The sequence below is a fragment of the Pseudophryne corroboree genome, chromosome 3 (assembly GCF_028390025.1).
Source record: "Pseudophryne corroboree isolate aPseCor3 chromosome 3, aPseCor3.hap2, whole genome shotgun sequence".
Taxonomy (NCBI): domain Eukaryota; kingdom Metazoa; phylum Chordata; class Amphibia; order Anura; family Myobatrachidae; genus Pseudophryne; species Pseudophryne corroboree.
Genome location: NC_086446.1, coordinates 592,228,686 through 592,517,043, shown reverse-complemented (window position 1 = coordinate 592,517,043; position 288,358 = coordinate 592,228,686). Strand labels below are relative to the sequence as shown.

The 288,358-nt window shown below is 46.6% G+C and overlaps 2 protein-coding genes across 3 annotated transcripts; both read right to left on the bottom strand.

The window, feature by feature from the left end:
• Window positions 1–87,787: 87,787 nt before the first annotated feature.
• On the bottom strand, window positions 87,788–210,513 carry LOC135056378 (uncharacterized). Its single transcript, XM_063961458.1, has 6 exons — window positions 210,351–210,513; window positions 209,225–209,524; window positions 134,115–134,270; window positions 90,484–90,564; window positions 89,007–89,412; window positions 87,788–88,911 (listed from the first exon to the last, which is right to left on the bottom strand). Exons 5-6 carry the CDS (start codon window positions 89,406–89,408, stop codon window positions 88,336–88,338), a joined length of 978 nt encoding a protein of 325 aa, XP_063817528.1. The 5' UTR covers window positions 89,409–89,412; window positions 90,484–90,564; window positions 134,115–134,270; window positions 209,225–209,524; window positions 210,351–210,513; the 3' UTR covers window positions 87,788–88,335.
• Window positions 210,514–233,964: 23,451 nt separating this feature from the next.
• Window positions 233,965–280,461, bottom strand: LOC135056377 (GTP-binding protein SAR1a). Of its 2 annotated transcripts, none has more exons than XM_063961456.1 (7): window positions 280,299–280,461; window positions 257,008–257,080; window positions 256,236–256,355; window positions 254,954–255,019; window positions 251,798–251,901; window positions 239,055–239,186; window positions 233,965–238,620 (listed from the first exon to the last, which is right to left on the bottom strand). In XM_063961456.1, exons 2-7 carry the CDS (start codon window positions 257,063–257,065, stop codon window positions 238,504–238,506), a joined length of 597 nt encoding a protein of 198 aa, XP_063817526.1. In that variant the 5' UTR covers window positions 257,066–257,080; window positions 280,299–280,461; the 3' UTR covers window positions 233,965–238,503. The 2 variants fall into 2 exon arrangements, with proteins under 2 accessions (XP_063817526.1, XP_063817527.1); XM_063961457.1 differs by lacking the exon at window positions 280,299–280,461 and adding an exon at window positions 280,170–280,272.
• Window positions 280,462–288,358: the final 7,897 nt, after the last annotated feature.

Genomic DNA, 288,358 nt, shown 5'->3' with positions numbered 1-288,358 from the left:
CTTAAGGACTCTTCCAGTTCGTCTGAGAGTGGGAGTTCTTCATTCTGAGTATATTTCTTTTTTAGTGATTCCAAGAGCCACACATCCAGTGGTTTTAGGCCTTCCATGGCTCCGTCTCCACAACCCATCAATTGACTGGACGACTACGCAAATACTGGTATGGGGTCCCTCCTGTGCTGAGACTTGTTTAGCCAAAGTTCTTCCTGTTTGTTCTTCCTTCCCCAGGTCATCTGATGTTCCGCCTCCTCCATATCAAGACTTCACGGACGTGTTCAGTAAAGCCTCTGCCGATATCCTTCCTCCTCATAGAGAATGGGACTGCCCAATCGACCTCATTCCAGGGAAGGTTCCACCGCGAGGCCGAACTTATCCGTTGTCTCTGCCTGAGACACACTCCATGGTAGAGTACATCAAAGAGAACCTGGCGAAGGGTTTCATCCGACCATCTTCTTCTCCAGCCGGCGCAGGCTTCTTCTTCGTTAAGAAGAAAGACGGTGGTCTGCGTCCGTGCATCGACTACAGAGGTCTGAACGACATTACCGTCAAGAACCGATACCCTTTACCCCTGATTACCGAGCTCTTTGATAGAGTTAGTGGTGCAACTATTTTCACAAAGCTGGACTTGAGGGGTGCCTACAATCTCATCCGAATCCGTGAGGGTGACGAGTGGAAGACCGCCTTTAACACCCGTGACGGACATTATGAGTACCTCGTCATGCCCTTCGGATTGAGCAACGCTCCAGCAGTCTTCCAGCACTTCGTGAATGAGATTTTCAGGGACATCTTGTACCGCCATGTCGTGGTTTATTTAGACGACATCCTCATCTTTGCAAATAATCTCGAAGATCATCGTTTCTGGGTAAAAGAGGTTCTTTCCCGTCTCCGTGTCAATCACCTCTATTGTAAATTGGAGAAGTGTGTGTTTGAAGTTAAAACCATTCCGTTTCTAGGTTACATTGTGTCCGGTTCCGGACTAGAGATGGATCCTGAGAAACTCCAAGCAATCCAGAATTGGCCAATACCCTTAAGCCTCAAAGGGGTCCAGAGATTCTTAGGGTTCGCCAATTATTATAGAAAATTTATACGAGACTTTTCCACCATCGTGGCGCCTATCACTGCATTAACCAAGAAAGGTGCTAATCCGTCCAAGTGGTCCGAGGAAGCTACACAGGCCTTTCACCTTCTGAAGCAACGGTTCATCTCTGCACCAGTTCTGAAACAGCCCGACACCGACTCTCCTTTTATCTTAGAGGTAGATGCCTCCTCCGTTGGAGTAGGAGCAGTGTTATCCCAGAGGGCCAAAGATGGACATCTACATCCTTGCAGTTTCTTCTCCCGGAAGTTCTCCCCAGCTGAGCGCAACTATGCCATTGGCGATCAGGAGTTGCTAGCCATCAAGCTCGCTCTGGAGGAGTGGAGATACCTGTTGGAGGGAGCTTCCCACTCAATCACCATACTTACCGACCACAAAAATCTTTTATATCTCAAAGGCGCACAATGTCTGAATCCTCGTCAGGCCAGATGGGCACTTTTCTTCTCTAGGTTTGACTTTAAACTCCAGTTCTGTCCGGGTTCTCAGAATCGTAAGGCCGATGCCCTTTCCCGCTCATGGGAGCAAGAAAATGAGTCCGAGTCTGCAGACAAGCATCCTATTATTAATCCGTTGGCATTCTCCACGGTAGGGATGGACTCTACGCCTCCACCAGGGAAAAGTTTTGTTAAGCCAGTTCTAAGGAAGAAGCTCATGCATTGGGCCCATGCTTCCCGTTTTGCTGGACATACAGGCATTCAGAAAACCCTTGAATTTATTTCTAGGTCCTACTGGTGGCCAACTCTGAAGAAGGACGTTATGGAATTTATTGCCTCCTGCCCAAAGTGTGCCCAACACAAAGTCTCCCGCCAGTCGCCTGCGGGGCAACTGGTTCCATTATCTGTTCCCCGTCGACCTTGGACCCATTTGTCGATGGACTTTGTTTCCGATCTACCTATCTGCAACAAGTTTAATACCATCTGGGTGGTAGTTGACCGGTTCACCAAGATGGCACATTTCATCCCTCTCACCGGTCTTCCGTCAGCTTCCAAGTTGGCTCAAGTGTTTATACAAGAGATCTTCCGACTTCACGGTCTTCCTGAAGAGATCATCTCGGATCGTGGAGTACAATTTGTAGCCAAATTTTGGCGAAGTTTGTGTCAAGCCCTCCAAGTCAAGTTAAAGTTTTCCACGGCTTACCATCCTCAGACCAATGGTCAAACCGAGAGGGTGAATCAGGACTTGGAGGCCTTCCTCCGTATATATGTGTCTTCCTCTCAAGATGACTGGGTTCAACTCCTTCCTTGGGCCGAGTTCAGCCACAACAATCAATACCATTCCTCATCTTCTTCTACACCATTCTTCATTAATTATGGATTCCACCCTAAAGTCCCAGAATTCCAACCGCTTCCCGCAACTTCTGTTCCAGCAGTGGATGTCACCTTGCGTCAGTTTTCAAATAACTGGAGGAACGTCCGCGCAGCCCTGCTTAAAGCCTCATTCAGGTATAAGAAGTTTGCCGATAGGAAGCGTAGAGCGGTTCCTGCTCTCAAGGTGGGTGATCGTGTGTGGCTGTCCACGAAGAATTTGAGGTTGAGAGTTCCCAGCATGAAATTTGCACCTCGCTACATCGGACCCTTCAAGATTGAACAAGTCATCAATCCTGTTGCCTACAGGTTACAGTTACCATCCTTCTTGAAAATACCCAGGACATTTCATGTTTCTTTGTTGAAACCGCTGATCCTGAATCGGTTTCATTCCGCACTTCCTCCAGCTCCCAAAGTTCAGACTCAACGGGGAGTCGAGTACGAGGTGGCCAAGATTTTGGACTCACGTTTCCGTTACGGTCAGTTACAATACCTCATTGACTGGAAGGGCTATGGTCCTGAAGAACGCTCTTGGACCAATGCCTCAGACGTCCATGCTCCTGCCTTGGTCCGAAATTTCCACGCAAAGTTTCCTTTAAAGCTTAAGAAGTGTCCTGGGGCCACTCCTAAAGGGGGGGGTGCTGTCACGATCCGGGTATCTGGACGCCATTACTTACCCTTCAGATGCCTCCTAAGGCTGGCTCAGCGTTCCAGGACCGGATCCCGCTGTTCCTGAGTTTCCACATGCAGAATGTCAGAGTGGTGATTTCATCAGCCGCGGCCTCCGCTGTGCCCGCGTGGTTAAATGTGCGCTTGTCAGTCTGGCGTCTCCTGTCTCCTGTGGCCGGCGTCGCCATTACTGTTTCAATTCTCACATGGATTACAAACCAAACTTCCCTCCAAGTGTCTGCATGGGCGCAGCCATCTTGGATTTTGTCATCTGATCATTTCCACCAATCTGCTGTCTGTATTGTTGATTTGCATAATTGCCTAGCCAACCCCTTCCTTGCTGCAGGTATAAGTAAGCTGTGCCTGAGCAAGGAAGTCGTCAGTGCTTTGGTTGTCTAACCTAGTTCCAGTTTGTCTCTCTCCTGTGGTTGTCTTCCAGGTTCCAGCTCCTGTCTCCAGACTTCTGCTATAGAGACCCGCACCAGCATTCCATCTGCGGTGTAGCCTGACTCTCCGATCCATTCTGGACTCACCTGTTTCCAGCTATAACAATCACCTGCTTCCAGCCCAGCTTCCAGCAGTGTACAGCTTCTCTTAAAGGGCCGGTGTCCTTTCTGCAGTTTACCACTCTCCACCGGTATTATTATTTCACCGCTCTCAAACAATCACCTGCTTCCAGCCCAGCTTCCAGCAGTGTATAGCTTCTCTTAAAGGGCCGGTGTCCTTTTCTGCAGTTTACCACTCTCCACCGGTATTATTATTTCACCGCTCTCAAACTCCAAACTTCATTATTATTTCATCGCTCTCAAGTTCGTTTATTATTTAACTGGTTCCAGCCAGTATCCACTCCGTACCAACAACAGTCTGGTTCCAGCCAGTATCCACAGCAGCCGTTTTATCTTCAGCAGCCCAGCCTTTCCTGGAACACCAGCTGGTACGATCCTGGGTTCTCTCCATTGCTACAGTCAGGCCTGGTAAGGACTTTCCAACTAGAAGATTATAAGAACTGTCTCACACTACCAGTGCCTGTGGCCCTTGCCACCCTGTAGTACCCAGGAATTGTATTTATCCTCTGTTGACTTTTATGTTTCCTTTTACTGCTGCTGTGTTACGGAGTTTGTCATAATAAACATCATTGACTTTTATCCTGGTTGTCGTGGTCACGCCTTCGGGCAGTTATTCTACATGTTACTTACATGTCTAGGGGTCTGATACAACCTCCCAGGTTCCGTTACATCTCAGCCCCTACAACTGAGGCTGCCTCCCGTCAGCTCAGGCCCTCAGTTGTGACACCTGGTGTGGACCAAGCAGAACAGCCTCACTGCTGCTATGGTGGTCAGGGCCGGCTCCAGGCCTACTAGCACCCTGAGCGAAAACATGTAAAAGCCCCCCCCCCCCTCGTGCGCTCCAGCAAAAGTGGGCGTGACCTCTTGGAAAGTGGGCGTGGCCTCGTGACTTCATATTATTAGGCTATAAATAAATATGTTTTCACACCTTCTCTACGCACACAATTAGCAGCCTTACACATAGGAGGGCAAAATGACGTACATACTGTAATGCTTGGTGCTCATCTACGTACATGGCAGAGCATGGACAGTGCGCGCCGAAGGCGCGCAGCAAAAATTTAGGGGCGTTGCTTCGTGGGGAAGGTGCGTGGCCACATAAGTGGCAATTCGCATTACACCACACAGTAGTGCAGTTAATACACACTGCACCAGGTAGAACCTCCTAGACACTTTGCGCCAGGCAGAGCACGTTAGACACTTTGCGCCAGGCAGAGCACGTTAGACACTTTGCGCCAGGCAGAGCACGTTAGACACTTTGCGCCAGGCAGAGCACGTTAGACACTTTGCGCCAGGCAGAGCACGTTAGACACTTTGCGCCAGGCAGAGCACGTTAGACACTTTGCGCCAGGCAGAGCACGTTAGACACATTGCCTAGCCACAGACGCCTAGCGGGAACACTACATGATATGCTCCCCAGCCGTGCCAGCTACACATGACATACACATGACATGCCCCCCAGCAATGCCAGATACATAAGTGGCCACACAGTGCCAGATATGTAGATACAGAAAAGCCCCCACAATGCTAGATAAATGCCCCCACAGTGCTAGATAAATGCCCCCACAGTGCCAGATAAATGTCCCCACAGTGCGCCCCACAGTGCCAGATAAATGTCCTCAGTGCCAGATAAATGCCCCACAGTGCCAGATAAATGCCCCCACAGTGCGCCCCACAGTGCCAGATAAATGTCCCCACAGTGCCAGATAAATGTCCCCACAGTGCACCCCACAGTGCCAGATAAATGTCCCCACAGTGCCAGATAAATGCCCCCATAGTGCTAGATAAATGCCCCCAGTGCCAGATAAATGTCCCCACAGTGCCAGATAAATGTCCCCACAGTGCCAGATAAATGTCCCCACAGTGCCAGATAAATGCCCCCAGTGCCAGATAAATGCCCCCAGTGCCAGATAAATACCCCACACTGCCAGATAAATGACCCCAGTGCCAGATAAATACCCCACACTGCCAGATAAATACCCCACACTGCCAGATAAATGTCCCCACAGTGCCAGATAAATGTCCCCACAGTGCCAGATAAATGCCCCCACAGTGCCAGATAAATGTCCCCACAGTGCACCCCACAGTGCCAGATAAATGTCCTCAGTGCCAGATAAATGCCCCACAGTGCCAGATAAATGCCCCACAGTGCCAGATAAATGCCCCCACAGTGTGCCCCACAGTGCCAGATAAATGTCCCCACAGTGCCAGATAAATGTCCCCACAGTGCACCCCACAGTGCCAGATAAATGTCCCCACAGTGCCAGATAAATGCCCCCATAGTGCTAGATAAATGCCCCCAGTGCCAGATAAATGTCCCCAGTGCCAGATAAATGCCCCCAGTGCCAGATAAATGCCCCCAGTGCCAGATAAATACCCCACACTGCCAGATAAATGACCCCAGTGCCAGATAAATACCCCACACTGCCAGATAAATGTCCCCACAGTGCCAGATAAATGCCCCCACAGTGCCAGATAAATGCCCCCACAGTGCCAGATAAATGCCCCCATAGTGCTAGATAAATGCCCCCACAGTGCCAGATAAATGCCCCCACAGTGCCAGATAAATGTCCCCAGTGCCAGATAAATGCCCCAGTGCCAGATAAATGTCCCCACAGTGCCAGATAAATGTCCCCACAGTGCACCCCACAGTGCCAGATAAATGCCCCCACAGTGCCAGATAAATGCCCCCACAGTGCCAGATAAATGCCCCCATAGTGCCAGATAAATGCCCCCACAGTGCCAGATAAATGCCCCCACAGTGCCAGATAAATGCCCCCATAGTGCCAGATAAATGCCCCCATAGTGCCAGATAAATGCCCCCACAGTGCCAGATAAATGCCCCCACAGTGCCAGATAAATGTCCCCAGTGCCAGATAAATGCCCCAGTGCCAGATAAATGTCCCCACAGTGCCAGATAAATGTCCCCACAGTGCCAGATAAATGTCCCCACAGTGCACCCCACAGTGCCAGATAAATGTCCCACAGTGCCAGATAAATGCCCCCATAGTGCTAGATAAATGCCCCCAATGCCCCCAGTGCCAGATAAATGTCCCCACAGTGCCAGATAAATGCCCCCAGTGCCAGATAAATACCCCACACTGCCAGATAAATGACCCCAGTGCCAGATAAATACCCCACACTGCCAGATAAATGTCCCCACAGTGCCAGATAAATGTCCCCACAGTGCCAGATAAATGTCCCCACAGTGCCAGATAAATGCCCCCATAGTGCTAGATAAATGCCCCCACAGTGCCAGATAAATGCCCCCACAGTGCCAGATAAATGTCCCCAGTGCCAGATAAATGCCCCAGTGCCAGATAAATGCCCCCAGTGCCAGATAAATACCCCACACTGCCAGATAAATGTCCCCACAGTGCCAGATAAATGCCCCAGTGCCAGATAAATGCCCCCAGTGCCAGATAAATACCCCACACTGCCAGATAAATGTCCCCACAGTGCCAGATAAATGCCCCCACAGTGCCAGATAAATGCCCCCACAGTGCCAGATATGCCCCTAGTGCCAGATACACCATGCCCCACAGTGCCAGATATGCCCCCAGTGCCAGATACATCTGCCCCACAGTGCCAGATACACATGCCCCAGTGTCAGATATGCCCCACAGTGCCAGATACACCATGCCCCACAGTGCCAGATATGCCCCAGTGCCAGATATGCCCCCCAGTGCCAGATACACATGCCACACAGTCTCAGATATGCCCAAAGTGCCAAATATGTCCCAAGTGCCAGATACCCCCCCCACCCCCCCATGCTCACCGCGCTGCTGCCGATGGTTCGCTTGGGCGGGAAGGAGGAAGAAGCGGAGGCGGCTGCTGCGGCTGCTGCTCCTGCTGTGTGAGGACGGGGTGCCTCCGGCGGGTGGGCGCACAGTTTCACATTATAAACTCAGCGCGCGCTATGCACGCTGTGCGGCGCCAGGACCTGATGCCGAGCGCGCACGCGCACCACTGGCTGCTGGCTGAGAGTGGGATCAGGAGGCAGGCCGGGGACGGAGGCACACAGGACCAGGCTCCAGGCTCCAATATAGCGGTGACAGCGCGCGGCGCCCATTAAGGGTGGCGCCCTGCGCGGCCGCTCTATTGGAACATGCCTGGAGCCGGCCCTGATGGTGGTGATGAGACAGTGGGGGTCAGACCGTCAAAGGATTGATGGAGCTCAGCACCTGCTCCTCTAACCCGAGGAGTGGGCAGGACTACAACAGGCTGATCTAGTTTTGATGCACTGCCTGACTCAATAAATTAATTTAAAACATTTAATACATATAATACATACATACATACATACAATACATTAATAAATATACCACACGTGCACAACTCAGCATGTAGCAAACCGGTGTATAGCTATTGGTCCAGGTGACGTCTCACCCACTTAGTAAGCCTCCGGTACTTGCACCGTCAGTGCAATAATTGGTATGTAATGCTGCCAGCCGCGGGTCACACTTCTAGTCCTTTACGCGTTTCTCTGCCTTTAAAACCTCAGCAGCTTCATCAGAAGGATGCTGGCACCTAATGATCCATCTCCTTTTAATGCTGGGTATCGCGCCTCAACTTTCGGTAGCGCGTCTTAGTGCACATGCGCACTTCATGCATTTCATTATGCGGGTCACTGGTTTGGAGCGCTTCCGCTTCCGATTCCGATTATAGCTCCATGCCCACCTGTATAATATGTTCGTTCCAACCTGGTAGACCTAGTATTTTGGGTGTTGGGTCGTTAACAGATAATTTAACAGATAATTAACAGATAATTTATCACATTTTGTAGATCAAGGATACTGCACAATTTTTAATTTGATTAATAATGTGAAATGGAGAGAGGGTTACTATCTTGTGACCTGTGATGTCGAGTAATTGTATTCTAATATTCCACAGGACCAAGGAGTACAAGTAATCAAAAAGTTCTTGTCATTAGATGATTCTATGGATAGAATATTGCGTGACTTTGTGATAGAATCAATAGAATTCATATTACAAAATAACTATTTCACATTTAACTCAGAATATTATGTGCAGGTATGGGGAGCGGCGATGGGGACCAGGTTCGCACTGAGTTGGGCCAATATAAGCAGGACCATGTGTGGGGGAGCGGGCTCGGTGCGGGCCTGGCTCTCTATTGCCGCTTCATTAATGACCTGTTCTTTATATGGAACAATGATAAGAAATCACTTGGCACATTTCTTAAGAGTTTAAATGTGAATGAATATGGTCTTAAATTTACAAGCATATATAGCACTGAATATATCACTTATTTGGATATAGCTCTCTCTGTCAAAAATAATCAACTTGTCACAGAAACATACGTAAAAGAAGTAGATCAGAATACATTTTTGCATTATTAAAAAATGGCGTGATAACATCCCGAAAGGACAGTTCACTTGAATCAAGAGGAACTGTTCCAATGAATCAGCTTTTAAAAGACAAGCCATGGGAATATATCGAACTTTTCTTGAACAAGGTTACCCTGAACCAGTGGTGGAGAAAGCATACCAAGAGGTTCAGATAATGCAAAGAGAGTCTCTATTGGTTGATAAAAATAAACATATACTTAATAAGGATGATAATAAATGTGACAGGTCTCTTAATTGTATTACTCAATATAATTCATATGCACCGGAGATTAAAAATATTATCAAACGCAATAGTGAGTTGTTAAAATTGGATGAATATTTAAATACATATACTGCAGATGGCGTAGGTGTATCCTTCAGGAAAGCTAGGAATATGAAAATGAGGCTGGCCCCAAGCCATTTTAGGGAAACACGGGAGGTGAATACTAGTATAACATCATGGTTACCAGAAAAACCTATAGGATATGATAGGCGTGGAAAGGATCGTTGTTTCCATGTCATTACAGGGAGAGTAAAGTTCTGTCTATAAAATCATTTGTAACACAAGAACAGTTTATAATCGGATGTAGTACGGGTGACCGGCGGTCTCCTGACCGCCGGTCACCTTACCGACGCCGGGATCCCGGCAGCATACCGACGCCGGGATCCCGGCGGGGAAGGGCGAGTGCAGCAAGCCCCTTGCGGGCTCGCTGCGCTCGCCACGCTGCGGGCTCGGTGGCGACCTTCGGTCGCCACGGGTTCTATTCCCACTCTATGGGTGTCGTGGACACCCACGAGTGGAAATAGTCCCTGTTGGTCGGCATGCCGACCATCGGGATAGTGAGCCGTCGGGCTCACGGAGGAGGTCATGTGACTGTCGGTCAGCCGACCGGCGGTCACATGACTACCACCCTTATAATCAAGCAGTTTATCAATTGTAATTCGACCTTTGTGATCTACGTCCTTGTTTGTGGTTGTGGCATGCAATATGTTGGACTTACTACTAAGACACTGCATATTAGATTCATGGAACGTAGATGCAACATTACACAGGGTAATAAATTACATTGTTTATCAAATCATGTATTAAATTGTCCAGAGGGATCTCTGGAGAAGATCAAAATGATAGGGATTGAACAAGTAAAATGTACTGCTAGAGGAGGAGTTTGTTACAATAACTTATGTAAAAAGGAGGCGTACTGGATTTTTAGATTATGTACCTTAAAACCACAAGGGTTAAATGATATGGTGAAGTTAAATAACATTTAATTAATAGAGTGATATATGTATTGAATAAGTAGCTATACTACATCACACTATCAAGCTGTTTATAACAATCCTACAGTTGTAAAAAACATGAATATTTTATGTATATTTGTACAATTTTCTGTGTATTTTTTAGAGATGAGCGGGTTCAGTTTTACTCGGATTTACTCGGTTCTCAAAACGGCATCTTATTGGCTCACGGATGTCTCTTGTTTTGGATAGCCAACTAAGATGCCGTTTTGAGAACCGAGTAAATCCGTGTAAAACCGAGTAAAACCCTAACCCGCTCATCTCTAGTATTTTTTATATAAATAATTATTAATTGTATTATTGGCATCGGATCAAATATAGTGTCATAATATTAATGCAGCATATGTGATATGCTATATTATTTATATGATATTTGCTTGAAAAAGCCATAATGAAGTATATATCAAAGGAATGTAGCACAGATACAATGTATGCATAAAACTAAAGAATAATGATAGAATATATCATAGCCGTGGAGTATAATATGCGTGCGCAAGAGGCCCGGACACGTAGGTTGGAATGAACATATTATATGGGTGGGCATTGAGCTACAGTATCCAAACAAGTGACCAGCATAATGAAACGCATGAAGTGCGCATGTGCAGTAGGACTCACTACCGGAAGTTGAGGCGCGATACCCAGCTTTAAAAGGAGATTAATAATTAGGTGCAAGCATTCTTCTGATGAAGCCACTGAGGTCCTAAAGGCGGAGAAACGTGTAAAGGACGAGAAGTGTGAACCGTGGCTGGCGGCATTACATACCAATTATTGAACTGACGGCGCGAGTACTGGAGGCTTACTAAGTGGGTAAGACGTCACCCGGACCAATAGCTATACACCTGTTTGCTACACGCTAAGCTGTGCACAATCTAGAGATATGCGGCGGCCACTTTTCGTATTTTGTGTTTTGGTTTAGGTTCTGGTTCCATGCTCGTGTTTTGGATCTGGCTTTGTTTTGCCAAAACCACCCTTTCGTGTTTTGGGTTTTGATCTGGATGATTTTTTGATAAAAACATAAAAACAGCTAATATCACAGAATTTGGGGGTAATTTTGATCCTACGGTATTATTAACCTCAATAACATTCATTTCCACTCATTTCCAGTCTATTCTGAACACTGAACACCTCACAATATTGTTTTTAGGTCAAAAGTTTGCACCAAGGTGCAGTGGCGTAAGTTCGTCCCAGTCGCCCAGAGGCATGATAAATGTTGGTGCCCCCCCCTACATATACACACACATACCATATGTAGCTATCCGGCACTCAGGGTGAACAGTAGCAGCGTGCTCAGGTACCTTTCCCAATAGTAATATAGGTACACATACAAAGTGGACGCACTCCAAGTCAGTCATTACAATAAAACAGACACCAGCATACAGTGGCGGAACTAGCAAGCGGTGGGCCCAGGTGCGACAAAATGCTTTGGCCCCCCCCATCCCATCCAAGTCCACCCCCTCACCCCTGGAGAGGATCTGGTGAAGGAGACCTGCTCAGGGCCGGAGAAATGGATACCTAGCAACAGTGCTGTAACTAGACATTTAAGCGCTGTGTCCAAGAAACGGCATTGGAGCCCCACCCCTCCATGCAAAACAGGGGCAGTGCACGCCGTAGGCACGTGCAAAAATTATAGGGGCGTGGCTTCGTGGGGAAGGGGTGTGGCCACAAAATAATACCAATTCATATAACGGTGCACAGTAGTCTCCATTATTCAAATTACGCCGCACAGTAGCACCACTACATCAGATAGAGCCCCTTTTACACATTACGGCAGACAGCGTCCCCTTTTTTACACATTACGTCAGACAGCATCCCCCTTTTTACACATAACGGCAGACAGTGTCCACTTTTTACACATTACGGCAGACAGCGTCCCCTTTTTACACATTATGGCAGACAGCGTCCCCTTTTTACACATTACGGCGGACAGATTCCCCTTTTTACACATTACGGCAGACAGCGTCCCCTTTTTACACATTAAGGCTGACAGCGTCCCCTTTTTACACATTAAGGCAGACAGCATCCCCCTTTTTACACATAATGGCAGACAGCGTCCCTTTTTACACATAACGGCAGACAGCGTCCCTTTTTACACATTACGGCAGACAGCGTCCCCCTTTTTACACATTACGGCAGGCAGCGTGCCCTTTTTACACATTACGGCAGACAGCGTCCCCTTTTTACACATTAAGGCAGACAGTGTCCCCCTTTTTATACATTATGGCAGACAGTGTCCCCCTTTTTACACATTACGGCAGACAGCATCCCCTTTTTTACACATTAAGGCAGACAGTGTCCCCCTTTTTACACATTAAGGCAGACAAGAAAGAAAGAAAGAAAGAAAGAAAGAAAGAAAGAAAGAAAGAAAGAATTATACTTACTCTCTCCAGTCAGGCTCCTCGGTGCAGCTTCTGGCAGAGATCCCAGGCAGGGGGGAAGGAGGAGGAGGGAGGTGGAGGAGGGAGCCGCAGCAGCGCTGTGTGATTGGTGGAGGCGCTGCTGCTGTCCCTCTCCTTCCCCATAGGCTGTTCTCCGCCGCTGTGAATGCTGGGATGCGCTTCCCAGCATTCACAGCGTCGGCGGACAGCCTATAGGGAAGGAAAGGGACATCAGCAGCAGCAGCGCCTGCACCAATTACACAGCACTGCTGCGGCTCCCTCCTCCTCCTCCTCCTCCCCCCCCCCAGCCGCTGCGCTCCTCTCCTCGGCGGGCGGCTGTGTGCTGCAGGCAGCAGTTGCCCGCAGCACACAGCGGCATGTAATGAGTCAATTTGACTCATTACATGCTTTGGGCCCCTGGACAGTGGCGGGCCCCAGTGCAAGGCACTGCCTGCATTGGCGGTAGTTCCGCCAGTGCCAGCATACCTTTATAGTACACCTACAGTGCTCCCTCACCCGCCAGCGGGTCTCGATGGAGATGCTTTGGCGCAGCGGTGTGCTGATATACATATAAAAAACACACAAACACCTCATTCACTTAAAAACACACACACACACGCACACACGCCGCCTCACTTAAAAACACACACATTCCTCTCACTTACACATGCCTCTTTCACTCACACACACACATGCCTCCTTCACTTAAAAACATGCACACACACACACACACACACACACACACACACACACACCGCTTTCACTTAAACACACACATGCCTTTCACTTACACACATGCCTCTCACTTACACACACACACACACACACACACACACACATACCTCTCACACACATACCTCTTTTACTTGAACATACAACTTTCCTTAAAAACACACACACACCTCACTTGAAAACATGCACACACAAAACACAGTGCTTTCAACATTTATTAAAGCCCCCCCAGCACCCCCAACTACACCTCCACCACATAGTGCAGCTTGAGGCAAGTGCTGCCAGTGCCTACCTTTGGCTATCGTCGGCCTGACGGAGGAACAGAGAGCTTCACTTGGCTGGCTTGCTTAACTGGAAGGGTATGGGAGGAGCTGTGCTCTGGAGCTCCCCCTAGCTGCAGCCAGTGCCAGCTCTCTGTATATACAGGAGGCAGCTTCCGTGTCACTGGAGCTCCTCCGTCTGTAAGAATCATAAAAAAAAAAAAAAAAGTAGCAGCAGCGATCATCAGGCAGGGGGAGACAGTGGGGGAGATGTGCTTCCTTGAGGTCAGGAGCCCGGCGGCAGCCGACTCCACTGCCTCCCACAGTTCCGCCACTGTCAAGGTGGCTGTATGACTAAGCTAAGTGACACAAGTTTGCGGCACAAACACCTGGCCCATCTATGAGTGGCACTGCAGTGGCAGACAGGGTGGCAGATTTAAAAAATAGGCCTCAAACAGCTCATCATGCAAAGAAGAAAAAAGAGGTGCAATGAGGTAGCTGTATGACTAAACTAAGTGACACATGTGTACAGTACAAATACCTGGCCCATCTAGGAGTGGCACTTCAGTGGCAGACAGGATCGCACTTAAAAAAACTAGTCCCCAAACAGCACATGATGCAAAGAAGAAAAAGAGGTGCAATTAGGTAGCTGGATGTCCAAGATAAATGACACAAGTGTGCGGCACCAACACCTGGCCCATCTAGGAGTGGCACTGCAGTTACAGACAGGATGGCAGATTTAAAAAATTGGCCCCAAACAGCACATCATGCAAAGAAGAAAAAGAGGCGCAATGAGGTAGCTGTATGACTAAGCTAAGCGACACAAGTGTGCGGCACCAACACCTGGCCCATCTAGGAGTGGCACTGCAGTTACAGACAGGATGGCAGATTTAAAAAATAGGCCCCAAACAGCACATCATGCAAAGAAGAAAAAGAGGCGCAATGAGGTAGCGGTATGACTAAGCTAAGCGACACAAGTGTTCGGCACAAACAACTGGCCCATCTAGGAGTGGCACTGCAGTGTCAGACAGGATGGCAGATTTTAAAAAAATAGGCCCCAAACAGCACATCATGCAAAGAAGAAAAAGAGGCGCAATGAGGTAGCTGTATGACTAAGCTAAGCGACACAAGTGTGCAGCACAAATACCTGGCCCATCTAGGAATGGCACTGCAGTGGCAGACAGGATGGCAGCACCACTGGACTGGATTTATACGCCAGTACCACTGGATTTATACAGCAGTACCACTGAACATATACGGCAGTATCACTGTAATTATATGGCAGTACCACTGGACATATACGGCAGTACCACTGGACTGGATTTATACACCAGTACCACTGGATTTATACGGGAGTACCACTGGACATATATGGCAGTATCACTGGATTTATACGGCAGTAGCACTGGACTTATACGGCAGTATCACTGGACTGGATTTATATGCCAGTACCACCGGACATATACGGCAGTATCACTGGAATTATATGGCATTACCACTGGACATATACGGCAGTATCACTGGACTGGATTTATACACCAGTACCACTGGATTTATATGGCAGTACCACTGGACATCTACGGCAGTATCACTGGATTTATACGGCAGTATCACTGGACTGGATTTATATGCCAATACCACTGGATTTATATGGCAGTACCACTGGACATATATACGGCAGTATCACTGGAATTATATGGCATTACCACTGGACATATACGGCAGTATCACTGGACTGGATTTATACGCCAGTACCACTGGATTTATATGGCAGTACCACTGGACATCTACGGCAGTATCACTGGATTTATACGGCAGTACCACTGGACTTGATTTATACGGCAGTATCACTGGACATATACGACAGTATCACTAGACTTATATGGAAGTACCACAGGACTTATACGGCAGTACCACTGGAATTATATGGCAGCACAAGGACACCACCACTGGACTGATGCAGCACAACACAGCACCACTGGACTGGACTTATACAGCAGCACTGGACATATGGCAGCAGAGGACACCACCACTGTGACTGGACTGATGCAGCACAAGACACCACCACTGGAATGATGCAGCACAACACAGCACCACTGGACTGGACTTATACAGCAGCACTGTACATATGGCAGCAGAGGACACCACCACTGTGACTGGACTGATGCAGCACAAGACACTACCACTGTACTGATTCAGGACAACACAGCACCACTGCACTGGACTTATACAGCTACACCGGACATATGGCAGCAGGGGACACCACCACTGTGACTGGACTAATGCAGCACAAGACAATACACTGGACTGAGCAGCACAAGACAGCACTGGAATCGTCACCCACTTTCCCTCCCGCACATACACTGAGGATGGAGACACGTTCTCTCGCTACACTCTCCAATTCCGGAGTGAAAATGGCAGCGATGCGCGGCTCCTTTAATGGAATCCAAAACCCGCGAGAATCCAACAGCGGGATTATGACGTTTTGCCTCATTCTGGTTTCCGAGTCAAGCGGGAAAACCCAAGCCGGGCTCGGATCCAGGCTCGGGTAGTGAAGTCCGGTAGGATTTGGTTCTCAGGGAACCAAACCCGCTTATCTCTAGCACAATCCAACCTAAATGTGGCCACGCAAGTATATCATGTGCATGGACTATGCAATCAGAGCTGGCCCTATTCATAGGCAAACTAGGCAAGGGCATTTGGTATGCCTAGGGCATTTTGGTATGCCTAGGGGCACCAGCAGCTTCTGCTGATTAAAATGATATGCAGCATGCCTATATTCTGTGCGTGACTGCGGCTGTATCTGCATACAAAGTGCTATGTTACAGTGTGTTTCTGGAAACCACTGTAATGTAGCATTTCATATGCAGATACAGTCACAGTTGCACACAGAATATAGGGATGCCGCATATCATTTTAATCAGCAGAAGATGCTTGTGCATCCTAGCCACATAGTAATGCAAATAATATGCATTTTTTTGTCAAAAAAGGCGCCTGACGTTAGCAGAGCTGCCAGCTGACTCACGCCAGGCATCTCCTGTTGCATGGTGTATGAGGACACATCTGTATCCAAGCAGAGGAAGAGGTCAGTGTTAGCGGCCATGTGAGTGCTGTGTGCTGGTGGGTTGGTTGTGCAGTAGCGTTCGGCATATGTGTAAAGGGGAACATATGTGTCATTTGTATAAATGCATTAATAATTTGTGGCATATGTGTAAGGGGCATTATGTTGGTCATTATGTGTATAAGGGTACTAATAATGTGCAGCATATGTGAAAGGGACATTATGTGTATAAGGGCATTAATAAAGGTTGGCAAAGTGTGTAAGATGCATTATATTTATAAGGACATTAATAATGTGTGTCATATGTGTAAGGGGCATTACTGTGTGGTATTATGTCTATAAATGCATTACTAATGTGTGGCATTATGTGTATAAGGTGCTCTACTGTGTGGCGTAACCAGCGGTGCAAGTGGGCGGGTACGGGTGGGTACGGCGTACCTTTAAGAATTTAGCCATGGGTACGCCGTACACACCACCGACGGACCGTCACTCCTCGACACTCCAGCCTTCCCTCCCTTCGCTGCTCACTGCCGCTGCTGTGAGGGGAGGAGAGCGCCGCGTTCGCCTCTCCTACCCCTCAGTGTCTTCCTTCAATTCAGCGCCAGCCCGTGAGCCAATCAGAGCTCGCGGACCGGCAGCCAAGGCTGGCGGACCGCGAGCTTTGATTGGCTCACGGATCGGTGCTGAATTGAAGGAAGACACCCGCACCGCCTCCGGAGACTGAGGGGCAGGAGAGGCGCAGGCTGCGCTCTCCTCCCCTCACACACACACAGGACAGCAGCAGCAGGGGAAGGGGGGCATGTATACCTGGCACTGGGGGCATATCTGGCACTGGGGGCATATCTGACACTGAGGACATATCTGGCACTGGGGGGACATGTGTATCTGGAACTGGGGGGTATTTCTGTATCTGGCACTGGGGGCATATCTGGCACTGTGGGGGCATTTCTGTATCTGGCACTGTGGGGCAATGTATATCTGACACAGTGGGGGCATTTGTGTATCTGGCACTGTGAGGCAATGTTTATCTTGCACTCTGGGGGCATTTGTGTATCTGGCACTGTGGGGCAATGTATATCTGGCACTGTGAGGTAATGTATATCTGGCACTGTGAGGTAATGTATATCTGGCACTGTGGGGCAACGTGTATCTGACACTATTCGGGTCATATGTGTATCTGCCTCTCCCCTCATATGTGTATCACACCCCCATTTTCATTAGCCATGCCCCATGTGGCATTTGGCCACACCCATTTTTTGGCACGCGCGCCTTAGGCGCGCGCACACTGTACCTTTAACACATTTTTTCTACTTGCACCACTGGGCTTAATGTATAGAAAGGGCACTACTGTGTGGTCTAATGTGAATAAAGAGCAATATGGTGTAGTGTAATGTGAATAAGGAGCAATTCAGTGTGATGTAATGTGAATAAGGGGCACTACTGTATATGTAATGTATATAAGGTAAAGTGGTACAACTGTCTGATGTATCATGTATAAGGGACACTATTGCATGATAAAATGTGAATAAAGTTGCACTACTGTGTGTGCAATCTGAATTGGGGGTACTATTGTGAGGCCATACCCCTTCCCAGCAAGAACACGCCCCTTTTTGGGCTGTGCGTCGAATGTGCGCACTGTTCCAATTTAAAATATAGGGGGTAGGATAACCAAAATGAGGACTGTGATGGGTGAAGGGTGATGGTGCTGGGAAAGGAGTGCAGGGTCAGAGGCGGAACTAGCGGCGGTGCTGGGGGGCACCAGCCAAAATCTTGCCTAGGGCATCATATTGGTTAGGGCCGGCTCTGTATGCAATAACATATTAACTGTGAATGTGAGCTTGCAAGCAGTCATACTAACATCAGTACAGAATACGCTGAATACTAATGCTGTCTATCTGATAGGCTTTCTAATCTGGTCATGTTGGATCAATGGGTTATAAACTATCACCATCACTAACATAATCAGGTATATTCAATTGAGGTCGAATCCATTGCGACATACATTTGTTGGAATGGTTCTGACAAGGGCTATTCAATGCCCATCTCAATTCGACTTTAAAAAAGTTGCATTGAGATGAGAGACCGGTGAGGGGGGAGAGCCGCGGGCAGACGGAGGAGAGCAGCGCTGCAGAAGGATGTCTCACAGCCGCCAGACCTCACGGCAGCGTCCACCCGGCTCCAGCAAGCGGGACCTCACTTGCTGGAGCTGGGTGGACGCAGCCGTGAGCGGCGGCTATGGCACATCCTCCTGCAGCGCTGTGCTGTAGCACTGCTGTCCCCCGTCTGCCCGGGGCTCTCCCCGTGTCCTCCTCTCAGGTTCCTCATCTCGGTTCAACTTTTTTTTAAGACGAACTGAGATGGTCAGAAACAAGGCCAAAACCTGTCGAATTTGGCCCCGTTTCCCTCTATACCGCCAATTCACGTACTATTCGACAAGTCGAATTCCCCGACTTGTCGAATTAAAATGCTGGGGACTGAATAGGTCGGGACCCCTTCGACCTGAAAAAGTCGAAAACTGACGTCTTTTCGACAAGACGGCCGTTTCGACCTTAATTGAATATACCCCAATAACTCTTTTGCTTCATGTTGGATGAATGGATTTTAATTCATTGCCATTGCCATTACTAACCAATGGACTTTAACTCATCACCATTACTGCAAATAACATCGAATATACAATAGAAGTGGTTGTGATAATAATCACAATAGTGATATAATTTTAATTTTTAATTGAATCACCGGCAGTGTGGTATATTTAATAATGTATTGTATGTATGTATTATATGTATTAAATGTTTTACATTTATTTTATTGAGTCAGGCAGCGCATAATTTTTTCTTTTTATCTGGTGTGTATAGTAGGAGGTTCAGTGACCTCTGTTAATGAAGCAGCAGCTTTGACTCTATACAACTGCAGGAGCATGCATTGTCAGTGCCTGAGGATTGCATTATTGTAATATTCTTTGATCTAGGTTTTTTCTTGTCTGGCAGCATGGCCTTGCTGATGAGGGAGGTGCTGCACGAGTGAGAGGTACCATACGTCAGTCTGTCTTTATACAAGTAATATGTCTGTCTGTGCATATGTGTCCTCTCCGGAATCCCAAATGACTGATTGCCGGGCCGCCGTAGAATCAGATAAAGGAGAAATGGAATCAAGATGGAATTTGGTAGCAGTGACACTGAATTAACCTTCTAAAACCAGATGCATTCATGTCCTGCTGGCCATACTACCGTCCTCTTCCCTCTACCATTTTCTTAGTCAATCATTCGATCATTATTATGGTCCACAGCTCCCCTATTGATTATCATTTTCGGAATCAAACAATTAAATTAAATTAACTCACATCCTTCCTTCCTTTACCTGCATTCCATTCCATACATACTCCACCACCCTCAGGCCTCTGATCTAATTCTTGATTAACGAAAACATTTTCTACAGGGTCATATAGTTTATTAAACTATCCTGTCTGCCAATGCAGTGTCACTCTGTTTCCTTGATGTGCCATGTTTGAAGTTGATCACACAGTCAGCATAAAATAAAGTATTAAAATTGTAAAAGAAAATTCCACAAAAATCTGCACTCATTTCTATTTGTATGTATTTAGGGAGACAGTGGGGCTGATAGTTGTAGAGATGTATACAACCATGTGACTCTGGTAACATAGCACTGGTATTAGCCCCTCCCCTTCACAGAATAGGTTCTTGAACATTTTCAGCCTCAGGCCCATGTGACCCTTAATCTGGGTCTGGATCCATGCAAATTAATTATGAGCCCATTACAGACATGGGCTTCACACAAGAAATCCACAACTAGCCTCACTAATGAGCAGATGACTATACAGTATATAAAGGAAATTAAAATAAATTGTGGTCAATGTGCATTCCAAGGTCAAGGCAGGCAGAAAAGATCCACAAATATTAAATGGAATGGAACATGATGACAAGCAAATTATCAGAGACAGGGATAAGATGGGTCAGTATTGAGCCTAGTGGAGCTGCCTGCCGAGTCATGGAACCTAGCAATATTACTGACTGATATTGGCCTCAAAGTGGTATGCACCATGACTCCAAACCATGTCCACCTTTAACTAAAACCCAGGGCCGGTGCTAGGGTGTTCGGCGCCCCCCTGCAAACTATAAATTTGCGCCCTCCCATATTCGCGCCGGGAAAAGGGGTGTGGGCTCACAAGTAAGGGGCATGGCCACACAATAGTACCCCCATTTAAAATTACGCCACAATGTAGCACAATCTTATTCCTCTTATACATAATGCCCCACCCGTAGTAGTAGCGTCATATGTAATGCACCCCAGTAGTAGTAGCATCCTTATACATAATGCCCCCCAGTAGTAGTAGTATCCTTATACATAATGCCCCCCAGTAGTAGTAGTATCCTTATACATAATGCCCCCCCAGTAGTAGTAGCATCCTTATATGTAGTGCACCCCCAGTAGTAGTATCGTCCTTATACGTAATGCCCCCCCAGTAGTAGTAGCGTCATTACGCGTAATGCCCCCCAGTAGTAGTAGCGTCCTTATACGTAGTGCACCCCCAGTAGTAGTAGCATCCTTATATGTAGTGCGCCCCCAGTAGTAGTAGCATCCTTATATGTAGTGCGCCCCCAGTAGTAGAAGCGTCCTTATACGTAATTCCCCCCTAGTAGTAGTATCGTCCTTATACGTAATGCCCCCCAGTAGTAGTAGCGTCATTACGCGTAATGCCCCCCAGTAGTAGTAGCGTCCTTATACGTAATTCCCCCCTAGTAGTAGTATCGTCCTTATACGTAATGCCCCCCCAGTAGTAGTAGCGTCATTACGCGTAATGCCCCCCAGTAGTAGTAGCCTCCTTATACGTAGTGCACCCCCAGTAGTAGAAGCGTCCTTATACGTAATTCCCCCCTAGTAGTAGTATCGTCCTTATACGTAATGGCCCCCCCAGTAGTAGCGTTGTTTCACAAAATGCCCCCCCAGTAGTAGTAGCGTCCTTACATGTAATGCCCCCCCCCCCAGTAATTGCGTCATTATACGTAATGCCCCCCCAGTACTACCATCCATAAAGTGCGCGTACACAGACATACCTCACACACACACACACACACACACATATATACACACACATACACACCGTATGCACACACACACCCACCATATACACACACTTCTCTCTCATCCTCTACTTACCTAAGCCAGTCTCCCTGGGTACAGCAGCCTGGTCCGTGTAGCCCCGCCCCCTTCTGGACCGTTTAGCTCCGCCCCCTTCCGTCCCGTACACAGCCGCTGCCACACAGGTGAGGGGTGGGGAGGGAGGAGGCTTTTCACGCTGCAGGCTCCGCTGCTAGTGACTGTCACAGTCATACAGTGACAGACACAGCAGCAGCAGCAGCAGGGGGGCCAGGACGGCGCAGCAGGGAAGGAATGCAGAGCAGGGGGAGCGCCTCTCCGTCCCAGCGCCTACCTGCACTGCATCCCTTCGCTGAGCGGGTAGCGCCGGGCCTGCTCAAACCTAATCGAAGTACTCACACATCATCTCTGTGCTTACTTCTTATCTAAGCTTAAGCTTACAACAGCAAGTAGCCATGGACTCTAGGGGCAGTATTCAATTCTTTTCACCCTCTTACACACCTATTCTGTTTCTGCCGAAGGGCATGGTATAATAATTTCAGCTTGCTACCCCCTGGGGTAGCGAGGGCGCCCAACCCTTTATGCAGCTAAAACCGGATTACTATGGGCGCAATATGCACGATTACGGAGATCACTTTAGAAAGGAGATTGGGAATGATATATCATTTGAATACCCCCCTTAGGGTTTGAAGCACTGAAAATAACTTAAAATAAAAAAATAGCTACAGTATGCCTCTTGTTTCCGCCAAACTGTTTGGAAGTAATAAAAACAAAGTTTTCTACGTATGAAATATAATTGCAGTTGCATACATTATTTTATTGCTCCTTCTCTTTTAAGCATTTCATTGCACTGCTGTTATGTGACAATTTTATATAACTGTCCTCCACTAGATACAGCAAATATAATGAACACATCCAGATGCTGAATAATAGTTAAGTAATGATGCTATGAACAGTAACATAATTTAGTAAAAATCTTTCATTTCTCTTGTGCTCTACCAGATTTGTTACAATAAAAGGATCCAAAAATATAACAGAAATACTTAAGTAGCCCCATACAACTTGCCAATCATCAGAACGTTTAGAGAACTACAGACAAAGGCAAATTGATGCTCATAAACTAGGAGGTAAATATACAAAACATGGCTGACTTTACACTAATTTATGCTAATTTATACAGTACACACGCACACTGCATGGACATGTTTCTGAATACATGAGTCTACGCCGCAGTCTACCCACCATTAATACATTGAAAGCAACATGAACATTTGCTGGCTGACAACACAAATGCACAGTTGCCATAGAGAAAACTGGTTACAGATGGAAACATAGCCCCCGAGGCTTACAGTTTACAGTCTCCACAAGAGACTGGCACATACTGTATTTCAAAATCTAGCATTTACAGTACATTATGTTGAATACATGAATATGGTGTCCCAGCAGAAATAAACCTTTCCAAAAAGAGTAAAATAAAGTAAAAACTAACTTTTACAGGCATCAGAATTGAAGAGGAGAAAAAAATAAATTTAGAATCCTACTAGGACATTTTGTCACTCAACCAAAATGTGCACCCCAGGGTTACAAGTCAGGACATTTAGCAGAGTACTAAAGGAAATATACAGAGTAGTCAAATGTGGGAATTGTTTTTGCATACGTGTTGAGTACTGGCTTATCGATTAACAAGGAACTAAAGGCACCCATACACCAGAGATGTACTGGGGCAATGTCCCGATCCGCCATTGTCTAGGTTGGGGAATCGAGAATATTTAACATGTTGAAAAATCTAGATTGACCGATCCCGACCATTCTTTGGGTCAGGATCAGGGAATTGTGGTACTGTTCTTTAATCGGAATCAGGGAGAGATTGCCGATCATCGCTGGGCGCCAATTGGCAGATCCAGCTAGTGGATTGACAGTGCAGTCGAGTCGGGGAATCGGGGCAACGCGGGCGGTGATGTTTGTCGGCCATAACTTACTGTAAACTTGTGCATTTAGGAGTTGGAGATTCAGCCTACAGTATTGATTACATTTGAAAAGACGGTGATCTGATCTCTGACATGCGCCTCCTTTTCCTATTCACTACAACAGGACTTGAGAAGGTGCCTAAACTACTGCACTCATACATTCTCCTGAACGATGTAAAACGGGATGCAGTCAAGATCCTGCCGGATGGAATCCCAGCGGTCGGAATACTGACACCGGAATCCCGACCAGCACAATCTCAACATATTCTCCCTCTGTGGGTGTCCACGACACCCACAGAGGGAGAATAAATTAGTGTGCCGAGCTTAGCTAGGCACTGTGCCCGCAAGGGGCTGCGTTGCGCTCGTACCCCTGTCGGGATTGTGCTGGTCGGGATTCCGGTGTCGGTATTCCGACCGCCGGGATCCTGTCCGGCGGGATCTCGTACTGATCCCTGTAAAATACGCAGGGCCACAGATGCATCTGCAGAAATAAATGTGGATCTTCGCCTGTATTCAGAGTTGGCTGCATCTATATGGGCACACTGCCCTTATCTGTTTCTGAAAGTAGTCATCAGCGGGCATTTACGCTATCCTCATCGTTGGTGCAAGCAGCTGTCTCAAATAAAATGTATACCTACATATACTCACTTCGGATTAGCCCACAATTCTGTCTATATGCCCACAGAACACTTTTTCTTCATACGTAAGCACTGTTTCCACCCATTTGCAAGTGGATGAGATGCATATGACTCATTTCAGAAATGCAATAAATGTACCAATAAACTATAATTTATCTTAAATAAAATATTGATATAGATCTCTCCCCATTACTGAACAGTGTCAGATTCTTACCTACCAGCATCTGCTATATACAATATATGCATTGCTCCAGTACTTTATATGCACAAGTGCAGTTACTGTCTGCTTAGTGCATTCCAAGGTGCGCAGCTACATTCAGGGATGCATCTACTCATTGGCCAGGATGGCACTCGCCAGGGGCGGCAGCCGAGCAGGGGGCACCGTCCCAACGGTGCCACCCTCGGCCAATGGGTGGAATCCCTTAAGCCGTAGTGTCTGGCAATACCTGCTGTGCCGAGCTGCTGTGCATTGCCTGGGATGGAGGGTGGAGGATCGCTCAGCAGGCAGGAGCTGGCTCTGGTGTCAGGCACCACAATGCACTACAGGGATGAAACTGAAAATAAACTACAGCTCCCAGCAACCCTTGCTGTTGGGAGCTCCCGGTGGCAAGGGCTGCTGGGAGCTGTATTTTTTTTTCTGTTTCTTCACGTAGTTCGGTGCGGTGCTGGACACCAGCGCCAGTTCCTGCTTGCAGAGTGTTCCTCTGCCCTCCATCCCATGCAGCTCGGCACAGCAGGTATTGCCAGACACTACTGCTATCTGCTGGGATGTTGTGGGGTGGGGATTAGGGCTATGTGCTGTTTCGGGAGGTTATGTATGTGCTGGGAGTGGGGGGAGACTACTACTATGTGCTAAGGGCGGACTACAGCTATGTGCTGGGAGGGGGATGGGGACTATGGCTATGTGCTGGGAGGGGGATGGGGACTATGGCTATGTGCTTGGGGAGGTAACGGGCTGTGTAAAGGGAAGGGAACTATGGCTATCTATGTTGGCAGGGAACTATTGTTATGTGATGGGAGGGGGTGGGGACTACTGTATGACTGCCTTGGGAGAGGTGGAGACTACGGCTATTGCTTGGGCAGGAGGGGGCTATGGCTATTTACTTGGAGGGGACTATGGCTTTGTGCTGGGAGGGGGATGGGGACTATTACTATATGACTGTGGGGGCATATCTGGCACTGCGGGGGCTTATCTGGCACTGTGGAGGCATATGTGTATCTGGCACTATGGAGGCATATATAGAACCGTGGAAGCACATCTGGCACTGTGGGGGCATATCTGGAGCTGTGGGGGCATGTGTATCTGGCAATGTGGGGGCATATCTGGCAATGTGGGGGCATATCTGGCAACGTGGTGGCATATCTGTATCTGGCACTGTGGGGGCATATCTAGCACTGTGGGAGCATATCTGGCACTGTGGGGGCATATCTAGCAACATGTGGGCATATCTGGCACTATGGGGGCACGTGTGTATCTGTCACTCTGAGGGCATATGTGTATCTGGCACTGAGGGGGCATATGTGTATCTGGCACTATTGGGGGCATATGTGTATCTGGAACTGTAGTATTGGGGTCATATGTGTATCATGCCCCCATTTTCATTGGCCATGCCCCATGTGCCACACCCATTTTTTGGGGTACCACTAAGATTTTTTTCCAACTTGCACCACTGGGTAGTGCGCTGCACTGCACTTCTTTGCACTACTATTTGATAATACTACCTGGCCTTGGGTGGCATTGCGTCCTCAGCCAGGCCAGGCACTGCTGATGTCTCCTCAGTGTTTGTTGAATATACAGAATCCTAATTTATACCAGGAGACCCTTGAAACTGTAGGCATCCCATATTGGATAAAATTGCAATTTTCACTATCTTAATTTGCCTCTGCTTTAATTTCTCTGCACACTTATTTAGAATCCAGTTTTAAATATTTTGAGCTCAGATGTATCCAATTCAACACATCTGAATATAGGAGTTTTGTGAATAATTTACAATCAATATTTTCACGCATTTGGATGCGGAGGTGTTTTACATATTCGTCTATATGTTTTGTGCTTTTTCTGTGTATCATATCTATTATATTACATAGAATTAAAAGTTAAGTTTTATATAAATTTGTATTTCAAGCATGCCCCAACACAGAGTCTTTCTTTCCTTCTTCCGCCCTACAGTCTCCTCAGTGTTATAAGAATTAATGTGTGGGCATAATGAGTAAAGGGAACTGCTACTGTGTGGGAATGATGTGTATAAGGGTTACTACTGTGTAGCGTAATTTGAATTGGTGGCACTATTGTATGGTCATACTCATTCCCCTTTCCCACAAGATCATGTCCATTTTTTGCACATGCACCTTCCCTATGTCAAATATGGGGGGTGCCAGTCCCTTACTTTGCCAGGGGCGCTCGGACCCCTAGATACACCCCTGGTTACATTCCAGTTCTTAGATCTTTCCCGTTCTAAGTCAGTCAGTGAGTAGGATTGGAGCTTTGTGGGTACAATTGAAAACGGTGATAACTATCCGAAGTGCTATCTAGCCACTCCCTGATTGTGTATGGAGATTCCAAACTTCATAGTAGTAGCATCATTATGCAGTTGTATACACTTGTACACCTGAGATACATCTAGTGCAAATGTTACCATTTTTGAGCTTCTTGAGACCTACCAATAGACATAAGTGAGCTTTTTTTTGTGTGCAGCTATTGTTATGTAGACACTGAGTCGCCAATTGCTATCCTATATTTCCATCTGGATGCCACATGAATTAAAACAGTTATAGGATAGCGCTGTGAAGGACAGAGTGGAATGACTTGTGGGGGTAAATTTACTAAAGCTTCTAAAACAGAAAATTGGGGATATTGACTATAGCAACCGGATGCTGTCTATCATTTTCTAAAAGGCAATAGAGAAATGATAGACAGCGTCTGAGTGGTTGCTATAGGCAACATCACCAATTCTCTGTTTTAGAAGCTTTAGTAAATTTACCCCTCGGTGTACAAAAAAAACAATAATTTGGCTAAATCCAAATGTAAATTGTGGTATAATGCACATATCTCCTATGCTCAGGCTGGTAAAAATAGTAGTGACCTTTCTTATTTAGCCAACTCAGCCTCTAGCTCACTAAAGTTGGCCATACTTTAGATTGACTTTAGGGACGATTGCATGATTTCGATGCATCGTAACAATATATTGGCCCTCATTCTGAGTTGTTCGCTCGCAAGCGGATTTTAGCAGATTTGCTCATGCTAAGCCGCCGCCTACTGGGAGTGAATCTTAGCATCTTAAAATTGCGACCGATGTATTCGCAATATTGCGATTACACACCTCGTAGCAGTTTCTGAGTAGCTCCAGGCTTACTCGGCATCTGCGATCAGTTCAGTGCTTGTCGTTCCTGGTTTGACGTCACAAACACACCCAGCGTTCGCCCAGACACTCCTCCGTTCCTCCGGCCACTCCTGCGTTTTTTCCGGAAACGGTAGCGTTTTTTCCCACACGCCCATAAAACGGCCTGTTTCCGCCCAGTAACACCCATTTCCTGTCAATCACATTACGATCGCCAGAACGATGAAAATGCCGTGAGTAAAATTCCTAAGTGCATAGCAAATTTACTTGGCGCAGTCGCAGTGCGGACATTGCGCATGCGCATTAAGCGGAAAATCGCTGCGATGCGAAGATTTTTACCGAGCGAACAACTCGGAATGAGGGCCATTGTTAGTAAAAGTGCAAATCGTGTCCCTGTCACTAGTGATAATGATCCGAGTGGTCCTGCGGGTCGTTTGTTGTTTCTGTTGTTTCTTCAGATCTTACCTGCGGCATGTAAGAGCTGAAGCTATCGTTAACAACAGCATACATCTGGATGCGATCACTCCTCAGATCTTTAGCAAGATTTTAAAGATCTATTTTTATGTGTATGTACTATATCATGAGTCCAGGGCTGCTGGGGACTTTAAGGGAAATTGTTAGTGACATTGCTCGTTTGTGAGTCATTCTAATGTATGGCCAGCTTTACTGTCCTCAAAATTATGGATCAACAGGGGTTTACATGTTCCATGACACAAGACATTGCAGACAAGGGGGTAAATTTACTAAGGTGGGAGATGTTTAGAACTGGTGATGTTGCCCATAGCAACCAATCAGATTGTATCTATTATCTTCTAGAATCAACTAGACAAATGTTAAGTAGAATCTGATTGGTTACTATGGGCAACATCACCAGTTCTAAAAACTCCCACCTTAGTAAATTTACCCCAAGGTCTACACTCATTTTCATAGTGTTTCTAACTCAGGTCCAGTATTCCATTCTAGTTATAGTAGTACATTAGTGGGGGCTTCCTTCACTCTCCCTTTACTGATGATATGTTGGCCAAGGCAATTAAATCATTGCCCAGTGGCAAATCATCTGGTGTAGCCGGTGTTCCAGGTTGAGCTTTATAAAACAAATACTTTAATTTTTTTGTTTGAATGTGAGGCCCTTATAAGTACAAGAATGTCTGAGGCCCTTATAAGTATACTCCATAAGCTGGGGAAGGACACTCTTCACCCCATTTCTTAATGCCCTATCTCCCTTCTATCTACGACTGGACATTGTGAAAATTCCGACAACCAGGCTTAACCACTTGCCTGGCATTTTCGCATCAGATGTGACGACGCCAGGTTGGGCATTCCGTGACACGGTCGCATGACTGCGACCAATCAGAAACGACCACTGTGTAGCTGCTGGAAGCAGCTGTCACTCCTGGCCCCTCTGTTTCCTTGTTCCCCTCCCCCCAGTGTCTACCCTGCTGCTGATCACTGCTGACCTGGCATTGCCCCCCCCCCCCCTCCCCCGTGGCTGCAAAGATTAGCAGCCGCTAGGGAAATCTAATAGTAGCAGCCTTTACCTTCTCTGTGTACTCCGAAGGCTGCAGAGAGGAGCAGCTGCCAGAAAATGCAAGTTTGCGATGGTTTCAATGTTCCAGTATAACAACCATTGATGTTTAACTGATGTTCATAAAAACATTTGTCCGTTTTTTTTGTTTCTTTTTTAAAGAAAATTGTTTTGGATATGTTTTAAATAGCTGTTTTTAGCCTAATTCAGTCATACCTACCCCAGACAATTTCTCAGGGTTTTTTTGGAAAATATTAGCCAGTTGGTTAATAAGGTTATAGATAAGGTTATACATTCAGATCAAACTGGATTTATGTCTGCAAAATCTACCTTGATAAATCTTAGGTGTTTATATTCACACCTTTACTTATACTATCCCGCTGGCCCTAAAGTAGTTGTTGTGTCTTGAAATGCAGCAAAGGCATTTGATTTAGTTGTATGGTTGTACATATGGAAGGTGCTGACTCACTTCGGTGTGGGCCCTTCCTTCTCGAGGTGGTTTCAGTTACTGTTCTCTAAGCCAGCAGCAGTGGTAACTGTTAATGGCTTTGTCACAGGTTTCTTTTCTCTGATTAGGGGTACTCAGCATGGTTGAAGCTCTCACTTCTCCTGTCCGCAATGGCAAATGATCCCCTAACATGTGCTATAAGGGCTGATGATCCTTTCCATGGCTTAGGGGGGTATCCAATTAGCCATGATTAATTACGACAGCTAGTTGTGTCACCAGGGGCTATACTATTAGCCCCAGACATCGCAAGATATGGCTTATCAATTATATTGTTTCACCCGCCTCAGGCAGGTGAAACCAAAACCCTGGAAACAGCCCCGTTTTCAGTTGAAACACACTGAACCTGTGTGTTTTCGGGAGAGAATGTATTTTTTCTTTTTTTTTTACAGGCGACCAAATTGAAAGCCCGAAAATATAAAATATGGGTGAAACATTGTGAAAAATCTCTGTTTTTCATGCCCGGTGTTTCTTCACCTTTAATTGGATACCCCCCTTAGTAGTCTATAATAGAGTGGAGAAGATAGCTCTAGTCTATACAGTACGAAAGGCTCTGCCTCACCCCACCGCACGTCACTGGATGATATGCTACAATCCTTGTGGAACCCTGTATTGTTATGCACACCAGTGCCAGCAGGAAAGTACTGGTGTCAGAACTGTTATGCACTCCAGTGTCTGCAGGAATGTACTGGTGTTTGAACTGTTATGCAAAACAGATGGACTCACAGACAAACTGGGGGATATGACATAACGTACACAGAAGGTGATAGGGTAACAAAATACACACAAAGTGAACAGAGAAGCCCAGAGGCTAAGGAACTGGGTATCTCCCTTGTATTAGAACTGCTAAGATGGAAAAAGCAAGATGTTGTGTTTTAATACGTAGAGTACCCGAAATGCTGTTGCTAAGGGCAACAGCAAAACCCTAAAGGGTTACCAACGGGTGTGGCAGTAAACTCCTTGGTCAGAGATGGAATGATAGACACAAGGAGAATCTCCACAATCCAAATTCTCACTTGCAGTGCACAGGTTTTAGCTTACTGCCACTAAACTGACCCCTGACACCTAGCACAGTGAGACAGGATTAGACAGGCAAGTCTTAGAATACAGCCGCAAACTTGCTAAGTTCACAGAGTAGTAACAGAACCCCAGCAAGCTAAACGACTGACTCCAGTCTTACTGCTAGGTCTGGATTGGCAGAGTGTAATACCAAATTCCCAGGCCTATTTGCAGTAAGCAACAAACAAATACAAAGCTACACAGTACTGGCTAACGTTCATGAACTGACTAACCAACAAAGATTCAGCAGCATCTGCTTACCCTGAAAAGAGGCCTTATAAAGCAGGTGCTGTCCACGCCCCACTCAGACCTCACAGACTGTGAGCACAAAAACCAGCACCGGATCCCCTGCCGTGCACAGAGCCTATAACCACTGCACAGCAAAAGACCCGAACCGGAGTATCAGCTGCGCTCAGGTTACTCCACTAGCACTTGTCTCCCGGTTGCCATGACGACGTGGCAGCACAGGGCAGGAGACCCTAACAGTACCCCCCCTCTGATGAGGGGTCAAAGAACCCCTACCACCGGGTTTATCGGGGAACTGCGAGAAGAAAGAGCGTATCAGTCTGGGGGCATGAAGATCACAACTGCGCACCCACGACCGCTCCTCCGGGCCATACCCCTTCCAGTGCACCAAAAATGACAGCCGACCCCAAACCACCTTGGAGTCAAGAATCCTTTCAACAACAAACTCCCTCTGGCCACGTATCAGAAGAGGGGAAGGTCTTCCACTGGTAGAAGGATTACTAATCGCCCATTTTAAAAGGGAACAATGAAATGTTTTATTGATACCCAAAGAACGGGGCAGATCTAACTGAAATGCCACCGGATTGATAACCCTGGTGATCTTATAAGGGCCGATGAACCGGGGCCCTAACTTATGAGATGGCTGTCTCAACTTCAAATTCTTGGTAGACAACCAGACGAAGTCTCCTAATTTGAAGCTGCAGGGTCTTTTCCGCTTATCAAAAACCCTTTTGGTCACTAATGACACAGACACAAGGGCTTTCTTCACTTTCCGCCAAATACCTCTAAGGACCGAAACCACAGAGGAACCACCAGGCGTGGAGTCCACGGGGTCAAAAGAATTGGCCTTAGGATGATGCCCATACACACAAAGGAAGGGAGAGATCCCTGTAGCAGAGTGAGCCGCGTTGTTATAGGCAAACTCCGCCATGGACAGATGAGCAACCCAGTCAGTCTGACACTTGGAGACATAACACCTGAGGAACTGCTCCAAGGACTGGTTCACCCTTTCAGTCTGCCCATTAGACTGCGGATGGTAGCCTGACGACAAGCTGACAGAAATCTGGAGATCGGAACAAAATGCCCTCCAGAATTTGGCCACAAACTGGGATCCGCGGTCAGAGACCACATCAAGTGGCAACCCGTGGAGACGCACAACATGCAGCATAAATAATTCAGACAGGCGTCTGGCTGATGGCAGCCCAACCAGTGGAACGAAGTGCGCCATCTTCGAAAACCTGTCAACGACAACCCAGATGGCTGTCATCCCCGAGGATTTGGGCAAGTCCACCACAAAATCCATTGAAATGTGGGTCCATGGCTTAGATGGGATAGAGAGTGGATGTAATGGGCCAACAGGAACCCCTCTAGGAGTCTTATTTCGGGCACAGATGTCACATGCCCGAACCCACTGATCCACATCCTTAGCCACCGAGGGCCACCACACCGCCCTAGATAGCAACTCCCGAGTTCTGGCAATACCCGGGTGACCTGCCGACTTCTTGGCATGGAATTCCAGGAACACTCGCTGTCTTAACCTAGGAGGCACAAACAAAAGACCTACCGGAAGGTCTGGAGGAGCCTGCTCCTGTGCTCTAAGGACTAATGATAAGAGGTCCTGGGTAATGCCCACTTTAATACATGATGGGGAAACAATGGGCAACGGCTCCTCGGTGGTCTCCTGGATTGGAGCAAAACTCTGCGAGAGCGCATCAGCCTTGATGTTTTTTGACCCAGGGCGATATGTTATCAAAAAATTAAAGCGAGCAAAAAACAAAGCCCATCGTGCCTGCCTGGCATTGAGACGCTTCGCTGGCTCTAAATATGCCAGATTCTTATGGTCAGTGAGAATTGAGACCACAAACTTAGCCCCCTCAAGCCAGTGTCTCCACTCCTCGAGTGCATCCTTAATAGCCAACAATTCCCGGTTACCCACGTCATAATTCATCTCGGCAGGCGAAAATTTACGGGAAAAGTAAGCACAGGGATGAAGGCGATTATCAGACACTCCCATCTGAGAAAGCACTGCCCCAATACCCATCTCAGAGGCATCCACCTCCACCACAAAAGGACGCTCTGGATCTGGGTGTCGCAGCACCTTGGCCGAAACAAATGCCCTTTTGAGACGGGCAAAAGCCGCTTTAGCCTCACAAGACCAGTGAGCAACATCCGCCCCTTTCTTAGTGAGTGCCACTAAGGGCGCCACTATAGACGAAAATCCAGCGATAAATCGTCTATAAAAATTCGCAAAGCCCAGGAAACGCTGAAGCGCCTTCAAACTAGTGGGCTGCACCCAATCCAGGACTGCCTGTACCTTGGAACCCTCCATTTGGAAACCTTCTGGGGAGATAATATATCCTAGAAATGCGATTTGCTGAACTTCAAATTCGCACTTCTCCAGCTTTGCCCCAAGCCGGTGGTCTCTGAGTTTCTGGAGGACTAAGCGTACATGCTTCCGATGTTCCTCCAGGGAATGGGAGAAGATTAGGATGTCATCTAAGTATACAACTAAGAATCTATCCAAATATTCCCTGAGCACATCATTCATGAAATCCTGGAAGACTGCCGGGGCATTACAGAGCCCAAAAGGCATCACCAAATATTCATAATGCCCTGAGTGGGTATTAAAGGCAGTCTTCCATTCATCCCCCTCTCTTATTCGGATTAGATTGTACGCACCGCGTAGGTCAATCTTAGAAAAAATGGTGGCAGTACGAAGCTGGTCAAACAAGACCGAAATGAGAGGCAGTGGGTATGAGTTTTTAATCGTGATACGGTTCAATTCCCTGAAGTCGATGCAGGGTCGCAACGAACCGTCCTTTTTACCCACGAAGAAGAACCCCGACCCAACTGGAGACTGTGAAGGTCTGATAAATCCCTTAGCCAAGTTCTCCTGAATGTACTCTGCCATAGCCTGAGTCTCAGGACGTGACAGGGAGTACAACCTGCTCTTGGGAAGCTTAGCATTTGGCAACAAATCAATGGCACAGTCATAGGGGCGATGGGGAGGTAGTACCTCTGCAACTTTTTTGGAGAACACGTCCGCAAAATCTGCATAACACCCTGGCAATCCTGGCAAACTTAGCTGCGAGAGCCTGACTGGAAGGCTCAAGCAACTCCTGAAACAATCAGTAGCCCAACTAAGAATCTCCCCAGAGACCCAGTCAAATTGAGGATTGTGGGCCCTTAACCAGGGTAACCCCAACACCAATGGGGCAAAAGTACAGACAGTCACATAAAAGGACAATTTTTCAGAGTGTGGTGCTCCAATAAACAAAGAAATCTGGCTAGTGCAAGAGGTAATTTTACCTTGGGATAATGGTTCCCCGTTTAACCCACAAATCTCAATTTCCGATGCCAAGGGTACTAAGGGAACAGAGTGTTTCAGGGCGAATTGGCGGTCCATAAAAACCCCGTCGGCCCCACTGTCCACAAAGGCCTCAGTCTTGACAGTTTGACCGAGGATCTTCAAGGTCACCGGAATGATAAAAGTCTTCTTGGGAAATTCTGACTTCTGGCCTGACAGGATATTTCCCATCACCCTCAGGCCCTGAAGTTTTCCGGCTTTTCTGGGCATGATACTACCACATGACCTTTATTCCCACAGTACAAACACAACCCCTGCTGTCTCCTCCGCGTCTTCTCACGCGAGGAGAGGCGGGTAGCCCCAATCTGCATAGGCTCCTCAGAAAATTCCTCAGAGTCTGAGGTTCCCTTGGGAAGGAAGGAAATCTCAGTCTCCCTTTCAAGCCTACGCTCTCTCAGCCGTCTATCCACCCGGATGGATAACTGCATGAGCTGATCCAAGCTATCAGGCAAGGGATATTGTACCAGTTGGTCCTTTATCTGGTTAGAAAGACCTCTTCGGTACTGGTGTCTCAGGGCTGGGTCATTCCACTGGGTATCATGGGCCAACCTCCGAAACTCCGTACAGTAAACCTCAACTGGCCTGCGCCCTTGCTTAAGGATCGAAATCTGAGCCTCGGCTGAGGCCGTCTTGTCAGGGTCATCATACAACATGCCCAGTGCCGTAAAAAAAGCATCAACACTTTTAAGCGACGGACAGTCAGGCTGCAACCCATATGCCCAGACCTGTGGGTCTCCTTGTAGCAAGGAAATCACTATGCCCACCCGCTGAATCTCCGACCCAGAAGACTGAGGCCTAAGCCGGAAGTATAGCTTGCAGCTCTCCTTGAAACAAAAGAACTGCGAGCGATCTCCAGAAAAACGATCCGGGAGATTTACTTTCGGCTCCTTAACCCCTGCAGGTGCTGCTGCTGCGGGAGCTCCGCCAGCAGCCTGGGAGGTGTGCATTTTAATGGACAAATCATTAAATTGTCGAGTCAGGACCTGCACCTGATCGACCACCTGTTGCAACGTATTTTGAGGGGTATGCTCCATATTCCCACAAAATTTCAACAGGAGTATTAGGCTGCTGAATATGTTATGCACACCAGTGCCAGCAGGAAAGTACTGGTGTCAGAACTGTTATGCACTCCAGTGTCTGCAGGAATGTACTGGTGTTTGAACTGTTATGCAAAACAGATGGACTCACAGACAAACTGGGGGATATGACATAACGTACACAGAAGGTGATAGGGTAACAAAATACACACAAAGTGAACAGAGAAGCCCAGAGGCTAAGGAACTGGGTATCTCCCTTGTATTAGAACTGCTAAGATGGAAAAAGCAAGATGTTGTGTTTTAATACGTAGAGTACCCGAAATGCTGTTGCTAAGGGCACCAGCAAAACCCTAAAGGTTTACCAACGGGTGTGGCAGTAAACTCCTTGGTCAGAGATGGAATGATAGACACAAGGAGAATCTCCACAGTCCAAATTCTCACTTGCAGTGCACAGGTTTTAGCTTACTGCCACTAAACTGACCCCTGACACCTAGCACAGTGAGACAGGATTAGACAGGCAAGTCTTAGAATACAGCCGCAAACTTGCTAAGTTCACAGAGTAGTAACAGAACCCCAGCAAGCTAAACGACTGACTCCAGTCTTACTGCTAGGTCTGGATTGGCAGAGTGTAATACCAAATTCCCAGGCCTATTTGCAGTAAGCAACAAACAAATACAAAGCTACACAGTACTGGCTAACGTTCATGAACTGACTAACCAACAAAGATTCAGCAGCATCTGCTTACCCTGAAAAGAGGCCTTATAAAGCAGGTGCTGTCCACGCCCCACTCAGACCTCACAGACTGTGAGCACAAAAACCAGCACCGGATCCCCTGCCGTGCACAGAGCCTATAACCACTGCACAGCAAAAGACCCGAACCGGAGTATCAGCTGCGCTCAGGTTACTCCACTAGCACTTGTCTCCCGGTTGCCATGACGACGTGGCAGCACAGGGCAGGAGACCCTAACATGTATTTTATATGCCTAACCTCCTCTCTGTAGTTAATCAATTTGGCTGCTTTTCTGGCATTTGAATTAATTGGTATAAATCTAGTTTTTTCCCACTTTTTTTTCCCTTCCAAGTGACTCTGCCATTTGTAATTGCCTGCACTCTCCCTTACACTGAGTAAATCAATTTTGCTATTTGGAGAATGTCATTTCCCACAGTATGAAACATAATTTTCGACTGACTTTTCGATAGCCTCAGATTGACTTTCATGTAACCAAGTCTTATGTATTAAAGATGGGGAGGGTTAATCTTGTAAAGTGGTCATTCAACCAAGATACCTCTATGTGCATCAACAATCCCCAGTATTTTCACCCTCCCATGTCTTCCACCAAATTAATAATAACAACATATTTTCATTGGAATGGAGTGATGAGAGCCCATATAGCTTGCTAGATGCTGTGTAGGACCCCGAATGAAGGGTGTGTGGTGCTACCTGACTTGAGATTTTATTACCTAGCAGCTCAGCTAACACAGCTCAAGATTGAGTTCTACCAGAAGGTGATGGAATGCTTCCAGAGACAATGATTTCTCAGGTGGGTCTTTGTCATACTCCCTTGCATTTTTTCTTGGTCTCTGGAACATTCTGTGGCTGTCCCACATTATTGATACAAGCAAGAAAGTTGTGGCTTGCCTCCCAGACATATTTTGCTGATCCCCCCATTGCCCCTGGTTCCCCGCTATGGGATAATCCTGGCTTTCCAGAACTGCTGAATCTGGAGGGTGACCGCCTCTGGCATACATATGGGATAGTGTCTTTTGGTCACCATTATGGTAATGGTCCTCTGGCTAGTTTGGTGCATCTCCAGTGAACTTTTTCAGTTATCTGTGTCCCTGTTGTCGCTACCTTCAGCTCCAGCATGCGATATGTACACAATATGCTGAGCTTCCTCCACAGCTAGCTTCTTCTCCCCTTTGAATTAATATGCAGACATTAGATAGTTTCCTGAATTTACTCCTATTTTCTCTAAATCTGAGAAATCATACTTTTAATAGAGGCTAACCACTCAGGCTCCCTTGCTGGGACCTGCACTAACATAGTGCAATCCTGATTACATGGAATGGGATCATCCTGAGAGGATATATCCTCTGCAGCATATGATACAGAGTCCCTGGACATAGCTTAGTGGAGACCACAAACACTCCACATACACACAGAGAAGGGGCAAACAGAGTTTTTACCCTAAGAATGGCAAGAGAGACACAGAGATTGGAGCCAACCCACACACAGCGCTTCAGGATATAGGGAAACCCTTATCCAGTGCTTACTGTGCACCTTAATAGGTTGCACAGTTCATATATCCCATCCTTCTACAACCCCCTGGTACCGTTTAAGATAGCTGGAGTTGATTTGGAGGGACAGTTCTCACTAACAGCGCTTCTGCAGGCAGGAAAATGGCGCTGAACACTGCTGGGTCTGCTCTGAGGAGAAGCTCCGCCCCCTTTCATGGCGCTGTCTTCCCGCTCTTCTGAAAATTATACTGGCCAGAGGAATTGTGCTGGCAGCGATCCTGGGACCCTGACAGGTTTGGAGGTCAGTGCCGCACCATGTACCGCTGAGCCCCGGAGCGCAGCTAGTACTGTGCTCCATACCCTGTTGCTGCCATCTTCACACCGGGTACCTGCTTGCCAGGGGAGCTGGTGACTAACTCACCACAGATCTTCTGGCTCTGTAAGGGGGTCGCAGCATGCTGCTGGGGTGAGCAATCCCCTGTGGCAGGGAACGTTCGATCCCCTCAGGAGCTCAGTGTCCTGTCAGCGGAGATAGTGGCTCAGACCCCGCAGGGCAGACACTACTCCCCTACTTAGTCCCTCGAAGCAGGGAGGCTGTTGCCAGCAGCCTCCCTGTGCCTAAACTCTATTAACAATAATAAAACTAAAAGAACTCCTATGGAGCTTCCCTAGCTGTGACCGGCTCCTCCGGGCACATTTTCTAAACTGAGTCTGGTAGGAGGGGTGTAGAGGGAGGAGCCAGCCCACACTCTCAAACTTTTAAAGTGCCAGTGGCTCCTAGTTGACCCATCTATACCCCATGGTACTAATATGGACCCCAGCATCCTCTACGGACTACGAGAAAAGGATTTACCGGTAGGTAATTACAATCCTATTTATTGGCTGCAGGACTGATAACTTGTAGTGTAGTCTTTGTACCAAATGGATATTGGGTGATTAATATTGGGCTCTTGCTCTCAGGTCTTCCTGAAGAACAACTGCATCAATAAGGTTTCTAAGTATTAATGTTTATCCCCCAAAGAGTTTACAAGTCTCCAGTTAGACTAGGCAAACTGGGGAGGACAGACTCCAATCGTGCTAAATGTGGTACTTCTAATGCAGACTATTCTTATCTCCTCTAGGCTTGTCCGGATATCCCACTTTTTTGGTCTGCAGTTACAGACTGCAAGAGAATGGGGGTACACAGAGGTTAAAGTGAGCCGGAACGTGGAGGAACTGCCAAGTTCCAATTGGAGACGGAATGCAGTTACCAAGAATGTGAGCCCAGAGCCGCATGGGGATGCAGGGCGCCCGCTGAGGTTGTGTTACCAGCGTGCCGGCTCCTTCCCCTCAGCGGCAGCCGGAGCTCACTCCTGAGATCTGGCTGTGTGCGGTGCTGTGGGAGAGATGAGTTCTGAGCAGTGGGCGCCAGGCAGAGGTCAGCAGCAGTCCAGAAGCAGGAGCGGGGCTAGTGAGTATTGTGTGTGGTTTTTTTTTGTGAAGTGGTGCTACTAGGGGGCAGCTCTAATAGGGGGCATCTGTACTGGGGGCAGCTCTAATATGGGGCATCTGTACTGGGGGCAATTCTACTAGGGGGCATATGTACTGGGGGCAGCTCTACTAGGGGGCATCTGTACTGGCAGTGGGGCATCTGTACTGGGGGCATAACTGCAGGGGGCATCTGTACTGAGGGCATAACTACAGGGGACATCTGTACTGGGGGCATCTCTACAGGGGGCAGCTCTACTGGGGGCATCTGTACTGGGGGCATAACTACAAGGGGCATCTGTACTGGGGGCATAACTATAGGGGCATATCTACAGGGGGCATCTGTACTGGGGCAAAACTACAGGGGGCATCTGTACTGGGGGCATCTCTAAAGGGGGCATCTTTACTGGGGGCATAACTACATGGGACATCTGTACTGGGGGCAGCTCTACTGGGGGCATAACTACAGGGGGCATCTGTACTGGGGGCATAACTACAAGGGGCATCTGTACTGGGGGTGTCTGTACTGGGGGCAGCTCTACTAGGAACATAACTACAGGGGGCTTTTGTACTGGGGGCATCTCTACAGGGGGCATCTGTACTGGGGGCATAACTACATGGGACATCTGTACTGGGAGCAGCTCTACTGGGGGCATAACTACAGGGGGCATCTGTACTGGGGGTGTCTGTACTGGGGGCAGCTCTACTAGGGACATAACTACAGGGGGCATTTGTACTGGGGGCATAAATACAGGGGGCATCTGTACTGGGGGCATCTTTACTGGGGGCATAACTACATGGGACATCTGTACTGGGAGCAGCTCTACTGGGGGCATAACTACAGGGGGCATCTGTACTGGGGGCATAACTACAGGGGGCATCTGTACTGGGGGCAGCTCTACTGGGGGCATAACTACAGGGGGCATCTGTACTGGGGGCATAACTACAAGGGGCATCTGTACTGGGGGTGTCTGTACTGGGGGCAGCTCTACTAGGAACATAACTACAGGGGGCTTTTGTACTGGGGGCATCTCTACAGGGGGCATCTGTACTGGGGGCATAACTACATGGGACATCTGTACTGGGAGCAGCTCTACTGGGGGCATAACTACAGGGGGCATCTGTACTGGGGGCATAACTACAGGGGGCATCTGTACTGGGGGTGTCTGTACTGGGGGCAGCTCTACTAGGGACATAACTACAGGGGGCATTTGTACTGGGGGCATAACTACAGGGGGCATCTGTACTGGGGGCATCTTTACTGGGGGCATAACTACATGGGACATCTGTACTGGGAGCAGCTCTACTGGGGGCATAACTACAGGGGGCATCTGTACTGGGGGCATAACTACAGGGGGCATCTGTACTGGGGGTGTCTGTACTGGGGGCAGCTCTACTAGGGACATAACTACAGGGGGCATTTGTACTGGGGGCATAACTACAAGGGGCATCTGTACTGGGGGCATCTTTACTGGGGGCATCTCGACAGGGGGCATCTGTACTGGAGGCATCACTACAGGAGGCATCTCTACAGGGGTCATAACTATTGGGGCCAATACTACACGGGGCATCACCACTGGGGGCCATATGTACTACGGGCTCTACATAAAGGGCACTACAACTGTGGGCACTACTACTACAGTGGGCATTGCATAAGGGGCACTACTACTGAGGGCATTGTATAAGGGTTGCTATTGCTGTGGTCATTATATGTATTTGGGGTGCTACTACTGTGAGCTTTGTGTATAAGGGGCACTAATGTGTGTAATAACATAAGATTGTGCTACTGTGCGCCATAATTTGAATTGGTCATACTATTGGGTGACCATGCCCCTTTATTTTTTTAGACCACTTCCCTTTATTTTTAGACCACACCCTTTTTGTGGTGAGCGCAATACCTTTAGAGCTGGGGCACTGGGGTGGGGGGTGAGTTCCACCATCTCTCCAGGACCACTTTAAGCACTGGGGGTACGTATCCCTATTTATCATCCTCGATTGGGTATTTTTGGGATTGGTATGGATGACTTTATGCCCTCTGCTCTCCCATAATATGTTAATAATTTATGTATACTTGCTCAGTTTGCAGCCAGATTATAGGGCTTATCATATATACTTACTTTTGATGCACTTTGTCCTTTTTCATGTATGTAGACTTTTCTATCTGTCTATCTGGCCTATATCTGGCCTATATATGGCCTATGCTAATTATCTGGGCTTATCCAAAAAATCAGCTGTGCCCCAAATCTTTTCACGGCTAAAGTAGCGGCAGTGCTACAGTGCATACATGACTGTGGGCTCATGCATGCACGACCTTCGACGCAAGGAGCAGTGGTGGAGGGGTCCAAACGGATCACCCTGTGCAACTGGAACACCCTTGCATAGGGGACTGCAGTCAGGTTCCAAAAATATTGTATTTTGGGAGCTTGATGAATTTGAGTCCCCATACAAGTTTATGAAAACAGCAGGGCAGATTGGGAGTGAAAGGTAAGCAGGAGATATCCATGATAATGGCACTAACAATTTATACAAAAGTACAGATGTAGCCATGTACATGCTGGCTACATCCGTGCCTGCCCACACCCCAGCGATCGCATGGCGCGGGCATGTCCGTGATGCGCACACATCATAGACACATGCCACATTTGCATGAACGGGAGCGTCTTTGCACTGCCTCTATCCGCGCCAGCAGTGCATGTTTGTGATGTAGTCACGCTAGATGAGCGTGGCAACATCTATAGTTGAAAATGTTAATTTTCACCTGCTTTTCTATAAATTAAGTGGTGATGAGTAGACACCTATGTCTGGTTGTATATATATATATATATATATATTAGTGATGAGCGGATTCGGTTTTACTCGGTTTTACTCGGTTTTACTCGGTTCTCAAAACGGCATCTTATTGGCTCACGGATGTCACGTGTTTTGGATAGCCAATAAGATGCCGTTTTGAGAACCGAGTAAAACCGAGTAAAACCGAACCTCGCTCATCACTAATATATATATATATATATATACCGTATATACTCGAGTATAAGTCGACACGAATATAAGCCGAGGCACCTAATTCTACCACAAAAACCTGGGAAAACGTATTGACTCGAGTATAAGCCTAGGGTGGGAAATGCAGCTCTAGCCGTACACAGCCCTCAGTGCCAGATATACCCTCATACTGCCAGATATGCCCCCACAGTGCCAGATATGCCCTCATACTGCCAGATATGCCCCACAGTACCTGATGTGCCAGATATGCCCTCATGCTGCCAAATATGCCCCACAGTGCCAGATGTGCCAGATATGCCCTCATGCTGCCAAATATGCCCCACAGTGCCAGATGTGCCAGATATGCCCTCATGCTGCCAGATATGCCCTCATGCTGCCAGATATGCCCCTCATGCTGCCACATATGCCCCACAGTGCCAGATGTGCCAGATATGCCCTCATGCTGCCAGATATGCCCTCATGCTGCCACATATGCCCCACAGTGCCAGATGTGCCAGATATGCCCTCATGCTGCCAGATATGCCCCTCATGCTGCCAGATATGCCCCACAGTGCCAGATATGCCCTCATGCTGCCAGGTATGCCCCTCATGCTGCCAGATATGCCCCTCATGCTGCCACATATGCCCCTCATGCTGCCACATATGCCCCCTCCCCCAGTGCCTGTTACTTATCCCTCCGTCGATCCCGCGCTGTCCTCTGAAGGAGGGACACGGAGCTCACAGCGCGCGCCTCTCCTGTGTCCCTCCTGCATCTCCGGCGGCCGTGGCGGGTCTATTAAAGGAAGTGCCGGTTCGTGATCAGAGGTCACGAACGGGTACTTCCTTTAATAGACCAGCCGCTGCCACCGGAGATGCAGGAGGGACACAGGAGAGGCGCGCGCTGTGCACTCCGTGTCCCTCCTTTACACTGCTCTGCCTGTCACACTGCACTGCCACTGACTCGAGTATAAGCCGAGGTGGCTTTTTCAGCACAAAAAACTTGCTGAAAAAGTCGGCTTATACTCAAGTATATATATATATGTTTATTTGTTATTATAATATACACACTTCAGGTTCATCTGGTCAATATTACTGTTTTGATCTTTTAGAAATGTCTCAGTATCTTTATTGACAATTTGTATGCATGTATATATAATTATGACTCACTGGTGCACTTTGTTTTGCATTGTATATTTATTGTATTTACTTGTTTGAAAAAGCAATAAAAATCCAAAATGGAAAAAAAAAAAAATATAGATATAGGAATCTATTTGTATAAATTCTTCAAATGAAGATGCGTCAGAATAACCTAAATGAGCTGCAGACCTTACATTCTTCTATCCTAGCAGAAGAGTATGTATTTTTCCTGATGAGAGGGGGTTAGTTAAGCACTCCCAAGTGTGTCTTAAGGTTGCTCAGAGCGGTGCATTAGTGATCCGGAGAGGATGGTCACGCCCACCCACACAGAAGGATGGAGACTTATGGTGGTATGCACTCAGGGGGGAGGGCAATGGCTGCACTGGGTGGGCTGGCACCCAGATACGGTGATGGTTACATACTATTACTTTACAACACCTTATATGCTGGCTTCTAGCAACTGGAATTATTTACAGTAGCCAAGTTTTCTCTTCTTAACCTTTCAAACAATGAAAATAAAAAGAAAAGAAAGTAAAAATGAGCAATAAAATCCTTAAAGTAAATCCAATGAAAAAATATTCTAATCTGTTTGGATATCTAAAGGCCTCCACTTGCCTTCTCATTATGTGGTGCTTTTGAAGGTCCAAATTCACGATCATGTGTTTCTTCTAGATGAAATATAAAAAGTGGCCTGACTAGTAGTCAGTGTGCTGGCTCCAGAATTTAAAACTTTACTTACTTCTAAATTTGTGATATTAACCACTATTATTTTTAAAGGATACAACATTGATTTAGAACCCTTCCATCACTGAAAGGGTTGTACTTCTCAACACAATCTACTGGTGCCTGCTGCAGAAAATATAAAAGATAAGAAATCCTTATTTACTTCTACTGCTTTTTATAAAAGATACATTAATATCTGTGTTGATCTGTTGATAATAAAAATATAAGCTCTGCAAAAGTACTGCACTCACAATTTGGTTAAGCCAAGACTAATGCTAGGTAGTACACACCTGAAAGATGAGACGATCCGAGTGAAAAATCATTCTTGGGAATATGGGAAGCGTACACTCAAGTGAATTATTGTTCCATCCTGACTATCTGTCCTCAAAATTGTCATGGCGATATTGTGTCTCCATATACTGTACAATGTGTACAAATAAAATAATAATAATGGGCTGGATAGAACAAACATACAGGAAGAGAAATTAAATATGTCCCACTCTAGGTGTTACAGAGAGAGACCTGTGATAATAATGCTATCTCCAGTTAGCATTAATAGGGCCTTCCTTTGGTTCCTGACTCCTACACAGGCTTCTGTGCCTGCTGGCAGTGAAGGCTTTGTTCAGATCTGGCCCCTATGATCAGCCATGTGTGTCTGATAGACATGCAGGCTGATGACTGCGTAAAAAAATAACAAAAATAAAGTTCGAAAACATAGTAACATAGTTAATGAGCTTGAAAAATTACAATTTGTCCAATGAGTTCAACCTGTATAAAAGATCTTACACTGTTCTGTGTATAACTATAGTTTTACTATAACGACTCAGGTGAAGTTATGTTTTTAGTCTAGTTGAACTTGACAACTATAATGCATACTGTTATAAAATACATTCATTTTAAATGCAATATCCTTCAATATATTTTTCAGTTAGAAATTTATCTAATCCATTTTTAAACATATTGACTGAGTCTGCAATTACTACCTTCTCTGGCAGAGAATTCCAAATCCTTACTGCCCTTAACCACTTGCCTGGCATGGTCGCATCAGATGCGACCATGCCTGCAAGTGCTCTATCTGACCTGGTCGCATAGGATGCGACCAGTCAGATAGAGAGTGTTAGCAGCGGCAGTTAGTTAGAAAGTTAGAAACTTCCCTCCACTGCTGCTGTCAGAGGGACAATCTCCCCCACTGATCTCCCCCACTGATTGCCGTGCTGCCGGTCATTGCTGATCGGTCAGCACGGCAGGATCCCCCCCTCCAGCGGCTACAGACAATGGCAGCCGCTGGGGAGAGTAAATGAACCCTCCCAAGCCACCCCCTGCACACCTGCAGGCTGTCCGGCTTTCAAATTGAAAGCCGCGATAGTCGCGATGTTCCCGATGTTCCTATGGTCGCGATGTTCATGATCGATGTTTCGATGTTTGGAAAAATATTTAAAAAATAAAAAAAATATTAACTAAGATCATTTGGGATAGGGTTAAAGTCATGTTCTTCACCTAATTCACTCATAAAAAAAACGTCAATTTCGGAGGGGTTTACTGGCGAAATAAATCGTCAGTTAAGTGGTTAAGGGGGGTACACACGGAGAGAATCTGACTAGATTGCTTAGAAATCAAGCACGGATCTCTTCATGTGCATGCCCCACAGCTATAGCGATGCGCGGCCCCGCGCGGTGCTATCGCCGTTACTAGATTGGCCTGATGCAGACACAATCTAGTACATATGACTGGATTGCTTAGAAATTAAGCGCTGTGTGCTGAGCGGGGGAGAGATGTCTGCTGAGCGGTCCATGTATAGTCCCTTTATATATTTGTAAATATTAATAATGGGCCTTATTCAGACCTGATCGCAGCAGTAAAATTGTTCTTTAATGGGCAAAACCATGGGGGTCATTCCGAACCATTCGCTCGCTGCGTTTTAACGCAGCAGAGCGAATGGGTCCCTGCTGCGCATGCGCAGGCGCCGTAGTTCACCTGCGCCGTAGTGCGCCCGCGCCTGCGGGACGGCCGAAGGCCGTAGCAGGATAGACAGGCAGAGGCGATCGATGGGCGGGAGGGGGCGTGGCCTGACCGAATGGGGGGCGGGCCGCAGCGGCTGCGTGACATCATACACAGCCGCTGCGGGCCAGGGAGTGAGGAGTAGCTCCCGGACAGCATGCTAAAGCTGCGTTGGCCGGGAGTTACTCCTGAAGTGCAAAGGCATCGCCGCTGTGCGATGCCTTTGCACTTCTGCGAGGGGGGGGGGGCGGACTGACATGCGGGGCGGACTAGCCCCGTGCTGGGCGTCCCCCCGCAGTCAGGAAAGATGATCGTAGCTGTGCAAAATTTTGCACAGCTACGATCACCTCGGAATGACCCCCTATGTGCACTGCAGGTGGGGCAAATATAACATGTACAGAGAGAGTTAGATTTGAGTGGGGTGTGTTTAAACTGAAATCTAAATTGCCATGTAAATATAAAGCAGCCAGTATTTACCCTGCACAGAAACAAAATAACCCACCCAAATCTAACTCTCTCTTCACATGTTATATCTGCCAAACCTGCAGTGTACATGGTTTTGCCCATTAGAGAACAATTTTGCTTCTGCGATCAGGTCTGAATTAGGCCCTATGTCGCCTCTTAAATGTCTCTTTTCTAGTGTAAACATATCTAACCTAGTAACCTTTCCTCATAATCCAGTGCCTCTAACCCTTTAATCAATTTTGTAGCTCGCCTCTGAACCCTTTCAAGTTCTAAGAGATCTTTTTTATAGTGTGGTGCCCAGAATTGTACACAATGGCCCTCATTCCGAGTTGTTTGATCGCTAGTTGCTTTTAGCAGCATTACAAACGCTAGGCCACCGCCCTCTGGGAGTGTATCTTAGCTTAGAAGAATAGCGAACGAAAGGTTAGCAGAACTGCTACTAAATAATTCCCTGCAGTTTCTGAGTAGCTCCAGACCTAATCCTAGACTGCGATCACCTCCGTTTAGTTCCTGGTTTGACGTCACAAACACGCCCTGCTTTCGGCCAGCCACTCCACCGTTTCTCCAGCCACTCCTGCGTTTTTACCTGGCACGCCTGCGTTTTTTAGCACACTCCCTGAAAACGCTGAGTTGCCGCCCAGAAACACCCACTTCCTGTCAATCATACTACGATCACTCGAGCGATGAAAAAACGGCGCTCGAGCTTGGGTAAAACTACAAACTTTTGTGTGAAAGTACTTAGCGCATGCGCGCTGCGTACCATGCGCAGAATTTCTGTTTTTTCACTGGATCGCTGCGCTGCGAAAATTGGCAACGAGTGATCAACTCGGAATGACCACCAATATTCAATATGCGGCCTTACCAATGATTTATCTAGTGGCAGGATTACACTCTCATCCCATGTCTCGATTACCCGTTTTATGCATTATAATACCTTATTTGCCTTTGATGCTGCACTTTGGCATTGGATACTGTTGCTAAGTCTATTATCAATAAGCACCCCAAAACCTTTTTCTATTACAGTTTCCCCTACATTTTCCCCATTTAATTTGTTGGTTGCATGTTTATTTTTAGTCTCAAAGTGCATAACTTTAAATTTTTCTGTATTAAACCTCATTCTCCATTTAGCTGCCCAAATTTCCAGTTTAAATAAGTCATTCTGTATAGACTAAGCATCCATGTCTGAATTCATTACCCTATATAATTTTGTATTGTCTGCAAAAATTGACACTGCTTTTCAGACCCACTGCTAAGTCATTAATAAATATGTTGAACAGTAGTGGCCTGAGTATCGACCCTTGCGGCATTCCACTGAATACAGTGGCTGAGTTGGAAAACATCCCATTAACCACCACTTGCTGTTCCCTGCTATCCAGCCAATTACTTCCCCAAGTACAAATAGTGTTTCCTAGAACAAGCTCTCTTAATTTGAAGATCAGCCTCATGTGAGGCACTGTGTCAAAGGCTTTCGCAAAATCTAAATAGACCACATCCACTTTGTTTCCCTGGTCAAGATTATTGCTCACTTTATCATAGAAGCTAATTAAGCTAGTTTGACATGACCTGTCCCTCACAAAACCATGCTGGTTTCTATTAAAAACCTTGGAGATCTCCAAGTACTCCTGTATGCTATCCCTTAAATGACCTTCTAATATTTTCCCCACTATAGTTGTCAAATTTACTGGTCTATAGTTACCAGGATGAGTTTTAATTCTCTTAATTCCCTATACACCAGTCCATTGGTGCCATGCCTGATGTAATTGAATTATAGAAAATCAAATATAAAGGCCTTTCTAGTTCTGAGTTAAGCTCCATATGAACCCTTGGGTAAAGTCCAGTCGGACCAGGAGATTTATTTATCTTAATATTGCTTAGTATCTCCTAGACTACTTCCTCACTTAAATAAGTACTCAGCAACGGTACATTATTATTGCTTTTGTTGTGCACTACTCCCAACATCTTGTCCTCTCTATTAAACACTGATAAAAAAAAGTGTTCAATATTTCTGCTTTTTCTTTGTCATCATTAATCAAGACTCCCAACTCCCCTTTTAATGGTCCTATATTCTATTTTTTTAACCGTTTATATACTTACTTTTTTTAGGGTATTAAAAGTAATACCTGCACCCAGGGACCAGTGATCCGGTGAGGGCAGCTGGTCATATGATTGCTGTGCTCCTGCTGTGACCCCTGATGCAGTACCATGATGCTGTGGAGCCAGCATCTCACCTTACAGGACTAGGGTCCCAGCAGAGCACAGGATCAGATGATTGACTGCCCCCCTGGATCACCAATCACTAGCTGTAGGTAGAGTTGTGAGTGGGGGATTGCAGAGTGTGAGTGTGTGTGTGTGTGTGTGTGTGTGTGTGTGTGTGTGTGTGTGGGGGGGGGGTGTTTAGCCCATGGTAGTGGCAGCACCACATCCCATCTGCATCCAATATGCGGATTGTGATAAATATGCCCCTTTGTATTATGTAGAAGCTTGTTAGATAGTACCTGCTGCTGCACTGTATACTGTTGGTACATTATATTGAGAATGGATCTCATTCACAGTCAATCAGTTGTTGAATATGTTGTTACTACATTCCACTACACAAGAAAAAACAAAAGGGTTTTTCCCATACACCCAAAGGGCTATTAGTAACAAGACCTGTACGCTATATGATAATAGAGAATTTAGAGATCTTGGTTACATATATTTTGCATAATATATGTAACCAAGATCTCTACATTTTCTATTATCATATAATGTACAGGTCTTATTATGAATAGCCCTTAGGGTGTGTGGAAAAAAAACCTTTTGTTTTTTCTTGTCTAGAGTAACCCCCTCCCGCAGCACCTGAGGAATGTTACCAGAGCAGTTTGCCATTATATATTGCACTACATTACACTACTGCAGAATATTGAAGGGCTGAAGAAAGTAATAAGGGCTGAATACGGTGCTGAGGGGCTGAGGAAGGTAATAGGGGGCCAATGAAGGTATGAGGAGTGAGAATGGTGATGAGGGGTGAGGAAGGTGATAAGATGCAGAGGAAGGTGCTGAGGGGCAGAGGAAGGTGCTGAGGGGTACAGGAAGGAGACGAGGGCTAAGGAAGATAATGAGGGCTGTGGAAAGTAATGAGGTCTCAGGAAGGTAATGAGGGCTGAGTATGGTGTTATGAGGCAGAGGAAGGGGTTGAGAGGCTGAGGAAGGTGATGTAGGGCTCACCACCCCAACCTGCCTCACTGCCCCTGTACTCTTAAGGACAACCCCCTTTTATGTGGCCACACCCCCTTTCCTGGTGCGTGCGTGCCTTTGGATTGTGCAGTACACCCTAGAATGAACACTAAATCCCCTTACATTTTCCACACCCCCACATCCCACTTCAACCACTGTATGTACATATACACACATATATATACATTGGGCTTTCAAAAGAACATGACTCATGCACCATGTAGGTACAGTATGCAATGCTTTGGAATTTAATCTGTTATCAAGCAGGAGAGCAATATAGGAACAAGAGTGCAGGTGCACCATACACCATTAATATTATAACAACCATCATATCCGAGGTTCTTGCTATATATTTGCCAATATATGAGCCTGCCCACCTACTTCACAGTGACCTCATTGGACAGGTCCCTAACATTATAAACAAACACAGGGTGATATACAGTTGCAAGAAAAAGCATGTGAACCTTTTGGAATTTCCTGGATTTGTGCATAAATTGGTCATAAAATGTGTTCTGATCTTCATCTAAGTAACAACAATAGACAAACACAGTATGCTGAAACTAATACCACACAAACAGCATGTTCTCATGTTTTTATTGACCACATCATGTAAACATTCACAGTGCAGGGTGGACCTTTGTAAACCTTTGGATTTAATAACTGGTTGACCCTCTTTTGGCAGCAATAACCTCAACTAAATGTTTCCTATAGTTGCATATCAGATCTGCACAATGGTCATGGGGAATTTTGGACCATTCCCCTTTACAAAACTGTTTCAGTTCAGCAATATTCTTGGGTTGTCTGGTGTGAATCGCTCTCTTGAGGTCATGCCACAGCATTTCAATTGGGTTGAGGTCAGGAGTCTGACTGGGCCACTCCAGAAGGCGTATTTTCTTCTGTTGAAGCCATTCTGTTGTTGATTTACGTCTGTGCTTTGGGTCGTTGTCCTGTTGCATCACCCATCTTCTATTAAGCTTTAATTGGTGGACAGATGGCCTTAAGTTCTCCTGCAAAATGTTGTGATAAACCTGGGAATTAATTTTTCTGTCACTGAGAGCAATCTGTCCAGGTCCTGAGGCAGCAAAGCAGCCCCAAACCATGATGCCCCCTCCCCCAAACTTCACAGTTGGGATGAGGTTTTGATGTTGGTGTGCTGTGCCTTTTTTTTCTCCACACATAGTGTTGTGTGTTCCTTCCAAACAACTCAACTTTGGTTTCATCTGTCCACAGAATATTTTGCCAGTAGTGCTGTGAAACATTCAAGTGCTCTTTTGCAAACTTCAAACGTGCAGCAAAGTTTTGTTCTTTTGGACAGCAGTGGCTTCTTCCGTGGTATCCTCCCATGAACTCCATTCTTGTTCAGTGTTTTACGTATGGTAGATTCGTCAACAGAGATGTTAGCATGTGCCAGATATTTCTGTAAGTCTTTAGCTGACACTCTAGGATCCTTCTTCACCTGATTGAGCATTCTGCACTGTGCTCTTGCAGTCATCTTTACAGGATGCCCACTCCTAGGGAGAGTAGCAACAGTGCTGAACTTTCTCCATTTATAGACAATTTGTCTTACCGTGGACTGATGAACATCAAAGCTTTTAGAGATACTTTTGTAACCCTTTCCAGCTTTATGCAAGTCAACAAGTCTTAATTGTAGGTCTTCTGAGAGCTCTTTTCTGCAAGGCATGGTTCACATCAGGCAATGCTTCTTGAGAATTGCAAACTCAAAACTGGTGTGTGTTTTTTATAGGACAGGGCAGCTTTAACCAACACCTCCAATCTCATCTCATTGATTGGACTCCAGGTTGGTTGACTCCTGACTCAAATTAGCTCTTGGAGAAGTCATTAGCCTAGGGGTTCACATACATTGTCCACCCTGCACTGTGAATGTTTACATGGTGTGTTCAATAAAAACATGAGAAAATATAATTGTTTGTGTGGTATTAGTTTCAGCAGACTGTGTTTGTCTACTGTTGTGACTTAGATGAAAATCAGAACACATTTTATGACCAATTTATGCACAAATCCAGGAAATTCCAAAGGGTTCACATGCTTTTTATTGCAACTGTAGGTGTTAAAAAAAAATGGAAGGTCGTGATGGCCCAGAGTGGCCCAGTCAGAGCAATCCAAGGAGCCCCACACCCCAAAAGTTCACCCCCAAACTCACTTTCTATATAATTGAAAGGATCAACCCTATCGCTTTTGTGAGGGCCAGATTAACAATGTACAGATGTAGCTGCAGCTCCAGGTCCCTCACTGAAAACAGGCCCAGGTCTGCTGCAGTGCTAATAGTGTTGACAGAAAAAGCACCCCCTATTCGACTACAGTCAAAGCTCCGCTAACCCCTCCCAAGCCACCAGCAGCCATTCACAACCCACCTAGCTCTACCCCCTTGTCACCCTTAGCTCTGTCTCAGTAACCAGGTCCACAAAAAAGCTCCACCCCCAGACTGCAATAACCTCCACCCCCTGGTCTAACTGCAGCTGTGACTCTTTCCCAAAATTCTTCTCACATACCATCCGATGCTGTATCTCCACGGATCATTAAAGCTCCGCCCCCTGGTCCTTTTCCTTGTAAGTTTGACCATCATCTGAAGTTCCACCCTCCGCCATGCTAAGCTCCACCCTGGTTCTTTCTCTCCTGAGCACTGCAGTCAGCCGGAGCTGTAGCCCCTGGCCGTGGTAAGCTCTGCCCCCTGACCCTTCCTCTCCTGAGCATTGCTGTCACCCAGAGCTGTAACCCCTGGCTGTGGTAAGCTCCACCCCCCTGGACCTTCCTCTATTAGCCCACAGTCACCCTGCCTGAATGTGCTAAGCTCCGCCCACTTTACAGTTTGCTGCTTTGTGTCACCCCTGCTTAATTTGAAGTCCTAGACTCCTGCTGCTTCAGCTGCCATTCTTTTCCTCATTGACTGCTCTGGTGGTATCTGGTGGGAACATCGTGGCTGTAGGGGTTACTATTAAGGCACTGTTAGAGGAGAGCAGAATGTCAGGACAGGTAAAATATGTTTTTAATGAACCACATTTTTACCTCATTCAGACTGTTATTGTCAAGTTGCACACAGGATTTGTGCACGGGTGTTTGTGACACCTTTCAGGCAGGCGGCCCAACCTGGCAATATGCCAGTTTGGTGACGTAACCACTGACCTGTTTGGAGATGGCACTTGGAGATAATATGATCTCCAAGCGCTGCCTCTTCCTATGGTGTGAACTGGTCCCGAGTCGCATCGACCTGGCCTACCCATTCACACCGCACTATGAGCCCCTACCTCGCTCACTTTTTTTAATTGGAGATCTTATTGGATACCCCATAAAAATTATTGGTGAAAAATCGCAAAAAACTCCTGTTTCCTGCTCCCGATGTTTCATTGCGGGTAATTGCGTATCCTCCCATAGTGTGGGACTGTGATGTCCTGTGTATTTTGTGGTGGTTGTTGGGAGTTCTTTGTATCCTAGGACACTCACTGTGGTGCTCTCTGTAACATACAGTGATCACTGGTGCTTTGTAATATACAGTATGTGGCCACTGGTGCTCTCTGTAATATATGTGGTCAGTGATGCTCTCTGTAATATATGGTGGTCAATGGTGCTCCCTGTAATATATGGTGGTCAGTGATGCTCTCTGTAATATACGTGGTCACTGGTGCTCTCTGTAATATATGGTGGTCAGTGATGCTCTCTGTAATACACGGTGGTCACTGGTGCTCTCTGTAATATATGTGGTTACTGGTGCTCTCTAACATATGGTGGTCATTGGTTCTTTCTATAATATACCATGGTCACTTATGCTCCCTGTAACATACAGTGGTCAGTGATGCTCTCTGTAACATACGTGGTCATTGGTGCTCTCTGCAATATACCATGGTCACCGGTGCTCCCTGTAATATACAGTGGTCAGTGAGGCTCTCTGTAATATATATGATCACTGGTGCTCTCTGTAATATACCATGGTCACTGGTGCTCCCTGTAACATACAGTGGTTAGTGATGCTGTCTGTAACATACGTGGTCACTGGTGCTCTCTGTAATATACGTGGTCACTGATGCTCCCTGTAATATACGGTGGTCAGTGATGCTCCCAGTAATATACAGTGGTCGGTGATGCTCTCTGTAACATACGTGTTCACTGGTGCTCTCTGTAATATATGTGGTCACTGATGCTCTCTGTGATATAAAGTGGCCAGTGATGCACTTCTACGTGATCACTGGTGGTCTATGTAATATACCATGGTCACTGGTGCTCCATTTAATATACAGTGGTCAGTGATGCTCTCTGTAACACACCTGGTCACTGGTGCGCTCTGTAATTTACGTGGTCACTGATGCTCCCTGTAGGATACGGAGGTCACTGGATTCCTCTGTACTATACGGTGGTCAATGATTCTCTCTGTAATATACATGGTCACTGGTGCTCTCTGTAATATATGGTGGTCACTTGTGATCTCTGTAATAGACGGTGGTCAGTGCTGCTCTCATTCGTGGTCACTGGTGGTCTCTGTAATATACCATAGTCACTGGTGCTCCCTGTAATATACAGTGGTCAGTGAGGCTCTCTGTAATATATGTGATCACTGATGCTCTCTGTAATATACCATGGTCACTGGTGCTCCCTGTAATATACGTGGTCACTGATGCTCCCTGTAATATACGGTGGTCAGTGATGCTCCCAGTAATATACAGTGGTCGGTGATGCTCTCTGTAACATACGTGTTCACTGGTGCTCTCTGTAATATATGTGGTCACTGATGCTCTCTGTGATATAAAGTGGCCAGTGATGCACTTCTACGTGATCACTGGTGGTCTATGTAATATACCATGGTCACTGGTGCTCCATTTAATATACAGTGGTCAGTGATGCTCTCTGTAACACACCTGGTCACTGGTGCGCTCTGTAATTTACGTGGTCACTGATGCTCCCTGTAGGATACGGAGGTCACTGGATTCCTCTGTACTATACGGTGGTCAATGATTCTCTCTGTAATATACATGGTCACTGGTGCTCTCTGTAATATATGGTGGTCACTTGTGATCTCTGTAATAGACGGTGGTCAGTGCTGCTCTCATTCGTGGTCACTGGTGGTCTCTGTAATATACCATAGTCACTGGTGCTCCCTGTAATATACAGTGGTCAGTGAGGCTCTCTGTAATATATGTGATCACTGATGCTCTCTGTAATATACCATGGTCACTGGTGCTCCCTGTAATATACAGTGGTCAGTGATGCTTTCTGTAATATACATGGTCACTGGTGCTTTCTGTAATATACGTTGTCGTCACTGATGCTCCTTGTAATATATGTGATCACTGATGCTCTCTGTTATATACACTGGTCTCTGGTGCTCTCTGTAATATACAGAGGTCACTGGTGCTCTCTGTAATATGTGGTGGTCACTGGTGCTCTCTGTAATATACAGTTGTCACTGGCGCTCTCTAATATACAGTGGTCACTGGTGCTCTCTGTAATATACAGTGGTCACTGGTGCTCTCTAATATACAGTGGTCACTGGTGCTCTCTGTTATATACAGTGGTCACTGCGGTGCTGTTTTTATTATATGTATTATACTAAACATTTAATCATACAAAGGTTCAAAATTAAGAACATTTGCAGAGAGTGTGATTTCAAGGCACAAAGGATTGATTTTTCAAAGGCTTAGTTTCACTTGCCATAAACGTAAAAAAAGGTAATACAAAAGAAAAATGTTTTAACTATCTCTAATAATAATAATAATAATAATAATATACACAAAAATCCTAATCAGTGACTTTTTCTATAAACATAAAATTTACCACTGGGTAGTGGTAACACTGATACAGTATCTGATGAAGGCTTCCCACAGCCTATTTAACTAGTATTGTTATGGTACTTGCACCGCCACATTACCTGTTCTGTTGGTGCCATCTCAGGATGGCATTGACAGTTGAAAACTTTTTTTTTATATATATATTTTTGAGATTTTTCAACTTAAATACTTATTTAAAAATGTATTTGTATCTTTTAACTAAAAAGTAAAACCAGAAGCTAAACCGGCTCATGCATGCACATCTGCAAAGCAGTACATTAACCTTTACCACGGGGTTGTAGTTACATTGCCGGCAGTTGGGATCCTGTCGGTCAGAATACAGACGCCAGAATCCGATCACTGACAATGCTGTCAGCTGGAATCCCAGCTAACAGGGGCTATTCCCACTTCTGGGTATCCACGACACCAATAGAGTGGGAATATATCATGTGGCGAGCGTAGCAAGCCACCTAGACCGCAAGGGGCTTCATTGCACCCACCTCCTTGCCGGCATTCTATCAGCCGGGATCCCGGCGTCGGTATACTTACTGCGAGGATCCCGGCTGCCGGCATCCCAAACCCAACCCTTTACCACCTTGGTGTAGTATTGTCATTGTGGTTATTTTTCTGAAAAGGCAACAGCTAAGCCCCCAAATGTATTAAGCTTTAACAAAAGTTAAAGTGGAGATGGATAAAGAATGATAAAGTACCAGCCAATCAGCTCCTAACTGTCATTTTTCAAACACAGCCTGTGACATGGCAGTTAGGAGCTGGTTCGCTGGTCAATTATCACTCTTTTTTTTTTTTTTTATACAGTATATTTATTGTTTTTTTTCCACAAAAGACATAGAAAAACAATGCAGTACAATACAAAGTGCAGATGAAATATATGCCTGGTACAGGTAGGCAACAGAGGGTAAGACTAAGCATTGAAAACCACCACTGACACAGTGGGTAAATTTAAACAGCGTGGGAAACCATGTCAATGCAGCTTCACAACAACAGTAGTACATATTGTCAAAAGTCCAGACCCAAAGTGCAATATACAGTATAAAATCTGCACACTAATACATACTAACGAAATTAATAATACAGCAACAGAGAAAGAAAAAGAGCAGAACAACAGAGACATGGATATGAATTAACAGGGAGGAGGAGGAGGAGGAGGGGGGGGTTGCAGATGCTAAAACCTGTGAAGCACGGCACACACATAAGTAGCGAAGGGACCATCCCGCTACGTGCCAATGGGAAGGGAACGAGTGTCACCTAGGGGCCAGAAGGGGATTATCACCAATAGAAATACATAATTTGCGATAAGAATCCCAACTAAGGGAGTCAAATATTTTTAGAACGTGGAGCTGTTGGGGAGATGGCAGAGAGTCAATATACGGTCCCCACTTCTTGTAGAAATGCAGAGCATTACGGTCAAGGTCTGGGAGAGTAGATTGACGCTCAAAATATAACGTAGTAGTAAGAAGGGACTTGAGGTTAGCAAGAGAGGGAGAAGTTCTATATATCCAATGATTTAAAATTAATTTCTTTCCCAGAGTCAGCAAAACATACAGAAACGGAACATAATGAGCTTAAGAGGGGGGTAAACACCAGGCTGTAGTGTTAAGGCCAAGGAGCGCTGCTGGGTCCAGAGGGAGCACAATCTGGAAAGTAGATCTTACATACCACAGTATCTTATTCCAGAACCTTTTAATCTTTGGACAGTTCCAGAAATTGTGCATAAAAAGGGCATTCGGTGCTTTACACTTGATACAGTGTCCAGAGTCTGTAGAGACCATATATTTATGCTGTCCTGGGGCAATATAAGCCCGATGTAAGAATTTAAAGTGGATTTCCTGAAGCTGAGCAGAATGCAGGGCTTTCAGGATAGAGGGGAGGGGGTAAAGGAAGCAGTTCACCTCCGGATCCCAGGACCACTCACTTGACCATTTAGATAACATAGGGCGCCAGAGAACATCAGGCTTGCTAGGTAACAAATCCTGGTACAACCAGCTGACTTTGTATGAAAGAGTCGGTAATGTGACCAATAAGGGGGACAGAGGGTCCATCCTCCGCTCGTGCACAGGAGGGATGGGGAGAGATTGTACAAAATGACGAACTTGGAGAAACATAAAGAAATCAGATGAGGGCACACCGTGTCTCTCGGCTAATTTCGCAAATGACAGCACAAGTCCACCCGGGTCAAATACGTCACGAATAAGGGCAATGCCCCTAGACTTCCACGCAAGGAATTTGGTATTGTCAAAAGGTGGAGTGAAACAGGGGTTTCCGCAAAAAGGAATAAAGGGGGAATATTCTGGGTTTCGGTGTAGAGCTTTGTTTATGGCTCCCCAAGAGCGGTAAGTATACCAAAAAAGAATATTAGAACGCGCCAGAGATGGGAGGAGGGTTTTTGGGGTGTGTAGCAGCGCTCTGAGATCAAAGGGATACACAAGATCTTGCTCTACATCATAATTAACATATGAGGAGGTGCCTAATAGCCAATCCAAGATATACCTAAAATTCACAGCCCGGAAGAATGCCAAGAGGTCAGGGACAGCCAGCCCACCCTTAGCGCGAGGAAGCTTAAGCTTAGGAAGGGAGATCCAAGATCTCTTATGGTTCCAAAGGCATTTAGAAAACAGTTTATCATATAACAATAAATCTTTGCTAGGGGGCTGGATAGGGATCATCTGGAGGAGATAAGAGATTTTAGGGAATACAATGCTCTTCAGGATGGCTACTCTCCCAAATAGAGAGACAGGTAGAGAGGACCAGGTGGACATCAACTGTGACACCTTGTTAAAAACCTCTGTATAGTTGGGCGAATATAAATCTGAGATATTTACTGGAAAATATATACCCAAATATTTAAGTTTCGTAGTATTCATCTGAAATTGAGTAAGGACAGGTGAGGAGGTGCGCGTACAAGCAGCCGGAGTGAGTGGGAAGAGTTCAGACTTGGAAGCATTAACACGGTACCCTGCAAAGGTACCAAACTCAGTAATGACTTGCATAATTGGTGGGATAGAGGTCTCAGGATTTGAAATAAAGAGGAGCATATCATCCGCGAATAAACTCACACGAAGCTCATGGTCACGGACCAGAACTCCAGAGTATCCGGGAAGGTTACGCAACTTAATAGCCAAGGGCTCTATGGCGATGGCAAATAAGAGTGGGGAGAGGGGGCAGCCCTGTCTGGTGCCCCTGTGAAGGGGAATGGGTGCAGATAAGTAGCCATTACACATAATACGGGAAGAGGAGGGGGGATATAAATTTCGGAGCATGTTGATCAGTTCCAGCGGAAACCCAAACCTCTCCAGCGTGGTGTGCAGGTGATCCCAAGTAACAAGGTCAAACGCCTTCTCCACGTCCAATGAAAGGACGTATTGGGGGTCTGGGTCTCCGCTGGAGTGCAACCAGCTAGCCGCTGCAAGAACTTTACGGATATTATTAGTGGAATGCCTACCCGAGATGAAACCGGTTTGATCCGGATGAATAATTGAGGGAAGCACTCCCTTTAATCTGTCAGCAATCATTTTTGTAAAAAGTTTATAGTCAACATTGAGGAGAAAAATGGGGCGGTAGGAGCCGGGGAGATGGGGATCCCTCCCGGGCTTGGGAAGAAGACGGACCAGAGCATCATTAAAGTATAAAGGGAGGGAGTGAGAGGTTAGAATTGCATTAAACACCAGAAACAAAATATCCAGCAGTTTAGGCTGGAGCATTTTATAGAATTCGCCAGAGAACCCATCAGGTCCAGGGGCTTTTAAGGGTTTTAAATGTTTGATAGCAGCCTCCACCTCCCGAGCAGTAATCGGGGAGCAGAAGCCCTCAGCAACCGAAGGCGGGATTTGAGGTAGGGAAACAGAATGCCAGAAAGAAGTTTTAGTGAGGACATCAACAGGGGAATGGGCATAAATGTCCGTGTAAAATTCTGAGAGGAGTTGCGCCATGTCTACAGACTTAGTAGCCAACGAGCTATCACCGCGTTTAAGCGACTGGATCACCGAGGAAGGCTCAGATCCCCGCAGAAGATTAGAAAGGAGACTGCCTGTTTTATTGCCAAATCTGTAAAAACGGTGGTTTTTGTGAAAGGTATGACGATCTCCTATTAGTGCTAATACAGTGTTAAATTGGGATTTACATTCTAAGTATGTTTTCTTTGAGGCAGGAGAGGGAGACTGTTTAAAATGTTTGTAAGCATCTGTTAAGCATCGTTGAGATGTTTTAAATTCAGAAAGAAACTGTTTCTTTCTCGAGGAAACATATTCCACAAGCCTACCCCGGAGAACTGCCTTGGAGGTTTGCCAAAACAATAAAGGATCAGTCTCAAAAGTGCTTGCATTATCCAGTCTGAACTCCTCCCAAAATGCCTCCAACCTATTCCGAAACTGCAATGAGGAGGTGAAGGAAGTCGGGAAACGCCAACACTTAAAAGAGCCGCGATCTAGCGAAGTAGTTAAGCAAACCCAGACCAAAGCATGATCAGAAAGGGATATCGTTTCCATCTGAGCCTCACTACTTTGAGGGATCAGAGAATCCAACAGCAATAAAAAATCAATTCTGGACAAGGTGTCATGGGCAGCCGAGAGACACGAGTACTCCCTATCAGTAGGGGGAAGGAGTCTCCAAGCATCAGTCAGATGTAATTGCTGAGCAAAGAAGGGGACACCTAGGGCAGGGGGAAGGCGTGCACGAGCGGAGGAATTCGAGTCCGTATAAGCGGAGACCACAACATTGAAGTCTCCGCCCACAATCATTGGGAGAGACATAAATGGGCACAATTTAGTAATAAGGCTCTTGAAAAATACCTTCGAAAAAGAATTTGGGGCATAAACAGTAAATAAAACATATTTGGTGTTATGAAGTAAAATCTCAAGAATAAGGAATCTACCAGCAGGATCACACAAAGAGGTGAGAACCTCTATATGCAGGTTGCGTTTAGCAAGGATAAGTACACCCCTCGCCTTAGAGAAGTAAGGAGCATCAGAAAGCACCTGCCAACCAAGGACACCCAGCTTTTGGGCCACCGGGGAAAGAAGGTGCGGTTCCTGCAAAAACATTAGATCCATATGCATTTTATTTAAATAAAGCAGTATTTTCTTCTGTTTGATGGGAGAGTGAATACCCCCCACGTTCCACGTACCCACTTTAATAGCAGACATAAGACATATGACTGGGGGCAATCACAAATGAAAACATCCTACACATCCCCTGATACAGATCCCCGACTTCTACACCAAAACATAAAAGACTATCTGAAGTCCATCGACTACCCTGTTCTTCCACCTTCGGAGCTTAACACATTGGAAGCCCCCTTCACTACCCAAGAGATAGACCGAGCCATCTCCTCTATGGCGTCGGGGAAAAGCCCTGGCCCCGACGGCTTCACTATCGCATACTATAAGGTGTTTAAAGATAGATTGCTCCCTCTCCTGCTCCGTGCATTTAACTCAATTTCAGCTGGCTCCCACTTCTCCCGTGACTCACTTGAGGCCCACGTATCGGTGATACCGAAACAGGGCAAAGACCCCTCGGCCTGCTCCAGCTACAGACCCATTTCCCTCCTCAAAGTAGACCTGAAAATCTATGCGAAGATTCTGGCAAACAGACTTAACGTATTGATCCCTCTCCTGGTCCATAGTGACCAGGTGGGTTTTGTGATAGGCCGAGAGGCCAAAGACAACACCACCAAACTCCTCAATCTTATTCACCTAGCGTCCCACAGCTCTATCCCCACCATTCTGCTCTCAACCGACGCCGAAAAGGCATTCGACAGGATCAGTTGGAAATTTATGGCAACCATTTTAGAACACATAGGTTTAGGTCCAAATGCACTCACATGGATAATGGCCCTATATGACTCCCCGACGGCAAGGGTTCGCGTAAATGGCACCCTGTCGGACCCATTTACCATAACCAGTGGCACCAGGCAGGGCTGCCCACTATCCCCCTTAATTTTCGTGCTATGTATTGAGGCCTTGGCCAGGTCCATTCGGGCTAACCAAGCTATCCAAGGCCTCACCGTAGGCGATGACGAATACAAACTGGCCTTATTTGCCGACGACCTCTTGGCCATAATATCACACCCCAATGACTCCCTCCCGCACCTAATGAAAGAACTAAACTTATTTGGACTCCTCTCCAATTTCAAAATTAATTATAATAAGTCGAATGCTCTTAACATTTCCGCTTCAGCAGACTCCGTTACAGCCCTTAAGCGCTCCTTTCCTTTCTCGTGGCAGCCTTCCCATATAACATACCTAGATGTTAAGTTGAGCGCTAAAGAGTCTCAAATATTCTCACTGAACTATCTACCCCTGGTGCGAACAATTCGGAATGACTACTCCAGATGGAATATGAAATTCCTATCCTAGTTCGGGAGGATAAACGTTGTCAAGATGAACACCCTCCCCAAATTATTATATGTAATGCAAACCCTCCCGATTCATGTTCCGGAGACCTGGTTTCGAACTATTACATCCCTGATCCAACAATTTGTCTGGCAGCGGAGGAGACCAAGGATTAGTCGCTCCCAATTGTCGAAACCGATTGTAAGGGGAGGCCTTCAGCTTCCCGACATAAAAAACTACTACCATGCCATCCTTTTAAATAGAATTATAGATTGGACGAGATACCGAGAGATTAAACAATGGGTGAAGTTGGAAGGCCTGTACGTACACCAATTCCCAGGAATATTTCCCTGGCTACCCTCCCCCCCCAAACTGCCCAAGCCTCATCCCACCATTACACCTACACTTGCTAAGTGGAAGTCAATGCGCGCACTACCTTACATCTCATCTAAATTTAGTCCCCTGACGTCCTTCCTGGCCAACCCTGAATTTGCCCCGGGACTTAATCCAGCCCACTTCTCGCGCTGGGCATCAACAGGTTTGTTCAGGGTTGGCCAGATGGTGTCATCAACTGGAGTTAAGCAGTTCTCGGACCTTAGGACAAAATGGGACATCCCCCAACAGGACTTCTGGAAATTCCTGCAAATAAGACACTTCTTAATATCTAACTCTAATCTCCGGAATGCCGCCAGAGAGATGACCCCCTTCGAGAAACTATGTGTCGCTGTCCAGGACCCGACTCATACTATCTCCACTCTTTACAGGATTGTCTGCAATGCCCAACCTTCCGATGCTACATCTTATGCTGTGGCATGGGAAAGAGACTTGGGCATCTCTCTATCGTGTAGAGACTGGGAAAGAATATGCTTAAAAACCCATACAAGCTCTGTTTGTGTCCAAGTAAGAGAGACTCAATACAAGGTCATGACAAGATGGTACAGACCCCCCTCCCTCCTTCATGCTATATACCCCTCCTCATCGGCACTTTGCTGGCGCTGCTCCTCCCCTTCAGGCACCCTTCTACATATCTGGTGGACATGCCTCCTAATACAGCCCTTCTGGCGGGAAGTTATACACATCTCACAGTGCATCCTTAAGACCCAGATTCCACAGGACCCAGCATTCTGGCTTATCAATCATTCTACAATTCCTGTGTCTCAACACAAACACTCCCTTCTACGACACCTAAGTAATGCAGCACGTGCTGTGATCCCAGCCAAGTGGAGAGCCAACACTCCACCCACGAGTCGTGCATGGTTCACTAAGTTGAACTATTTTATGAGAATGGAGGATCTGTTCCTATCATCGATAGGCAAATCTAGTGAATTCGACACCACATGGGCCCCTTGGTTGGAATACAAATCCTCCCAGGCTTACCTGGATATTCCCTTGGATGGTAATTAAAAAAATTTTCCTAGCCACATTCCATAACCTTATTAAGTGGTATCCCCCCCCCCCCCCCCTCTATGTTCCTAACTCCCTCCGACCTTCTCTTACCCTCTTCCTCTCTTACCTCACCCATCTTTCTATTTCTATCTTAACGCCTTCGGGCGCCCCCTATTCTTTAACTCTTATTATTATACTATTTTACATACTCAAGAGTTATGGGAATGCCCTCACGGATGCGGGTAAAATTTATCTCCTACATCACTAAGTAAACGCCACCCTCAACACACCTATGCTCCTACAGGGATGTTTTCTATTCTTGTTGACATCTGTTTAATGCACTTCAAACCTAATGTATTTGCACTGTTGATGTTGAGGTTTTCATGCCTGTATTTGTGTGGGAGCATTCCCGCTATCTGTTGTTGCATTTAAAACCCTTGAATAAAAAACTGATTAAACAAAAAGAAAACATCCTACAATCACACAGGTAATGGAGAGGAGAGAGAGACACAGGAGGGAGGGAAGGGGTAGACAAAAAGGCAATATAGACATAGAAACGAGAAAAAGAAACAAGACCCACTGGGGGGTCCCGCAATAACAATGAGAATGTAACTTCACGGTAAGTCAAATGGGGCAGTAACCGTATACAGCGAGGAGGATATATCTCCTAGCCAATACCACTATATCGAGCAGCATAGGGGAGGGGGGGGGGGGAGAGGGGATGGGAGGAGAAGGGAGGGGGAGATGGGGGCACGGAGGTGAGGGCCAAGATAATATCAAACAGGTGGAGGTTGAACACAAAACAGGTAGCATGGACATATAACTTCACAAGAACAAACATGTATACATGGGAACGCATAACAGAGAATGTACTTATGTTACTCCAGAGGTACATATACATCACCTATAGGACCAGCGTGGATGTGGTGAACAAGTCCAAATAGACCAACAGAGGATCACATAGTCCACAAGTTTAGGGAAAGAAAAATATGCGGCAACAGAGCAACAAGGGGAGAGGAGAGTTCAAGATCAGATTCAGGAGAGCACAGCTATTTCAGCGATGGGTCAGAGGTGGCGGCTTCCGAAAGATAAGCAGCAGCATCCTCCGGGGTATGAAAGTCCTTAAAGGATGTGCCGTCAAAGATCCTCAGGCGCGCAGGGTAGAGCAGTGTGAATTTTCGGCCCTCCTGGACCAATTTAGAGCATATAGGTGAGAATGCCTTGCGGAGTCTGGTGAGTAACAATTTGGCACCTTCCCAAACAAGATCCCGTACACGACGGGAAGCCGACCAGAGAGCCTCTTTATGGAGAAAGTTGAGACACCGGAACAGCACAGCACGCGGTCGTGATGAAGTGGAGGAGGGACAGGTGGGGCCCGTTCTATGTGCACGTTCCACCACTAGGTCCGAGCAGACATCTAGTATTCCAAGAAGATCAGGAAGAGTATGTCGGAGGAAATGATAAAGAGCCTGTCCCTTAACCGACTCTGGAAGCCGTATAAGCCGAAGGTTATTGCGTAGCGACCTATTTTCCAGGACGTCAATCTTTGACTATACCAGGTTTTCAGATTTCTGCAGTTTAGCAGAGATATCAGAAAGTTCGGCGATTTGTTGGAAATTCTCACCAGCAGTATGTTTTACTTGTAAAACATGTTTAGACAGCTGTTTGTATTGACTTTTGATATCCAAGACAGCCTGCTGTAATGCAGCAGCATGAAAACTGTGTTTGTTCCTGGAATAAAGGCTGGACAGTTTCTTTTACCGCCCTGACAATGTCAGCATAGGATAATTGGTGCCCAGGTACATTTAAGGGCGATGGGGTCCTCGCAGCCGTGGAGCCCACCAGGACAGGAGAGCTGGAGGGGGGAAGAGCTGCAGGAGCAGCGGGTGCAGCCGCTGAGCGGGCTCCGGCATCTATGGAGGCCGCGGCGGTCATTTTAGAAGCTGAGCCGCACCCTCAGACCTGGCGCGGGAGTTCTTTCCCTGCATCACGGGGGCCAGAAAACGGTCCATACAGGGTGGCCGGAGCTGCAGGGGGTGAGCGGGTATGGCAGGCCGCTCAGTGGACGCCCAGAACGGGCGGTATGAGGTTGTTAGTGGCGGCAGGCACCGGAGCTACACGAGCTGCGTGTCACTCCATGCAACGCCGGAACCGGTAGTCTCCATTTATCACTCTTTATCCATCTCCACTTTATCGCTTGTTAAGGCTTAATACATTTGGTCCAAGAAGGCAGTTCATTTTCTAATTTACTGCAGTGGCTAGAAATGTGAGATGAACACTTAAATTAATCTGGCAACAAGCAGTGAACAATTTTGTATATTTTTCTTTTTTTTATTAAAACTATTCTAGCACTCATAGAGAGGCAGACAATACAGTTCTCACTCTTTCACACACATAAAAACTAAAATTTTCTTGTTATAGCTACCACATAAAGTGGTTGCAGGTAGGCACCATCTATGCCCTCCATAGAGATAGCCAGCGACGGATTGGGCCTTAATTCGGCCCTGGCATTTGTTACGGGGGCGCGCCGCACAATGTAAGGGGGCGTGCCGTGAGTCGTGGGGGCGTGAACTCGTGGCACGCCCCCATTACCATGGCAACGGTTGCTGGAGTGCAGTGCACTGGACTCGCGGCACGCTCCCATTTCCATGGAAACCATGGAAGCAGAGAGCCGGAGGCTGCGCTGCGCGCGGCCTTCCTGGCTCTCTGAATGACTGGTTCGGCCCACCTGCCCATCGGCCCTTCTGGCATGTGCCAGAAGTGCCAGATGGCCAGTCAGCATGGAGATAGCCTAAGTCTAAAGTTCCCTGCTATTCTATAGAGACATCACAGAGCTGCACTTGTAGCCTTTGGTCAGTGCAGGTGGCTGTCTGTCGCTGTGGCTGTAATATGTCTCTGCTACTTCTGTGTGGTGGTCTCCTCCATGGGGAAATGTAAATCATTGCCTGCCATTAATGTGAGCTGGCTGCGTTGGGTACTCAGCTTCAAGGTGCATGATGGGAGAGTTGGAGGAACCACTGAACACATGAGGGTGGGGACCTCCAGCAGCTGAACTTCTTCATCGAAAAAAAAATGCATGTAATTGCCCCAGAGAGATAACGTATTCCCCTTAATCTGGCTCTGCTGCAGTGGCATACAATAGGCCCTTCAGAATTTTCAGCTCCAGGCCCATGTGGACACTAATCTGGCACTGGCTTTTGTGCAATCAGCATGTGCTAGTTCCCTGTTTAAAAGCCTGAGAGGCAGTGGTTGGGGTTCTAACCCAGAATGAGGGCGACCCAAGCCCTCAGGTGTGTAGAGGGGCCTGGACTGCACACAGTAGCTTCTTATAATGGGATGTGCTACCTTGCTGGGATTTAGGGGGTCATTCCGAGTTGATCGCTCGCTAGCTATTTTTTGCAGCGCTGCGCTCAGGTCAAAACTCGACAAAACTGCGCATGCATATGCACTGCAATGCGCAGGCGCTTCATACAGGTACAAAACGGATTGGTGCTGGGCGATGGATTTAACAAAGAATCCATTCGCACAGCCGATCGTAAGAAGATTGACAGGAAGAAGGCGTTTATGGGTGTCAACTGACCGTTTTCAGGGAGCGGTTGGAAAAACACAGGCGTATCCAAATGATTGTCGGGCGGGTGACATCAATTCCGGGACCGGACAGGCTGAAGTGATCGCAGTGGCAGAGTAAGTTCAGACCAACTCAGAAATTGCACAAAACTTTTTTGTACTGCTCGGCTGCACAAGCATTCGCACACTTGCAAAGAGAAAATACACTCCCCCATAGGCGGCGATTTTCTGATCACAGCGCTGCAAAAGATAGCTAACGAGCGATCAACTCGGAATTACCCCCTTAGTACTACAATACAGGAACAAGAGTGCAGGTGCACCATACACCATTAAAATTATAACAACCATCATATCTGAGGTTCTTGGCATAGATTTGCCAATATATGAGCCTGCCCATCTACTTCACAGGTGTGGCCAAATAGTTTTGTCCATATACAGTAGTGTGTATACAGGTGTATTCAGGTGTTTCAATCAGACCCGTTGCCACTGATGTTTAAAAGCAAGCATCTAGCCATGCAGTCTTCATTTGCAAACATTTGTGATACAAAATAGGTCATTCTGAAGAGCTCAGTGACTTCTTGCGTGGTACTGTGTGAGGATGCCACCTTTGCAATAAGATGGTTAATTCCTGCTGGATATTCCACGGTAAACTGTGCTATTATTAGAAAGTGGAAGCATTTAGGAACAACAGCAACTCAGCCACGAAGCGGAAGACCACATTCACTAAGCGGGGTCAATGACTGCTAAGGCGCATGGCGTGTAAAAGTCCCCAACGCTCTGCTGATTCCAAAGCTGAAGAGTTCCAAACGTCCACTGGCATTTATGTAAGCTGGGTGTGTGTGAGTGTGTGTGTGTGTGTGTGTGTGTGTGTGGGGGGGGGGTGTAAATGGAATGGGTTTCTATGGCCGAGCATCTGCATGCAAGCCTCACATCACTAGTCCAATGCCAAGTGTCAGATGAAGTGGTGTAAAGCCCCTTATCTCCAGTGAAGGGCAATCTTAATGCTTCAGCATACAAAGACATTTTAGACAATGCTATGCTTCTAAAGGGGGGTACTCACGGAGCGATATTCTAAGCAATCTGACTAGATTGCTTAGAATATAAGCAGGATCGCTCCGTGTGTATCCCATACAGCGATAGCGATGCGCAGCCCCGCGCATCGCTATCGTTGGTGCTAGATTGGCCTACCGGGCAGGCCAATCTAGTGGGTCGGTCATCTCACCCGCTGGGTGAAATGAGCGCCCCCCCCATCTATGCTGAGCGGCGGGAGAGATGTGTGCTGAGCGGTTCGCTCAGCACACATCTCTCCCGCATCGGCCCGTGTATATGGGCCTTAACAGTTTTAGGAAGGTCCTTTTCTATTCCAACATGACTGTGCCCCAGTGCACAAAGCAAGGACTACAGTATAAAGACATGGGCAAAGATGTAAGCCTGGAGAAGGGATAAAGAAGTGATAAAGCAGTGATAAACGCAAGGTGATAACGCACCAGCCAATCAGCTCTTAACTGTCATTTTTCAAATCCATAATGATTGGCTGGTGCGTTATCACCTTGCTCTTATCACTGCTTTATCACTTCTTTATCCCTTCTACAGGTTAATACATCTGCCCCAAGGCTAGATGAGTTCGGTGTGGAAGTACTTGACTGGCCTACACAGAGCCCTGACCTCAACCCCATCGAGGACCTTTGGGAAGAACTGGAACAGAGGTTTAACATTTTTGCTTTCCACTCCTTTCAATAAAGAATAGCAATCTATTGCCCTGGATTTTGAAGACCACTAGAATTTCACAAACTGTGGTTGAGGCAGTGATGGGAAGCATATACACATGATGTCATCCCTGGACAGTGGCTCAATTTTTATACAAGTATTAAGAACTTTGCAGCAATGTATTAATGGCAATTGTGAATGCCAATTACTGTATGAGATCATTTTTGTTGATGTAGGTAAAAATGTAAGTCTCAGATGGTGGGGCTAGGGAGCAGACTGACTTTTATGATTCAAAAAATGCAGCCTACATCTATTGTCTGTCAACCAAACCCAGTTTGGGCTGAATTTTTGCTGCAGATTAGGCTTTTGATTAACATACAGTACCAATGTGTTAAAACCTTTCCCTCAAAGATCACTCAGTAATTAAGGTGTATTTTTAACTGCGAGTTATCAAGAGCTAAGCAAGGAGTTGAAAATGCCTGTTATTTTAAGCACCCATTTCAGAATCTTCCATATAGCCATTAATCTGTACACAGACAAACCTGACTGGGTGGAATTGGCCTGTTGTGTACCGCATAACGATTTACAGTGTAAATCCTGCTCTGTGGCACACCCATCACATGGGATGGATGACTCCATTGGGTATAAAGAAGAAGCTAACAGATGTATACCACTGGAGCCTGGCTTATTGAGAGGTCACACAGAACAGGCAAGGCACAATAGGAAATACCTGATCTACTTCAATGGAGTTGGTGTCATGGAATACAGTGGGGTATATTTACTAAGGTCCCGATTTTGACCGAGATGCCGTTTTTTCTTCAAAGTGTCATCTCGGTAATTTACTAAGCAAAAATCACGGCAGTGATGAGGGCATTCGTAATATTTTGGAAGTCCTTGGAAAAAATCACGAATCAATACACCATCGGTCAAATACGCCTGCAATTTGGTAGAAATCGGTAATTTACTAAAAAGTGCAAAACACAAACACTGCCGACAATAGCCAAACACTGCCGTGCTAAAATACAAATCGTGAAAAAGTGCTAAAAAAAACAGACCTGCTTTTTTATCCCGTGTTTGTATAGGCATGCACGGATCCATGAGATCCGTGCATGTTTTTCAGTGGGAAGGGGGGGAAATGTTATAAATTTAAAAAAAAAAAATGCGTGGGGTCCCCCCTCCTAAACCAAACCAGCCTCGGGCTCTTTGAGCCGGCCCTGGTTGCAAAAATATGGGGAAAAAATTGACAGGGGTTCCCCCATATTTAAGCAACCAGCACCGGGCTCTGCGCCTGGTCCTGGTTCCAAAAATACGGGGAACAAAAAGAGTAGGGGTCCCCCGTATTTTTGAAACAGCACCGGGCTCCACTAGCTGGACAGATAATGCCACAGCCGGGGGGTCACTTTTATACAGTGCCTTGCGGCCGTGGCATCAAATATCCAACTAGTCACCCCTGGCCGGGGTACCCTGGGGGAGTGGGGACCCCTTCAATCAAGGGGTCCCCCCCCTACTCAGCCACCCAAGGGCCAGGGGTGAAGCCCGAGGCTGTCCCCCCCATCCAATGGGCTGCGGATGGGGGGCTGATAGCCTTTGTTCAAAGTGATTGATATTGTTTTTAGTAGCAGTACTACAAGGCCCAGCAAGCCTCCCCCGCAAGCTGGTACTTGGAGAACCACAAGTACCAGCATGCGGCGGAAAAATGGGCCCACTGGTACCTGTAGTACTACTACTAAAAAAATACCCCAATAAAGACATCACACACACACCTTGAAAGTATAACTTTAATACATCCATCCACACCTCCATATATACATACTTACCTTATGTTCCCACGCAGGTCGGTCCTCTTCTCCAGTAGAATCCATGGTGTACCTGTAGAAAAAATTATACTCACATAATCCATGGTTGAAGGCTCCTCTGCTTGTAATCCTTTTGTAATCCAGGTACTTGAAAAAATAAAAAAACGCACACCCAACCACGAACTGAAAGGGGACCCATGTTTTCACATGGGACCCCTTTCCCCGAATGCCAGAAACCCACTCTGACTGATGTCTAAGTGGGTTTCTTCAGCCAATCAGGGAGCGCCACGTTGTGGCACCCTCCTGATCGGCTGTGTGCTCCTGTACTGTCTGACAGGCGGCACACGGCAGTGTTACAATGTAGCGCCTATGCGCTCCATTGTAACCAATGGTGGGAACTTTGTGGTCAGCGGTGAGGTCACTTTCGGTCAACCGCTGACTACAAAGTTCCCACCATTGGTTACAATGGAGCGCATAGGCGCTACATTGTAACACTGCCGTGTGCCGCCTGTCAGTCAGTACAGGAGCACACAGCCGATCAGGAGGGTGCCAAACGTGGCGCTCCCTGATTGGCTGATGGAACCTTCTTGGACTTAAGTCAGAGGGGGTTCCTGGCATTCGGGGAAAGGGGACCCATGTGAAAACATGGGTCCCCTTTCAGTGCGAGGTCGGGTATCCGTTTTTTAATTTTTACAAGTACGTGGATTACAAAAGGATTTACCGAGGAGCCTAAGACACTGGATTATGTGAGTATAATTTTTTCAACAGGTACACCATGGATTCTACTGGAGAAGAGGACCGACCTGCGTGGGAACATAAGGTAAGTATGTGTATATGGAGGTGTGGATGGATGTATTAAAGTTATACTTTCAAGGTGTGTGTGTGTGTTGTCTTTATTGGGGTATTTTTTTAGTAGTAGTACTACAGGTACCAGTGGGCCCATTTTTCCGCCGCATGCTGGTACTTGTGGTTCTCCAAGTACCAGCTTGCGGGGGAGGCTTGCTGGGCCTTGTAGTACTGCTACTAAAAACAATATCATTCACTTTGAACAAAGGCTATCAGCCCCCCATCCGCAGCCCATTGGATGGGGGGGACAGCCTCGGGCTTCACCCCTGGCCCTTGGGTGGCTGGGGGGGGGGACCCCTTGATTGAAGGGGTCCCTACTCCCCCAGGGTACCCCGGCCAGGGGTGACTAGTTGGATATTTGATGCCATGGCCGCAAGGCACTGTATAAAAGTGACCCCCGGCTGTGGCATTATCTGTCCAGCTAGTGGAGCCCGGTGCTGGTTTCAAAAATACGGGGGACCCCTACTCTTTTTGTCCCCCGTATTTTTGGAACCAGGACCAGGCGCAGAGCCCGATGCTGGTTGTTTAAATATGGGGGAACCCCTGTCCATTTTTTCCCCATATTTCTGCCACCAGGATCGGCTCAAAGAGCCCGAGGCTGGTTTGCCTTAGGAGGGGGGACCCCACGCAATTTTTTTTTAACATTTAAACTTTTTTTTTTTTTTTTAACAAGGTGCACAATGAAGCCCAGCACGGATCTCTCAGATCCGGCCGAGATTCATTGTATTAAAGTCGGCAGTGTTTTACAAGTCACTCACGTAAAACACTGCCAAAAAAAACGAATGACATCGGCATCGGAAAACCCGAAAATGCAGAATACGGCAGCTTAGTAAATTAGTCGTAATCAATTCAAAAAGTTACATATTTACACTTTCGATGTCATTCGTGATTGAACTTTGACCTCAAACGGGAAAATACGAATCTTAGTAAATTTACCCCAGTGTTTGAATTTAAACTTCTTTATTTCTGTTTGGATATTAACATTTTACATTTTTTTATCTAAACTATTTTCCTGGTTGAATTTGTACTTACCATGTGACTTAATAATAATATGCCCTCCCTGTCATCTGCCATCTTCAAAGGTCAACTTGCTCCCAGATTTACATTAAATTTGATGTTGCTCAGGGATGGCTCATAAACCTTCTGGTCCACAGTAAAGTTGAGCATATTATAGTACCAGAGGTGAGGTGCGCAAATGTCATCTATCCCAGCTTCAGATTTCTTTGAAGACTCAGTTTTGTTAAACCCCCCCTTTTTTTAATAACAATGGGGAATATGTAATCGAGTCCGTGCGGGATGTCAGCCAATCTCAGATGTTTTCTTTTTCAAGTGGCAATCAGTTACAAGGCAAAACCATACCCTGTAAATGATTGCGGCTTTAAAATAAACTTTCAAGATTAGCACCTCTGTCAAACTCAGACCCTATTACATATGCCCCAGTGTGTAGATTTTGTATTTTTTTTGCTTACAACTTCCAATTTGAGTAATGGGGCTAGCTAATATTTCCAATAGCCTCCATGGCCATTGCACTATTTTGCTTGTTAGAATAATCTATAGATTTGCACTTCCACAAGCATACTTTAGCTGTACACATTATGCCTCAGTGTACTCCCTTACGAATTTGGGATTCTGGGCCTAATTCAGCATGAGTTGTTTTTTTTGAAAAATCACAAAACTACAACTCCGTTCTCCAGCATGTGAGGGGGGTGGGGGTGGGCACCCACCACAGGGCAAGGCCATCCTGCATGCTGGGTCCTCCCTCCACACTATAGTGCGAGCGCATCTGTAACCAGCTATGCACTTGCATGTTTAGGGTAGCTGCCTGCCTCCACAGCCTAGCTGCGAAGGCAGTCGTCGGGCCACCATGTTTTGGGTCACAGCGGCTTCTGCCCACCAAAAGGTCTGGACATGCCTCCGTTGTCTGGACCCAGCCCCTCCCCAACGCCACATTGCCACCTCCAAAACAAAGCGATGCTGTTATGATTCCAGTACTTCTGACCAGAGGAGATCTTATGACAACGGCCAGAGTACTGGAAGGGAATGCTGGTCACGGGAGCAGGAAAGCCTAGTAACCCCTGGCGCCCTAACTCCGTTGTCTCGCCCGTGTTATCAGAAATCCCCTGCGAGACTATGGTTGCTTGAGCCCATGGCAGCCGCGTTTGAAGGGCGGATTATGTCTGCCCAACTCCGATGCCCCCTCAGGTCTTAATGGGAGACAAAGGGAAATCCGAGACAGGGTGATAACAAGGGGCCCTCTGACTAAACAACCAGGCCAGGGGCTACAAGCTAACTAAACTTAAACCAGAAGTATGTGCGGACAAACCGCCAGGGAAAAGGACAACCAAAATCCACTAATCCGTTACTCCTACCCAGCACCGCTGGATACCAGAGTGGATTAGTGGGAGCGGAATCCTCCGCAAAAGCTCCGAGACTCAATATAACAAATAATAAATAGTAAGCGGTCAAGCCGCAACACACGGCTACGCCGCGACTCACGAACACCACAGGATGTTAAAGGTGCTCGGTCAGGACTCCAGGAACAGATGACAACTTCCGAGTACTGGACCACTGAGGACAGGAACGACCGGATGGAGCAGGACTGGAAACACTCTCTGCAACAGATACAGCAAACAGGAAGCTATTACCGGCGTCTGTGAGAAGTCCTGAGAGTGCCTTTAAATGGAAGCCCTCCAATCAGGTGCCAGACAGGGCTAATTACAAACATGCCGTGCAGCTGTCATACTGCACGGCCAGGAAACAAGTGTGGTAATTAACTTTGGACCCAGCAACGGGGAACGCGGTCCGACAGTGGCGTCCCCGTTGCTAGGGTCTGTGCGGCTCCGTGCGCCCGGCGTCTAGCGTTGCCAGGGAGCCGGCGGCTGTCCGCGTACGGCGTCCCTGGTTGCTAGGCGCTGGGCCGCACTGACGAGCGGACCCTCGGCGCCTAACAGTACCCCCCCCTTGAGGAGGGGTCAAGGAACCCCTAAAGCCAGGTTTCCGAGGAAATTCTCGAAAAAATGCCCTCTTGAGCCTCGGGGCATGGAGATCCTTATCCAGGACCCAAGACCTTTCTTCTGGACCATAACCTCTCCAGTGTACCAGAAAATAAAGCCGACCCCGGGACAACTTGGAATCAAGAACCTTCTCCACCAAGAACTCCTGATGACCCTGTACATCTACTGGTGATTTCCCCTGAGAGATCTTTCGAGGAAATCTACTGGAAGAAACGTATGGTTTCAACAAGGAGCAATGGAACGTATTTCCGATCCGGAGAGCTCTTGGTAAACGTAACCGGAAAGCAACTGGATTGATTTTTTTAATAATATGAAATGGTCCAATAAATTTGGGACCCAATCTGGCTGAGGTTTGTCGAATTTTAATGTTGCGAGTCGACAACCATACCCTATCTCCTACCTTAAAAGTGCAAGGCCGCCGGAGCCTGTCAGAAAAATTTTTGTCCCGAAATGCCGCTTTTCTGAGAGCAAGGTGCACTTTTCTCCAAATGAGTCTGAGATGAGAGGTTAAGGTTATCGAGGAGACAGAGGAATGTTGAAAAAAGGAATTAGCTCTGGGGTGAAAACCAAAAACTGTAAAGAATGGAGACACATTGGTGGAGGAATGACAGGAATTGTTGTAAGCAAACTCCGCCAAAGGAAGAAACTCAGACCAATCATTTTGGAGTTTGGCTGAGTACAAACGCAAATACTGTTTTAATGATTGATTAACTCGCTCAGTCTGACCGTTGGATTGGGGATGGTAGCCAGACGTCAAAGACAATTTCATCTTTAATGAGGCACAAAAAGACTTCCAAAATTGTGCAATGAATTGTGGACCCCGATCAGAAACAATATCAGTAGGTAACCCATGGAGTCTGAAAACATGACGGAGGAACAAAACTGCCAATCCCTGGGCAGATGGCAGTCGGGGAAGAGCAATGAAATGGGCCATCTTGCTAAAACGGTCCACTACTACCCATATGACTCGGCATCCGGCTGACAGAGGGAGGTCTACCACAAAATCCATGGAAATATGAGACCATGGCCTGAGAGGAACATTCAAGGGCATAAGTTGCCCGATAGGCAAGGAACGGGGAACTTTATGCTGTGCACAGACCTGACAAGAAAAAACAAACTCCTTAATGTCTTTAGAAAGACCAGGCCACCATACTGAGCGGGAGACTAATTCCAAAGTCTTAGAGATCCCCGGATGCCCGGCAACTTTGCTATCATGAAACTCAGTCAAAACAGTTGCTCTCAAAAACTCAGGGACATAAAGACGACCAGCAGGAGTATTTCCAGGAGCTTGATGTTGAAGCTGCTTTAACTGGGTAAATAAATCTTGTGTGAGGCCTGCCCGAATGACTGAAGACGGAAGTATGGGAGTAACAGGACTGTTATCATGAACTGGAAGAAAACTGCGTGATAGGGCATCCGCCTTGGTATTCTTGGAACCTGGCCTGAAGGTGATAATGAACTTGAAACGAGTAAAAAATAAAGCCCAACGAGCCTGCCGGGCATTCAGCCGTTTAGCTGATTCGATGTACTGAAGATTTTTGTGATCAGTCAAAACTGAAATGGTATGTGTTGCTCCCTCAAGCCAATGCCTCCACTCCTCGAAAGCCCATTTAATAGCCAGTAATTCCCGGTTACCAACATCGTAGTTGGATTCAGCAGATGAGAATTTCCTGGACATAAAGGCACAAGGATGTAATTCTAGAGAGTCCGGATCCTTCTGAGACAGGATAGCCCCTACTCCAACCTCCGAGGCATCAACCTCAACAATGAAAGGCAATTCTGGGTTGGGATGTCTGAGGACTGGGGCTGAGACGAAGGCTTGTTTCAAGGCCTGAAAAGATAACTCAGCTTCACGAGACCAACTGGTTGGATCCGCTCCCTTCTTAGTAAGTGCCACAATGGGAGCAACCAGGTTGGAAAAAGAATGAATAAATCTTCTATAATAATTCGCAAACCCTAAAAAGCGCTGAATTGCTTTTAAGTTGGTGGGTTGCGCCCAACTAAGGATGGCTTGGAGCTTCTTTGGTTCCATACAGAATCCCCGAGGGGAAATAATGTACCCCAAAAAGGATACCTCCGTGACATGAAATTCACACTTCTCCAGCTTGGCATATAGGTGATTTTCACGTAATTTTTGAAGAACCTGACGCACCTGGGTAACATGTTGTTCAATAGAGTCAGAATAGATCAAGATATCGTCTAAGTAAACGACCACGAATCTTCCAAGAAAATCACGGAGCACGTCGTTAATGAGATCCTGGAAAACTGCAGGAGCGTTAGACAGGCCGAATGGCATAACCAGATACTCGTAGTGACCCGACTGAGTACTGAATGCCGTTTTCCACTCATCTCCTGACTTGATTCGGATGAGGTTATATGCTCCTCTCAGGTCAATCTTAGAAAAAATCACAGCCGAACGTAGCTGATCAAAGAGGACAGAAATCAGCGGCAAAGGGTAAGTATTTTTTACTGAGATCTTATTCAAGGCTCTAAAGTCAATGCAAGGTCTGAGTGATCCATCTTTCTTCTCCACAAAGAAGAAGCCTGCACTTAACGGGGATTTAGATGGCCTGATAAATCCTTTCCCTAGGCTCTCTTTAACATACTCATTCATGGCCACAGTTTCTGGTCCGGACAATGCATATAACCTTCCCTTTGGCAATGTGGCACCAGGAATTAGCTCAATAGCACAATCATAAGGCCGATGGGGAGGCAGAATGTCTGCATTGCCCTTGGAAAATACATCAACAAAATCCTGGTATTCCACTGGAATGGGTTCGGGAATGGCAGCAGCTATTCTGATGGGAAACGTAATACATTCCTTATTACAGATGGTACCCCATTGTGAGATCTCCCCCGACTGCCAATCAATGATGGGATTATGAAAGGCCAGCCAAGGGTGACCCAGAACCACTGGAACTGCAGGGCAATGGGTAAGGAAAAATTCAATCTTTTCGGAATGAAGAGCTCCTACCGAAAGTAGAACAGGGGGTGTACAGAGGGAAATAACCCCATTGGACAAGGGACTCCCATCTAAACCATGCATGGTGATACGCCTACCCAAGGTTAACTGAGGAATACCTAAGGCCTTGGCCCACGTTAAGTCCATAAAGTTCCCTGCAGCTCCACTGTCAACAAAAGCCGACACCGAAGAACAGAGGCTGTCAAAGGAAACTTTAGCTGGGACTAACAGGGAATTATTCGAGGAGATAAGCTGCAGACCAAAGTGAACCCCCTCACAATTCACTTGGTCGAGGCGTTTCCCGACTTGTTCGGACAATTACGGGCAAAATGTCCCTTACCCCCACAGTACAAACAAAGACCAGAATTTTGCCTTCTGGTTCTTTCTTCAGGAGACAGCTTGGAGAGACCCATCTGCATGGGCTCCTCTAAGTCCACAGGAATGGAAAAAATACAAGGAGAAGACCCGACAGGTGCTCCTTTTTCAGCCCTCCGCTCTCTGAGACGACGATCAATCTTAATAGAAAGCTCCATGAGTTTATCGAGAGTCTCAGGAGCGGGATACTGAAGGAGACTGTCTTTTATAGACTCAGATAAGCCGAGGCGAAACTGACTGCGCAGGGCGGGGTCATTCCAGCCACAGTCGTTCGACCAACGGCGAAACTCCGTACAATAAATCTCTGCGGGATTCCTACCCTGTCTGAGAGCACGCAACTGACTCTCGGCGGATGCCTCTCTATCAGGGTCATCATACAAAAGCCCTAAAGACCCCAGAAAGGCGTCTACAGACAATAATGCCGGATCCTCTGTTCTTAAACCAAAAGCCCAGGTCTGGGGATCCCCCTGAAGTAAAGAAATAATAATTCCGACCCGCTGAGATTCCGTACCTGAGGAGATTGGTCTTAAGCGAAAATAAAGTTTACAAGACTCTTTAAAATTAAAAAACTGCTTCCTATCACCAGAAAAACGGTCAGGCAAATGCATTTTCGGTTCAGGGACGACCCTCGGGGAAGTCCGTAAAAGATCTTCCTGCGACTTCACCCGAAGGGAAAGATCCTGAACCATCTGAGTAAGTTCTTGAATCTGGCTAACTAGAAGCTGGCCAGAATTTGGCCCTAAACCAGTGGGATTCATGAGGCCGACAAATCTTCCAAACTGAAATAAGGGAAAAAATCAAACCTTGTTTAATTTTAAATTTTGGTGTGGCCGGTAATAATGTTATGATTCCAGTACTTCTGACCAGAGGAGATCTTATGACAACGGCCAGAGTACTGGAAGGGAATGCTGGTCACGGGAGCAGGAAAGCCTAGTAACCCCTGGCGCCCTAACTCCGTTGTCTCGCCCGTGTTATCAGAAATCCCCTGCGAGACTATGGTTGCTTGAGCCCATGGCAGCCGCGTTTGAAGGGCGGATTATGTCTGCCCAACTCCGATGCCCCCTCAGGTCTTAATGGGAGACAAAGGGAAATCCGAGACAGGGTGATAACAAGGGGCCCTCTGACTAAACAACCAGGCCAGGGGCTACAAGCTAACTAAACTTAAACCAGAAGTATGTGCGGACAAACCGCCAGGGAAAAGGACAACCAAAATCCACTAATCCGTTACTCCTACCCAGCACCGCTGGATACCAGAGTGGATTAGTGGGAGCGGAATCCTCCGCAAAAGCTCCGAGACTCAATATAACAAATAATAAATAGTAAGCGGTCAAGCCGCAACACACGGCTACGCCGCGACTCACGAACACCACAGGATGTTAAAGGTGCTCGGTCAGGACTCCAGGAACAGATGACAACTTCCGAGTACTGGACCACTGAGGACAGGAACGACCGGATAGAGCAGGACAGGAAACACTCTCTGCAACAGATACAGCAAACAGGAAGCTATTACCGGCGTCTGTGAGAAGTCCTGAGAGTGCCTTTAAATGGAAGCCATCCAATCAGGTGCCAGACAGGGCTAATTACAAACATGCCGTGCAGCTGCCATACTGCACGGCCAGGAAACAAGTGTGGTAATTAACTTTGGACCCAGCAACGGGGAACGCGGTCCGACAGTGGCGTCCCCGTTGCTAGGGTCTGTGCGGCTCCGTGCGCCCGGCGTCTAGCGTTGCCAGGGAGCCGGCGGCAGTCCGCGTACGGCGTCCCTGGTTGCTAGGCGCCGGGCCGCACTGACGAGCGGACCCTCGGCGCCTAACAGATGCTGCCCTGTCGCCACCCATCGCCGGCTCTTAATCTGTGATTGCATGCGATCACAGTTTAAGTCCTTCGGACGTGTGCAGTGGCGTGCATGCATGCTCAGAAGTGCTGCGATTTCCACACTTGTCGTGTAAAGCTGAATCAGGTCCTCTGTTCAGAAGTAATTTGTTCTGTAAAAGAGTCAGTGTAGAAGTTTTCTTGACATATCAGCAACAAAATATTTTAGTTTTTAATCATAACCATAGCACCACGCATCCTGTACGTAATCCTGCACTTCATACGTAATCTATCGTTGTTCAGACTTAATTCATATAACCCCTTTCTCAACAATTTTATGCGTTTGCAACCAACCACATTACAATAAGATGTACATTAAGGTGGTAGACTAAAAACAAGAAAAGTGTAACCTGGCGCTAATAAAGGCTGTAGCCGACCTGTATTATTAATGGTATACTACCACAATTACAATCAATAAGCAGCAGTAGGAAAATTAGAGTTGGGGTCACAAGTCTATTAAAAACACCTGGAACACCAGGTGTATACAATAAGAACACTAGAACCTTGCCCCCTGCGCTATAAATCAAAATAATTAAACGGTACGGCTGAGATTCAAATGATTCCGATTCCAATAATCTATATAAAGAAATGTTTTTACATACATTTGACCAGTCATTATGGTGGCCAATCCCGGGATTGGGATCGGTGGGATCCTGGAATTTAGGCCCAAAAACGGGCGGGATTCAATCCCGGGATTGGAAGGTCCAATCCCGGGGATTGAGGGATCAGCGTTGAGCATCCACAGGATGCTCAGACAGTGCCTGGCTTCCTCCTTCCGGCTAACCCGGCGCAGCGTGAGGTGACACTGCGCCATCAGCTGTGCACTGAGTGAGTGCAGGAAGAGATTCCCACCTGCCTGCCCTCGGTATATGGTTAGTAAAGTGTGCGGGGCAGGGCGAGGGGGAGGCCACACAGATAAAAGCCAATCCCGGTTATCCCGGGAATCCCGGGATTGGCCATTTTTCAATCCCGATACCCGCGATTGAAAAAATGGTCAGGGATTGGCTTCCCTACCGGTCATATAATTAATAAAAAAAAAAAAAAAAATCACATTTCATATTAAATATCACTATGGAGGTGGATCCAAATTAATATATGTGCACAAAATATCTAAAAAATATATATAAAAAACTATTAATGAACTAAAAGATATTGCTTAGGAAGTCCATATTCCTTATTGTGGAACTAGTATAACATCTGAATAATGAATGTTTCCACCATGGATTTTAGCTCAGTTCCTTTAATAATATGCCTGTATAGATAATAACAACGTAGTGTGTTTTAGTTGCTCCAAATCAGAGCCTTACGTGTGGTCTCCACAAGCAATTAAATGTGGCAAGGAGGATTCCTATTATCGTAAGAGGTAGGCTCTGGCTGCGGGATCCGGCGCTCTGCTGGCACCTGTAGCATGAATCCCTCCCGTCCTCTACGCTCTGTGAGCTCCGTCCTCGTGTGCTGCATGCACCAGTAAGCGGTCTCCTCGCGGCTCTTAGTGGACTTATCAGAAAGCAATATCAAAGTCCAATAAAGGGGTCTAATACTTTCTGACGCGTTTCGCTCCTTTTCAAGGTGCTTTATCAAAGAATGTTTTTTAATTATTTTAATTTATAGCGCAGGGGGAAAGGTGGTAGACTGAACCAGCTGAACCAACAGAAAACCATATATGGAGATGGACATAGAAAAATAATTTCCATCACATGATTAGAAATAATATATATCATACCATATAGAAAGCATACAACATTTAGCGGACTACATAAATTCCATAGCGGTCCAAGTAATTATACATAGTGGATATATAAAAGCATGTGGAATAGTAGAGTGGGGGGGGGGGGGGGGGTTTCTTCAAAGTAGTAATATTTGAGTTGATGTGTAATCTTCTCTATGTAATTGTGTAATCTTCTCTATGTAATAGACACAAAACAACTGTACAGCATTGGGAATGTGGTTGAGAATGACCTTTAATGACAACACACTACAAATAAGCCAAAAATAATAATATTTGGTGAAGGACATTACCCTATCCATTTATGGCCCATATATCCACAATACATGGTGATGGACATTGCCCTATACCTTCACCCAGGGCTTAAAGTGGTCCTGGTGAGGTGGTGGAACTCATGGAGGAGGACCATGGAGGCACCAGGACCTAAGGAAGGAGTAGGTGGCTGCAGCTCATCAGTAACACTAGAGCCGCCAGTATCATCGATTGACGCAGATGATGGGGTGGGCTTTTCTGTTGGAATTACTGTGCAGGGCAATGGAGATGGTGAAACTAGTTTCCCCTACCATTACAGGTGGTGGAACTCAGTTCCACCTCGTTCCCCCCCACTTTAACCCCTGCCTTCACCCATCTAACACCCTGTTCAGTAGACAGCTGATGATGAACGTCCTGTTGCCATGTTTGCCATCTAATCATATAAGGAAGATTTTTGTGCTAAAACCCTCTGGAGACATGGGGGCTGTTTTTGAGTCTCATGTAGGTTACAAAGCACACTGATTTTGTGGATTTCAGCAAACTGCAAATGTGCCAAAGAAAGAAATAGGCTTCTGCACCAGATCAGGTCCCCGCACATGGACAGAGAATGCTAGTGCATATGGATTGATTGATCTATCCAACATCGGAACACACTTTCCATCAAATGTGCATTTCTGGGCAATAACTGGGCAAAACTGTTCTGTCTCGTGGGATTGGCTTGTCAGGTGACTTCCTTGCTCAGTTGCAGCATGCAGATGGAGATGGGATGTCTGTTTGAACCAGATTTTTTGCACCCAGCATGGGCCTGTGGTAGGTCCTGATACTAATCATGACATCTGTGGCAGTGGACATAACAACAGTGTGCAGGATAAACTTCCACATGCAGCCTCACGCCTATTTAGCATACAGTACAAAAGCTGATTCCCACATTACCATAATGCAGTAACAGACATCCGTGGCCAGACGTAGATAAGTGTGAGTCAGAATCAGTCCCCTGATGTCTGGTGATGAAGGTGGTGGGTTGAGATGGTGCACTGTGGCTGTGTAAGACTGCAAAGGTTGTAGAAAAGTACAAAACTTGCTATAAGTGGCACCAAGCATCTAGTATTAAACCTTTCTAAAAAGTGGAGAGGTTGCACAGCAACCAATCACGTTCTACCGCTCATCTTATAGAATATACTTGATAAATTCTAGCTGGAAGCTGATTAACTGCTATTAACAGCGGGTGGTGGATGATAGATCGATAGTGACTAGGTCGACACCATATGGTCAGCATGCTTTTAATTGACAAGTACAAAAGGTCAACAGGTAGAAAAGGTTGACATGACATTGGCAATACTCATATGGTTAGCACAAGTTGTTATTTTTTAAACTCATCATTTACCATCCACGTGGACTACAATTGGTGAACACAGGGGTAGTGGAGCGAGGCACCTTGCCCAAAGTGTGGCAAACAAACATGTTTCTACTAATTTGTATAAGATATACAAAATTACACATACAAAAAAAATTGTGTTGACCATTTCCATGTCGACCTGTCGACCTTTTATATTGTCTACATTTTACATGTCGAGTTTTTGGCCCAGTCGATCTAATGCATGTTGACCATATGGTGTTAACCTATTCACTGTCAATCTCAAAAATCCATACCCATGTCCATCTCTCCAGTCTTTACAAGGCGTAATACATCTCGCTCTTAGGACCCAATTCAGAGATGTGCGTAAATCCGATGTTTACACATCTCTGATGTTTTGGATCTGTGCATGTGCTGTATCCGCAATCCACATGTGCAGATCCAGGGCGGTGAAGTAACTCGCAGTGCCCCAAATGTGACAGTGTCTTGGATGCAACTTCGGCTTCAGCAGACTGAATTTCCCGGGATCCGGTCTCTAGGTCGACAAGACTTAGGTTGACAGTGTCTAGTCCGACCACTTTTTGTTGACAGTAAGTAGGTTGACATGGTTACTAGGTCGACAGAGATTCTAGGTCGACATGTACTAGGTCAACATGACAAAAGGTCGACATGAGTTTAAAAAATAATAATTTTTTTTAACTTTTTCATATTTTACGATCCACGTGGACTACAATTGGGAACGGTAACCTTTGCCGAGCGCAGCGGTAGCGAAGTGAGGCACACGATGCACTGATTGGGGTTCCCCGTCACTCTACGAAGAAAACGATACCCAAAAATTTGTAAAAACTTATGTCAACATTTTTTATGTCGACCTAGAGTCCCTGTCGACCTAGAAACCATGTCGACATACTTACTGTCGTCCAATAGTGATCTAAATCTATTCTATCTAACATACCACACCCAAATTTCCCGTCAATCCTAAATAAACTGAGGGTTACACAGATGACCGATGTTCATGCAGATGATCCGATGCTGCGTCCTCTGATGTAGCAGCATATCAGAGAAGCTGTCAGGAGGCATCTAGTAACACAAGACTAATCCTGAGACAGATTATTAGCGCACTAAAGCCCCGTACACATGGGAGAGATGTGTGCTGAGCGATCTAGCACAGACCGCTCAGCACACATCTCTCCCCCCGCTCAGCATGATGTGTGCTGAACGAGGGGGGCACTCGTTTCAACCAGCGGTGAAACGAGCAATCTCACTAGATTTGGCATGCATGCATGCCAAATCTAGAGCCGGCACCCTACTAGTCAGATTACTTAGAATTTAAGCATGGATCTTTCCGTGTGTACCCCCCCTTTAGACACAGCGGCTGTGTGATATGCGCCTATCACTGAATCAGACCCATAGCTCTGTAAAGGTTAAACAGAAAATTCAAATTCCAGTCATAGAATGCACACTAATAGGCCCATAGAATTATAAATACATCAATAAAAGAAGTAAACAGTATTATGTAAAAAAATATATATTATATAAATATATAACCATATAATCCAAAATAATTGTTTCCCACACTGTATATATTACAGTAGCTGTTTGCCTGGCAGTGTAACACAAACGCTGCATAAATGCATGACGGAAAATCATATTTCAGAAGTGCTTAGTTGTTGCTTACTGAAATTCGGATATTAGGGGCTGAGAAATGATAAATGGGGCAGAGGGCTTGATTGTGCTGTTAGGAAAGTTCCAGTTCTAATAACTGCTGCTGTATAATATGCATCATGTTATTGTCAGGCTCTGAATTCAGCAGAAAGAAAAAAGGATGTTTCAGGCCAGGTAACATTAACAAGGAACAGCAGAAGAAGGCAGGCAGGGCAGGGAAGGTGGGTCTTCAACCTGTGGTCCTCCAGCTGTTGTGGAACTACACATCCCAGCATGCCCTGCTCAGTTTAGCATGCCTTAATAGCAAAACTGTGACAGGGCATGCTGGAATGTGCAGTTCCACAGCAGCTGGAGGGCCACAGGTTGAAGAGCCATGGGACAGATTATTATGTTAGCTCAGGAAAATATACTTTTTAAACAGGGAGAAGACTACTTTGCTACTTATTTTCTATACTCAACATGTAGATTGCAGCACTGCTGTCTTTTCTGTTTGTCTTAACCTATGGGTGGCCACCTATCAATAGCTGCATGAATCTTTTTTTTTTTTTATTGTGTACATTTTTATTAATTTTTCCAAAATACATCTCTAAAAACAGAAGAAGAAAAAAACAGACATAGTAATAACATAGTTGAATAAAGGCAAATTGCCCATCGTGTTCAACCTTTTTTAAGTTGTGATGATTCTACATACTCGCTGAATAAAGTTTTATGACTCGTTAGCTACTATAACTCATGTTACCCCCGGATTAACCACATTGAGATTTTAAGTACTATAACCTTGGATATCTTTTTCATTCAGAAATGTATCCATTCCTTTTTTAAATCCAATTACAGAGTCCGCCATTACCACCTTCCCTGGCAGGGAATTCCACATCCTGATTGCCCTAACAGTGAAGAACCCTTTCCTCCGTTGCGTTAGGAACTTTCTCTCCTCCAGCCGCAGCAAGTACCCACGTGTCCTAAAGTGTGTTCTTTTAATAAATAATTCCTCTGATAATTTTGTGATGTCCCTTTACATATTTGAAGATATTAATATCTCCTCTTAGGCGCCTCTTTTCTAGTGTATACATATTCAGCCTAGTAAGTCTTTCCTTATAGTCCAGTCCTTCTAGGCCTTTAATCAATTTAGTAGCTCACCTTTGAACACTTTTGAGTTCACTGATGTCTTTTTTACACAATGGTGCCCAAAACTGAACACAATATTCAAGATGCGGACGTACCAATGCCTTATACAGCGGCATGATTACATCCAAGTCCCTTGTCTCAATTCCCCTTTTTATGCACGCTAGCACCTTACTTGCCTTCTTTACTGCGTTATGACATTGTGTATGGTTATTAAGCCTATTATCAATGAATACCCCCGAATCTTTTTCCAACTCTGTTTCCCCTAGGCCAGCGGTGGCCAACCTGTGGCTCTTGAGCCGCATGTGGCTCTTTCTTTATTCAAATGTGGCTCCCAACACTCTAAATCATGTGACCACAACGGATACAGAAACCGCTGCACTCCATCCAGATAAGCAGCAGCACTACAGGGACTAAAAACTAAAGGAGTCGGATACTAGAGGTGAGACACCCACAAGCAAACAGAGGACACATTAGGGACTGCTGCAATGGCATGAGTTGATGGGGGGGCTGTAGTGATACATAAGGGTGGGCTAGACTGACACATGGCAGAGCTGGCTGGAGAGACAAAGGAGGGTCCTGGCAGGAGTGACGCGGGAGGGTGCTGGAAGTAGTGACACATGGGGGAGCTAGCTGGAGTGACATAGAAGGGTGGTAGCAGTAGTGACACATGGTGGAGCTGGAAGTAGTGACACATGGGAGAACTGGCTGGAGTGACATAGAAGAGTGGTAGCAGTAGTGACACATGGTGGAGCTGGCTGGAGTGACAGGAGGGTGTTGGCTGGAGTGACACATGGGAGACCTGGCTGGAGTGACACAGCAGGGTCTTGGCAGTAGTTACACATGGGAGAGCTGGCTGGAGTGACACAGGGGAATTGGCTGGAGTGACATAGGAGGGTGCTAGCAGGAGGGACACATGGAAGAGCTGGCTGTAGTGACAGGAGGGTCTTGACAGTAGTGACACATGGGAGAACTGGCTAGAGTGACAGGAGGGTCTTGGCAGTAGTGACACATGGGAGAGCTGGCTGGAGTGACAGGAGGGTGTTGGCAGAAGTGACACATGGCAGAGCTGGCTGGAGAGACACAGGAGGGTCCTGGCAGGAGTGACGCGGGAGGGTGCTGGAAGTAGTGACACATGGGAGAGCTGGCTGGAGTGACACAGCAGGGTCTTGGCAGTAGTGACACATGGGAGAGCTGCCTGGAGTGACATGGGGAGCTGGCTGGAGTGACATAGGAGGGTGCTAGCAGGAGTGACACATGGAAGAGCTGGCTGGAGTGACAGGAGGGTGTTGGCTGGAGTGACACATGGGAGAGCTGGCTGGAGTGACACAGCAGGGTCTTGGCAGTAGTGACACATGGGAGACGTGGCTGGAGTGACACTGGGGAGCTGGCTGGAGTAACATAGGAGGGTGCTAGCAGGAGTGACACATGGGGCAGCTGGCTGGAGTGACAGGAGGGTGTTGACTGGAGTGACACATGGGAGAGCTGAAATTTATTATGTGAATCTGGCTTTTTCAATTATTTTATGTGAAAGTGGCTTTTTTAATGGATCTGGCTTACATTTTTTATTTTATGTCGTTCTGGCTTTTTCAATGTATTTTATACCAGGGGTGTGGTCTAGCAGGCACAAGGCCACATTCTATTTTTGCATGTGCGCCATCGGCTCGATGTCGGCTCTTTGATGTACATAACAAGGTTTTTTGGCTCTTTGTCACTGATTGGTTGGTTACCCCTGTCTTAATTCATCTTTTAATGGACCTATATTCTCCTTTTTTAACCTTTTACCGTTTATGTATTTAAAAAACTTTTTAGGATTGGTTTTACTCTCTATAGCAATTTGCTTTTCATTTTCCATTTTAGCTGCTCTTATTGCTTTTTTGCGTTTCTTATTACACTCCTTGTAATACTTGAAGGACTTCTCCTTTCCATTAGATTTAAATGCTTTGAAAGCCCGCTTTTTATAATCCATTTCTGCCTTAACCTTCTTGTTAAGCCACATCACTTTGAGTTTAATACTCCTGCCTTTACTGCCCATGGGAATAAAGTTATGAATATTGCTATCCAGCAACCCTTTTAGAACATCCCACATTTCCGAAGTGTTCTTGTTATTAAACAGAACCTCCCACTCTATTGGGCCCTACACACTTGTAGATTTGAAAGATTTAAAAGATGAAAGATATGATAGATGAAAGATTTCCCATGAACGATTATGTGCATACACACTGAACAATGTCTGATGAAAGATTTGAAAGATTTGAAAGATTTGAAAGATCTAGCTCATTTAAATACTGGGCATGGTTTTAGGAATGTGGGCAGGTCTTCTTTGTACAATAAATAACAGCATCCATTTAAAATCACTGCATATCTACTCTGTAGTTTGTTTGGTGCAGTGTATACCTGGTAAACCTTTTAGCACTACCCATAAATAAAGACTCCACACAATTTTTAGTAACAATTTGTAATTATAAATTTTAGAAAAATAATAAATTAGAAACATTCTGGGCTGGATTCATCGATTTTTGTGCCAATGAGTGCCATGACAGCAGGGATTACACCAATAGAGGCATCAGGCATTCCAACAATTAGCCAGATACAGTGCAGCAAAAACAGTGGTGCCAACATAACTGGGGATGAAGTAGAGGTAAAAGAATCTGAGGACAGTATTTCAAAAGTGCACATGAAATAAAAGCATTCCCAACGTTCTATTACAGGGTCAAATGAAGTGTAGAAAACCAACATTATGGTACAATTGACTTCAAGAAAAAACATATTGGATGAGGAAGGTCAAATACAAATCTGAAGACAGCAAACCTAAACGCAAATTCAAAAATTCAAAAACATTTTTATTAAAAATTTAGGTCGCCTTGAACAGTGGAGTGTGCACTCAACAGAGTGGTGAACACTCCACCTGAAGAGGTGCCAGGGAAGGGGGATTGTGGCATTTGGTAACCCGGAGCAGGATATGTGGGGTATTGTTGAGGAGGAATTACCGGCGCAGAATACATGGGAGGGTGAGTTGGGGGAGGGGCATAAGATGTACTAGGCACCTGTCTGGTATCTAACACAACGCCACTGTGGTTGGTCAATTCATCATCCTGGCCATGTGATATAATGGCATATACCAGACGCTGGGCGTATTTTTGCTGAGTGGGGTTCATCTCCCGCAACTCACATGCTAAATGGTCTCCAATAGCTTCAAATCTATCCGGTCTGTTTTTTAGGACCTCCTCTGCCTGCGTCAGAATTGTATCTGACCTGCTGGACGAGACAGATCTTCTAGGGATAGCTGGCCGGCATCTCCTTCTAGCCGGAAGCTGGGGTGTTCCCATCGCCGCCTCACTCTCCTCCAGCTCCGGCCTTACAGTGGCTTGGTCTGCCGGCTCATCCACTGCAGGTTCCACGTCCAGCTCCCTCGAAGACAGCTGAGTTATCCAACAAAATGAAGAAAAATATGTGAAAATAATAAGGCAACAAATTAAACAAGAAACAGTGACATCTGTATTGTGCGGACACTTACCGGATCCACACTCTCCTCTTCCTCAGGCTCGAACATCTCGGGCGTGTTCGGCTCCTCCGTGCTCCGCGCTGTCCTCGAAGGCTCCTCATCCAATACGAACTTCATCAAGTCATAATACCATAATGTTGGCTTCTTGACTTGATCTGACCCCGCTCCTGAACGTTGGGAATCTTTGTATTTCCTGTGCTCCTTAAGAAATACTGTCCTCAGATTCTGGATCTTCCTCTTCACCCACTTGATGTCGGCACCACTATCTTGGGCAAGGCTGTACCTGGCCAATTGCTGGTATGCCAGATTTTTCTTTCCTCTGTTGGCGTAATCCCTTGTTCCCACACGCCACAAGCACTCATTGGCCTGGTAGAGATCGATGAATCCAGCCCAGAATTCACGGTTTGCATCCATGTCTCTGTGAAAGGTGAGATTTAATTTTAAAATATTAAAATCATAACTTAACACAGTAATCAGATATAATATAACATTGGCCGTGCCAGGAGACCATGGTATGTGTAGCTGCAAGCCACTGCAGCAGAGTTACTTTTCAGTACGGGAATTGCTAGGACCTTTTATGTTTGTCTGGTTATATTCTCTATGTACCTCTGTGACCAGGCCCAAGCCTGTGTATGCTGTGCTACAGTGTCTGATGTCATTAAAGATACTGTGGTTATAACCTGAAAATCTGTCTACGAGTCCTTATTTACAATACCCATGTTACCAAAAAAAAAATATATATATATATATATATATATATGCACAAAATAATATAATAAAAATGTTTGTGTGTGTATGTATATATATATATATATATGTAGAGAAAACAAATGGAGGCTGCAGGCAATGAGTACACGACTTATAACTCTTTTAATATGAGTATATGTATACATACATCTAGTTTCAGTATCATAGCACAGAGGGCTATCACTGGCGCCTCCGGACAGCACACACAGAAAGCCGCTACCTGCCGCTCATCAGATACTCCTGGTCTGAGACCGCACACCGTCGGGTCAGCCAAAAGAAGTGTCACACCCCCTGACGAAGTCCTTGGGACGAAACATGTTGGCATGATAGTGGGACACTGGACGTACTACGTCTCTTTGGCTTACCTGACGGTGTGCGGTCTCAGACCAGGAGTATCTGACAAGCGGCGGCTAGCAGCTTTCTGTGTGTGCTGTTCGGAGGCGCCAGTGATAGTCCTCTATGCTGTGTTACTCAAACTAGATGTATGTATACACATATACTCGTATTAAAAGAGTTATTAGTTGTATACTCACTCCCTGCGCCCTCCATTTGTTTTCTCTAAATGTGCATCATTGAGCTTGTGGTACGGCTCTATCGGGAGGACGCTGCAGGGAAATCATTCAGTGGATGATAATCAGAAGCCTGTTTAAAAATTGACAATACAGGATACGTGAATTTGCGTGATATAGTTTTGACTTGTTATATATATATATATATATATATATATAATACAAAAACGTACCTTATTAAAGCAGATTAGCCCAGTGATGTGTATATAACTGTGATTTGATTTCTGCTTTCCTGGAGTGGCAGTCCTTTGCTCCTGTGTAAATATATATTTATATATGCTTCACTTTTTGCACATTTTGTTATATTACAACCTTATTCAAAAAAGGGGAAAAAAACACTTTTTCCCTAAAAATTCTATACACAATACCCCATAATGACATTGGGGTATATTTACTAACATTCGTAATTTTCGGAAAAAGGTCAAAGTTCAATCACGAATGACATCGAAAGTGTAAACTTGCAACTTTTTGAATTGATTACGACTAATTTACTAAGCTGTCGTATTCTGCATTTTCATTTGTTCCGATGTCGATGTCATTCGTGTGTTTTTTACATTTTTTACGGCAGTGATTAGCAAAACACTGCCGACTTTTTAAAAATGAATCTCGGCCGGATCTGTGTGATCCGTGCTGGGGTTCATTTTTTATTTTATTTTAAACTAAACACTGTAAAATCTCTAAAAAAAATTGCGTGGGGTCCCCCCTCCTAAGCATAACCAGCCTCGGGCTCTTTGAGCCGATCCTGGTTGCAGAAATATGGGGAAAAAATTGACAGGGGTTCCCCCATATTTAAGCAACCAGCATCGGGCTCTGCGCCTGGTCCTGGTTCCAAAAATACGGGGGACAAAAAGAGTAGGGGTCCCCCGTATTTTTAAAACCAGCACCGGGCTCCACTAGCTGGACAGATAATGCCACAGCCGGGGGTCACTTTTATATAGTGCCCTTCGGCCGTGGCATCAAAAATCCAACTAGTCACCCCTGGCCGGGGTACCCTGGGGGAGTGGGGACCCCTTCAATCAAGGGGTCCCCCCCCCCAGCCACCCAAGGGCCAGGGGTGAAGCCCGAGGCTGTCCCCCCCATCCAATGGGCTGCGGATGGGGGGCTGATAGCCTTTGTTGAAAGTTAAAAGATATTGTTTTTAGTAGCAGTACTACAAGTCCCAGCAAGCCTCCCCCGCATGCTGGTACTTGGAGAACCACAAGTACCAGCATGCGGGGGGGAACGGGCCCGCTGGTACCTGTAGTTCTACTACAAAAAAAATACCCAAATAAAAACAGTACACACACGCCGTGACAGTACAACTTTATTACATACATGCACACTTACAGTCATACATACTTACCTATGTTGACACGAGGCTCGGTCCCCTTGTCCACGTAGAATCCATGGGTGTGCGTCATGCACACTGCCGGGGAAAAAACCTCTGCCCACCAATGTATATAATATATCCCCTGGCCACCAATGCATTATGTCCCCCGGCAGTGTGCATGCAGCATGTGTTCTCAGTACACAGCATGTCAATATGCATGCTGTGTACTAGGAACACATGCTGCATGCACACTGCCGGGGGACATTATGCATTGGTGGACAGTGGATATATTATATACATTGGTGGGCAGCGGTTTGTCCCCCGGCAGTGTGCATGCAGCATGTGTTCTCAGTACACAGCATGTCAATATGCATGCTGTGTACTAGGAACACATGCTGCATGCACACTGCCGGGGGACATTATGCATTGGTGGACAGTGGATATATTATATACATTGGTGGGCAGCGGTTTGTCCCCCGGCAGTGTGCATGCAGCATGTGTTCTCAGTACACAGCATGTCAATATGCATGCTGTGTACTAGGAACACATGCTGCATGCACACTGCCGGGGGACATTATGCATTGGTGGACAGTGGATTTTATCAAATTCATTGGTGGCCAGTGTTTTATACATTGGTGGCCAGTGTGTCATTGGTGGCCAGTGGTTTACACATTGGTGGCCAGTGGGAACACTGTCCTATACTTACCGAAGACGCGCTGCTCCTCTCTTCCACGATGCTGCGGCTGGCTGTGCTGCGGCTGCGCTCCTCTTCACTGACGGCCAGGAGTTCCTCTGATGACGGACGGACAGGCGTGGCGTTCCGGCGGCGGGGCGGAGGATCGTGAGGATCGTGAGTATCGTTCATCGCTGATACATACACAATGAACGATACCGCACATTGTATATGTCGGTATCGTTCAGATTGACTTGCATGTATCAGCGATGATAGACCAGCGATGAACGAGCGCGGGGTCGCGCATCGTTCATCGCTGGTATATACACACTGCACGATTTGAACGAGTTCTCGTTCATTACTGAACGAGATCGTTCAAATCGTGCAGTATTATCTACAAGTGTGTAGGGCCCATATGTCATTAAGTGCACATCTAAGCATACTGAAATTAGTTAAAAGTTAACTGAAGTTAAAGTTAAAAGTTTTGGTGGAACCCCTGTAGCTATGTTTCCTGAAACTGATGTCGAATGTGATCATATAGTGATCACTGTTACCCAAAGTCTCCCCAACTTTAGTGTTTGATATAATGTCCACATTATTAGTAATTACTAGATCCAGGGTAGTTTTACCCCTAGTTGGGTCCTCGACTAATTGAGACAAGTAGTGATCCTTTAACATATTTAAGAACCTGTTGCCCCTCGCTTTAGCACATGAATCGTTACTCCAGTTTATATCCGGGTAATTAAAATCCCCATTCACAAGGATGTCCCCCAATCCCGCAGCTGTTTTGATTTGCTGCAAGAGTTGTTCTTCCTCATGTATGCTAATATCTGGCTGTTTGTAGCACATGCATATGACTAGTTTTTTGCATCAATACACCACCTTGAGATTTCAACCCATAGTGACTCCACATTATCGCCAGTCTCCTCATAGATCAGAGCCGGCCCTAACCAATATGATGCCCTAGGCAAGATTTTGGCTGGTGCCCCCTAGCACCACCGCTAGTTCCGCCTCTGACCCTGCACCCCTTTCCCAGCACCTTCACCCCCCACCCATAGCAGTCCTTTTTTTTGCTTTCCTACACCCTGTAATTTAAATAAGAACAGTGTGCACATTTGGCCTTACACATATTCCGCACATTATTAGTGCCCTTATACACATAATGACACACATAGTGCCCCTTACACATATGTTACACATTATTAATGCCCTTATACACATAATGACACATGTAGTTCCCAGCGTGAGTCAACTGGCAGCTCTGCTAACGTTGGGTGCCTATTTTATATGAAAATGCATCTTATTTGCATTGCTATGTGGCTAGGATACACAAGCAGCTTCTGCTGATTAAAATGATATGTGGCATGCCTATATACTGTGTAAGACTGTGGCTGTATCTGCGTACGAAATGCTACACACAGAATATAGGCATGCCGCATATCATTTTAATCAGCAGAAGCTGCTGATGCCCCTAGGCATACCAGATGCCCTAGGCAATTGCCTAGTTTGCCTATACCTAGGGCCGGCTCTGTCATAGATAACCTCCTTTAAGTATGGTTTAAGTGATGGTTTAGCATAAAGACAAACACCTCCTCCTCTTTTGTTTGCCCTGTCCCTCCTGAAGAGAGAATACCGCTCCAAGTTTGCAACCCAGTTGTGAGAGTCGTCCCACCATGTTTCCGTAATACCTATAATGTCATACTCAGCCTTTGATGCTAACAATTCCAATTCCCCCATTTTACCTGCTAGACTTCTTGCGTTTGCAAGCATACATTTTAGCTTATCGGTTCCTTTATTCGTTTGTTTTTTTAAAGATATCCCATCCTGGTTTACTAGTGCATCCCTAGAGTTACTGATACAGACTGTCCTTCTCGCTCCCTCTCCAACCCCACCGTACGGAGTATTGCCCACCTTACTTTTTTCTTTGGTCAACCCAATGTTCCCGTCTAAATTCACCGCCCTGACATAAGTATTTTCCCTTAAGTCCCATACAACATTTTCTATAGGCTGTAATGATGACACATAATTGCTTTAATTTAATGCGTCGGCAATACCTTTCTTAATACCTTTATTAGAACCCATGTAAATACCCTTACTGGCTGCACTTTCCCACCCCCCTTCTCCACCCCCTTTTATCTCACTACCACCATCCCTACTATACTCGCTGCATTACCCATCGTTTCTAGCTAAACCCTTCCCCCAGGCTCCTAGTTTAAAAGCTCCTCCAACCTACTAACCATCCTACCCCTCAGCACCGCAGCCCCTTCCTCATTCAGGTGCAATCCGTCATGAGAAAAAAGATGGCGCCTGACCGAGAAGTCCGCCCAGTGTGCCAAGAACACAAACCCCTCTTACTATACAAATAGTAAAAATCACAAACTGGGCCAGTCTCAGACTGGGCCACCGGGGAGCTGGTGAACTCACGGGTAGGCCCTGCCAAGTATTAGCCATGTCCTCTTTTGTGTGAGGGCGGGGTCTACAAGAGTAAGACGGAGGGAAGAAGAGGACAGCACTAAGGAGTGTGTCTCCTCTTCATCGAGGCTAAACATACATAACTTGGGGCAAAACGAGGGTAGAGATGGCTCCACTGCTCCATCTACACAATATCTGTCCAAACAGCGGACCAGGAAGGAGATACAACCAGGCAGGTTCATAGTAGGTGCCAAAAGTCGGTATCACTCCTTCCACATTTTGGACAAAACGTATCCGATTGGAGACCTGCTTTATAAAGTGACACCGGAGTACGGTACACTCTATGCAATATAAAATAAAATAGCTGCATGAATCTTTTCTGATATCAGTTGTGTATTAGACCAGGGGCGTTTTAAGAGAGGAGGAGGCCCATGTGCAGCCTTCTGCTTCAGGGGCCCCCTCCTCTCTGACTGATGCACAGGTATTTTAATACTTATCTCTCCTGGGTCCCCCGGCGGTGCCATCCCTCTCCGCAGCGCAATAGAGTCTGAGAACAGACTCTATTGCGCATGCGCAAACCTCCGGGAACACGGCGCGGTGGCCATTTTCCCGAAGATTTTGCTAATGCACATGCGCGAAACTCCGAAAAAATGGCCGCCGTGCGATCTTTCCAGAGTTTTCAGCAAGCGCAATAGAGTTTGTTCCCCCTAGTGTTCAAACTCTTTTACGCTGCTGAGAAGGGATGGCTCCGACGGGGGACTCCAGAGAGGTAAGTATTAAACAAATGGGTGCAGTGTGTGCGGGGTGGGCCCCCATGGACCCTGGGGGCCTGTGTGCTTCGCACACACTGCACCCATTATAGATATGGCAATGTATTAGACCCTGATTCTGAGTTGCGCATAATGGCGATGTTCACAAAGCTGTGTGCAAAAGTCCCTAAAAACTTGTACAGTGAATGCATTACTCTGTGTACACACAGAGCCGCAGCAGCGATTGCAGTTCGTTGCTGACTGATGTGGCAGTCGAGAGAAGGGCTGGGCCCAGGTACTTTTCAAGGTGCGTGGTCTAATTACACAAGGTGTGGTCATGTACCTTTAGAAAAAAAATACTGAAAAAAACAGCATTTTAAGCACATCCATGGCCACACTACAGCCCAGTACACAGCAGAGTGTGCTGGGCTGAGGAGAAGAGCTGCAGCTGCTGCTGCCAGGTAAGGGGGAGGGGGCCTGGGCCCCTACTGGACCCTCATTGTGCCCCACCATCAGACCTGGGCCCGGGTAATTTGTACCCTCTCCCCCCCCTCTCTCGGTACCACTGCACTGCATAATCCCATCTGGTGTGCAGCACATCAGATGGAAAGATGTGACCACACAATTCACCAATATTATATACAGTCCATTCTAAAATAAATTAGAATAATTAGCAATTAAAATCACTATAATTATCATTTTATTTGTATTCATTTTAATCGGTTACTGTCCAGCACGGTTTTATTTAAAAATAAAAAAGTTCTAACTACATTAATTAGCTAAACATTGCAGAACTTGATACTACTGCATGCTTTGAGCAATTCTAAAGATATAAAACAGTTAGAAAAAATGAGTTCTAAAAACATTAAAATATAATGTTTCATTAAACCCAAGCGGATATCTATCTAGTATTTCAATTATAGAGTAATAACTATTATTTGTCTTATTCATTGTAATTTAAAGTCCCTTCTTTAATGGATTTTGTTTGTTGATCACCAGGGGCATAGCAACAACTTTGAGATCCCATAGCAACAGTTTCAAGGGGCACTACTCCAATGCTTCTGCCCCTCTCTCCATATCATTGGTTGTTCTTTTTATGCCACCTAGTAGTGCCATAGCTCATTTTATGACCAATAGTAGTGCCTAGGGCACGTTCCTTAGTTGTAGGCAAACCCTATTTCTTTGCAGTTGAGTGATTATCACCAGTCTGCGCATGCCTCTAAGTCGCAGTGCTCATGTGCCGCAATGGTCTCGCTATGGCGGTCATAGAGAGGATTTAGTCACAAAGTGATTGACAGTCAGGGATCATTTGGGGACGGCAGATGATAACGGGGAGAGGCAAAAAGGCACATCACAATCGTTTTGGGGGAGTGTTTGAGGCTGCGGCTGTGATCCTGTACCAGGCACCAATGTCTCCGGCGGATTACTTGCCGTGGCCATGCTGTGCTGTTTGGTAGCATACGGCTACACAGAAGTACGATAATAGATTGATCTGTGACGGATGTTGTGTCTTTGTACTTAGCTACTGGCATTTTGCAAAAGCAACCAGTGGCCGTCTGAATACAAATCCATGCAGCAACAACTTTTGCATATTGTAGCACAGCCGCTGCGTACAAATTTGCACCTGTTAATGCATTTGCGTACATCTCTGAATCAGGCCCCTACATCATTTTAGGAACAATAGTAGTGGCCTAGTTAATGTTATTTCCCACTGTAGTCACCTAGTTCATTTTATGCCCCATAATAGGGACTTACAGATGTGCCCCGCTATTCTTTTGCTGCGTATAGCGGCGTTCTGCAGGGGGACCATGATGAATACACATCGCTAGCCAGCATCCATAGACTTCATTTGGCAGCTCCCATAGAAGTGAGTCATAGCCACGAACAGTGTGTAGCAGCAACACTATAAAAGGACACATCTGTAGTTTACCTTATACATATCACACAGTGTCCCCAGTTCTCAATATGCCACATTGTAGTGCTGCCAGTATATATTATGCAACACACTACCCCAGTTTGCATTATCCAAACTGCTGGAAAAGCACCAAAAATAACTTCAGTTAATATTCCTCCTTGAAGTTAATTTTCATGTGATTAACTAGTCCATGTAAATAAAGTAGTGATGAGCGGGTTCGGTTCCTCGGAATCCGAACCCCCCCGAACTTCAGCCTTTTTACACGGATCCGAGGCAGACTCGGATCTTCCCGCCTTGCTCGGCTAACCCGAGCGCGCCCGAACGTCATCATCCCGCTGTCGGATTCTCGCGAGGCTCGTATTCTATCGCGAGACTCGGATTCTATATAAGGAGCCGCGCGTCGCCGCCATTTTCACACGTGCATTGAGATTGATAGGGAGAGGACGTGGCTGGCGTCCTCTCCGTTTATAGAGAAGAGAGTAGAGAGTTAGAGACACTATTTACTAATTTTGGGGAGCATATTAGGACTGGAGTACTACTACTTGCTGATAGTGTGACCAGTGACCATTGACCACCAGTTTAATTAATCCGTTCTCTGCCTGAAAAAAAACGATACACAGTGTGACACAGTCACATACCATATCTGTGCTCAGCCTCAGTGTGCTGCTGCATCATCTATGTAATACTGTATATCTGACTGTGCTGAGTGCTCACTGCTCACACAGCTTAATTGTGGGGGAGACTGGGGAGCAGTTAGAGCAGGAGTACATAAATAATATATTTTAAGTACAGTGCACACTTTTGCTGCCAGAGTGCCACACTGCCAGTGAGACTGACCAGTGACCACACTGACCACCAGTATATTGTGATTGTCTGCTTAGGACGGAGTACTACTTGCTGATAGTGTGACCAGTGACCAGTGACCACCACCAGTTTAATTAATCCGTTCTCTGCCTGAAAAAAAAAACGATACACAGTGTGACACAGTCACATACCATATCTGTGCTCAGCCTCAGTGTGCTGCATCATCATATGTAATACTGTATATCTGACTGTGCTGAGTGCTCACTGCTCACACAGCTTAATTGTGGGGGAGACTGGGGAGCAGTTAGAGCAGGAGTACATAAATAATATATTTTAAGTACAGTGCACCCTTTTGCTGCCAGAGTGCCACACTGCCAGTGTGACTGACCAGTGACCACACTGACCACCAGTATATTGTGATTGTCTGCTTAGGACGGAGTACTACTTGCTGATAGTGTGACCAGTGACCAGTGACCACCACCAGTTTAATTAATCCGTTCTCTGCCTGAAAAAAAACGATACACAGTGTGACACAGTCACATACCATATCTGTGCTCAGCCCAGTGTGCTGCATCATATGTAATACTGTATATCATTATCTGACTGTGCTGAGTGCTCACTGCTCACACAGCTTAATTGTGGGGGAGACTGGGGAGCAGTTATAGCAGGAGTACATATTTTAAGTACAGTGCACACTTTTGCTGCCAGAGTGCCACTGCCAGTGTGACTGACCAGTGACCACTGACCACCAGTATATTGTGATTGTCTGCTGACCACCAGTATATTGTGATTGTCTGCCTGAAAAAGTTAAACACTCGTCGTGTGGTGTTTTTATAAACGCATTCTGCAGACAGTGTCCAGCAGGTCCGTCATTACATAATATATACCTGTCCGGCTGCAGTACTAGTGTGATATATATATGTTTTCATTTTATCTCATTATCATCCAGTCTATATTAGCAGCAGACACAGTACGGTAGTCCACGGCTGTAGCTACCTCTGTGTCGGCAGTCGCTCGTCCATCCATAATTGTATACCACCTACCCGTGGTTTTTTTTTTTTCTATCTTCTTGATACTAGTAGCTTACTTTAGGAGTCTGCAGTGCTGACAGACAGTGTCCAGCAGGTCCATCATTACATAATATATACCTGTCCGGCTGCAGTACTAGTGTGATATATATATATATATTAATTTTATCTCATTATCATCCAGTCTATATTAGCAGCAGACACAGTACGGTAGTCCACGGCTGTAGCTACCTCTGTGTCGGCAGTCGCTCGTCCATCCATAATTGTATACCACCTACCCGTGGTTTTTTTTTTCTATCTTCTTGATACTAGTAGCTTACTTTAGGAGTCTGCAGTGCTGACAGACAGTGTCCAGCAGGTCCGTCATTACATAATATATACCTGTCCGGCTGCAGTACTAGTGTGATATATATATATATTTTAATTTTATCTCATTATCATCCAGTCTATATTAGCAGCAGACACAGTACGGTAGTCCACGGCTGTAGCTACCTCTGTGTCGGCAGTCACTCGTCCATCCATAATTGTATACCACCTACCCGTGGTTTTTTTTTCTATCTTCTTGATACTAGTAGCTTACTTTAGGAGTCTGCAGTGCTGACAGACAGTGTCCAGCAGGTCCGTCATTACATAATATATACCTGTCCGGCTGCAGTACTAGTGTGATATATATATATATTTTAATTTTATCTCATTATCATCCAGTCTATATTAGCAGCAGACACAGTACAGTAGTCCACGGCTGTAGCTACCTCTGTGTCGGCAGTCGCTCGTCCATCCATAATTGTATACCACCTACCCGTGGTTTTTTTTTTTCTATCTTCTTGATACTAGTAGCTTACTTTAGGAGTCTGCAGTGCTGACAGACAGTGTCCAGCAGGTCCGTCATTACATAATATATACCTGTCCGGCTGCAGAACTAGTGTGATATATATATATTTTAATTTTATCTCATTATCATCCAGTCTATATTAGCAGCAGACACAGTACGGTAGTCCACGGCTGTAGCTACCTCTGTGTCGGCAGTCGCTCGTCCATCCATAATTGTATACCACCTACCCGTGGTTTTTTTTTTTTTCTATCTTCTTGATACTAGTAGCTTACTTTAGGAGTCTGCAGTGCTGACAGACAGTGTCCAGCAGGTCCGTCATTACATAATATATACCTGTCCGGCTGCAGTACTAGTGTGATATATATATATATATTTTAATTTTATCTCATTATCATCCAGTCTATATTAGCAGCAGACACAGTACGGTAGTCCACGGCTGTAGCTACCTCTGTGTCGGCAGTCGCTCGTCCATCCATAATTGTATACCACCTACCCGTGTTTTTTTTTTTTTTCTATCTTCTTGATACTAGTAGCTTACTTTAGGAGTCTGCAGTGCTGACAGACAGTGTCCAGCAGGTCCGTCATTACATAATATATACCTGTCCGGCTGCAGTACTAGTGTGATATATATATATATTTTAATTTTATCTCATTATCATCCAGTCTATATTAGCAGCAGACACAGTACGGTAGTCCACGGCTGTAGCTACCTCTGTGTCGGCAGTCGCTCGTCCATCCATAATTGTATACCACCTACCCGTGGTTTTTTTTTTCCTTCTATCTTCTTGATACTAGTAGCTTACTTTAGGAGTCTGCAGTGCTGACAGACAGTGTCCAGCAGGTCCGTCATTACATAATATATACCTGTCCGGCTGCAGTACTAGTGTGATATATATATATATTTTAATTTTATCTCATTATCATCCAGTCTATATTAGCAGCAGACACAGTACGGTAGTCCACGGCTGTAGCTACCTCTGTGTCGGCAGTCGCTCGTCATCCATAAGTATACTAGTATCCCTCCATCTCCATTGTTTACCTGAGGTGCCTTTTAGTTGTGCCTATTAAAATATGGAGAACAAAAATGTTGAGGTTCCAAAAATAGGGAAAGATCAAGATCGACTTCCACCTCGTGCTGAAGCTGCTGCCACTAGTCATGGCCGAGACGATGAAATGCCAGCAACGTCGTCTGCCAAGGCCGATGCCCAATGTCATAGTACAGAGCATGTAAAATCCAAAACACCAATTATCAGTAAAAAAAGGACTCAAAAATCTAAAATAAAATTGTCGGAGGAGAAGCGTAAACTTGCCATTTACCACACGGAGTGGCAAGGAACGGCTGAGGCCCTGGCCTATGTTCATGGCTAGTGGTTCAGCTTCACATGAGGATGGAAGCACTCAGCCTCTCGCTAGAAAAATGAAAAGACTCAAGCTGGCAAAAGCACAGCAAAGAACTGTGCGTTCTTCGAAATCACAAATCCACAAGGAGAGTCCAATTGTGTCGTTTGCGATGCCTGACCTTCCCAACACTGGACGTGAAGAGCATGCGCCTTCCACCATTTGCACGCCCCCTGCAAGTGCTGGAAGGAGCACCCGCAGTCCAGTTCCTGATAGTCAGATTGAAGATGTCAGTGTTGAAGTACACCAGGATGAGGAGGATATGGGTGTTGCTGGCGCTGGGGAGGAAATTGACCAGGAGGATTCTGATGGTGAGGTGGTTTGTTTAAGTCAGGCACCCGGGGAGACACCTGTTGTCCGTGGGAGGAATAGGGCCATTGACATGCCTGGTGAAAATACCAAAAAAATCAGCTCTTCGGTGTGGAAGTATTTCAACAGAAATGCGGACAACATTTGTCAAGCCGTGTGTTGCCTTTGTCAAGCTGTAATAAGTAGGGGTAAGGACGTTAACCACCTCGGAACATCCTCCCTTATATGTCACCTGCAGCGCATTCATCATAAGTCAGTGACAAGTTCAAAAACTTTGGGCGACAGCGGAAGCAGTCCACTGACCAGTAAATCCCTTCTTCTTGTAACCAAGCTCACGCAAACCACCCCACCAACTCCCTCAGTGTCAATTTCCTCCTTCCCCAGGAATGCCAATAGTCCTGCAGGCCATGTCACTGGCAATTATGACGAGTCCTCTCCTGCCTGGGATTCCTCCGATGCATCCTTGCGTGTAACGCCTACTGCTGCTGGCGCTGCTGTTGTTGCTGCTGGGAGTCGATGGTCATCCCAGAGGGGAAGTCGTACTCGTAAGCCCACTTTTACTACTTCCACCAAGCAATTGACTGTCCAACAGTCCTTTGCGAGGAAGATGAAATATCACAGCAGTCATCCTGCTGCAAAGCGGATAACTGAGGCCTTGGCATCCTGGGCGGTGAGAAACGTGGTTCCGGTATCCATCATTACTGCAGAGGCAACTAGAGACTTGTTGGAGGTACTGTGTCCCCGGTACCAAATACCATCTAGGTTCCATTTCTCTAGGCAGGCGATACCGAAAATGTACACAGACCTCAGAAAAAGAGTCACCAGTGTCCTAAAAAATGCAGTTGTACCCAATGTCCACTTAACCACGGACATGTGGACAAGTGGAGCAGGGAAGGCTCAGGACTATATGACTGTGACAGCCCACTGGGTAGATGTATGGACTCCCGCCGCAAGAACAGCAGCGGTGGCACCAGTAGCAGCATCTCGCAAACGCCAACTCTTTCCTAGGCAGGCTACGCTTTGTATCACCGCTTTCCAGAATACGCACACAGCTAAAAACCTCTTACGGCACCTGAGGAAGATCATCGCGGAATGGCTTACCCCAATTGGACTCTCCTGTGGATTTGTGGCATCGGACAACGCCAGCAATATTTTGTGTGCATTAAATATGGGCAAATTCCAGCACGTCCCATGTTTTGCACATACCTTGAATTTGGTGGTGCAGAATTATTTAAAAAACGAGAGGGGCGTGCAAGAGATGCTGTCGGTGGCCAGAAGAATTGCGGGACACTTTCGGCGTACAGGCACCACGTACAGAAGACTGGAGCACCACCAAAAACGCCTGAACCTGCCCTGCCATCATCTGAAGCAAGAAGTGGTAACGAGGTGGAATTCAACCCTCTATATGCTTCAGAGGTTGGAGGAGCAGCAAAAGGCCATTCAAGCCTATACAACTGAGCACGATATAGGAGGTGGAATGCACCTGTCTCAAGCGCAGTGGAGAATGATTTCAACGTTGTGCAAGGTTCTGCAACCTTTTGAACTTGCCACACGTGAAGTCAGTTCAGACACTGCCAGCCTGAGTCAGGTCATTCCCCTCATCAGGCTTTTGCAGAAGAAGCTGGAGACATTGAAGGAGGAGCTAACACAGAGCGATTCCGCTAGGCATGTGGGACTTGTGGATGGAGCCCTTAATTCGCTTAACAAGGATTCACGGGTGGTCAATCTGTTGAAATCAGAGCACTACATTTTGGCCACCGTGCTCGATCCTAGATTTAAAACCTACCTTGGATCTCTCTTTCCGGCAGACACAAGTCTGCTGGGGTTCAAAGAACTGCTGGTGACAAAATTGTCAAGTCAAGCGGAACGCGACCTGTCAACATCTCCTCCTTCACATTCTCCCGCAACTGGGGGTGCGAGGAAAAGGCTCAGAATTCCGAGCCCACCCGCTGGCGGTGATGCAGGGCAGTCTGGAGCGACTGCTGATGCTGACATCTGGTCCGGACTGAAGGACCTGACAACGATTACGGACATGTCGTCTACTGTCACTGCATATGATTCTCTCCCCATTGAAAGAATGGTGGAGGATTATATGAGTGACCGCATCCAAGTAGGCACGTCAGACAGTCCGTACTTATACTGGCAGGAAAAAGAGGCAATTTGGAGGCCCTTGCACAAACTGGCTTTATTCTACCTAAGTTGCCCTCCCACAAGTGTGTACTCCGAAAGAGTGTTTAGTGCCGCCGCTCACCTTGTCAGCAATCGGCGTACGAGGTTACATCCAGAAAATGTGGAGAAGATGATGTTCATTAAAATGAATTATAATCAATTCCTCCGTGGAGACATTGACCAGCAGCAATTGCCTCCACAAAGTAGTACACAGGGAGCTGAGATGGTGGATTCCAGTGGGGACGAATTGATAATCTGTGAGGAGGAGGATGTACACGGTGATATATCGGAGGATGATGATGAGGTGGACATCTTGCCTCTGTAGAGCCAGTTTGTGCAAGGAGAGATTAATTGCTTCTTTTTTGGTGGGGGTCCAAACCAACCCGTCATTTCAGTCACAGTCGTGTGGCAGACCCTGTCACTGAAATGATGGGTTGGTTAAAGTGTGCATGTCCTGTTTATACAACATAAGGGTGGGTGGGAGGGCCCAAGGACAATTCCATCTTGCACCTCTTTTTTCTTTCATTTTTCTTTGCGTCATGTGCTGTTTGGGGGGTGTTTTTTGGAAGGGCCATCCTGCGTGACACTGCAGTGCCACTCCTAGATGGGCCAGGTGTTTGTGTCGGCCACTAGGGTCGCTTAGCTTACTCACACAGCTACCTCATTGCGCCTCTTTTTTTCTTTGCGTCATGTGCTGTTTGGGGAGTGTTTTTTGGAAGGGCCATCCTGCATGACACTGCAGTGCCACTCCTAGATGGGCCAGGTGTTTGTGTCGGCCACTTGGGTCGCTTAGCTTAGCCATCCAGCGACCTCGGTGCAAATTTTAGGACTAAAAATAATATTGTGAGGTGTGAGGTGTTCAGAATAGACTGAAAATGAGTGGAAATTATGGTTATTGAGGTTAATAATACTTTGGGATCAAAATGACCCCCAAATTCTATGATTTAAGCTGTTTTTTAGGGTTTTTTTGAAAAAAACACCCGAATCCAAAACACACCCGAATCCGACAAAAAAAAATCGGTGAGGTTTTGCCAAAACGCGTTCGAACCCAAAACACGGCCGCGGAACCGAACCCAAAACCAAAACACAAAACCCGAAAAATTTCCGGTGCTCATCACTAAAATAAAGAGCACTGATCATTTAATATAAATGATGTGTTTACTGTAAGGAAAAACATTAATAATCAAGTAAGAAAAGAACTACTATTTTATTGAGGTTAGACATCTATATTGTGATAGGATTCAGACAATCTTAAAACACTGATGAGCTGACTTTACATATTGTGAATAAAAAAATAGCACATGAATGAAGGTGGCTGATAACAAGATGATGCCTCAAATTATGCTTTTATACCACATCCTATATAATAAAAGGCTGGCTAAGGCTGCTCCTCACCTCTGTTATATGTGCTGATGGCCACTAGAGGGCGCCCAAAGGACCAAATGACTCCTTTGTGTGCTGCAAGCTGTCATAGGTGAAAGTGAAAGTCATACTGCAGGGAGATGTTACAGCCTCCTAACTTGCTGATGCTGATATTAATAATACTGATCTGACTATTTCACACTTTGTGCATACAGAGAGAAGGCAGGGGAGAGACAGAGTGGGGTAGATAGGGACTGGGGGTGTGTAGAGAGTGGGGTAGAGGCAGATAGGGACTGGGGGAGAAAGACAGAGGGAGTGAGGGTCGGGGCAGATAGGGACTGGGGCAGGTAGGGAATGGGGGGTGGGGAAGGGATAGGGACAGGGACAGGGGAGAGTGGAGTGGTAGGGGCAGATAGGGACAGTGGAGAGAGAGATGCAAATTTGATGCAGATTCAATGAAGTTTTAAATATCTATATATATAAAAGGCTAATGATGCTCCTCACCTCTGGAGGACTCCCGACAGAGCTCTATTCAGGACCAGAGGCGTAACTAGGGTTTTTGGAGCCCAGGGCAAGATTAAGTGTGTCTCTCCCCTCTTCTATGTCTCTAACAGGGTCGTCTTAACAGCAGTGTAGACCCCTGGGCAAAGCAATGCAATGGCAGCTTTGATGTCCTGCTGGTGGTAGGGGGTGTTCTATCTTCCGCTCAGCATGTAGGACCTGGATCAGTAATTTCTGCTAATTACTTCTTTACTGCACAGATGGTGGGTGATGGGGTTGGAGGGAGAACACCAAACTGTAGAAGGGGGCATTAGGCTGAATGAAGGGACCCTGGTACATGACTTCTAGGGTAGTAGGGGGTGTTTAATAAGCAGGGAAGGGGTGGTTAGTGGAGTAGGCTTAATATTCATCATTTTCCAGTGGGAGGGCAGCTTGCTTGACTGCATATATCTTTAGTTTTTTAATATAGATTTCTTAGCCTTCAATGGGCTAAAAAAATCTAGAGAGTCCTACCTTTCAGGAAGTATTGGGGATTTGGGGATCAGAGTTCAGGAGGCTGAGCAATCTACCGACGAAACTCTAAAACTGCATACCAGGCGTGTGGAGCTGGCGAAGGGACCAGCTGCTGGAAGGCTAATATCTCTGGTTCTGGGCATGGTAGAGACAAGATGCCACTGTCCACCGAAAAGGGAGAGTCACAGCTTTTGGAGTATATCCTCAGAACAACTCTATTTCAGACAGAAACCGTGATATCTGGCTGAGAAGAGCAATTAATATACTCAGATAGGAACCACTGCTTTGAATTGGATATCTCTGGTTCCCCTGGGCCGATTTTCAAAAATCTGGTAATGCTGGAGAAAGGGGACCCTCAGCTATCAGCCTAGGTCCATTTTACTCCTGAGGCCTTTGGGCAACTGCCCACTGAGCCCATACAAAAAGATGGCCCTGGTCTCTAAGTGTCTCTCTCCCCCCAACCCCCCCCCCCACACCACTTTTAATCAAAATGTCCCCCCTCTCCCCCCTTCCCTTACCTAGTGGGAGTGAGGCGGCAGGCAGCAGGCTGATCAGAGAGGGGAGTGTGACACAACGCGGTTATGCTCCCGGCAGGAAGAGCTGAGGGAGGACGGCTCAGTGGTGGCGTGACTGTGGAGGACGGGGAGGAATGGTGGAGCTCCGGCAGTAGTTGGCGCATGGGATGAGCGAGCTGTGCAGATGCCAGTGGCACATCCCTCTGCTGAGCCTGCCACGGGACCCAGGGCATGTACCCTGCTCGCTCTGTGCTAGTTACGCCTCTGTTCAGGACACAAACACACCCTTATGTACACTGCACTCCCACCATATGCTGCCTCCATATACACATTGCACCTACATACTCCTACATATAGTGCCTGCTATATACAGGGCACCCCCCCTCCTCCATATACTGCTCCCACCATATACAGCATACTCTCCCTCCTCTATATACTATGCTGCAACCCAAGGTTATTTGCCATCCCAAGACTTGGCAACAGGTAGCAGCAGTAACCAGGAAACTGATGCAGGAACCACCAGATGGTCCCACGGTGCTCAGAACTGAGGCACCAGGGACACGTGTGGCCACTTACCGGCAGGGGGAGAAGGTGAATCAGTCTGGCAGGAAGAGGTGAGACCCTGTGTGGAGTGAGCAGTGAGATGACCAGGAGAAGGAGGGCTCTGTGCCGGGGTTGCAGATGATGCGGGTACGGAGGAGGCAGATAACAGGCTCAGCTGCTTTATATATACTGTGCGCCGGTGGAGGGCCAAGGTCCTATGCTCACCCCTCCCACACTCCACACAGGCCATGCCCAAAACCCTCCGGCCAGCTGCTTCTGGCCTCCTTTACTCCAAGACTGCCCAGAGGCTGGGTGGGGACTAGTCAACTTACATATGCCAGTACTGCTGCATATAGTGTAGCATCATTATAGCCTGCCCATTACAGATATATAGCAGCTATATATACGTACAGTATATATAAAAGGCTAATGCTACTCCTCACCTCTATGGTGCGCCGGCGGCACACACCTGCACACACAAACACCTGCTCAGCATGACAAAGCTCTGACTCCCAGCAACAGGAGTTCCAGAAACCCAGCAGCTCCTGTGTGAGTAGAGTGCACCCCCCCCCCTCCCCACACACACACACATCCAGCCCTCATGTCTGTCATTTTGACTGGGTTTTAAGTTAACTAGTGTAGTATAAAAACATGGGCCCTCATTCCGAGTTGTTCGCTCGGTATTTTTCATCGCATCGCAGTGAAAATCCTCTTAGTACGCATGCGCAATGTTCGCACTGCGACTGCGCCAAGTAACTTTACTATGATGAAAGTATTTTTACTCACGGCTTTTTCTTCGCTCCGGCGATCGTAATGTGATTGACAGGAAATGGGTGTTACTGGGCGGAAACACTGCGTTTCAGGGGCGTGTGGCTGAAAACGCTACCGTTTCCGGAAAAAACGCAGGAGTGGCCGGGGAAACGGTGGGAGTGCCTGGGCGAACGCTGGGTGTGTTTGTGACGTCAACCAGGAACGACAAGCACTGAAATGATCGCACAGGCAGAGTAAGTCTGGAGCTACTCTGAAACTGCTAAGTAGTTAGTAATCGCAATATTGCGAATACATCGGTCGCAATTTTAAGAAGCTAAGATTCACTCCCAGTAGGCGGCGGCTTAGCGTGTGTAACTCTGCTAAATTCGCCTTGCGACCGATCAACTCGGAATGAGGGCCATAGCCTCTGTCAGATAGCTTGTTACATTGCTATAACTACCATAGAATGTTAGACATGATTGTCCACTAATTGCGTCGCTTTTCATTCAAGGATACAAGCAGCTTTTTTACAAATCCTACTATTTTCTTTCAAGGACACAAATAGCTCTTTGTTGCAATCATATCTGCTACTTCTATTATAGGTTCTGCCACTGTGGTATTGAATAATATCCCAGCCATTTCTCTCCCCATTCAATTACAAGGGGGTTACCGCTTCATTTCTGCAGTGACCGCAGGTAATGAAGGAATATGATTTCTTGTAATAAAGAGAAATTATTTTTTGACAGATTATACTTCCCTACCCCCAGTCAATGTTGTGGATAATCTGCCTGCCTATAATGATGTTCCCAGTGATAGCAGCATGCTTCACTCTGCCAGTAACATACGGGAAAACATCACCTTCCAGGATGAGATAAAAGTCACTAAGGCTTAAGATCTATTCCTGTCAATAGAAATATTTCATGTTTTTGCCAATTAGGAGTGTGTCCCTTTCTGCCAAGATGTGTATAAGTATGTATAAATGCAAGCGTGGATTGAAGGAATATTATGTATCTACGTATACTCATGGTAACATCTGATTGCAACTTTATGTGCGGACTATAATAATTGTTATTTATATACAGTAATATACACCTACTGTATTATACAGTGCTTTACAGAGAATATCTCAGTCATTCCCTGCCCCAGTAGAGCTTACAAGCTGTATTTCTACCATATGGACACACCTAAACAATAGTGTAATTAGCTAATTACACTTTTAGTATGTGAGTATGGAAGGATTTGGAGCACTTTGAGGAAACCCACACAAACCAAATGAGAACATGCAAACTCAACACAGAAAATGCCTTTGTCATTAATTGAACTCCCGCCTTAATAGCTGTGAAGCAGTAATTCTAATTACTACACAAATTGTGCTGTCCCTATACTAGAGCCCTTTTTATCTAGATGATAGGTAAAATATTGCTCTCCAACTGGTCATGGAGTTTAAAAGAGGCTTTCCATCGTCATATGAATTTTATTTGTTGGCTTTGTAACGCCCTCCTGTGAACGACTCTCACAAAAATATTGCTATATCTTTTTACTGCATTTTTCACCTAAATATTTATGAGTTAGACGTTATTTATATTAATTGTACAGTATCAGTGGCAGGCTGGGCCAGGTAGCAGGGTGACATTTGCCAACCAGACCAGTACAGATTTGTTTCTAGAAGGGCCATGAGGCAGTGCTGATCAAGGCGCAAGAACACGTAAGTTAAAAACAGAAGGGCACACTAGATCATCAATCTTTAAATACAAAACGGTATGAGGGAAATATATACATTTCAAGCTGGGGGTGGCACAAATGCAATATATATATATATATATATATATATATACACATTAGTGTTAAAAATTTGGTAAATCTATACAGCTGTAAATTGAGACGTTTTAATGTATGGTAAGTAAATATTAGTCCATGGTTCTTGGCGTTTCCCATAGCAGATACGGTAAAAAGTGACAGGACCATTTTTGTAGTTTACTAAACTCTACACACTGGAGGTGCAATCCAAATTTTGAACCAATTGTCCGTTTGGGAGTTATTGTTCACGCAACGCAAACCACGCATCGCTAATTATACCATTATGTCAACCCCCTTTTCATCCCCTTAGTTTAGGTTTATTAAAATTCTAATGACGTAGTTTTCCTATTTCCCACCTGAAGAATACCTATGTTAAATTTCAGCTTCCTAACATAGTGGGGAGAAAAGGGGCGTACACACGGAGCGATATTTACTTAATTTCTAAGCAATCTGACTAGATTGCTTAGAAATTAAGCAAACATCGCTCTGTGTGTAGGGTGCCGGCGACAGTGATGTGCGGCCCCACACGTCGCTATCGCCAGCTCTAGATTGGGCATGCATGCTAGATTGCTCAGAACATATCTCTGGGACAAATCTCCCCGTGTGTAAGAGAATTACTGATGCACTGGCGTTTCTATAATGGGTGCAATGTGTGCAGTGAACACGGGCCCCGGAGTCCAGAGGGGGCTCCCACCACACACACTGCACCCATTTTTAAAATACTCACCCCTCCGAAGTCCAGCGCCAGCATCCGCAACGCTATTAGAACTTTGTGAAAATAGCTCAGCGGCCATTTTCACGGAGTTCTGCAGATGCGCAGTAGAGAAATCTCAGGGAAAATGGCCGCCGTGCCATTTTCCCGGAGATCTGCGCATGCACAGAAGAGTCTGAGCCCTCTAGTGCTCAGACTCTACAGTGCTCCGGGCAGAGAGGAGGGGGCCCGAACGGAGGAGGCTGAACACGGGCCTCCTCCTCTCTTAAAACGCCCCTGTACTGATGAGTCAGTGAGTGAGGGTGGTCAGATCTGGGTTTGAATTTATTACACTTGCGAAAACCTTCTTGAATGACAACTTATTATTCAAAAAAAGTTTTCATGTATTTCATTGGTTATTTAAAACACACTCACATTAGACCAACCAGACCTACAGGTTTTTTTTTGTCAAGTCTGGTTTTTCATTACAGTGCTCTGGAAGAATAGCTGGGGCCATTCGCTTGTGTCTACCCCCAAGACTGAAAGTTGCCACCCAGCCCCTGGACAGCAGAGAACATCAGCGATATTTTATCATTTAGTAAAAGTTGCAGTATCAAATGCACTAGTCCTTTGGTTCTTTAATCATGGCAATTTGTAGTATCAGCATTTGTTTTTCACGGCACCCCTGGGCCAAAAGTTTCTTAGCAACAAATTCAGAAAAAATTATTAAGTGAAGTAAATTGTGCTTACATGTTATACATAGGTTCAGTTATGCAACAATGGATAGCATTGCACTTTTGCTTGCCCATACATTGTATGATTGGCAGCCACTATCACTGATGTTGCATTTCACATTGATCATAAATAATTTAATGTAGTCCTGTATCACCAACCTGAGGTACCCCTGGGAGTTTGTGCCCCGGTGTCACGAGCCGGGTAACTGGACGCCATTTTCTACCAGTTACAGTAGGTGTCTCCTGAGATTGGCTCAGCGTGCCAGGGCCGGGTCATAACTAAGTTTTGTTTTACAGTTCATTGTTGTGTTACCTGCAGCGCTGGCTCAGCGGCCTTCTCAGTGTGTTTCACTTAGCTTAGTGTGGCGCTCTCAGCCCTGTCGCGGCCGTCACCGCCGCGCCCGTGATCTTGCCGCGTGGAGGCTGAGTGTTGCGTCCTCTGTGTGCCGCTGCCGCCTCCGCCATCCCTGTGGCCGCTGTGCGTGTAGCGTGGAGTCTTCTGCTGCTGCGGCCTCCGCCGCCATTGCTGTTTGGCACATGGTTCTTTCCCCATCAAACTCTGTCATGGGCGCAGCCATGTTGGATAAAGACACATGTCATCCTTCTCACCAATCTGCAGCGCTGCTGGTGCCTGTGTTGAATTGTCAGCCAATGCCTGCTCACCAGCAGGTATAAATACCCTATCCCAGCACCCAGGAAATTGTCAGTGCTTCAATTGTCTTCCAGTGATTCCAGTCTTCAGCTTCACACAGTGCAGCCTGCTTCTCCTGTGGTTACACTCTGCGGTACAGCCTGACTCCCCTGACTATACTCTGCAGTACAGCCTGACTCTCCTGTGAATATACTCTGCGGTGCAGCCTGCTTCTCCTGTGATTACCCCCTGTGGTGCAGTCTGACGCTCTTGCTGTTGCACCCTGCGTTGGCAGAGTATATGCCTTGGCTTCCAGTAGCTTTTCTCCAGTGGTACTCTGCTCTCACTGATCACAAGTATCTACTATTACAGCTAAGTGCTGTACCTGCGATCTCTAGCATCACTCTAATACCTCACCTATGATCCCTAGCATCATAAAACGCCTTCAACTTATTCCTAAGTTACTGGGCTCAACTCAGCAGGAATTCAGAGACTCTCTTTGATGGTTATTGTTTTGTTGCACCTTCTATGACTTATTATTTAATAAAAACCTTAAAGTCACCTCCAGTTGTCGTGGTCACGCCTTCGGGCATTGGTGCTGCAGCCCCTGCGCATGTCTAGGAGTCCCATCTCACCTCCTAAGTTCAGGTACCCATCAGCCCCTACAACTGAGGCTTCCCGCTACCAACTCCAGCCCTCAGTTGTGACAGTAAGCTCTGACCTAATGGAGCCGGTCGGAGATCAAGTCCAAGGGACTAGGCCAATGCAAGAACTGGCAGCCCGCCTTGAACATCAGGAGGCTGCACAAGGCCATGTTATCCGATGTCTTCAGGACATCTCCTCCCGGCTGATGAAATTCAAACAACCCTCCGTGGGTCAGGGGCGTCCAGTGTGCTGACTGCAGTACCAACGGTGGTATCCCCACCTGCTATACCCATTTCTGCTCCACGTCTCCACTTGCCGACACCTGCTAAATATGACAGATCCCCAAAAGCCTGCAGGGGTTTCTTAAACCAGTGTGAGATACACTTTGAGTTGCAACCTGGCAGTTTTCCCACAGACCGCACTAAAGTTGCTTATATCATCTCCCTTCTCAGTGGCTCCGCCCTAGACTGGGCATCACCCTTATGGGAAAGATCAGATACACTGTTGTCATCCTATTCTGACTTCGTGGCAACATTTAGACGCATCTTTGATGAGCCTGGTCGAGTGTCATCAGCTTCTTCTGAAATCCTCCGGTTACGTCAGGGGACACAAACTGTCGGCCAGTATTTAGTTCAATTCCAGACTTTGGCATCTGAAGTTTCCTGGAATGAGGAAGCCCTCTATGCAGCTTTCTGGCAAGGCCTGGCTGAACGTATTAAAGATGAGCTCGCTACTAGAGACTTGCCCTCAAAATTGAATGAGCTCATATCGCTCTGCACCAAGGTTGACCTAATGTTCCGTGAAAGGGCTATAGAGCAGGGCAGGTCAACAGTTCATAAGACTCCTTCTGCTCTCCCTCCTCGCCAGCCATCTCCGCCCAAAGACGAACCTATGCAGGTAGGTCACTCACGATTGTCTCCAGCTGAGCATAGAAGACGTCTATCTCATCATCTTTGCCTGTATTGTGCTGCACCGTCCCACCTCATTAATGCCTGTCCTGAGCGTCTGGTAAACTTCAAGTCCTAGCCCGCCAAGGAGAGGGTCGGCTAGGAGCAATGAATTCCTCTTCCTCTTCAAGTGACTGCAACCTCTCAGTTTCTCTTCAGGTGGCTCATCGTACCAAGAATCTTGTTGCCTTGTTGGATTCTGGAGCAGCCGGAAACTTTATAACTGACAAGTTCGTTAAGCAGTGGTCTCTACCCACTGAGAGACTGTCATCTCCTATATCTTTAACTGCTGTGGACAGCAGTAAGATTTCTGATGCTGTGATTACCTCCAAGACCCTACCTATCCATCTGAAGTTAGGGGTTCTGCACACCGAACTGATTTCCTTCCTGGTAATCCCAAGGGCCACGCATCCTGTGGTTCTAGGCCTCCCATGGCTTCGTTTGCATAACCCTCAAGTTGATTGGAGGACTACCCATATTCTGGCATGGTGTCCTTCTTGTTCTGAGACATGTCTATGTAAAGTGCTTCCAGTTTGCAAATCTTCTAAGTCTCCTGATGTTCCACCTTCTCCATATCATGATTTCTCTGATGTATTCAGCAAGCCCTCAGCCGATATTCTTCCTCTCCATAGAGAATGGGATTGCCCTATCGATCTCATCCCAGGGAATATTCCTCCTCGTGGACACACGTATCCATTGTCATTGCCTGAGACCCACTCCATGGAAGAGTATATTAAGGAAAATCTGGCTAAAGGGTTTATCCGGCCTTCATCTTCTCCAGCTGGCGCAGGCTTCTTCTTCGTAAAGAAGAAAGATGGCGGCCTGCGGCCTTGTATCGACTACCAGGTCTGAATGACATCACAGTGAAAAATCGGTACCCTCTGCCGCTTATCACCGAGCTGTTTGACCGCGTTAGTGGAGCCACCATTTTTACAAAGTTAGATTTGAGGGGTGCTTATAATCTCATCCGAATCCGGAAGGGTGATGAGTGGAAGACCTCTTTTAACACCCGTGATGGACATTACGAGTACCTCGTCATGCCTTTTGGACTCAGCACTGCTCCAGCGGTATTTCAACACTTCATGAATGAAATCTTTAGGGACATTCTCTATCGACATGTTGTGGTCTATCTCGATGATATCCTTATCTTTGCGAATGATCTGGAGGAACATCGGTTCTGGGTGAAAGAAGTTTTGTCCCGTCTCCGTACCAATCATCTGTATTGCAAACTAGAAAAATGTGTCTTTGAAATCAAATCCATCCCATTCCTAGGGTATATTGTGTCCGGTTCTGTCCTAGAGATGGATCCCGAGAAACTTCAAGCTATTCAAGATTGGGTGATTCCTGTAACCCTCAAAGGCATCCAGAGATTTCTAGGTTTTGCCAACTATTACAGGAAATTTATTAGAGACTTCTCCACTATCGCAGCACCTATTACTGCGCTTACAAAGAAAGGTGCTAATCCTTCCAAGTGGTCAGAAGAAGCCGTTCAAGCCTTCCATCAGTTGAAACAGAGGTTCATCTCTGCTCCAGTATTAAAACAGCCAGATACTAGTTCACCCTTTACCCTGGAGGTGGATGCCTCTTCTGTCGGAATGGGCGCAGTCCTGTCTCAAAGAGCCAATGATGGTCATCTACATCCCTGTGATTTGTTCTCTCAGAAGTTTTCTCCGGCCGAGCGTAACTATGCCATTGGTGACCAAGAGCTTTTGGCTATCAAACTTGCGCTGGAAGAGTGGAGATATTTGTTAGAAGGTGCTTCTCATACCATCACCATTCTGACGGATCACAAGAACCTTTTGTATTTGAAAAAGGCTCAATGTCTCAACCCTCTTCAAGCCAGGTGGGCACTCTTTTTCTCCAGATTTAACTTCAAACTCCAGTTTTGTCCTGGGTCACAGAACCATAAGGCTGATGCCCTTTCCCGCTCTTGGGAGCAAGAAAATGAGTCTGAGTCTACTGACAAGCATTATATTATTGATCCAGTGGCATTCTTCGCAGTGAGGATGGACTCTATGCCTCCATCAGGGAAAAGTTTCGTAAAGCCAGCTCTCAGAAGGAAGCTCTTGCATTGGGCACATTCCTCTCGCTTCGCCGGACATGCAGGCATTCAGAAGACCTTACAATTTGTTTCCAGATCATACTGGTGGCCGACCCTGAAGAAGGACATTACTGAGTTTTTTGCGTCATGCCCAAAGTGTGCTCAACACAAAGTGCCTCGCCAGTCACCCGTTGGGCAACTGGTTCCGTTCTCTACTGCCTATCACCCTCAAACCAATGGGCAAACTGAGAGGGTGAATCAGGACTTGGAGGCCTTCCTCCGTATCTATGTATCATCTTCCCAAGATGATTGGGTTCAACTCCTCCCATGGGCTGAATTTTGCCACAACAATCAGTACCATTCTTCATCTTCCTCCACACCATTCTTCACCAACTATGGGTTTCACCCAAAAGTGCCAGAGTTCCAACCGCTTCCGACAACATCGGTGCCTGCAGCTGATATCACACTTCTGCAGTTTTCAGATAACTGGAAGAATGTTCGAGCAGCTCTTTTGAAGGCATCCTCCAGGTACAAGAGATTTGCGGATAAGAAGCGTAGGGTAATTCCTGCTCTCAAAGTTGGTGATCGTGTCTGGTTGTCTACGAAGAATCTAAGATTGAGGGTCCCAAGCATGAAGTTCGCCCTCCGCTATATCGGACCTTTTCTGATTGAACAAGTCATTAACCCAGTAGCTTACAAGCTCCAGCTACCTCCATTTTTGAAAGTTCCTAAGACATTCCATGTTTCACTCCTCAAGCCAGTAATTCTGAATCGCTTTCATTCAGCGCTTCCCTCTGCTCCCAAAGTCCAGACTCAATGTGGTGTTGAGTATGAGGTCACCAAGATCCTAGATTCATGCCTCAGATATGGTCATCTTCAATATCTGATCGATTGGAAGGGCTATGGTCTTGAGGAACGTTCCTGGACGAATGCATCTGATGTCCATGCTCCTAAATTGGTCCGGGATTTCCATGCCAGATCTCCTCGGAAACCTAAGAAGTGTCCTGGGGCCACTCCTAAAGGAGGAAGGGGGGGTGCTGTCACGATCCGGGTAACTGGACGCCATTTTCTACCAGTTAGGTGTCTCCTGAGATTGGCTCAGTGTGCCAGGGCTGGGTCATAACTATGTTTTGTTTTACAGTTCATTGTTGTGTTACCTGCAGCGCTGGCTCAGCGGCATTCTCAGCGTGTTTCACTTAGCTTAGTGTGGCGCTCTCAGCCCCGTCGCGGCCGTCACGGCCGCACCCGTGATCTTGCCGCATGGAGGCTGAGTGTGGCGTCCTCTGTGTGCCACTGTGTGTGTAGCGTGGAGTCTTCTGCTGCTGCGGCCTCTGCCGCCATTGCTGTTTGGCACATGGTTCTTTCCCCTTCAAACCCTTTCATGGTCGCAGCCATGTTGGATAAAGTCACATGTCATCCTTCTCACCAATCTGCAGCGCTGTGTGGAATTGTCAGCCAATGCCTGCTGACCAGCAGGTATAAATACCCTGTCCCAGCACCCAGGAAATTGTCAGTGCTTCAATTGTCTTTTCAGTGATTCCAGTCTTCAGCTTCACTAGAGACTCTCCTGTGATTATACTTTGCGGTGCAGCCTGCTTCTCCTGTGGTTACACTCTGCAGTACAGCCTGACTCCCCTGTGACTATACTCTGCAGTGCAGCCTGACTCTCCTGTGAATATACTCTGCGGTGCAGCCTGCTTCTCCTGTGATTACCCCCTGTGGTGCAGTCTGACGCTCTTGCTATTGCACCCTGCGTTGGCAGAGTATATACCTTGGCTTCCAGTAGCTTTTCTCCAGTGGTACTCTGCTCTCACTGATCACAAGTATCTACTATTACAGCTAAGTGCTGTACCTGCGATCTCTAGCATCACTCTAATACCTCACCTATGATCCCAAGCATCATAAAACACCTTAAACCAATTCCTAAGTTACTGGGCTCAACTCAGCAGGAATTCAGAGACTCTCTTTGATGGTTATTGTTTTGTTGCACCTTCTATGACTTATTATTTAATAAAAACCTTAAAGTCACCTCCAGTTGTCATGGTCACGCCTTAGGGCATTGGTGCTGCAGTCCCTGCGCATGTCTAGGAGTCCCATCTCACCTCCTAAGTTCAGGTACCCGTCAGACCCTACAACTGAGGCTTCCCGCTACCAACACCAGCCCTCAGTTGTGACACCCGGCACCCAGCTTAGGAACCACTGTACTAGTAAATAAATTAAGTCATAGGATAGTGGTAAGTTACTCCGTTGTATGTCCTGTATTCTCTAGCTGCCAGTAGCAAGCTGATAGAATTCTCTTCAATGTGAAAAATACTTTAAAACTTCATTTAAACGATTTTTGTTTTGACATTCATGCCAAACACCAATAATTATTAGTAGACTTCTGCAACAATCTTATTCTAAAATGACAACTCATAATTGATCCGTATAAGCGCCATAATGCACAACCACCTCTGGTGGCAGGAGCTGCTAGGCACACAAGTTGTCCAGAGACAAGTAAATATATATTTACGAAGCAGTGAGGTTTGTACCCCGTGCTCATCTTTGTGTTGGTGTCGCTCTATATAAAATAGGACGACAACACAAAAAGTGAGCACAGGGTACAAACCTCACTGCTTCCTAATCATAAAATGACAACTATATTAACGAGAATGAAGTATTAATTAATAGTAAAATATTGTAAATTATCTGAATTGGCTACTTTCTCCATATTACAAAAATAAATACAAAAGAGAAACATGTAGAGAATTTGATATAGGGTTATTAAAGGCTGCCAGGCAGGATGTTATTTGAACAAAGAGCAGAAATGCATTTTAACAAACTCTAATAAGTGTTGGCAGGTAAATGAAAATAAAGGTTGTATAAATACTGCAACCAAATCAATTTATTGTTCCATTCTTCAGCCGGGGAGCAGGTGCCATAATGCACTCGCACAACAGTTTATTCCATACCTGCAGGTTCTGTATTTCGTTGCCATGGAAACTACATATTATCTTAACCCTTTGAGGTATGATCAGGCCTTTGTAGTGTACAAATTTCCATGAATCACATTTTTACACAATAGGTGGTTTGATTCTCTCATAGTTAGAATCAGTAATATATTCATTGCTATTGGTGTCTGCGGATGATAAGATGGCTATTGTTACAATTTGGAGTCCTTAATGAAAGGGACTTATTGAAATTGAAAACCTTGTATACAATGGAATCTATAAAAGCGTACTGTCAGTATGATTTCTTCAAATGGATTCAGTCACTCTTTTTTGGTCAATTACCTTAGTTTCATTCCACATATAAAAATCCTGCAAATCATTTTAATTTACTATGAAATTATTTTGCACAGACAATTTATTCCATTTTCAAGTGTGTTCCTCTCTCATTTATTAACACTACACTCCAATATGTGGTTGGAGATGACACAGGTAAAACAAGTGTGCCACCTGGTGGTGTATAATCAGACTGTATATGCTTACAGTAAAGGATACAAAATAAGCAGTTGCCATAGCATGTGACAGATTTGAACTTTCCACACAGGAATTAATACAGGATTCAAAAAGCATGTTTTACCAACACGTTATAATTTATTACCTGGCATTGGTATTTTATATTTCACTGTTGGTAATGCTCTGTAGACTTAATGTAAAGCAGTTTGGAGAGGTATGGAAGCCATAACCAGCTACAAGTAAAACTGAAAACCCACTGTCATGCACCAGGAACTGGCAGACGAGCTGAACAACTTTTACTGCAAATTTGAGAAGGAGGCCCCCCTGTACCAGTCCTGTACTGTAAAATGGAGTTGGCCCCCCTTTTCGCAGCTATAACGGCTTTCTCTCTTATATGAAGGCTTTCTACAAGATTTTGGAGTGTTTCTGTGGGAATTTGTACCCATTCATTCTGTAGAGCATTTATGAAGTCAGGCATGGACGAGTCGGCCTGGCTCACAATCTCTGTTCCAGTTCATCCCAAAGGTACTCGATGGAGTTCAGTGGCGAACGCAGGATTTTGAAAGGGGGGCTTCCACATAATAGGGGCAGCCAGATGCTGGGCAGAAAGGGTGGGGCAGATGCTGGGCAGAGAGAGGGGGGGCAATCAAAATCTGGGCAGAGAGGGGGGTGGGGGGGGGGGGGTGGACTGTATTACAGTGTCCACACAGACAACCGTTTATGCTATCCTTTACCAATTGTCAATATAGTCAAAAATGTATTTGTAACTATTATCATCACAAGGGAGGTGCACCCAGGAATAGAATGTTTATATATGTAAACAGAAAGTGTGCAAGTATTCCTTAACGGGGCACTCACGGATCACTTGTATTATTCTATACAACTATAAGTCACTTCTATTAGGAGTGACCACTGATTCTTAAAATATAACTTTTATTATATATATTTAAGACAGGAAAAATATACACAAAACATAAAACAGTGTCAAAATGTGCAAATGAAATGAAATTTACATTTTATTTCACAGTTAGTTTTGCATTGTCAATCCTTTCTTGTGTTTGTAATTATTAATTTCTGTATTTTTTTTATTATTTTTTTAATTTTCGATGTGTTCATTCACTATCATGTATTTAATGAGCTTTCTGTGTTATAACAGTTACTTATTTTCAGGTATTGTTTATTACAAATCAAATTGTTTAAATAAACTTTTATAGCACTACAAATAAACTTAAATAGAACCATCGACCCGGCTTCCCATTTACACAGCACAGCTTGCCGGGATGAACACATGTTCAATCCTGCAAGCTACCTGAGTTGGAATACTGGGTCAGTCGACCTGGACTATTCCAACTGAGACCTTTTACACCGCACAGCAACACAGGTTATGCACACTTATGTGCAATAACCCGTCTTAGAAGCTTGCAGTGTAAAAGGGGTATTAGTTTACTCTAGAGGGAATAAATCATGAACTACCCTCTAACGTTATAACTGTGTACTATTCTGTTTCTCTAAGTGTATCCGTATGTTGCAAACTGCTAGTTAAATTGAGTCATGAGCGGCACTCTGAACTGAAGTTCTAGTTACTTGTTACTGTAACAGAGAGAGGGGGACACAGATACTGGGTAGAAGGGTGGAGGTGGAGACAGATGCTAGGCAGAGAGAAGGGGGCAGACAGATTCTGGCCAGAGAGAGGTGGTGGACAGATGGTGGCCAGAGAGAGGGGTGGCAGATAGTGGGCAGAGAGGGAGGGAGGGGGCAGATGGTGGGCAGAGAGGGTTGGCAGGTGGTGGACAAAGAAGGGGAGACAGATGGTGGACAGAGAGAGGGGGGAGACAGATGGTGGGCAGAGAGAGGGGTGGCAGATAGTGGGCAAAGAGAGGGGGAGACAGATGGTGAGCAGAGAGAAGGGGGAAACAGATGGTGGGCAGAGAGAGGAGTGGAAAATGGTGGGCAGAGAGAGGGGTGGAAGATGGTTGGAAGAGATGGGGGACAGATCCTTGGCAGAGAGTGGGGGGAGACAGATGGTGGGCAGAGAGGGGGAGACAGATGATGGGCAGAGAAAGGGGGAGGCAGCTGGTCGGCAGAGAGGGGGGAGATAGATGGTGGGCAGAGAGAGGGGGAGACAGATGGTGGGAAGAGAGGGGGGACAGATGCTGGACAGAGAGAGGAGGAGGCAGCAGGTGGGCGGAGAGGGTTGGGGCAGATGATGGCCAGAGAGGGGGACACAGATGTTGGGCAGAGGATATAGAGAGACAGAAACATGCAGAAGATGGAGAGAGACAGAAGCAGTGAAAAGAGGGTGACAGATATAGGCAGAAGCTATGGGAACAGGAGCATTAACCATGGAGACAGAGGAGGCAGAATGATTACTCAGAGATGGGGACCATGCTGAGAGATCCTCGATGTTCCAGGGAAGGGATCAGGGAAGCAGGTGTCAGAGTCAGACTGTCTCATCCAGTCAGGGGCTCTTCTAATCAGCATGTGCTGAGCTCCTCCAATCAGAGCTCAGCACATGCTCTTCTGATCCTTGTGCAGACTCAGAGATAAGGAGGAGAGACTTGGCACCAGTGAGTGAGAGTTGCATTTGCATGGATTCCGCTGCTGCTGCCTCAGATTGAATTGTAGCAGATGGCTCTGGAATGCACCTGATTTCCCCTCTCCCTCCCCCACAGGTCACTGTGAAAAATAAAGACAGCTTTACAAAAAAAAAAAACACCATCCCTAAACTGCATGCAGACAGGCCATTGGGTGGTTGCCTGTATTGCTGTGTCAGTAATCCGGCACTGGTCCCAGCGTGCACTGGCCCTCCCACCGGCCCTGTTCGGTCTCTGCATGCTCTTCACCTCAAATCCCCATGCTGAGAACGCAACTTCCTGAGAGGAACTGCGCGCTCCCGCTTCAGCGCCCTCTACATGCAGCCAGCTTCCAGCCTTCCACTGTCACTGTGTATGTAAGGAGGCAGCTGCTGCAGATGCGCCATAACACTGCTGGAGCTCCGGCGCTCAATGGTTTGGCTGCCATAAGGTGCGGCTGCTGCCACGCTGACTCGCACCTGCGAGATCATCATGGGTAATTGGTTTGACCCCATAGTGTCAAATGTATTCAAGTGTCATAGGACTAATAGTAAAGTTTACCAGCACGGGAAATTTCCAGGTAATCAAGTAGTTGAAGCAGATGTAATAATAAGAAAACTCCATAGCATGATGATGGTTTGACAGTCTAACCCTACTGCGAAGAAGACCATAGTTTAAATCATCTGGCATGCTCATGCGTCAACAGTAAGGAGGTGCAGCAGGTCCAAGGGAATGTGTGCTTTTGAAAAGGTTGCAAGATTATTGTGATGAAACACGTCAGGCATATCTTACCGCACACACTGTGCTCAGGTGGCTGCAATGGTCTCTCAGACCAGCTGCACTTTTTGGTCCGGTTCCCATCACGGACTCAGATAGTTGAGTGCACACTCCATCAGACTTGCTACACCTCATGTAGCCGTCTGCTCCACGGGAGGTTTCTTTCCTCCCTGAGCTTGCATTAGGACATCTACTTTACGGTTTGACAGGTGCACCACCCCAGTCAAACTCTGTCCCCGGAGCTTGCACCTCATTCCATGTAATCATAGGTGTCCCAGATTAAACGGATATTATGGCAAGCCTATCTATATACAGTATGACATATACTGTAGGTGAGGGGTAAACCAAACTCACATGACAAATAACATGAATATTTTCAGCCACTAACCACAGTAATGCATAGATAATACAATATGTAGCTGCACCAGAAAGAGTAAAGTGCAACATAAATGCTGTGTTACTCCGCATATCTTACTCCAGTGCGTAAGATCCTGTGCTTCCTTGTGTGTTCCTATGTGAAATTCTGTACCAGTTCCATGCCTATTCCTTGTGCTCATGTTTTTCCATCTGGTACCGTCCCAGTCTGGTGACTACATTACTGCATACCACATGTGGAATAATCAGTTTCCAGCTCCATTGTATACCAGCCCAGGTACTTAGAAATCCAGGCAGAGGGCCAAAACTTGCATGTCGGATGCAGTGAAACACAAACCTCCTTGCAGGGGTCCTGGTGAAAAGCACTGGCACGTTAAACTTTGTTATGGGTATTAGCCAGTCCTATAGCACAAGTCAGCATCCACGTTATCGATCCAAGAGTTTGCAACAGAATTCTCTGGCCAAACATGGATGCCGCTGGTAATCTTTTACCAAAAGATCTACTGGAGCATCTCCTTGACAGAGTCGAGAACAAGAACACAACCGGTCCCAGATAATTCAGTACCTGCAGAGTCATGCAGTGGCTCGACACTGTACAGCCTCTTCTGGTGCAGCTTGTACCACCTCCCACGGAGCTTGTTCAGGCTGCAGACGTCTCAGTGACACTATGGATTCCAAATCCCGCAAAAAGATGGGGACCCCAAAAGTTGTCAGGGGTTCCTGTATCAATGCGGAATACAATTCAAGAAACAGGCTGCATATCTCCCCACAGAGAGAACAAAGATGGCTTACGTTATTTCCCTGTTATCTGGACAGGTGTTAACGTTGACTTACCCCTTGTAGGAGCAGGGCCGTAGTAAGCTTTCCTGGGACCAGTAATGAATGGGCATGGCCTAATAATGGAGATGTGGCTTTAAATAGATATCTGCCAATCTGCACAAGGGGGACGCTGTGTGACCCTCAGCCAGGGTCAGATACAGGGAGGGAGGTGCAATCAGTGCAATTTCTCCCCCTCCCTTCATGCCTTTGATGGAACAATGAAGCTCTGGTTGAGTTAAAGATGAGCATCCAGAGAACTGACGTCATCCTTGGATGATCTAATATGTTGGGTTGGTCAAGTTAGATACACACCTACAAAGAAAATAATTTGTCTCAGTTCATTATTGTAGTGTTCTTACTATTAATGAAAACCATTGAACCACCTGAGGTCTTCCTTGATTCTGGCGCCAATGGTAATTTCATCATGGCCAAGAAGGTTCAAGAGTACAGGATTCATGTGTGCCTCTGTGAACCCCTCTCTGCATAATTGGCATGGATAAGAGCAAAATCCTACATCTTCCGTATATTAATAAACCCAGGATCAGACCATGCGAGTTGGCGCTCTCCATAGGGATCAAATCTCTTTCTATTTGCTTCTTATGGCTGAGAGTACAACTGTTTTTGCGTCTTCAGTGGTTACATCTGCACGCTTCCATATTAGATTGGAAAAAATCTCAGATTTTGTCTTGGGGGTCTTGCTGTCACCAAGAATGTCCTACTAAAATCAGTCCTCCACAGAAAACCATCATGTTCAAGATATTTCTCTGTCAGCTCCTTATTGTTATTATTACATTTTTTCTATAAGGCGCTGTAAGCATTTTGAGCACCTTACTTATGGAACACATTAAAACAATATAATGTACATAGAACATTGCAGTAACTGAAAAACTAAAACAGAGCACAGGTCAAAATTAGCACCATAATTCTCAGTACACAATACAGCTGAGATGTAAGGAAGCAAAGGAGTAATTGGCATACTACTAGGCAGCCGTTAGAAGAGATAAACATACGAGCGAGAGAAGAAGCAGGTATAGACAGTTGCTGAGTAGGAGACACCTGTAATGGAAATGCAAGAGACAAGGGTTGTGGGAACAGGAGGGAAGAGGGCCTTGCTCCACGTGCTTACAATCTAGTGGTAGGGAAGGCTTATCAAGTCTTCCATGATGTGTTCAGTAAATTATCTGCTGCCTGTCCATCGGGAATGGGATTGTCCCATTGATCTGTTGCCAGGGAAATTCCTCCTCAAGGAAGAGTTTTTCTTCACTCAAAGACTCAGGTGGTTACCGAAAATATTAAGAAGAACCATGAACGTGGATTCATCAGAAAGTCTAAGTCTAAGTCAACTGCAGGAACTGGGCTCATTTTGTTAAAAAGAAAGATTGAGAATTCAGACCTTGAAATAGACTACAGAGGTGTAAAAGCTATCACTGTTAAGGACCAACACCCTCTACCCTTAATCTCAGAACTCTTTGACGGAATTAAGGAAGCTAAGGTCATTACCAAACCAGAACTTCATGGGGCCTACATTCTAATTAGGATCAAATCTGGAGACGAGTGGAAAATAATGTTCAACAATTGTGATGGTCACTACGAGTATTTGGTCATGCCACTTGGACAAAGCCATGCAACTGCTGTTTTTCAAAAGCATATGAATAACATCTTCCAAAGCCTTTTACATAAATACATTGTTGTCTGTTTGGATGACATACTGATATTCTCCAAAGATTTAACAAGTTATAGCAAGCATGTATGTGAAGTTCTCTCTCGACTCTCGACAAACCAGTTTTTTTGTAAATTGGAAAAATACCCCTTTGAGCAAAAAGAAATTACATTCCTGGGGTATATTATTTCTGGTTACAGCCTACAGGTGGACCCAGAGACATTTACCAGCATTGGCCCTGTTAACTGGCCCTGTTTGTCTGGTTTAAAAGCAATACAATGTTTCCTGGGATTCTGCAACTCCTATAGACAATTCATTAAGAACTACATGACTATTACAACATACATTACTGCACTCATTAGGAAGGGTCAAGATACTGTAACAGGCTATGAACTCATGAAGCTGGAGAATCATTCTCTCAGTTGAAGCAGTGTTTCCCTTTAGCACCCATCCTTAGGCAATCCAACTGTGACCAGCCTTCTTCCTGGAGGTGGATGCCTGTATGGTCGGTTTTGGGGTGCTGCTTTCACACAGAGATAAAGCAGGGAAGTGGTAATATTGCAGCTTCTTTTCTCACAAGTTTTAGGTTTCAGAGAAAAATTATGCGGTAAGGGACAAAGAATTATCAGTCATCAAGAATAATACTATATCTCAGGAATTTGGGGCGTCATTCCGAGTTGTTCGCTTGGTAAATTTCTTCGCATCGCAGCGATTTTCCGCTTAGTGCGCATGCGCAATGTTCGCACTGCGACTGCGCCAAGTAAATTTGCTATGCAGTTAGGAATTTTACTCACGGTTTTTTCTTCGTTCTGGTGATCGTAATGTGATTGACAGGAAGTGGGTGTTTCTGGGCGGAAACTGGCCGTTTTATGGGTGTGTGTGAAAAAACGCTACCGTTTCTGGGAAAAACGTGGGAGTGGCTGGAGAAACGGAGGAGTGTCTGGGCGAACGCTGGGTGTGTTTGTGACGTCAAACCAGGAATGACAAGCACTGAACTGATCGCAGATGCCGAGTAAGTTTGAAGCTACTCAGAAACTGCTAAGAGGTGTGTAATCGCAATTTTGAGAATCTTTTGTTCGCAATTTTAAGAAGCTAAGATTCACTCCCAGTAGGCGGCGGCTTAGCGTGTGTAAAGCTGCTAAAAGCAGCTTGCGAGCGAACAACTCGGAATGAGGGCCTTAGTTCCACTAAGGAGGAAGAAATTTGTGAGAATAAGCCAATTTTGAATCCCAATTGCTTTGTTGCGGTAAAGTTAAGATTCCTCCTGGGTAAACATTTGTGACACCAGGAATACGCACAAAGTTACTCCAGTGTGTAAAGTAGACGCCGGAACTAATTGTCAGAGGTTATTGGTGGCCAATAATTCGTTGTGATGTCAAGGATTTTGTGGAAGCCTGTCCTACCTGTGCGCAGCACAAGATTGCATCTCAAGCTCCTACAGACCCGTTAGTCCCACTACCAGTGCCTGATTGTGCATGTACTATATCTCCATGGAGTTTGCTTCAGATGTGACTTTCCATCAAGGTTTCAATACAATCTGGGTAATGCTGGACAGATTTTCCAAGGCTGCTCACTTTATTCCACTAAAGAGTTTACCTTCAGCCCCAAAGCTGGCGGAAGTGTTCATAAGAGAATTTTTCAGGGTGCGTGGCTTCCCCAACTACATTGTTTCCAACCGTGTTCCAAATTCTGGAGAGAGCTGTGTAACTGCTTTTACATCAACATGAGCTTTTCTTTGACCTGTTGCTATCAGAACTAAGATCTGCAGAACTTTATCATAAATTAAATTTCAGCCAACAAATATAAATGTGTCTCCTTTTTACCATGGGCTGAATACACTCATAATCATCTCTTCCACAAGACTTCTGGAAGCACTCTCAATTTTTCATTCAATATGTATTGCATCCTGTTCCTGAATTGCCAGCCTGGTAGTCGGTATCTTCCAGCAGTTCACAATGTTTTATCAACAGCTGGAATGAAGTAAAGAGGAATCTAAGTAAAGTAAAGAAAACTCCCCCATTAAAAACTGTGGCTAGGGTGTGCTGTCAACTTGGTATCTGCAGGACAGTACGGATGATGTAATGGTTAGCATTACTGCCTCACAGCACTGAGGTTGTGGGTTCAATTCCCATTATGGCCCTAACTGTGTGGAGTTTGTATATTTTCCCCGTACTTGTGTGAGTTTCCTCCGGGTGCTCCGGTTTCCTCCCACAATCCAAAAATATACTGGTAGGTTCGATGGCTTCTGTCATCGCCACTCCCTCTCCGCCTCCAAATTGGCTCCTGTCATCGCCACTCCCTCTCTGCCCCCAAATAGCATCAGACTGCCAACCACCATTGCAGACCTGTTCTGTACATGCACAGTAAGGGTCTGGTGTATGCGCAAAGCACTGAACAAATGAACCTAATTAAGATCACATCGCTTATCACATCTGTTTTTTTAAATCCATTTTCACTAATATGTGTGAATGAACCACAATGGTGACTATTTCCTGGAAGTTTTTAATTGTATGTGATTACAGACAAAAATACTTACCATATTTAAAATACCAACACTCTCTTAACCTGCTACAATTTTTTTTTTTTTTTTTTATTATTACAGTCAATCACTTTGTGACACAATAATATCTGTGTGTATTGCGGCTGATTTACTTGAAAATTAATGTAGGGTTATATTTTAGCAGTCTATCTTTTAGCTAAATCATTGCCTCCCTTATTTGTTATTAACAAACGAGCTATATTATCTACCTTGTATTTTGATAACTCATTTTCAGTCACTACTGATTTTCACTATTTCCCCCCTCTCCACTACTTTCTACATTGGTTTCCTTTTAGCTGTTGCCATACCATACAATATAAACTTGCAACAGTAACTATTTAAAATATGTTTAACCATTTCCCATTTGGTCAGTGTGCTCTTTAGGAGAACATTTTCCCTGTCTACAAACTTCAAAGCTTCTCTGCCGATTTCAACTCTGCCCTTTATAATTCATAGTTTCTCTAGTCTGTTGCAAAATGTTTTATTGCAGCTTAAGTCAAATGTTATCACGCTGTGATCATTATTTCAGAAATGTCTCAATTTATATCTGGAAAGTTAAACCATCCATGAGGCTGAACATATTTTTCTTTGCTGCCCTTTCAATTTGCAATAATGATCAACTTGTGGTTTACAATGCCCACTGCATGAATCTTACACCCAGTGGCGGCTGCTGCATCTGTGCATTCACACATTGAATGGGGGAGCCGGTCAGCAGATAAAAACATACAGTACTGTACAAAAGTTTAAGGCAGGTGTGGAGAAAGTGCTGTAAAGTAAGAAAGCTTTCAAAAATAGTAGTGTTAACAGTTTATTTTTATTAATTAACAAAATGCAAAGTGAATTAATTGAAGAGAAATCTAAGTCAAATCAATATTGTTTTCATTTATCTGCATTTTTAGGGGTGATGTGAGTCAATGTGGATCAGTCGACAGAAGAACAGGAGTAGCAACCAAGTACAAGTGCTGTATCTGCTGCCAGTCATAATAGTACTTCAACATCTTTGTGTCCAGGGGATACAAAGTTTAAGGAAGGGCACCTGAATTCTAAACAATATTTCGCAATATTAAAGAAAACCACCTCTAAAGGGAAAATTTACTGCCAGAAATCATAAAATTGCCAACATGCCATACACCACACGTAGTGGCAAGGAAAGCCTCAGGCCACCGTCTTGTTTGCTAGTGTTTTCACTGCTACTGCTACTGCTGTTTCATGAACTAGAAGAATGCCTATTGTCGAAGCCAGGGCCAAACACAGTCACACATCTTCTTCTATAACCAGACATGAGTGTCTCATATTCTTACTCTGAGTTCAGTAGAGGTTTCACCTGTAAAACAGGCAAATCAGTACAGAAAAAAAAACTAAGGCTGAAGAACAAACTGTGTTCACAAACTTTACAAGTCCCTGAGGACTAAGGGTTTCCACATATACTATGTGTGAGTCTGACATTTCTGACACTCTACTCGTAGAGTAGCCTCCTTCCACCATGTATGCATCCTCTACAGATGTGAGGATGACAGTAGCACAAGTAAAGGTAGTGACATAGAAATTGAGGATGCTTCTGTGAGAGTGCAACAGGATAAGGGGGATATTTGTGTCTCTAATGCTAATGAGTATGTTGAATATGCGGATATTTGTGTCAAAGTAAGTCAGCCACCAGTGGCAGCATTTCTTGCCCGTGATAAAAAGAAGATAATTGACATGCCTGGGCATAAGACCAAAAAGCCACCTCTTGTGTGTGGAATTATGTTTACCTAAATCCTGACAACATTTGTGAAGGCACCTGTACCATTTGTGAGGCCAAAGTCAGTAGAGGTAGGGACATTACAATCTAGGTACCTCTTCCCTGTTATCTCATCTGCAGCAAGTTCATGCAAGTTATTTATCAAAATCCTAAAAGATCCTGTAAAATAATAACAAGAAGTCCAGTATCAGATACCAGCAGTTTGGACTAGCACATCCAATTTCCACCACTAACAACCTTGTAATCTACCTTCTCATTAATAATTGGAGGTAGTCCTTCCAAAAAATTGGATTGTGGAGGCCCAAACAAACCAAGTACTTCATCCACAAAAGTGGCAGTCACTGTTGCTGAAGTACTTGGTTTGTTAAACTATGCATGTCCTTTTTAATATACAACATAAGGGTGGCAGGGAGGGCCCAAGGACAATTCCACCTTGCAATACTTGTGGACTAGATTTAAGGAAAAAGAAACATGTTATTATCCCTGTTACAGAACATTTCCTTATATCCATTTTAGCTATGTCAAAATATTTATATTATATTTTGATATTACACATAGATTTAAGTCCTGGGTTTATGACAGTGGAAATCTAGTTTCACTACTGTAGCTAATTAGCATCTCCACACATGGTTATGGGCTCTCTGACTGTGGCCTTGTCCAATTTAGCATTTAAAAGCATGGCCAGATCACTGATACAGCTTCTACACATTTCCTGTGGAAGACACACCCACCCACAAATTGAATGTACTACCTGAACAGCTCAGAGACACTTCACTCTCAGTCTCTCTCACACTATGCAGTAGACACAGCTCCAGAGACTCTTCAAAAATGCAGATTCAATAAGGAGCGAAGCTCCTTATGGCTAAGTATTGAACACACATGGCTAGATAAGGCATTAATAGCATAGAATAGCTAAATATGTGTTTGTGGTAGTTGTGAAACATGTTTGTTGTAGATCTGGGAATCTGTGATGGTAGCTGGGACATACGGACAACCTGTAGTATAGCATTTGTGGATGGTGATTTACAGTATAACAGATTGTAGTGGTTTTCTAGGGTATCTTGCTGAAATATGGAAGTTGACATATACTTCCTTTTGTTACTGTGGTCATGTGCTTGTAGCAATGGCATGCTGGGATGTGTAGTTACATTGTATTCTGGTGTTGTGATGGTTCGTATAACATTGACAGTATGCAATATACTGAGTGGGTTCTAGGCCTGAATAAGTTGGATTGGAATGTGGAATATAATTACAGATGGATAGTGAATTCAGCATAATTGTATTTTACACTGTTTCTGTAAGCTTATAATTTACCAATATGGCTGCTGTTGTGTGTTTTCCCCACCCCCTTTTTAAGCCATGTGCTTTTTATAGCCTAACAAAGAATGCAATGTGCTCAAACCTGGAGACATAGGATTGTGGCATTGGTATAGTATTGTGAAGCTTGCATAGTATAGATTATTATCATAGCTACAATCATAGGCTGAAACCAGTGTTTTTGGGAATGGATGTATTTATAAATATGGAGTACATTTACGGGAAATGTGACTAAGACAAGACACCATGCAGCATGTGGCCTGAATACATGTTGCCACTCCTCCGCAAATCACCACACTGGCTATAGCCCTCTAGGCATAACTCTATCTCTCTCTCTCTGTCTCTCTCTCCCTCTCTCACGCACGCACGCACGCACGCACGCACACACACACACACACACACACACACACACACACACACACACACACAAATACATAACCCAAAATCTATATTCCCCTTAGATGTTTCTTCAGATAAATGTTCTCCAGCATCTGCAACATGGCTGTCGTTAACGAGGACCTCCCCCATCTGTACATGTTCAGATGAGGGAGGGGGTCGTTAACGATGCGTGGGAGCGCGCATCGTTAACGACATTGAGTGTACACACTGGACGAGATTGTAAAAGATCTCACTCAGATTGGCCCTTCTGGGCGAGATCTTTTACTTTCTCGTCTAGTGTGCATGGGGCTTAAGTCTGGGATTTGCTGTAGCGCATGAAAAAACATTTCCCCAGTACTAAATAAATATACACATACACACATCTTTGCTATATCCCACCATGTATGGCATGGTTTTGCATGCCATACACTCAGAGATTTAGCCATGCCTTGTGATTTTTCTTCATTTGCTTCTTTAATATGTTACTTTATATATATTCTATTATGGCAAACAAAAATTTTAAAATTCATCCACTCGCTACTCATGAAAAACAGCTTAGCCGTGTTTTGAATATTGTGCCAAATTGGTAAAAAAGCAAAGATGCAAGTGGACACATCTGTACACACACTTCTCACACTTGCCTTTCATAATATTTCTTTCTTATATACAGTAGTTTAAACTTGTGAAAATATTGTATTTTGATTTAGAATGTGCAAATACTGTTTAATGATAAATGTGAACTTTATGAGTATCAATTGTTTATGGAAATACATTCTTATGTTTTACATTCTATATGACTGGCGTGCATCCTTTTATGAGTAAAATATTCCTAATGATTTTAAAGGTATATATCTAGGTACAACCTTTTGCGAGTATGTTATTAAAAGTTACATAATTAGTGATTAATTACTATAGATCAGGGCTGGCCAAACCAGTCCTCAAGATCTACCAACAGTTCACATTTTCCAGACCACCTAGCTAGTGCACAGGTGTAGTCATTACTAATTAAGATGTGCTGCATTCATTCCTAACTGGAATATATCCTAAAACAGATATCCAGGAGGCCTGGAAAACATGAACTGTTGATAGATCTCGAGGACCGGTTTGGCCAGCCCTGCTATAGATCACTAAATGGTTAAAATTATACATTTGCTTTGAAAATATGAAATATAGTGATCTAATACAAAGAAATGGGTACAGAGGGAAAAGCTTTTATGGCTTTTACAATTTAAAAATAAATACGTTTTCTAAATTAAATTAATCAATTGAAATCAATTAGCTAATCAATCAATCAATCAATCAATCAATTAACTCTTTATCTGCCTTCTACTACATGCTCCTCCTCCATTTCCCTGTACTGTCCTGGGGCTTCTTCTGTTGAAAACATTCTTTCTATAGGGTCGTAAAGTTTATTAAACTACCATCCTGTCTACCATTGCTGTGCCACAATGTTTCATAGATGTGCTATATTCATTTAACCTGCCATGTGTTTGTGCTGCTGCACTGTCACATCGTTTAGCCAGCCAGCCTTTGGCCAATAAGAGCTGTAAGGTGGTCAAGATTGACTGGAAATGACTGGAAAATAATTTTATGGAGGTTACAAATACTATAAGAACAAAAACAGGCCCAACTTACTCGATTTTAGTTGTTTTTTGTTTTTGTTTTTTAAAATCTAAAACAAAAATACGAGGGTGGTTTTACCAAAACCAGAAAACAAAAACAAAACACAGAGGGTGTCTACTGTTATTCCTTCTTTTTGTATCAATAATTCATGACAACACAGCCAAACCTACTGGATACTAAAATGTTCACTTAATAGAGTGGTTTTTAACAAACCCTACTTTACTTGTTTTCCTCTCTTTGAATATATGCAGATATGGACTCTACACTGTCAGACTATCAACAGATATCCTTTAACTGCACAGATGTTAAAAGGTTTTTACATATTTACAAACCCCCTTGTACAATCACTGCCCAGTCTGGGTTCTTGGCCAAGTGTACTATACAACCTGTTGCTATGAGGCCCAGTTCTTATTTACCTCCCTAAGCCATTAAACGGCTTCATTCTGTTGTCATTCACGTGTTGCATAAAGCACAACTAATCTTTTGAGACTGCTACCTTGAATTTACAGACGACACAGTAATTGTCTGAAATACGTTTTGAGGAACATTCATCTACCTCTTACATTACAGGTATTTATTTAACCATGACCTCTGGGTCCACTTTAACATCTACCAACTTTCTTTTGACCCCATCTGCCATATGCCAAACCCAAGCATCCAGAACAGGTAAGAGAACTTTCTGACTATTTACAACTACAAAGCAATTTTTTAAGTTATATTTAAAAAACAAATCACAAAACGTAAAGCTATGTACTTAGCAGAACAAATGCACTTTTCAGACAGTTGCCAAGGAAATAAAATACATTGTTCAGCTCAGAAACCTCCCTTGCCCTTAGGATGTAGTCTCAGATAGAAACATTGGGCTCTTTCACTTGTATACAAGGCTTAGCAAAGTGTTCTACATGAATACAACTATGAAAAGTCTGGAAGAAATACTGGGGCAGATGTATTAACCTGGAGAAGGCATAAGGAAGTGATAAACCAGTGATATGTGCAAGGTGATAAAGGCACCAGCCAATCAGATCCTAACTGTTAATTTACATATTGGAGCTGATTGGGTGGTGCCTTTATCACCTTGCACATATCACTGGTTTATCACTTCCTTATGCCTTCTCCAGGTTAATACATCTGCCCCAATATGCCCAGAAAAACCTTGGTCAATAGATATTGTGAAGAAAAATGGAAATGAGATCAGATAAACCAAGCTTCAGATCCACTGTACAGTATATCTGTAAACACATCATTATGTGCTAGGCACGGATGACACAAGTGAAAATGGAATTTTGGTACTTACCGATAAATACTTTTCTCCGATTTCATAGTGGACACTGGAGTATATACCTTGGGGTATAGATGGGTGATAAGCATAGCCTGGCACTTTAAATTTCTTCAGAACATCTGGTTCCTCCCCCTCTATGCCCCAGAAGATTTCAGTTAAGATTAACCAAGCCTGAGGGGAGACGGAACAGAGACCACACAGTAAGGAGAAGGAGGAACCAATACAGTAAACTGTCCAAGGACAAAAAAAGCAAACCAGCTTAATGATCAGCCTGCAGGTAAGAACTACAAATACCTGAAACACGCCATGCGAGAAGAACACAGTCAGAAAAATCAGCAGGAAAGAGCAGCGCCGGGAGGGCGTCCAGAGTCCACCATGGAATCGGAGAAAAGGATTTATCCTTAAGTACCAAAATCCCATTTTCTCCTTCATCCACTAGGGAACAATGGAGTATATACCTTGGGGATGTCTCAAAGCTGACCCACTCGAGGCGGGAAGGCGCTGAAAAACCTGCAGAACGCGACCACCAAACCTGAACAGTGGCCTCAGAGTAAGAAGCAGAGGTCCGAAATGGCAAACTGCTTGTAGAACCTGGGCACTTTACAATAATATGAGTCAACACCCCCAAGAAAGGGTGATTGAAAACCTGCCAGTGACTACAACAAAGTCTAAGTGAACCCACTGGATAAGACCCTGGTAAAAGCAAGCCAGCTATGGCTATAGGTAAGAGAGCGCACCATAAAGATCTGACATGTCATGGAATATGACAACAGAAAACAAAGGATTGAGGAAAAGGAAAATCAGGGGCCAGGATTGGCTAACTGTCGTGAATGTGCAAACTGCAACCTGACCAGGAAGGAAAGGACATTAACAAAACAGAGCACCAAGCTCTGACACCCACCCCGTGTCGACCTGGACAACAGTGGATAACCACAAGGATAGAATTCCCACACAACCTGATTGACTGAAGGAACCCAAGGTAAAAACCTCCTGTGCATTAGAAGGTACCAAACTAGTGTGGATCTAAAATAAGAATCCGAAAAGAATGGTAAGAACCTGCGAGCAGGACCCATTGAGGCTGAAGAATATGGAAAAGTTCACTGAAATAAGCCAGAATTATCCAAGGTATAACTGCGAAAGTCATTTACACCCTGCATTACCAAACTATAAGAGGAGGCAGCCTCTGAAATAACATGGTGTTGCAGGAAGGTTTGCACGCCTCACTCGGATCCAAATATGAGGCAAAACCTCAGGATCCTGCTGTCAGATCCTGAAGTTTTGGCTCGGACACCAGTCTCCTTAGTAACCTATGGAAGATGGCTCTCAGCTAATCAGTGTGTGCCCATAGGCTACAATGGGAAAGATGGATGCCCCCACACAGAGCCGGCCATAGGCATAGGCAAACTAGGCAATTGCCTAGGGCATTTGATATGCCTAGGGGCATCAGCAGCTTCTGCTGATTAAAATGATATGCGGCATGCCTATATTCTGTATGTAGCATTTCATATGCAGATACAGCCACAGTCTCACACAGTATATTGGCATGCTGCATATCAGTTTAATCAGCAGAAGCTGCTTGTGCATCCTAGCTACATAGCAATGCAAATAAGATGCATTTTCATTAAAAAAGATGCCCGACATTAGCATTGATGCAAGATTTGTGAGGACACATCTGTATCCAAGCAGAGGCAGAGGTCACAGTGTTAGTGGAAGTGTGAGTGCTGTGTGCATGTGAGTGGGTTGGTTGTGCAGTAGTGTTCAGAATATGTGTAAGGAACATTATGTGTGTCATGTAAAAATGCATTAATAATGTGCAACATATGTGTAAAGGGCCACTATGTGTGTCATTATGTGTACAAGGGCATTAATAATGTGCGGCATATGTGTAACAGGGTACTACTGTATGTGTGTCATTATGTGTATAGGGGCACTAATAATGTGCAGCAAATGTGTAGGGGCACTATGTGTGTCATTATGTCTATAAGGGCATTAATAATGTGCGGCATATGTGTAAGGGACATTATGTGTAAAGGTTGTCATAATGTGTAAGGTGCATTATGTTTATAAGGACATTAATGTGTCTCATATGTGTAAGGGGCATTACTGTGTGGAATTGTGTATAAATGCATTACTAATGTGTGGCATTATGTGTATAAGGTGCTCTATTATGTGTCGTTGCATATAGAAAGGGCAGTACTGTGTCGTCTAATGTGAATAAAGAGCAATAAGGTGTGGTATAATGTGAATAAAGAGCAATTCAGTGTGATGTAATGTGAATAAGGGGTTCTACTCTGAGGAGTAACGTTTATAAGGTAAAGTGATACTACTGTGGGATGTAATATGAATTATGGACACTATCGCAAGATAAAATGTGAAAAAAGTTGCAGTACTCTGTGGCGTAATTGGAATTGGGGTTACTATTGTGTGGCCATGCCCCTTCCCAGCAAGAAGATGCCCCTTTTTGGGCTGTGCGTCAAATGTGTGAACTGTTCCTATTTAAAATATAGGGGGTACAAGGACTGCTATGGGTGAGGGGTGATGGTGCTGGGAAAGAGGTGCAAGGTCAGAGGCAGAACCAGCGGTGGTGCTAGGGGGCACCAGCCAAAATCTTGCCTAGGGCATCATATTGGTTAGGGCTGGCTCTGCCCCCACAGCACTAATAGCGCCGCCCTCACTTCCGACACTCCCACACTGCCGGCACCCGCACTGCCGACTCCCCTGTACTGGGGACACTGCCGACACTCCTGCACTGAGGGCACTGCCGGTACTCCTTCACTGAGGACACCAACAGCACTCCTGCATTGCCGACACTGCTGGACCCCCTGCACTGAGGACACTACCGGCATTCCTGCACTGAGGCCACCTCTGGCACTCCCGCATTGCAGACACTGCAGGCATCCATTAGAGATGAGCGCCTGAAATTTTTCGGGTTTTGTGTTTTGGTTTTGGGTTCGGTTCCGCGGCCGTGTTTTGGGTTCGAACGCGTTTTGGCAAAACCTCACCGAATTATTTTTGTCGGATTCGGGTGTGTTTTGGATTCGGGTGTTTTTTTCCAAAAACACTAAAAAACAGCTTAAATCATAGAATTTGGGGGTCATTTTGATCCCAAAGTATTATTAACCTCAAAAAACATAATTTACACTCATTTTCAGTCTATTCTGAATACCTCACACCTCACAATATTATTTTTAGTCCTAAAATTTGCACCGAGGTCGCTGTGTGAGTAAGATAAGCGACCCTAGTGGCCGTCACAAACACCGGGCCCATCTAGGAGTGGCACTGCAGTGTCACGCAGGATGTCCCTTCCAAAAAACCCTCCCCAAACAGCACATGACGCAAAGAAAAAAAGAGGCGCAATGAGGTAGCTGTGTGAGTAAGATTAGCGACCCTAGTGGCCGACACAAACACCGGGCCCATCTAGGAGTGGCACTGCAGTGTCACGCAGGATGGCCCTTCCAAAAAACCCTCCCCAAACAGCACATGACGCAAAGAAAAAAAGAGGCGCAATGAGGTAGCTGACTGTGTGAGTAAGATTAGCGACCCTAGTGGCCGACACAAACACCGGGCACATCTAGGAGTGGCACTGCAGTGTCACGCAGGATGTCCCTTCCAAAAAACCCTCCCCAAACAGCACATGACGCAAAGAAAAAAAGAGGCGCAATGAGGTAGCTGTGTGAGTAAGATTAGCGACCCTAGTGGCCGACACAAACACCGGGCACATCTAGGAGTGGCACTGCAGTGTCACGCAGGATGTCCCTTCCAAAAAACCCTCCCCAAACAGAACATGACGCAAAGAAAAAAAGAGGCGCAATGAGGTAGCTGTGTGAGTAAGATTAGCGACCCTAGTGGCCGACACAAACACCGGGCCCATCTAGGAGTGGCACTGCAGTGTCACGCAGGATGTCCCTTCCAAAAAACCCTCCCCAATCAGCACATGATGCAAAGAAAAAGAAAAGAAAAAAGAGGTGCAAGATGGAATTATCCTTGGGCCCTCCCACCAACCCTTATGTTGTATAAACAAAACAGGACATGCACACTTTAACCAACCCATCATTTCAGTGACAGGGTCTGCCACACGACTGTGACTGATATGACGGGTTGGTTTGGACCCCCCCCAAAAAAGAAGCAATTAATCTCTCCTTGCACAAACTGGCTCTACAGAGGCAAGATGTCCACCTCATCTTCACCCTCCGATATATCACCGTGTACATCCCCCTCCTCACAGATTATCAATTCGTCCCCACTGGAATCCACCATCTCAGCTCCCTGTGTACTTTGTGGAGGCAATTGCTGCTGGTCAATGTCTCCGCGGAGGAATTGATTATAATTCATTTTAATGAACATCATCTTCTCCACATTTTCTGGATGTAACCTCGTACGCCGATTGCTGACAAGGTGAGCGGCGGCACTAAACACTCTTTCGGAGTACACACTTGTGGGAGGGCAACTTAGGTAGAATAAAGCCAGTTTGTGCAAGGGCCTCCAAATTGCCTCTTTTTCCTGCCAGTATAAGTACGGACTGTGTGACGTGCCTACTTGGATGCGGTCACTCATATAATCCTCCACCATTCTATCAATGTTGAGAGAATCATATGCAGTGACAGTAGACGACATGTCCGTAATCGTTGTCAGGTCCTTCAGTCCGGACCAGATGTCAGCATCAGCAGTCGCTCCAGACTGCCCTGCATCACCGCCAGCGGGTGGGCTCGGAATTCTGAGCCTTTTCCTCGCACCCCCAGTTGCGGGAGAATGTGAAGGAGGAGATGTTGACAGGTCGCGTTCCGCTTGACTTGACAATTTTGTCACCAGCAGGTCTTTCAACCCCAGCAGACCTGTGTCTGCCGGAAAGAGAGATCTAAGGTAGGCTTTAAATCTAGGATCGAGCACGGTGGCCAAAATGTAGTGCTCTGATTTCAACAGATTGACCACCCGTGAATCCTTGTTAAGCGAATTAAGGGCTGCATCCACAAGTCCCACATGCCTAGCGGAATCGCTCCGTGTTAGCTCCTCCTTCAATGCCTCCAGCTTCTTCTGCAAAAGCCTGATGAGGGGAATGACCTGACTCAGGCTGGCAGTGTCTGAACTGACTTCACGTGTGGCAAGTTCAAAGGGCATCAGAACCTTGCACAACGTTGAAATCATTCTCCACTGCACTTGAGACAGGTGCATTCCACCTACTATATCGTGCTCAATTGTATAGGCTTGAATGGCCTTTTGCTGCTCCTCCAACCTCTGAAGCATATAGAGGGTTGAATTCCACCTCGTTACCACTTCTTGCTTCAGATGATGGCAGGGCAGGTTCAGTAGTTTTTGGTGGTGCTCCAGTTTTCTGTACGTGGTGCCTGTACGCCGAAAGTGTCCCGCAATTCTTCTGGCCACCGACAGCATCTCTTGCACGCCCCTGTCGTTTTTTAAAAAATTCTGCACCACCAAATTCAAGGTATGTGCAAAACATGGGACGTGCTGGAATTGGCCCAGATTTAATGCACACACAATATTGCTGGCGTTGTCCGATGCCACAAATCCACAGGAGAGTCCAATTGGGGTAAGCCATTCCGCGATGATCTTCCTCAGTTGCCGTAAGAGGTTTTCAGCTGTGTGCGTATTCTGGAAAGCGGTGATACAAAGCGTAGCCTGCCTAGGAAAGAGTTGGCGTTTGCGAGATGCTGCTACTGGTGCCGCCGCTGCTGTTCTTGCGGCGGGAGTCCATACATCTACCCAGTGGGCTGTCACAGTCATATAGTCCTGACCCTGCCCTGCTCCACTTGTCCACATGTCCGTGGTTAAGTGGACATTGGGTACAGCTGCATTTTTTAGGACACTGGTGACTCTTTTTCTGAGGTCTGTGTACATTTTCGGTATCGCCTGCCTAGAGAAATGGAACCTAGATGGTATTTGGTACCGGGGACACAGTACCTCCAACAAGTCTCTAGTTGGCTCTGCAGTAATGATGGATACCGGAACCACGTTTCTCACCACCCAGGATGCCAAGGCCTCAGTTATCCGCTTTGCAGTAGGATGACTGCTGTGATATTTCATCTTCCTCGCAAAGGACTGTTGAACAGTCAATTGCTTACTGGAAGTAGTACAAGTGGGCTTACGACTTCCCCTCTGGGATGACCATCGACTCCCAGCGGCAACAACAGCAGCGCCAGCAGCAGTAGGCGTTACACGCAAGGATGCATCGGAGGAATCCCAGGCAGGAGAGGACTCGTCAGACTTGCCAGTGACATGGCCTGCAGGACTATTGGCATTCCTGGGGAAGGAGGAAATTGACACTGAGGGAGTTGGTGGGGTGGTTTGCGTGAGCTTGGTTACAAGAGGAAGGGATTTACTGGTCAGTGGACTGCTTCCGCTGTCACCCAAAGTTTTTGAACTTGTCACTGACTTATTATGAATGCGCTGCAGGTGACGTATAAGGGAGGATGTTCCGAGGTGGTTAACGTCCTTACCCCTACTTATTACAGCTTGACAAAGGGAACACACGGCTTGACACCTGTTGTCCGCATTTCTGGTGAAATACCTCCACACCGAAGAGCTGATTTTTTTGGTATTTTCACCTGGCATGTCAACGGCCATATTCCTCCCACGGACAACAGGTGTCTCCCCGGGTGCCTGACTTAAACAAACCACCTCACCATCAGAATCCTCCTGGTCAATTTCCTCCCCAGCGCCAGCAACACCCATATCCTCCTCATCCTGGTGTACTTCAACACTGACATCTTCAATCTGACTATCAGGAACTGGACTGCGGGTGCTCCTTCCAGCACTTGCAGGGGGCGTGCAAATGGTGGAAGGCGCATGCTCTTCACGTCCAGTGTTGGGAAGGTCAGGCATCGCAACCGACACAATTGGACTCTCCTTGTGGATTTGGGATTTCAAAGAACGCACAGTTCTTTGCGGTGCTTTTGCCAGCTTGAGTCTTTTCAGTTTTCTAGCGAGAGGCTGAGTGCTTCCATCCTCATGTGAAGCTGAACCACTAGCCATGAACATAGGCCAGGGCCTCAGCCGTTCCTTGCCACTCCGTGTGGTAAATGGCATATTGGCAAGTTTACGCTTCTCCTCCGACAATTTTATTTTAGGTTTTGGAGTCCTTTTTTTTCTGATATTTGGTGTTTTGGATTTGACATGCTCTGTACTATGACATTGGGCATCGGCCTTGGCAGACGACGTTGCTGGCATTTCATCGTCTCGGCCATGACTAGTGGCAGCAGCTTCAGCACGAGGTGGAAGTGGATCTTGATCTTTCCCTAATTTTGGAACCTCAACTTTTTTGTTCTCCATATTTTATAGGCAGATCTAAAAGGCACCTCAGGTAAACAATGGAGATGGATGGATTGGATACTAGTATACAATTATGGACGGACTGCCACGGTTAGGTGGTATAAAAAAACCACGGTTAGGTGGTATATAATACAATTATGGATGGACGGACTGCCTGCCGAGTGCCGACACAGAGGTAGCCACAGCCGTGAACTACCGCACTGTACACTGGTTGATAAAGAGATAGTAGTATACTCGTAACAACTAGTATGACGACGGTATAAAGAATGAAAAAAAAAACACGGTTAGGTGGTATATATTATAATACAATTATGGTTGGACGGACTGCCTGCCGAGTGCCGACACAGAGGTAGCCACAGCCGTGAACTACCGCACTGTACACTGGTTGATAAAGAGATAGTAGTATACTCGTAACAACTAGTATGACGACGGTATAAAGAATGAAAAAAAAACCACGGTTAGGTGGTATATATTATAATACAATTATGGTTGGACGGACTGCCTGCCGAGTGCCGACACAGAGGTAGCCACAGCCGTGAACTACCGCACTGTACACTGGTTGATAAAGAGATAGTAGTATACTCGTAACAACTAGTATGACGACGGTATAAAGAATGAAAAAAAAACCACGGTTAGGTGGTATATATTATAATACAATTATGGATGGACGGACTGCCTGCCGAGTGCCGACACAGAGGTAGCCACAGCCGTGAACTACCGCACTGTACACTGGTTGATAAAGAGATAGTAGTATACTCGTAACAACTAGTATGACGACGGTATAAAGAATGAAAAAAAAAACACGGTTAGGTGGTATATATTATAATACAATTATGGTTGGACGGACTGCCTGCCGAGTGCCGACACAGAGGTAGCCACAGCCGTGAACTACCGCACTGTACACTGGTTGATAAAGAGATAGTAGTATACTCGTAACAACTAGTATGACGACGGTATAAAGAATGAAAAAAAAAACACGGTTAGGTGGTATATAATACAATTATGGTTGGACGGACTGCCTGCCGAGTGCCGACACAGAGGTAGCCACAGCCGTGAACTACCGCACTGTACACTGGTTGATAAAGAGATAGTAGTATACTCGTAACAACTAGTATGACGACGGTATAAAGAATGAAAAAAAAACCACGGTTAGGTGGTATATATTATAATACAATTATGGTTGGACGGACTGCCTGCCGAGTGCCGACACAGAGGTAGCCACAGCCGTGAACTACCGCACTGTACACTGGTTGATAAAGAGATAGTAGTATACTCGTAACAACTAGTATGACGACGGTATAAAGAATGAAAAAAAAACCACGGTTAGGTGGTATATATTATAATACAATTATGGATGGACGGACTGCCTGCCGAGTGCCGACACAGAGGTAGCCACAGCCGTGAACTACCGCACTGTACACTGGTTGATAAAGAGATAGTAGTATACTCGTAACAACTAGTATGACGACGGTATAAAGAATGAAAAAAAAACCACGGTTAGGTGGTATATAATACAATTATGGTTGGACGGACTGCCTGCCGAGTGCCGACACAGAGGTAGCCACAGCCGTGAACTACCGCACTGTACACTGGTTGATAAAGAGATAGTAGTATACTCGTAACAACTAGTATGACGACGGTATAAAGAATGAAAAAAAAACCACGGTTAGGTGGTATATATTATAATACAATTATGGATGGACGGACTGCCTGCCGAGTGCCGACACAGAGGTAGCCACAGCCGTGAACTACCGCACTGTACTGTGTCTGCTGCTAATATAGACTGGTTGATAAAGAGATAGTATACAATACTACTAATATACTGGTGGTCAGGCACTGGTCACCACTAGTCACACTGGCAGTGGCACTCCTGCAGCAAAAGTGTGCACTGTTTAATTTTAATATAATATTATTTATCATGTACTCCTGGCTCCTGCTATAACAACCTGCAGTGCTCCCCAGTCTCCCCCACAATTATAAGCTTTATATACAATACATTGATGTGCAGCACACTGGGCTGAGCAGTGCACACAGACTGAGTCACTGTGTGACTGTGTATCGTTTTTTTCAGGCAGAGAACGGATATATTAAATAAAACAAACAACTGCACTGTCTCTGGTGGTCACTGGTCACTGTGGTCGTCAGTCACTAAACTCTGTCTGCACTCTCTTCTAATCTACAGTATCACAGCAATCTCTCTCTCTCTCTCTCTTCTAAATCTAATCTAAATGGAGAGGACGCCAGCCACGTCCTCTCCCTATCAATCTCAATGCACGTGTGAAAATGGCGGCGACGCGCGGCTCCTTATATAGAATCCGAGTCTCGCGAGAATCCGACAGCGTCATGATGACGTTCGGGCGCGCTCGGGTTAACCGAGCAAGGCGGGAAGATCCGAGTCGCTCGGACCCGTGAAAAAAAAAGTGAAGTTCGTGCGGGTTCGGATTCAAAGAAACCGAACCCGCTCATCTCTAGCATCCATGCATTGAGGACACCACTGTGGCACACACACTGCTGACACCGTTGGCACCCCTGCACTGAGGACACCACTGGGGCACCTATTTTATGAGACGTTTCAGTCAATAAACTTTGTAGGTTCAAAACAGCAAACCAATGAAGGTAAGCAAGATCCTTCTGAAACTCCCTATACTCCTCCTTCTCTTCATCACTGAAGAACACCCATCCATCTTCTTTCCTAAACAGTTTAGAAAATGCCATTTGGAATTCCAGACACAGTAAAAGCATAAGGAATTGAGCTTGAAGCGGCAATCGTTCAGTTCGCAGATTTGATATGGGAACATTTTCAAGCTCAGGTCTGTAGTCCAGAACCTCATTGCAGATTCCAGCGCCATATTTTGTATTTATCTTTGGTTCTAATGGACATTCAACCTGAATGAATAGATCTGGCTGAAAGTCATCAGCGGAAAGTACAGAGTGATCTGACGCAGCAAAATCATTCCCAGTATTTTTCAAAAAAGGAAAAAATATGGCTGCCTGAAAAATAACAATGCCCAAATCCCTGTCTACAATCACCCAACTGCATCTCCACTGCCCATCGCACTCAGCTTTAGTGGTAGTCTGACGAAAGAGCTTCTTCCCACTTTCTGCAGTACTGGCATTTGTGTTACTTTGCCCTAGAGATACTGGTTGTACCTGGGAGGTGGTTACAACACAACCACTTAACTCTACAAGCACCAGAGTTGGCTTAACCATGGCAATTAGAAAATTAGCAGCAGCCAGCACTCAATATTTAAAACTGCAATCTAAGTATGCAGCAGCAATAAACTGCAGAAACAATCTATTTCTTTTCTCAGGACTATCACAAAACTAAAGCTACAGTAAATTAAATGTGCGTACCATTACATACATATCTATTTATTGATGTCCTCCTGTCGTTCTAATATACATTTCTAGACAACCACTTCATTACAGACCGTGCAGCATTATAGAAACCTAACAGTACAATAAGCATGCCCTATGTGACTGTGGGGGTCATTCCGAGTTGATCGCTAGCTGCCGATGTTCGCTGCATAGCGATCATTTAAAAAAATGGCAAAACTACGCATGTGTATGGGGCGTAATGCGCACGCGCAGCGTACGGGTACAAAGAGCATCGTTGTTTTGCACTGCTTCTAGCGACGATTCCATTCGCACAGCCGATCGCAAGGAGATTGACAGGAAGAAGGCGTTTGTGGGTGGCAACTGACCGTTTTCTGGGAGTGTTTGTAAAATCGCAGGCGTGTCCAAGCGTTTGCAGGGCGGGTGTCTGACGTCAATTCCAGGACCAAAAAGACTGAAGGGATCTCAATGGCTGAGTAAGTCCAGAGCTACTCAGAAACTGCAAAAAACTTTTTAGTCCCGCTCGGCTGCACACGTGTTCGCACACTTGCAAAGCGAAAATACACTTCCCCGTGGGCGGTCACTATGCGTTTGCACGGCTGCTAAAAGTAGCTAGTGAGCGAACAACTTGGAATGAGGGCCTGTATATAGATACTGACAGCACCAGCAGGAAGTAGGGATGGAAATAATTTGATGTTTCATCGGAACCATCGGTCAGATAGTTTGGATGGGCGATGTTTAACCCTGTGATGGTGAGGATCCAATGTTTCCCTGATGTTTTTTATTTTTTGTGTGACACCGTGTGGCTGCGCCAGATTATTGGCAGCTGCATTCACTGTGTGGAGCTTTGAGCTGCTGGCTCACTACGTGTTTTGTATTAACAACATAAGAGACTGACAAGACACGCTGACTGGTCTGACTTCGCCTTCTACTGTTGTGTGTGTTCTGCTACTGGGGGAGGTGGCTGACAGTGTGAAAGGTACTCTGGTCAGCCAGTCAGCAAGTAGCACATAGGACAGCCCCACCCCTGGCTCACTGCCACTGGTGCTGCTTCAGTGAATCACTGGTTGCTGAGCTGGGCTGCCTGCTGCATGTGTGTGCTGTTGCTGGGGGTGGTGGTTGACAGAGTGAAAGACACGGTGGTCAGCCAATCAGCAGCAGGACACAGGCAGGGGGCACACTGGCTGCAGGTAGTGGTAATTGAGCAGTGAGTGATAGTGTCAGTCATTGGGGGATATTTAGTGGTTTGAAAAGTCAGTTGGGTGTCTTTTTTTTCTATCTAATAGAAAAAAAGACACCCAACCAACGTTTCAAACATTTGAATTCCCCTCATTGACTGCTTTCATCGTATAGGTAATATAAGGGCACGGTCGTGCCCTTATATGAAGGCTGAATCGAACAAACCGAATTCTCCCATAGGGAACTTCTGAGATGGGGGCATGGTGTTTGAGGGGCTACACCTCAAAAGTGATTAGACGTACTGAGCTGAAATTTGGCATGGACGTGTAGAATCGTCACCCGATGCTGCTTGCCAAATTTCAGAGCAAAATAATAAAAAGTGAGGAATTGGGAGTAACCTAAAGTTTCAACTGTCAGTTTTTTTCTGCGACTTCCTGGTTGGCTTTTTGACACCGTTTTCCCATATAGTGAATGAGAATTTTTTTGGGAAGGCATAACTCAGGATAGAGGACGAATTAAGACTTGGGGTTTGTTTTATTAGATAGATCTTATCCCAGTGTAGTGCCTTTTGGGGTTGTGGTTTTTCAGAAAGTTATAGTTTTTTTAATTAAATAAAATATGCCCCATTATAAAGATAGGGCTTTTCAATTTGTTGCGGCTGCGCAGTGGCCGCCAGCAGGGGGTGTACGCAGAGAAGCTTCATATGGGTGTACAATTATGGCCGACTTTGAAGCCAGCCCAGTCCCCTCGGTAGATTGCCGCGCTGTTGAGCCTGAGGCACTAGGCTCACCATAAGGACGGGACCCGCAGCCGCCAGCATTCTCAATTACAGGCACACAGCGGCAGCTTTCAGAATAGAGGAGTGGAGCGGGGAGAGAAGGTGCACGGAGGGACACACAGCCGCCGGCATTCCCCGTTATAGTAATGATGATGTAGTGACTCATAGTGCACCGAAGCCAGCCGCGGCCAGTAACAATGAGGGAAGCGGAGAAATTAGGCAGCCTGGCCAGTCTCCTCCGGCCATACTGCTTATCTGCGTCCCTCATTGTTACTGCCCGCAGCTGGCTTCGGTGCACTATGAGTCACTAAATCATCATTAGTATAACGGGGAACGCCGGCGGCTGCGGGTCCCTCCATGCACCTTCTCTCCCCGCTCTGCTGTGTGCCTGTCTCCAGCTCCAGCTGTCTCCTGTCTCTTGTTTGGGGCTTGACAAGCGTTGTAGTGTCCCTCGGATTGATGGTTTAGCTGTAGGAGCTGCCAGCGGGCTGCTCGAGGTCAGTGCTCATTCCGATGCAATGATCCAGTGAAGGGAAGGGCTGAGCTGTAGACATGCACAGTCCACGCTGCAGCTTTGCAGAACCTCTGTCTGGTGCTGATTGCGGAGGCTGTGCTGCCTTTCTCTCCTGCTTTCTGGGAGGGAATATTTGCTGCCGCTGACCTCCCTCGGCGTGTACACGGGCAGAGAGCTGGATGTTAATAGAGGTGTATTTATGTTGGTGCAGAGTTTATGTGCCTGAGGCTCAGTGCCACTGCCCGCTGCCTCTTTATTTAAACACTATCAGAGCTTGCCTCAACTTTCCTCTGCTCGTTGCATGACGTCACGGTGTGCCCCCTCCACAGCAGCACCCCCCCCCCATCCTCCTCCACCCGATCAGTGACCCTCACCCTTTCCCACTGAGCAGTATAAGCAACAGAGCTTTCCTCCCAGACAGAGTAACCTGGACGTGGTCATGCAGTACAAGATATCATATTACTGTTATTATATATATATATATAATAAGGGCATGGTTGTTTCCGGCCTCCCCCCGCTGTGTGCCCGGCTCCCTTCCCCTCCCACTGTGTGCACGCCCCCCCCCCTGCTTTGTGCCAGCTCCCCCATTCCTCCACCCTGTGCTGTGTGTCCGGCCACCCCCCCTCCTCCCGCTGTGTGTCCGGCCACCCCTCCTCCCGCTGTGTGTCCGGCAAAACCCCCCTCCTCCCGCTGTGTGTCCTGCCACCCCCCCTCCTCCTGCTGTGTGTCCGGCCACCCCCCTCCTCCCGCTGTGTGTCCGGCAACCCCCCCCCCTCCTCCCGCTGTGTTCAGCCACCACCCCCTCCTCCTGCTGTTTGTCCGGCGACCACCCCCTCCTACTGCTGTGTGTCTGGCCACCCCCGTCCTCCCGCTGTCTGTCCGCCCACCCCACCTCCTCCTGCTGTGTGTCCGGCCATCCCCCCTCCTCCTGCTGTGTGTCCAGCCAACCCCCCCCCCTCCTCCTGCTGTGTAACTCGCCACCACCCCCTCCTCCTGCTGTGTGTCCGGCCACCCCCCTCCTCCCGCTGTGTGTCCGGCCACCACCCCCTCCTCCCGCTGGGTGTCCGGCCATCCCCTCCTCCCGCTGTGTGTCCGGCCACCCCCCTCCTCCCGCTGTGTGTCCGGCCACCCCCTCCTCCTGCTGTGTGTTCGGCCACCACCACTCTTCCCGCTGTGTGTCCGGCCAAACCCCCCCCCCCTCCTCCCGCTGTGTGTCCAGCCACCACCCCCTCCTCCTGCTGTGTGTCCGGCCACCCCCTCCTCCCGCTGTGTGTCCGGCCACCCCCCCTCCTCCCGCTGTGTGTCCGGCCACCCCCCCTCCCCTGCTGTGTGTCCAACCCCCCTCCCCCTCCCGCTGTGTCCTTGCACGCTGTATCTGCAGGGCGCTCTGCCAGGCACAGAGTCCCCACCACCCGACACTGCAGTTTGACACAGCCACACTCTGCCACCATCACAATGAAGAGCGAGAGAGCTAGAACAATCACCCACTACATCAATCCCCCCTGTGCTGTGTGTCTGGCCACCCCCTCCTCCCGCTGTGTGTCCGGCCACCCCCCTCCTCCCGCTGTGTGTCCGGCCACCCCTCCTCCTCCCGCTGTGTGTCCGGCCAAACACCCCCTCCTCCCGCTGTGTGTCCTGCCACCCCCTCCTCCTGCTGTGTGTCCGGCCACCCCCCTCCTCCCACTGTGTGTCCGGCCACCCCCCTCCTCCCGCTGTGTGTCCAGCCACCACCCCCTCCTCCTGCTGTGTGTCCGGAAACCACCCCCTCCTCCTGCTGTGTGTCTGGCCACCCCCGTCCTCCCGCTGTCTGTCCGCCCACCCCCCCTCCTCCTGCTGTGTGTCCGGCCATCCCCCCTCCTCCTGCTGTGTGTCCGGCCAAACCCCCCCCCCCCCTCCTGCTGTGTAACTCGCCACCCCCCCCCTCCTCCTGCTGTGTGTCCGGCCACCCCCCCTCTTCCCGCTGTGTGTCCGGCCACCCCCCCTCCTCCCGCTGTGTGTCCGGCCACCCCCCCTCCTCCCGCTGTGTGTCCGGCCACCCCCCCTCTTCCCGCTGTGTGTCCGGCCAAACCCCCCCCCCCCCTCATCCCGCTGTGTATCCGGCCACCACCCCTCCTCCTGCTGTGTGTCCGGCCACCCCCTCCTCCCGCTGTGTGTCCGGCCACCCCCCCTCCTCCCGCTGTGTGTCCGGCCACCCCCCCTCCCCTGCTGTGTGTCCGGCCAAACCCCCACCCCTCCCGCTGTGTGTCCGGCCACCACCCCCTCCTCCCGCTGTGTGTCCGGCCACCCCCTCCTCCCGCTGTGTGTCCGGCCACCCCCCCCTCCTCCTGCTGTGTGTCCGGCCACCCCCCCCTCCCCTGCTGTGTGTCCGGCCAAACCCCCCCTCCTCCTGCTGTGTGTCCGGCCACCACCCCCTCCTCCTTCTGTGTGTCCGGCCACCCCTCTCCTCCCGCTGTGTGTCCGGCCACCCCCCCTCCTCCCGCTGTGTGTCCGGCCACCCCCCCTCCCCCCCTCCCCTGCTGTGTGTCCAACCCCCCCTCCCCCTCCCGCTGTGTCCTTGCACGCTGTATCTGCAGGGCGCTCTGCCAGGCACAGAGTCCCCACCACCAGACACTGCAGTTTGACACAGCCACACTCTGCCACCATCACAATGAAGAGCGAGAGAGCTAGAACAATCACCCTCTACATCACTAGATCCGAGCACTAGAAGTCCTAGGACATCGAGACACAGACCGCACTTCAGCAGCACCATTTAGAGAACCAGTCCTCCACCAAGGTACCAGTAGCGCAGCGCTGGGTGAGTTCTGACAGCCTCCCCCCCCACTGTATGTCCGGCCACCCCCCTCCCTCCTCCTCCTCCCCCCACTGTGTGTCCTGCCACCCCTCTCCCTCCCCCCACTGTGTGTCCGGCCACCACACCCCCTCCCGCTGTGTGTCTGGCCACCCCCCCTCCTGCTGTGTATCCGACCACCCCCTCCTGCTGTGTGTCTAGGACACGCCCCCTCCCCTCCCGCTGTGTGCCCGGTAATACCCCCGCCCCTCCCGCTGTGTGTCCAAATCCCCCTTCCCCTCCCACTGTGTGTCAGAACCCCCTCCTGCTGTGTGTCCAGGACACGCCCCCTCCCCTCCCGCTGTGTGCCCGGCCAACCCCCTCCCCTCCCATCCCGCTGTGTGCCCGGCCACCCCCCTCCCCTCCCGCTGTGTCTCCAGCCACTCCCCCCTCCCCTCCCGCTGTGTGTCCGGCCACCCCCCCTCCCACTGTGTGTCTGGCCACTCCCACCCCTCCCCATCTCTCCCGCTGTGTGTCTGGCCATGAACCCTTCCCACCCCTTCCGCTCGCTGTGTGTTCGGTCACCCCCCCGCTATGTGTCCGGCCACCCCCCCTCCTGCTGTGTGTCCGGCCACCCCCCCTCTCCTGCTGTGTGTCCGGCCACCCCTCCTCCTCCTGCTGTGTGTCCGGCCATACCCACCCGCTCCTCCTGCTGTGTGTCTGGCCACCACCCCCTCCTCCTGCTGTGTGTCCGGCCACCCCCCCCCTCCTCCCACTGTGTATCCGGCAACCCCCCCTCCTCCAGCTGTGTGTCCGGCCACCCCCTCCTCCTGCTGTATGTCCGGCCACCCCCCCTCCCCTGCTGTGTCCAACCCCCCCTCCCGCTGTGCGTCCGGCCTCCTCCCGCTGTGTGTCCGGCCACCCCCCTCCTGCTGTGTGTCTGACTACCCCCCTTCCTCCCTCCCGCTGTGCATCTGGCCACCCCCCCTCCTACCGCTGTGTGTCTGGCTACCCCCCCTCCCCTCCCGCTGTGTGCCTGGCCTGCCCCCCCCCCCCCTCCCCTCCCGCTGTGTGTCCGGCCACCACCCCTCCTCTCTCGCACTTGCTGTGTGTCCGTTCATCCCCCCCTCCCGCTGTGTGTTTGGTCACCCACCCCTCCTCCCGCTGTGTGTCCGGCCACCCACCCCCTCCTCCCGCTGTGTGTCCGGCCACCCCCTCCTCCTGCTGTGTGTCCGGCCAACCCCCCCGCCTCCCGCTGTGTGTGTGTTTTTGTCATATATTTCTCATTGCTCCCCAGCTCCCCGCACCTGTTGTGTGCCCAACTCCCCTTCACTCCCGCTGTGTGAACGCTCCCCCTACTGTGTGCCCAGCTCCCCCGTTCCTCCCCCCTGTGCTGTGTGTCCGGCCACCCCCCTCTCCTCCACCCCCTCCTCCCGCAGTGTGTCCGGCCACCCCCCTCCTCCTGCTGTGTCCATCCCACGCTGTATCTGCAGGGCGCTCTGCCAGGCACAGAGTCCCCACCGCCCGGCACTGCAGTGTGACACAGTATGTCCGACCCCCCCCCTCCCCACTCCCGCTGTGTGTCCGGCCATCCCCCTCCTCTTCCCGCTGTGTGTCCGACCAGCCCCTCCTCCTGCTGTGTCCTTCCCACACTGTATCTGCAGTGCACTGTGCCAGGCACAGAGTCTCCACCGCATAGCACTGCAGTGTGACACAGCCACACTCTGCCACCATCGCAATGAAGAGCGAGAGCTAGAACAAGAACCCACTACATCACTAGATCCGAGCACCAGAAGTCCTAGGACATCGAGACACAGACCGCACTTCAGCAGCACCATTTAGAGAACCAGTCCTCCACCAAGGTACCAGTAGCGCAGCGCTGGGTGAGTTCTGACAGCCCCCCGCTGTGTGCTCAACTCCCACCCCTTCCGCTGTATGTCTGGCCCCCTTCTCCCCCCGCTGTGTGTCCGGCCACCCCCCTCCCTCCTCCGCCTCCCGATGTGTGTCCGGCCACCCCCCTTCCCACTGCTGTGTGACCGGCCACCCCCCTCCCCTCCCGCTGTGTGCCCGGCTTCCCCCCTCCAGCTGTGTGTCCGGCCACCCCCCCTCCTCCCGCTGTGTGTCCGGCCACCACCCCCTCCTCCCACTGTGTGTCCGGCCAGCCCCCCTCCTCCCGCTGTATGTCCGGCCACCCCCCTTCCTCCCGCTGTGTGTCCGGCCACCCCCCTCCTCCTGCTGTGTGTCCGGCCACCCCCCCTCTTCCCGCTGTGTGTCCGGCCAAACCCCCCCCTCCTCCCGCTGTGTGTCCGGCCACCCGCCCTCCCCTGCTGTGTGTCCAACCCCCCCTCCCCCTCCCGCTGTGTCCTTGCACGCTGTATCTGCAGGGCGCTCTGCCAGGCACAGAGTCCCCACCACCCGACACTGCAGTTTGACACAGCCACACTCTGCCACCATCACAATGAAGAGCGAGAGAGCTAGAACAATCACCCACTACATCAATCCCCCCTGTGCTGTGTGTCTGGCCACCCCCCTCCTCCCGCTGTGTGTCCGGCCACCCCCCCTCCTCCCGCTGTGTGTCCGGCCACCCCTCCTCCTCCCGCTGTGTATCCGGCCAAACCCCCCCTCCTCCCGCTGTGTGTCCTGCCACCCCCCTCCTCCTGCTGTGTGTCCGGCCACCCCCCTCCTCCCGCTGTGTGTCCGGCCACCCCCCTCCTCCCGCTGTGTGTCCGGCCACCACCCCCTCCTCCTGCTGTGTGTCCGGACACCACCCCCTCCTCCTGCTGTGTGTCTGGCCACCCCCGTCCTCCCGCTGTCTGTCCGCCCACCCCCCCTCCTCCTGCTGTGTGTCCGGCTATCCCCCCTCCTCCTGCTGTGTGTCCGGCCAAACCCCCCCCTCCTGCTGTGTAACTCGCCACCACCCCCTCCTCCTGCTGTGTGTCCGGCCACCCCCCCTCTTCTCGCTGTGTGTCCGGCCACCCCCCCATCTCCCGCTGTGTGTCCGGCCACCCCCCCTCCTCCCGCTGTGTGTCCGGCCACCCCCCCTCTTCTCGCTGTGTGTCCGGCCAAACCCCCCCCCCTCATCCCGCTGTGTATCCGGCCACCACCCCTCCTCCTGCTGTGTGTCCGGCCACCCCCTCCTCCCGCTGTGTGTCCGGCCACCCCCCCTCCTCCCGCTGTGTGTCCGGCCACCCCTCCTCCCCTGCTGTGTGTCCGGCCAAACCCCCACCCCTCCCGCTGTGTGTCCGGCCACCACCCCCTCCTCCTGCTGTGTGTCCGGCCACCCCCTCCTCCCGCTGTGTGTCCGGCCACTCCCCCTCCTCCTGCTGTGTGTCCGGCCACCCCCCCTCCCCTGCTGTGTGTCCGGCCAAACCCCCCCTCCTCCCGCTGTGTGTCCGGCCACCACCCCCTCCTCCTTCTGTGTGTCCGGCCACCCCTCTCCTCCCGCTGTGTGTCCGGCCACCCCCCCTCCTCCCGCTGTGTGTCCGGCCACCCCCCCTCCCCTGCTGTGTGTCCAACCCCCCCTCCCCCTCCCGCTGTGTCCTTGCACGCTGTATCTGAAGGGCGCTCTGCCAGGCACAGAGTCACCACCACCAGACACTGCAGTTTGACACAGCCACACTCTGCCACCATCACAATGAAGAGCGAGAGAGCTAGAACAATCACCCACTACATCACTAGATCCGAGCACCAGAAGTCCTAGGACATCGAGACACAGACCGCACTTCAGCAGCACCATTTAGAGAACCAGTCCTCCACCAAGGTACCAGTAGCGCAGCGCTGGGTGAGTTCTGACAGCCTCCCCCCCCCCACTGTATGTCCGGCCACCCCCCTCCCTCCTCCTCCTCCCCCCACTGTGTGTCCTGCCACCCCTCTCCCTCCTCCCACTGTGTGTCCGGCCACCACACCCCCTCCCGCTGTGTGTCTGGCCACCCCCCCTCCCGCTGTGTATCCGACCCCCCCCTCCGGCTAATTGTCTAGGACACGCCCCCTCCCCTCCCGCTGTGTGCCCGGTAATACCCCCCCCCCTCCCGCTGTGTTTCCAAACCCCCCTTCCCCTCCCACTGTGTGTCAGAACCCCCTCCTGCTGTGTCCAGGACACGCCCCCTCCCCTCCCGCTGTGTGCCCGGCCACCCCCCCTCCCCTCCCATCCCGCTGTGTGCCCGGCCACCCCCCTCCACTCCCGCTGTGTGTCCAGCCACTCCCCCCTCCCCTCCCGCTGTGTGTCCGGCCACCCCCCCTCCCACTGTGTGTCCGGCCACTCCCACCCCTCCCCATCTCTCCCGCTGTGTGTCTGGCCATGAACCCTTCCCACCCCTTCCGCTCGCTGTGTGTTCGGTCACCCCCCCGCTATGTGTCCGGCCACCCCCCCTCCTGCTGTGTGTCCGGCCACCCCCCCTCTCCTGCTGTGTGTCCGGCCATACCCACCCGCTTCTCCTGCTGTGTGTCTGGCCACCACCCCCTCCTCCTGCTGTGTGTCCGGCCACCCCCCACCTCCTCCCACTGTGTATCCGGCCACCCCCCCTCCTCCAGCTGTGTGTCCGGCCACCCCCTCCTCCTGCTGTATGTCCGGCCACCCCCCCTCCCCTGCTGTGTCCAACCCCCCCTCCCGCTGTGCGTCCGGCCTCCTCCCGCTGTGTGTCCGGCCACCCCCCCTCCTGCTGTGTGTCTGACTACCCCCCTTCCTCCCTCCCGCTGAGCATCTGGCCACCCCCCCCTCCTACCGCTGTGTGTCTGGCTAACCCTCCTTCCCCTCCCGCTGTGTGCCTGGCCTGCCCCCCCCTCCCCTCCCGCTGTGTGTCCGGCCACCGCCCCTCCTCTCTCGCACTCGCTGTGTGTCCGTTCATCCCCCCCTCCCGCTGTGTGTTTGGTCACCCACCCCTCCTCCCGCTGTGTGTCCGGCCACCCACCCCCTCCTCCCGCTGTGTGTCCGGCCACCCCCTCCTCCTGCTGTGTGTCCGGCCAACCCCCCCGCCTCCCGCTGTGTGTGTTTTTTTGTCATATATTTCTCATTGCTCCCCAGCTCCCCGCACCTGCTGTGTGCCCAACTCCCCTTCACTCCCGCTGTGTGAACGCTCCCCCTGCTGTGTGCCCAGCTCCCCCGTTCCTCCCCCCTGTGCTGTGTGTCCGGCCACCCCCCTCTCCTCCACCCCCTCCTCCCGCTATGTGTCCGGCCACACACCCTCCTCCCGCTGTGTGTCTGGCCACACACCACCTCCCGCAGTGTGTCCGGCCACCCCCCCTCCTCCTGCTGTGTCCATCCCACGCTGTATCTGCAGGGCGCTCTGCCAGGCACAGAGTCCCCACCGCCCGGCACTGCAGTGTGACACAGTATGTCCGACCCCCGCCCCTCCCCACTCCCGCTGTGTGTCCGGCCATCCCCCTCCTCTTCCCGCTGTGTGTCCGACCAGCCCCTCCTCCTGCTGTGTCCTTCCCACACTGTATCTGCAGTGCACTGTGCCAGGCACAGAGTCTCCACCGCATAGCACTGCAGTGTGACACAGCCACACTCTGCCACCATCGCAATGAAGAGCCAGAGCTAGAACAAGAACCCACTACATCACTAGATCCGAGCACCAGAAGTCCTAGGACATCGAGACACAGACCGCACTTCAGCAGCACCATTTAGAGAACCAGTCCTCCACCAAGGTACCAGTAGCGCAGCGCTGGGTGAGTTCTGACAGCCCCCCGCTGTGTGCTCAACTCCCACCCCTTCCGCTGTATGTCTGGCCACCCTCCTCCCCCCGCTGTGTGTCCGGCCACCCCCCTCCCTCCTCCGCCTCCCGATGTGTGTCCGGCCACCCCCCTTCCCACTGCTGTGTGACCGGCCACCCCCCTCCCCTCCCGCTGTGTGCCCGGCTCCCCCCCTCCAGCTGTGTGTCCGGCCACCCCCCCTCCTCCCGCTGTGTGTCCGGCCACCACCCCCTCCTCCCACTGTGTGTCCGGCCAGCCCCCCTCCTCCCGCTGTATGTCCGGCCACCCCCCTTCCTCCCGCTGTGTGTCCGGCCACCCCCCCTCCTCCCGCTGTGTGTCCGGCCACCCCCCCTCTTCCCGCTGTGTGTCCGGCCAAACCCCCCCTCCTCCCGCTGTGTGTCCGGCCACCACCCCCTCCTCCCGCTGTGTGTCCGGCCACCACCCCCTCCTCCTGCTGTGTGTCCGGCCACCCCCCTCCTCCCGCTGTGTGTCCGGCCACCCCCCCTCCTCCCGCTGTGTGTCCGGCCACCCCCCTCCCCTGCTGTGTGTCCAACCCCCCCTCCCCCTCCCGCTGTGTCCTTGCACGCTGTATCTGCAGGGCGCTCTGCCAGGCACAGAGTCCCCACCACCAGACACTGCAGTTTGACACAGCCACACTCTGCCACCATCACAATGAAGAGCGAGAGAGCTAGAACAATCACCCACTACATCACTAGATCCGAGCACCAGAAGTCCTAGGACATCGAGACACAGACCGCACTTCAGCAGCACCATTTAGAGAACCAGTCCTCCACCAAGGTACCAGTAGCGCAGCGCTGGGTGAGTTCTGACAGCCCCCCCCCCTACTGTGTGCCCGGCTCCCACCCCTTCCGCTGTATGTCCGGCCACCCTCCTCCTCCTCCCCCCACTGTGTGTCCTGCCACCCCTCTCCCTCCTCCCACTGTGTGTCCGGCCACCACACCCCCTCCCGCTGTGTGTCCGGCCACCCCCCCTCCCGCTGTGTATCCGATCCCTCTCCTGCTGTGTGTAAAGGACACGCCCCCTCCCCTCCCGCTGTGTGCCCGGTAACCCCCCCGCCCCTCCCGCTGTGTGTCCAAACCCCCCTTCCCCTCCCACTGTGTGTCAGAACCCCCTCCTGCTGTGTGTCCAGGACACGCCCCCTCCCCTCCCGCTGTGTGCCCGGCCACCCCCCCTCCCCTCCCGCTTTGTGTCCAGCCACTCCCCCCTCCCCTCCCGCTGTGTGTCCGGCCACCCCCCCTCCCACTGTGTGTCCGGCCACACCCACCCCTCCCCATCTCTCCCGCTGTGTGTCTGGCCATGAACCCTTCCCACCCCTTACGCTCGCTGTGTGTCCGGCCACCCCCCCCCCTCCTGCTGTGTGTCCGGCCACCCCTCCTCCTCCTGCTGTGTGTCCGGCCACCCCTCCTCCTCCTGCTGTGTGTCCGGCCATACCCCCCCACTCCTCCTGTTGTGTGTCCGGCCACCACCCCCTCCTCCTGCTGTGTGTCCGGACACCCCCCCTCCTCCCACTGTGTGTCCGGCCACCCCCCCCTCCTCCAGCTGTGTGTCCGGCCACCCCCTCCTCTCGCAGTGTGTCCGGCCACCCCCCTCCCCCGCTGTGTCCAACCCCCCTCCCGCTGTGCGTCCGGCCTTCCCCCCTCCTCCTGCTGTGTGTCCGGCCACCCCCCCTCCTGCTGTGTGTCTGACTACCCCCCTTCCTCCATCCCGCTGTGCATCTGGCCACCGCCCCTCCTACCGCTGTGTGTCTGGCTACCCCCCACTCCCCTCCCGCTGTGTGCCTGGCCTGCCCCCCCTCCCCTCCCGCTGTGTGTCCGGCCAACGCCCCTCCCCTCTCGCACTCGCTGTGTGTCCGTTCATCCCCCCCATCCGCTGTGTGTTCGGCCACCCACCCCCTCCTCCCGCTGTGTGTCCGGCCACCTACCCCCTCCTCCCGCTGAGTGTCCGGCCACCCCCCTCCTCCTGCTGTGTGTCCGGCCAACCCCGCCGCCTCCCGCTGTGTGTGTTTTTTTGTCATATATTTCTCATAGCTCCCCGCACCCGCTGTGTGCCCAACTCCTCTCCCGCTGTGTGCCCGCCTCCCCTCCACTCCCGCTGTGTGAACGCTCCCCCTGCTGTGTGCCCAGCTCCCCCGTTCCTCCCCCCTGTGCTGTGTGTCCGGCCACCCCCCTCTCCTCCACCCCCTCCTCCCGCTGTGTGTCTGGCCACACACCCTCCTCCCGCTGTGTGTCCGGCCACACACCACCTCCCGCAGTGTGTCCGGCCACCCCCCCTCCTCCTGCTGTGTCCATCCCACGCTGTATCTGCAGTGCACTGTGCCAGGCACAGAGTCTCCACCGCATGGCACTGCAGTGTGACACAGCCACACTCTGCCACCATCGCAATGAAGAGCGAGAGCTAGAACAAGAACCCACTACATCACTAGATCCGAGCACCAGAAGTCCTAGGACATCGAGACACAGACCGCACTTCAGCAGCACCATTTAGAGAACCAGTCCTCCACCAAGGTACCAGTAGCGCAGCGCTGGGTGAGTTCTGACAGCTCCCCGCTGTGTGCTCAACTCCCACCCCTTCCGCTGTATGTCCGGCCACCCTCCTCCCCCCGCTGTGTGTCTGGCCACCCCCCTCCCTCCTCCGCCTCCCGCTGTGTGTCCGTCCACCCCACCCCCTCCTCCCGCTGTGTGTCCGGCCACCCCCCCTCCCACCGCTGTGTGACCAGCCACCCCCCTCCCCTCCCGCTGTGTGCCCGGCTCCTCCCTCCAGCTGTGTGTCTGGCTGCACCCCCTCCCTCCTGCTGTGTGTCCAACCCCCCCTCCCCCTCCCGCTGTTTGACCCCCCCCTCCAGTTGTGTGTCCGGCCATACCCCCTCCCCACCCCTCCCGCTGTGTGTCTGGCCATACCCCCTCCTCACGCTGTGTGTTCGGAAACACCCCCCCTGCACGCTGTGTGTCCGGTCACCCCCCCTCCCCCCGCTGTATATCCGGCCAACCCCCATCCCGCTGTGTGTCTGGAAACACCCCCCCCCCCGCTGTGTGTTTTTTTGTCATATATTTCTCATAGCTCCCCAGCTCCCCGCTCCCGCTGTGTGCCCGACTCCCCTCCCGCTGTGTGCCTGGCTCCCCTCCCCTCCACTCTCACTGTGTGCACCCCCCCTGCTGTGTGCCTGCCCCCTCTCCCGCTGTGTGCTCATCTCCCCCGTTCCTCCCCCCTGTGCTGTGTGCCCGCCCCTCCCCTGCTGTGTGCCCCACTCCTCCCCCCATTCTGTGTGCCTGGCTCCCCAGCTCCTCCCCCCTGTGCTGTGTGCCAGGAAACCCCCCCCGTTATGTGTGCCTGGCTCACCCACCCCCGTTCCCCCCCCCCCTTCCGCTGTGTGCCCGATTTCCCCTTTCCCCGCTGTGTGCCCAGCTCTCCCCCCCGTTCTGTGTACCCGGCTCCCCACCCGCCATTCTGTGTGCCCGGCTCCCCCTCTCCTCCCTCCGTTCTGTGTGCCTGGCTCCCCCGCTCCTCCCCCCCTGTGCTGTGTGCCTAGCTCACCATCACCCACCCCCGTTGTGTGTGCTTGGCTTCTCCGCACCCACCCCCACACCCCACAACGTTCTGTGTGCCTGGTTCCCACGCCCACCCTTGTTCTGTGTGCCTTGCCCACCCCCCTTCTTTGTGCCTGGCTTCCCCCCCCCCCCCTGTGCTGTGTTCCTGGCTCCAACCCCCCCTCCTGCTGTGTGCCTGGATCCCCCACTCCTCTCCCCGTGCTGTGTGCACGGAAACACCCCCACCTCGTTCTCCCACACTCAAGACACCAGAAAGAAAATTTGAAAGCATTCTGTTAGGCCTTAATCTACAATGCATAGCCCTGAATTTACCAATGTGTATGTCATTGCAAAAGCTTTAACACACAAGCAGCACCTGACACTCATATACACGTGCAACACCTGACACACAGACAGGCAGCACCTGACTCACTTATGCACACAAGCACAACATCATACACACTAATATACACATGCAGCAACCGACACACACACACACACACACACACACGGCATTTAACACGCACAGAACCTAACACACACACATACACTCGCAGCACCTGACACACACATATACACTCGCAGCACCTGACACACACTCATATACACGCGTTGCACTTGACACACACACACACACACATATTGTAGACGTGCAACACCTGACACACACATATACACACGCAACACCTGACACACACACACATGCGCAACAGCTGACACACTAATATAAACATGCAACGCCTGACACACACACATACATGCGCTGCACTTGACACACACACACACACACATATTGTAGACGTGCAACACCTGACACACACATATACACACGCAACACCTGACACACACACACACACATGCGCAACAGCTGACACACTAATATAAACATGCAGCGCCTGACACACACACATAGACAGGCAGCACCTGACACATACATAGACAGGCTGCACCTGATACACCTATATACACGTGACATTTAATACACACAGCATCTGACACACATACTCATATACACTCGCAGCACCTCACACACACATATACAGCTCCTGCCACTCATATACACGCAAAGCACCTGCCACTCACCACATATACACACGCAGCACCTGCCACTCACACAGCACCTGACACACACGTATACACACGCACCACCTGACACACAAGTATACACGCGCAGCACCTGACACACAAACACATATACACGCATAGCACCTGACACACATACATATACACGCGCAGCACCTGACACACATACATATACACGCGCAGCACCTGACACTCACACGCATATACACGCGCAACACCTTATACACAAATATATACACGCACAACACCTGACACACACACGCGCGGCAACTGATGCATACACACACAGCACCAGACACACACATATAGAGGCACAGCATCAGACACACTAATATACACATGCAGTACTTGGCACACACATATACATGCATGTAGCATTTAACACACATATACACTCGCGGCACCTGACACAAACACGTGACACCTCACATAACTGACACACACATGTACGTACATGTGCGACACCTGATGCACACACACAACACCTGATGCACACACACACGTGTACGTGCGACACCTGACGCGCGCACACACGTGTACATGCAACACCTGATGGACACACCCGTGTATGTACACGTGCGACACCTGACTCACGAGTACGTACACGCGCGACACCTGACACGTGCACACACATGTACGTACATGCGCAACATCTGACGCGCGACACCTGACACACACACGTGTACGTACACGCGCGACACCTGACACACACGTGTACGTACATGCGCAACACCTGACACACACGTGTACGTACACATGCGACACCTGACACACACACGTGTACATACACGCGCGACACTTGACACACACACGTGTAAGTACAAGCGCGACACCTGACACACACACAGATGTGTGCGTACACGCGCGACACTTGACACACACACACACGTGTACGTACACGCGCGACACCTGAAACACAAACACGTGTACGTACACGTGCGACACCTAAAACACACACACGTGCACGTACACGCGCGACACCTGAAACACACACACGTGTACGTGCATGTGCGACACCTGAAACACACACACGTGTACGTACATGCGCGACACCTGAAACACACACGTGTACGTACACGCGCACCACCTGAAACACACACGTGTACGTACACACGCAACACCTGACACACGCACGTGTACGTAGATGCGCGACACATGACATGCACGTGTCCGTACATGCGCGACACTTGACACACACGTGTACGTACACGTGCGACGTCTGACACACACACACACGTGTACGCGCGACAACTGACACACACACGTGTACGTACACCTGTGACACCTGACACACACGTGTATGTACACGTGCGACGTCTGACACACACACACACGTGTACGCGCGACAACTGACACACACACGTGTACGTACACCTGTGACACCTGACACACACGTGTATGTACACCTGCGACACCTGACACACACACGTGTACGTACACGCGAGACACCTGACTCACACACACGTGTACATACATGCACGGCACCTGACACACATAAACACGCAGCACCTGACACACACACACACACACATAAACACACAGCACCTGACACACACACACACACATAAACACGCAGCACCTGACACACACACACACACACACACACACACACATAAACGCGCAGCACCTGACACATACACACATAAACACGCAGCACCTGACACACACACACGCACACACACACACACACACATAAACACGCAGCACCTGACACACACACACACACACACACACACACACATAAACACGCAGCACCTGACACATACACACATATACACGCAGCACCTGACACACACACGCACACATATACATGCAGCACCTGACACACACACATATATATATAAACACGGCACCTGACACACACACGTACACACATGGCACCTCACACGTACATGTGCATTTCACACATGCCTCCAGCCTCAGTCACAGGCTGCTGCTGCCTACCCCCTCTCTGCATCATCCGCAAAGGCAGCAAAGTATTTTGACCAAAGTTAAAAGTATAACAATACTGTGTGGTAAATAAAATTATTTTTGCATTTTGCACAGAACAGTGACGTTATACGAACATTTTCATTAAACATTTAAAAAATCAAATCTTTATTCTTACAATGAAATTTTTACATTTCTGAATAAAAAAAAAAAATTGAAAAAAAGCGATGAAATTCCATAGACAAAAAACCTTACGGTTTCACATGTCCCATTAAGGCTTCTTAGACATGATCGAAATTTCAGAAACCTGTTGTAACTCTTCCACTCAAACTCCAAAAAGCAATGAAATTCCGATCATTAAGGCTGACGCCTTAATGGACGTGTTCCTTGCTCAATACAGATATGGTATGCCATCACAGCCTGTGGGTAAGTGCAGATTCAGCACTCTCACAGAGTGAGATTGCTGTCACTCACACAATGGTGGAGCTGCTAATTCACAGATTTGTGTGCTCATTGGAATACACACATGCAGTCTATGCAACTGAAGGTCTGAGCAGAAGACAAAGCTGCTCGGATGAGGTAAGAGAGTTGTTGATTGGAGGGAGGAGACAGAGCATTGTGGATGGGGGAACAAAAGTGTGTGGATAGAGGGAAGACTAAGCAGCACTGATGGGGGGGACAATGAAACACGGGATAACTCAGACTGCAGCGGCAGCGATCGCAGTCTGAATTAGTTTATGGGGTGCGCACGCGCAATGGCCGCACTGTGCGTGTGTACCCTGGGAGCCCAGAGAGATGCTATCAGTATCTCACTGGCTGCGATCGCCCTGCCTGATCAACAGGCAGAGGCAGTTGCAGGGAAGGAGGGGGGCGTACCAACGGTGTTAGAGCGCCATTGGCGGGGCATGGTCAGCACAACGGAGGTGTTTATGGACCATTGGGGGGGGCAGGCTGCGGCGGCTATCCCCCAGCCAAGAGCGCAGGAGCTGCTACCCGTGGGGGAGGGGGGGGGGTTAAGGGCCTGACATGCGGGGCAAATTAGCCCTGTGCTGGGCGTCCCCCCGCATGTTAGAGTAAATGATCACAGATGTGCTAAATTTAGCACATCTACGATCAACTCTGAATTACCCCCACAGATGGGGGGAGGTAAGACAAAGTGCAACAGATGGGAGAAAGACACTGGCACAGATGGGGGAAAGACAGTGGCACAGATGGGGGAAAGACAGTGGCACAGATGGTGGGGAGACAGAGCTGTGTGGATGGATGGACAGTGCCGTGTGGATGAGGGGGAAAGAGCAGCACAGATGTGGGAGGGGTAAGAGCAGTACAGATGGAAAGAAACAGCACGGATGAGGAAGGCAGAGCAGCATCGATGAAGGGAATACAGTCCCAACATCGGAGGGGATAAGTATTTTTACCTTCCCTTGGGGCGAGGCAGCTAGGCCTAATCCTTGGGTGGGTTGGATAGGGCAACCCCCACACCCCACACCCCAATAGTGACCCACAATATTTACCTTCAGAATGTCAGCTACATGAATGGGGTAAGAGTGGTTTGGATAGGGGGTAGATTAAGCAGCAAGTATGGGAAGGGAGACAAAGTGGTGCGGATGAGGGCAACGAAGCAGATGGGTTGAAAACACTGGCACGGATAGGTAGAAAGCTGGTGCAGATGGGAGAGAAGACAGTGTGCCATGTATTGGAGGAGGCAGAGTGACGTTGAAGAGGGAAACACTGAGCAGCACAGAGAGAAGGAAACGGTGGTACAGACAAGGCACAGGTGGGGAAAGACAGATGGTGCAGATAAGTTAGTACAGACTAGCACAGATGGGAGAACACAGCAGTAGGGATTGGGGAAGACAGAGCAGCATGGGGGTGTATAGGGGAAGTAAGTGTAGATGCATAGACCGTAGATGGGGTTTTATAGTTTTAGCAATTAACCAAGATGTTTGAGGGAGCGAAATGTGTATACTAAATGAGATGGATGTACGGAGTGAGAAGGCTATGGTAACAAGGTGAGATTGTTGTGGTGACCGAATGGGATGCTTGTGGGCACTGTGTGGAATGGCAGCACCAGATAACTGCTCAGACCTTCAGTTGCATAGACTGCATGTGTGTATTCCAATGAGCACACAAATCTGTGAATTAGCAGCTCCACCATTGTGTGAGTGACAGCAATCTCACTCTGTGAGAGTGCTGAATCTGCACTTACCCACAGGCTGTGATGGCATACCATATCTGTATTGAGCAAGGAACACGTCCATTAAGGCGTCAGCCTTAATGATCGGAATTTCATTGCTTTTTGGAGTTTGAGTGGAAGAGTTACAACAGGTTTCTGAAATTTCGATCATGTCTAAGAAGCCTTAATGGGACATGTGAAACCGTAAGGTTTTTTGTCTATGGAATATATATTTATTGTGACTGGGAGTTGTGTGATCAGTATGAAAAAATAGAATATACTATAATACTGCCTAAAACGAACATCGACCAACCATCAGCAAAACTTTTGGTATTTTTGGTATACACAACCAACAACATAATTAAAGCACAGATATATGGCACAATATAGATGACACAATCACAGATCTTAGTTGCACATATAAACTAGACACATGCTGATTGCAAAATCTATAGAAACAGCGACATGTACAGTATATGCCTAAGTGCCATGGCCCACAGATAGTGTAACCTCTGAGTCATTCAGACTCCTGCCCTCCATGAGTGTCGATATAGGGGGTCATTAAGGTGCGGACGCAAAGCGACATTGTATGCATATCGATCTATGTTTTTGCACTGCGCATGTGTCTAAACTGCAGTGCGCACACACAGCGATTGATTTGCGTGTAAGGTCGCAGCAAGATTTTAGTCTCAAAGTGAGTGACAGAAAGTCAGCGTTTGGAGGTGGGGCGAACACAGTCGTGTCATGGCCGTTCAGATGGTGTTTTCTGGGCGTGCAGACATTATCATCTGCGATCATACTTGCTACTGGAGAGGCATGTGCATCCTAAGACATCAGCTTAGCCTGCTTGTCTTCAGAGGCACTCATGGCTTACATCATCACTCATGTGTGACAATGTAAGCCATGTTTCTGCAGTCCTGCGGCACTGTACGCAAATTATGCGATTGCAGTTGGCGTTCTTTAGCAGAGGTTAGCTTCTGCCCATATTAGCATATAATCGCAATTGGATACAGCAAATCATTGCAACAGGAGTAGAAAGACTAATCACATCTAAATGACCCCCATAGTGCAGTGTAGGGATGGGAATCATTTGATGTGGTCATGGGTAGGAGGGAAAGTGGGAGAGCCTTTAATCACCACTGTTCTGTTCTGCAAAGCAGCAGGTGATCCCTGTATAGATGCCACACACACACACACACACACACACACACACACACACACACACACACACACACCATCTATATAGTGCAGGAAGATGAGCTGGGGGCTGTCCAGCTGCTTGGAGAGAGAAGAGCATGCCCCAAATGGTAAAAACAGTGTCAAGCCGTGAGGCCACGCACCTCTACAGAGGCCGTGCCCCACCCGACGCCGGAGTGTATGCGTCATAGAGGGTCCCGGGCTGCAGAATGCAAAAGTTTGGAGGGTCGGTGCTAGGGTGTTCGGCGTCCTCCTACAAACTATAAATTTGCGCCCTCCTATACTTTACAAAGGGACAGTGCACATAATGCCCCCTGTAGTAGTGATGTTTACACATGTAACACCCCCTGTACCAGAGACGCTTACACACGCAACACCACCTGTAACAGTGATGCTTACACACATAGCGTCTGCTGTATAAGTGATGCATACACACGTAACTCCGCCTGTACCCGTGACGCTTACAGACGTAACTCCCCCTGTACCCGTGACGCTTACACACATAACGCCTCCTGAACCAGAGATGCTTACACACGTAACGTAACGCCCCCTGTACCAGTGACGCTTACACACGTAACGCCTCCTGAACCAGAGGCGCTTACACACGCAACACCCCCTGTACCAGTGAGACTCACGTAACGCCCCCTGTAGTAGTGACGCTTACACACGCAACGCCCCCTGTACCAGTGACACTGACACACATTATGCCGCAGTCACACATACACACACCAGTGACACATACACATATACATACACACACATACATACTATACATACATTACACACATACACAGTCATACATATTTACAGTATACACAGATACTGTATATCAGTGATCTCCAACCCATAGCTCGCGAGCTGCCGGTAGCTTTGTCACCCTCACCACAGCCGCTCTCCGGACATCACAGGAGAGGCGCACGCTGCGCTCTCCTCCCCTTCCGTCCCTCATACAGGAGGAGCAGCACCGGCGGCAGTGGAAGAAGCCAGCAAGGGTTATCACTGTGTGGGTCACTGTATCGGACACTGCGGGTGGGGGAGCATTTTTTGTGTATCTGGCACTGCTGGGGGCATTATTTGTGTATCTGGCACTGCTGGGAGGCATTATTTGAATATCTGGCACTGCTGAGGGGCATTATTTGTGTATCTGGCACTGCTGAGGGGCATTATTTGTGTATCTGGCACTGCTGAGGGGCATTATTTGTGTATCTGGCACTACGCGCGGGGGCATTACTTGTAGTTGTGAGGCCACACCCACTTTTGTGAGGCCACACCCACTTTCACAGGAATGCACGCACATTGGGGGAAGGGGGTAGCTCCTTCAGAGGTTTTATTTTCCGAAAGTAGCTCACACCCCAATTAAGGTTGGAGACCACTGCTGTATATATATATACACACACACACTTTCACTCACTTACTCACTCACTCTCTTTCCAGACACTTACCTAAGGAAGTCTGGTTGACCGGAGTGGTAGCAGCTCATCCTCCTGCTGCAGCCTGGTCCCGTGTAGCCCCACCCCCTATTCCTGTGTAGCCCCACTCCCTTTTAGGTACGCACACTGCTGCACTGTCACAGGGGAAGGGGAGAGGAGGCTTTGTGCTGCCGGCGCCGCTGTCTGTGATAAAGTGTAACAGGCACAGCAGCCGGCAGCAGTGACATCAGCTCAGCACAGAGATGTAGAGCAGGGGGAGCGCCTCTATACTGTATATACTGTAAGCCTCCATCAAAATAAACATAATAGAAGGTTAATTTCAGAAATATATCAGTGTATTATATGCTTAGGTAGCCAGTTTATTTTAAAATATAGAAACATCAGTTAACAATGGTTAACATCAGTCTCACAGAACCAATGTTTAGGACTAAACAATGTTTTGTAACCAATGTTAAAAATCATTGTTTAACTGGTGTTTTCTTCTGCAGTGCACATAATCTATGCACATAGGGGGTGATTCAGAGTTGATTGTAGATGTGCTAAATTTAGCACATTTACGACCAGTCACACTGACATGCGGGGGGACGCCCAGCACAGGGCTAGCCGCCCCGCATGTCAGTCCCTGCCCCGTCGCACTAGTACAAAAGCATTGCGCTTTTGTACTGGAAGGGTAGCTCCCAGCCAGCGCAGCTCCCAGCCAGCGCAGCTCCTGCGCGCTGGCAGGGAGCTACTCGTCGCTGCCTGGGTTGCAGCGGCTGTGTGTGACATCACGCAGATGCCGCGGCCTGTCCCCCCAATGGTCAGGGCACGCCTGCATTGTCAGGAATGCTCCCCCTAAACGGCTGCCAAACACTGCCGGCCTGCCCCCTCCCACCCAGCGACCATCTCTGCTTGTCAATCAAGCAGAGGCGATCGCTAGCTAAAGACAGCCGTCGGCTGTCTGGCATGCGCCGGTGCACTGCGGCGCTGGAACATGCGCAGTTCAGACCCGATCGCTGCTGTGCGAAAACGCACAGAAGCGAGCGGGTCTGAATGACCCCCATGGTTCATTTAGTCAGTGTGGTAGTCAAGTGAGCTGAGGAGGGGGAGCCTGGGCACAGAAAACATGTGAGTTACATTATAGCTCATGGAAATAGGTGTCAGCCACAGTAGTGCAGCAATATGTAACCATTATGTTGCTAAATTATTTTTACAGCAAATGGTGCCTTATTTGGAGCCACTAGCAAAATCGTTACGGGACAAACACACACTGAAAATTAGCTTCAATGTATTATTTTCATTATAAAATTAATTTATTTCTTTACTTGTAAAAGGCATCCCAATGATCTTTGCAGTAGTTAATCAATAGTACTTTTAATAGCATAGGCAAATTGTGTCCTTTGGGTGTTGCAGGTGCACATGTATAATCTTCAGACTTGTAGCTACATGCCTTATATTACATAACATAAAAACACCTGAAACCTGCAGTATCTACTCCAGAAACTGATGAATATACTGTCACATAAAGAAAACAATAGTAAAAAGTGACCTTTGTCTCGGCCAATACACAAATGAAGCTTATGTGGATTGCACTTTTTTCAACCGTGCATAAGTACCAGAAATGTTTATGCATAGGCTTACCATTCTCTACCTTTAAACTGGGTCACTCATGAATTGCACAGGCACAGAACCTATGTAATTCATGAGAGTTCCGTTTAGTATGGTAAGCCTAAGGGATAGTATGGAAAGCCTACTTAGATGTGCTCCGACCCCTGTGTTTTGGTTTTGGTGTTGGATCTGTATCTCCCTCGTGTTTTGGATCTGTATTTGGTTTTGCCATATACACCCTTGTGTGTTTAGGTTTTGGATCTGTATTTTTGTTAAAAAAAAAATCATAAAAACAGCTAAAATTACAGAATATGGGCCAGTTTTTGTTCCAACAGTATTATTACCTCAATAACATTAATTTCCAGCAATTTACAGTCAATTTTGACCACCTCACAGATCACAATATTAGGCCGAAAGGTTGCACCAAGGTAGTTGGAGGACTAATCTAAGCGACAGCAGTGGGCGGCACAAACATGTGGCACTTACACTTCCAACATGGCACATCTAGGAAACAGAATGGCACTGCAGTGGCAGACAAGGTGGTAGTTTAATAAACTATGAAAATATTTGTCATCTACACAAGAAGACAGTCAGCAATGCTCCAAACAGTGCATAATGCAAAGAAAAGAGGTGCAACATGGAATTGTCCTTGGGCCCTCCCACCCACCCTTATGTTGTATATATTAAACAGGACATGAACAGTTTAACAAACCTATCACTTCAGCAACAGGAACTGCCACTTGTGGCTGAAATGATTGGTATATTTGGACCCCCACAAAACAAGCTGTAAAATGGGCAGTGAACATTGCTGGCAATGATCTCCATGTAAACAAACTGGCTCTACATAGGCAAGAGGACGTCATTGTCACCATCATCCAATTCCTCATCCCCATCAGTGTGTATATAATCCTCTTCACACAATATTAATTAGTCTACGCTAGAATCCACCATCACAGGTGTCTTTGTATTTTTTGGACGTAATTGCCAGTAATGATTTTCCTTGTGGAATTGGTAATTCATTTTGATATACATCATCTTTTCAGTAGCTGCCCAGTAATGACTGCTAGGTGAGGTAAGTGTATTATCTGGAGGAAATAGTACAGTGTCCTGGAAGGTTACCTGTTGCTGTCCTGTTACGAGCTTGCTGGGGATGATGGTGGGTTCGTATACCCCTGGATGACAGACAAGCAGTACCTCCTGGCAAAAACATTGGCCTATCTGGCTATTCCTAAATGTGAGATGCAATTCAGTACCAGTTTTTCACCGTTTTATCTCGGGGAATAACCGTTTTTATTTATAGGTAACTAGGATGGTCAACTAGTCCTTTCCTGAATTACTCTATGGGAGGGGAGCTAACCCTATGCAGAGTCCAATATTAATACACAGTTCTTTGCTGCAATACACTCAGTTGATGAAGGTAGCCAGGACTATATTATATTATTGTCCATTCACAGTATCTGAGGAGTTTCATAAGGTTAGCTGTAAGCTATGGACACAGAAGATTCCTCGGGAGTATAGATGTATGGCCTCTACATCGCAGGCTAGGGAGGTGGACCAGGCAGGGCTGATTTTTAGTGCCCCTGCTGCTATGGGACTTCTCCCTAAGCTCACTCTCCCTGCATCTGCAGTAAAGCTTGGCCTCTGTGCTACTATTGATGTCACTCTCTGGCTCCGAGCACCGGCTTGCCTGTGTTTGTGTCTCTCTGGGTGGCTCTTATCAGTCCCAGACCCTCCTTAACACTCCGGGGGATAGCACCTAATAGACTGATAAGTGCCGCCCAGAGAGACACTAACACAGGCAAGCCGGTGCTCGGAGCCAGAGAGTGACATCAATAGTAGCACAGAGGCCAAGCTTTACTGCAGATGCAGGGAGAGTGAGCTAAGGGAGAAGTCCCATAGCAGCAGGGGCACTAAAAATCAGCCCTGCCTGGTCCACCTCCCTAGCCTGCAATGTAGATGCCATACATCACATACGCCCTAGGAATCTTCTGTGTCCATAGCTTACAGCTAACCTTATGAAACTCCTCATGCTGGCAATTCCCACCGATACTGTCTGCACCAATGCATAAACTGACATTCATATACCATGCATCGGAATGCACAACATAGTTATATAGTATCATTACACTTTTTGTATGCATAATATGCTCTTACATATACCGATACCTATGTGTATATATGCAAATGTATACCCAAATAAGACTATCTTCTTGGCATTATCAATAGGGCACTACACTCTCCCCATGGCGATTACACTTACCATAGAAGAGTAAATCACCAACCTTATCAAGTGACCTATACATTTCCTCATAAGTGGATTCAAAGGGTATACCCAAAATTTGGCCAGGATAACACTACATTGGGATGTAGTACTGATGGGATTTCTGTTGGTGTTCCTAATTGCTCATAGCTGAGTATTTTCGGGGGCCTACGAACCCGTTGATGTCACTGGGAAATATCCGGCCCCCTGAGCTGATCCATAACCCCATCCACGAGTTATTTGGTGGCTCGGAATCTTCACCTGTCTCCCAACTTTCCTCCTCCCACCACCAGGCCATCATCCTCATGCTCCTAACTACTTGCAGTGTATGAATCTTTCTGCGACTTGGTCAGTTCCTGGACATGCACCATTTTTATAATAATATCCCAAGGTGTACTCATCTACACCAGCGCCATCATCCTCTTCACTCTCAGTGAGTTCCCTTTGGGAAGGGTTAACTTTGTTATCATAATCTGCCCATGTGCCTGCAACCCCAGCATCTTCCCAACAAGTGTCCTGCGCAATAGGGAGCAAATGTTGTCGATGGTAGGTTAACACTGCCCCTGGTCCCAGAGGCGTCACTAGGGTTGATGTCACCCGGTGTGGTAACTCACGGTGTCACCCCCCCATGGACACCCTCCCGTATCACAATACACGGAACCCTTAGTTATGTTTTTGTACTAGTTTTCACATTATAACACACAGAATGAGTCGAAAATCACATTATAGCACACAGAATAAGCCGAAATTCACAATATAGCACACGGTACGAGCCAAAATTCACATTATAGCACACGGCATGAGCCGAAATTCACATTAAAGCACACTGCATGAGCCGAAATTCACATTATAGCACACGGCATAAGCCGAAATTCACATTATAGCACACTGAATGAGCCGAAATTCACATTATAGCACACGGTATGAGCCGAAATTCACATTATAGCACACGGTATCAGCCGAAAATTCACATTACAGCACACTGCATGAGCCGAAATTCACATTACAGTACACTGAATGAGCCGAAATTCACATTACAGTACACTGAATGAGCCGAAATTCACATTATAGCACACGGTATGAGCCGAAATTCACATTATAGCACACGGTATCAGCCGAAAATTCACATTACAGCACACTGCATGAGCCGAAATTCACATTACAGTACACTGAATGAGCCGAAATTCACATTACAGTACACTGAATGAGCCGAAATTCACATTACAGCACACGGTTTAAGCCGAAATTCACATTATAGCACACTGTATGACACAAAATTCAGGGAGAGTGACAGCAGGGACAGGGACAGAGAGACAAAGAAAGTGACAGCAGGGGCAGGGAGAGTGACAGCAGGGACATAGGGACCGGGAGAGTGACAGGGAAAGTGACCGCAGGGGCAGGGAGAGTGACAGCAGGGACATAGGAACAGGGAAAGTGACAGATGGACAGGGAAAGTGACAACAGGGACATAGGGACAGGGAGAGTGACAGATGGACAGGGAAAGTGACAGCAGGGACATAGGGACAGAGAGAGGGACAGCAAGGGCACATAGTAGGGACTAGGGCGAGAGAAAGGCAGCAGGGTAAGACTACCTATTTAGCAGCGGCGGTGCTGAGGATGCTGTGGTCTGCGGGGCGGTGGATGAGATGGCTGTGATTGGCATGGTGCGGAGGAGGCGGAGGTGCAGAGAAGGACTGAGGGCAACGGTGGGGTGGCTGAGGGCAGCGCCGGTGTAGTGGAGGAGGAGGCAGAGGGCGGCGGCGGTGCAAGGAGGAGGAGGCTGTGGTCGGCAGCACTGCAGCTCCTATGACCGCGGCGCTACTATTTTGCGGACCGGCAGCCAATCAGGAGCGGCCGCGTGGCAAGAGCTCAATGTGGCGGCGGAGGTATTCAGACTCATACATATATATATATATATATATATATACATATGTATATATATATATATATATATATATATACACACACACACACATATATATATATATATATATATATACACACACATATGTATACATATATATATATATATACACATACATACACACACAAAACATTTTTTTTTTATTCAAAACATTTTTTTAACTCAAATAATAATGGATTATAATGTAATCGTAAACTGTAAAACATTGAATCAAACATACACACCCTCTCTCAGCTGAAACAGCTCACAGCCAGCCAGAGAAGAAGGCAATGAGGTGCGCACTTTAGTCCCTGCAGTAAAGCTCCCTCTGGTAACGGCCGTCCTCCCTGCACAGCAAAGTCGCCTCCCATTCTCCCTCCCAGCAAGGCATGCGGTGCAGGCGTGCGTATGACGTCACTCGTGACGTACAGCACCCGGCATCAGTTTATAGCTCATCACCATGGTGATAGTAGTACAGACCCGGTGGCGCCGCGGCGGTGTACAGGCGGGCCGGTGTGTATATGAATGAGTCCGCTGTCCGGTGATGAAGTCGGCGGGGGTGCGGTGCTGGGGAGGAGTAAGTGTGGGTGCAGCCGCAGACGTATCTGTGGATGGGTGTGCAGCTCTTTTTGGTGTCACCCCATTGAAGGGTGACACCTGGGTGCGGGCCGCACCCCCCGCACCCCCCTCATGACGCCTCTGCCTGGTCCATCCGCCAGTTCCAGTTGATATACCGGAATATTAGGTAACTGTTTCACTACAATATACTGCTCGAATCTCTATCGATGATGTAACTTCTGTTTTTTCGTTCCCCCTAAGGATCGGATTAGTACCCTATCTCCTGGCCTTAGATGCTGCTCCTTCACATAGATATATGAAAGGTTTGCGTCTCACTTTGCGCTCTACAATGCTCTCAATTTCTTCAAAGCGAATGAATGTAATCCTCAATGTATCATCATGAATATGAAAAGAACAATCATAAAAACAACAATGTGTGAAAACTGTATATTTAAAGCCCACTAAACACTCTCACTCATGCAGGAAAGTAGGAAGGTGGTAAGTCCTCTCCCCGGCATGCGTCAGAAGGGTCCCTCAGTATATATTCACCACCCACAGTGGATAGAATGAAATATATGCTCACATGTATGCTTACATGAGTGAGGTGGGCACTTGTACATAAAGGTTTCTTTGTATGTCCCCTTTAATATATGGGGACAGACATTGAGTCCTCATAGTTGTCTCAAAATAAATGAAAAGAAACATATATCTAGTTTCCGCTGTATAAAATCAAATGTATTAAAAGAAAAAGAATAAGAAAAGGTCCTTACCCTGCTCCTTCACAAAACTATCGAATTGAGCTTTGTTCCTTTCTCCCATTTTATGAGCAGTCGTTTGTGTCGGGTGTAGTATGGTATGCCGGCGGCCGGGCTCCCGGCGTACCGGCGCCGGGAGCCCGACCGCCGGCATACCGACAGCGTGGCGAGTGCAAATGAGCCCCTTGCGGGCACGCTGCGCTCGTCACGCTGCAGGCACAGTGGCGCGCCACGCTATTTTATTCTCCCTCCAGGGGGGGTCGTGAACCCCCACGAGGGAGAAAAAGTGTCGGTATGCCGGCTGTCGGGATTCCGGCACCGGTATACTGTGCGCCGGGATCCCGACAGTCAGCATACTGAAGACCACCAGTTTGTGCCAACTGATAGACCTCTTTTAGTTGCTGTCTGAGCTGCTTAATGTACTGTGTGTGGGAGGATGTCGAGGTGGTAGTAATCTGCGTTCCTAAACAAACGTCAATTGGTAATCTGGCTTTCCGGCCGAACATAAGGTAATAGGGACTGTATCCAGTGGCCTCATTCCTAGTACAATTGTATGCGTGAACTAGCGGAGATACATAGCGGCACCATTGATGTTTCCGTTTGGAGTTTAACGTACCCAGCACGTTCAACAAGGTCCGGTTGAAGCACTCGGGCTGAGGATCACCTTGGGGATGATATGGAGTGGTTCAGGACTTTTTGATGCCACAGCAGTGGCATAACTCTTTAATTAACCTACTCTCAAATTCCCTTCCCTGGTCATTATGTATTCTGGCGGGTAGGCCGTAGTGGACAAAAAACTTGTCCCGCAAAGTTTTGGCAACGGTCACTGCTTTTTGATTGGCAGTTATATAGGCTTGGGCGTAACTTGTGAAGTGGCCTGTTACCACCCAGTATATGGCTATCATGTCCACCAGGACCTTCCAAGGTCAGGAAATCAATGCATATCAACTCCAGCGGTCTGGAACTCTGGATATTCACTAGCGGAGAGGACTTGGGGGCCAATTCAGACCTGATCAGTGCTGTGCGTGTTCACACAGCAGCGATCAGGCCTGAACTGCGCATGCGCCGGCATTGCAGTGCACCGGCGCATGCCAGACAGCCGACGGCTGTCTTTAGCTAGTGATCGCCTCGTCATCATTTGCCGGTCCACTGTTCGTTTTAACTATTCAGCCGCTGTCTGTTCTAAGGTCTGTGCCGCTTCTGCCGCCTCTATTTAGGTTGGACTGTTGCCACCCGTGATGTGTGTTGAACATTAAGGACACCTGCTACATCCACAGCACGTCCGTGCACGGTGGTCTCTGGACTGCGCCCGCTGTAGCGCCGGCCACCTGTTATGATCTCCGCTGCCTCCCACTGTGTGCCTATAAACGCTGCCCACCAGCTGGATCCTTTGAAGGAGTACATCTCTGCACCTGTGCTATAGTGCTATAACAGAGGACACTTCCAGAAGGGGGTAAATATAATCCCGCTTGATCGGGTAAAAACACTGAAGGAGGACTGACTCTGCACTGGGACGCCAGTGTTAGAGTTAATTGGAGACATTGTTTCTTCTTACTTGTGCTTTAACAATTTGAATCTGCTATGTGGCAGTAGTGGCAAATAGAAGACATTTCTTGACCGTTTTATGCTAATAGGCTATTTCTGCATACACTTTAGGCTGAATTTAATTTCAACCGAACTGGTTTTATATTGCAATATATATTGATTGTTATGTAACAGTATAGCACTGTTACACTTTATGCCATTATATTTTAGATAATTGTAATAATGTGATGATAATGTATCAGTAAACGTTTATATTATCAGCAAGTCTCCTGGTTTTATGAGTGAAAACAGACAACCATTTCTTATTCACTGTGTTCTTAGTCACTAAAGCGCATTGACATTTTCCTGTATTCTAGTGATCGCCTCTGCCTGATTGACAGGCAGAGGTGGTCGCTGGGCTGGAGGGGACAGGACGGCGGCGTTAAGCCACCATTTAAGGGGCGCAGTCCAGCTAACGCAGGCATGGCTGGACCACGCCGGGGGTGGGCCGCGGCGGCTGCGTGATGTCACACGCAGCTGTGGCGGCTGCATAACATCACACGCAGCTGCTGCGACCCGGGCAGTGACGAGTAGCTCCCGGCCAGCGTGCAGGAGCTGCGCTGGCTGGGAGCTACTCCTGAAGTACAAAAGCATCACCGCTGTGCGGATGCTTTTGTAATTCTGCAACGGGGCAGGGACTGACATGCGGAGTGGGCTAGCCCTGTGCTGAGCATCCCCCTGCATGTCAGTGTGCCTGATCGTAGCTGTGCTAATTTAGCACAGCTACAATCAACTCTGAATCACCCCAATGGTCGGTAACGTTTTCCAGAGGATACAGTTTCCACAGGTCCTACAGAATGGGTCTATGTTGTAGTTCATAAATGGCCAAAAGAATCGGTCAGCAACTAACCCTTGCATCTTGTCATACTGTATCCTAAATGCCCATGCTTGTCATGTAATGACTCTAATACCATTGCTTATATCTAGTGGGCAATATCATCTGTAGTTTATGAGTTCCATCGCTTTTCTGAACAATCCGGTATACTATTCCCTTCCTCAAGCTCAATTTTTTTAGCTGTCGCCATGCCACCTTTGAGTCTCTTGACAGATAGGCTCGGTTGATAGCTAATTTTGGGTGCTCTACAAGCCTCAGAATAGGGGAAATATCTGGATCCTTTTGTTGTTTTTGAGCAAGTTGTTCTCTGGTGATGATCATGCTGATCCCTTCCAATTCTGGATGACTCAACCGACAGTATGCGGGGGGAATGGCTAAATCCGAAGCTCCAATCGCCAATATAGCTGCCGGCTCAGTATACCTATTGATGCTTATCTTTTGACATAACCCTTTCACGGCAGCTGCAGGCACCTCAATCCAGTCATCTCCTATATGGCAAGGATCTCCATGTGGCATTTGGGATAAGGCATCCACATCCTGATTATTAATTCCCGGGCAATATTTGATCTTAAAATTATAATTGGTTAGTGCCGCCAGCCACCTATGGCCTGTGACATCCAACTTGGCTGACGTCTGGATGTAGGTAAGAGGGTTAATATCGGTTTGTATAGTGAAGTGGACTCTATACAGGTAGTCATGGAACTTCTCGCTAATGGCCCATTTTAGAGCTAGAAATTCCAATTTATGGACCAGATAATTATTCTCACTTCTGGACAGACCCCGGCTGATGTAGGAGATGGGTCTCAGCTGTAAGTCCTGCAGTTGTTATAACACTCCTCCCAGGCCTTCAAATGAGGAATTGATATGAACTTTGTACGGCAGTTCAGGTTGAGCATATGCTAATACGGGTGACTGTGTTAAACTATCTTTCAATTTATGGAATGCTTGTTCACACTGCTCCGTCTACCAGGCTCTGAAGTACTCCCAAGGTTTATAATAAGGTTTCTCTCCATCAGTTAGATGGTTAGCACTCTTATTGACGGGGATACCCGCGTGTAAGTTCTGTTAATGGTTGTTCGACTTTGGAATAGTGTGACACAAATTTCCGATAGTAGTCACAGAACTCCAGGAAAGACCTTAAATCTTTAAGGTTATCCGGTCTGGGCCAATTCTTCACCATAGCCACCTGGGTCGGTAGTTATCCCTTGTCTACTTACAATGTGCCCTAAATACTTGACAGATGCCCGGCAGAACTTACATTTCTCAATCGATAGTTTTAGCCCTCGGGCCTGAAGATGATCCAAAACCTTAAGTAAGCGTTCATTGTGTTCTTCAAGATCTTTCCCAACTACAATGATGTCGTCGAGATATACCAAGATCTCGCGGTAGCACATATCACCTACCGTTTTCTCCATAGTTCTCTGAATGGTGGCTGGAGCTCCTGTAATACCTTGAGGCATCTTCAGGAACTCAAAGAATCCTATGTGGCATATAAAGGCGGTCTTAGCCCTATCACCTACACTCCTTGGGATCTGGTAATATCCACAACACAGGTCAAGTACCGAGAACCATTGACTCCTCTAAAGACAATCTAGCATTTCATCAACCTTAGGGACCGTGTACGGGTCTGGCACCATCCGACTATTCAAGGTGCGGTAATCAATACATAACCTGATTTCTCCACTCTTCTGGTGTGCTTCCACAATGAGTGGAGCATATGGACCCTCTGAGTCCGCTATTACATGGTTCTCCAATAAACTGCACAGGTGTGCTCTCACGTCTTTGAAATCAGCTGGCGCTAACCTCCGAGATCGTTCCCTGAAGGGGATGTCGAAGTCAAAAATATTACATACACATCACATACAAACTCCAAACAGATGGGTCTCTGTTCATGCATTTTGCGCATATACGCATTCGCTCAGTGAAGCCACAAAGACATATACAACATATTCATACAACACATAGATAAAACATGTCCAGCAACAGACTTGTATTATATGGTATTTATATAATAGAGTTTAACATCAGATATATATGTATTATTGGAACAGAACAAGATAAACATATCATGCTTAGTGTCAAATTGATCAGGGGAATGAGTGTGTTAATTTGATAGCTGTGGTTAGTTTGTAGCACATTGCAACGATTAGTTATGATTAAATGTATCAAATCTAAAGTCACTCTTATTAGAACAAAGGCAGCATGTGTGCAGCAGAAACCAGTGGCTAACACCTATAATTACATCATCAAATTGGACGTTGCTTGCATATGAACTGACCAACAACACATCATGAACAAGAGATCTCCCTCCCCTGGGCCAATAACAGAAGACTCAGTCCCAGACATGTACCTCCCCCAATGCACAGTATTTAGGTATTTCCCCTCACCCAAGAAGTGCTGTTTTGTTAGTTGCTGTTGGTGCAGATTCAAAGATGGAGCAGACTGTGCATTGAGGGACAGGGTGAAGTATGCTGGCTGTAATTGATCCTTATGTAACTACAACTGCTTCTTGTGTAATTGTAACTCTGTAACCATATATATACTGTACATGTGTTATATTGTATGCATACCCTTTTAATATCAAATATACATCTCTGAGCGTTAGACCTCAGTAATACAATGTGTGCGAGTGCTTGTTTTCTCTTAAGGGATATAGTGTTTGCGAGGTACAGCGCACTTTTATCATATATGGTAATAAGATGTGCCTTGCGTCCGCAGCATATATTAACTCTGGCATTTGAAATATTTATTAGAAATAATTGGAAATTCACAGGGGTGTCCTTATTCAGTTTAATGTGGTGCTCCACTCCAGTTGCAGTCCCTAAATCCCAGTCGCTCTTTGAAAAAGCAGACTCCCTTAACTGAAGTTGCTCTACCAAACATTGCTTACTCTCGCTATCGATATCACTCCCCTGGAAACAAGAAGCTATATCAAAGGTCATAGGTCGTCCATCAACCCCATGGGTTAACTTTTCACTACTGGCTTCGGTGCGGCTTTCTATCAGGTGGCATCGGTATTCCCCGTCACAGGTTTGTCCAACCATAGAGCGCTTGTTGTCCTTATCCTGCTTCTCACACCATCGGATGAAATTTTTGAACATATGAGTATTAGTGCCCACAATCGCTAAAAGTTGTCCATTATCCCCTGGAGAGTCAGGGCAAACCAAAGCTATCAGCGGGACGGTCTCATTGGGAGTAATCAGTATGGGTTCAAAAGTCATCTGGGTAACAATATATCCTAAATAAGAGTACTTCTGCTCACTTAAAATCCAGATGGTAAGGCCACTAAGCGGTTGCATGGGCATATCGGACAAGTGCTCACGATACCAGGATTCGAAAACAATAAAGACCTGTGACCCGCTATCCATTAAAATAGTACAGCCCTTACCATTAATCATAGCTTTGACCTGTGGTGCCTGGCCCATTAGGCTTTCTGGATTGGTGTCTGACCTCTGGGCACTCCCCATTGCTCTGATGTTTATAATAGGGGAGCCTGTGAGGGGTTCACAGCATTCCCATTTGGGTTTTCCAATTGCGATGTTCTCCTCCTCCCAGAGTCACTGGGTTCCCCTCTCCGCAATTCATTACCAGGACATACAAACGACCTATGTCCAGGCTGCCCAGAACTGTAACATATAATGTGGTTGCGGCTTCCCCTTCCCCCAGCTCATCCCCCGCCCCATTCCTAGAGACCAATAGGGACTGGGATCAGCATTGGTTTGAAGGGCAATCAGCTGGTCAATTTTTTTATTTTCTTTCATCCATGGGAGGATGAGTTGCTGCTTGTAATACAACCTTTACCTTTTTTATGTTTCTTTCCCAATTTTCAGTCTGGACCTCCTCCAGCTTGACTTCTTTTACCAATTCCATCAGGGTAGGAGGAAGGCCAGTAGCCTAGTACATCTGAGTCTCTGAGCCACAGGATTGTTGGTTAGGGCCCCTTTGTGCACCTGTCTCATCCTGCTCACATCAACCGACTCCTTCATCTAGAATTTTGTACAGCAGTCTGTTCACTCGATAGATATAGTGGGTCAGCGGCTCTCCTGGCTTTTGATAGGTATGGGTCAATCTAGCCATCAAATCCCCCACATCCTCTAGTGTCCGAAATGAGAAATCTAAGGTTTCAAGATAATCTTTTAGAGTAGCGGTCAACTTGCTCCACCTGGTGGCCTGTATCACCCCCATGGCTGGCCCACGTAGTCTTTCCACTATATGCTGTTTTTCATATGCTTGAGACATTGCCACGCCTCCAAATGCTGAACCGCCGCCTCCTGCCAGGTGTCACAACTTTCTTCTCCTGCCGACACAGGGGTGATTCCGGAGAGTATTCTTAACAGTCGATGGCCACCTTCATAATGCCATCAGTCTAACTGACTGACCATCTTGTCTACTATGGTGTGGACTCCGGTCCCAATAGCTCCATCTTTGTTCCCATAAGGTTTGGCTTCCACAATAGTGTAAAAACATTCCCCCAAGGAGGGTGCTCTGAATCTGTGGTCTTCCCTGGAAGTGGCCTCCTCCTTCGCACATCTCTCCCTTTGGGCCAGAACAATTGTATCTTCCACCCTGGAATGTCCTCCATAATGACCATACTTGGAATTAGGGTCTGGTCTAATGGATTTTGATAACTAACAAGTATAGCAAACATGCCACCAGACTGCCCTTTCCACTGCTCAACCACCCACGGCTGACTGACACTGTACAGGTTTCCCACTGCTTTTAGTACAGCATCATCACTGACCGCTGACAGGGGTTCTCCCAGTTCAAAACTGCACAAGAGTTCCACCCCCTTCTCCCTACATCATTGGTATTTGTCAGTGGTAGTTACTTCTTCCATGATTCCCCTGTATGGTAAACAGGAGATCCTGATGGGTCACCTCACTCTGAGATCTCAGCAGTGCCTCCAAATGTAACCCTACCTCTCCTTTAGGGGTGTATTACCTCTCGTCTGGCATGCCTCCACCCAAATTGGACACCCTGGCTTGCTTGGGTAAGCTGTCCTGTGATAGGGTATAGGGTTGATGAAGTCAAGGTTGTCCGACTGACCTAGGTGAGTGTCTTAGTAGCATATGAACTATTCTTAATAGTGCTTTATTACCTAATATTCCTGTTAGTTTACCTGTTCCTCTGTGGTTTCTTCTTCTCTAGGACCCTCAGTTTATCCCAGATACAGGCAACAAACTATCTCAGGTAAGTTAAACTTTCTTTATATAGACTATAATTAAGTGTTAGGTCATGTACAATATTAGTAGTTAGCACATTGACTACTATGTCTTATTTGGAGAATTACAGTCCTTTACAATACCCAAACTTATATACATTTTAGATTCCTATATTACAATGTTAATGCATGCAACACAAAAAAAAAATCAGGTACCTACACTACAGTCTATATGACTATAGACCTGGGATTTACCAGAGTATTTACTGTGCAGTCTATAAAAAATATATATAGTACCTTGTCAGTAGTAAACTGGGGGGTAAGCCACAAGGGAGAATGTTATAATCCGTTGGTGAGGTGTTGGCTGCGGCTACCAGTAGCTGCCCAGTAATGACTGCTAGGTGAGGTAAGTGTATTATCTGGAGGAAATAGTACAGTTTCCTGGAAGGTTACCTGTTGCTGTCCTGTTACGAGCTTGCCGGGGATGATGGTGGGTTTCTATACCCCTGGATGACAGACAAGCAGTACCTGTTGGCAAAAATATTGGCCTCTCTGACTATTCCTAAATGTGAGATGCAATTCTGTACCAGTTTTTCCACCGTTTTATTCCAAGGAATATCAATCATTATTTATAGGTAACTAGGATGGTCAACTAGTCCTTTCCTGAATTACTCTATGGGAGGGGAGCTAACCCTATGCAAAGTCCAATATTAATACACAGTTCTTTGCTGTAATACACTCAGTCGATGAAGGTAACCAGGACTGAGGTACTTGTGCACTAGCCACCAGCCCAATGAGGGACTCTGCAACTATAATACCTAGGCAGCCACAAGCTCTTCCACTGCTCTATCTCCGGTGTGAGTCAGTATTACTGTTATATTATTGTCCATTCACAGTATCTGAGGAGTTTAATAGGGGTAGCTGTAAGCTATGGGCACAGCAGATTCCTCGGGAGTATGTGATGTATGGCATCTACAGTGCAGGCTAGGGAGGTGGACAAGGCAGTGCTGACTTTTGGTGCCCCAGCTGCTATGGGGCTTCTCACTCTCCCTGCTTCTGCGGTGAAGCTTGGCCTCTGTGCTCCTGACCACTCCCCCCAATGCCGGGTATAGGCTACTATGGATGTCACTCTCTGGCTCCGAGCACTGGCTTGCCTGTGTTAGTGTCTCTCTGGGTGGCTCTTATCAGTCCCGGACCCTCCTCAACACTCTGGGGGATAGCACCTAATCCCATGCACACCCCACACCAACAGCCGCTGTGCCACTCCTCTCACCACTCCTGGACTTCACTGGAGACCAAGCCTCCACTGACGCCAGCCAGAGCGGTTGTGCCTCTGGTAGCACCTATGCCTCTTTCATACTGGCTGCTGCATTCACCTGGATGGCCCCACCGCACCCCGGTTCAGGCTACCTCATGCTGGCAATCCCCACCGATACTGTCTGCACCAATGCATAAACTGACATCCATATACCATACATCAGAATGCACAACATAGTTATATAGTATCATTACACTTTTTATATGCATAATATGCTCTTCATATACAGATACCTATGTGTATATATGCAAATGTATTCCCCGTAATGAGACTATCTTCTTGGCATTATCAATAGGGCACTACAATTGCATTTGAATTTAAAGCACCCTCTGGTTTCCATATCTCTACATTTCTTTTACCCCACTAACAGGGATTCCACTGGGAGGTGCTGCTTTTTGAAGCGTGAGAGAAAGGTTTTGTTGTGTGTATATATGTATATATATATATATATATATACACACACATATACATACAACAATAGTGAGAAAGCGCCCCAATGTAAAATCTTTAAATAGACCAAGAATTATTGGTCACCCAGCACAGCTGACTGTATATAACCCCTTAGGGTCAATTTAGAAAGATGCACAATGTTCCAATTTAACACATTTATTAAAAGTAATTTTCATATAAAATCATAAACATGATAAACAAAATAAAACAGTGTCCGTGGTTTGACAGAATTTCCTTCCCCCATCACAATTGAAAGAAAATCCAACGCATTTTGTCTCTTGCCGAGACTTCATCAGGGGCATATCTTCAGAAGGAAATACGGTTTGAACATCAATTGTAGATGTGTAGCTAATACAAACTCTTTGAACCAATGAATGCGACGTCATTCTTTATCCATATCAATATAACCTGACTTTTAGTTTGAGTTAGTATACAATGATCAGAAAATTGCTCAATCTTATTTCGGGAGAGCTCCAAGAGTAGATTCTACCTCTATTTACTCTGGTAGTGTTCCTCCAATTGTTCCCAATGATCTGGTGTGTGTGTGTGTGTGTGTGTGTGTGTGTGTGTGTGTGTGTGTGTGTATATATATATATATATATATATATATATAATGATATATTTAGCTTTTAGAAGAGGACCCCTTTATGTACAATGAAACACGGACCACCTACAGTGTCCCCGAACACAGCAGCCCCAGCCCCTTAATGGAACATAGCACCCCTAGAGGACATAGGTACCCTTTAGCAGCTCCAGTCCCTTGATGGACAAAAATAGAGCACCACCTGGCGGACATTGCATGGATGCGTCTGTTCACTACAACCTCCACAGCCAGGTAAAATGCTGCAATCACCGGGGGTCTTATATAGAACCCAAAACCCGCAAGAATCCGATAGCAGGAGGATCTTTGCCTCAATTTGGGATCCGAGTAAAGGTGTGTACACATGGTGAGCTAAATCTGTAAGATTTTGACTATATAGTCAAAATCTTATGGAATGTTAGTGCACATCTCAAGGTGTTAGGCAGCTTGCGATACCAAATCGTTTCCGATGCGCACTCCCGCAAGGCTGTGCAGGCAAGTCAATCTTGACTATCAAATGTACTATCTAGTGCAAAGTATATTCAAAATTGGCACTTAGTCAAAATCGTACAAAGACAAAATCGAAAGTACTGATAGTCAAAATCTATGTTATCTGGGCTCTGGGGGAGTTCAAGGGAAATCATTAGTGATGTGCACCGGACATTTTTCGGGTTTTGTGTTTTGGTTTTGGATTTGGTTCCGCGGCCGCGTTTTGGATTCGGACGCATTTTGGCAAAACCTCACCGAAAATTTTTTGTCGGATTCGGGGGTGTTTTGGACTCGGGTGTTTTTTACAAAAAACCCTAAAAAACAGCTTAAATCATAAAATTTGGGGGTCATTTCGATCCCATAGTATTATTAACCTCAATAACCATAATTTCCACTAATTTCCAGTCTATTTTGAACACCTCACACCTCACAATATTATTTTTAGTCCTAAAATTTGCACCGAGGACGCTGGATGGCTAAGCTAAGCGACACAAGTGGCCGACACAAACACCTGGCCCATCTAGGAGTGGCACTGCAGTGTCAGGCAGGATGGCACTTCAAAAAAATAGTCCCCAAACAGCACATGATGCAAAGAAAAATGAAAGAAAAAAGAGGTGCAAGATGGAATTGTCATTGTGCCCTCCCACCCACCCTTATGTTGTATAAACAGGACATGCACACTTTAACAAACCCATCATTTCAGCGACAGGGTCTGCCACACAACTGTGACTGAAATAACTGGTTGGTTTGGGCCCCCACCAAAAAAGAAGCAATCAATCTCTCCTTGCACAAACTGGCTCTACGGAGGCAAGATGTCCACCTCATCATCATCGTCCGATTCATCACCCCTTTCACTGTGTACATCCCCCTCCTCACAGATTATTAATTCGTCCCCACTGGAATCCACCATCTCAGGTCCCTGTGTACTTTGTGGAGGAAATTGCTGCTGGTGAATGTCTCCACGGAGGAATTGATTATAATTCATTTTGATGAACATCATCTTCTCCACATTTTCTGGAAGTAACCTCGTACGCCGATTGCTGACAAGGTGAGCGGCTGCACTAAACACTCTTTCGGAGTACACACTGGAGGGAGGGCAACTTAGGTAGAATAAAGCCAGTTTGTTCAAGGGCCTCCAAATTGCCTCTTTTCCTGCCAGTATACGTACGGACTGCCTGACGTGCCTACTTGGATGCGGTCACTCATATAATCCTCCACCATTCTTTCAATGGTGAGAGAATCATATGAAGTGACAGTAGACGACATGTCAGTAAGTTGGCAGGTCCTTCAGTCCAGACCAGATGTCAGCACTCGCTCCAGACTGCCCTGCATCACCGCCAGTGGGTGGGCTCGGAATTCTTAGCCTTTTCCTCGCACCCCCAGTTGTGGGAGAATGTGAAGGAGGAGATGTTGACGGGTCACGTTCCGCTTGACTTGACAATTTTCTCACCAGCAGGTCTTTGAACCTCTGCAGACTTGTGTCTGCCGGAAAGCGAGATACAACGTAGGTTTTAAATCTAGGATCGAGCACGGTGGCCAAAATGTAGTGCTCTGATTTCAACAGATTGACCACCCGTGAATCCTGGTTAAGCGAATTAAGGGCCCCATCCACAAGTCCCACATGCCTAGCGGAATCGCTCTGTTTTAGCTCCTCCTTCAATGTCTCCAGCTTCTTCTGCAGAAGCCTGATGAGGGGAATGACCTGACTCAGGCTGGCAGTGTCTGAACTGACTTCACGTGTGGCAAGTTCAAAGGGTTGCAGAACCTTGTACAACGTTGAAATCATTCTCCACTGCGCTTGAGTCAGGTGCATTCCCCCTCCTTTGCCTATATCGTGGCCAGATGTATAGGCTTGAATGGCCTTTTGCTGCTCCTCCATCCTCTGAAGCATATAGAGGGTTGAATTCCACCTCGTTACCATCTCTTGCTTCAGATGATGGCAGGGCAGGTTCAGGACTGTTTGGTGGTGCTCCAGTCTTCTGTACGCGGTGGCTGAATGCCGAAAGTGGCCCGAAATTCTTCGGGCCACCAACAGCATCTCTTGCACGCCCCTGTCGTTTTTTAAATAATTCTGCACCACCAAATTCAATGTATGTGCAAAACATGGGACGTGCTGGAATTTGCCCAGATGTAATGCACGCACAATATTGCTGGCGTTGTCCGATGTCACAAATCCCCAGGAGAGTCCAATTGGGGTAAACCATTCTGCGATGATCTTCCTCAGTTTCCATAAGAGGTTGTCAGCTGTGTGCCTCTTCTGGAAAGCGGTGATACAAAGCGTAGCCTGCCTAGGAACGAGTTGGCGTTTGCGAGATGCTGCTACTGGTGCCGCCGCTGCTGTTCTTGCTGCGGGAGGCAATACATCTACCCAGTGGGCTGTCACAGTCATATAGTCCTGAGTCTGCCCTGCTCCACTTGTCCACATGTCCGTGGTTAAGTGGACATTGGGTACAACTGCATTTTTAGGACACTGGTGACTCTTTTTCTGAGGTCTGTGTACATTTTCGGTATCGCCTGCCTAGAGAAATGGAACCTAGATGGTATTTGCTACCGGGGACACAGTACCTCAATCAAGTCTCTAGTTGCCTCTGAATTAACGGTGGATACCGGTACCACGTTTCTCACCGCCCAGGCTGCCAAGGCCTGAGTTATCTGCTTTGCAGCAGGATGACTGCTGTGATATTTCATCTTCCTAGCAAAGGACTGTTGGACAGTCAATTGCTTACTGGAAGTAGTACAAGTGGTCTTCCGACTTCCCCTCTGGGATGACGATCGACTCCCAGCAGCTACAACAGCAGCGCAAGCAGCAGTAGGCGTTACAATCAAGGATGCATCGGAGGAATCCCAGGCAGGAGAGGACTCGTCAGACTTGCCAGTGACATGGCCTGCAAGACTATTGGCTTTCCTGGGTAAGGAGGAAATTGACACTGAGGGAGTTGGTGGTGTGGTTTGCAGGAGCTTGGTTACAAGAGGAAGGGATTTAGTGGTCAGTGGACTGCTTCCGCTGTCACCCAAAGTTTTTGAACTTGTCACTGACTTATGATGAATGCGCTGCAGGTGACGTATAAGGGAGGATGTTCCAAGGTGGTTAACGTCCTTACCCCTACTTATTACAGCTTGACAAAGGCAACACACGGCTTGACACCTCTTGTCCGCATATGTGTTGAAATAATTCCACACCAAAGAGCTGATTTTTTTTGTATTTTGACCAGGCATGTCAATGGCCATATTCGTCCCACGGACAACAGGTGTCTCCCCGGGTGCCTGACTTAAACAAACTACCTCACCATTAGAATCCTCCTTGTCAATTTCCTCCCCAGCGCCAGCAACACCCATATCCTCATCCTGGTGTACTTCAATAGTGACATCTTCAATTTGACTATCAGGAACTGGACTGCGGGTGCTCCTTCCAGCACTTGCAGGGGGCGTGCAAATGGTGGAAGGCGCAAGCTCTTCCCGTCCAGTGTTGGGAAGGTCAGGCATCGCAACCGACACAATTGGACTCTCCTTGGGGATTTGTGATTTAGAAGAACGCACAGTTCTTTGCTGTGCTTTTGCCAGCTTAAGTCTTTTAATTTTTCTAGCGAGAGGATGAGTGCTTCCATCCTCATGTGAATCTGAACCACTAGCCATGAACATAGGCCAGGGCCTCAGCCGTTCCTTGCCACTCCGTGTCGTAAATGGCATATTGGCAAGTTTACACTTCTCATCAGATGCTTTCAATTTTGATTTTTGGGTCATTTTACTGAACTTTTGTTTTTTGGATTTTACATGCTCTCTACTATGACATTGGGCATCGGCCTTGGCAGACGACGTTGATGGCATTTCATCGTCTCGGCCATGACTAGTGGCAGCAGCTTCAGCACAAGGTGGAAGTGGATCTTGATCTTTCCCTATTTTAACCTCCACATTTTTGTTCTCCATTTTTTAATGTGTGGAATTATATGCCAGTATCAATAGCAAAGGCCTACTACTATATATACTGCGCACAACTGAAATGCACCACAGGTATGGATGGATAGTATACTTGACGACACAGAGGTAGGTAGAGCAGTGGCCTTCCGTACCGTACTGCTATATATACTGGTGGTCACTGTGTCAGCAAACTGCAAAACTAAAATTCACCACAGGTATAGAATGTAGATGGATAGTATACTTAATGACGACACAGAGGTAGGTACAGCAGTGGCCTTCCGTACCGTACTGCTATATATAGTATACTGGTGGTCACTGTGTCAGCAAACTGCAAAACTAAAATGCACCACAGGTATAGAATGTAGATGGATAGTATACTTTATGACGACACAGAGGTAGGTACAGCAGTGGCCTTCCGTACCGTACTGCTATATATAGTTTACTGGTGGTCACTGTGTCAGCAAACTGCAAAACTAAAATGCACCACAGGTATAGAATGTAGATGGATAGTATACTTAATGACGACACAGAGGTAGGTACAGCAGTGGCCTTCCGTACCGTACTGCTATATATAGTATACTGGTGGTCACTGTGTCAGCAAACTGCAAAACGAAAATGCACCACAGGTATAGAATGTAGATGGATAGTATACTTAATGACGACACAGAGGTAGGTACAGCAGTGGCCTTCCGTACCGTACTGCTATATATAGTATACTGGTGGTCACTGTGTCAGCAAACTGCAAAACTAAAATGCACCACAGGTATAGAATGTAGATGGATAGTATACTTAATGACGACACAGAGGTAGGTACAGCAGTGGCCTTCCGTACCGTACTGCTATATATAGTATACGGGTGGTCACTGTGTCAGCAAACTGCAAAACTAAAATGCACCACAGGTATAGAATGTAGATGGATAGTATACTTAATGACGACACAGAGGTAGGTAGAGCAGTGGCCTTCCGTACCGTACTGCTATATATAGTATACTGGTGGTCACTGTGTCACCAAACTGCAAAACTAAAATGCACCACAGGTATAGAATGTAGATGGATAGTATACTTAATGATGACACAGAGGTAGGTACAGCAGTGGCCTTCCGTACCGTACTGCTATATATAGTATACTGGTGGTCACTGTGTCAGCAAACTGCAAAACTAAAATGCACCACAGGTATAGAATGTAGATAGATAGTATACTTAATGATGACACAGAGGTAGGTACAGCAGTGGCATTCCGTACCGTACTGCTATATATAGTATACTGGTGGTCACTGTGTCAGCAAACTGCAAAACTAAAATGCACCACAGGTATAGAATGTAGATGGATAGTATACTTAATGACGACACAGAGGTAGGTACAGCAGTGGCCTTCCGTACCGTACTGCTATATATAGTATACTGGTGGTCACTGTGTCACCAAACTGCAAAACTAAAATGCACCACAGGTATAGAATGTAGATAGATAGTATACTTAATGATGACACAGAGGTAGGTACAGCAGTGGCCTTCCATACCATACTGCTATATATAGTATACTGGTGGTCACTGTGTCAGCAAACTGCAAAACTAAAATGCACCACAGGTATAGAATGTAGATAGATAGTATACTTAATGACGACACAGAGGTAGGTACAGCAGTGGCCTTCCGTACCGTACTGCTATATATAGTATACTGGTGGTCACTGTGTCAGCAAACTGCAAAATGAAAATGCACCACAGGTATAGAATGTAGATGGATAGTATACTTAATGATGACACAGAGGTAGGTACAGCAGTGGCCTCCGTACCATACTGCTATATATAGTATACTGGTGGTCACTGTGTCAGCAAACTGCAAAACTTAAATGCACCACAGGTATAGAATGTAGATGGATAGTATACTTAATGACGACACAGAGGTAGGTACAGCAGTGGCCTTCCGTACCGTACTGCTATATATAGTATACTGGTGGTCACTGTGTCAGCAAACTGCAAAACTAAAATGCACCACAGGTATAGAATGTAGATGGATAGTATACTTAATGACGACACAGAGGTAGGTACAGCAGTGGCCTTCCGTACCGTACTGCTATATATAGTATACTGGTGGTCACTGTGTCAGCAAACTGCAAAACGAAAATGCACCACAGGTATAGAATGTAGATGGATAGTATACTTAATGACGACACAGAGGTAGGTACAGCAGTGGCCTTCCGTACCGTACTGCTATATATAGTATACTGGTGGTCACTGTGTCAGCAAACTGCAAAACTAAAATGCACCACAGGTATAGAATGTAGATGGATAGTATACTTAATGACGACACAGAGGTAGGTACAGCAGTGGCCTTCCGTACCGTACTGCTATATATAGTATACTGGTGGTCACTATGTCAGCAAACTGCAAAACTAAAATGCACCACAGGTATAGAATGTAGATGGATAGTATACTTAATGACGACACAGAGGTAGGTACAGCAGTGGCCTTCCGTACCGTACTGCTATATATACTGGTGGTCACTGTGTCAGCAAACTGCACAACTGAAATGCACCACAGGTATAGAATCTAGATGGATAGTATACTTAATGACGACACAGAGGTAGGTACAGCAGTGGCCTACTGTACCGTACTGCTATATATTATATACTGGTGGTCACTGGTCAGCAAAACTTTGCACTGTACTCCTCCTATATAATATTATACTGGTGGTCCCCAGTCCCCACAATAAAGCAGCACACTGAGCACAGATATGGAGTGTTTTTCAGGCAGACAACGTATACTGGTGGTCACTGTCAGCAAAACTCTGCACTGTACTCCTGCTTTATAATACAGCTGCTCCCCAGTCCCCACAATTAAGCAGTGTGAGCACAGATATATGCAGCACACTGAGCACAGATATGGAGCGTTTTTTTCAGGCAGAGAACGGATAACTGGTGGTCACTGATCAGCAAAACTCTGCACTGTACTCCTCCTATATTATACAGCTGCTCCCCAGCCCTCCCCACAATTAAGCAATAATGCACAATCAAGTTCAACAATAACGGAGAGGACGCCAGCCACGTCCTCTCCCTAACATTTCCAATGCACGAATGAAAATGGCGGCGACGCGCGGCTGCTTATATAGAATCCGAATCTCGCGAGAATCCGACAGCGGGATGATGACGTTCGGGCGTGCTCGGGTTAACCGAGCCATACGGGAGAATCCGAGTATGGCTCGGACCCGTGTAAAAAGGGTGAAGTTCGGGGGGGTTCGTTTTCCGAGAAACCGAACCCGCTCATCACTAAAAATTACATAGTCAAAATCAGGCATAGCAAGGATCTCTCCATTTGTACACATCTGATACGGGAAACACAAGCCAGACTCGAATCCCGCCTCGGATCGCAATGTTCGGGCGGTTACGGTTCTCCGGCTCATCTCTACTAATAACCCCTTTTTGTTAAGTGTTTTTATGAAACCAAAGTACAGCAAAGGAGTGTACATGCAAATTGTGTCCCATGCCGGGCACAAGAAAGAAAAATGTTGTAAGCTCCTGTTTGGAGATGAATCACTTGCAGGTGCTGGATCCTTGGTGCAAAGATGCCAACTAATGATGATCAACATCTGACTGGCTGAATTTGAATCCCACTCATTTATGCTAATACTATAGTTGTTGCTGCTGCAATCTATTTGCATTATTATAATGATATTAGCAATCAGTCCACAGCAATAAACATATTTTAATTTCATAATTCAAAGGAGAAAGCGACAGATGTGTGTATTGATATAACGTAATAAAAACTGTGATTTTGTCTATGCGTCTTGTTCTAATTTACTTTGACATGTTGAATGTGATCTTATTACTTGTTAATAACAGTGTTTGAACATGTACTGTATTATGTATGCATTGTGTTCTCTATGATCAGTGAAGTCACACCTCCTGGAGTAAACCAGCGTATATACTACTGTGCTCTCCATAAGGCGCGTATGCTGGCCACATCTTGGGCAAACTTCCAACTCAGCAAGGTGCATTTGCCAATCGTATCATCTGTGTTTTCATAATGCAAATATTCCAGACCCAAGTGTACTCAAATACAGGTGATGTGGAGTCATATGCAGTCTAATTGCATCTCCACTTGCGATTGACAGGGTGTTAGTGGGTTGTTACAGGTTGTTCTCATGTAGACAGTCTTCAATGAAGGCCTAGTGCAAGTGCACAATACTGATAATGGCAGGTATCAAACTAAGCCTACTCATGGAGTGGTCCTCAGAGCCGGCCTCAGGCATAGGCAAACTAGGCAAATGCCTAGGGCATTTGTTATGCTTAGGGGCACCAGCAGCTTCTGCTGATTAAAATGATATGCGGCATGCCTATATTCTGTGTGTGACTGCGGCTGTATCTGCATATACGAAATACTACATTGCAGTGTATTCCTGGAAATCACTGTAATGTAGCATTTCGTATGCAGATACAGCCGCAGTTGCACACAGAATATAGGCATGCTGCATATAATTTTAAGCAGCAGAAGCTGCTTGTGCATCCTAGCCACATAGTAATGCAAATAACATGCATTTTCATAAACAAAAGGCGCCAGACGTTAGCAGAGCTGCCAGATGACTCATGCCAGGCATCTCCTGCAGAACTAGTGGCGGTGCTAGGGGGAACCAGCCAAAATCTTGCCTAGGGCATAATATTGGTTTGGGCCGGCTCTGGTGATCCTAGAGATGCCACAGAGATGCATACAACTCTTCATACAAGAGAACATACGTATTTAGGTCTGGGCACACTATGCCAGAGCAATTACTCAACTTGCTCAACTCTGCAGCAGTCCCATTATTTATTCTGTTTATTTACAGATATTTTATTGCAATGCTCTAATGATTATTATAGCAAATCTTTCCAAAAAAGAAAACAAAGACTCCCAAAAAAGACTTCCAAAAAAGAAAACAAGCCTCCAAGCTAGTGGCCAGTGCTGAGAGCAGGCCTTCAATTGACAGTGTAGATGTGACATGCAATGTGGTGGTTAGTATATCCTTCCCCTGGCCTCCATAAAGTGTTCATGGGGACTAATTCAGATCTGATCGCAGCAGCAAATTTGTTAGCTAATGGGCAAAACCATGTGCACTGCAGGGGGGCAGAAATAACGTGCAGAGATAGTTAGATTTGGGTGGGGTGTGTTGTGTTCAAACTGAAATCTAAATTGCAGTGTAAAAAGCCCCCCATGGTCTTCTGAATTGCTACTTGCCTTGAATGTTAGAGACCTGTCAATTATACACACCAGACAGCTCCTGCTGCACAAATCAGGGCAACTGGAGCTGTCTGCTAGATGCTGATGATAGCTCCTGGTAGCTCTATCCTCCTCCCTTTTGGATTCACTGTCTTACTCTAGGGAGCACCATCAACTACTTTATTACATTATCTATTAGATATACATTTATATAAAAAAGGTGGTATTACACAATTACACACAACACACACCTCAAGTACCTTTTGATTGCTGTTCTTGGCAATGTAGTGCACACAATCTAGATACATCCTATGTCCTTGAGTAAGGATTGCGGCTGTACATTCAGCAAATAAGCCCCTGCCTGCCCTGCCTCCAGTACATCAGTAGAACAATGGCCATCACAGAGACATAGGGGTCTATTTACTAAGCCTTTGGTGGAGATAAAGTACCAGCTAACCATCTCCTGTCAAACCAAGCCTGTGACATGGCAGTTAGGAGCTGATTGGTTGATACCTTCTCTCCATCCACTTTAACTCTCTCCAACGCTTAGTAAATAGACCCCATAGTCAGAGACTTCAACATCTCCCAAAGCAAATTTGGTCTATAAGGGGAAAATTCAGCCATCTGTCCCACCCGCCCCCAAGCCTCCCCCCATACCACCCCCCCCCCCCCCCCCCCCCCCCCCCGTGTGCATTACTGCAGTGGGTGCAGTTCTGACTCATCTTCTGTCTGGAGTGCTGAGTGGAGGGCATTAGAGTAAGTGTAGTGAAGATGTACAAAAAATTGAGCACTATCTCTGCCTGCAGGGGGTATGTTTACTAAAGCTTATAAAAATGAAAAAGTGGTGATGTTGTCCATAGCAACCAATCAGGTTCTGTCTATCATTTTCTAGGATGCAATAAAGAAATGATAGACAGAATCTGATTGGTTGCTATGGGCAACATCACTTTTAATTTTTAGAAGCTTTAGTTAATTTACCCCCAGGTCCTTTTCCAATCCCCCCTATAAATTGAATCAATGCAATGAATATCATACATTTGAAGACTTGTATATACTGTAGTACAGAACACATTCTGGTAAACACTGCACAGAGAAGGCTTCATTCTCTCTCAATCTTTTATTCTATGTGGCCACCCCACTGCCGAGTCACTGCGGAGATTTTCACACCGGCAATCAGAGCTGTGTTGTCATACTCTGTTCTCAGAATTTTCATTTAGATGGTGCGATGGTGTAATCTGACACACCTCATAAATAGAACTGCAACTCCAAGAATTTACTAGGCTAGCACTAGTAGTGTGTTTGGAAAACAACATCCTGAAAACTGATATATAGACATATGACTGTCACCAGTAAATAAGAGCAACAACATTCACCATGTATTTAAATTGACATATTTAAATTGAGGAGATATCATGCACAAATAGGTTACCCTGTATTTAATTCAAGTCGGTTTTCCCGACTTGTCGGATTAATGGGAGTTTAAGGTTGAATCCAGATTTGACCTATTCAATCATACTTCCGTTTATCCAACAAGTCAGAAAATCCAACTTGTCGGAAAGAATGTGGAGCCGCCGATCCACGTGTTTTGTTGGATTCGCAGCCAAATCCGATAGATTTTAGCTCCATTTCCGACAATGTCAATCCGACTTCAAAAAAAAGTCAGATTAGCACTTAGTCAAAATCGTACAAAGACAAAAACCGAAAGTACTGATAGTCAAAATCTATGTTATCTGGGCTCTGGGGGAGTTCAAGGGAAATCACATAGTCAAAATCAGGCATAGCAAGGATCTCTCCATTTGTACACATCTGATACGGGAAACACAAGCCAGACTCGAATCCCGCCTCAGATCGCAATGTTCGGGCGGTTCCGGTTCTCCGGCTCATCTCTACTAATAACCCCTTTTTGTTAAGTGTTTTTATGAAACCAAAGTACAGCAAAGGAGTGTACATGCAAATTGTGTCCCATGCTGGGCACAAGAAAGAAAAATGCTGTAAGCTCCTGTCTGGAGATGAATCACTTGCAGGTGCTGGATCCTTGGTGCAAAGATGCCAACTAATGATGATCAACATCTGACTGGCTGAATTTGAATCCCACTCATTTATGCTAATACTATAGTTGTTGCTGCTGCAATCTATTTGCATTATTATAATGATATTAGCAATCAGTCCACAGCAATAAACATATTTTAATTTCATAATTCAAAGGAGAAAGCGACAGATGTGTGTATTGATATAACCGTAATAAAAACTGTGATTTTGTCTATGCGTCTTGTTCTAATTTACTTTGACATGTTGAATGTGATCTTATTACTTGTTAATAACAGTGTTTGAACATGTACTGTATTATGTATGCATTGTGTTCTCTATGATCAGTGAAGTCACACCTCCTGGAGTAAACCAGCGTATATACTACTGTGCTCTCCATAAGGCGCGTATGCTGGCCACATCTTGGGCAAACTTCCAACTCAGCAAGGTGCATTTGCAAATCGTATCATCTGTGTTTTCATAATGCAAATATTCCAGACCCAAGTGTACTCAAATACAGGCGATGTGGAGTCATATGCAGTCTAATTGCATCTCCACTTGCGATTGACAGGGTGTTAGTGGGTTGTTACAGGTTGTTCTCATGTAGACAGTCTTCAATGAAGGCCTAGTGCAAGTGCACAATACTGATAATGGCAGGTATCAAACTAAGCCTACTCATGGGGTGGTCCTCAGAGCCGGCCTCAGGCATAGGCAAACTAGGCAAATGCCTAGGGCATTTGTTATGCTTAGGGGCACCAGCAGCTTCTGCTGATTAAAATGATATGCGGCATGCCTATATTCTGTGTGTGACTGCGGCTGTATCTGCGGCTGTATCTGCATACGAAATACTACATTGCAGTGTATTCCTGGAAATCACTGTAATGTAGCATTTCGTATGCAGATACAGCCGCAGTTGCACACAGAATATAGGCATGCTGCATATAATTTTAAGCAGCAGAAGCTGCTTGTGCATCCTAGCCACATAGTAATGCAAATAACATGCATTTTCATAAACAAAAGGCGCCAGACGTTAGCAGAGCTGCCAGATGACTCATGCCAGGCATCTCCTGCAGAACTAGTGGCGGTGCAAGGGGGAACCAGCCAAAATCTTGCCTAGGGCATAATATTGGTTAGGGCCGGCTCTGGTGATCCTAGAGATGCCACAGAGATGCATACAACTCTTCATACAAGAGAACATACGTATTTAGGTCTGGGCACACTATGCCAGAGCAATTACTCAACTTGCTCAACTCTGCAGCAGTCCCATTATTTATTCTATTTATTTACAGATATTTTATTGTAATGCTCTAATGATTATTATAGCAAATCTTTCCAAAAAAGAAAACAAAGACTACCAAAAAAGACTTCCAAAAAAGAAAACAAGCCTCCAAGCTAGTGGCCAGTGCTGAAAGCAGGCCTTCAATTGACAGTGTAGATGTGACATGCAATGTGGTGGTTAGTATATCCTTCCCTTGGCCACCATAAAGTGTTCATGGGGCCTAATTCAGATCTGATCGCAGCAGCAAATTTGTTAGCTAATGGGCAAAACCATGTGCACTGCAGAGGGGCAGAAATAACGTGCAGAGAGAGTTAGATTTGGGTGGGGTGTGTTGTGTTCAAACTGAAATCTAAATTACAGTGTATAAAGCCCCCCATGGTCTTCTGAATTGCTACTTGCCTTGAATGTTGGAGACCTGTCAATTATACACACCGGACAGCTCCTGCTGCACAAATCAGGGCAACTGGAGCTTTCTGCTAGATGCTGATGATAGCTCCTGGTAGCTCTATCCTCCTCCCTTTTGGATTCACTCTCTTACTCTAGGGAGCACCATCAACTACTTCATTACATTATCTATTAGATATACATTTATATAAAAAAAAGGTGGTATTACACAATTACACACAACACACACCTCAAGTACCCTTTGATTGCTGTTCTTGGCAATGTAGTGCACACAATCTAGATACATCCTATGTCTTTGAGTAAGGATTGTGGCTGTACATTCAGCAAATAAGCCCCTGCCTGCCCTGCCTCCAGTACATCAGTAGAACAATGGCCATCACAGAGACATAGGGGTCTATTTACTAAGCCTTTGGTGGAGATAAAGTACCAGCTAACCATCTCCTGTCAAACCAAGCCTGTGACATGGCAGTTAGGAGCTGATTGGTTGAAACCTTCTCTCCATCCACTTTAACTCTCTCCAACGCTTAGTAAATAGACTCCATAGCCAGAGACTTCAACATCTCCCAAAGAAAATTTGATCTATAAGGGGAAAATTCAGCCATCTGTCCGTCCCCCCCCCCCCCCCCCCCCCCCCCCCCGTTACTGCAGTGGGTGCAGTTCTGACTCATCTTCTGTCTGGAGTGCTGAGTGGAGGGCATTAGAGTAAGTGTAGTGAAGATGTTAAAAAAATTGAGCACTATCTCTGCCTGCAGGGGGTATGTTTACTAAAGCTTATAAAAATGAAAAGTGGTGATGTTGTCCATAGCAACCAATCAGGTTCTGTCTATCATTTTCTAGGATGCAATAAAGAAATGATAGACAGAATCTGATTGGTTGCTATGGGCAACATCACTTTTAATTTTTAGAAGCTTTACTAAATTTACCCCCAGGTCCTTTTCCAATCCCCCCTATAAATTGAATCAATGCAATGAATATCATACATTTGAAGACTTGTATATACTGTAGTACAGAACACATTCTGGTAAACACTGCACAGTGAAGGCTTCATTCTCTCTCAATCTTATATTCTATGTGGCCACCCCACTGCCGAGTCACTGCGGAGATTTTCACACCGGCAATCAGAGCTGTGTTGTCATACTCTGTTCTCAGAATTGTCATTTAGATGGTGCGATGGTGTAATCTGACACACCTCATAAATAGAACTGCAACTCCAAGAATTTACTAGGCTAGCACTAGTAGTGTGTTTGGAAAACAACATCCTGAAAACTGATATATAGACATATGACTGTCACCAGTAAATAAGAGCAACAACATTCACCATGTATTTAAATTGACATATTTAAATTGAGGAGATATCATGCACAAATAGGTTACCCTGTATTTAATTCAAGTCGGTTTTCCCGACTTGTCGGATTAATGGGAGTTTAAGGTTGAATCCAGATTTGACCTATTCAATCATACTTCCGTTTATCCAACAAGTCAGAAAATCCAACTTGTCGGAAAGCACGTGGAGCCGCCGATCCACGTGTTTTGTTGGATTCGCAGCCAAATCCGACAGATTTTAGCCCCATTTCCGACAATGTCAATCCGACTTCAAAAAAAGTCAGATTGGCATTGTCGGGAACGGCCAAATCTGATAGGATTTGGCAGTGAATTGAATACTGCATTGTCAGATCCTTTCCATCGGAAACGATCCGACAAGCATTGAATAAACCCCTAGGCATATATATTTTGAAGAATAAAATCATGCCCACCTACAATCCCATTAATGTACTGAGTCACACATTCTACTAAAACAATTCCAAAAGAAATGGGGTATTTGTTGATGTTGTGACATCTAGTTTAATAGCATTTTGTATATATAAATATATGTGTATATATATATATATATATATATATATATAAAATCGGTGTTCGAAGTGGATAATTTGAAATGTAGGTATGGAAAAAGGAAAGGGTTAGTGCAAGACGAAGGCACACGTCAAAAAATAGGGGCGTAGCTTCATGGGGAAGGGGCATGGCCACATACTAGTACCAATTCACATTACACCGCACAGTAGTGTCCGCCAGTCAAATTACACCACACAGTAGTACTGTACCCCTTGTACACATTACACTAGGTAGAACTTCCTATACAACACAGGAAAAACAAAACACAGGGGGAAAAAAAACTGATTCATGCTCTTTACATTATTTGTAATTTCTGCTCCTTATAGTAATGCCCCTTACACATTATGCCACACACCATAATACCCATTCCACATTATTCCACACTTTAATACCCATTCCACATTATGCCAAACACTGTAATGCCCATTACACTTTATGCCACAAACTATGCCATACACTGTAATGCTTATTACACTTTATGCCACATACAGTTATGCCCGACACCATTTTATGCTCCACACACAATAATGTCCCATGCAAATTATACCCACAATAAGGTCTCTAATTATTTTTAAATGACCTGCTTGTTACCAGGGGTCTCATGCTCATTGCCAATTGTTTCATGTCATGGGTTCCATGCTCGTTGCCAGCGGTTTCATGCTCGTTGCCATCAGTTTCATACTCATTGTCAGGGGTTTCATGCTCGGTGTTCCATGATGCAGCAGCCACACTCTCCCCCAGCCGGACCTCCCTGAGCAGGTCCTCCTCCTGTCCTTGGATGCTGTTTGGGGTCCTACTTGCCACGGGGGGATCATCGCTCCTGTGTGCAGTGTGCTGTTTCTCCTGCCCCGCTCCCAGCACTATACCTGGTACTGATGCTGCCACCTGCTCATTGGAGCTGGACTTGTCACTACTTTGCGTGGCCAGTGGACAGTGGTCATCGGACAAGGGCACAGACAAGCAGTAGGACAGGTCGGAGAGGTCTGAGCTGCTGTCTATATGGCTGACCCGGAGCAAGGTGCTGCACCTCCCGGTCACTGAGCTCTCCAATCTCTGCCCCCTCTGCAAGGCTGAAGGCTCCATGCTGGGGACGGGAGCTCAGCTCCTTTGCGTCGGGCCACTTTGAGCACTGTATATAATACATATATTATTATTATTTTTTGGCAAACCAGTTGACCTACCAGTATGTTTTTGGAGTGTGCAAACAGAACATGCAAACTCCACAGAGATGCATTTGTCAGGAATTTAACTCATGATCAAGGGCTGTCAGGCAGCAATGTTAACCACTATGCCAAAAGTGCTGCACAAACTTTCAGAGGAGTGAAGGATTGTGGGTCAGGTGTCATGAACAAGATCCTCCTGATTTTATTTTACAGAGTGCTTTAGACAGAGCCTAGTCTATTGTTAGACAACAACAACTACTACTACTACTACTTCTTCTACTACTACTAATAATAAATAATAATAATAATATTTTTTTTTAATAATTCATAAAAGAAACACAAGAAAGGTATTAGTAACTACTGGAGCAGTCGGATGATAATTTAATGTTCACCACAAATTATAGTTTACATTTTGTATATTTAATCAATAGAACCCTCCCGACGAAACTGAACAGCTCCCTAGATGGAGGACTACTTTGGGTAATGTCTGATACATTGGTATTTATTGGAGAGAACAATCTTCAGTACTCACTGCAAAAGGTATGTTTAAATGTGGAGCTACACATTACAGGCCTGGTTTAGAGTCGCACGCAAATGATGATGTTCATGCTGTTAAGCAATTTTTTATACCGTGCACTAAACTTCCTAGAAAACTTGTAGGGCCTCACACATGCGTTACACAGTGAATCCGATTCATGTTTGTAAGTAAAGCAGAATAGCAACTGGGTAAAACATGCTCCACTGCAGGTGTGGCAGATGTACTGTAACGTGTGCAGAGAGGGTAAGATTTGGGTGGAGTGTCTTCAGACTGAAATCTACATTGCAGTGTAAAAAGAAAGCTGTCCAACATTTGTGGGCTACAGTACTGTACATGCAAAAGCATCCAATATTTACCCTGCACAGAAAATATAAATGTATTTGCTCCCCATGCATGCCAACATGGTTTGTTCCAGAGACAAAGTTACCTGTTTTTTTTGCTAAACATGAATCAGGCGCAGTTGCGATTGAGATGCATAGTATCAGAAATGTATTGGAAAAGTGCTGGCTATTGCTGGGTGGTGACTGGGAACTAGCTATTTAAAAAAATGGCCCATTTTATGGGTTTGTTATGGGAGAGTCCCAGGGTGTCGCTAAACTGCATATACAGACACCCCGGGACACTAATTTATATTGGAGGCAATACTTAGATAGAAAATCTACACCTGCCAGTAGGGTGACCATAATATCCCTTTAATCTGGGACACCTATGATTTATACAGGTTCTGTGGCTGGCTAAACTCTATCCTGAATTTCACCTGGTTTTAGCCAGCCACAGAACCTGTGTAAATCATATGTGTACTTGACTAAAAAATGAAAGGGGTATACTTTGAATATCATTTGGTGAATCCCCTTATGAACAGTGGTAAAAATATATATGAGCAGATACTGTCTTCTTGAAATTCTGTATCTTGCTCAAAAAGTAATAAAAAGACAATGATAGTAATCTATCAGACTTTTAGCAAACAGCAGTAGTGATATTTTTTAAACGCATTTAATCAGACAACACATTGGTATCTAATATTGAAACTTGAATGTCTCATACATAAAATCCAAACCAATAATGTGTCTGGATTACAACAAGCGGCATGAATCGTGCTTAATACCTTCTTAGGATAGACTTATCCCCATAAATAGATAAACACGTGTGCATTGATGGCTGATCCCTCTTCCATAAAGGTGATTCAGAATTACTATACATGTCTTTGTTTGCTGAATGAAGAATACATGGTTGCTATTTGAAAATACTGGGCACCTCATCTGCATTATAGTTCATATGTATCCTTTTGTATAATCTTGAGCATGATCCTGACAATTTGATAATATGTATCAAATTATATTTGTAACAGATGCAGGTGCCTAAACAGCAGCCACTCTATCTAGACCAAATTCTAGTCACAGTTCAGCAAGCCACGTAACTGCCATTAGACCTGTACATAAATATGTGAACACAGTATCCCCCTAAGATCATATGGGAATTGTGGTTATTGTGGTTATTGTGGACACTTGGTCTCCGGTGGCGCATCCGGACCCTGCAAGGCAATAAGCACCAGGGTCCGCCTAACACCACATACGGCTTCACAAGTTGCCGTCCTTCTATTTTACTCTACGGCACAGCCCACGATCCTACTCTCATCTGTCCTCCGCTCATTTGATGAGGTTAGACAGCAGATGGGATCAGTGAACTGGAGTGCCTACTGCTTTATTACAGTTCTATATCTAATAGGTATTGTCCTTGGATGCTTTCTATTGAACAGGTATCAACCTCTTAAAGCAGTATGGCAACGATCAAAGCCCAACCATTATGCATATATTAATGCTTGAGATACCATTTAGTCTGTGCCCACAAAGATACATATTATAACCATTCTCTATAGTAACAATATCCATTAAGAGTAACTTTGGTGTGGGAAACTGCAGTATAAATAAAAACTTTTTATTCCAAGGATAAGGAGGTATTATTACTTGTGTGTTTAACACTTATTTTTGCCCTGGGGACTATATGCCAGGGACTACCCACAGAGAGACATATCGATCTCATGTCCCTTATATTATATTAATTGATAGCATCATCAAATCAATTTTATTTTGATCCTTTTCTCTGTTTTCCCTCTTTCATTTCGGACTCTGGCTCAGGCCCAAGTGGCGCATTTAGACCCTGCAAGGCCTTTAAAGCACCAGGGCCCATCTAACACCACAACGGGGTCCCCAGCCAGTGTTCCTTCTTTTCTCATCTCTACGACACAGTCGACGGTCCTACTCTCATCTTTCCTCCGCTCATGGATGAGGTCAGACAGCAGATGGGATTCGTTTACTAGAGTGTCTACATTTGTCTTCTTCACTGTCCATGTTATATTATAACACAATTTTTTGTTATTTAACCCTATATGCATCTAAGTGATTCCAGCATGCAGACATCTGCCCATATGTATAGGATCTGTAATACATCTTGATGCCTTTATCAAGATATGCTTAGGGTTTTTTTGGGTTGTTTTTTTTTTTTATTTTTGATCGTACCTCTTGAATAACCACAATTCCCATATGATCTTAGTGGGATACTGTGTTCACATATTTATGTACAGGTCTTATGGCAGTTACGTGGCTTGCTGAACTGTGACTAGAATTTGGTCTAGATAGAGTGGCTGCTGTTTAGGCACCTGCATCTGTTACAAATATAATTTGATACATATTATCAAATTGTCAGGATCATGCTCAAGATTATACAAAAGGATACATATGAACTATAATGCAGATGAGGTGCCCAGTATTTTCAAATAGCAACCATGTATTCTTTATTCAGCAAACAAAGACATGTATAGTAATTCTGAATCACCTTTATGGAAGAGGGATCAGCCATCAATGCACAAGTGTTTATCTATTTATGGGGATAAGTCGATCCTAAGAAGGTATTAAGCACGATTCATGCCGCTTGTTGTAATCCAGACACATTATTGGTTTGGATTTTATGTATGAGACATTCAAGTTTCAATATTAGATACCAATGTGTTGTCTGATTAAATGCGTTTAAAAAATATCACTACTGCTGTTTGCTAAAAGTCTGATAGATTACTATCATTGTCTCTTTATTACTTTTTGAGCAAGATACAGAATTTCAAGAAGACAGTATCTGCTCATATATATTTTTACCACTGTTCATAAGGGGATTCACCAAATGATATTCAAAGTATACCCCTTTCATTTTTTAGTCAAGTACTGAATAATAAAAGTTATGTTTTAAATAAATAAACTATGAATACATACATAACATAAAAAAGAGTGCTCCAAACAAAGGAATTTCTTCTCTTTTGGTGAGTTGTGGGTTTTTCCACACCCACCAAATAAATGTGTATCTGTTACATAATTCCTGGGAGCACCTCCAACATAAGAACAGTTGCGTATTGGGGCCTAATTTTTCTTTGTCTAGTTGGTTATCATTAATTAATTAATTATTTACATCTAGTCTGGTGCAGGATAAACCTTAATTCGTTAAATCATATGTGTCCCAGATTAAAGGGATATTATGGTCACCCTACCATAGGTAATGGTGGTGTAACACCCCAGGGTTGGCAGTTATATCTCACAGATGTTAGGATGTTAGGAGCTACTGTATGTGACAGACCTTTTCCCTAAAGTGTTCTTCCCTGTACCTTGTCTGTAGTACCTTCCTCAGAGAGGTAGGATAGTTTGATAGATTGATACGCAACAGGAATGAGACAGAAATTTCTACAGGATGATTTTTAATTTAGCTGCAATGAACTCTGGTTTGAAGAGGATGATTAGTTATTTGGCAAAAATTAGCCAATCACAATAATAAAATGGAATCAAAGAAGATTGGTAAATCACAGTTGACTTTAGTTAACGACATTTAGTAATTCACTAGGACAATCAATCTAATCACAGATATATGCACATGCCAATATAACACAATAATAATGAGGGTGATGAGAAGAGTGAACAATACAATTCTCGAAGATATTTTCTATATTCCTAGCTTTCCCTAATAAGGATGTTTTAATCTTTACCATAGTAACATAGTAATTGAGGTTGAATAGAGGCAAATTGCCCATCGTGTTCAACCTGTTTTAAGTTGTGATGATTCTACATACTCGCTGAATAATGTTTTATGACTAGTTAGCTACTATAACTCATGTTACCCCCGGATTAACCACGTTGATATTTTAAGTATTATAACCTTGGATAGCTATTTCATTCAGAAATGTATCCATTCCTTTTTTAAATCCAATTACAGAGTACGCCATTACCACCTTCCCTGGCAGGGAATTCCACATCCTGATTGCTCTAACAATGAAGAACCCTTTCCTCCATTGCGTTCGGAACTTTCACTCCTCCAGCCGCAGCGAGTGCCCGCGTGTCCTAAACTGTGTTCTTTTAATAAATAATTCCTCTGATAACTCTTTGTGATGTCCCTTTACATATTTGAAGATATTAATATCTCCTCTTAGGCGCCTCTTTTCTAGTGTATACATATTCAGCCTAGTAAGTCTTTCCTTATAGTCCAGTCCTTCTAGGCCTTTAATCAATTTAGTAGCTTGCCTTTGAACACTTTTGAGTTCACTGATGTCTTTTTTATACAATGGTGCCCAAAACTGAACACAATATTCCAGGTGCGGATGTACCAATGCCTTATACAGCGGCATGATTACATCCGAGTCCCTTGTCTCAATTCCCCTTTTTATGCACGCTAGCACCTTACTTGCCTTCTTTACTGCGTTTTGACATTGTGTACGGTTATTAAGCCTATTATCAATGAATACTCCCAAATCTTTTTCCAACTCTGTTTCCCCTAGGCGTTCCTCAATTAATATGTAGGATGCAAGTTTGTTTTTAGTCCCAAAATGCATAACCTTGCATTTGTCTGTATTGAACCTCATTTTCCATTTAGACGCCCAGAGTTCAAGTTTAGATAGATCATTCTGGAAGGACTCCACATCCAATTCTGAATTAATTACCTTACACAGTTTAGTATCATCTGCAAATATTGACACTGTGCTCTCCAGGGCTATTTCTAGGTCATTGATAAATATGTTGAACAGTAGTGGCCCGAGTACGGACCCTTGTGGTATTCCGCTGACTACTGGGGACCAGGTTGAGGATGACCACTACTCGCTGTACCCTGCTATCCAACCAGCTGCTTATCCATGTGCAAATAGTTTTTCCTAGGCCAATATCCTTTGATAATTTGATCATCAGTCTCCTGTGAGGAACTGTATCAAAGGCCTTTGCAAAATCTAGGAAGACCACATCAACTATTTTTCCTTAATCAAGATTATTGCTCACTTCCTCGTAGAAGCTAATTAAGTTAGTCTGACATAACCCGTCCCTCACAAACCCATGCTGGTTCTAGTTAATAATCCTAACGTCCCTTAGAATTCCTTCCAATATTTTCCCCACTATAGATGTTAAACTAACTGGTCTGTAGTTTCCCGAAAAATAACGTTGGACCAGGGCCGTCTTAACAGCAATGTAGGCCCCTGTGCACAGCAATGCACTGGGCCCCCTACCCATCCTCCATCGGTAGGGGTGGGGGGTGCTATCAGCGGCAGCTTTGATGTCCCGCGGGCGGTAGGGGGTGTTCTATATTCCGCTCAGCATGTAGGACCTGGAGCAGTAATTTATGCTAATTACTCCTTTACTGCACAGATGGGACTAAACTGGAGAAGTGGGCATTGGGCTGAATGAAGAAGCCCTGGTACATGACTTCCAGGGTGGTATGGGGTGTTTAATACGTAGGGGAGGGGTGGCTAGTGGAGTGGTCTTACTATTTATCATTTTCCAGTGGGAGGGCAGCTTGCTTGACTGCAGTTATGTCGTGTTTCTGTAAATATATTTCTTAGGTTTGAATGCAATAAAAAACTAGAGACTCCCACCTTTCAGGAGGCACTGGGGACTTGGGGATCAGAGTTCAGGAGCCAGAGCAATCCACCAACGAAAATCTAAAACTGCATACAAGGCGTGTGGAGCTGGAGCAGGGACCAGCTGCTTGAATGCGGATATCTCTGGTTCTGGGTATAGTAGAGACAAGCTGCCAGTGTCCACCAAAAGGGGAGAGTCACAGCTTTTGGAATGTACCCTCAGAAAAACTCGAAGTCAGACATAACCTGAGATATCTGGATGGGAAGAGCACTTAACAGGCTTGGATGGGGACCACTGCTTTCAAGTCGGATATCTCCGGTTCTCCAGGGACGATTTTAAAAAATATAGTACCCCTGGAAAGAGGGGACCCTCAGCTATCAGCCTAGGGCCCTTATACTCCTGGGGCCCTTGGGCAAGAGCCCATTGAGCCCATACGAACAGAGAGCCCTGCGTTGGAGCTCTCTTTAAATCCTGAAGTGCCACAGTGTTGCAATGGGGTGATGGTTCATGTTGCACGATGGGGTAAATTTATTAAGATGGGAGCCCGTAGCAACCAATCAGATTCTACTTCTGATTTATCTATCAACTTCTAGAAGATAATACCTGGAATCTGACTGGGTGCTATGGGCAACATCCCATCTTAAATAGAACTCCCATCTTAATAAATTTACCCCGATGAATCCAAGAATGTCACTATAACTCAGTCTATGTAAAAAGGATAAAACTAGTGAAGGCATATTAGAGTCTCTCAATTAATGCAGCTTATTTAGTAGTAACGGTTCCTTGGATAAATAAACTCAGAACTTTCCATGTAAAGTAACTGAATTTCACTTGCACAAATGACTCAGTCTCTTTCTCCTTAAATATCACTAAATATGTATTTCAGCGGTTCTTGAACAGAGTGTGTTTGTCTTAATAGCATATTCACGCAGAGGCCGGTGTGTAAGGTGTTGCTTTGAAGAATTGTATTACACTGCTTCTTCCATTTACAATGCACAGAGTGAGACAAATGGATACTTGGGCTTGGCACTTTGCTTGTTGCTAACAACACTAACAGTCTCTGTGTACTGATAATGTCAAATATTATCTTAAAACATAAAGCTATACACTGTTACCGTGGAGCCGATATGGCCGCTAGATTTATTACACACACTACGGACTAAGTACGCTATTGGCGTACTGAGTACCATATGGGTACGCACTTAGCGTAGCAGACGCTAAGCCGTGGGCGCGACGCACGAGCGGCACGTACGCTCACGGATTCACGCTTCATACCAAGCATGCTATTGGCGTACTGAGTACCGTACTGCTACGCTATTAGCGTAGCAGACGCTGCGCCATGGACGTGAGACACGAGCGGCACGGACGCTCACAGAATGATATACAGTAAACCTTGTTAACAAAACAATGTGTGGATGTGCTTATACTCTAAACCTTAGTAGTCAAATACTGCAACGATGGAACGCCTAAAAACCTTAACAATGCTTATGCTGTTATAGCGATTAAGACGCTAAGAAAGCCCTTTGCAGGAAAGTGAAAACACAACACCAGGTTTTGCTAAAACCACAGGGCTCTAACACCTCAGTGGATTATTCAGAGAAAAAGGGGTAAACAGATACAAGTTATACACTACAAGCTAACAAGGAAATCTAAACAGAATAACAGAGAATAATGATGGCTACAGAGAATATACATACGTGTGTGTTCGCAAGCGCAACCTGGATCCAGTCCTCAGCTATTCAGGTAGAAAGCCTTCAGAGTCTTGTGTGACCAAGCCTGCTGCAAGCTCTATTTATTCACTTCATCCAAAACAATACAATGGTCACTGTAATCCCTTTGTCTATTGGACACAGAGATGTACCTTTTCATTACGGGAGAGGTCATAGGTTGATTTGAAAAGGTGGGCTACGTCTTTCTCAGCTGCTCTTGTGGGTGGCCTCCTCTGGATTCCCCCCGCATACTTAATATAATGTAAACACAGTTAATGTTCATATTCTACTTTTGCACATAACTATACGCAGGAACAAGCGATCTTTCTCAAACCAACACCAGAATGTTTCCCTTAAAATACCCTACAGCTGGATACTAGACACCACCTTTCAACCTTTATCTGACCCTTCCTATCATGCAAAGAGGAATCTCTCTGTCCAGGAACTGTTTAAACTAATCATACTCGCTGACATGGTCTAGGGGAATAATATCTACAAAATGCACTATTTGGGTTAAATATGCTACATTCGAGTCGCACGCTACACGCTCACAAACTCCGCCGTAAATACACATATCATGCGCAAGAGTCGCTAGAGCGTCTCTTACGCAACTTGCGGGTATGTGTACGCACGGGGGACCAGGTGCACGAGCAGCGTGCATGTGCATGAGGGGTTAGTACAAGGGATATGTATCATGATATTTTTCGACTTTGACAGTACTCACTCAGAACTTCTGTTGTAGGTGTACTCACTAGCAGTACTTGTCTCAGCGGATCCCTGCTGCTCAAGATGGCTGCGGCATCCACGCCTTTCAGTAGGCCTGGCGGTTTCCGGTCTGTGGCTGCGACATTTCACGCCCACTTATCCTGTTCTCTGCACTTCGGTAGCACCCTGTTGCTTCTGTTCCGCAGCGCTGCTCTCGCCACCCAGTGTGACCACACAGTTTGCATCCGTTACTCAGCTTCAGCTCCGCTCCTCACTCAGCGTGTCCAGCACTACAATCACTTCCATCAGACTCCACCTTCTTCTTCCCGCAAGGCTGCACACACCATCTGGAACATATAACCGACTGAAATGTACAAAAGGGGATAAATGGTGCTCGTGTGTCTGGGTACTTTGTGTGGGCTGCAACCTGTGGATGAAGCACCTCCAAAAAATACTTCACGTAGACAATAATGATAATGGGTTTTCACAGGTGCGCCTGGTATCTATGGTGTCTGTAAAGAGGTATATAGTGGTTTGATTCCTAAAACAATATGCAGTTTGTTGTTCTTAACAGAATGAATGACACAATATTGATAATGAAACAAATGCAATAAACAGTATTAAAGTGAAAAAACTCTGTTTTTATTCTACAATGATTATAAATGCTATGAATGGAATAAAAAGAAAAAAAGAAAAAAAAAGGGGGGGGGGGGTTACTGGGTATGAAGATGTTCCTCTGCTGTCAAAAACAGCGATGGAGTTCCTTGTTGTAAAGGTGGAATTTTCTATATTGTCGATCACTTCAGAATGGTGGCGTCCCACCTCTGAGTGAATTAGTATACGTGCAGAATGAATGTCCAGAGCTTCGGGTGAAGTAGTTAATGTCTTTGAATCCGGTAAAAAGAAAAAAGGACCAAGAAAAATATGTGGGGTACCCCTAAGTTGCCGCTGGCGATACGGGGTCAGGGTATGGTGAGTGCTATGGTAGTGAGGACTCCGGACAGGCTGTGCCCCTCTACGCCCTGGGTCACCCTGATGTCGCTCTAATGAGCGCAACACGGTGCCCTGGACAGAAGGGGAACAGTCATGAGTCTTGGAGAGAGAGGTAGGGGCTGCTTCTAGCACAGTTAGTGCTGTCCGCCGCGCCTTCTCCTCTCCTACAGAGTCCCTTACCTGTTAGCTGCTGCTCCGTCTCCTTGTCCCTCCGCCAGCGGTCTTCTCCGTGTCGGTCGCGGCCCGGCGTTCTCCCGCACTTCCGGGTTGGTCTGTCCGCGCAAGAGAGAGTTAAACAAATTAATTAATGAGGGAGCTAATAAGTATTGTGACATTTAATATTAAATTATCTGGATAAAGACCATAAATTAATCTTAAAGTTTTATTGGTCTAGTCACTTTCCACAAGTAAGATTTCAGCAATAAGTACTACTAATTTAGAATAACTTACTCAAATCAAAACACAGTAGTGTAAATGGGATGCGGTCAAGATGTCGCCGGCCGGAATCCCGGCGGTCGACATACCGACGCCGGAATCCTGACCGCCACAATCCCGACATATTCTCCCTCCGTGGGTGTCCACGACACCCATAGAGGGAGAATATAATAGTGTGCTGAGCGTGGCGAGCGAAGCGAGCCCGCAAGGGGCTGCGTTCCGCACGCCACCCCTGTCAGGATTGTGTGGTCGGGATTCCGGCGTCGGTATTTCGACCGCCGGGATTACGTCCGGCGGCATTCAGTGCAGATCCCGTGTAAATATCTATCTTTTGAGGTGGTGAGTATTGGGGGTTTGTGTGAAGAATTTCACATATTATAGAGTTCAGTAAAATAAATAACTGGTATTATTATTAGGAATGTGCAATACTTGATTATGTTTATTGTACATTTGGTTTTGAACTTGTTAGTGAATAGCATATCCACTTTGTTGCTCCCATAAGAGAACCAGTCTATTCATGCCACCTCAGCGTTTTGCAAATTGTCCTGGGAGTAGAGCATTAAATTGTCCTTTTTTAGAGCAGAGTAATAGAATAATATTGTCACATAATTTGTCCTTGGTCTGTTATTGATGTCCAGAAGTCAGGCCCATGATTTGAGATTATACTGAAAAGAAAAGTGGGGTTAGTCTGCGCACTGTGGTGAAATATGTGTGTAATCGGGGTGTGCTCCTAGTTATAGGGGGTGTCCGATCCCCTTGCCTGCTATAGGATATAGTAGGGTGTTAGCCTAACTGCGCTCAGCCCCTGGGTGTCAAAGTGCCTTGTAGTCTGGCCTTCTGTGGTCACTGTGTTATATGCTAAAAACCTGTGCTCTAGGAGTAGGTGAGGATACGGGGTGATATTTTTAATTGCTTTTTACTAAATTCAATAATGAAGCAGGAGAAATCATGCAATAGTTTGGGGCTGAGCGCAGTTAGGCTAACAACCTACTATGCGGGTCATTCCGAGTTGATCGCTAGCTGCTTTCGTTCGCAGCGCAGCGTTCAGGCAAAAAAAACCTGGCAATTCTGCGCATGCATATGGGCGCACTGCGCACGCACGTCATACTTTCACAAAAGCATGCAGTTTTACACAAGCTCTAGCAATTCTTTTCTGTCGCACTGCTGATCGTTGAGTGATTGACAGGAAGTGGATGTTTCTGGGTGGTAACTGACCGTTTTCGGGGAATGTGTGTAAAAACGCAGGCGTGCCAGATAAAAACGCAGGCATGGCTGGGGAAACGGGGGAGTGGCTGGCCGAACGCAAGGCGTGTTTGTGATGTCAAAACAGGAAATAAATAGTCTGAAGTGATCGCAAGGTAGGAGTAGGTCTGCAGCTACTCAGAAACTGCACAATCTTTTTTTGTAGCAGCGCTGCGATCCTTTCGTTCGCACTTCTGCTAAGCTAAGATACACTCCCAGAGGGCGGCGGCTTAGCGTTTGCACGGCTGCTAAAAGCAGCTACCGAGCGAACAACTCGGAATGAGGGCCTATATCCTATGATTTGAGATTAATATTTTCTCATGTGTATGTGCTTTCAGAACAGTAGTTACAGTGCGTCTGGAAAGTATTCACGGCGCTTCACTCTTTCCACATTTTGTTATGTTACAGCCTTATTGCAAAATGGAATAAATTCATTTTTCCCTCAAAATTCTACACACAATACCCCATAATGACAACGCGAAAAAATTTTTTTTGTGATTTTTGCAAATGTATTAAAAAATAAAAAACTAAGAATTTTGAGGGAAAAAATTAATTTATTACATTTTGGAATAAGGCTGTAACATAACAAAATGTGGAAAAAGTAAACCGCTGTGAATACTTTCCGGATGCAGTGAAAAGGAGACGCTCTCTCTTTACACTGTTTTATACATGAAAACATAACGGATGATTACAATTTTGTGTTTTTTTAATGTATTAAAAAAAACAGGATTTTGGTTACCTATCGGTAAATCCTTTTCTCGTAGTCCGTAGAGGATGCTGGAGTCCACATTAGTACCATGGGGTATAGATGGGTCCACCAGGAGCCATTGGCACTTTAAGAGTTTGAGAGTGTGGGCTGGCTCCTCCCTCTATGCCCCTCCTACCAGACTCAGTCTAGAAACTGTGCCCGAGGAGACGGACATCTTCGAGAGAAGGATTTAACACAGAGAGTGGCGAGATTCATACCAGCTCACACATACAAGGCACATCAAGCTAACTTACTTGAAACTCAAAGCAACTGCTGAAACATTACTTACCAAGTAACAATGCAGTACATAACTAAACAAAGATGTGCTGAACCAGATAACGATTGCAGGAAAATGAAGCGCTGGGCGGGCACACAGCATCCTCTACGGACTACGAGAAAAGGATTTACCGGTAGGTAACGAAAATCCTATTTTCTCTTACGTCCTAGAGGATGCTGGGGTCCACATTAGTACCATGGGGATGTACCAAAGCTCCCAGAATGGGAGGAAGAACGTGGAGGCTCCTGCAGAACTGATTGACTGAGCTTCAGATCATCAGAGGCCAAAGTATCGAACTTGTAAAACTTTGCAAACGTGTTCGACCCAGACAAAGTTGCAGCTCGGCAAAGTTGCAATGCCGAGACACCCCGGGCAGCCGCCCAGGAAGACCCCACCTTACGAGAAGAGTGGGCCTTAACAGATTTTGGACACGGCAATCCTGCCGTAGAATAAGCGTGCTGGATAGTGTACCTAATCCAGCGAGAGATCGTCTGCTTAGAAACAGGACATCCAATTTTCTTGGGATCACATAGGACAAACAGAGAGTCCGACTTTCTGTGACGAGAAATTCTCTTCACATATATCTTCAGAGCCCTCACAACATCCAAGGACTTTGATGTAATTGAGGAATCAGTAGCCACTGGCACCACAGTAGGTTGGTTGATATGAAATGCTGACACAACCTTCGTAAGAAATTGCTGACGTGTCCAGAGCTCAGCTCTATCTTCGTGGAAGATCAAGTAAAGGTTTTTACAGGATAAAGCCCCCAATTCGGACACACGCCTAGCTGAAGCTAAGGCCAACAACGTGACAGCCTTCCATGGAAGAAATTTGACCTCAACCTCTTGTAGAGGCTCAAACCAATCCGACTGGAGAAACTGCAACACCACGTTAAGGTCCCAAGGGGCCGTAGGCAGTACAAAGGGAGGTTGGATGTGCAGAACTCCCTTCAAAAAAGTCTGAACTTTAGGGAGGGCAGCCAACTGTTTGTGGAAGAAAATGGATAAGGCCGAAATCTGGACCTTCATAGATCTCAACCTCAGTCCCATATCCACACCTGCTTGCAGGAAGAGGAGAAAACGTCCGGGTTGAAACTCCACCGTAGGAAATTTCTTGGATTCACACCAAGAGGCATATTTCTTCCAAATACGAATTTAATGTTTAGACGTTACCCCTTTCCTAGCCTGTATCAAGGTAGGAATGACCTTCTTTGGAATGCCCTTCCGAGCAAGTGTCAGGCGCTCAACTTCCATGCCGTCAAACGTAGCCGCGGTAAGTCTTGATAGGTGAACGGCCCCTGCTGCAGCAAGTCCTCCCGAAGAGGAAGAGGCCTCGGCTCTTCCTGCAAGAGATTCAGAAGGTCCGCGTACCAAGCCCGCCTTGGCCAGTCTGGAGCAATGAGGATCACTTGAACTCTTGTTCTCTTTACAAGCTTTAAAACTCTTGAAATGAGTGGAAGTGGTGGAAGCACGTACACCGACTGGAACACCCACGGAGACACCAGGGCGTCCACTGCCACTGCTTGTGGGTCCCTCGACCTGGAACAATAGCGTCAAAGCTTTTTGTTGAGACGAGAGGCCATCATGTCTATTTGGGGTAACCCCCAAAGGTCTGTTATTTCCTTGAACACCTCCGGATGGAGACCCCACTCCCCTGATTGGAGATCGTGTCTGCTGAGGAAGTCTGCTTCCCAGTTGTCCACTCCCGGAATGAAGATCGCTGAGAGCGCCAACTCGTGTCTTTCTGTCCAGAGGATTCTTCTTGTCACTTCCGACATTGCAGCTTTGCTCTTTGTTCCGCCTTGTCGGTTTATGTAGGCTACTGTTGTTACATTGTCCGACTGCACTTGAATGGCCCGATTTCTCAGAAGATGTGCTGCCCGAAGAAGACCGTTGTAGACAGCTCTTAGTTCCAGGATGTTAATGGGCAGGCCGGCTTCCAGACTTGACCACCTTCCTTGGAAAGTTATTTCTTGAGTGAATGCTCCCCAGCAACGAAGGCTCGCATCCATGGATAGAAGGACCCATTCCTGAATTCCGAACCTGCAGCCCTCCAGAAGGTGAGGTAACTGTAGCCACCAGAGGAGCGAAATCCTGGGCTTCGGCGACAGACGTATTCTCTGGTGCATGTGGAGATGAGATACTGACAACTTGTCCAGGAGATCCAGTTGGAAGGCACAAGCGTGAAACCTCCCGTACTGGAGAGCCTCGTAAGAAGCCACCATCTTTCCCAACAGGCGAATGCATTGATGAACGGACACCCGGGCTGGCTTCAGGACATCGCAGACCATTGTTTGTATCACCAACGCCTTCTCCTGCGGAAGAAACACCCTCTGACCTTCTGTGTCTAGGATCATTCCCAGAAAGGACAACCTCTGGGTTGGTTCGAAATGTGACTTTGGAAGGTTCAGAATCCAACCGTGGATCTTGAGGTGGGTTGTGAGAACAATGGACTGCAGCAGCTTCTCCTTGGATGATGCCTTTATCAGCAGATCATCCAGATATGGAATGATGTTCACCCCTTGATTGCAGAGGAGAACCATCATCTCTGCCATCACCTTGGTAAACACCCCCGGTGCTGTGGAGAGGTCGAATGGCAGGGCCTGGAACTGGAAATGACAGTCCAGTAATGCGAAATGGAGATTAGCCCGATGAGGCAGCCAGATCGGAATGTGTAGGTACGCATCCTTGATATCCAGGGATACCAGGAATTCCCCTTCTTCCAGACCTGATATCACCGCCCTGAGAGACTCCATTTTGAACTTGAACTCCTTCAGAAAGGGGTTGAATGATTTTAGGTTCAGAATGGGCCTGACCGAACCATCCAGTTTCGGTACCACGAAAAGGTCCGAATAGTAACCAGTGGTTTGCAAATGAGGAGGAACTGGCACAATGACCTGTGCCTCCACCAACTTTTGGACAGCTTCTTGTAGGACAGTGCTGTCTGCCAGCAGAGCTGGAAAGCCTGATTTGAAAAAACGATGAGGAGGCAGACTTTGAAATTCCAGCCTGTATCCTTGGGATACAATATCTATCACACAGGGATCCAGGCCAGACGATACCCAGACGTGACTGAATTGTCTGTGTCTCGCTCCCACTGGCCCCACCTCCAGGCTGCGCGGTCCACCGTCATGCAGAGGACTTTGGCGTACCTGAAGCAGGCTTTTGTTCCCAGGAACCTGCAGCGGCAGGTTTCTTGGACTTAACTCGACCTCGCCTAAAGAAGGTATTGGACGGTCTGGCCTTTCTAGGCTTGTTAGGCCAAAAGGACTGAGTTGCTAAAGAAGAGAAGGATTTCTTCGGAGCAGGTGCAGCTGAGAGAAGAAACTGAGACTTACCCGCTGTAGCCGTGGATATCCATGTGTCTAAAACTTCCCCAAAGACAGCCTGACCTGTATAGGGTAGGGACTCCACACTCATTCTGGATTCCGCGTCGGCCGAATACTGGCGCAGCCACAGTCCCTGACGAGCTGAAACAGACATGGAAGAGATTCCCGCAGCCATGGAACCCAAGTCTTTCATGGATTCTACCATAGAACCTGCTGAATCGTGAATGTTGCGTAAATATAATTCAACATCACTCTTATCCATCGTATCCAAATCCTCTAGTAAGGTAGCTGACCACTTTACTATAGCCTTTGCAATCCATGCACTGGCAATAGTGGGACGTAATATGGCCCCTGAAGCAGTGTACATTGATTTAAGTGTGTTATCAATTTTACGAGCCGCCATGATGTGGTCATTCACTGGTACCTGGTGACAGAACGTATTCTGGATTCCCTCACAATGTAACTTTATATCTGTCACCTATATACATGATGTGGTCATTCACTGGTACCTGGTGACAGAACGTATACTGGTTTCCCCCACAATGTAACTTTATATCTGTCACCTATATAATAATTATAGTAGCACAGTACAGTAGGCCATTGCTGTATCTTGCAGCTCTGTGTCACTGCAAGTATCCATTCCATATCTGTGCGGCATTTTTGTGAGCAGTATATATAGTATTACAGTGCAGCATTTTGGTGACTAACAGTATATAGTTGTACAGTAGGCCATTGCTGTATCTTGCAGCTCTGTGTCTCTGCAAGTATCCATTCCATATCTGCAGCATTTTGGTGACCCAACAGTATATAGTTGTGTACAGATGGCCATTGCTGTATCTTGCAGCTCTGTGTCACTGCAAGTATCCATCCATTCCATTTTCTTCCAGTGATTTGGACCAATAATACCATTGATTAGAACGAATAATTCCAATGATTTTGTCATTTTCTTCCAGTGATCTGGACCAATAATACCATTGATTAGAACGAATAATTCCTGTGATATTGAGGTGTTTGTGTCGCTTAGCTTAGCCGTCCAGCGACCACAGTGCACCTCTTTTTCTCTTTTCTTTGCATCATGTGCTGTTTGGGGCCAATTTTTTTAAGTGGCATCATGTCTGACACTGCAGTGCCACTCCTAGATTGGCCAGGTGTTTGTGCTGCCCTCTTGGGTCGCTTTGCTTAGTCATCCAGTGACCTCGGTGCAAATTTTAGGACTAAAAATAGTATTGTGAGGTGTGAGGTGTTCAGAATAGACTGGAAATGAGTGGAAATTGTGGTTATTGAGGTTAATAATAATATAGGATCAAAATTACCCCCAAATTCTATGATTTAAGCTGTTTTTGAGGGTTTTTTGAAAGAAAAAAAAAACACCCGAATCCGTCAAAAAAATTTCAGGGAGGTTTTGCCAAAACGCGTCCGAATCCAAAAGACGGCCACGGAACTGAATCCAAAACCAAAACACAAAACCCGAAAAATGTCCGGTGCACATCTCTAAAATAAACCAAAAGGTCACTCTATCATGGGTTGGGTGGCTATACAGTATATGCCTCTTTATACTTATGCTCAGCAGGAGTTTGATTATTTGTCAATGCAGTCAGAAGCGAGGGGCAACAGCCATAGCCAAAATAATCATTTTTGGTGAAAGGGGAACAAATTAGAACAATATACTGTAGTAACAATTACTATTAGCTGCTTTATTAACATATACTGGTATCGTACACAACAACCATCCCCCTGGCATTTGTCCCACAAGAATTTTTGCAAAAAGGGATGAATTGCTGAGGATGTAGGCATCATGGGACGAACCAGGATAGTCAGTTACAACACTCATGATTTTAAAATTCATTATATCATCCAGCCAAATTGCCCAATATTGTGTTCTAGTGCTATGTATTGCACATCCTTGGAATAAATATGATGGCCATAAGCATAAATACATGCACTATTCAACTCATGAAGCTGCGGATGGTGCTCTAATTGATCTTACAGGGTTATCTCAGTCAGATGGGGATTCGCATTGTGCAGGTAGTTGAACAACATACCATAACCTTGGACATCCATTATAACTACTACCACCACACTGCCCTACATGCTTTTGGGTACTTAGACAGTCATCACTATCAATTTATTACCATTTAAATCGAATGTCTAACATCATTCTAAACATTTGGGGATTTTAAGGTTCGATTTAGAGTTCGATTTCAAATCGAACTTTAGTAAATGAGGGGATTCTATGTTGGGTTATGGGAAAACATCAGTGTTTTTCAGAAATTCTACTTCTATTGGGATGTGAGTTGAAATTGGCTTTAGCATCGATTTGAAATTCAATTTGGTCTTTAGTAAATCTCTCCAATCAAAATCGAATGGAAATAGAATGCCAAATTCCCTTCTAAATCAGAATCGAATGACAGTAAATTTGCCCATGGTGACTTTGTTTGCGATTGGGGAGGGCAGAGCCTGAGTACGCATATTTGGTGATCAGTAGGCTGTAAAGTCTGGCACTAATGAAGGGGTTACATGAGAGCTGCAGTGGTGGTCCCCATGTTACTCTCAGAGATGGTTTGAGGAAGAAAAGGTGGTGTTGGTTATTGAGCCGGTGGGGTTGGAATTGGGGCCACTTGCCTTTAGGATGTGTGGGTCTGTTTAAGCTACTCTGTGGAGATGGTCCATTTTGTGGGCTTGGTACAATACTATTTATAACATTTAATTCAGCAGTTCTAAGGCCAGGGTGGACTGATGACTGGAACTAAGCCACAACACAAAAGCATGACCATTAACTTGCAGACTGTGCTGGGCTTTGCCTTTCATCCGATGAGAATTGGAGTTTATCCTGGCAGACTTTTGGATCATTTAGACTCAGTTCTATTATAAACTGTACATCTCTGTACAGTAGCTGTATAGGTCGCATAGCCATGTGCGTGACCTGCAGGTTATGATGCTCAATTACAAATAGTACAGAGAGACTTCTAGGTGATGTACAAGTGAGGTACACTGCTGGCAAAACAAGCTCAGATGAGTGTTTCTGAAGTGATTTAAACCCAGACAGATGCAGATATTGTAGGTTAACAGATGGAAACCATCATGTTTATAACCATATCGCTCTGCAGTAAAGCTACAACCACCACCATAAGTATATTTATGTATTTAACATTTTGTTTTTTAAATAATTGTTTTCGGTTTCTTTTAGCAGAAATGTATATACTGTACAAATTAATTGGAATAACCTGTGAGGAAGAGTCAGTTCTGGCGTGTATCCAGTTAGGTTGTCAGTGGACCTGTTGTCCTGTCCTGTTAGTTCACAGTTACAATTAAAGATTAGTTTTGTTTGAATAAACACGCTTCCTGGTGTTGCCTAGAGCCACAATTAATGTTATCATTCAGTTTCGGGTATGGAAATTTTCCCCAAGTCAAACACTGATATGTTCCCACCACAATTGAGGCACAATTTAGTCGTGCTTATTATGACAATAGGCTGCAATTCTAGGAAAGCTTTTGAATACCATTACTTACATGCAAGGCAATATTGTATTTTAGGAGTAATATTTGTCAGCATGCCACTTAACTTAGGTCTAAATGGTGATTCATTGTCAGGTCTATTGTTTACTAACGGCTAATACACGTGTTGCACTCATGGTCCATCTGGCATCTGTAACAACTTCTTTGTGTATATACACCATTTGTCACAATTATAATTTTTTTATTCACAATGGCAAGTGAAACTCAGAGCAGGGCAGTTTCTGGGGACATTAGTTATCAAATATACTGTTCAATATGAAAGGGCAGGGTAAAGAGACACAATGTGGTACTCTGCTGAACTGTAACAAAAACTATAATTACTTTCATTAGTTTAGTTACTTAAAACTTTAGGCATAACGATTGCAAGCTTCTTAGTTTTGGTACCCTTTTTTTGGGATGCTCTGAATTTGTGAAAAGAACTAAAGGAAGGATAACTAAAGGTGTGTTTTATCCATTTTGTATGGGTTTATATAACATGCATTAGAGATGTTAGGGACCCATCTAACGAAGTTCACCTAGACACAGTGGAATATGTGCTAAGACAGTCACTTACACTACATGTTAATTGTAAGAATTATCAAAATAATTTTGACTATCAGTATTCTTAGTGCATAGAGTGTGCATCAGTATTTTTCTATTTCTCGTATAGTACTGGATGCGGCTGCCTCAGCACGGTAGCACCTTTCATTATGTGTAACAATCGGGTGTGAAGTCCAAACACCCCCCACTCCCCCCCCCCCCCCCCCCCCTTTTTCCTCTAGATTTGTATATATCTATTTTATAAATTTGAAGCTGAGGATCCTACTCTCTGGTATTAGCGTAAGGTGTTTTAATTAGCATAGGTTCCTACATTGCTGACTACATATTAGAATGGGCTCTGTTTTAAAGGTATGACCTGGATACATTTATATAATGTGCTAGTATTAGAAATGTTAGGTATCCATCTAATGAAGTTCACCTGGATGAGATGGATGGGCCCACATATCAGGCCAAATTTGTACTAAGAACTTCACTTACACTCCATGTTAATTGTAATAGTTTCTAAAAAAAAAAATTACTGAGTATTCTTAGTACATAGAGTGTTGTGCATCAGCATTTTTCTTTATCAAAGTTAGTAATTCACCAACTGTCTAAAATGTTACAATATTGCTTTTTAGATTTCAACTAGTAATTTCAGGCAGAAGAATTAAAAAACTCAGTAGTTATTTAAGTACATTGTCGTACATAGCAAAAATACAATTTTAATTACCTACCGGTAAATCCTTTTCTCGTAGTCCATAGGGGATACTGGGAATCCATTTAGTACCATGGGGTATAGACGGGTCCACTTGGATGCGTGGGCACTATAGAAGTTTGGTAACGTGTGCTGGCTCCTCCCTCTATGCCCCTCCTACCGGACTCAGTCTAGGAAACTGTGCCCAAGGAGATGGACATACTTTGAGAGATGGATAGATAAGGAAAGTGGTGAGATTTTGAACCAGCACAACCAGAACAAGGGGAATAATAAGATTTTAAACCTACCGGTAAATCTTTTTCTCCTAGTCCGTAGAGGATACTGGGGACTCCGTAAGGACCATGGGGTATAGACGGGCTCCGCATGAGACATGGGCACCTAAAAGAACTTTCTAGTATGGTGTGCACTGGCTCCTCCCTCTATGCCCCTCCTCCAGACCTCAGTTAGAGAACTGTGCCCAGAGGAGATGGACAACACGAGGAAAGGATTTTGTTAATCTAAGGGCAAGATTCATACCAGCCCACACCAAACATACCATATAACCTGGAATACACATAACCAGTTAACAGTATGAACAAACAACAGTACCGGTCCAAGACCGAGTCTAACTGTAACATAACCCTTATTGCTTACATAACTATATACAAGTCTTGCAGATTTTCTGCACTGGGACGGGCGCCCAGCATCCTCTACGGACTAGGAGAAAAAGATTTACCGGTAGGTTTAAAATCTTATTTTCTCTTACATCCTAGAGGATGCTGGGGACTCCGTAAGGACCATGGGGTTTATACCAAAGCTCCCAATCGGGCGGGAGAGTGCGGATGACTCTGCAGCACCGATTGAGCAAATGCTAGGTCCTCATCAGCCAGGGTATCAAACTTGTAGAATTTAGCAAAAGTGTTTGACCCCGACCAAGTTGCTGCTCGGCAAAACTGTAATGCCAAGAACGCCCCGGGCAGCCGCCCAAGAAGAGCCCACCTTCCTAGTGGAATGGGCCTTTACTGAATGCGGTAACGGCAATCCAGCTGTAACATAAGCCTGCTGAATCGTGTTACAGATCCAGCGAGCAATAGTCTGCTACGAAGCAGGCGCACCAATCTTGCTGGCAGCATACAGGACAAACAATGCATCTGTTTTCCTAATTCTAGCCGTCCTGGCTACATAAATTTTTAAGGCCCTGACTACATCCAGGGACATGGAATCCTTCAAATCACTCGTAACCACAGGCACCACAATAGGTTGGTTCATATGAAATGAAGACACCACCTTGGGAAAAAATTGAGGACGAGTCCTCAATTCCGCTCTATCTACGTGAAAAATCAAGTAAGGGCTCTTGTAAGAAAAGGCCGCCAATTCTGACACACACCTCGCAGATGCCAAGGCTAACAACATGACCACCTTCCAGGTGAGAAATTTCAACTCCACCGTTTGAAGGGGTTCGAACCAGTGTGATTTAAGGAACTTCAACACCACGTTCAGGTCCCATGGTGCCACCGGGGGCACAAAAGGAGGCTGGATGTGTAGTACTCCTTTTACAAACGTCTGGACTTCTGGGAGAGAAGCCAATTCCTTCTGAAAAAATATTGACAAGGCCGAAATCTGTACTTTAACAGAGCCTAACTTTAGGCCCATATCCACTCCTGTCTGTAGGAAGTGGAGAAAACGACCCAGATGGGTCCGTAGGAGCATTCTTGCTTTCACACCAAGAGACATATTTCCGCCAGATACGGTGATAATGTTTTACCGTCACCTCCTTCCTAGCCTTTATTAGAGTAGGTATGACCTCCTCCTGAAATACCCTTCTCCGCTAGGATCCGGCGTTCAACCGCCATGCCGTCAAACGTAACCGCGGTAAGTTTTGAAACATGCAGGGCCCCTGCTGTAACAGGTCTTCCCTTAGAGGAAGAGGCCAGGGATCTTCCGTGAGCATCTCCTGAAGATCTGAGTACCAGGCCCTTCGAGGCCAGTCTGGAACAAGGAGTATTGTTTGTACTCTTTTTCGATTTATGATCCTCAACACTTTTGTGATGGGAGGAAGAGGAGGAAACACGTAGACTGACTGGAATACCCATGGTGTCACCAGAGCGTCTACTGCTATTGCCTGAGGGTCCCAAGACCTGGCACAATACCTCCGAAGCTTCTTGTTGAGACGTGACGCCATCATGTCTATTTGAGGAACTCCCCAGAGATCCGTTATCTCTGCAAAGACTTCTTGATGAAGTCCCCACTCTCCTGGATGGAGATCGTGTCTGCTGAGGAAGTCTGCTTCCCAGTTGTCCACTCCCGGAATGAAGACAGCTGAAGAATCCTGATGGCTTCCACCATCGCAACTCTGCTTCTTGTCCCACCTTGACATTGTCTGATTGAATCAGAACCGGTAGGTTGCGAAGAATCTCCGCTTGTCGAAGGCCGTTGTATATGGCCCTTAGCTCCAACACGTTGATGTGTAGACAGGACTCCTGGTCTGACCATAGTCCCTGAAAATTTCTTCCTTGGGTGACTGCTCCCCATCCTCGGAGGCTCGTGTCCGTGGTTACCAGGATCCAGTCCTGAATGCCGAACCTGCGACCCTCTAGAAGGTGAGCACTTTGAGCCACCATAGAAGAGACACCCTGGCCCTGGGGAACAGTGTTATTTTTTGATATAATTGTAGATGGGACCCGGACCATTTGTCCAGAAGATCCCATTGAAACATCCTTGCATGGAACCTGCCGAAGGGAACGGCCTCGTAAGTTGCCACCATTTTCCCCAGAACCCGAGTGCATTGATGAGCTGACACTCTTTTCGGCTTCAGTAGTTCTCGGACCATGTTCTGGAGGTCCTGGACTTTTTCCAACGGGAGGAAAACTTTCTTTTGTTCCGTGTCCAGTATCATGCCAAGGAAGGCTAGTCGAGTTGTCGGAACCAACTGTGACTTTGGTAGATTGAGAATCCACCCATGTTGCTGAAGCACTCTCTGAGAGAGTGCCACGTTCTCCAGTAATTGCTCTCTTGATCTCGCTTTTATCAGGAGATCGTCCAAGTATGGGATAATTGTGACTCCTCGCTTGCGCAGGATCACCATCATTTCCGCCATTATCTTGGTGCAAATCCTCGGGGCCGTGGACAGCCCAAACGGCAACATCTGAAACTGGTAATGACAATCCTGTACCGCGAATCTCAGGTACTCCTGATGAGAGGGATATATGGGGACATGAAGGTAAGCATCCTTTATGTCCAGTGACACCATAAAATCCCCCCCTTCCAGGCAGGCTATCACCGCTCGGAGCGATTCCATCTTGAATTTGAATCTTTTCAGGTACAGGTTCAGGGATTTTAGGTTTAAAATGGGCCTGACCGAACCATCCGGCTTCGGGACCACAAATAGGGTTGAATAATACCCTTTTCCCTGTTGGCTCAGGGGAACCCTGATAATCACTCGCTGTTGACACAGCGTTTGAATTGCAGCTAGCACTACTTCCCGCTCTGGAGTAGAAGCTGGTATGGCCGACTTGAAAAATCGGCGTGGGGACACCTCTTCAAATTCCAGCTTGTAGCCCTGGGAGACTATTTCTATCACCCAAGGGTCCACGTCTGACTGAACCCAGACTTGGCTGAATAGTCGAAGGCGTGCCCCCACCTGAGCGGACTCCCGCAGGGGAGCCCCAGCGTCATGCGGTGGACTTAGCGGAAGCCGGGGAGGACTTCTGCTCTTGGGAACCAGCCGCAGCAGGTGTCCTCTTGCCTCTACCCTTACCTCTGGCGAGGAAAGAGGAGCCCCGACCTCTTCTGGATCTATGCGACCGAAAGGACTGCATCTGATATTGTGGGGGTTTCTTTTGCTGTTGGGGAACAAAAGGTAAAAAGGTCGACTTACCCGCGGTAGCTGTAGAGATCAGGTCCGCGAGGCCGTCCCCAAACAATACATCACCTTTGTAAGGTAAAACCTCCATATGCCTTTTTGAGTCTGCATCCCCCGTCCATTGGCGGATTCACAAGGCTCTTCTTGCAGAAATAGCCATAGCATTGGCTCTTGAACCAAGTAAACCAATGTCTCTTTGAGCGTCCCTCATATATAAGACTGCGTCCTTAATATGAGCTAATGTTAACAAAATTGTATCCCTATCTAGGGTATCAAGGTCAGCTGACAGTGTATCTGTCCAAGCTGCTACTGCACTACATACCCATGCCGACGCAATTGCCAGTCTAAGCAAAGTACCAGTATGAGTGTAGATAGACTTTAGTGTAGTCTCTTGCCTGCGGTCCGCAGGGTCCTTGAGGGCCGCTGTGTCAGGGGACGGTAGCGCCACCTTCTTGGAAAGGCGTGTTAAGACTTTGTCCACTGTGGGAGAGGATTCCCAGCGTACCCTGTCCTGTATAGGGAAAGGGTACGCCATAAGAACCCTTTTGGGAATCTGCAGTTTCTTATCAGGAGTTTCCCAAGCTTTTTCACATAACTCATTAATTTCATGGGAAGGAGGAAAGTCTATAACCTGTTTCTTTCCCTTAAACATGTGTATCCTCGTGTCGGGCACCGAGGGCTCATCAGTGATATGTAACATCTTTTATTGCAATAATCATGCACTGAATACTTTTTGTCACCCTGGGGTGCAACCTTACTTCATCATAGTCGACACTGGAATCAGAGTCCGTGTCGGTATCTGTGTCCCTTATTTGTGAGAAGGGACTTTTCTGAGACCCCAACGGGTCCTGTGAGTCGGCACAATCTGTAGATTGATTACCTGCCGACGCTCTGGACTCTGCTTTGTCCAGTCTTTCATGCAGTGAAGCTACACTAGCATTTAAAATATGCCACATATTCATCCAATCCTGAGTCGGCAACGCCGACTGAGACACACCACTCATCTGTTCAACCTCCTCTTTGGATATGCCTTCCATTTCAGACATGCCGACACACGTACCGACACCACACACACACACACACACACACACACACACACACACACACACACACACACACACTGGGATATAACTATAAGGGGACAATTCCCCAAAGAAGGCCCTTTGGAGAGACAGAGAGAGAGAGTATGCCAGCACACACCAGCGCCAACTGACCGAGGGGAAAAAATCCAGATAGCGCTTTTACATATTAAATGTATACAGAATTCCCCACTCACTGCGCTTTAAATATGTGCCCCCCTCTCTTATTTTCAGCCCTCTGATGCTTAGCAGGGGAGTCCGTGGAGCCAGCGTTCTCTGCAGCCTCTGTGGAGAAAATGGCGCTGGTTAGTGCTGAGGGATCAAGCTCCGCCCCCTCGCACGGCGGGCTTCGGTCCCGCTCGAGATTTTGAAAAAATTGGCGGGAATTCGTAGTTTACTGCCCCGCAGCCTAACTACATGCTTCTTGCCTAAAAACGAGGTTTATTGCTGCCCAGGGCGCCCTCCCTCCCCCACGCCCTGCACCCATCAGTGCCATGTGTGTGTAAAGGTGGGAGCAATGGCGCGCAGCTACCTGCTGCGCGCTTACCTCATGAAGATCTGAAGTCTTCTGCTGCCTGACGTCTTCTTATGATCTGTCATACTCACCCGGCTTCTTTTTTCCGGCATCTGTGAGGAGGATGGCGGCGCGGCTCCGGGAAGAACCCCAGGGTGAGACCTGTGTTCCGACTCCCTCTGGAGCTAATGGTGTCTAGTAGCCTAAGAAGCAGAGCCCTTAACTCCTAAGAAGTGGGTGTGCTTCTCTTCCCTCAGTCCCACGATGCAGGGAGTCTGTTGCCAGCAGAGCTCCCTGAAAATAAAAAACCTAACAAAATTCTTTTTACAGAAAATTCAGGAGAGCTCCTGTAATGCACCCTATCTCCTCTGGGCACAAGATCTAACTGAGGTCTGGAGGAGGGGCATAGAGGGAGGAGCCAGTGCACACCATACTAGAAAGTTCTTTTAGGTGCCCATGTCTCCTGCGGAGCCCGTCTATACCCCATGGTCCTTACGGAGTCCCCAGCATCCTCTAGGACGTAAGAGAAAAAGGATTTTAATTACCTACCGGTAAATCCTTTTCTTGTAGTCCGTAGAGGATACTGGGAATTCATTTAGTACCATGGGGTACAGACCGTTCCACTAGCAGACTTGGGCACTTTAAGAATTTGATAGTGTGTGCTGGCTCCTCTCTTTATGCACCTCCTACCGGACTCAGTCTAGGAAACTGTGCCCGAGGAGATGGACATATTTTGAGAGGATAGATAAGGAAAGTGGTGAGATTACGAACCAGCACACAGAACATTAGGAAAGCCATGCTAACCAAACTTGAAACGTGAACAGACCAGAATACTTAACCAAGTAAAAGTGCAGGAAGAACGAAGCACCGGGTGCCCAGTATCCTCTATGAACTACAAGAAAAGGATTTACCGGTAGGTAATTAAAATCCTATTTTCTCTTACGTCCTAGAGGATACTGGGAATCCATTTAGTACCATGGGGAAGTACCAAAGCTCCCAAACCGGATGGGAGAGTGCTGAGGTTCCTGCAGAACTGATTGGTCTCTGAGGACCTTAGTTTGGTCAAAGTATCGAACTTGTAAAACTTTGCAAACGTGTTTGAACCTGACCAAGTAGCTGTTCAGCAGAGCTGTAAAGCAGAGACACCTCAGGCAGCCGCCCAAGAAGAACCCACCGACCTAGTAGAGTGGGCTTGTACAAATTTTGGAATCGGCAAGCCTGCCGTGGAATAAGCATGCTGGATAGTAAGCCTGAACCAGCATGCAATAGACTACTTTGAAGCAGGACATCCAATGTTAATGGGATCATATAAAATGAATAGCGAGTTTGATTTCCTGTGATGAGCGGTTCTCTTTACATACACCGTCAAAGCCCTCACAACATCCAAAGACTTTGAAGTAGCAGAGCTGTCCGTCACAGCCGGAACCACAATAGGTTGGTTGATGTGAAAAGCAGATACCACCTTAGGAAGAAATTGCCGACAAGTTCTTAGTTCAGCTCTGTCCTCATGGAAAATTAAGTAGGGTCTCTTGTGAGACAACACCCCTAGCTCCGACACACGTCTTGCTGAGGCCAAGGCCAACAGTGTGACGGTCTTCCACGTAAGGTACTTTACGTCAACCTCCTGTAACGGTTCAAACCAGTCCAATTGGAGGAACTGCAGCACCAAATTGAGATTCCAAGGTGCCGTGGGAGGCACAAAGGGAGGCTGGATGTGCAGAATACCTTTCAAAAACGTCTGGACCACAGGGAGAGACGCCAATTGTTTCTGAAAGTAAATGGACAAGGCCGAAATTTGGACTTTAATGGAGCCTAGCCGTAGGCTCACATCCACTCCCGACTGCAGAAAAAGCAGGAGACGTTCCAGATGAAATTCCACCACATAATATGGTCTGGTTTCACACCAAAAGACATATTTCTTCCATATACGGTGGTAATGTTTAGACGTTATCCCCCTTCCTGGCTTGGATCATCGTCGGGATGACCTTGTCAGGAATCCCTCTTCTGACTGAAATCAGCTGTTCAACGTAGCCGCGCTAAGTCTTGATAGACAAACGGGCCCTGTTGCAGAAGATCCTCATGAAGAGGTAGAGGCCATGAATCTTCGATCAGCATCTCGAGAAGATCCGCGTACCAGGCCTTCGAGGCCAGTCCGGAGCAATGAGGATTACTTGAACCTTTTCCCTTTTTATTCTCTTTACAATTCCTGGGATCAGAGGAAGTGGAGGAAACAAGTACACCAGCTGGTAGACCCACGGAGTTGTCAGAGTGTCTACCGCCACTGCTTGTGGGTCTCTCGACCTGGAACAATACCGTTTGAGCTTCTTGTTGAGTCGGGAGGCCATCATGTCGATCTGTGGATATCCCCACCAACGTGTCAACCACCGGAACACCTCCAGGTGGAGGCCCCACTCTCCCGGGTGTAGGTCATGTCTGCTGAGGAAGCCTGCTTCCCAGTTGTCTACTCCCGGAATGATGACCACCAAAAACGCCATGGCGTGTTTTTCCGCCAAGAGGAGAATTCTTGACACCTCCGACATTGCTGCTCTGCTTTTCATTCCGCCCTGTTGGTTTATGTACATTACCGCCATTACATTGTCCGACTGGACTTGAATGATTTAATTCCGAAGTAGAGATGAGGCCTGCAGAAGGGCGTTGTATATTGCCCTGAGTTCCAAGATGTTTATTGGAAGGACGACTTCCCGACTTGACCATGTTCCTTGAAACTGCACCCCCTGGGTGACTGCTCCCCAACCTCTGAGGCTTGCGTCCGTGGTTAGCAAAATCCAATTCTGAATCCCAAACCTCCGGCTCTCGACAAGGTGAGAAGTCTGTAGCCACCACAGAAGGGAGATCATAGCTCTTGGCAAAAGACAGATCCTCTGGTGCATGTGAAGATGCGATCCAGACCATTTGTCCAACAGATCCAGCTGGAAGGGCCTCGCATGAAACCTTCCATACTGAAGCATCTCATAAGAGGCCACCATTTTCCCCAGAAGGCAAATGCACAGAGATCCAGGTTGGCTTCAGGACAGCCCGAACCATTGACTGGATTTCCATAGCCTTCTCCAAGGGAAGGAACACTCTCTGAAACTCTGTGTCCAGTATCATATCCCCAGGAAAGGAAGCCTCTGCGTCGGTTCCAGGTGAGATTTTGGTAAGTTCAGAATCCACCTGTGATCCAGGAGTAGTCTGGTTGAGACCAATACTGTCCAACAACCGCTTGCTGGACAGAGCCTTTATCAGAAGATCGCCCAGGTACAGAATTATGTTCACTCCCTGTTTGCGGAATAGAAACATCATCTCTGCCATCACCTTGGTGAACACTCTCGGTGCTGTGGAGAGACCAAATGGCAGGGCCTGGAACTGGTAGGGGCAATCCTGCAGTGCAAACCGTAGATCAGCCTGATGAGGCGGCCAGATCGGAATGTGAAGGTACGCATCCTTGATATCCAGAGACACTAGGAATTCCCCCTCCTCCAGACCTGAGATCATCGCTCTCAGAGACTCCATCTTCAACACTCTTAAGTATGGGTTCAGAGACACGAGGTTCAGAATCGGTCTCACCGAACCATCCGGTTTCGGTACTACAAACAAACTGGAATAGTAACCCTTGTTTTGTAGATGAGGTGGAACTGAAACAATGACCTGGGTCTGTAACAGTTTTTAAATGGCATCTTGTAAGGTTATTCCTGCCTCTTGTGAAACTGGCAAGTCTGATTGGAAGAATTTGTGAGGTGGGAAATCCTGGGACTCCAGCCTGTAGCCCTGGGATATAAGGTCTATGACCCAGGGATCCTGGCAAGATCTTGTCCAGGTGTGACTGAAGAACTTTAGGCGGGCTCCCACCTGCCTGTCTCCCAGGCATCGTAGTCCACCGTCATGCGGAAGGCTTTGAGGAGGCAGAGCCAGCCCTCTGTTCCTGTGAACCAGCAGCCGCTAGTTTGTGTGGCTTACCTCTAGCACCTCTCGCGGCAGTAGAAGAACCTCTGGACTTGCCCTGAAACTTTGCAGTCCAAAAGGACTGCAGAAGGTAAATGTGGATTTACCTGCAGTAGCTCGCAAAATCCACTTGTCTCACCTGTGAAACGCAGGCCTTCCACACCTTTTTTGGAGTCTGCATCAGCAGTCCACTGATGTAGCCATAATCCCCTGCATGCCGACACTGCCATAGCTGTGGTGTGTACATTAAGCAAATTTATTACCTTAAGGCAGAGGTTCCCAAACTGTGTGCCGTGGCTCCCTGGGGTGCCTCGGGACACTTGCAGGGGTGCCCTGGGTTGGTAGTCCAGGACCAATTCAAATTATTCATGGTCAATATAATAGGCAAAACCAGTGCTGGTGGCTGCCAGTCATAAAATATGTGGCCAAACAGAAGCAAATCTTGTCCCTCACCACACAACTGATCCTAAGGATGACATATAAACGCAATCTACTTACTGTAATATTTCTTTCTAAATTTCTCAATAAGAAATTTTTGGCCTAGGTGTGCCGTAAAAAAAATTCTGATATTTTAGGGTGCCGTGATTCAAAAAAGTTTGGAAACCACTGCCTTAAGGGCTTCCACCATAAAGTTCGCAGAATCTTGGATGTGTTGCAGGATTTCCTCGAGGTAACGTGTCTAACCCCTTAATTAAATTACCAGACCATTTAGCAATGGCTCGCGTAATCCACCCACATGCTATAGTGGGTCTCTGGGCCACCCCAGCAGCTGTAGACAAAGATTTGAGTGTAGTCTCAATCTTACGATCAGCTGCATCCTTTAGGGAGGCTGCACCAGGAACAGGTAATACTATTTTACGAGAGAGCCTGGAGACTGACGCATCCACTATCGGTGGATTTTCCCATTTTTCCCTATCCTCAGGAGGAAGAGGAAAAGATGATAATAACCACCTAAGAATTTTTAATTACTTATCTGGATTAACTCACGGTTAGTTCCTTTGACACAGGAAAAGCGGCTGAGGATTTTTTCCTCACATTAAAGAAAGATTCTTCACACACCTCTGTCACCTTATCAGGAATATTTAGGACTTCCCTGATAGAGTCTATGAGAGCCTCAACAACTTGCGACCTACCCTCCCCTACCTCTATATCCACCTCATCTTCCTCCATTTCAGACCCTTCATTATCAGAGTCAGAATGCAGGATATGGGCCAAATACGTTTTTGCGGGCAAATGGTAGAGGACTGAGACGCTGGTCTGAGTACTGAGTCTTTTTGCATAAACTCAGTCATAGATTGTCTTAAGTATTGCGTCTCCTTCTCATTATGAGATAATTTAGTAGAGATGGTGGAAATCATCCCCCGAATTGAGTCCAGCCATGCTGGCTCCGCCCCACTAGCCTGAGAAGGGATACTACAGAGTACACACTAGTAAACCCCCCCCCCCCCCCCCCCCAGAGAAGAGGAACACAATGCCTTGCATGATGCACTTTTTGCCTGACATACTGCTGTAGTAACAGCACACACAGGAAAAGGTTAAAAGCACAATTAACCCACAAAGAGCCCTTCCCGAGAAACACAGAGAGCGGATAAAACCAGCACACGGCGCCCTTATCGCTAAAGCCAACCTTAGCCGGGTCATATACTAAGTACCTAGATTATGGACTTAGTACACAAGTATATAGCTCTCCCCCTGCTATGACCCCCTGGTACCGCTGAGATAATTTGGAGGCTTTCCGGAGGAGCTGCGTGTCCCTGCAGTCAGTGCCTGTGTCAGCTGCAGTAGGGTAAAATGGCGCCTATGAGCTGCTGGATCCGCTCATAGTGAAGCCCCGCCCCTTCAATGGCGTGCAGTCTGCTCGCTCTTTATACTGGCTTATGTGTCGGAGTGCATAAAATGGAGACATTCCCCTTTTAAGCTGTAATGCCAGTCTGGGTACTGTGTACACTACAGAGTACTAAGTCTGGAGACTCAGTCCGCCCAGTTAGAAGCCGTGCGTCTCCGTACCCCGCTAACCGGGACGCTGGCTCAGTACTCACCACTCTTCTTTCTTCTGGCTCTGTTAGGGGTGGCGGCGTGCTGCGGGAATGTACGCTCGTCATGGTGGGGCTTGCGAATAAGTTCCCTTAGGAGCTAGCATCCTGTCAGTGGGGTTGGGCTTTCCCCCCCTAAGTCCCACAAAGCAGGAAGGCTGGTGCCATCCAGTTCTGCCTGAAAATAACAAACTTTTAAAATAATTGCAGAAAACTCTTCTGGAGCTTCCAGAGATGTGACCGGCTCCATCAGGCACATTTTCTTAACTGAATCTGTTAGGAGGGGCATAGAGGGAGGAGCCAGCACACGTTATCAAACTTCTATAGTGCCCATGGCTCCAAGTGGACCAGTCTACACCTCATGGTACTAAGTGGATTCTCAGTATCCCTTAGGACGTAACAGAAATTATATTTAGACATTTTAATTAGTGAAGTTAATACTTCCATCCCGGAACAGTAAAGTTTTCCAGTCTGTATGTTTGCTCAAAAGTGTCCAACCCTTAATATTCCTGGCGCAAACAATTTTTGTATTATGATGGGAGGTGGTTGACAGTTACAAGGTTGACAGTCAATATGTCAACACCATAGAGTCGACAGGGTGAAAAGATCGACACTTTTTTCGTTTTTTTTCCAGTTTTTTACAACTTTTGCTACATTTACTATCCATGTCACAAACTATTACTTTTATTAATCAGAAACTGTTACTTTTAGTAACCTTGTGGCGAGCGAAGCTGATCGGAGCAAGCACGAAGCGAGTCCGCAAGGGGATGCATTTCACAAATTTGGTTGAAATAGGTTTAAAAAAAAAAGAAAAAAGGGGAGGACCTTTTCACCCAGTCCACCCTTATAATGTCTATCTTCTGTGTCACACCCATTATAATATTGCATCACAAAAAATAATTTCATAATAGGGTATCGGGTATATAAGCGAGGTCTCTTTCTTAAAACATCCATAAGAACCTTTTTATTAGATCGTTATACTAATGAGCTCTTAGATATCGACGCCCAGAAATATTCTTTCGAATTTATGAGTGTGGTAGAACAAGCATAATATTATGGTTCAGTTCTTCTACTACTAACTCCAATTATTCACAGCTCAAACTGGTTAGGTTACCAGTTAAAGCTTCCTTCATTAAACACAACCTAGTACTAAAATTCTATTGCACTTGCTATATTTTTCACCTGCAATGACAGTTTCTCAAAATTGTTCCGACATTACCTACACACACACATTTATAATTGCATGCTTTTGTCTGTGCTCCTTATCTCATATAGTTTATTTTGTTTTCCCCCGGCTGTGCTTGAAAATTGGCATTTTATGCCTAGTACATCTACCCAGTCAGCAAGAGCAAATACATATCAAATAATCAAACAGAAGTAAAAAGACACATGCAGGAGGTACTGTGGCATCTCTCATGTGGAAAAAATAACTGCTACAGAATAATGATGCTTTATAACGAGAATGCAAACTGTAAGGCAGAGGATCTTGTAGGGAAAATCATACTGACAAACAATAAGGTTAGAGTTTTTTTTCCCCCAATAATGGCTTAAAGCAGTGAGAAGAGATAAAGTTTGAGATTACCAGGAACAAAATGCATAATGTAGTTATTTGAAAAATTCTCATTTTATTTTGTAGTATGAACAGCTAACCATGTAACTACATTTTTCATATGGTTCGATAGTATTATATTCCTAAAATTAATCACTTTAGTTTATCTTTCACATAACATGGATATACACTGAATGGCCACTTTATTAGGTACATCTGCTTATTAAACCAAAGCTCTAATTAGCTAATCATGTGGCAGGAATGCAATGCATAAAATAGCATGCAGACATGATTAAGAGGCTCAGTTATTGTAAAGAACAATCCTCAGAATGGGGAAAAATGTGATCTTTGACTGTGGAATGATTTTATTTGTCAGTCTGGGTGGTTTGAATATCTGAGATAGTTGATTTCCTGTGATAGTCAAACATAAAATACAGTGAATGGTGCCCAAAACAGCAAAAACACACAGTGAGTGGCAGTTCTGTGGGTAAAATGCCTTATTAATCATCAAAGGCCAGATAACTCCAATAACTATGCAGTATAATCGTGGTATGCAGAAGAGTATCACTGAATACACAACACATCAAAACATATAGTTGAGGATTCACTCCTGTCAGTTAAGAACAAGAAACTGAAGACCACAGTGGAAACCAGTTAATCAAAACTGGACAGCTGAATATAGGAAAATGTTGCCTGATCCGACAAACTTCATTGTCTGCTGTGACATGCAGATTAGAAGGATCAGTATTTAGTGTAAACACGAATCCATCCTACCTTGTCCAATAGTTCATACTGATGGCGGTAAAATGGGCTGTGGAATGATTTTTGGCACATTAGGCACCTTAATACAAACCTAGGGGGTGATTCAGACCTAATCGCTGCTGTGTTTTTTCCCCACAGCGGGAAATCAGGTAGTAACTGCGCATGCACCGCAATGCACATGCGCAGCAGACAACAAAGGGCATCGCCGGTCAGTGACGGGATGGTGCGAAATATCCAATTGCATGGGAGGAAGCAGTTTGTGGGTGTTTAACTGACAGTTTTTTGGGAGTGTTCGGAAAAACGCAGGCGTGTCCAAGTGTTTTCAGGGAGGGCGTGTGACGTCAGCTCCGGCCCCAATCGGCCACTTCTCATCGCACTGTAGGAGTAAGTCCTGGGCTACGAAGAGACTACGCAAAGTGAACTTTTGCAGCCCTGCGTACACATGGAATAGCACAGCGAATTTACACTTCCACTGGAGGCGGCGACTATCTGAACGCAGGACAGCAAAGTTTGCAGCCCAGCAATCAGGTCTGAATCACCCCCCTAGCAGCATTTAAATTCCATAGCCTACGTAAGTATTGCTGCTGACCAAGTGAGTGCCTTTATATCCTCTAGACCCATCATATAAAGGTTTTTTTCAGGAAAACTCGTCATGTCACAAAGACAACAATGAGTTCAATCACCAGATCACAATCTAATAGAGCACATTTGGCTGGGAAGGGAGATTTGCAGAACAAACAAGCAGCACACAAATCTGCAGCAACTGTCTGATTCTGTTAAGTCAATATGGATTTTCTAGAGAATGTTTCCAGCACCTTGCGGAATCTCTACCACTAAAAGTCAGACTATTTTGGAGGCAGCGGGGGTTCCTAAAAGACTTCTGGAAGAATATACGTAAAGAAGTGGCCAATGAGTGTATATTTAAACTGAACAGCATTGAAAGGTGTTAGCATGCAAATCTAAACAAACCTGCACACAGCCACACTGTGCTGGCTCCAAGCAGGTTATGTTATGACATCATGTTAAGGGGCAGGGCTGCCAGAAGGACATAGAGAACTTCCCGGAACAGCCGGTCTACTTGTAAGCCAAATGCAGGTGCTGTGAGACAGAGACTGTGGTGTTTCCAGAGCCCGGGGTGGCAGCACCGTCCGCACACCCCTAGTTACAGCCCTGCCCACACACAACAATTCCCCAGGTGTGGGAAGTTTGAAATTTAAATTAGTTTAGTCTCTGGCCTGGATCTATTCCATTGCTAATTGCCCAAGGATGGTGTGTGATCAGCAGGCAGCGCAGTCTGGAAGAGACTTCTAATGACAAGTACCTCCACCAGCCTACTGCAGAGAAAGGTCTGACATTGTATCTCCAGTGAAGGAATGCACAGTATGCAGTTATGTTTTTTTTTTTTTCTTTCAAATACACCTTATGTAAATGTGTGCAAACACTATTGTCATGTTAGGATTTTTTTTTTTATATTAGCATACAGGGAATATACTGGCTGCTTTTGCACAAATACTGGGCACCTTAATCTTTACACTGCGATTTAGGACATACCTCTTCACCGATAACTCTAAATCTGTCCACACATTTTAACTTTGCCACTGTGGCAGAGCAACATGTATTTATCAAGGCACAAAACTGACCAAGCTGAATTTACTCCTAACTGCAAATGAAGCCCCACGAGAAGATGATTTCTGGAGGACAAAATGAACGGTCTTAGAAAGTTAGGATACATGGGAACGTTCCCACCATAAGAGGAGGTGAGTGTGCATAACTAGCCATGGTTATACAGTTTTACGGCTACTCGTCCATGACATTCTCATTCCTTTCTGTAATTACCTCATATCTGAATGCTGTTCTTCAAAACTAAATAATTTGCTTAAACCACTACATGACCAGTGATCTCACTGCAATGACTTTTATTCAGAAAAAAACATTCCAATCATCCTATTCAATTTTTTTATAATGTTTTGGGGAAATTGTTTTTTGTTTTATTTTCCTCTCAAGCCAAGCATTCAATAGAGTCAATTTCTCTTAATCTAACAATAACCAACTTGTAAATAAGTCCAATTGCTAAAGGTGCATACACGCTGTGCGATGTAACCTAACGGTTTTGACTATATAGCCAAAAAATCGTAAGGAAAGTTAGTGCAAATCGCAACGTGTGTACACAGCTTGCGATACCGATGCGCGCTCCCGTGGGGTCGGTATCACAAGAAAAGATAGACTGTGCAGGCAAGTCAATCTTGACTATATTGTGTACAATCTAGTACATAGTATAGTCAAAATTGGCACTTAGTCAAAATCTCAAGTAAAGATAGTCAGTATCAGTGGTTCAGGCTTCAGTGAGTTCAGGGGAAATCGCAAAGTCAAAATCGGAGATAGTCAATATCTCACCGTGTGTATACACTTTAAGACTGAACTCATGTGAACTGAATTAACACTTCATTTTAATCAACTTATTTTTACTTGGACAGAATCTAAGCAAAAGTACTTGTCTATTCCTGGGTTGGACAATATGAAGTTAAATCTAGGGGGTAAATTTACTAAGGTGCTGGTTTATAGAAGTGGAGATGTTGCCCATAGCAACCAATCAGATTATAGCTATTATCTTCTAGAAGGTGGTAGATAAATAAGTCGAATCCAATTGGTTACTATGGGCAACATTTTCACTTCTATAAACCCACGTTTTAGTAAATATACTCCTAGGAGCCAGTCTAAACAAACCTAGTTTGTCAAACAACTTTTGGCCTAGCAATGCGCCAAGACAAGGTTTAAAAGATCTATAGTGATTACAAAAAATATATAGGTTCCAGTAGCAGATATCCCAAGCGCTATCATTATCGAACTTCTGTTATTTGAAAAGCTTTACTGTATGTTCCATGGTTTTGTTTATTTTATGTTACTTTTAAAAGAATTTAAACAAATATTATATCACTATGAAATAGGTAGCAAAAACCAATTCACTATATTTTTTCTTTTGTAACAGTAAATATTTTTTTTTCTTTTTACATATCTCCCTTCGTATACTGTAGTACTAAAAAGTAGTGCATGGTCAAAACCCTTTTACTGCTCTGCAACAAGTTGCACTGAGATAGTTGGCAGGGAAAATAAAGCAGGTTTTGGCGTATATTTACTATGCGGTTTGTTTGAGGATCCGGTCCCACAATTTAAAAGGTCAATAATATTAAATGCAGAACACTCCCAATATTATTGCTCTTTTAAAACCAGTGGCTAGAACTGCTCTTTGCGTAAAAAGGCAATTTTCACCTTTGCACAAAATATTTATCCCCCCTCAGGGTCACCAAGCCACCCTCCAAATACACATAAGCCAGTTTATACAGCATAATCATTGTTAGAGAGCAGGCCAGCCCAAAACTATGTTTATTGTGGACTTCTAATGCCATGATACGTGGATCAGTATTTAGTGATAAATGTAAATACCATTAAATAGATTTAAAAAAAAAAAAAAATACCAAAAAAACAAACAAACAAAAAAAAAAAGCTACTACAAACTCCGGACCAAACAAGCTGGTATTTAAAAAAAATATTATGGAAAAAAAAAAAAAAAAAAAAAGGAGAGGGACACTTTTTAAAAAATAGAATTGTTTTCCTTGAATTCAATTAACTCTTGATCAGTGCAGGATGCCCCATAAGGCTCCTGGTTGTCGCAAGTGTTAATCACTGCCTACATGGGTCTGCCCCACACAGAGAGAAAAGTCCATCTGGATCAAGCACGGAGGAGCTGAATGCTGTATTATCTATCTGGTGTCGTTTTTTTTTGTTTTCTTACTGTTCCAAAGGGAGGAGTTGGAGAGGAAAGGGGGGAAAAAGTCTCAGTCAATGTATTGTGAAAGCCAGCGGAAGCCCTCTCCGTAGCCTTGCCTCTTCAGCACACTGCACATGAACACTTCCATTGGGCGAGCATTTAAATCTTTCAGTGGCACATTACCCTGCAGAAGAGAGAATATGATGCCAGTTACTATGTACATATAGAGGCAATACACTACTTTACATAATATTAAGCTAGCATGTAGAATTAGAAGCCATGAGCCATCAGACCCCCAGTAACTGCACACTGTAATAGGCCCTACACACTACGCGATAACACTGAAAGATATGAACAATCTCAGTCATTAATGAACGGGATACCGTTCATATCTTTCAGTGCGTATGCACCAACAATGAACGATGCGCGGCCTCGCGCTCGTTCATCGTTGGTGCCGGGTCGCTTATACATGCATGCCAATATGGATAATCTCGTCCATATTAGAATGCAGGGCTATGGAGCCGGGTGACTGTCTTCACTCCCCCCGCCGCCAGGTCGCCCGACGGCCAAACGCCAGGTGTGTAGGGCCCTTAAGCCAACCAACAGATCATTACTTACTTTTCCTGTGGTTTGTCCATAAAGTCCAAATATTTCTCTCAGCTTCTCCTCACTAATTGCCTCAGGTCTGTCAATTTTATTCCCAAGGATAAGAATTGGCACATTAGATATCGTATCATCTGTCATGAGTGCCTAGAGAATAGAGAAAAAAAAAATCTGTTCAGGCTTCAAAGAAATGTAAAAGCCAAGGAGGATATCTTTGCATAGCTACAGTATATAGAGTTAGTGCCATATATTTGGACACCGACACATTTTTGTCATTTTAGCTGATCGAAAACATATTTAAGTTACAGCTATATAATGAATATGGTTTTAAAGTGCAGACTATTGGCTTTAATGTGAGGGTGTCCAATATGGAGGAAGGGTTTAGAAAGTACAGCAGTTTAACATGTAGTATCGGACAATTCCAACCAAAAGTGGACAAGGGTCATGAAAAAAAAAAAAAAAGTTGGAATATTCAAAAAAATTTAATTTCCCAGTGCATCAGTCAGTCTATAGTAGTTAAAAAATGGGTTAGTAACAGTGTGTCACATAACATGCTGCCATTTTGTATTATTTTAGTAAATAGCTACCAGGCATCAGGGAGACACTAATTGTGACCACTGATTATCTGTTGCTGTTTTCTGAAAACAAAGGTAAGAAACTTGGATTATTCTAGTTACAGTATATAACAAAAGTTGAGGATATGTACTGTCAGAAATTATATTTTCATAATCAGTGTTTCTTGTTGTTTTGTTAGTGAAAGAGTTAAAACAAAGATTTTGAGATATGGTACCCATCTGAAAACATTGTTAGAAAGGTAAATGACCCTGTACCAGTTACTGCAAGGGGCCATTTTTCATTTTCTGATTAATGTATTTGATGGTTACGTCCGTTACACATACATTCCATTAAATATTGTCAAGGTAATAAGAATGACTTTCCTGAAAATTGTACTAAAACAATCTGTGTGGTTTATGCTTTATTGTAAAAAAGTATGGAATAAATATCTGTTGTAGTTTCGGAGAAATCAGACATGTATTTTATGTCAGAAATTACCATGTCCTATTCAGGTTACATTCATTACATTTAAACAATGTATTTATTTACAGCAGACAATGGTGAGGCTTGTTCACACTTCATATTTTTATTCACCAGTGGTAGATATAATTGTGGTAAAATTTGCTTCTTTATGTGCATTTTAAATTTAAAGCAATCCCAAGGTTTATCACAAACACGGTATCTGAAAGTTACAGCCGTTACTTTGGAATTGCCCCACCCTCTTTTCAAGGGACCATAAGTAACTGGACAATCGACTTAAGTCTGGGCTATTTCCTTTTTATTTCTTTATCAATTAAGCCAGCCAAAAGTCTGGAGTTGATTCCAAAGTATATCTATTACATTTGGAAGCTGTTTCTGTGAACCCATAACATGCAGTCAAAGGAACTTTCAATGTACAGTTGCAAGAAAAAGTATGTGAACCCTTTGGAATTTCCTGGATTTGTGCATAAATTGGTCATAAAATGTGTTTTGATCTTCATCTAAGTCACAACAATAGACAAACACAGTCTGCTGAAACTAATACCACACAACCAATTATATGTTCTCATATAATAATCCAGCGAGATATAGGCTGCTTTGAAGCAGGAAACCCAATTTTCTTGGGATCATACAGGACAAAGAGTCCGATTTCCTGTGACGAGCAGTCCTCTTCACATAGATTTTCAAAGCCCTCTCAACATCCAAGGACTTTGACGAAACGGAGGAGTCAGTAGCCACTGGCACCACAATACGTTAGTTGATATGAAATGTCGACACAACCTTTGGAAGAAACTGCTGACGTGTCCGGAGCTCAGCTCTATCTTTGTGGAATATCAAGTAAAGGCTTTTACAGGACAAAGCCCCCCAATTCTGACACACGTCTAGCAGAAGCTAAGGCCAACAACGTGACAGCCTTCCATGTCAGAAATTTGACCTCAACCTCCTGTAGAGGCTCAAACCAGTCCGACTGGAGAAACTGCAACACCACGTTAAAGGTCCCAAGGCAAAGGGAGGTTGAATGTGCAGAACCCCCTTCAAAAAGGTCTGAACCTCAGGGAGGGCAGCCAATTGTTTCTGGAAGAAAATGGATAGGGCCGAAATCTGGACCTTTACAGATCCCAACCTCAGGCACATATTCACACCTGCTTGCAGGAAGAGGAGAAAACGTTCCAGCTGAAACTCCACCGCAGGAAAACGTCTTGGATTCACACCAAGAGACATATTTCTTCCAAATACGATGGTAATGTTTAGACGTTAGCCCTTTTCTAGCCTGTATCAGGGTAGGAATGACCTTCTTCGGAATGCCCTTTTGAGCTATTATCTGGCGTTCAAACTCCATGCCATCAAACGTAGCCGCGGTAAGTGTTGATAGGCGAACGTCCCCTGCTGCAGCAGGTCCTCCCGAAGAGGAAGAGGCCTCGGCTCTTCCTGCAAGAGATTCAGAAGGTCCGCGTAGCAAGCCCGCCTTGGCCAGTCTGAAACAATGAAGATCGCTTGAACTCTTGTTCTCCTTACAAGCTTTAGAACTCTTGAAATGAGTGGGAGTGGTGGAAACACGTACACCGACTGGAACACCCACGGAGACACCAGGGCGTCCACTGCCCCTGCTTGTGGGTCCCTCGACCTGGAACAATAGCGTCAAAGCTTCTTGTTGAGACGAGAGGCCATCATGTCTATTTGGGGTAACCCCCAAAGGTCTGTTATTTCCTAGAACACCTCCGGATGGAGACCCCACTCCCCCGGATGGAGATCGTGTCTGCTGAGGAAGTCTGTTTCCCAGTTGTCTACTCCCGGAATAAAGATTGCAGAGAGTGCCATCCCATAGGATGATTCTTGTCACCTCTGACATCGCAGCTCTGCTCTTCGTTCCGCCCTGTTGGTTTATGTAAGCCACCGTCGTTACATTGTCCGACTGTACTTGAATGGCCCAATTTCTTAGAAGATGAGCCGTCTGAAGAAGACCGTTGTAGACGGCTTAGTTCCAGGATGTTGATCGGCAGGCCGGCTTCCAGACTTGACCACCTTCCTTGGAAGGTTTCCCCTTGAGTGACTGCGTCCCAACCCCGGAGGCTCGCATCCGTGGTTACAAAGACCCAGTCCTGAATCCTGAACCTGCGGCCCTCCAGAAGGTGAGGCAATTGGAGCCACCAGAGGAGTGAAATCCCGGCATTTGGAGATAGACGAATTCTCTGGTGCATGTGTAGATGAGATCCTGACCACTTGTCCAGGAGATCCAGTTGGAAGGCCCGAGCATGGAACCTTCCGTACTGGAGAGCCTCGTAAGAGGCCACAATCTTTCCCAAAAGTCGAATGCATTGATGAACCGACACCCGGGCTGACTTCAGGACATCCCGGACCATTGTTTGTATCACCAACGACTTTTCCTGTGGAAGAAACACCCTCTGCACGTCCGTGTCGAGGATCATCCCCAGAAACGACAACCTCCGGGTTGGTTCCAAATTAGATTTTGGAAGGTTCAGAATCCAATTGTGGACTCTGAATAGGCGGGTTGTGAGTACAATGGACTGCAACAGCTCCTCCTTGGACGATGCCTTTATCAGTAGATCGCCCAGATACGGAATGATGTTTACCCCGTAGAACCATCATGTTTGCCATCACCTTGGTGAACACCCTTGGTGCTGTAGAGAGTTGCCGAATAGCAGGGCCTGGAACTGGAAATGACAGTCCAGTAATGCAAAACCTGATGCAGTAGCCAATCGGAATGTGGAGGTACGCATCCTTGATATCCAGGGATACTAGGAATTCCCCCTCTTCCAGACCTGATATCACCACCCTGAGAGACTCCATTTTGAACTTGAACTCCTTCAGAAAAGGGTTCAGTGATTTTAGGTTCAGAATGGGCCTGACCAAACAATCCGGTTTCGGTACCACGAAAAGGTTCGAACAGTAACCCGTGCCTTGCAAATGAGGTGGTACTGGCACAATGACCTGTGCCTCCACCACCTTCTGGACTGCTGCTTGTAGGACAGTCCTGTCCGCCAGCAGAACTGGAAAGCCTGATTTGAAAAATTGGTGAGGAGGGAGATTTTGAAATTCCAACCTGTATCCCTGGGACGCAATATCTATCTCCCAGGGATCCAGGTCGGACAATACCCAGACGTGACTGAACTGTCTGAGTCTCGCTCCCACTGGCCCCACCTCCAGGCCGCGCAGTCCACCGTCATGCGGAGGACTTCGGCGTACTGGAAGCAGGCTTAGTTTCCTGGGAACCTGGCGCAGCAGGTTTCTTGGATGTAGCTCGACCTCCCCTAAAGAAGGTATTGGACGGTTTGGCCTTTCTAGGCTTGTTAAATCGAAAGGACTGTGATGCTGATGAAGAGAAGGATTTCTTCGGAGCAGGTGCAGCTGCGGAAAGGAACGGAGACTTACCCACTGTAGCCATGGATATCCACGCATCCAAAGGTTCCCCAAAGAGAGCCTGACCTGTGTAGGGTAGGGACTCCACACTTTTCCTGGATTCCGCTTCGGCCGACCACTGGCACAGCCACAGTCCCCGACGAGCTGAGACAGACATGGAAGAGATCCCCGCAGCCATGGAACCCAGGTCTTTCAAGGATTCTACCATAAAACCTGCTGAATCGTGAATGTTACGCAAAATCAATTCAACATCACCCTTATCCATTGTATCCAAATCCTCAAGTAAGGTGCCTGACCATTTTACTATAGCTTTTGCAATCCATGCACTAGCAATAGTGGGACGTAATATGGCCCCCGAAGCGGTGTACATTGAATTAAGTGTATTATCACTCTTTCGTTCAGCTGGCTCCTTTAAGGCGGTAGATCCCAGAACAGATACAACCACCTTTTTTGAGAGTCTGGACACAGATGCGTCAATGATTGGAGGCCTTTCACATTTTTTCCTATCCTCCTCAGAGAAAGGAAACTCCACCTGGACCCTTTTAGGGATCTGGAATTTTTTCTCAGGGTTTTCCCATGCTCTCTCAAATATAGCATTTAATTCCTTTGACGCAGGAAAGGTTAGTGAGGCTTTCTTATTTTCAGTGAAAAAAGCCTCCTCAACTTGCTCAGGTGTGGTATCATTAATATTCAACACATCCCTGATAGAGTCTATCATCAATTGCACCCCCTTTGCAAGAGAGGCAGACCCCCGCAACACATCCCCAGTACCATCTGTGGTATCAGAATCGGTATCCGTGTCATCTTGCATGACATGAACAAGCGCACGTTTGTTGGGGTATATAGAGGAGCGTCCTGAGGTATCAGAATCGGGCCATACTGCCATAGAGTTCTGTAATACCTGGGTTGCGGATTCATTACTTGCAACCCTATCTGAAATCTGAGAAGATTTGATAGAGGAAAACCACTCCGGTTCCCTTGCTGGAATCTGTGCTAAACCAGTGCTATCCTGATTACATGGAATGGGATCATCCTGGGAGGACATATCCTCCGCAGCATACGACACAGTGTCCCTGGACATAGCTAAAGGAGACCACAAAACACCACACACACACACACACACACACACACGGGAGGGCAGACAGAGTTTCACCCCCAAGAATGGCAAGAGATACAGAGATTGGAGCCAACCCACACACAGCGCTTTTAACCAAAGGGAATCCCCTTGTCAGCGCCGACTGTGCACCTTAATAGGATACACAGTCGTATTGCAGCCTCCCCCCCTTCTACAACCCCCTGGTACCGTGAGAGATGGCCGGAGTTGCTGTGGAGGGACCTTCTTTCTCCTGATCAGCGCTGTGCAGGCAGGAAAATGGCACTGAACGCTGCTGGGTCCACTCTGAGAAGCTCCGCCCCCAAAATGCCGCTGTCTTCCCGCTCTTCATCTGATTATACTGGCCGGAGGATTGATGCTGGCTGAGATCGTGGGACCCCGACAGGCTTTGTGATCAGTGTAGGGTGTAAGGGCTGGCCCAGGGCGCCCCTCAACGCGCCGCACTATGTACCACTGCGCCATCCTGGAGCGCAGTTAATACTGCGCTCCTATCCTGCTGCCGCCATCTTCACACCGGCCCCCTGCTTGTTAGGGGGGTCGTGTCTTACTCGTCACAATCTTCAGCTCTGTAAGGGGGTGGCGGCATGCTGCTGGGGTGAGCAATCGCCTGCGGCAGGGAGCGATCTATCCCCTCAGAAGCTCAGTGTCCTGTTAGTGGAGTAAGTGGCTCAGACCCCGCAGGGCGGACACTACACCCCCCCACCCCTTAGTCCCACGCTGCAGCCTCCCTGTAAAATAAAAAAAACTGTAAAATAACTTTTTACTAGAAAAGGTCTGTAGAGCTCCCCTAGCTGTGACCGGCTCCTCCGGGCACATTTTCTAAACTGAGTCTGGTAGGAGAGGCATAGAGGGAGGAGCCAGCCCACACTCTCAAACTCTAAAAGTGCCAATGGCTCCTGGTGGACCCGTCTATACCCCATGGTACTAATGTGGACCCCAGCATCCTCTAGGACGAAAGAGAAAAAATGGTTGCAAATGGTGAAAGTCTACATTTCAATTGCATGCCCATTGTTGGCTTACAGAGCCAAAATTAGGAAAATTGTAAGTGTCCAAATATATATGTATCTAATTGCATTCATGGTTATGTAGTTTACCATAAATACTTAGATTTAATTATTTCTAAATTTAAAGTGGTCATCCACAAAGACACGTGTTAGGAACTCAAAAAAATAAGATTTTACTTACCGGTAAATCCATTTCTCGTAGTCCGTAGTGGATGCTGGGGACTCCGTAAGGACCATGCGGAATAGACGGGCTCCGCAGGAGACAGGGCACTTTAAGAAAGAATTAGGACTACTGGTGTGCACTGGCTCCTCCCTCTATGTCCCTCCTCCAGACCTCAGTTAAGGAAACTGTGCCCGGAAGAGCTGACAGTACAAGGAAAGGATTTTGGAATCCAGGGTAAGACTCATACCAGCCACACCAATCACACCATATAACTCGTGATAAACTAACCCAGTTAACAGTATGAACAACAACAGAGCATCAGACAAACCTGATGCAACCATAACATAACCCTTATTTAAGCAATATTGCAGAAGAAGTCCGCACTTGGGACGGGCGCCCAGCATCCACTACGGACTACGAGAAATAGATTTACCGGTAAGTAAAATCTTATTTTCTCTAACGTCCTAGTGGATGCTGGGGACTCCGTAAGGACCATGGGGATTATACCAAAGCACCCAAACGGGCGGGAGAGTGCGGATGACTCTGCAGCACCGAATGAGCAAACTCAAGGTCCTCCTCAGCCAGGGTATCAAACTTGTAGAACTTTACAAAGGTGTTTGAACCCGACCAAGTAGCTGCTCGGCAAAGCTGTAATGCCGAGACCCCTCGGGCAGCCGCCCAAGAAGAGCCCACCTTCCTTGTGGAATGGGCTTTTACTGATTTTGGATGCGGCAATCCAGCCGCAGAATAAGCCTGCTGAATTGTGTTACAGATCCAGCGAGCAATAGTTTGCTTTGAAGCAGGAGCACCCAGCTTGTTGGATGCATACAGGATAAACAGCGAGTCAGTTTTCCTGACTCCAGCCGTTCTGGCTACATAAATCTTCAAAGCCCTGACTACATCTAGTAACTTGGAATCCTCCAAGTCACGAGTAGCCGCAGGCACCACAACAGGTTGGTTCAAATGAAAGGATGACACCACCTTCGGCAGAAATTGCGGACGGGTCCGTAACTCTGCCCTGTCCATATGGAAAACCAGATAGGGGCTTTTACATGACAAAGCCGCCAATTCAGACACACGCCTAGCCGAAGCTAAGGCTAATAGCATGACCACCTTCCACGTGAGATATTTTAACTCCACGGTCTTAAGTGGCTCAAACCAGTGAGATTTCAGGAAACTCAACACCACGTTAAGATCCCAAGGTGCCACTGGTGGCACAAAAGGGGGCTGAACATGCAGCACTCCCTTTACAAACATCTGGACTTCAGGAAGAGAAGCCAGTTCCTTTTGAAAGAAAATGGATAGGGCCGAAATCTGGACCTTAATGGACCCTAATTTTAAGCCCATAGTCACTCCCGCCTGTAGGAAGTGAAGGAAACGGCCCAGCTGGAATTCCTCTGTAGGGGCCTTCCTGGCCTCACACCAAGCAACATATTTTCGCCATATACGGTGATAATGTTTTGCTGTCACGTTCTTCCTAGCCTTTATCAGCGTAGGATTAACCTCATCCGGAATGCCTTTCTCCGCTAGGATCCGGCGTTCAACCGCCATGCCGTCAAACGCAGCCGCGGTAAGTCTTGGAACAGACAGGGCCCCTGTTGCAACAGATCCTGTCTGAGAGGCAGAGGCCATGGGTCCTCTGTGAGCATTTCTAGCAGTTCCGGATACCAAGCCCTTCTTGGCCAATCCGGAACAATGAGAATTGTTCTCACTCCTCTTTTCCTTACGATTCTCAGCACCTTGTGTATGAGAGGAAGAGGAGGAAACACATAAACCGACTGGAACACCCATGGTGTCACTAGTGTATCCACAGCTATCGCCTGAGGGTCTCTTGACCTGGCGCAATACCTTTGTAGCTTTTTGTTGAGGCGGGATGCCATCATGTCCACCTGTGGCAGTTCCCATCGATTTGTAATCTGTGTGAAGACTTCTTGATGAAGTCCCCACTCTCCCGGGTGGAGGTCGTGCCTGCTGAGGAAGTCTGCATCCCAGTTGTCCACTCCCGGAATGAACACTGCTGACAGTGCTTGCACGTGATTCTCCGCCCAGCGAAGAATTCTGGTGGCTTCTGCCATTGCCACCCTGCTTCTTGTGCCGCCCTGGCGGTTTACATGAGCCACTGCGGTGATGTTGTCTGACTGAATCAGCACCGGTTGGTTGCGAAGCAGAGGCTCCGTTTGACTCAGGGCGTTGTATACGGCCCTTAGTTCCAGGATATTGATGTGCAGACAAGTCTCCTGACTTGACCACAGCCCCTGGAAGTTTCTTCCCTGAGTGACTGCCCCCCACCCTCGGAGGCTTGCATCCGTGGTCACCAGGACCCAGTCCTGTATGCCGAACCTGTGGCCCTCGAGAAGGTGAGCACTCTGCAGCCACCACAGAAGAGACACCCTGGCCCTGGGGGATAGGGTGATCAGCCGATGCATCTGAAGATGCGATCCGGACCACTTGTCCAACAGATCCCACTGAAAGGTCCTCGCATGGAACCTGCCGAAGGGAATGGCTTCGTATGATGCCACCATCTTTCCCAGGACTCGCGTGCATAGATGCACCGACACCTGTTTTGGTTTTAAGAGGTCTCTGACCAGAGTCACGAGCTCCTGGGCCTTCTCCTCCGGGAGAAACACCTTCTTCTGGTCTGTGTCCAGAATCATGCCCAGGAAGGGAGACTCGTCGTAGGAATCAGCTGCGACTTTGGAATATTCAGAATCCAGCCGTGCTGTTGTAACACCTCCCGAGAGTGTGCTACGCTGATCAGCAACTGCTCTCTGGACCTCGCCTTTATGAGGAGATCGTCCAAGTATGGGATAATTGTAACTCCTTGCTTTCGCAGAAGCACCATCATTTCTGCCATTACCTTGGTAAATATTCTCGGTGCCGTGGACAGACCAAACGGCAACGTCTGGAATTGGTAATGACAGTCCTGTACCACAAATCTGAGGTACTCCTGATGAGGTGGATAAATGGGGACATGCAGGTAAGCATCCTTTATGTCCAGAGACACCATAAAATCCCCCTCTTCCAGGCTTGCAATGACCGCCCTGAGCGATTCCATCTTGAACTTGAACCTTTTCAGGTAAATGATCAGGGATTTTAAATTCAATATGGGTCTAACCGAACCGTCCGGTTTCGGAACCACAAACATTGTGGAATAGTAACCCCTTCCCTGTTGAGGGAGGGGAACCTTTACCACCACCTGCTGGAGATATAATTTGTGAATTGCCGCTAACACTACTTCCCTTTCTATGGGGGAAGCTGGCAGGGCCGATTTGAGGTAACGGTGAGGGGGCATCACTTCGAATTCCAGCTTGTATCCCTGAGACACAATCTGTATAGCCCAGGGATCCACCCGTGAGCGAACCCACTGGTGGCTGAAATTTTGGAGACGCGCCCCCACCGCTCCTGGCTCCACCTGTGGAGCCCCAGCGTCATGCGGTGGATTTCGTGGAAGCCGGGGAGGACTTCTGTTCCTGGGAACTAGCTGTATTGTGCAGCTTCTTTCCTCTACCCCTGCCTCTGGCAAGAAAGGACGCACCTCTGACTTTCTTACCTCTTTGTGATCGAAAGGACTGCATTTGGTAATACGGTGCTTTCTTAGGTTGTGAGGGAATATATGGCAAAAAAATTGACTTCCCAGCCGTAGCTGTGGAAACTAGGTCCGAGAGACCGTCCCCAAACAATTCCTCACCCTTATAAGGTAAAACCTCCATGTGCTTTTTTGAGTCGGCATCACCTGTCCATTGCAGAGTCCACAGGACCCTTCTGGCAGAAATTGACATTGCATTTATTCTAGAGCCCAGTAGGCAAATGTCTCTCTGGGCATCCCTCATATATAGGACAGCGTCTTTTATATGCCCCAGGGTCAGCAATATAGTATCCTTGTCCAAGGTATCAAGCTCCTCAGACAGAGTATCTGTCCATGCTGCTACAGCACTACACATCCAGGCCGACGCAATTGCCGGCCTTAGTAGGGTACCTGAATGTGTATAAACGGACTTCAGGATACCTTCCTGCTTTCTATCCGCCAGATCTTTTAGGGCGGCCGTATCCTGTGACGGCAGGGCTACCTTCTTAGATAAGCGTGTCAAAGCTTTGTCTACCCTAGGGGAGGATTCCCAGCGTAACCTGTCCGTTGGCGGGAAAGGATACGCCATAAGTAACCGTTTGGAAATCTGCATTTTCCTATCAGGAGAATCCCAAGCTTTTACACATAACTCATTTAACTCATGTGAAGGGGGAAAAGTCACTTCTTGCCTTTTCTCCCCAAACATATAAACCCTCTTGTCAGGGACAGGGTTTTCCTCTGAGATGTGCAATACATCCTTCATTGCTATAATCATGTAGCGGATGGCTTTAGCCATTTTAGGCTGCAACTTTGCATCATCGCCATCGACACTGGAGTCAGAATCTGTGTCGATATCAGTGTCAACAATTTGGGATAGTGGGCGCTTCTGAGATCCTGACGGCCTCTGCGCTGTAGGATCAGGCATGGGTTGGGACCCTGACTGTCCCAAGGCATCAGCTTTATCCAACCTTTTATGCAAGGAGTTTACATTATCATTTAACACCTTCCACAAATCCATCCAATCAGGTGTCGGCGCCGTCGGTGGAGACACCACATTCATCTGCACCTGCTCTGCTTCCACATAGCCTTCGTCAAACATGTCGACACAAGCGTACCGACACACCACACACACAGGGGATGCTCTATTTGAGGACAGAACCCCCACAAGGCCTTTTGGAGAGACAGAGAGAGAGTATGCCAGCACACACCCCAGCGCTATATGACCCAGGAATTACACAGTAACTTAGTGTTTACCCAGTAGCTGCTGTATATACTGATATTGCGCTAAATTTATGTCCCCCCCCCTCTCTTTTTACCCTCTTTCTACCGTGAATCTGCAGGGAAGAGCCTGGGGAGCTTCCTCTCAGCGGAGCTGTGGAGAGAAAATGGAGCTGGTGAGTGCTGAGGAAGAAGCCCCGCCCCCTCAGCGGCGGGCTTCTGTCCCGCGATTTTGTGTAAAATAATGGCGGGGGCTCATGCATATATACAGTGCCCAACTGTATATATGCCCTTTTATGCCAAGAGGTACTTAATTGCTGCCCAGGGCGCCCCCCCCTGCGCCCTGCACCCTACAGTGACCGGAGTGTGTGGGTTTGATGTGGGAGCAATGGCGCACAGCTGCAGTGCTGTGCGCTACCTCATATGAAGACTGGAGTCTTCTGCCGCCGCTTTTGACGTCTTCTTGCTTCACACGCCGGCTTCTGGCTCTGCGAGGGGGACGGCGGAGCGGCTCCGGGAACGGACGACCAAGGGTGCGTTCCTGTGTTCGATCCCTCTGGAGCTAATGGTGTCCAGTAGCCTAAGAAGCATGACCTATCCGCAGTTAGTAGGTCTGCTTCTCTCCCCTCAGTCCCACGTAGCAGAGAGTCTGTTGCCAGCAGATCTCTCTGAAAATAAAAAATCCTAACAAAATACTTTCTTATTAGCAAGCTCAGAAGAGCTCACTAAAGTGCACCCAGCTCGGCCGGGCACAGATTCTAACGGAGGTCTGGAGGAGGGACATAGAGGGAGGAGCCAGAGCACACCAGTAGTCCTAATTCTTTCTTAAAGTGCCCTGTCTCCTGCAGAGCCCGTCTATTCCCCATGGTCCTTACGGAGTCCCCAGCATCCACTAGGACGTTAGAGAAAATAGCTATGATCTTACATTGTTAAAGCACGGTTTTTATACAACAAAATTGTAACATGTATAACATTTAACATAAACTAAGCAATTGCGGCGCGATCACATTTAGTGCTGCGTGGCCGCAGATGGGGAGCGGCAGGTAGCATGCTGGGCAGCCTTGCCCTGCGATAGGCGTGCCCCAGCATGCGTGTCAAAGGATTGCAAATTCTGATAAAAAGCAGAATTTGCAATCCTTACTGCATGAGGTCCTTAATTTGGAAACTCTCCTCTAGAAATGCCACTGACAAAGGACATGGTTTGTGAAATACAGGGTGAATGCCCAGTCCTGTCCAGTGCTAAACCGCTATAAGATGCATAAACAGAACTGTTGTTCTTACATTGAGCTCCACTTTGGACTCCATAAGGCGTGAATGGTCTAAACAGTCCACAAGAAAAACAATTCCATTAATTGCTGGTAGGTAGTTCTTCCAAACACGCCGAGCTGAACCAGAAGCAAAAAGAAAAGAAAAAACCACAATAAGCAAAGCAAGTAGACAGTCATTTTAAAAAAAGGATTTATAATAACATTTCACTTTTCCCCTTGTGTATAAATACAAACGGCTAATAATGCTCACAGATATAAATGCATAAGTCTCTGGAGCTTATTACAACTAAAAATATTGAGATAAGGCCGTGATCGGAGAGGAGTTATTTTATTACAGTAATCCCCAAAAGTAGGGCTGCCATAAGAAATTGTGGAGACCGAACCCTCTGTGTTCCCAACCTCTTCCATGCCACAAATAAAAGATACAGACATACACACACAGAACGAAGACTGAGAACAGCATCCAGTATGCAGGGATATAGCTCTTTCAGTAAATTACCGGCCTGTGGCATGTAAGGAGAATTCCAGAGTTCTTTCTGTTGAGGGGAAATTGCTCAATATCAACTTCAGAACATCGGTGTCAGGCAAATTGACTTCCACCTTTGTGTCTCTCTATTACAAAACTGCACAAGTGCAGAACTCTGTAAACTTCTTAGTCACTATGGCTCCAGGATTCCAGACAAACTTATGGTACAATTAATCACTAAGTGGTGAGTGAAGGAGAAAATACCCAGAAAAGTGTTGGATGTTACTCCCCTGATGGCAGCCCTGTCCAGAAGGTCCCTGCAGCTAGCAAAATAAAGTCCTTCGCAGAATATGGCCGATAACCAAAAATACTAGTTTGTACTCCTGATGCAAGAAAATACGAGGGTGGTTCAATAAGTAAGGTAAGCTCCTACTATATGTTTTCACATGCCGCATGCGTACACATCATGGCAGCGTGTATTCCCACCCCACCGTGAATATGGAAGCGGGTGCGCATGCACGTGCGAGCACACAGTCGCGGGCACACTATTCGTGGTAAATGAGTCGAGTTTACCGCAAATAGGAGTTAAGATGAACCTGGACACATCTGTATATGTACAAGTTGAATAAATTTATGCTATTTCATTATTTACTGAACCATCGTCGTACAAATACAAGACATTATAGTTATGGATATGTCAGTTAATAATCTGATAAAAATTTTTATTCAAAATGAAACAGTATAAAATACTAATAATCATATACCAACATCACGTGCAGTTGCCTCATTATCATATAATATATTGTAACTGGAGCGGAGGGACGTAAAAAATTAAATTCCCTTGGAAGTCTGATAAAGGCACGGACATTGCACCAATTGTAAGATATAAATAGAGGCGCTCATGAAAAACGCATACCAAAAAATCACAGGTTCAATATCAGCCAAGGAATCAAAGTATAAAATATATATATGTTTATTAATAATAAAAAATACTATTTCATGATGGAAAATTCACAATTAATATTCCTTATGATTTTAGTATAATGTATGAAATACAGAGAATTAAAAAACTGGAGGGTACGTAGGATGTCTGTCTGTTTGCCGACTGCAGGGTTTATTTGGTTATCCTGCTGATTATACCTTGCAAATGCTGTGCAGGTAATTGTGCTGGATCAGGTGATATCTTAAGCCCAGGTGTATAGGAGCGTTCCTTCCAGGCTACCTGGACGTGCACCGTCCGCCGGTAGAGTTCAAATTGGAAGACGCTGAATGTGATGACCGTACCCGTGTGGCGTCTGCAGTTGTACGTGTAGCCAAGTGGGGATTAGCGGACATTGCACCAACCTTTACCTTTTTTATTGGAGTTATACATGCATGTTTTTATTTATTTTTTTACATTTTTCAATTGTTTTCTATTTTTTTTATTTTTCTACCAATAGTTTTTTATTGCCCCTTTATGATCCACCTCATAGGGCAGTGGTTCCCAAACCTTTTTGAATCACGGCACCATAGAGTATCAGAATTTTTTCATGGCACCCCATAGCCAATATTTTCTTATTGAAAAATGTAGAAAGAAGTATTAAATGAAGTAAATTGTCTTTATATGTCATACTTAGGGTAACTTATGCGGAGAGGGACAAGATTTGCTTCTGATTGTCAATATATTTTATGATTGGCAGCCATTAACACTGGTTTTGCTTTTACATTGACCATGCAGAATTTGAATTGGTTCTGGACCACAAACCCGAGGCACCCCTGCAAGTGTCCCGAGGCACCCCAGGGTGCCACGGCACACAGTTTGGGAACCACTGTCCTAGGGCATAATATTTATATTATATGATAATGAGGCAACTGCACATGATATTTTATACTGTTTAATTTTAATAAAAAATTCCAACCAGGTTTTAATTGTGATTTTATTCAAGCAAGGGTTCCATTTGGTTTATTAGCGCAGAGTATCCAATTAATTGTTTATAGACAAGACTTCTGTTTGTTATGCATCCACAGGTATAATAATTGAACCCTGCTGCTGAATAACATTAAAGATATATTTCAATAGGACACTAATATTAGTCTGTAATACCCCTTTCAGACCACCACCTATGAATACGGGTTATGGGCACATAAGCGCGCATAACCAGAGTTCAGGTGCGGTCTGAAAGGTGCAAGGGTTGAAATACCGGGTCGAGTGAACCCAGTATTTCAACCCTGGTTGTGAGCAGGGTTGAACACGTTTCCAAACCGGCTCACTGCGCGGTGTGAACAGGAGCCGGGTCGATGCGAACCGTTTCCCGTTCACACTCTGTGTACGGGCGGCACTTAGAGATCAGGTGATCTCCAAGCGCCGCCCCACCAACCCGGCAATATGCCGGATTGCAGTCAGTGGTAGTGGGGCGCCTGAGGCGGGTCACCCGCACACTGTGAGCTCCCGTGTGCAACCAGTCTCAGTCGGCCTGAAAGGGGTATAACTAGTACCTGGATAAATCTTTTTTTAGTTATTATTCGCTGTTTCATGTAAAAAAAAAACAACTTAAAACATATATTAGGATTAGTGGTACTTTCATCTGCCAAACTACATATGCAGGCCTCAATGACAGTTGCAACACTAATCAGATTATTAATCTGAAAACACAAATATATATGTAGATTGTGTATAAAGAATGTCTAACACAGACTAATGCAGTTGATATAGAGATTACGCACCTTGTTCATGTCCACCAAGATCAAAGGTTGTGAAGGTCATTCCCGCAATTGTCAACTCTTCTGATGCTGGAGTAGAAAGCAGAAGAAAAACATCATGTTGTGTACATACAAGTTACACAGGAAAACAAAATATAAAAAAAAAAAAAGCACATTACAGTTTAGATTGATTGGTTTACCATGTGCTTAGAATGTGTGAACAAATCACAAAGCCCAGTTACTATACTAGTCCCAATACATTGATTGATCAGTATTAATGATCATTGCGTACCCACACATATGCAGTGATTTAGGTTTAAAAAGACTAATCCCATTGTCCAAATTGCAACGTATGCTGGCAGCTTTAGACTTACTATATGCTGAAAGTAGAACACAAACACCTTCTCTATAAAACATACAGTAAAGGGTACAACGGTGTTCTAAATTTAGGGGCATCTTCAATTAGCCACATGGCTTACTGTGGGCTTGTTACAGTGCCCAGAACTATTCAATTGCAGCCCACAGGTTACATTTGCCACAGAGTTCTGTTCACATAATCCTAAAGTGCGAACAGAAACCCACAATGAGTAGGGCTTTATGCCCTTACAGTGGCCACAGCGAATGCATTGACCCACAGCTCTGGGCACTTAACCCAGAACCTATGGCTTACCTGCGGCCTTACCATGGGAGGAAAGGAGCTTTAAATTGAACAGCTCTGGGTATTAAAGATCAAGGGTATCCTTCCACAGCCTACTGTATATGCCCCTAAGAAATAATTCCTACGACTGTATCAGACTCTTAATATGAATAGATGGAGATTATGCGCATGGTTGATCAGGCGTTCTTTAAGCAGTATGTACTGAGTGCTGTGATTTTTTTATGTGTGTGGCTCACAAAAACAAACACCTAAAAACCTCACAGCTTTAACAGCCTTTATTTTTATTTAACTCTGTCACTTCCTAGAATATGCACTACTACCAGGGAAGCAAATATTTCTAGAATTTAAAATAAAATATTTATTTCAATATGCTGACCATAAATGAAAAATAGAAAGCAATTAAAAAATAACAAAAAAACATACCAACATAAACAATAAGCAAATTAACTTAGGTATACAAAAATTATAACCTTGCACTTGGTGCAAACACGCAAATCCACCTCCCCTGCACCAATGTTTATGAAACATAGGTTATTGCATCTACAGTTCCTCTTTAAGAATTGTGCACTAACAGTTGTTTTAATAGTAATAACCTCGTGTATAATGACTATACCACTTTTAAAAACCATGTACAATTCAAAGACTTACTTGGATGTAGTGTGGGGACGTGTTGTCCAAGCCGGTCATCCTTTAACATGTGTAGCAGTGTTGTTTTGCCAGCATTGTCCAAGCCTAAAAACACTAGTTTGCCAGATTTCTTGTATAATCCTACAAGACAAGTAACAGTTTAAAGAAACCACAGATCAGTTGTGTGATTCTTTTATTGTATTTTGGGTTATAAGTGCAACATCCTACCTGTAACAGTTGTCTATATTCCTTTAATAGTATTAATAGTATTTAGTGCTAATATACCCTGATTTCCTGCCATCTTCTGAGGACCAGCATTAGAAAGTATTATTGAGGACATAACAGAGGTGACTAGCTACAAATGGACTATGCCTTATGGCCGATTTTTTGGTATATTGCAGGAACTCAAGATCAGGCAAGTGCTATATACAATCTACTGCAACGTATACAGCAGACGAGATAAGGGCTATATGTAACAAAAAACCCAAAGACAAATATACAAAATTTGGGTTACGCTGGGTACACACCTGCATAGTGATGACTGGATTGGCGTGCACCTGTACACATGGAGCAATTGTTAGCTCAGTGTGTGACGTCTTCAACAGGTTCGGAAGGTCGGGAATGCCCCCTACCTCCCAATCTGACCACTGCAGGAGTTACTGAAGCCATTTATTCAGACACACAATACAATTATTCGACTTAACATACAATCATGATTGGACCAATAATTGCATAGTGTGCATTGGGCTTGTATCTTTTAATGTAGCTACAGTTAAAATGAAAACTACTTTACCTAAAAATTGCAGCACACTGCTGAAGCCGTTATAAATCCACTCAAATATGAAAGACATTTCTGAATCTGTGTCCTGGAAAAACAAAAAAAGTGTTATGTAAATGAGAACCAAATAGATAAATGTTGCAATAAAAACAAATACAATTATTCAGACACACCAACATGGCATCTTGCACAGAGCATTGGCTCTCACACCACTAAGACCGTTCAATATAAGACATGCTGCGTGGTGGGTGATGTTAGTTGTAGCATGAAAGTGCAATAAAAATAGAACTTCATTCTAAAACTTGAACACTATGTTGAAGAATTCTGGATACTGCATTAAAGCAATTTATATCACACTACAAATGTAAAATACTGTAGTACAATAGCTTCTTGTGTGAGCAGCACTAATGTAATGTCAGTTAGAAAATCACTCATCGGGTTGGGGTCGGGAGACCGCACATGTTTGCCACAGGTTCTATTCCCACTGTCGTTGACACCCACAGAGTGGGAATAGTCCCTGTTGGTCGGCATGCCGACCGGCGGGATATTCAGGGGTCTGGATCCCGGCGTCGGTATTGTGACCGGCGGTACCCGACCGACGCTCACATAACCGCATCCCCACTCAACGCATGCAGCACATTTAACTTTATCCCACATCTCATTCGCGCAGCAAAGACCAACTTTCTTTTGCAGAACGCTCATTTCAACAGACCTACCATAAACCCGAGCCATTTCCTTTACAGATCTACAAGATTTTCATTTATTTTTAAACTAATGCCTAGTACAGACGGGGAGATTAACCCAGAGATGTGTGCGGAGCGATCTACCACAAACCGCTCAGCACACATCTCTCCCCCCTGCTCAGTACAGCGCGATATGTGCTGAGCGAGGGGGGTGCTCATTACACCCAGCGGTGAAATTAGCTATGTGCTAGATTGTGCCTGGATGCAGACCAATCTAACACTGGCGATAGCGATGTGCGGGACTGCGCATCGCTGTCGCCGGCACCCCATTCACACGGAGCGATGTGTTCTTCATTTCTAAGCAATCTAGTCAGACTGCTTAGAAATTACGTGAACATCGCTCCATGTGTACCCCCTTAATGTAATAGATACAAAAAAAAAATTCTATATAAGGAAGATAAAAGTTTGGATAATGAAAACCTTACTTTCACTATGAGTTGTATCCTAAGGGAGAGACAGACCTATGATTAATGGGCCCTACACACTGAAAGATTTAAGTGAACGATATGAACGAGAACTCTTTCATATCGTTCAGTGTGGAAGCACCAACGATGCGCGGCTCCGCGCTAGTTCATCGTTGGTGCCCCCCCGCTCATGCATGCAGGCCAATATGGCGGTCGGACAGCTCAGCATCGGGTCGTCGAGTCTGTAGGGCTCAATAGGTCATCTGTCAGAGGAAACAAAGGGTTGGGCTGTAACTGTAATCCCAGACAGGCTAAATATTAGTCCAACGATTTACCAGAAGTTTAACCGATTCAGTATTATGCTGCGTACACACTGGATGATATACTGTCCGCTCAATAGAATGGACGATATATCGTTCGCAAGCGATATGTCTGTGGACGACATAGTTCACAGACATATAGCGTCGGCCCTGCAGTACAGTTGATGCCCACTACATCTGCAGATATATCGGCACTTCTGGCTGTGTATACGGTCGACCCACTGACCACCCATGCACTTGCTGCAGGAATCGCTGGTGACCAACATCTCAACAGGGCGGGCAAATTCAAATGTCTGCCCAGTTGTGATGTCAGCGCATACACATCGAGCAGCCAATCGGTAAGTGTGTATTCTTACCTGAATCGGACTATCTATCAGGTGTGTACCTAGTCTTATTCATGACTGCCCACCTTACGATCAGGACAACGGTCAGCTTTCATGGAGGTGACCACTTGAGTATATAAATCCTTGCACTTTTTATCCCTTCAGAATCAAATTGTTATCGTGAGCAGGTCGTTATTTAATAAAAATACGTTTCTGATAGAAACTGGGGTGGATGTTATCATGGGAACATTAATCATCCACAAAAAGCTGCAGCAAAATCACCCTGAATGTGAACATACATTAGTTTGGGAAGTGTCACTGTTTTTAGTTCAAAGAAAAAATAAGATTTTACTTACCGATAAATCTATTTCTCGGAGTCCGTAGTGGATGCTGGGGTTCCTGAAAGGACCATGGGGAATAGCGGCTCCGCAGGAGACAGGGCACAAAAAGTAAAGCTTTTTCCGATCAGGTGGTGTGCACTGGCTCCTCCCCCCATGACCCTCCTCCAGACTCCAGTTAGGTACTGTGCCCGGACGAGCGTACACAATAAGGGAGGATTTTGAATCCCGGGTAAGACTCATACCAGCCACACCAATCACACCGTACAACTTGTGATCTAAACCCAGTTAACAGTATGATAACAGCGGAGCCTCTGAAAGATGGCTTCCTACAACAATAACCCGAATTAGTTAACAATAACTATGTACAATTTATGCAGATAATCCGCACTTGGGATGGGCGCCCAGCATCCACTACGGACTCCGAGAAATAGATTTATCGGTAAGTAAAATCTTATTTTCTCTATCGTCCTAGTGGATGCTGGGGTTCCTGAAAGGACCATGGGGATTATACCAAAGCTCCCAAACGGGCGGGAGAGTGCGGATGACTCTGCAGCACCGAATGAGAGAACTCCAGGTCCTCCTTAGCCAGAGTATCAAATTTGTAAAATTTTACAAACGTGTTCTCCCCTGACCACGTAGCTGCTCGGCAAAGTTGTAATGCCGAGACCCCTCGGGCAGCCGCCCAAGATGAGCCCACCTTCCTTGTGGAGTGGGCCTTTACAGATTTAGGCTGTGGCAGGCCTGCCACAGAATGTGCCAGTTGGATTGTGCTACAGATCCAACGAGCAATCGTCTGCTTAGACGCAGGAGCACCCATCTTGTTGGGTGCATACAATATAAACAACGAGTCAGATTTTCTGACTCCAGCTGTTCTTGCAATATATATTTTTAATGCTCTGACAACGTCCAGTAACTTGGAGTCCTCCAAGTCACTTGTAGCCGCAGGCACTACAATAGGCTGGTTCAGATGAAATGCTGACACCACCTTAGGGAGAAAATGCGGACGAGTCCGCAGTTCTGCCCTGTCCGAATGGAAAATCAGATATGGGCTTTTGTAAGATAAAGCTGCCAATTCTGACACTCTCCTGGCAGAAGCCAGGGCTAGAAGCATGGTCACTTTCCAAGTGAGATATTTCAAATCCACCTTATTTAGTGGTTCAAACCAATGAGATTTTAGAAAATCCAAAACTACATTGAGATCCCACGGTGCCACTGGAGGCACCACAGGGGGCTGTATATGCAGCACTCCCTTAACAAAGGTCTGGACTTCAGGGACTGAAGCCAATTCTTTTTGAAAGAAAATCGACAGGGCCGAAATTTGAACCTTAATAGATCCCAATTTGAGACCCATAGACAATCCTGATTGCAGGAAATGTAGGAATCGACCCAGTTGAAATTCCTCCGTCGGAGCACTCCGATCTTCGCACCACGCAACATATTTTCGCCAAATTCGGTGATAATGTTGCACGGTTACTTCTTTCCTTGCTTTAATCAAAGTAGGAATGACTTCTTCCGGCATGCCTTTTTCCATTAGGATCCGGCGTTCAACCGCCATGCCGTCAAACGCAGCCGCGGTAAGTCTTGAAACAGACAGGGACCCTGCTGAAGCAAGTCCCTCCTTAGAGGTAGAGGCCACGGATCTTCCGTGATCATCTCTTGGAGTTCCGGGTACCAAGTCCTTCTTGGCCAATCCGGAACCACTAGTATCGTTCTTACGCCTCTTTGCCGTATAATTCTCAATACTTTTGGTATGAGAGGCAGAGGAGGAAACACATACACCGACTGGTACACCCAAGGCGTTACCAGCGCGTCCACAGCTATTGCCTGCGGATCTCTTGACCTGGCGCAATACCTGTCCAGTTTTTTGTTGAGGCGAGACGCCATCATGTCCACCATTGGTCTTTCCCAACGGGTTACCAGCATGTGGAAGACTTCTGGATGAAGTCCCCACTCTCCCGGGTGAAGATCGTGTCTGCTGAGGAAGTCTGCTTCCCAGTTGTCCACTCCCGGGATGAACACTGCTGACAGTGCTATCACATGATTCTCTGCCCAGCGAAGAATCCTTGCAGCTTCTGCCATTGCACTCCTGCTTCTTGTGCCGCCCTGTCTGTTCACATGGGCGACTGCCGTGATGTTGTCCGACTGGATCAACACCGGTTTTCCCTGAAGCAGAGGTTCTGCCTGGCTTAGAGCATTGTATATTGCTCTTAGTTCCAGAATGTTTATGTGAAGAGACGTTTCCAGGCTTGTCCATACTCCCTGGAAGTTTCTTCCTTGTGTGACTGCTCCCCAGCCTCTCAGGCTGGCGTCCGTGGTCACCAGGATCCAATCCTGTATGCCGAATCTGCGGCCCTCCAATAGATGAGGACTCTGCAGCCACCACAGAAGAGACACCCTTGTCCTTGGAGACAGGGTTATCCGTAGGTGCATCTGAAGATGCGACCCTGACCATTTGTCCAACAGATCCCTTTGGAAAATTCTTGCGTGGAATCTGCCGAATGGAATTGCTTCGTAAGAAGCCACCATTTTTCCCAGGACTCTTGTGCATTGATGTACAGACACCTTTCCTGGTTTTAGGAGGTTCCTGACAAGCTCGGATAACTCCTTGGCTTTTTCCTCCGGGAGAAAAACCTTTTTCTGAACCGTGTCCAGAATCATCCCTAGGAACAGCAGACGAGTTGTCGGCATTAACTGGGATTTTGGAATATTCAGAATCCACCCGTGCTGTTTTAGCACTTCTTGAGACAGTGCTAATCCCATCTCTAGCTGTTCTCTGGACCTCGCCCTTATTAGGAGATCGTCCAAGTATGGGATAATTAATACGCCTTTTCTTCGAAGAAGAATCATCATCTCGGCCATTACCTTTGTAAAGATCCGAGGTGCCGTGGACAATCCGAACGGCAGCGTCTGAAACTGATAGTGACAGTTTTGTACAACGAACCTGAGGTACCCCTGGTGTGAGGGGTAAATTGGAACGTGGAGATACGCATCCTTGATGTCCAAGGATACCATAAAGTCCCCCTCTTCCAGGTTCGCTATCACTGCTCTGAGTGACTCCATTTTGAACTTGAACTTCTTTATGTACAGGTTCAAGGACTTCAGATTTAGAATAGGCCTTACCGAGCCATCCGGCTTCGGTACCACAAAAAGAGTGGAATAATACCCCTTCCCTTGTTGTAGAAGAGGTACCTTGACTATCGCCTGCTGAGAGTACAGCTTGTGAATGGCTTCCAAAACCGTCTCCCTTTCGGAGGGGGACGTTGGTAAAGCAGACTTCAGGAAACGGCGAGGTGGATCCGTCTCTAATTCCAACCTGTACCCTTGAGATATTATCTGCAGGATCCAGGGATCTACCTGCGAGTGAGCCCACTGCGCGCTGTAATTTTTGAGACGACCGCCCACCGTCCCCGAGTCCGCTTGAGAAGCCCCAGCGTCATGCTGAGGCTTTTGTAGAAGCCGGGGAGGGCTTCTGTTCCTGGGAAGGAGCTGCGTGTTGCTGTCTCTTCCCTCGACCTTTGCCTCGTGGCAGATATGAATAGCCCTTTGCTCTCTTATTTTTAAAGGAACGAAAGGGCTGCGGTTGAAAAGTCGGTGCCTTTTTCTGTTGGGGAGTGACTTGAGGTAGAAAGGTGGATTTCCCGGCTGTAGCCGTGGCCACCAAATCTGATAGACCGACTCCAAATAACTCCTCCCCTTTATACGGCAAAACTTCCATATGCCGTTTTGAATCCGCATCGCCTGTCCACTGTCGCGTCCATAAAGCTCTTCTGGCCGAAATGGACATAGCACTTACCCGTGATGCCAGTGTGCAGATATCCCTCTGTGCATCACGCATATAAAGAAATGCATCCTTTATTTGTTCTAACGACAGTAAAATATTGTCCCTGTCCAGGGTATCAATATTTTCAATCAGGGACTCTGACCAAACTACCCCAGCACTGCCCATCCAGGCAGTCGCTACAGCTGGTCGTAGTATAACACCTGCATGTGTGTATATACTTTTTTGGATATTTTCCATCCTCCTATCTGATGGATCTTTAAGTGCGGCCGTCTCAGGAGAGGGTAACGCCACTTGTTTAGATAAGCGTGTTAGCGCCTTGTCCACCCTAGGAGGTGTTTCCCAGCGCTCCCTAACCTCTGGCGGGAAAGGGTATAATGCCAATAATTTCTTTGAAATTATCAGCTTTTTATCAGGGGCAACCCACGCTTCATTACACACGTCATTTAATTCTTCTGATTCAGGAAAAACTATAGGTAGTTTTTTCATACCCCACATAATACCCTGTTTAGTGGTACCTGTAGTATCAGCTAAATGTAACGCCTCCTTCATTGCCAAAATCATATAACGTGTGGCCCTACTGGAAAATACGGTTGATTCGTCACCGTCACCACTGGAGTCATCGCCTGTGTCTGGGTCTGTGTCGACCGACTGAGGCAAAGGGCGTTTCACAGCCCCTGACGGTGTTTGAGTCGCCTGGACAGGCACTAATTGATTGTCCGGCCGCCTCATGTCGTCAAACGACTGCTTTAGCGTGTTGACACTATCCCGTAGTTCCATAAATAAAGGCATCCATTCCGGTGTCGACTCCCTAGGGGGTGACATCCTCATATTTGGCAATTGCTCCGCCTCCACACCAATATCGTCCTCATACATGTCGACACACACGTACCGACACACAGCAGACACACAGGGAATGCTCCTAACGAAGACAGGACCCACTAGCCCTTTGGGGAGACAGAGGGAGAGTTTGCCAGCACACACCAAAAGCGCTATATATATATCAGGGATAGCCTTATAATAAGTGCTCCCTTATAGCTGCTTTGTTATATCAAAATATCGCCATAAATGTGCCCCCCCCTCTCTGTTTTACCCTGTTTCTGTAGTGCAGTGCAGGGGAGAGACCTGGGAGCCGTCCTGACCAGCGGAGCTGTGAGAGGAAATGGCGCCGTGTGCTGAGGAGATAGGCCCCGCCCCTTTTCTGGCGGGCTCGTCTCCCGCTATTTAGTGAATCCAGGCAGGGGTTAAATATCTCCATATAGCCTCTAGGGCTATATGTGAGGTATTTTTAGCCTTTATAGGTAATCATTTTGCCTCCCAGGGCGCCCCCCCCCAGCGCCCTGCACCCTCAGTGACTGCCGTGTGAAGTGTGCTGAGAGGAAAATGGCGCACAGCTGCAGTGCTGTGCGCTACCTTTTGAAGACTGCAGGAGTCTTCAGCCGCCGATTCTGGACCTCTTCTGACTTCAGCATCTGCAAGGGGGCCGGCGGCGTGGCTCCGGTGACCATCCAGGCTGTACCTGTGATCGTCCCTCTGGAGCTTGATGTCCAGTAGCCAAGAAGCCAATCCATCCTGCACGCAGGTGAGTTGACTCCTTCTCCCCTCAGTCCCTCGCTGCAGTGATCCTGTTGCCAGCAGGAATCACTGTAAAATAAAAAACCTAGCTAAACTTTTTCTAAGCAGCTCTTTAGGAGAGCCACCTAGATTGCACCCTTCTCGGCCGGGCACAAAAATCTAACTGGAGTCTGGAGGAGGGTCATGGGGGGAGGAGCCAGTGCACACCACCTGATCGGAAAAAGCTTTACTTTTTGTGCCCTGTCTCCTGCGGAGCCGCTATTCCCCATGGTCCTTTCAGGAACCCCAGCATCCACTAGGACGATAGAGAAACAAATATTTTTGTCTCCACCTTAATACCTAATAACCAGTTCTGCTAAATATGAAGAAAACAGACCTCCATAAAACTCAAATATAAAATGAAGGAAAGGCAGACATGTCCTGGCTGAAAATGCTCATTACAAATTCCATTTCAGGCAATGGCTGATTACATAAAGAAACATAAGCTGAGTAATCGCTGTGTAGTTGACATTTACCACAGTTTGAAGCAACAGAAGTCAGATGTTATTGCACAATAAGGTATCAAATTAAAGGAAAAGAAAAGTGCATCAGAGCTCTCAAGCAATATACTGCTGTACATGTATCTGTATTATATACATACTTACCTATAGAAAAGACAAAAGGTAGCCAAAATCCATACCTTATGATGCAGAGATTTATTTTAGAAGTTTCAAAAACTATACTGATTATTTAAACATGTTAGACGTAACACGTGCAGAATGAGTAAGAGCAGTTGGGACCAATGATCCCTCAGATAAGTGCATTTAACAAGCAGTATAACAGGAGTGATGACTGGTTACCACTCCAATGTAAACATGCCTAAATATACATTTCTGGGCATTAAACTCATGTCACCCTGCATTTTGTAGGTGTACTACTGGGGAAAAAATATTGACAGATAATATATCCCTAGATACCACTCAAGAGCGTATCACTATTTTAGATTTGTTGTTTATACTGTATGTACACCCATTGTTATAGTTTGTACAGCATGCTAAACACCATCAGGGAAACAAATCTGAACTGAAAAACAAAAGAAATCTAGGCGTTACCATGTTCTCTCAAATGTCCAGTGTTACAGATATGTACACCAGTATATTTCTATACACACACACACACACACACACATACATATACAGCACTGTGACATCCCCAGCAAATATACACAAAAGTACAAATGCAATGCATTTTCTTATACATAGCATAATAGACAACAGAATTATTATAGACTGAAAGACACAATTAGTATTTAGACTTAAACATACTTGCAGAGGTGGAAACTCAAAGCAGAAATCTGATGTGGTGCAAACAGGATTATGTATCCTGTTACACTAGTTAAATATACTGGATTACATAGAGACGGTACCAGTTAGTACGTCAGAAAGACAATTCTAGTACCTGCACAGATGGTCAACAATGCCCTATCAGTACTCCTCACACACACACACACTAATTTTAATAGAGTACTAACAAAACTAAATAAAGCCTGATCAGATTAATCATCCAAATTCTGACAGCACAAAACATATTTTAATGGGATTTAAATCTCCTCAATAATTCCTTTTAAAAAAGGGTGTGTTACGAATTCGACTCAGGTACTCCAGCAGCAGCAAAGACCATCAGACGGCTTACGCTGCAGAAGGGATCATACGAGATGAGTTATTCATACGCCAGGTGTGTCTACAGAGGGCATATTTTTTATTTTATTTTTTGAGGAAAAGGAATGCTCCTCTCTCCTTCCTAAGGTATAACGGTTTGTATTATCTTGGTTCTCAGAAGATAGGTACAATGCAGGTGTAGAAGTGATTACAGTTAAATGGAATATACAATGCCTGAAAATTCTTTGTAACCATCAAGAACTACAGTAAACCTATTTAAATACTTTGCTTATGCCAACTGATATGTTATCTAAAAAAAAGCGATGGATAGTTCTCTATGAAATTAAAGAAAGCTCTCCCCACAGAAGAGGGCAGCTGGAGAGGAGTGCCCTGCGGGAATAATGTTGCCATTTTGATCCTTGCAAGCAACAAGTAATTGATTAAAAGCCTGAAAAGTATAAAACTCTCAGAATGCACTCTACCCATTACACACTTATACCACACTTCAGAGCACTAGCTGGTGTCAGGACTCACTCACATTCTCCCGAGACAAAGCCCTGTCTTAATCCCTCAACTGAATGCACATATAGGGGTTGACAGTGCATGAGAAAGCCACCATTAATACCTGGATGGTATTATTTATGCATTATTCATAAGGAATTAAGATCTTTTGGCACACTTTATGAACTGTGCTTTTATCAGACTGAATGTAGCTGATTTGTGACAGGTTTCTGCCTATACGATGATAAATGTTTAACAAATAAATCCAAAATTAAATAAGAATTTACTTACCGATAATTCTATTTCTCATAGTCCGTAGTGGATGCTGGGGATTCCGAAAGGACCATGGGGAATAGCGGCTCCGCAGGAGACTGGGCACAAAGTAAAAGCTTTAGGACTAGCTGGTGTGCACTGGCTCCTCCCCCTATGACCCTCCTCCAAGCCTCAGTTAGGATACTGTACCCGGACGAGCGTACACAATAAGGAAGGATTTTGAATCCCGGGTAAGACTCATACCAGCCACACCAATCACACCGTACAACTTGTGATCTGAACCCAGTTAACAGCATGATAACAGAAGGAGCCTCTGAAAAGATGGCTCACAACAACAATAACCCGATTTTTGTAACAATAACTATGTACAAGTAATGCAGACAATCCGCACTTGGGATGGGCGCCCAGCATCCACTACGGACTATGAGAAATAGAATTATCGGTAAGTAAATTCTTATTTTCTCTAACGTCCTAGTGGATGCTGGGGACTCCGAAAGGACCATGGGGATTATACCAAAGCTCCCAAACGGGCGGGAGAGTGCGGATGACTCTGCAGCACCGAATGAGAGAACTCCAGGTCCTCCTCAGCCAGGGTATCAAATTTGTAGAATTTAGCAAACGTGTTTGCCCCTGACCAAGTAGCTGCTCGGCAAAGTTGTAAAGCCGAGACCCCTCGGGCAGCCGCCCAAGATGAGCCCACTTTCCGTGTGGAATGGGCTTTTACAGATTTTGGCTGTGGCAGGCCTGCCACAGAATGTGCAAGCTGAATTGTACTACAAATCCAACGAGCAATCGTCTGCTTAGAAGCAGGAGCACCCAGCTTGTTGGGTGCATACAGGATAAACAGCGAATCAGATTTTCTGACTCCAGCCGTCCTGGAAACATATTTTCAGGGCCCTGACTACGTCCAGCAACTTGGAATCCTCCAAGTCCCTAGTAGCCGCAGGCACCACAATAGGCTGGTTTAAGTGAAATGCTGAAACCACCTTAGGGAGAAATTGAGGACGAGTCCTCAATTCTGCCCTGTCCGTATGAAAAATTAGGTAAGGGCTTTTATAGGATAAAGCCGCCAATTCTGAGACACGCCTGGCTGAAGCCAGGGCTAAACAGCATTACCACTTTCCATGTGAGATATTTTAAGTCCACAGTGGTGAGTGGTTCAAACCAATGTGATTTTAGGAATCCCAAAACTACATTGAGATCCCAAGGTGCCACTGGAGGCACAAAAGGAGGCTGTATATGCAGTACTCCCTTAACAAACGTCTGAACTTCAGGAACAGAAGCCAGTTCTTTTTTGGAAGAATATTGACAGGGCCGAAATTTGAACCTTAATGGACCCTAATTTGAGGCCCATAGACAGTCCTGTTTGCAGGAAATGCAGGAAACGACCCAGTTGAAATTCCTCTGTAGGGGCCTTCCTGGCCTCGCACCACGCAACATATTTACGCCAAATACTGTGATAATGTTGTATGGTTACATCCTTCCTGGCTTTGATCAGGGTATGGATGACTTCATCCGGAATGCCTTTTTCCTTCAGGATCCGGCGTTCAACCGCCATGCCGTCAAACGCAGCCGCGGTAAGTCTTGGAACAGACATGGTCCCTGCTGGAGCAGGTCCTTTCGTAGAGGTAGAGGCCACGGGTCTTCCGTGAGCATCTCTTGAATTTCCGGGTACCAAGTCCTTCTTGGCCAATCCGGAGCCACGAGTATAGTCTTTACTCCTCTCCTTCTTATGATTCTCAGTACTTTTGGTATGAGAGGAAGAGGAGGGAACACATACACTGACTGGTACACCCACGGTGTTACCAGAGCGTCCACAGCTATTGCCTGAGGGTCCCTTGACCTGGCGCAATATCTGTCCAGTTTTTTGTTGAGGCGGGACGCCATCATGTCCACCTTTGGTTTTTCCCAACGGTTCACAATCATGTGGAAGACTTCTGGGTGAAGTCCCCACTCCCCCGGGTGAAGATCGTGTCTGCTGAGGAAGTCTGCTTCCCAGTTGTCCACTCCCGGAATGAACACTGCTGACAGTGCTATCACATGATTCTCCGCCCAGCGAAGAATCCTTGCCACTTCCATCATTGCCCTCCTGCTTCTTGTGCCGCCCTGTCTGTTTACGTGGGCGACTGCCGTGATGTTGTCCGACTGGATCAACACCGGCTGACCCTGAAGCAGAGGTCTTGCCTGACTTAGGGCATTGTAAATGGCCCTTAGTTCCAGGATATTTATGTGAAGTGACGTTTCCATGCTTGACCACAAGCCCTGGAAATTTCTTCCCTGTGTGACTGCTCCCCAGCCTCTCAGGCTGGCATCCGTGGTCACCAGGACCCAATCCTGAATGCCGAATCTGCGGCCCTCTAGGAGATGAGCACTCTGTAACCACCACAGGAGAGACACCCTTGTCCTTGGAGACAGGGTTATCCGCTGATGCATTTGAAGATGCGATCCGGACCATTTGTCCAGCAGATCCCACTGAAAAGTTCTTGCGTGGAATCTGCCGAATGGAATCGCTTCGTAAGAAGCCACCATCTTTCCCAGGACCCTTGTGCATTGATGTACTGACACTTGGCCTGGTCTTAGGAGGTTCCTGACTAGGACGGATAACTCCTTGGCTTTCTCCTCCGGGAGAAACACCTTTTTCTGTACTGTGTCCAGAATCATCCCTAGGAACAGCAGACGTGTCGTCGGAATCAGCTGCGATTTTGGAATATTTAGAATCCATCCGTGCTGTCGTAGTACTACTTGAGATAGTGCTACTCCGACCTCTAACTGTTCTCTGGACCTTGCCCTTATCAGGAGATCGTCCAAGTAAGGGATAATTAAGACGCCTTTTCTTCGAAGAAGAATCATCATTTCGGCCATTACCTTGGTAAAGACCCGGGGTGCCGTGGACAATCCAAACGGCAGCGTCTGAAACTGATAGTGACAGTTCTGTACCACAAACCTGAGGTACCCTTGGTGAGAAGGGCAAATTGGGACATGGAGGTAAGCATCCTTGATGTCCAGAGACACCATATAGTCCCCTTCTTCCAGGTTCGCTATCACTGCTCTGAGTGACTCCATCTTGAACTTGAACCTTTTTATGTAAGTGTTCAAGGATTTCAGATTTAAAATGGGTCTCACCGAGCCGTCCGGCTTCGGTACCACAAACAGCGTGGAATAATACCCCTTTTCCTGTTGTAGGAGGGGTACCTTGATTATCACCTGCTGGGAATACAGCTTGTGAATGGCTTCCAATACCGCCTCCCTGTCGGGGGGAGACGTTGGTAAAGCAGACTTCAGGAACCGGCGAGGGGGAGACGTCTCGAATTCCAATTTGTACCCCTGAGATACTACCTGCAGGATCCAGGGGTCCACTTGCGAGTGAGCCCACTGCGCGCTGAAATTCTTGAGACGGGCCCCCACCGTGCCTGAGTCCGCTTTTAAGGCCCCAGCGTCATGCTGAGGACTTGGCAGAAGCGGGGGAGGGCTTCTGTTCGTGGGAAGAGGCTGTCTGCTGCAGTCTTTTTCCCCTTCCTCTGCCCGGGGCAGATATGAGTGGCCTTTTGCCCGCTTGCCCTTATGGGGACGAAAGGACTGAGCCTGAAAAGACGGTATCTTTTTCTGCTGCGAGGTGACTTGGGGTAAAAAGGTGGATTTTCCAGCCGTTGCCTTGGCCACCAGGTCCGATAGACCGACCCCAAATAACTCCTCCCCTTTATACGGCAATACTTCCATATGCCGTTTGGAATCCGCATCCCCTGACCACTGTCGCGTCCATAATCCTCTTCTGGCAGAAATGGACATCGCACTTACTCTTGATGCCAGAGTGCAAATATCCCTCTGTGCATCTCGCATATATAGAAATGCATCCTTTAAATGCTCTATAGCATGGGTCTTCAACCTGTGGCCCTCCAGCTGCTGTGGAACTACACATCCCAGCATGCCCTGCATCAGTTTTAGCATGCCTTAATAGCAAAACTGTAGCATGGCATGCTGGGATGTGTAGTTCCACAGCAGCTGGAGGGCCACAGGTTGAAGACCCATGCTCTATAGTCAATAATATATTGTCCCTGTCCAGGGTATCAATATTTTCAGTCAGGGAATCCGACCAAGCCACCCCAGCACTGCACATCCAGGCTGAGGCGATTGCTGGTCGCAGTATAATACCAGTATGTGTGTATATACTTTTAAGGATATTTTCCAGCTTCCTATCAGCTGGTTCCTTGAGGGCGGCCGTATCAGGGGACGGTAACGCCACTTGTTTTGATAAGCGTGTGAGCGCCTTATCTACGCTAGGGGGTGTTTCCCAACGCGCCCTAACCTCTGGCGGGAAAGGGTATAATGCCAATAATTTTTTAGAAATTAGCAGTTTTTTATCGGGGGAAACCCACGCTTCATCACACACCTCATTTAATTCATCTGATTCAGGAAAAACTACGGGTAGTTTTTTCACACCCCACATAATACCCTTTTTTGTGGTACTTGTAGTATCAGAAATGTTCAAAACCTCCTTCATTGCCGTGATCATGTAACGTGTGGCCCTACTGGAAAATACGTTTGTTTCCTCACCGTCGACACTGGAGTCAGTGTCCGTGTCAGTGTCTGTATCGACCTGAGGTAACGGGCGTTTTATAGCCCCTGACGGTGTTTGAGACGCCTGTACAGGTATTAACTGATTTGCCGGCTGTCTCATGTCGTCAACAGTCTTTTGTAAAGTGCCGACACTATCACGTAATTCTTTCCATAAGACCATCCAGTCAGGTGTCGACTCCCTAGGGGGTGACATCACTAACACAGGCAATTGCTCCGCCTCCACACCATTTTCCTCCTCATACATGTCGACACAGCGTACCAGCACACACACAGGGAATGCTCTGATAGAGGACAGGACCCCACTAGCCCTTTGGGGAGACAGAGGGAGAGTTTGCCAGCACACACCAGAGCGCTATATATATACAGGGATAACCTTATATAAGTGTTTTTCCCTAATATAGCTGCTGTATATATTAATATGCCAATTTAGTGCCCCCCCTCTCTTGTTTTACCCTGTTTCTGTAGTGCAGGACTGCAGGGGAGAGTCAGGGAGCCTTCCTCCAACGGAGCTGTGAGGAAAAAATGGCGCTTGTGTGCTGAGGAGATAGGCTCCGCCCCCTTCTCGGCGGCCTTTCTCCCGCTTTTTTGTGGAAAACTGGCAGGGGTTAAATACATCCATATAGCCCAGGAGCTATGTGAGATGTATTTTTAGCCATTTAAGGTATTTTCATTGCGTCCCAGGGCGCCCCCCCCCCCAGCGCCCTGCACCCTCAGTGACCGGAGTGTGAAGTGTGCTGAGAGCAATGGCGCACAGCTGCGGTGCTGTGCGCTACCTTATTGAAGACAGGACGTCTTCTGCCGCCGATTTTCCGGACCTCTTCAGTCTTCTGGCTCTGTAAGGGGGCCGGCGGCGCGGCTCCGGGACCCATCCATGGCTGGGCCTGTGATCGTCCCTCTGGAGCTAATGTCCAGTAGCCTAAGAAGCCCAATCCACTCTGTACGCAGGTGAGTTCGCTTCTTCTCCCCTTAGTCCCTCGATGCAGTGAGCCTGTTGCCAGCAGGTCTCACTGAAAATAAAAAAACCTATTTAAACTTTTACTCTAAGCAGCTCAGGAGAGCCACCTAGATTGCACCCTTCTCGTTCGGGCACAAAATCTTAACTGAGGCTTGGAGGAGGGTCATAGGGGGAGGAGCCAGTGCACACCAGCTAGTCCTAAAGCTTTTACTTTGTGCCCAGTCTCCTGCGGAGCCGCTATTCCCCATGGTCCTTTCGGAGTCCCCAGCATCCACTAGGACGTTAGAGAAAATATGTTTAATGGTAGAAACATAGCCCCTAACCGGAGTAAAAGTAAAAGTATAACAAGCAGTCATTATGCACTTAAATGTTTTGATTCATTTGGCATGCAGGTTATTATGTAGAAATACAATTTATGCTATATTTATATAAAATAAAGACTGAGGTACCCCTTGCAACTACATGTCTTACAATTAACTGAATAAAGAACCCATATATAAATGAATGTGTGGACAGACCTAAAAGATCAGGCTGGTTGGATTTTAGGACTCATATAACATGGTCAGGATATACAAATTTACTGTCCAAACAGATCTGATAGAATAATGAGATTTGTGGCACCCAATAACATAAAACTGCTCAATGTAGGTCTATTAGCACTTCTTCATCTAAAGCAGGGATGGGGAACCTTCGGCCCTCCAGCTGTTAAACTACACATCCCAGCATGCCCTGCAACAGTTTTAGCATGGCCACATAGCAAAACTGTAGCAAGGCATGCTGGTATGTGTAGTTCAACAACAGCTGGAGGGCCAAAGGTTCCCCACCCCTGATCTAAAGCATACTTTCCCACTGTCCAGTCTCCAAGTATCATATATTTAGATACATTTATCCGCTCCTTTAATTAAGACATCATGTCACCTGAAGACAAGGTGGTGAGTGCCATCTTAAGCCATAGAAGTCATCAACATAATTCTCAGGGATACTTCTCTATCACAGAAAAGTCACAACTAATACACGTCCTTCTAACACAGGTGACAGAATGAGGCCCACACATGAAGAGCATGCTTTTACCATTACTAAAACAGAATGTAGTCATTAGGGTGACAAAAACAATGTCAACAATTATTAAGGCAACATTCATAAGGCAACATGTCGAAGTTCTCAGAATGAGGGCAAAAGTTTTGCGTCCACTGACTGACGAACCAGTTCAGCCAACTGTTAGTGTTTGCTGCCAATAAAAGCATTCCAAATTCACCATAAGAGTTCATAAAATAAATCTTTATGGTGTAAGTCCGAACGAATCAAGGATTCCAGTTGTCTCTCTATCTTGAATTTCATATATACTGACATGAATGCGGCAGTGGTCACCAAATACATGGCTTGTCAGGGTGCGATACGCAGCAAAATTCGTAACGCGTTTTACATGCACACTACCTGCTTTGTCAGACTGATGGTGCCAATTTCAAACCGGAGCTAAATCTCTCATTAATAACTCCCCGTGGTAATCTTCCTCTTGTGTATACTTGTCATTTCGCTATCAGGAGTGCGAGAAGCACTATCACACACTCTGTTCGAGAAGCAACAACCACAATCACTACATCCGGAGCAGCAGCAAGCCCAACAGACTGTTACATGGTAACCAGGGAAACAAAAGTTCTCAGAATGTCAGAATGATGCTATTAGGGTTAGGTTGTGGGTCAGGAGGGATAGGCAACTGGAAGGGAGGGGGGGGGGGGGGGGGTATGTTAGGGTTAGGCACCCGAAGGAGGGTTAGGTATACTGCAGGTACATTAGCCGGAATGGGGTTCCATCAGTTGACTCAATTGAAAGTGACAGTCAAGGACAACTGCAACCAGGACCAAGAAGTCACCACAGGAGCAGGTAAGATGCCACTGGGCCATCAGGGTCGATATGTCGACATTCTGCCATGTTGACATTTCATCAGTGTCTACATGGTAAATGCCGACATTATTACCTTGCCAGCAGTCTCACACTGAAACAGATTTAGATTAATGACCTGAGAAGGAATAGCAACACTGTTTGGCCGCCATACACTAGTATGATTTGGCCCTTTTCTACACAAATCGTGTGAAAAGTGTGAAACCGTGTGTCATTTACTTCCGATTCAATGTCCCGTGCGCACTGGATCGGGGACGGAGATTGTCACTGCTGCACCAAGGATACCTCATATCCCGAAGCAGTGAATAGGATCGCATGCAAAATGACCGCATACAATGTATCGTATGCAATATAGTTGCCGGCGGGGAGTTGCCAAGGTATCGCATGCGATGCTACATGCGATACCTCAGCTTACTGTATGGCCATCTTAACATGCGCAGTCTTTGAATAACCGTTAGTAGAACAGTGTTCATAAACTGCAAGCAATATCAGCTGTGTATAGCAATTCAATAAATAATCTGTACAAAGCATCCAAGATATGTATCCACAGGGGCAATTAAAATCAGTGGGATGTGTTTCCAGGCACTGTCGCAACGCTCGGCTGCACACATGCGCTATATGCGGTACCTGCAATTTTACAAGTTTACCTGAGCACCCATGGGGTTCGAGAAAAACTTGCTATACTGCTGGATGCAATACTCCGTTCCAGAATGTTACAGCGCAGTCATCCTGTATAAAGCTAAGTACACACTAAAAATTTTGCTCAATGTAGACCGATGAAAAAAAATCCCTATACTACAGCTACAGCAACCCTGATAATCTCATTCACATCTCTCCCACACACTCATACCCCCTATCCTGTGCCCTCTGGAATGCCAGATCGGTTTGTAACAAACTGGTCCCCACTCATGACCTTTTTATTTCCAAATCCCTACACCTACTAGCCATTACTGAAACTTGGATTACGCCCTTTGACACTACTTCTGCTGCTGCTCTCTCTGCTGGGGGCCTCACATTCACACACACACACCCCGACCTGGGGGTCGCCATGGAGGTGGTGTTGGGGTCCTTTTACCTTCTAGTTACTTCTACCAACTCATACCACCAGAACCATCCCTTACATTCTCAACATTTGAGGTCCATGCCATACGCCTCTTCCAACCAGTACATCTTAGAGTAGCTGTCATTTACCGCCCCCCCTGGCACTGCTTCCAAATTCATCGACAATTTTGCTTCATGGCTTCCTCACTTCCTCTCTTCTGACATTCCCTCCATTATCCTAGGCGATTTCAACATCCCTATTGACATCCCCACACAATCCCCTGCCTCTAAACTCCTTAACCTTACCTCTACACTTGGTCTCTCCCAGTGGACCTCCTCACCCTCCCATGTGAATGGGAGCTCACTGGATCTGGTCTTCACTCACCGCTGTGATATTTCTGATTTTTCCAACTCCCCATTTCCCCTCTCTGACCACCACCTGCTCTCCTTTAACCTATCTCTCTCGACTTGCCCATCTCTGCCTCCTAAGGCTACCATCACTAAGCGTAACATTGAAGCTATTGACACTACATTCCTTTCCTCCCTGTTTGACTCACTTCTCTCTCCTATTCTCTCTCTCTCATGCCCTGAACAAGCCACTTCCACATACAATGCATCCCTTACTTCTGCTCTTGACTCTGTTGCTCCACCAACCACTATTCACCCTCGCAAATTAACACCTCAACCCTGGGACACCAAATGCACCAGATATCTGCAAAAATGCTCACGTACTGCTGAGCGACACTGGAGGAAATCACGCTCTAAGGCAGACTTCCTCCATTTCAAACTTATGCTCTCATCCTTCAGTGCTGCCCTTTCTCTTGCTAAACAGTCATACTTCAAGAACCTCATCTCCTTCCAGTCTTCCAACCCCCGGCGCCTCTTTGCCACTCTCAACTCACTCCTCTGCCCACCTCCACCTCGTCTCCCTTCCTCACTCTCTGCTCTTGACTTTGCCAATTACTTCACATCCAAAATTGACTCCATACGTCAGGACATCACATCACACCAGTCCATCAGTAACCAGCTTTCTCCTATCCCTTACCAACCCTCCCCATCCCTCGCACCTACTCTGTCATCTTTCTCCCATGCATCTGGAGAGGAAGTCATGGCCCTCATTCATTCCTGTCCCCTCACCACCTCCCCACTTGACCTTATCCCCTCTCGCCTCCTCCGCTACCTCTCTCCTTCTGCTTGTTCCCATCTTTCCCACCTTCTCAATCTTTCCCTCTCATCAGGCACTGTCCCCTCTGCCTTCAAGCATGCACTCATCTCTCCTATTCTTCAAAAACCTACACTTGATCCAAACACTCTCTCCAACTACCGACCCATCTCTCTCCTCCCTTTTGTCTCCAAACTCCTTGAGCGTATTGTCTACAACCGTCTTACTTCCTTTCTTTCCTCACACTTACTGCTTGACCCATTCCAGTCTGGCTTCCGTCCTCTCCACTCCACTGAAACTGCCCTCACTAAAGTATGCAATGACCTCCATGCTGCTAAATCTAAGGGACACTACTCTATACTTATTCTACTTGATCTCTCTGCTGCTTTTGACACTGTGGACCATCCTCTCCTACTGCAAATTCTTCACTCCATTGGTCTACGGGACACTGCCCTCTCTTGGCTGTCCTCCTACCTTTCTGACCGTTCTTTCTCTGTCTCCTCTCATGACTCCACCTCCCCCTCACTTCCACTAACTGTAGGGGTACCCCAAGGTTCTGTCCTTGGTCCTCTTCTCTTCTCTCTCTATACGTCCTCACTAGGTAAGCTCATCAGTTCTTTTGGTTTCCAATATCATCTCTACGCTGATGACACCCAAATCTATCTTTCCTCTCCAGACCTCTCCCCTGCTCTCCTCACTCGTATCTCCAACTGTCTATCTGCTACCTCTTCCTGGATGTCCCAGAGCTTTCTTAAACTTAACATGTCTAAGACCGAGCTGATCATCTTCCCTCCCTCCCGCATAACCTCACCTCCTACAATCTCATTATCTATTGATGGCACTACTATCTCCTCTAGCCCCCAAGTGCGCTGCCTTGGAGTAATCCTTGACTCCTCCCTCTCCTTCAAACCACACATTCAGCACCTCTCACAAACCTGCCATTTTCATCTAAAAAATATTTCCAGGATCAGACCTTTTCTGACCCAGGATGCTACTAAGACTCTTATCCACTCACTGGTCATCTCCAGACTGGACTACTGTAATCTGCTCCTGACTGGCATTCCTGACAAATACCTCTCTCCACTGCAATCTATCCTCAATGCTGCTGCCCGGCTCATCTTCCTCACCAAACGCACTACGGCCACCTCTCCTCTCTTACTAGACCTTCACTGGCTCCCCTTCCCTTTCAGAATCCATTTCAAGCTTCTCACACTCGCTTACAAAGCCCTCACCCACTCCTCTCCCATCTACATCTCTGACCTTATCTCCCTTTACACTCCCACCCGTCCTCTTCGCTCTGCTAACGCACGCCGACTCTCCTGCCTACGGATTACTTCCTCCCACTCCTACCTCCAAGATTTTTCACGTGCTGCACCACTTCTTTGGAATTCCCTACCTCTCCCCCTCAGACTCTCCACCTCTCTACAAAACTTCAAACGGGCTCTCAAGACCCACTTCTTCACCAAACCCAGCCAAATCTCATCCTAACCCTCTGTTCTACGCTCTCTATGTACCCCAACTGTGTCACCCCTGTCTGTCTACCCCTCCCCTCTTAGAATGTAAGCTCTCACGAGCAGGGCCCTCTTCCCTCATGTGCTTATCCTTTCTTACTTTAATAATCTTCAACTGCACCAATTCCATCAGTCTTCTGCCACCTGATACTTATTCCAGTGTCATCTGCTGATGTAACTATGTTTATTTACCCTGTACTTGTCCTATACTGTCATCAACTGTAAGTTGCTGTTTTCCTGTTTGATTATTTGTTTATGTACTCTGTAATTGGGTGCTGCGGAACCCTTGTGGCGCCATATAAATAAAGGATAATAATAATAATAATACTACCCAATAATAGTTTAGTTCTAAATGATCCCTTTGTTCAAAATTGTCACGCCAATAACTTCTCCATACACTTTCCATCAGCTGAGTATCGTACACACAATATTTTCAAAGCGATCCCAAAATGACATGAACAACATAATGTGTGCAGCACACGATATATGGTGAGCAGATTCTACGCCATTTGAACTCACTGTTGTACCTTGGTGCAGCATACACAATAAGCAATTATTGGGCCAACAACACAATATCTATCAGGTCGGCCTGAAAACTGTGTACCTAGCTTAACTGAATTGGCCCCCATATACAAGATACAGGAAGTTAGAATGCTGAACAATCATCGCAAAATCCGACCAACACGTCACTAGCTAATAGCTTTGTACAATCCGTTCCAGATTGTGATCAAATGTCTGCATGGCCTCAGTACTGAATGTGGAGCACAGAACAGATATTTTGCGCAGCAAAATGTTTCCAAGTGTCCATATCAATATTACCGGTAGCCCCGGAAGTAGTGGATTGACTTATTAGAAGTCTGCAGACTGTAACCTTCCATGAGCAGCACTTCTCTAACTTCTGTCTCTGCGGTACTTTATATCTGACTTGTATTTTGAATGATTTGCAATGCTGACTGCTCAGTGCAGCAGTTTGTGATGCAACGCAACAAAACAAGGTTGAATAAAGTAGTTCCTACGGAAACACCTTCTATACTGTTATAGGGACTGTGTCTGCTCAGTACAAGTAAATAATAATTGCTAAAATAGTTTCTATTTTACTAGAATTATAAAAAGAAGAAGAATATGCAAAATACAAATGCAAGAGTATTAAGTGACACAACATTGCACATCGTATGTCTCTATTACACTGGTGGAGAAGAAACCATTAGTTTACTACATTATCCTTCTACGTCAGATTACACCTCCAGCAAATGTGCCAGTATTTTCCACATAACATATATTCACACACAACTTACATTATTGTTTGTTTGTATTTAAGTGTGTACACATTTGAGCGACTACCATTACTGTAGATCACTTCTCTACCTTTATTATCATACACCTGTCCCCTACACAAACCATACATCCTCTTGGTGCAGAGAAGCAGTATGTAGGTAACCAGTGTTAGCAGCCAGTGCCATCACTACATGCACTAATACTTTTAACAGGAATTGCTACAGACCACAAATAACTCATTTCTAATATGGTAATGCAGAGGGACGCACATAGGTTTTGGTTGGCTTACTCTCAATAATGAGTCATCAACCAACTGCACCTCATACCTGTACAGAGAGTGACCTAGCAAAATACAGCCTTACGTACCTAAATTATTACACGCATCTATTATGTATTGTATCAAACGCCTAACTCCCTTTATTAAATTATAAGCAGTTCCCTATTGCCTCCTGTAAATACCAAGTCAAATTTTATTACTGTTTCTAATTGTAAAGTGCAAAAAATATGCTGGTGCTATATAAAGCAATGTCAGTCTTATTATTAGTAATAGCATTATGTGAGGATATGTGGCTGCTCAGAGGAAGAGGAGTCTCCATAGGATTGTGCTGATCATCCAGCTCTGACAACCATGGTATGAGACATACTGTAAGAACTAAAAGGCAATGTATAGCCACAGGGCCTGGGTCCGCATGCATGTAACCTGCCTGATGCCCCCAGTGTTCCAGCCAGAGAGCCCCCTCCTTCGCCCCAGCTTGCTCTGTACCCCCAGCAGGAGGAGTATGAGGGCGAGCTCAGAGCCTGCAGAAGACATAGCAGTGTCCCCGTAGCCCGGCCAGTTCCCGGTCCCTCTCCCTTCCCCCTTACCGCTTTGGGTCGGGACCCAGCCCTGCTTAGTGAGGCCTTCCCGGCACTTGTTTACCCGACTGTCCCAGGTGCTATCCCAGCCAGCAGCCGGCCTCTCCCACCCCAGTAGCAGAACACCCATCACATCACCTCCTCCCGGCTCTCCTCTTCTCCCCGTTCGGTACCCGGCGGCGGCGGCTGCGGCGACTCCTCCTCTTCTCCCGGCCCGGGGCCTTAGACACCAGCGAGTAAGAGAGAACGGACACCGCACACCGGAAATACGTAGCAGAAAGGGCAACCCGGTCTGTCAGCAGGAGGGAGAATGGCTTCGCTGGGCCGCACTGCGCATGCGTCCTGGTATTGGCTAATGCGTGTGAGCACAGTGGACTTGCGCGGTAGAGCTAGGTATGCGTGTCAGACTGTCGCGCAGGCGCAGTAATGCGAAGTCGGGGCAATGCGAACTCCATGGCTGCGTGGCTCTTCTCGGGTCATGTGACTCTTGGATGACGTTGGGATAGAATGTCACTGGGAGTTACCGGTGTGTGTGTGAGTGTGTATGTTATGTGTGTGTTGATGTACCCTATACATTGTATAGGGTATGACGCGTGATGCAGTCTTTATTACACGTTGCAGAAACCTTTTGCGCACTACATAAATAGTGCACACATGTACACAGAATATATACACCACTGCTCTGCTAAGGGTGAGAGCGACTCTCCCAACGGTTGATTCTATATCGGAGTGGGAGAAGGGACCTTCTGACGTATGTAGGGGAGGAGACACGTCACCAGGGGGAGAAGCTACGGGCGAACAGGCAGTGACGTGCGGTGAGGTCATTGGCTGGGGAGGCACTGACAGATATATATATATATATATATATATATATATATATATATATATAGATATAGATATATATAGATATAGATAAAGATATATATCTATAGAGATAGATATATATCTATATATATATATATATATAGTGGTCGAAGTGAAAATTTTGAAGTGGGGGTATGCAAAAGTTAAGGATGCAATTATGCAGAAAAGGGGGCGTGGTCACCCAATAGGGGGGTGTCCAGTGTAGCAAAACCCCTTATACTATCTACAGTGGCGGATCTTGCCACGGGCAAGCAGGACTTTTGCCCGGGGCGCCGCCTTCCGGAGGGCGCCGGCGCCATCCGGAGGGCGCCGCACCATGGCAAGATCCTCCACTGTCAGTGTGCGCCCCAGCAGTGTCCCCCCGCTGTGCCCCCCTCCCGCTGTGAGAAGGGAACCAGACGCTATGCGCAGTGGCGTAACTAGAAATTTTTCTCCCCCAAGCCAAAAAATTCTTCTGCGCCCCTCCCCCCCCCCCCCAATTGGCACTAGGAAAGGGACAAACATGTGCGCGCCGAAGGCGCGCGGCGCCAAAAAGGGGCGTGGTTTTGTTTAAATGGGCGCGGCTTCGCATAAAGAGGCGTGGCATTGCAGGAATGGACTACCTTATACCCCAGTTTTGCAACCTGCACGCCCAGACGTTAGCCACCACAGGAAAGAAAAATAATCCTGATTCATGCCCCTTCCATTATTTGTCATTTTTCCTCCTTATAGTAATGCCCAGTATACATTATGCCACATACTGCAAAGGCCCTCAGACATTATGCCACACACAATAATGCACATGACACAATATGCACACACCGTAATGCCCCCGACACATTATGCCACACACCGTAATGTCTATGACACATTATGACAGGAATCGCAATGCCCGTTATACATTATGCTACACACTGCAATGCCCCTGATACATTATAGCACATACCACAATGCCCATGATATAGTATACCACACACCGCAATGTCCGTGATACATTATGACACACACCGCAATGTCCGTGATACATTATGACACACACTGCAATGAACCTGAGACATTATACCACATACCACAATGCCCATGATATAGTATACCACACACCGCAATGTCCGTGATACATTATGACACACACCGCAATGCCCGTTATACATTATGCCACACTGCAATGACCCTGAGACATTATACCACATACCACAATGCCCGTGATATAGTATACAGACACCGTAATGCCTGACACATTATGCCACACACCGCAATGCCCATTATACATTATGCCACACACTGCAATGACCCTGAGACATTATACCACATACCACAATGCCCGTGATCTAGTATACCATACACCGTAATGCCTGTGACACATACCGCAATGCCCGTTATACCCGTTGCCACACTGCAATGCCCCTGAGACATTATACCACATACCACAATGCCCGTGATATAGTTTGCCACACACCGTAATGCCTGTGACACATTCTGACACACACCGCAATGTCCGTGATACATTATGCCACACACCGTAATGCCCATTACACATTAAGTCCTACATTAAGGCTTCTAATTACTTTTAAATTACCTGCTCGTTGCCAGGGGTTTCATGCTCTTGGTTCCATGCACGGTGCCAGGGGTTTTCATGCTCAGGGTGTCATGCTCGTTGCCAGGTGTTTCATGCACTCGGTGTCATGCTCGTTGCCAGGGGTTTCATGCACTGGGTGTCATGCTCATTGCTAGGGGGTAGTGCTTGTTGCTAGGGCTGTGCTCCCAGTGCCACATATGTCCTCAGTGCCAGATATTCCCCCACGGTGCCAGATACTCACATGCCCCCAGTGCCAAATATAGCCTCTCCCCCCAGTGCCACATATGCCCCCAGTGCCAGATATTCCCCCACAATGCCAGGTGCTCACGTGCCCCCAGTGCCAAATATAGCCCCCCATGTGCCAGGTACACATACAGTGCCATATATGCCCCCTCAGTGCCCCCCCAGTGCCATATATGCCCCCTCAGTGCCTCCCCAGTGCCATATATGCCCCCTCAGTGCCATATATGCCCCCTCAGTACCCCCCAGTGCCATATATGCCCCCCAGTGCCATATATGCCCCCTCAGTGCCCCACCAGTGCCATATATGCCCCCTCAGTGCCATATATGCCCCCTCAGTGCCTCCCCAGTGCCATATATGCCCCCTCAGTGCCCCCCAGTGCCATCTATGCCCCCTCAGTGCCCCCCAGTGCCATATATGCCCTCAGTGCCCCCCAGTGCCATATATGCCCCCTCAGTGCCATATATGCCCCCTCAGTGCCCCCCGCAGTGCCATATATGCCCCCTCAGTGCCATATATGACCCCTCTGTGCCCCCCCAGTGCCATGTATGCCCCCTCAGTGCCCCCAGTGCCATATATGCCCCCTCAGTGCCATATATGCCCCTCAGTGCCACCCCAGTGCCATATATGCCCCCTCAGGCCATATATGCCCCCTCAGTGCCCCCCCAGTGCCATATATGCATACCTCCCGCAGTGTCCCGCGATGGGGGGGGGCAGTTGGGAGTCTCCTACAGTCACTGCTCTGCATAGCAGAGCAGTAGTGAATAGACGCTGTGCGCATGTGCACAGCGTCTATTCAGCGCAGACAGTGGGAGAGAGGGCATGCCAGCAGCTCACAGAGCGCTGGGCATGCCCCCTCAGTGACGAAACGGGGGCGTGGCCCGCGATCGCGGGTCATCCGCGAAGCCACGCCCCCTTTTCATAGGACACGCCCCCGACACGCCGGAGACTCAGAGGGACACAGGAGAGGCGCACGCTGTGCCCTCCGTGTCCCTACTTCACAGCGGGGGGCTAGTGACAACAGATTGACATGCGGTCGTTCGTCCGCATGTCAATCTGCTCTAAATCAGTGGCGGCGCCCCCGCAGCCCCTCTTTCCCAAGCCACCGCGAGGGCTGCGGGGGCAGTAGTTACGCCACTGGCTATGCGTCTGGTTTCCCTTCGTGGCGCTGGTCCTCCCCCGCTCTGAAGGGAATCAGACGCTAAGCGTCTAGTTTCCCTTCATGGAGAGGACCTTTGGTGTGCGACCGCACAGCATTGTGGCATAGACGCTAGGGGTCATAATTGACCTCTAGCGCTTATGCTGTGCTATGGGAGAGACGTCATGACTGACGTCTCTCCCATAGATCCGAGGAGAAGAGCGGCGCCGGTCTGCAGGGTCTGGAAACAGGAGCGGGGTACAGTAAGTATACTTTTTTTTCTTTCTTTTTTTTCCCAGCGGCGCTACAAATGGGGGGCGTGACTGACCACGCCCCCATGTTAAGCCACGCCCCTAACTTTTGCCCGGGGCGCCGCAAGGGCAAGAACCGGCCCTGACTATCTAGTACTGATGCCCCTTTCACCTTATAGCACACGGTACGAGCTGAAACTCACATTATAGCACACGGTACAAGCCGACATTCACATTGTAGCACACGGTACGAGCCGACAGTCACATTGTAGCACACAGTACGAGCCGACAGTCACATTGTAGCACACTGAATGATCCGACATTCACATTGTAGCACACTGAATGAGCCGACATTCACATTGTAGCACATTGAATGAGCCGAAATTCACATTGTAGCACACTGAATGAGCCGACAGTCACATTGTAGCACACTGAATGAGCCGAAATTCACATTGTAGCACACTGAATGAGCCGAGATTCACATTGTAGCACACTGAATGAGCCGACATTCACATTGTAGCACACTGAATGAGCCGACAGTCACATTGTAGAACACTGAATGAGCCGACATTCACGTAGCACACTGAATGAGCCGACAGTCACATTGTAGCACACTGAATGAGCCGACAGTCACATTGTAGCACACTGAATGAGCCGACAGTCACATTGTAGCACACTGAGCCGACAGTCACATTGTAGCACACTGAATGAGCCGACAGTCACATTGTAGCACACTGAATGAGCCGAAATTCACATTGTAGCACACTGAATGAGCCGACATTCACATTGTAGCACACTGAATGAGCCGACATTCACATTGTAGCACACTGAATGAGCCGACATTCACATTGTAGCACACTGAATGAGCCGACAGTCACATTGTAGAACACTGAATGAGCCGACATTCACATTGTAGCACACTGAATGAGCCGACATTCACATTGTAGCACACTGAATGAGCCGACATTCACATTGTAGCACACTGAATGAGCTGAAACTGTGACAGCAGGGACAGTCAGAGTGACGACAGGGAGAGAGAGAGTGACGACAGGGAGGGAGAGAGAGTGACGACAGGGAGAGACAGTGACGACAGGGAGAGACAGTGACGACAGGGAGAGAGAGTGACGACAGGGAGAGAGAGTGACGACAGGGAGAGAGAGTGACAGCAGGGAGAGAGAGTGACAGCAGGGAGAGAGAGTGACAGTAGGGACAGGGACATTAACGACAGGGAGAGAGGAGACAGCAGGGTAACATTACCTCATTTGTTGCTGGTAGAGGTGAGCGGTGGGCTGCTGGCGGCGGCGGGTGGCTGGTGGCGGGCGGTGGCGAGCGACGTGCGGCTTGCGGTGGTGAGCGGCTGTGAGCTGATACAGCGCTCTACACAGCCGCCAGCCGCTGTGCAGGGACAGGGAGCAAAGGATGCGCTATATTGAACCCACCACACCGCTGTAATTGTGGTGGGATTAACAGTGAAGATTGGCCGCGTATGGACCAATCCTCCTGTGCACTGCTTCTATCTAAGGTGCGCTGGGGAACCCGCCGCCACTGCCACCTGAACTGTGGATGCTGTGGCTGGGGGTGGGAAGGGATGAGTCCCGCTGGGTGAGCGGCGGTGGAAGCCGCTGGCGGACTCACCCTCTTCCTATGTGAGGCGCGCTGGGGAACCCGCCGCCACTGCCGCCTAAAATGCGGTTGGGAAGGGAAGGGATGTGTCCCGCTGGGTAAGCGGCGGTGGAAGCGGCTGGCGGACTCACCCTTCCTGTAGTGGCCAGGGGCAGTGGCAATGAATCAAGCGCACACTCTCCTCCGGATTATGCACCCCCCTGTAATCTGGCTCTGCTGCCGGGTCCCACTGCCACTTCCACCCGCCGCGACGCATTGGTGATTGGACAGTGGATCCAGGACTGGATCCACTGTCCAATCACAGCTGCCTCCATGTCAACGCGGCACTTAAAGAAGTGCCGCTTTCAGCATATTTTTTAATGGGCTTTTACAGCCCAAGTGCTTGGCCTCGCCCCCCGCATTTTCCCGTTCCCATTGTCAACGGGAGGCACTGCTATCAGTGCCTCCCAAACCAATTTAAAGTATTCAAATTAATTACATAATATAAAGATGATACTTATAGCACAATATATGTGCCATAAGTATCTTCTTTGTATTATTTCAATCATTAATGACAGGGGAGGCACTGCCTCCCCTGACTGCACGTCCCTGCGAACCGGGTACCCAAAAAGTACCCTCGCGGGCTCGCTTCGCTCGCCGCGCTTCGGGCTCGGTGGCTCGCTGCGCTCACCACCGGATTACTAAAGGTAATAGTTGTGGCGTGGATAGTAGAGGAACTATCCCGCTGGCCTAGCCCCTCCCCCTTGTGTAGTGGCTCCTCCCCCAGATGGAAAAGGTCCCTTAACCCACTTGATTCTAGCATCTACCCTCTCCCCAACCTTCCCTCCCACTTTCTGACTCCAAATTTTTCGGTATGTGATGTCTATGATAGTGTTCTTTTTTCTGCATGTAAAGTGGTACATAGAGCAGTTACACAATGTACACATGCATGCTTTCCTACAAGAAACTGTCGTTAGTCACTGCATAAGCATATCCTATATTATATATTAATATACGGGTATTCAATTATCCGCAAATTTTTCGACCTATTTAATTCCAAACGGGTTTCACGTGAAAATTCTTGCAGTGAAAAGTGCAGGTGAAAATGGGGAAATCAACCTGTACCCCAAAAAATGCTAAACTAACATAGGAAAACAGAAGAGAAGTGTATTAGAGATCACATTAGAGAGTTTTTGGGGACTTAAATTGTGTGAAATGGTTGTTATATGCATTTTTTTTAAAATGCAAAAAAAATGATAGAAAGCAAGTTTTTTTGAGCAAAATAAATGCTCTCATTACATTTGGGGTACATGAAAATGGGTATAAGTATATATTTGGGTCATTTTAGGGTACTTTGAAAAAAAGTGGAAACAGACCGATTACTCCCATCTGCAAGCCTAAAAACATCTGTCCCACTCATAAAGCACCCCAATATACCTGTCCCATACCTTGAATCCCAATTTCCATCACTTTGTACTTTTTCACCCCAAAAATGACATATCATTATTGGCCAATTAAAAATAATTAAAAACCTCAACGTGCCTAATTAGTCATTAAGGGGGGTGTCCAAGGAGTTCTGTACCATATCCAAACATTTTTACCTTAAAATAGTGACTTTTTCCAACTTTTCACCTGCTTCAGAGTAGGTGAAGTGAAATTAGTGAAAAAATGATCACCGATAAATTTCCCCGGAAAATTGAATAGGCTGTAATTGCGTTTCGCAGGAAAAGTCCGGTTTTTCGCGCGAAAACAGGACTTTTCACGCGAAATGTTCGTTATCGCTGCTAATTGAATATACCCCTAAGGCTTACGCTGCTGCTCCTCACCTCTATTGGGGGAATTCAAGTGTTTTGTGCGCCGGCGGCCACTAGATGGCACCCAATTGAGCAATTCAAATGTTGCTCTTTTCGGGCACACACAGCCACCGGCACTGACATTACAGTTATGTTGTTCGCTATTTTCACAGGCTGGTAACTAGTCCAGTTATAAACTGTAACACAAGTCAGGCATAAAAAGTGTTTCCTTTCCAAATGCTCAAATGCTGATTTCCGTCTTTTATTTACAGTTAGTTCCTGGGACAGGACATATTTGGATTATTGTAATATTTCTATCAGTCTTATTTTGACACCCTCCTAAAATCATGTTCCCAAGGGGACAGATTGGTGCAAGGTCTGTAACCCATCATGGAGAACAGTTTTGAAAACTTTTCTACAGTTAGGGGTCTATTCATGAAGCAGTGAAAAGTGTGGAGAAGTGAGCCAGTGGAGAAGTTGCAACCAATCAGCTTTGAAGTAACATTTATAATTTGCATTCTATACAATTGTACAGAGCAGCTGATTGGTTGCCATGGGCAACTTCTCCACAGGCTCACTTCTCCACTCTTTTCACTGCTTCATGAATAGACCCCTTTGCCCTTGTCAGGAGGGGATGCAGTTAAAATACCAACGCCAGAATCCCGACAGCCAGTGATATACCGTCAAACAGAGCCGGCCCTAACCAATAAGATGCCCTAGGCAAGATTTTGGCTGGTGCCCCCTTGTACAGACG

Coding starts and splice junctions, on each gene's coding strand:
- LOC135056378 (XM_063961458.1), bottom strand. CDS start 89,408: ATGGATGCAAACCGTGAATTCTGGGCTGGATTCATCGATCTCTACCAG. Junction 88,912..89,006: donor AAGAGGAGAGTGTGGATCCG/GTAAGTGTCCGC, acceptor TGGATAACTCAG/CTGTCTTCGAGGGAGCTGGA.
- LOC135056377 (XM_063961456.1), bottom strand. CDS start 257,065: ATGTCTTTCATATTTGAGTGGATTTATAACGGCTTCAGCAGTGTGCTG. Junction 256,356..257,007: donor CAGTGTGCTGCAATTTTTAG/GTAAAGTAGTTT, acceptor CTTGTCTTGTAG/GATTATACAAGAAATCTGGC. Junction 255,020..256,235: donor CGTCCCCACACTACATCCAA/GTAAGTCTTTGA, acceptor TTTCTACTCCAG/CATCAGAAGAGTTGACAATT.